General features: G+C 42.6%; 11 protein-coding genes across 19 annotated transcripts; 7 read left to right on the top strand and 4 right to left on the bottom strand.

The window, feature by feature from the left end:
• The first annotated feature begins 18,692 nt into the window (after nt 1–18,692).
• On the top strand, nt 18,693–32,547 carry GPR139 (G protein-coupled receptor 139). The gene is made up of 2 exons (XM_058816293.1): nt 18,693–18,813; nt 31,613–32,547. The coding sequence occupies exons 1-2, from the start codon at nt 18,693–18,695 to the stop codon at nt 32,545–32,547; spliced, it is 1,056 nt and encodes a 351-aa protein (XP_058672276.1).
• A 44,603-nt stretch (nt 32,548–77,150) lies between these two features.
• GPRC5B (G protein-coupled receptor class C group 5 member B) lies at nt 77,151–93,648 on the top strand. Of its 2 annotated transcripts, none has more exons than XM_058816091.1 (4): nt 77,151–77,336; nt 83,238–84,251; nt 88,678–88,790; nt 90,138–93,648. In XM_058816091.1, exons 2-4 carry the CDS (start codon nt 83,246–83,248, stop codon nt 90,180–90,182), a joined length of 1,164 nt encoding a protein of 387 aa, XP_058672074.1. In that variant the 5' UTR covers nt 77,151–77,336; nt 83,238–83,245; the 3' UTR covers nt 90,183–93,648. The 2 variants fall into 2 exon arrangements, with proteins under 2 accessions (XP_058672074.1, XP_058672073.1); XM_058816090.1 differs by having other exon boundaries at nt 90,111–93,648.
• A 1,149-nt stretch (nt 93,649–94,797) lies between these two features.
• IQCK (IQ motif containing K) lies at nt 94,798–128,304 on the bottom strand. Its single transcript, XM_058816311.1, has 9 exons — nt 128,280–128,304; nt 126,885–126,958; nt 126,108–126,222; nt 124,687–124,784; nt 120,430–120,482; nt 120,239–120,316; nt 111,937–112,021; nt 105,959–106,070; nt 94,798–95,011 (listed from the first exon to the last, which is right to left on the bottom strand). Exons 1-9 carry the CDS (start codon nt 128,302–128,304, stop codon nt 94,983–94,985), a joined length of 669 nt encoding a protein of 222 aa, XP_058672294.1. The 3' UTR covers nt 94,798–94,982.
• Nucleotides 128,305–128,389: 85 nt separating this feature from the next.
• On the top strand, nt 128,390–138,470 carry KNOP1 (lysine rich nucleolar protein 1). 3 transcript variants are annotated; one of them, XM_058816023.1, is made up of 5 exons: nt 128,390–128,433; nt 129,412–130,774; nt 134,932–135,000; nt 135,462–135,539; nt 137,823–138,470. In XM_058816023.1, exons 2-5 carry the CDS (start codon nt 129,413–129,415, stop codon nt 138,132–138,134), a joined length of 1,821 nt encoding a protein of 606 aa, XP_058672006.1. In that variant the 5' UTR covers nt 128,390–128,433; nt 129,412; the 3' UTR covers nt 138,135–138,470. The 3 variants fall into 3 exon arrangements, with proteins under 3 accessions (XP_058672006.1, XP_058672007.1, XP_058672008.1); XM_058816024.1 differs by having other exon boundaries at nt 128,413–128,452; XM_058816025.1 differs by lacking the exon at nt 128,390–128,433 and adding an exon at nt 128,617–128,912.
• Nucleotides 138,471–139,402: 932 nt separating this feature from the next.
• On the bottom strand, nt 139,403–181,425 carry VPS35L (VPS35 endosomal protein sorting factor like). Its single transcript, XM_058815765.1, has 31 exons — nt 181,298–181,425; nt 179,412–179,511; nt 178,394–178,561; nt 177,966–178,088; nt 177,585–177,609; nt 176,519–176,595; nt 175,801–175,929; nt 173,236–173,320; nt 172,220–172,279; nt 171,570–171,666; nt 171,100–171,147; nt 170,005–170,098; nt 169,440–169,517; nt 168,942–169,064; nt 168,229–168,275; nt 167,296–167,407; nt 166,950–167,066; nt 166,595–166,648; nt 166,111–166,191; nt 165,200–165,262; nt 164,032–164,117; nt 162,296–162,376; nt 159,960–160,023; nt 157,910–158,008; nt 157,060–157,137; nt 155,842–155,956; nt 146,821–146,960; nt 145,073–145,238; nt 143,174–143,292; nt 140,638–140,784; nt 139,403–140,139 (listed from the first exon to the last, which is right to left on the bottom strand). The coding sequence occupies exons 1-31, from the start codon at nt 181,312–181,314 to the stop codon at nt 140,041–140,043; spliced, it is 2,892 nt and encodes a 963-aa protein (XP_058671748.1). The 5' UTR covers nt 181,315–181,425; the 3' UTR covers nt 139,403–140,040.
• A 226-nt stretch (nt 181,426–181,651) lies between these two features.
• On the bottom strand, nt 181,652–198,194 carry CCP110 (centriolar coiled-coil protein 110). 2 transcript variants are annotated; one of them, XM_058815846.1, is made up of 15 exons: nt 198,138–198,194; nt 197,190–197,346; nt 196,107–196,235; nt 193,522–195,169; nt 192,746–192,867; nt 192,424–192,607; nt 191,625–191,761; nt 191,191–191,307; nt 190,830–190,931; nt 190,433–190,549; nt 190,194–190,273; nt 189,450–189,512; nt 188,478–188,537; nt 187,822–187,904; nt 181,652–183,709 (listed from the first exon to the last, which is right to left on the bottom strand). In XM_058815846.1, the coding sequence occupies exons 2-15, from the start codon at nt 197,334–197,336 to the stop codon at nt 183,657–183,659; spliced, it is 3,042 nt and encodes a 1,013-aa protein (XP_058671829.1). In that variant the 5' UTR covers nt 197,337–197,346; nt 198,138–198,194; the 3' UTR covers nt 181,652–183,656. The 2 variants fall into 2 exon arrangements, with proteins under 2 accessions (XP_058671829.1, XP_058671830.1); XM_058815847.1 differs by lacking the exon at nt 187,822–187,904.
• Nucleotides 198,195–200,269: 2,075 nt separating this feature from the next.
• GDE1 (glycerophosphodiester phosphodiesterase 1) lies at nt 200,270–206,316 on the top strand. 2 transcript variants are annotated; one of them, XM_058816066.1, is made up of 6 exons: nt 200,270–200,524; nt 202,067–202,242; nt 203,358–203,463; nt 204,172–204,264; nt 204,880–205,091; nt 205,478–206,316. In XM_058816066.1, the coding sequence occupies exons 1-6, from the start codon at nt 200,270–200,272 to the stop codon at nt 205,623–205,625; spliced, it is 990 nt and encodes a 329-aa protein (XP_058672049.1). In that variant the 3' UTR covers nt 205,626–206,316. The 2 variants fall into 2 exon arrangements, with proteins under 2 accessions (XP_058672049.1, XP_058672050.1); XM_058816067.1 differs by having other exon boundaries at nt 200,339–200,524; nt 203,361–203,463.
• An 810-nt stretch (nt 206,317–207,126) lies between these two features.
• TMC5 (transmembrane channel like 5) lies at nt 207,127–233,017 on the bottom strand. 2 transcript variants are annotated; one of them, XM_058815943.1, is made up of 24 exons: nt 231,631–231,699; nt 231,419–231,503; nt 223,311–223,472; nt 222,621–222,805; nt 222,139–222,243; nt 221,319–221,411; nt 220,461–220,560; nt 219,787–219,862; nt 219,221–219,469; nt 218,924–219,075; nt 218,245–218,389; nt 217,542–217,697; nt 216,852–217,018; nt 216,134–216,212; nt 215,672–215,769; nt 213,941–214,036; nt 213,276–213,351; nt 212,550–212,683; nt 211,253–211,426; nt 210,783–210,861; nt 210,359–210,454; nt 209,209–209,310; nt 208,870–208,915; nt 207,127–208,052 (listed from the first exon to the last, which is right to left on the bottom strand). In XM_058815943.1, the coding sequence occupies exons 3-24, from the start codon at nt 223,382–223,384 to the stop codon at nt 207,763–207,765; spliced, it is 2,772 nt and encodes a 923-aa protein (XP_058671926.1). In that variant the 5' UTR covers nt 223,385–223,472; nt 231,419–231,503; nt 231,631–231,699; the 3' UTR covers nt 207,127–207,762. The 2 variants fall into 2 exon arrangements, with proteins under 2 accessions (XP_058671926.1, XP_058671925.1); XM_058815942.1 differs by lacking the exons at nt 210,783–210,861; nt 231,631–231,699 and adding an exon at nt 232,971–233,017.
• Nucleotides 233,018–235,109: 2,092 nt separating this feature from the next.
• TMC7 (transmembrane channel like 7) lies at nt 235,110–250,007 on the top strand. 2 transcript variants are annotated; one of them, XM_058816003.1, is made up of 17 exons: nt 235,110–235,206; nt 235,376–235,616; nt 237,722–237,870; nt 238,213–238,380; nt 238,560–238,645; nt 239,153–239,298; nt 239,824–239,971; nt 241,406–241,576; nt 243,098–243,255; nt 244,116–244,233; nt 244,852–244,949; nt 245,268–245,451; nt 246,265–246,395; nt 246,663–246,818; nt 247,687–247,765; nt 248,098–248,206; nt 248,906–250,007. In XM_058816003.1, exons 1-17 carry the CDS (start codon nt 235,155–235,157, stop codon nt 248,914–248,916), a joined length of 2,205 nt encoding a protein of 734 aa, XP_058671986.1. In that variant the 5' UTR covers nt 235,110–235,154; the 3' UTR covers nt 248,917–250,007. The 2 variants fall into 2 exon arrangements, with proteins under 2 accessions (XP_058671986.1, XP_058671987.1); XM_058816004.1 differs by lacking the exon at nt 248,098–248,206.
• A 284-nt stretch (nt 250,008–250,291) lies between these two features.
• Nucleotides 250,292–254,694, top strand: COQ7 (coenzyme Q7, hydroxylase). Of its 2 annotated transcripts, XM_058816149.1 has the most exons (6): nt 250,292–250,372; nt 250,522–250,712; nt 251,127–251,241; nt 251,354–251,493; nt 253,385–253,453; nt 254,138–254,694. In XM_058816149.1, exons 1-6 carry the CDS (start codon nt 250,303–250,305, stop codon nt 254,213–254,215), a joined length of 663 nt encoding a protein of 220 aa, XP_058672132.1. In that variant the 5' UTR covers nt 250,292–250,302; the 3' UTR covers nt 254,216–254,694. The 2 variants fall into 2 exon arrangements, with proteins under 2 accessions (XP_058672132.1, XP_058672133.1); XM_058816150.1 differs by lacking the exon at nt 253,385–253,453.
• A 14,723-nt stretch (nt 254,695–269,417) lies between these two features.
• ITPRIPL2 (ITPRIP like 2) lies at nt 269,418–275,100 on the top strand. Its single transcript, XM_058816303.1, has one exon. It carries the CDS (start codon nt 269,418–269,420, stop codon nt 271,419–271,421), a length of 2,004 nt encoding a protein of 667 aa, XP_058672286.1. The 3' UTR covers nt 271,422–275,100.
• The last annotated feature ends 11,100 nt before the right edge of the window (nt 275,101–286,200 follow it).

The following is a 286,200-nucleotide window of genomic DNA, read 5'->3' as shown; positions in this document are numbered from 1 at the left end:
CCCTCCCAGTTTAGCCAGGCTGTCCCTGCCCCATGGGGCTGTCTCCCCATGAAAGGCAGGGAGATGTTCCTGTGACCCTGTGAAAGGAATAACTGTGATCTTCCCCCAGCACTGTAAAGCTGCCTGGAACAGAGTTCCACCACAGAGACAAAATTCTCTGTAAAAATCTGTATGGCATTCAAGTAGTCTCTACAGAGCTCTGCTCTCTTCAAGTTCGTTCCAATTAACAAGCTGGGTACTTACAGATAAAAAAAAAAAAAGCACAGTTATTTGGTTTTGCCTCATAAGCAAGAGTTAGTTACAAAAATACTTGGTATTTTTAGTACAATCTGGGATATTGTAACTGGGCTACATAAAATATCTCATTTTCTAACTTCTGTTTCTCAGCATCAAGATTAACTCTGTCCCTCTCTCTTGCTGCAGCCTGTGGGCTGTCACTGAAACAACTGCAAACAGGACACTTTGGTTTCTTCCTTCAGATCACACGTGATTAACTCAAAGTTCTGAATTTCAAAGAATTCCAGTGAGAAACTCATCCCTCTGTACTCTCAGTAGGTGAGGATGAAGCAGGATTATTCACCCACTGCTGCTGTCATGCACCAGCACAGCTGGCTCACAGCTGCCTTCTGCCATAAAGCCACATTTAAAGGACTTGATCAGCCCTCAGCTGCAAGAAGGAGAATGCAAAACAAACCTGCTGATTTCAGTGACATTTCAGGGACTTGGTGAGAGCCAGATCTGGGTGTGAGCTGTCTCCTTTTGCTGCCCGCTGCTGTCTCCCACCCCCAGCACACACAACAGGAACTACACCAGGCAAGGTGGCCCCTGCAGAGGATTCTTTTCTTTCTTGCTGCACATCCCAGCCAAAGCTGGCCCTTTTATTTGGGGAAAATAGGAGCCCTGAGCACAGAGCTGTAGGATTCCCTCTGGCAGTAATTCAGCCTCACTGGAGACAAGCAACTTAATGCAATCTTAATGTGATAAACTGCTAACTTGATTGGATTCAATGAGATGTAAATTATTAGATTCAATAAGTACACAGAGACCATTTCACCTTACATTCTGCTCAAAAGGGCTCTGCCTTCAGTCTCTTCATCATTCCCCTTAATTATATGCAATGCATCATAAAGATGGGAACAGTTTGGGACTTGGGCTGTGCTCTGACTCCTCACAAGCATCCACAGTGTTCCCTTCAGGGCACTGTGTCTTTTATTATAACTTTTTTCAGAACAGCTGCCATCACTTACAGGCAACAAACTGATCTTCAGCATGGTCAAATTTGATCTAAAAAAATTTATTTCTTCATATTTCTTCGAAATTCCCACATGTTTAACGCCTTCCAATGTGGATTAATTTTTAGTAACCAAAAACTTTGTGGCAACCAGCAGACTTTTATAGCTTCTTATTCACTGCAAGATTCTTTAAAATCTGTTCTGCTGAGCAAAGAAATCTGCACTGCCATTCCAAAAAAGGGGAAAAAATGATGGGGCACTAAATATGTACAAAGAGATTCACAAAAATATGAGTCCAAAGCAGTGTCTCTGGGCTTGTAAAACTCAAGTGGGATTTACATTCCCCTGTGGTTCATAAACATTTTGGAAAGATTTCTTCTTATAACCTTTTTCAGATTCTGACTCAGACAAGTGATTTTTAAAATTATATTTAACTGGCATATTTCTGATCAGAGAAAAGTGTTGGTTTACACTTTGTGCACTTTGTGCCACTCACCTGCTCCTCACCTCTAATTTCCCTGTCTGCCATTTGTATGGTTTTTTACCACCCAGCTCCTCACACAGTATCTTCAGATGTTTCCAATTTACCAAGATGTAATCCATAACTACCCCCTTTTTTGACAATTAACCTTTGCTGTGTGGAAGGCACACCTTCCACTTTACAGAAGTTGCTTTTTCATTGAACAAGGACCACAGACTTTTCTTCTTCAATACATTGTCCTTCATGTTAAAAGCCTTTGAGAAAATAACACATAATCTTTTGATCCTATTAAAAACACCACAATGTACCATTTAGCAGAGATCATAGGTATTCCTTCACTTCAGGCATCTCTAAAAGGAATTCTTGAAATAAAAAACGTCCTACTTGAATTTGTTCAACAGTTCTATACTGAATAATGCTCTGTCAAAATAAAGATTCTGACCAATGTTCTCAAAGGATTTGTTTAAGAGTTCAAACCCAAATAAAAACAGTTCATTTCAGACTCCACACCTCAAGCTGACTTTTCCATTTTGTTCCAGAGATCCCAGGTGGTGTTAAGGCTGTTGCCCAAAATGCAGTCACAGGATGACATTCTCCTTGTCACCTATGGTACTGTTGTGTGTTTCCTTGACAGTGGTAACTAAATAATTGCCTGTGCAGGACAGATCTCTTGGGAAAACATCCAAGGAAGAGAGCAAGGGATTTCCAGTTCTCCTATAACTCATTAGCCTTCTGAGGAGAGGCACAAAGCCTAAGAAACTCCTCCCAAAATCTGCAGCAGCCCTGTTACACCCACACTTTGCTTCTCCTTTTCCAGGCTGATTTCTGCTGGCTTGACTTGGATTGGAGCTGCTCAGGGTCTGCCATCACTAAGATCAGATTTTCAGAGTCCCAGCTGACACCACACCAGGGACACCAGCACAGCTGCCATGGGCTCATCCTGCACATGCTTTATAGCATGACGAGAAGGTGGATTTGGTGGATTTGTCTCTTCCATCTGCTAAGGATCCAGCTTAAGTGTGAGAGGAGCTGCTGGTTTGCTCAGCTGGCCCTGGATGGCTGGGGTTTCACACAGGGCCCTTCAAATGGATGCCTAAGGCACTGGTGCCTCTCACTTTGAAGTTATCATCTCTGTTTCTCCTCTTTCATCTTAACACAGAGTTTTTTGGCATTTTAGTGTGCAGATGCTAAGCAGAGGCAGGGCTAAGGAGTCAGCAACACCAGCAGTACCCTCAAAATGACACTTCTGCACGTGTAAGAGCTGCTCATGCTGCTCTTTTCGCTCAGAGTAGAACTGGGTTTCATGCTCCCTGCAATTCTCAGAGATGCAAACCTGCTGTCTGACTTTGTGGGCATCCTTCATCTCATTTGTTCTCCTACACTCACTGGCAGGTCAGTTAGTTCTAGTTTATTGCTGGTGAATAATGAGCCATTGTATTCCCAGCTAGAAAATCCCTTTGGGATGCAAAGCCACAAATGCTGCAGTATGGACAGATAGATAATTAGAGGCCAGTTCAATGCAAAATCCACAGAAATCAAGACACAGGAAAGGAGGGAATATACTGAGGAATTGCTGCCCAAAAATACCCGTGCAACTTTTGCAGGGAACCTGTTGAAGTGACTCTAAAGTATTTTAGTGGTGGATTTGGGAAAAGAAGGCAGAAAAATAAGGAAGAGATTGGGAAATCCATCCAGCTCTCAAGCAGGACCTCTACAGCCGTCACCTCACCCTGGTGGTGAGGGAAAATGTGAAGCTCTTGAGGACAGCCTGAACAGAGAGAGAAGCATTTTGGGGTGTGAGGTGGCTTAGAGAGAGGTCAAGCCTGAACAATCCCTTCTCTGGCGCTACTTTTACAGCTCTGCCTTTAGAAAATTACCTGCTGGTCCAGAACTGTGTGTTTCCTTCCCAAGGGCCTGCTGCCATGGGCTGCTCTGAAAGCTCAGGGAGGAGCTTTAGAGCAGCATTTTCACACAAGTTGTTAATACTCAGCCCTAGAAACCCAAACGAAGGCACTCTGCTCACTCTGCTAGATTAATACAAATGGGACTTTTATTTCCCATTGACTTGTGTGTCCTTAGCCATATTATCACCTGGTACTGATGTGTAGCCCAAAGGACAGGATTTGAGCCCAGCTTTAATTAGTTTACTGTAATGAGCTAAACCACATTTCACCTTTGCAAGGAAGTAATTATTTGCACTCTTCTTGCTTTTCAGTACTTGCACCACCTTCTTCATTTGCAGAGGGGTGAAGCCACTGCCTGATTTATCAGCAATTCAGCAGGACCAGTACCTGTATACAGAAATGACAAGGAAAATTCCTGAAAAGGACGCAATGGATCAGAGGTAAGCAAAAGGACAAACCCAGCCTCAAGACAAAGTGCTTTTAAGGCATGTCACCTCATCAGTGTTCGGCTTTGGCAGGCAAGAGGCCGCTCTGTGGCTCCCCAGTGTCACTTTGTGTGCTGAGCCTGACAGGAGCATTTCCAGGAGCTCTGCAGCTCACACAGGGGCTGCTGGGGATGCCCTGAGCTCCTCCAGCCCTGTGCTCAAGGCTGCTCCAGGGATGGCTCCGGGGACAGGACCTGCCCAGCAGCACAGCCCTGCTGCTCTCAGCCAGCCTGGGAGGGGAAAGGACACAGGTCTGCGCAGAGCTCATGGAAAATAAACAAAAGTGAGGCGTTTGAAGCTGTTTTGGTTTCACAGGGAAGTTCCCCATACCTGGGGATTGTGCAGCAAGGTGTTTTTATGCTGGGATCCAGTGTACAGGAACACTTTCCATTTTCTGAATGCAATAATGTGAAGGATCCCCTTCTCTCCACCACTTTCCCTTAACTCAGAACACTTATATGAGTGTAAAAATAAGCTAAAATCAGAAACACAGACCTTGAAAAAATATTTGGTTATCAATAAGGCACATTCAGCATAGTTAGGGATGACATCTGCTACAGGGGAAGCTTTTATTTTTTACAAAAGAACAGGACAAATAAAATATTTATTTTTTAAAAGGCTGCATTTTTTCTTTAAAAGTAGTTTAGATCCTGCTTTTACACAATGCTAGCTCCTGCAGGTGCCAAGCAGCTCCTGCCCTCAGGGGAGCAAATGGGCCAGAGCTGCCCTGATAATAGAGATTTTTGTCTCCATATGAAATAATCACCTGTTTTCAAAAAGTATTCAGAGGCACAGTTGCCTAAGCAATTCTCAGTTCTTAAAATCCCACTTGTTTGTCTCATTGATATCTAAATAGCTTTTAAAATTTTGTTCTAAATAAAATTGAGTAAGAACCCCCCTCCTGGCTCAGCATACTCTAACTAAGCTCTTCCTGGAGATTTGCCTTTTTTTTTTCCAGAAAAGGTATTGCTGCTGCAAAAATTTAACTCAGGTTTTTAAATCACCTCATCTATAAAAAAAGGATAATATTAAACAAGAGAGCCATGAAATAAGAATGATCAAATACTTCCATGTGTTATCATCAATAAGACTGTAAATCTGGCCACACCAGTTCACTTCAGGGCATCTGCTCACATTTAATTGAATGATTGTTTTAATTTTTCATTGTTTAAAACCACTCAACCACTTATCAAAAGCCAGTTCTGCTCCTAGAGTTGGGCATAAAGACTTATTGCTCAGCTACACTGAAAGGTCCCTTTCAGTGGATTCCTGGACTTTAAAGGATTCCTGGACCCTGTGAGAGGTGCATAAGTCCAGACTGTGGGGTTTGTCAGACAGAATTCCATATGTGGGACCAGATCCTCAGACATCTCCTTGGGACTTGCTTGCTTTCATCAGAGGAAAGCTGGGTGCTCTTTCCTCACCAAAACTGTCAAGAGGCCATTTCCTCTCCAGCTTTTTGTTTATTTGAGGAATCTCAGAGGCTGAACTTCCATGAAATAATGCAGATGGAGGATTGGTGACTTCTCCAAACAGGTTTATGGACCATTTTCTGCAGGGTCAGATGTTTCCAGAAGCTCTGGAGCAGCTGTTTCAGCAAGGTGGAGCAGGGCTGGCACTGGAGGTGTAGCAGTTACCTCATTAATACAAATGGTGGCACCAGTTGACACCTGTAACACTGTACAGAAAGCAAACTCACCATCTCTACCTCAAAGAGCTCCCATTCTATCAAATTTTGGCAAAAAGAGAGAAGAAATCCTTGTCACAGCCCTGCTCCCTATGCAGCCCCCATGCCAGGGGTTACCCAGGCAAAGCCCCAGCCAGGAGCAGCAGTCAGAAATAAAACCACATTCAGGGTCAGCCTCCCTGGGCTTCACAAAGTGATCTTCAAAGCTCCTGCTGAACCAAGGCTCAAGATTGTGTTTTTAATTCCTGCTGATTACACCGAGGAAGATGAGGCAGTCAGGGGATCTCAGGCTGTGGCAAAAAAGCCAAGGGGAAGGAACGCCAGAATTCTTGCACACACATCAAAAAACTTCTGCTGTCTTTAGGAAAGAGGCCACATCCTCAGGAGTGCTGGGTCTGTCTCCATTGTTACTAAGGGCACAAACCAGTGCAGCACATTTAAAATCCAGCCTCAGTTGATTTTTCCAAGGCAGCTTTCCCTGCAGCATTCATGCCCAAACAACCTGATCTCCAGAATAACAGTTGTACATATAATGGGTGTATAATTTGTCAAATCTAAATGTCTGTACCTTCAAAAATTTTTTTAATCATCCCCTATTGTTTTGTTTTCTTTGTTTAATTTACTTCTTTAATAACAACTCAATTTTGGAATGTAAACACTGTGTCAAAGCAAAAGTTAGAATGCTTGAGAAAAATGATTCAGCTTATCCAAAGCAAATGTCTCCAGTTTTTCTCCCAAAGTATTTGCTGAATATCATCTGAATTCACAGAAAGCTTCAGATCTGCTGAAGATGCTGTTGTTGGGCTTGGGACTTTTTTTTTTTTTTTAATAAAACTTTGCATTCACTGAAAGCAACTTCCCATTATGAGTTGGCTCTATTGTGAGATGGATTCTAAAATCATGAGATGTTAAATAACAAAAGTGAGACTCTTCAGTCCTCTGGCCTTGCCTCAGCTCATCTGTGCAAGCTAATCTTTGCTACTCTGCAGTACAGAAACTTATTTTTTCTTTTAAATGAAACTGAGAATCTTATGTAATTGAATGACTCCAGCATCAAATATTGTGATACAATCTCAGTTTGAGAGACTTGCAACTGCAGATGTCTTAGGGCTAAAACCCATCATTTCCCTGACTCTGCACTGATTGTGTGGAATTACTGTGGGCTTTCCTCAGTGCAGCAGATGGTGGAGGCTCAGGGGAATCAGTTCCAGGTCCCTGATTCTCCTGCCCATCCATGCCCTATTCTGCATCAAACAGTCCATTATTTTGCCCCTGGCAAGGAAAATGCCCCATTCTGATACCTCATGCTCAGAGGAGACACAAGCAGAGGTGCAAAGATTCTCCTGCAGTGCTCAGCCCAGCCTTCCTTGCATTGCAGAAATTTGCTGGGGTCAACCTGCAAATAAAACCAAAATAAGATGCTTTCCCCTCCCCAGCCCACTGAGATGGCAGCAGGAGCTGAGAGACCACCAAGATGGATGGGAAAACTGAGGAGAACTCCAAATTCATGGAATTATGGAACCTCTGGGGCTCAGTGCAAGGCTAATTGTCTACTTTAGGTCTTTGAGTGCAATTACCAACACTAATGGTTTTGGGGACCCATTCCAAGCAAGCACTATTTAAAACTCAGAACTGAAGAGTTTGGGATAATGCTAAAGCCAAGCAGATAATCTTTACAAAAGAAGAAAACAAAACTCTGATTACACCAATGCCATGCCTGCCTGGTGTTATAAATGATGTGGAAGTTATACCAGGACACACAATACTGAGAAGGAACAATCTGGATTTTTATTTTTTTTTTTGCAAATGCTGTTGGTGGTTGATATCCAGACATTGGTCATTAGATCTAGTTTTATTGCAGCCATAAAAGAAGTGAGTCAACAGCTTAGTCACATCAGGCAGGATATGCTTCAAGCACAGCCTGAATGAAAGAATGAAGTTAAACACGGAGAAATACACAGTAATTAGAAAAAGAACCTAATAGTTTCTTCCTTAAACGTGCAGGACAGGCTTCCAGCACCCTGAGAGGCATCACGTGTGGGTTTAAAGGAAATAAGCTGGGCTTATCAGCATGTGTATCAGGACAGCAGTTTATTAGCTATCACTACAGGTCTTCTGGCTTTGAAGTGTATCAGGTATCTTCATCTTGTAAAAGAAATGCAAAGAAAGAGATGAAATCTGGTTCTTGTCCTACATCTGCTGCCTGTTGACTCCATTTGTGCAGATGATCCAACTACTGAGGGCTGTAGAATAAGTAAGAGAAACAGGTCAGCAGGCTCTGGTAACTTCACCATGGCACAGGGGTGATCCAGAAGAGTCTGGTGGATACCTCAGACCATTGTTTATTTATTTTAACTGAAGTAGCAGCCAAGCACTGTGCCTGCAGGAAGAGAAGAGAAAGATACAGTGAGCAGGATGGGAAGAGAGGAAGGCAGGAAGTTTCTGCAGGTAAGTCAAAATTATCACGTCACTGCAGGACTGGAAATAAATCTTCCTCAGAGAGCATGGCAGATTTATACCACTCTAGGCTTGACTCCAGGAGGATGGAAAGTTGGAGGGAGTTTTTCAGAGTGTTGTTTTCTTTTCAATGTGGGTACAAGACAAAAACTCAACACTGAAGAAGTTAAATGACATGATATTCTCAAGGGAAACATGAAATATATACAGATATGGTCACACATGCCTCCTATGTGATGGCTAGGACTAGCATTTTCTATTGCAATAGAAATCATGAATGGGATTGGGGTTTTATGAGTAATACACTGGGGTGAGAGCAGGGGACTCTGGATCTGCCCCTGACCCCCTGGAGGCCATCAGAAGGCCAAGGTTTCTGTAAGCAGCTCACAAGGTCTTGGCACAGCTGGTTTGCAGAATGTGCAGAAAAGGACATTAACTTCTCCTTTGGGATGCACACATGCAAAGGATCTGTGAGGAAGGATCAATATGGGTAACAGTGAATATGCCCCCAGAGGACAGTGAATGAAATGGGGTTTGTTTGTAAGAGACAAGGTACATGTATAAAACCACCAAACCAGCTAAATTTTACACTCACAGACACCTCCTGCCCTGATTTCTGCTGGTTTGGTGATTCACTGTCAGTTTGAGGCTGGAATGGAACCAGAGGAGCTGTGTGGGTACAAAATCTCTTCAAGGAGTGCCCAGTCAGTGCTGCTGTGCTGGGACTGCACATGGGAGAGGCAGGGAACAGTGACCTACAGGCGGAACCTTCCCCCAAACACGCACAAAGCCAAAGCTCCAGCTGAGGGGGAGCCTCCTCAGACCCCAGCACAGATTGTCTGGCAGGGCTGGGGACACAGCAGCAGCCTCCCCAAGGGCTGCCCTGCCCCACGTTGTGCCAGTGGGACTCACACACACACAAACTCTGCTCCACCTCCACCTGGCTGTCACAGCATCCTCCACCCAAGGGAACATCCCTCCCATGGACTGGGAGGAGCTGCAGCTCTTCTGCTTTATTGTGCTTTGTCCTCAGTGTGCAATTACCCAAAACACAGAGTCATAAGACACAATTTACAATCCCTGCAGCTTTTTGGCATCCCACTGTATTGGCTTACAGAGAGAATTGGTAGTAGGATGCAGCAGATAGAGACAGCACTCTAATTACAGATTTACATTAAGAGGAAGGTTTAAAAGCTAATAGGACATTATTAGAATAATGATCCCTAGCTGTTCTCCCAGCTGAACATCTGCCATTACTAATTAAAAACAAATTAAAGTCAACCTGTTCAACGAGAAATCAATATTTACAGAAACTAGATACCCCCCGAATGTTAGACATGGTGCTGACCTACAAGTCCCTTCCCACATGCCACACCAAATCAAGGATCTCAAAAACCACATTGGTTATAAATGAGAGCCTGTGCAAAAACCACCTTTGTAAAACTGACTCAGAAATTTGACTTATGTACAGCCTGTATCTTTCATTAATCAGCTGCCCAACAGTTTTAAATTATTGCCTCATAAAATGATAGGTTACCCCTTTCTCAGGCTGGGGTGTCATTTTTCCAGAAGCAGGTTAGAAATTGCATTTCGAGTGGCAGATGAAAATAATCTTGCAGCCTCTGCCTCCTCAGTTTGCATCCCTGATTGCTATTGAACTGTGTCATTTTGTGAACAGAATCTGCATCAATCTCATACATGGCAATGTAAGAGTCAGTCCTGGAAGTGAAGGCATACAGTTACAGACAGAAAACAATTAGGCAGAAAAATTACAATAGCAAAGAGCTTTGAAATCCATTAGCTACCTCAAACTGCAAAACAAGTGCTTATTTCATTGTGCAACCATCACAAAACACTACAAATCCCTGAAAGTGGGGAAACACTCAGCTGTCTGATCCAAAATGTACTCTAAGATCTACCACCAATATCATGCAAGTGAAGTTTGAAAATATGTGGGCTTATATAAAAATTAAAGGAAGAGCATCCAACCCACAGCTGCAGGCAACTCCTTGCTGGCACAGAACCCCATCAAAGTCTGCCTGCGCAGCAATTAACAAAATTAACAGGGGTCACTTGCATCAGCTGGCCCAGGACGCTGGCTGGTACAAAGGAAAACAAAAAGGAAAGGGTTGAAATCCTCCTATGATTTGCCTTTCCCTTCTCACATAAACTCAAATCTATTAAAAAGTATTAAAGCCAAGTCTGACTCTGGAATTTAATTTTGCCATTGATCTGACAAAGCCCTTGCATATCAACCACGAGGAGCGTGAGCAGGATGATCAGCTTGAGGCCTCAGACTGGAGCTGCTGGCCACTGGCAGCTTCCACAGGCAAAGATCAGAGGCCCCTTTGGAAAACACTGTTCCTTTAGTGTCTGGAAGCAAAGCTCTGTGGTCAGTAAGTGCTCTCGTGTTCCCAGGCCAGCAGCCGTGGAAGAGAAGAGTCAATGGCAGAGGAGTCTCTGCTTTTATAGCAGTGCCCAAGTTGGACTTCAGGGGCCAATAGCAAGCACTGCATGACCCTGCATTTCTGATTCCATGGGCTGTATTATTGGAGACTTCTGTGTTTGCAGTGTGGGAGCAATAAAGAGCAAAGGCAAGAAATAAAGAGCCTCCGGGTGCTGACATAAAATTAAATCCTGACTTCTCTTTCAAGTTCAAGGTAGAAAAATCACAGCTGTATGTCTTTGTCAAAAGTGTGCCCAAGCACTAATATCATCAAGGACAGAAACTTTTACCATGTAATCTTACCACACACTGTATATCATCCAGAGCCTTTGTGGGCTTGGATGTAAAAGAAACTACTAACCCTCTTTAAAACATGCCAGGATTTGGCCCCACTTAAGTAACTTTAGATTACTGATGCCTGATCCACAGGGAGACCAAAACTCCCTTCAGGGCAATATCTGATTAAAGGAGAAACAGTTGTTGGCCTCTAGGAAACTGCAAATAATTTTTTGTTCAAACCCACAGGGATTTTTGCAAGGCCTGCTGAGCCAATTTAAACAGGGGGAAATATCTGAGAACCCTGCAAGAGTATTCTCTGCAGTTTTCTAAAATCCAAATCCTGCTCATCCCACTCAGTGAAGCAATCTGAGTGAAGTTGATGGGAGCAGTGCCCACCTGGCTCGCTGCAGCTCTGCTGCTGCACAGAGAATTGCTCCATGGTCTCGGCTGAGTTGAGCCACATCAGGTTGTTTGCAGTTACATCCCTCTCCCTACTCATGCTGACACGTTCAATTTTTTCAGTTTGTTTTCCTCCCCCTTATTTTCCCCTTCCTTTCTTCAGTGATGTGTTCCAACATTTTCTCCCTCCTGCCACAGACAGAGGCAGGTGAACTGCAGAATAAACATGAAGATATCAGAGCACTGCACCTGCCTGTAAAATGACATGAATTTAATCAAAACCATTTCTAGTCCCAGTGCTCAGGCACACGACTGGTCCTGTTGCTCTTCCCCTGGGCAACTGCTGGAGGTGCCCTGGTGTGGCTTGGACACGTGTTTGACATCAGCAGCAAGCACTGAGCTGAGCTGTAGGGGGATTGTGTTATTTGATTTTTGATTATGTAGAGCTTCCTTCCTTTGGTGCTCTCACTGACCTCATGGATTACAGTAAAGCTGTGGCTAACCCGAGACGGATTCTGCTTATGCCTCACTTATGCCAAAGTAAATCAAGAGAAATCATGGCACAGTCAGTGGAACTGCATGAGAATAAGACTGGATACAAAGCTCATTAACATTTTTAATGGCACTACTTTTTGATTAAACAGTTACTCTTTTTATCTAGAACAATAACAACACCAAAAGTTCAACCCTGAAGGAGGAAAATATGTGTCCACTCACAGACAAATTACTCTTGCTGGAAAGTCAAAATAGGATTGTTTTTATATCAAGGAAATAAAACCAAATTAATAGTGGCTTTTATAACCACTTAAAGCATCCCCCTGCAGGGATTTTTGCTGTATCTGCTAAGTGTGATACCTAAAAATACCCACAATACCTAGAAAGTGAGAAAAAACTCAGTCTTTTCTTCTGATCATTTTATAATGGTTACATCTAATTCAAAGTGTATCAGACAAGAAAAGCAGAGTTCAAGGAAGCCAGAACCTTTAATCTACTTAATTAACAGGGGGGACAGCATGTGAAAGCTTTATGTAAAACGAGAAAGTAATCTTATTCTGCTCAGGCTGGCTGCTCATTTGGTGGACGGGCAGAAGTTAACAAGGGGCCTGGAAATCTATTTAATTTGCCACAAAATCAGAGTCTGCATCAGCTCCTTTTCCTCAGAGCCTCACTCCCCTGTGCCTCCTGTTCCTTCCCACAGAAACGAAGGTGATGCTGCAGGACCTTCCAGGCTGCACTCAGCCAGAGGGTGCAGCCCCACATTTCTCTTCACAGAGAAAAGCAAGGCACAGTTCTTCCCAAGAATATTCTTATCTCATTTGCTGTGCCTGTGTTTGTGCCAAAGTAGAATGCAGTGTGGAGATTGTTAACCCACAGTGATGGTGTTTGGTTTCCTTGGCCTGTCAGGGCCAGGTGTGTGTGTGTGTGTGTGTGTGTGTGTGTGAGTGTGTGTGTGTGTGTGAGTGTGAGTGTGTGTGTGTGTGTGTGTGTGAGTGTGTGTGTGTGTGTGAGTGTGAGTGTGTGTGTGTGTGTAAGTGTGTGTGTGTCGGGACTGTCGCTGACAGTCACGAGATTCTGGGCAGGGTGTGCAGGGTTGAGGGCTTGGCAGAATCGGTTTAGATGTAATGTAATATAGCATAGAATAACACAGTGTATAAAGTAATTAATTTGCCTTCTGATAGGATGGATTCAGATGCATCATTCTCTCCCCTTCCTCAGGGGTTGCCTGTGAATCCAGCAGGCTCAGAGGGCTCAGCACCCGCGCAGCTGCAGCGCTGCAGGGCTCGCAGGGGCTGCAGGGGTGCTGCTGTGCATGCCTGTGACAGGCACGGCCGTGCCAGAGCCACCCTCCCGACAAGCCACAGTCTGTAGGAGCTGTGTCACCAGGCAGTGACGCCTGTGCCACACAGGGGCCACTCCAGCCCCATGAACGGGAGCATTGATGGGGCCGGCGCTCGCTGCGCTACAGAAACACAAAAGCCCCAACAAGTAACTATGGGGAGGATTGCGGATTTTCTTAAAGAAAAGCTCCAAATCCAAATTGTGTAGCTTATTTTGAGACGTGCAGGGAGGATTTAATCACACCAGCCAAACGTGGCATTTGCATAGGAAACCATAAACTGCAGAACAGAGAACCTAACTTTGTGACTTGATCCTGAAATGAGGCCTGATGAGATTTAGCATGGCAAATAGTAATGCACTGAAATATTGTAATAATACATTTTTTTCAATAATTAGTAAAAATTATCCGTACAATGATTTTAAAATAAGAGATAATCTTAAATGTTTTCACCCTTCTTGGTATTCACAGGCTGGAGTGGGTTTAGCTCAGTAACGTGGTAAGAAAGTGTCACCTCCATTTGTCAGCCTTCCTCTGTGAGCTCTGTGCATGCCACACCATTTCTGCAGTTAAACCACTTGGAATTTCCAGCCCAAGCAAGCTTGAACATTTGAGTACTTTCTAATACAACTTTTTAAAATTACAGTAGAGGAAACATAGAATCTGTGACATGAATCTCATGTGCTTTCTTTTCACCTTGGGGAGAGGATAAATTAGCTTCCACCTTCCGAAATATTTGTCAAGTAGTTACATTTTAATTCTAATTTATTTGTGTCTAAATCCAGCAAAGGATTTAAGCATATGCTTATGTTAAAGATATGAATTAGCCCAGTAATTCCATAGTTAAGCATCATACAAGCTCCTGATGGATCCTTTTCAGTTTCTTGTCTTCCAGAAAGGGTTTGACTTCTATTGTGTGTAACAGATTCATTTTATCTGAAACACCACCTATATGCTGACTATTGCAAAAGCAGCACTAATTTGTCATAACCACTGCAAGCTGGACAGGTCAAGTGAGTTTATCTCAGTGCACATTTCTATCAGATGTTTTCAATGTAACCTGAAAATGTACAATGGAAAATCAGGTGTATCATCTACCAATTAAACACAAACAAAACACAGTTTGTTTTGTAACTCTTCTTTAAAACAACAGATGTTAGGTTAAATCTCATGTTCAGGCATTTATCACATCTGCTTTCTGTTCCCTTGGAAAATGTACTCACAATAGAGTTCAAATTAATTACAATGACATTTGTCAGCTGAAACCTAAAAGGGAGTTCAGGGAATAAACATTCAATTCTAGAAGGAAATAATTGGTGTTTAAAAGCTTTAAAGTTGTTTTCAGTAGGTTCACATAGGCAAAGCTCCATTATAGACAGTGTTTGAGACCTGTTGTAACCTTCCTGGTGTCTCCAAGGAGATTGGAGGCCAGAGGAAGAGGAAATGAAGAGAAGTCTGTGAGGCTGTGGAGTCTGAGGGTGCAGGCTGTGGACCTGCAGCTGCACCCACAGCCTTCCCTGGCAACAAGAAGCACTTCTGACCTTAAAAATTAATAAATCTTCACTATTCTCTCATAAAATCGGAGCCTGCCAATGCATAGGCACTGAGGAGACTCTAGTAAAGAACTTGCATAATCACCTTTTTTTACTTTAACAGCTTTTATGAGAACATAGAAAGGTCTCCCTCACCTTCCAAGTCTGGAGAGACCTGCAGAATGCTATTGATAAGGACAGTTCTTTAACTCAAAAGGGGTACAATTTGACTAAATTATCCTGCATCCTAACAGTACAGAAAAATGAAAATATTGCTTTGAAGAAAAGGGTTTCATTGCAGCAAAATTATATACATCTAATAGGGTATAATCTAAGACTTGTCCTTCCTATAGGCAACATTTTCTCTGTAGCAACTCTGAGTTTAATTCCTGCAAGGTAAGACAGCTTTGATCAGGCCCTAAACCAGTTCTCTTGCCAATGTCCCTGGCCTCTTGTAACTGTATTAAAATATTAACACGCATATTTTTGGCCAAACAACACCTCTTCCTTTGAGAGACTCCTCTACCCTCACACAGCCTCTCCCAATCCATTCACACACTCCACCATTGCCCTCCCAGTTCCACCTTTGCTATCTTCCAGGCATTTACTCACACCAGTGTGTTGCAACAACTCAACATTTGGCTCTTCCCAACTCCCTCAGTAAATGGCATTTGTCTCTTGAAGTCACCATGCTTTGTTCCACAGCCCCAGTGCATGGGGGTGTGTGTGACTAACTTGGCACTCCATCCTCCTGCCCCCAGAATCACTCTCTAGCTGTCTAGGAAGGCTCATTTCCTCAGAAAAAAGTAAAAGAAAGCTAATCAAATTCAAGTGCCTCTGGAATTTTGAAGTGAAGTACATCCACCTGTTATTGTTATGTAGCATGTCATGATAAAAAATAAACTGCTCTTAGGAAAAGAATAAACATCATTCACTGTCTAAGCATGGGGCTGTTTAGGAGATGAGCTTCAGGAACTGCTCTCCTCAAGGCTCCAGAGGCATCTGTCTGTTAATTCAGCAGCAGAGCAGTGCCCTCCTCACCGTGGCCCTGATGTTACACATAAATGTCATTCCTTTAGAAAACAGCGAGAAGACTAAAAATAAATACCTATAAGTAGAAGCAAGCATTGTGGTTAGTTTTGAATTGGCTTTATTGACATTTCTGTCTGGAGTTCTGTTACTGCAGAATTCAGAAAGCAGAACAACCAAATTCATTTCATTTAGGCCAAAAGTGGTTTGAAGTTGTTTGAAGGGCAAAAACCTCTCCAAATACCATTTACACACAGAACACAAAAGCAATCTTCACCTTTACTTTGGGCCCTTAATTCTGACATAAAACAAAGCATTTCACTAATTTTACTTCAGTGATGTAAAACCAAATCAGATGTGGAAACCCAGTTCATTCTGCTTTTCTTTGTGCAGCAAGGCAGAAAAGTTCCTTAAGAAGCTTCACTTCAGCCAGCTGAGGTATGAGGAGCAGATTTACTTTCTGTGGCCTCTCCATTTGCAGGGCAGGAGAGAGGGAACGATTAGTGAATGTGAACAAATTTCCCAGTTTTCCTCCTCTTACCACACAGAAACATGTCACGTGCATCAGGGCCTCCTGTGAGGCTCCACTGAGAGCTCCAGATGGGGAGAGAGGAGAAGACTCTTACTACAATCAGCTCTCCCCATCACATGAGCACCTACCTGAACTGTGCCCTGGAGGCAATTCTAGCTCTGAGGAAACATATGCTTCTATTGTAGAAATAGCCCTCTCCAGGGAAGCCCTACTGCTCAGGATCAAAACTAGGCCAGACTTCAAAGTGGCAGCAGCACAACAGAAAATAGATGGCAGAGGTTCTCCCTTTGCCTCCAGGTCCTCGTGGCATTTCACTGTTGTTAACTGTAAAGTTGAGGAACTCAGAGCGCTGCAAACTGCATGTGGCACTTTTAAACCATCACTTGCTCCTCTGCCATCCCCTTCTTTTGTGTTTTGTTTTGCTGATGATCTTCACGTAGCTTCCAAACAGTGAGTCAGGCTCCCAGCCCTGCTGATACTGCCCCCAAGAAAAGGCTCCAGGAAAAAATCACTTCTCTTTCAGGAGGCAATAAAAGACCTCTTTCTTCCTCAGGTCTGCTGCAAAAAGATGAGAAGAACTTAAAAGAAAAAAATTTTAAAAGTTCAATAGGTGGGGGAAAACCAGACAAAGCTGAATTCACAGGACTTTGTGCTATATAATCACCCCCACACACACTGCTGTATACACTTCTGCTGGTTGTTTGAATGAATGCTTTAGAAAATACTCTTTTCAAAAGGAACGCATCCACATAAAAGCTGTACCACCAGACTCTAGCTTACCTTCATGAAGACATCCACTGAAAAAGCAGAGAAAAAACATATTTTCTCTAGCACGTTTAACCTGGGAAGGTGGACAGCAGTTTCAGTACTGTTCTAAAAGACCTATTTAGCATTTAAGCACATGAATAATCTTATTGACTCTCTGAGCAAAGTACTCAAGTCCCTCACAAGACCAGAGCCTTACTTGCTTCCTGGTTGTGTTTCCAAACAGAAGCTAAACTCCTTTTCAAACAAGACCATGGAAATCCAAAGGTGCAGAAGCCCTCACTTAGTCACCTAATGGCTCACCATTATCCACCCTAAACAGTCAGGTGTTTTCAGAGAGTAAGGAACACATCTTTATTTACTTCTGTGAGCCACCTACTGTATCTTGTGTGTATCCCATCAGACACTCCTTGACCAACCTCATACACGCTGCACACGTCCATCCCTCGTGTTTTTTCCTGGCAGCCTCAGAAATCCAGGGGGTTCTTCCAACACATAGTGCTGGTCTGTGGGGCTCAACCTTACACACTTTGGGTGAAAAGACATCTTGTTTTCTGCTTAGTAGGCATGCACTGTAATGAAACTTCTATTTTATCACTAAATCACGACCTCCTGGACATATTAATGTACTCACACCTGACCAGTGCATCCAATAGCACAAAGGACAGAGCTCAATCACCCTGATGTAATAAACCTAACTCTAAATGCTTTATTAGTTATACCTGGGACTATGTACTGACATACACAAGCCTTAAGGAATGGTGAAGAAGGTTTTAGAAATTCTGATTTCTCTCCATTATTGTCCTGCGGGAGCCGTCCACAGGGGCGTCCCTGCTGGAGCATGCAGTGTGTCATTGCTGGAGCACGGCAGTGTCCCCGCTGGAGCACAGCAATGTCCCCGATGGAGCACGGCTGTGTCTCAGTGGAGCACGGCAGTGTCCCCGCTGGAGCAGGGCAGTGTGTCATTGATGGAGCACGGCCGTGTCCTCGCTGGAGCACGGCAGTGTCCCCGCTGGAACAGGGCAGTGTGTCATTGCTGGAGCACGGCTGTGTCCGAGCCGGAGCACGGCTGGGTCCCCAATGGAGCAGGGCAATGTGTCATTGCTGGAGCACGGCAGTGTCCCCGCTACAGCCGGGCACTGTCCCCGCTGCCCGCCCCGTCCTTGACCCGCGGCACGGCGGGGAGCAGAGGGGACAGTGCCATACGAACCCCGCGGTTTTGATGCCGCAGACACAAGCGCGCATCGCCGGCTGAGCCGCTGCCTCCCCAGGCGGTGCGGAGCGCAGCCCGGGCTGCAGCCAGGCACGCCGCTCGCCCCTGCCCTTCTCCAGTGACTCGCGGCCGGCTCGGATGACCCCCCTGTTCCTGCCGCTCGCTGCGGGGCCGGCCCGCTGCCCCGGGCAGGCGGCGGCTCCCGGCGGAGCTCCCCGCTGGCGGCGGGGGCGGCCCGAGGCGGGGGCCGGTCCCGCCCCGCCCCGCCCGGCCCGGCCCGGCCCCGCCGGCCGCCCGGGGGCCGCGCCATGTGCCGCCGCCCGCCGCGGGGCCGCGCCGCGCTCGCCGCCGCACGGAGCGTGCGAGGGGCGGCCCGTGCGGGGAGCGAGCGCCGGCAGCGGGGACAGCGGGTCCATGGAGCACAACCACCTCCACCTCCACAACGGCTCGCTCCTGGCGCACCACCGCTATGGCTGCGGCTTGGGGTACGCACCTGTGGTCTACTACAGCCTGCTGCTCTGCCTCGGGCTGCCGGGTGAGTGCCGCGGGACGGGCGAGGCTGCGGGGCCCCGGCAGCGCCCGCCGGAGCGGCTCCTGCCCGCTGTGCGGGGCGGGGGCAGCGCCCGCCGTGTCCTCGGGATGTCCCGGGCTCCGCGTGCCCGGCGGGATGAGCGCGGGAGGTTCGGACAGCAGCGTTTCCCGGATAGCAGCATCCCCCGGACAGCAGCATCCCCCCGACAGTAGCATCCCCCGGACAGCTGCGTTTCCCGGATAGCAGCATCCCCCCGACAGTAGCATCCCCCGGACAGTAGCATCCCCCGGACAGCTGCGTTTCCCGGATAGCAGCATCCCCCCGACAGTAGCATCCCCCGGACAGCAGCATCCCCCCGACAGCAGCATCCCCCCGACAGTAGCATGCCCCAGATAGCAGCATCCGCCGGACAGCAGCTTCCCCTCGGACAGCAGCATTTCCCGGACAGCAGCACCCCACGACAGCAGTATCATCTCCCCGCCCGGAGCGCTGCCGTCCCGGCGCTGCCTCCCTCATTGGGGTTTGTCCCTGCCTGCCCTCGCCCTCCCCCGCGACTTCGGGCATCCTGACTTTGAACTTGACACACAGAGTCAGCCTGTCGCGAAGTTTGTGCCATTGTCGTTGTGGCCATGGAGTACCAGAGCGGTACCCGGACGGCCAGGTCCTCAGCGATTGCCTGCCCAGCCGGCAGTGACCACAAGTGTAGCTGCCGAGTTTTTCTGCTGCAGATCCCTATCTGACTCCGTGGGGCAGGGCTGGCTTTAGGAAGGGACATGCCACCACCACAGAACTTGACTGGGGAAGGAGCACGCTGTCAGAAGCTTAGCAGGCAGTTGTCATACTCATGAGCCTGCCCCTGTGGCTGGTGGAGCAGGACAGGAGGTGGAAAGTCCAGTCTTGAGGTCAGTGTGCTGCAAAGGCAATGACAATGCTGGCACTGAGACCCCTGAGTGCAGGTACAGGGCTCAGAATAAAGTCCCAGCTGACAGGCACCAGTCTCCAGAGTGTATAGTCCTGAGCAAAATTTCCTGCTCAAAAAGGGGACAAAGACATTATAGAGATGCTTGGAATGGGAAAAGCTAGAAGCAGCATAAACAAGGAAGGAAAGGATGTCCCAAGCTTGGATGTGAACACCTGTGAGCAGCACTGGCAGCACACAGCCCCAGCCGTGCCGATGCCACACGAGCATCACATGGGCAGCACTGTCTGAGCCCAGACAGGCACTGAGCAGCTGCTTCCCCCCAAGGGGCTGCCGGTGAGATGCCTCAGCACTCAGGACCGAGGGGAGCTGCTGTGGGCAGAGCTGCCATCCCAGCACAGCTTGGGTGCACAAACAGCGTGTCTTGCTCACTGGCTTAACGCCTCCAGCCTGAGAGTGACTTTGAGTGATCCCAAGGACAACTAGAATAAGTTGGGGAAAAGTTCTGATGCACCAAGGTGAATTGGTATTTTAAGGTGTGGTAAAGGAGAGTTTGGTTGTGTCTGTGCAGAGCTACACATTTTAAGTGCCGTGTGGAATGGCAAGCAGCAATGATGGGTCATAATCTGCAGTTTCTAAATGCTTGTTCACCTCCATTCCTTCTTCAAGCAATTATTTCATAGAAAAATTTTTAATCAGACATGAAGAGAAGCCTGCCTCTGAGCAGCATGCATGCAATTACCACTCTCTGTATGAATTGATGTGCTTTGTGTTGTTTTGGTTTGGGTTTTTTTTTCCCCCATTTCTGGCTTGTAATTAAAATTTCCCAATTGGCTAATAGTTCAGAGAACTGGAAAGTTAAGTCCTGTATTTACCCACAGAGGATGCAGGGAACAGGCAAGTGTCTGTGCTCCAAAACATTGATGAATCTCAGCCCTGACCTGAAGAGACCCAGCCAGCAGGGAGAGGAGGTTGTTTCCTCTTTATTAATTCCTCAGAGGCTGCTTAGATGTCCACAGCAATGACAGGCTCTGATTTCAGCGCCAGTCCCCCAGGAAGTGGGCAAGACCCTCTCAGGATTATCAGGTGAAGCAGTTGTCATGAAGCACTCTGTGGCTAAGCTTGCCTTTGTGTGTTTCTGAAATGGGGAAAAGTCTTGAGTGCACAGACAAGAAAAATCATTTAATGAACATTCTGCACATACTTGCACCAGCTCCCTGGGGATACTGCATTGTAATTACAGACCTAATACTGTCATTCTAGGAGCATAGTTAAAATCAGACGTGGTCCAAATTAGCAGTGGTCTCCTGCATTTCTCGGGGGATCAGACATCAGTTGATTAGAACAGTGGCACCGGTGCCAGTGCTTAACAGCACTAGCCAAAGCATGTGGTGGTGCTGAGTTCAGTGGGCTTAGATCAGGTGTGGATGTGTCCAGAGCACATTATTTGAGGATAGCATTGGCACTGACAGCTGGACTCCCTGCACATGCACAGTATGCTGAGTAAATGCACAGCTGAGTGCATGAGAAATTCATGAGACTGCCCAGAGATGAGAACAAGCTGGATGTGCTTAGGGGAAGACTCACACAGCCAGGCTTCATTGAGGATGGGGTACAGGGTGACACCAGTGTTAAAAAGAGCTTTCATGTTTTAATTTGAAGCTGCTCTTCAGTTTTTTGACATTAGAAATTTGTAAAGGTAGCAGACTTTATTGGCTGTTAGAAAAAGAGTCCTGAACTATGGGGGATCCTAATTAGCTCAGTGCAATGCCATGAGTTTAAGAGAAACCCTGTCTAGGATGTGTCCTCAAACACAGCACTAGTGCAGTGTTTTGCTGAAATGGAAAGAGTTAACTCCTTGCCATAAATCTTGGAGAAAGACTGAGGAGAAGAGAAGCCAGTTAACTGTTTCTGCCTTTCCTGCTGTATTGTCTGAAGGAAATTTCACTAACTCAACAACTCCACGTTGAGGCCAAGCGCTGCCAGGCCTGGCTGTGTGTGCAGGGGAAGCAACCTCTGCCTCCTGCCCCTATATAAACCAGGCACCTCAGCAGAGCCTGCTCTCAGCAGTGGCTCCTTCTGCCTCTCTGTTCAACCAGGCACCAGAAAACCTGTAAAAAGCACAGAGGAGAGCAAAGTGAACTCCCTTCAGTGCTGCTCTGGCTGCACCCACAGAGGCACCATTGCACACTGACCCTTCATGGCTGGTACTGCACCCCAGGTGCCTGCAGGTCTGCCAGGGGTCATCATGCCTTCAGGCAGCTGGGCCAGGAGGCTGCTGCTTTTCCCTCTAAGCAGAGGCTGGTGAGACAGAGACAGCTTTCTGAAGCTTGTTTTGAGTGCAGGCGTGCAAAGGTGTCCCACAGGTCCTGCTACCAGGAGTGGGGTGTCTCAGGATAAGGCTGCAGGGAGCAAGGAGAAAATGCCAGGCAGAGGCACTGGAAGTGGGGTTCTCTCCCATTTACAGGGGAAACTTTTATGGAGCATTTATGGAGCTGTTCTGCAGCCCCTGCTCTGTTAACCCTATACTCCCCTGTCTGTCAGAGAGAACCTCTGAAGAACCTGCAGATAGCTGGGAGGCAAGAGAAAGGCTGGAAAAAGTCTTAATAGAAGTGTTCCTTGCTTTAGTGAGAGAAAATGCCAGGGAAGGGGTGGTGTTGGATGTGGAGGAGGGAATAAATTGCTCTGATTCAGTCCAAGAGGGGGCTGGTAAAGGTGAGAAAGCAAAGATCAACAGGTACCACTCTCAGTCGGTCCCTTTGTCAGTGAGGGCTGCACAAAGCAGCTGCACCAAAGAGCTCCTTTGTGCTGGAGCCACTGAACACAACCAAGAAGGTCAGGCACAGAAGCAGCACTGCCTGCTGCAGGCACCTGGCTTTGACCTTGATTCCTGCTTCATCAGGGGGAGAAGCAGCAGTGGAGTTGCCTTGCATGCAGTCACTTTTCCATCAGGAATGGAGTGTATTGCTGCTGGAAGGACAGAGCATCAGCATTTCCTAGATCAGGGTCTGGCCTGATCCAAGTTCTCAGGACTCATCCCCTCCTGACAGTGTGAGAGGCAGAGTGAAATCTGGCTTCCTTAGCCAGTCCCAGTGGGATTGCTGGTTCCATTTGCTTGCCAGTCAGTTCCCTACCTGGGATGTGCTTTGGCTCTGGGTATCATTGCATCCCAGTGACACAAAGCACAGCACCTTTACAGCATTTCCAGAAGGCAACGGACTCACAGCAACACCCCAGGGAAGTGCACTCCAAACTTCAGGTGCCTGGTCCACAGCTGCTTCTTTTTTTTGTGCTTTAGGTTTTTGCAGTAACCCAGTCAAACTGATCTAAATGTAGATTCAGGACAAGCTTGGGAAGGCAGCCTGGACATGCTTGGATGCTCCCAGCTGGAAGGTGTGAACAGGTAGAGTTCATGTCAGACGTGCTGCTGAACAAGGTGACGTGGAGATGGGGACAACCTGGGTCACTGAAAGCCCAGCCAAGCACAGAGTGCATTCACAGGGCTCCACGTGGAGGGAGAGAAGCTGCAGTCCTGACCTGGAGGAAATTGTCAGCTCAGCAGGAGTGCCTAACTGCTTTAACACTCTGTGAAGAGACAGATACACGTTATGGACCTTGCCCTGACAGATGACAGATTGCTGTCCTTGCACAGCAGGGCAGATGCTTCCCAGGGTGTTGGACTGGCACACTGTGCACTGTGCCCGTGCAAACTGCAGTATAGTCATAGGCATAGAAAAGATGGAGACCTGATCCTTCTGAGCCTTCTCTCTCTATAAAGTTTGGAATAAGGAGGCTGTCTGGGGGATGTGCATGCCTGGGTGATCATCCTGGCAAGGCAGGTGCTGTTGGTGGGCTGAGCGTCCCTGATCAGAGACCACCACCATGCAGCAGCCCAGCTGTGCTCCCTGCACCCCTCAGCTGTGTGGGGGAACAGGACCTGGAGGGCATTGCTGTCCCTGTGCCACAGCTGTGACCCAGCTGGCCCACGAGCAGAAAGGGGCACAGCCAGCAATGTTTGTGGGTGACTCACGTGGTGTGTAGTAGAAGTAAATGCCAAAGCAGGCAGAGGGAGGTGTACACAGAGCACACAGCACTGTGAGGTGTCTGACTCCTTTTGGATTCTTGCCATCTGCTGCCAAGTGTATTCTTCTGCAATCACAGTACAGGCTTCTGATTAAAGAGACCATTTCCAACACCTGGATAAATAGCCTTTCTCATAGCAGCACACCTGAAAAATAGAAGTGCTAAAGGAAGATCTGAAAATATGAGTGGGAGAGTTGTGACAATGTAGAGTTATGACCTTGAAACAACAGCACTCTTCTGCTGCTCATTAGTGAATAAGAACCAAACCCTCCTGAGACCTGATTCAACCACCCCTTTTTACTCAAAGGCCATACATTCTCTGACTTAAAATCTGAATTGGACACAAGGCCAGTACATTGCATCCTAGTAAAAAGGGGACAAATAGGTTGCCTGAACTTTAGCTTGGCTATTGGAGCAACTGAAAGGCATTACAGCTCATTTACAGTAGCAGTACTGGACAGAGGGGAACAAAACTGCTGCTAACATGCTTAAAATGAGTCATTTCCTATAGTAAAATGAGTGCTTGTTCTTTAGGAGAGAAAAACCATTATGAAAAGTAATAGATTCATTCTGTTCCTGCACAGAACTGGTGACAGCAAGGTGTGCAGATGGGATTGATTTCTTTTGGCCAGTACATATGTAGATTTTGTAGCTGCTAGAATCCTGCAGCCTGAAAGGCAGCATGTGGCTGAATCCATGCTAATGCATGGATTGTGGAGAAGTTGATTGTACATTTTGGATGCCACTAGACAGAGTGCAATTGCTAACTTTGGATTTCTTCTGCCACGTCAGTAGGAAGCAGCACTGTCAGGGCTGTAATGATAATGAGGTGCCATATTTGGGAGGCTCAGCAGACTATGAAGTGCACAACCTTGCATGGCAGGCTGCTAAAATAGATTGGAAAGGAAAAACTCCAAAGTACATTTTTCCTTGAAATGACAACGACACAAAAGAGAGAGCACAGCCAGTTTCCACGGTAGGTGGGTAATGCAGAGCCCCCAGTTGTTAAGAAGTCAAAACATTCAGAAGCACCAGGCAGTCTGATATCCTGCTGTTCTTCATCCACCCCCTGACTTAGTTCTCTCCTCCTCATCCTCCTTCTGTTCCCTTCTGTGAAATGGGGTGAATCAGCAGAAACAAGCCAGCAGAAGGCCTTTAACCACACACGTCACAATTTGGTGTGGGCAAACAAACAACTCTGAGATGTCCTGGTGGGCTGTGTGCTCTGCTTTCACACACCAAGGGCAAAGCAATCCCTGCCCACAAGAGCTTCCACCTGCTGTTTCAGGTGGTCTTTCTGAGCCTAAAATCTCTTTTCTCGTTAGCTTTGAGACACCAGAAAAGGAAAGAGAGCCAAAATTCACTCCTTGAGCACAGGAGGGCATACACACAAATCACTTTTCATTTTGCAGAATACAGATATGTACTAAGAGATACTAAAACCCAATGTCTGGAGTGTCCTTGGTGCTGTTCTTGGGGTGACTTCATTGCAGAAGGTGATATTAGTTGCCTCTCAGGACCCCAGTGTGGTTGTGCAGAGAGAATGAAGTGCAGGCAGCCAAGCAGGACCAGAAGATGACCAAAAATAATTTTATCCCCCTATCCATGGAAGAAAAGAGAAGCTTGCCTGTTGTAACGCTGAAATCTTCCCTTCTAGCACCTGAAACAGAGTCCCTGCAATGTACAGTCATTAATCCTCTCCATCTTGTCCATCATATGGAGTATTGCCTGTGTGGACAGGTGCTCTAGAGGTTGCTTTGGGTCTCAAGACAAATCACCTGTCAGTCAGTTACATCAGACCAGGATATTTCTCACATATTTGTTCACTCCAAGTGTGTTTTCTTCAATGTCCTGAATAGCACACTGAAGAGTGATGTATCTAGTGGGGATGCAGTATATTCTCCGTGGGGGAATAAAGCCAAACTGCAGTGGTTTTACAAAGTCTGTAATTTCCTGCATACTGTGTAAAATTGGCATTGTCTCTGAGAAAGCTTGGCCATGGGGTTTGCAAGCATGGGCTCCTATTGCATTACCTAATGCTTTAGGAAGACATAAAGACTGGTTTATTTTAGCAAAACCACAATCAAAGGTAAAATCCTCTTAATTATTCATGTTCAGTAAAGAATTCATAGCAATGTCCTTATGAAATCACATCCTCTCTCCATCCCAGTCATCCCATGAAACACCTTTGGCACCTGCCTCAGTACTTTGGCATTTGGTATCAAAAGGGTAGAATGGTTTTGTCACCCTGGAGCTCGAGTTACTCAGCTTGAGACCCCTTACACTGCACTGACAGCCCACATTTAGAAGGCACAGACACCTGCCAAATGAGACACCCAAATTACCTTGAAAATCCCTGTCTGTCCAGATGCATTGCATGAATAACCAAATTCCTTTTATGGTTTCTGCATCATTTTGCAGATCACTTTTTCTGTTCCCAGCACCAGTTTCCATTAGAAAGCTGTACTGCTCTGGTAGCAAGATGCAAGGTTGGACTTTGAGATGTTAATTTTAGACATTTTTATCCTTGTGTGGGTACCTCTGAATAAGGCTTTGGAGTGGCAGGAGGAATGTCTGGGATTCTTTAGAGACTTTCTGCTCTGCAGGTCCATCTCAGGAAAGGTGGACAAGAGGGTGAAGATGGCAAGAGGAGAACCAGATCCCTATCACATTCACACACATGTGGCCCCAGTGAGCCCAAAGCAGACCTCCCCACATCCTAGCCCAATGTTTCTTCTGGGCCATTCTCATACTGCAGAAAGAGCCCTGTTTAATACAGAATACTCCAGGAAACCTCCAGTGGTCTGGGAGAGCCAAAAGCAGCCCAATGCAATGACACCTTTCTGCCAGACAAGCTGCTGCACTCCAGCCTGGCTCAGAGGGAGTATCAGCCCCTGGCAGCTCTGTGCCAGTGCTGTGTCTATGCCCTCCAACAGTGAGGAAAGTGCTTGTTCTGGACTGAAATCCTTCTCTGGCCTCTGTGACCCACTGAGGGCTAGTGCCAGCTGCAGAGCAGAGTTCCTCATTCACTGCATCCTTCCCCAGAGCCATCTCAGCTAATAAATGCTGTCAGTGAGAAAAATGGCCCCAGAGGCCAGATTTCATTGTCAGACTGTGGCCTCTGGCAGTGACTGTCTCATTCACTTGTGACTTGTAAGCACAGGGCCGTGCTGGGTTTTCCCTGGCAGTAGCTAACCCGGGCTCCTGCACACAGGAGGGACTTTGGGCTGTCCTGGGCAGGAGCTTGGGCATCCTCTACCTCCAGGTTCTCTTCCACCCTCAGAACTGGCATGGTCTGGCCCTGCACATGGGATTTTCTAAGCACAAGCCACACAAGGGCTTTCGTACAAGATGTGAAATCTCCAGTAGCAATCCTGCATCCATGCCTACCATAGTTTTATGATGTTCTGCATATATCCCCTCTCCATTCCCTGGGAGATGGTGCAGGCACTAGCAGAAGCTGACAGCTCTTCCCTCATGGGGTGCCTTGCTGTGTGCTGTTTGACAGCACTCAGACAGCTGAACAACAAATAAATCCATTTATTTTCGAAAATCAATCCTCACAGGAACTCCCTGGGAAGACAAAATTTGTATTGCACTAATTATATTCTATAAAGTATCCCTTTATGCTTCACAACAGTTTAAGGAAGGAACTCAGGATATGATAATAAAGAGGAACAAACTGAAGCACTGTTCAGTCTGTCCCCATCTGCTCTAGTGCTGAGTTTGATTTACATTGGTTGTAAGAGGAAAATGTGGACCCACTCTCTTCTTTAAGGGCAAACAGCATCCAGAGGTCATTTAAAAAGATCACACGACCAGCTATAGCCAACATGAGTAATTATTATGTATTTACATTGCCACAGTATTCTTGTTTGGGTTTTTTTTTTTTTTGTTAATAACTTCTGTTATGTAGCACCTTTGTCAGAAATCACCCATTGTCATCAGCTTCTCCAGAGAGCTCCCAGACAAAATAAGGGCTGAATGCCATCCTCATCTCCAGTCTGGTAGCTATTGGTGAGCAGCTGTGTTAGGAACCATGGTCAGATCAGCCTGCTAGACACAGTACCTGTTTACATTTGAATATTGCCTCCTAGCTTAGAGGAAATCATCTATTCCCATCAAGCCAGAACATCCCTTTTTTCACAGCTTTTTTTTAGCATATTGTACTTACATTCTTGGAGTTCTTAAATCTGAGAAGGAGGTGTTACTAACATTTTTTTCTGAAGCAACTTAAAATTTCCCATTTGTAAGCTGTCTCTGTGCCAGTCAGGTGACCATTGCTAAGCCTGCAGAGAAGTTTCACACATCACACAATAATTTGTGGTGATCCTAGCAACAACTGTGTTGGGTAAAAGCTGTCCATTATATTCCATGACCTCATGTTTATCATGCTCAGTGAGCAGCACTCGTGGCTCCTCATGTAGGTAGTTTATAAAGCTGAACTGCTGAACTACAGGACCACCTTGTTCCCAATGCAGGGAGCTGCTGCTTGTGCTGTAAAGGCCACTTGACTGCACAGGCTGCTGTGTACGTGCAAAGTGCTCTCAATTTAAAAAAAACAAAAAAACAACAAAACAAAACCCACAAATAAAGCCCAGAACTATGCCTATTTAGGAGCTTTTAAATCCCCTGCAAAGGCCATGTTTAGACACTGTTTGAGTGATGGCTGCAATCCATGAAATGAGAACTGGGGTAAAACTGTGCCCTGGGGCACAGGCACTGCTTTGAGGCACAGAGGACTGCCCAGGCTCTGCAGCACAGCTTTGCTATGGGAAATAAACCCAAACCCACACAGGGACCAAAGTTACTCCTAAAGGAAGATTCCTCTCAGACACAAAGGACCTCAATGGTGTGAATTTTGGTGCTGCAGTTTGTACTCAGAAGCTGATAAAGTCAGAAGAGATGTCAAAGGAGGCATGTAGGTGTCCTGTGATGAAGCCTGGCTGAATTAGAAGGTTGCCTTGTTTGGGGCAGCCTGGAACAAAGGTGTTTGGGTATCAGAGACCTTTGGATGCTGTGTCTCAAATGTCTCATGTCCTCATGCCTGGAGGGAAAGAATTGAGACTGCCATTTTGTACAGTTGCTGCTAAATCTGCCAGCAGCACCTCAAGGCTTCAGCCGGCTAGTCCCCAATCAAGCCCTGGTTCTCAAACAGATATTTATAAATTCAGACTACTGCACTGCAGCAAGTGATGCTGGCATAAATTCCCATCTGTCATCCCCTAATCATCTCCCAGCACAGTGATCAATCTCTTTCAAATTCAAATGATCTTAACCACTTAGCATCTAGAAAATACTCTGCAAGAAATGGGCAGAGTACCATCCAGGACAGTTTAGGGGTGCTGACCTATCCAGCAGCTGTATGTAATTACAGCAGAGACAAATATTTTTATATCTCCATCATCATCATCATCTCTGCCATAGTTCTTATTACAGACTACCATGCTACTGCAAGAATTAGTGTCAGCAGGGTTAAAATATGGTCACAAATACTCTTCTATCTACTTTCACCCCCAGGGGTAATTTTTGCCCACAGGAGAGCAGCACACTGAGGACACTCAGGAGTTACTGAGAGACTGGCACGAGGACACAGTTGGTCACAGAGTGGTGTGCCCACCCACCTCCCATTTTACTGAGCTTTAGATACTGTTTGAGGACGCACCAAGGACCAACTAAACACTGGCTAGGAAATGGATAAAGGACTGAGGTATCCATAGCTCATCCACACTTTCCCTAAAGTTTGCAGCAGGAAAAGTACTCACAGACCCTGTGCTAAGACACTGGCATACTGGCAACTTTCTGCTGCACCCCAGAATGTGTCTGCTTTCACAAAGTAAATGGTTTTACTATATTTCACATCATCCAGCAAGAAAAAAACTCTAATGTGATCCCAGAGAAAGTGTTTCCAGTGCAAGACACAAGTAACACAAGTAACACAAGTAACCCTTGCAGAAAAAAATTGGGTAGATCTCATGTGTACTTTGTCAGATCAGTTTTCTAATCTGCCTCACCAAGCAAGCCTTGCTGGCCTTAGATAAATAACTTGCATTTCAGCACACTGCTGTGGCTGGGAACACTGAGAGAGGGTCCAAGAGGGGCAAAGGGTACAAGAGACTGCTCATAAATCCGCTCCTGTGGCAAACCAGAGTGGGGTTAGAAGCAAGCAGCAGGAGCCCTGCAATAGATGGAACGTGTGAGGAGCAGGGCTGCTGTACCTGCACACGGCATGGCTTCAGCACCCCTGCAGGAGCTGCTCTGGCACTCAGGCAGAGTTACCAGCAGGGACCAGGGCCTTCAGACATCCCCCTGCTGCTCACTGGCTCCAGCTGCTGGGGCTGGCATGAGTCAAATCCAGAGGATTTAAAGAGAAGATGCACCCCATGGGTCACATCCAATATCTGTGAAGCTGAGCCAGTCAGCCTGGCTGGCCAAAACCAGCAGTGGCTGCAGAGCCATGATAAACACTCCAGCTCGAGGATTTCCTTGACAGTACATCACTCACTGCATCTCCAGAGCTCATCAGCAGGCACAGCAGAGGCATTTCTCAGCAAGGAAGTGAAAAATGACACAGCAGTTCTGCCTGTATCACCTCTTGTCTCCCACGTCTGCACTGAGCTGAAATCAATGCAGTTGCATTCACGTTAATGGAGGACAGAATTGGGAAAATTCCCCTGAAGGCAATTTGAGACAGAACCATTGGAAAGATCATGCTTCTTTCTCTCTTTTTTTTTTTTTTAATATAGGAAAAGAGTCAGTTGATTGTCATGTTTGGTTTAGTATTTTTTTCCAATAACAACATTAATACATTCAGTTAACACAGAAATAGGTGAGGGCTGTTAGTCAAGATCATTCAGTCTGCTGCAGTTCATTTCCCTGGTGGCAGAAATCTGCTCCCAGACAGCAGGCTTTGAAGGCATTCATGAAGGAGGAAGTTTTTTCAGTGCCAAGTAAAACAGTTTTTAAAACAAGCATTTTCAGTTGTAGGACATGTCCTAGACTGTCATTACCTTTATGTTACCACCTTCCTTTTTCTCTGGTTTAAAGGAATCTTTACAATTATTGTTGATTTGTTTTGGGAAATCCATCAAAGCTGGCAGAAATGTTTGAAGCACTGAATGCCCAGAAGAAGTGATTTACAGAACTTGGGAAAGTATCAACTACAAGCATTTGGCAGTCACTTGTACAGTAAACCAGATCTCTGATTTTTAAGCACTTCTTCAAGTATTCTAGCCAAGTGATGCCAGCCTCTGATGGGAACAATCTTGTCTGTCTCGTTCTAGCCAAACTGATAGTAGTAATAATAGGAATTTTTATTTTTTTCCAATTCAAGATTGCACAGTAAGTTCTAGTAAACAAGAGGAAGTAGTTAAAATTTGGCTACACCTTAGTGTTCCAGCAATTCTCTCAAGTACTACGAAGGCTGTTTATATTCTATATAAATATAAACTACCCTTCTCATTCATCCCTTGTTATATGAAAAAGTGCAAAAAGCAAGGTGGGAAAGAAGAATAAATGTGTCAGTGAGCTTTTTTCTCCTGCTACCACTCCCTTTGTGTGCTCAGACAGGAGTCCCCGCAACCCCTGCTCAGGGGGTGGATTCCACAGATGAAAGCAGGGCCACATGCTTCTGTCTTTGCAACAGCTTCTCTGAGAGACCAGACTGGGGTATTTTCCTTTTGGTTTCTTGAACTTTATTAAGGTGGCCATATTGTCAAATGCTTGAACAACTTCAAGGAAGTGCTCAGAAAACCTGATGTTACATCTTAATAGCCTAACTCTGTGTTTCTTTCTCCACAGCAAACATCTTGACAGTCATCATCCTCTCCCAGCTTGTAGCTCGCAGGCAGAAGTCCTCCTATAATTACCTTCTAGCTCTAGCTGCTGCTGACATCCTGGTTCTCTTCTTCATCGTCTTTGTTGACTTCCTCATGGAAGACTTCATCTTAAACAAACAGATGCCTCAGGTACTGGACAAAATAATTGAGGTTTTGGAGTTTTCTTCCATCCACACGTCGATTTGGATCACAGTGCCGCTGACCATCGACCGCTACATCGCCGTGTGCCACCCCCTCAGGTACCACACAGTTTCCTACCCTGCGCGCACCCGCAAGGTCATCGTCAGCGTCTACATCACCTGCTTCCTCACCAGCATCCCCTACTACTGGTGGCCCAACATCTGGATTGAGGACTACATCAGCACATCCGTGCACCACGTCCTCATCTGGGTGCACTGCTTCACTGTGTACCTGGTGCCCTGCTCCATCTTCTTCATCCTGAACTCCATCATCGTGTACAAGCTGCGGCGAAAGAGCAATTTCCGCCTGCGCGGGTACTCCACGGGGAAAACAACAGCCATCTTGTTTACTATAACTTCTATTTTTGCCATACTGTGGGCACCAAGAATAATCATGATACTGTATCACCTCTACGTGTCTCCTATAAACAACAGCTGGCTGGTCCATATTGTGTCGGACATCGCCAATATGTTGGCGCTGCTGAACACTGCAATTAATTTCTTCCTCTACTGTTTTATTAGCAAAAGATTTCGCACAATGGCAGCTGCCACCTTGAAAGCCTTCTTTAAGTGTCAGAAGCAACCTGTGCAATTCTATACAAACCATAACTTTTCCATAACGAGCAGCCCTTGGATTTCCCCAGCCAACTCTCACTGCATCAAAATGCTTGTTTACCAGTATGATAAGAATGGGAAGCCTATAAAAATATCACCATGAAAAGGCCAATAGTTGGAGTTTCCAGGTGCAAGTTCCTTTCAAGTGGTTACATCTTCAGGATGTAATTTTCTGAAATGGCTGTTTTGAAGAGAGGTCATTTGATTTCATTTCTCTGGGCGGCCAGGGGCAGATCAGACTGTCGGGAGGAAACAGGAGCACTTGATTTTAGGAGCAGAAGTGAGAAGGCAAACACCTCCATCTCTTCTATAGCATTTTGAATATGCTTCAGAGTTCAAGTCTTAGTGTTCAGTCACACTCAAACGTTTTGCATTCCAACACCAGTGCAATCCAAAGTCATCAGAAGGGCAAAGCCACAGCAGTGCTTAATTACAACCTTTTAAAACACAACAAAACCTTACTTGACCATCAGTTTGCTATTGAGAAAGTAAACAGATGCTTTTGTGTACTGTGGAAGGTGCCATTTCTGGAGTGTGCACTTGCCAAAAATGATGTGTCGATTCTGGCTTGAAATGCCACCAGACACAGTTGTGCTGTCAAGGCCTCCTTGCAGGAGGCAGCCTATGAGACACAAATGGTGACAAGCCTGGTTGTGGCACATTTGAACAAGCTTGAGGACTGATACAGTACCTGTTGCAGCCTTGGCATGGAGAGCAATCCTGCAAGCTGCCAATATTTGCGTGTTTTAAGTTGTTATTTAAGAATGTGACTGAGACAGGGGAGCTTGAGGGAGGGAGGGATGTCTCTAGAGCCAAGAACAAAAGCAGCATCTTTCCCCAACTATTTCAGTCATAGTGTCTAAGGACTTTCAAGGGTGAAACCAAGTCCTGCCTAAAGCAGAGCTCTCACTGAAGCTGCTCCTGTGAGCAGTGATCAATCAAATCCTTCAGGTTCCTTCTTAATCAATACAGATTCTCAGTTATCCCCTGTGTTCAGGCCTTTAGGAATAAACATGTAAAAACCCCAACTTGAGATTTTCTCCTGATGGATGATGCCATCCTCTTGCAGATTTGCCATTTAGTTGTTTAAAAAAAAAAACAAAACAAAACAAAAAAAAACTGTGAAAGAAACTCATTAAATACCCAACAGCAGTAAAAACATTGAAGCCTTAGTTTGAGCTGATCTAAGTATTCCACTTATTTAGAGGAGGTTAGCTTCTCTTCCTTCACACTCAAAAACCAGCATCCCATCAATACTGAGTGTAGAAAATAAGAAATTTACAGAAAGGCTGAAAATGCATTTCTTTTAATTTCTTTCCCTTTCAGATCTTGGCATGTGGTCTCTTGGAGCCACATGCCACAACCTCTTTATTCATTGGGCACTTACTAGAGGGCAGTGTGAGTGTGTGGTGTGAGGGCAGTGAAGGTGTGTGGTGAACACAAGCCCAGTGTGGTCAGTGCACACAGCAGAGCCTCAGGATCAGAGTTAGTTTGGTGCTAACCCTGTGTTTGTGCCTGTGCCCATCTCCAGTGCCAACAGGGAGCTCGTGGTGCATCAGGAACCAACACAGAGAGGTGCTCTGAGAAGGGATCCAGTCAGTCCTGCTATGGTGGGATCAGAGGGCTGAAAACATCTCTCTAAAACACATGGATGGCTCAGCTTTGGTGAAATCCCCTAAGAAATGCCAAGTGAAGTCTTGCTGAGGACAAGAGCCTGGTATCCTTGTGCCACAGAGGTGGTGTTTGCACAGTGCCTGGTACCCACATCCTGCAAGAGCCACCCCCACCAGAGCTGAGCTCACCTTCCCCAGCAGCAAAGGCCCAGGCCATGGACCCCAGGCCAGGGATACCAGGCTGTGGACCCCAGGCCATGGACACCAGGCCATGGACACCAGGCCATGGATACCAGGCCATGGACACCAGGCCAGGGATACCAGGCCAGGGATACCAGGCCATGGACACCAGGCCATGGATACCAGGCCAGGGATACCAGGCCATGGATACCAGGCCATGGACACCAGGCCATGGACACCAGGCCATGGATACCAGGCCATGGACACCAGGCCATGGATACCAGGCAATGGACACCAGGCCAGGGATACCAGGCCATGGACACCAGGCCATGGACACCAGGCCATGAATACCAGGCCATGGACACCAGGCAATGAACACCAGGCCATGGACACCAGGCAATGAACACCAGGCCATGGACACCAGGCCATGGATACCAGGCCATGGATACCAGGCCATGGACACCAGGCCATGGACACCAGGCCAGGGATAACTGGCCCCTGGCACAGCATGGTGGGGTGCTCTCCAGAGAGATCCAGGCTCACTCAGGGCAGAGAGGGGATGCCCAGGGCCCTCCCAGTGGCAGAGCTTCTCAGCAATTCTCTGTGAGCTGCTGAGGCACACCAGGGACTCCACAGAGCAAGGACAGGAGCATGTCTGGGGAAATGGGGGCTGAGGGCAAAGCTGACCCTTTCCAGCCTCACCCACCAAAGGGATGGAATCCATTTCAATGTCCCCAAAGAGAAATGAGGAGCTTCTCAGTCTGTTGGCTCTTCTCAGTCTCTTGGCTGTTCATCTTTGTGATCTCAAAGCTTCACCCTTGCAATAATAAAGTGTAAAAGGGATGCTCAGCCTTGCTGTATTGGTCATGACAAGGTTAAAGTTATTACTCCCTTTATAGTGTTTTACAGAAAACCAGTTTTGTGGCCATCCTCCCTGCCCTTCTCTCAGAAACCTCCCCCTGATATTTGTCAGTTGATAGTAACCAAAGTTACCTTATGGAAGAGGTACTGTACGTTTCATTTTGGAAAAACACTGTATTTATAACTTATTTTTATTCTACATTTGTTATGAGGAATGCTTGTCTGAGTTAAATGTGAATGAGTCTGGAGTGCAATATCTATATAGATAAGTGGCTCATTTTTTGAGAATGTATCTATTGAAAAAAAACCTATTTATACAAGAAGTTCACTATTCTACTTAATATAATAGTAACCTTAAAGAAAATAGTGAATGTTTAGGGCTTTTATTTATTTAAAAATTCAATTAAGTGCATGGCATATGCTGCCATTCACATGCTGTGACTTATTAATTTTTGTAACATAATGTTTATCCTGCAAACTATCAGTGTCATCTGATTTTTTCTGTCCTGATAATGTATTTTTGTAAATTACCATATTTAAAAACAAAAATCTTTCTGCGTATTTTTTTCCCTATGAAAAATAACGCATTCAGTTCTTGTAACTTATTTGGAAAAGCTCACAATCATTTTCCATATCCTTTTAGGAATGACAAGGTGCAATTTTCATGTACAGTGGATTGATCATTTCACTTCTGGTAATGCAGGGCTTTAAAAGCTTGCTTCCAAAGCCCTTTGAAGTTAAAGGGATGGCTGCTGGTGGGTTTTGTGGTTGGTTTTTCCAATCCCCATCGTTTTAGGAGGGCTTTGGATCAAGTTGTATCTTGTTACCAAACATTCAAAGCCTTCTTAGAGTCCAGTTTGGATAATAAAGCATTGACTTTTTAGTCTGCCATATGGGAGCTGCTGTTGATAATACTTGCCTTATTTTTGGTTGTGTGAAGCATCTTGCAATGACTGTTGCTAACTAGCCATTGTCTTGCTGTATTATTTGTACCTCCTAATTTTCCAATAGAAAAAACTTAACCAAGCACATCTAGTGTCATTATTTAGGGGAAAAGTATCCTGGAGACAAAACCATCTTTGTTGTGGAGATGGTCTTTTGTACTCTAATTTATATTTCAAATATCTACAATTAGAAAAAATAAGCTGTGAATGGACAGTTTTACAACTACTTATAGGTATGCATTCTTGAAGACCACAGCTAGGAACAAAAAACTTTTTAGATGAGTTGCTGGTATATAAAATTATGGGACCTATCACCTATTTAAATTGTGAATATTGATATTTTCATAAGTAGACAATATATTGTGTTTGAGGAACTTGTTTGTATTATAATAAATTATGGTGCATAACTTACTACTGTGTTTGGAGTTATTGTTTGATTTATGGATTCTTATTATACTTCTGATTTATAGATACTTATCATACACTGCAAATAAGAGATAGAAAGTGGATTCTGAGCTCAGGAGACTGCACGTGGAAGAAACCCAACATTTTTTTCAAATGAACATGACTAACACTGCAGATTTCATACCCCCAGCAAATGTAAAACTATCTGGGATCAAGCTCCTTATTACTCTGGAGAACTAAAAGGACATGAAAAGGACAAAAAATATTAAAACTAAGCAGAGAATAGAGAAGAACCTGACCAAAAAATTTCAAGAGATCAGAAGATGTGTTAGAGATCAAACACTGAAGGGTTAAGCACACTGAGAGGACCATGCAGGCAGTGCTTGTCACATTTCCCTGCTGTAAAAGGCTTGGGAACAGGTTTTAAAATACAGCTTCAAAGAGACAAATGAGGGGAAAGGGGCACTGTCAGACTTGATGGAGCTTGTCAGAGTTGTTCCTTAAGGAAGGAGCCTGGGGTCTGCCTGTCTTGATACTTTCATTAACAGCTGTGGCATGAGAAGTACTGATGAAGTGCACAGGTTATAAAAATGGAATTATACTGCTGGCAGAGGACTGAAGGGCAGGTATTTCATGTAAGAATCAGATGGCCTTGCAGATTGCAGTGATAAAAATGGGATGAATTCAACAGTAATAAACACAAGGTTCTCCCCTTGTCTGCCTCTAACAATACATTTGCTATAAAACCTCAGCAGTCAGAAACAACCAAGAACCCAGTTGTGCCAGCTGGGCTTGAATGACAATGAGTCACCAACACAAAGCAGCTGAGAAAAATCCCAGAATGTAATCACAGACACTTCTAACAATACAGCACAGTATTAATTGCATTTTATAAGACTTCATGTGCTACATGCATATGTATATAAAGGGATTAATAGCAGTGCAGAAAGCCTGATGAAACTGAGCTGGAACAAAAATAAGCAGTTACAAATTTTCCTCAGGTAAATTTGTCCTGGAAGTTAGAAGACATTCTAACTAACAAAGCAAGGAGGCTCAGCAAAAGCCTTGCTAGCAGCCCAGATCTCCCCACTGGTTTTAAATGGAGCCTGGTGGGTTCAGCACAGAATTATGAGATGAGGCAGGTGGCAAAGCACATTGGGACCTGGCAGGTCCCTAACTCAGCTGAAAGGACAGCAGAGGTGTCCATTCATCCCATCTCATGCTGAGGGGCAACATGAGAACCATGAGAGCCAGCAGCTACTCAGAGCAATTCCTGCAGTGAGCCACAATTCCCTCAGCAGCTCTCACTGTGGGTGCTGCAGGTGGGACCACTCCAACACACCCCACTGAACTCACACCAACTTCTGCCTCAGCTTTCAGTTCTTCAAACACCTCTTTAAGCCCACCAGGAAGAGCAGAATTTTAAAAAGCAGCCTCATTTAGTCCTCAACAATTAAATAATAATCCTACTCTTAGTAGGCTGGGGCTGGATTTGCAGGATCTGCATTTCTGACAGCATGCAATTAATTCCCAGGAGTTGCCAGACACACTAAGGGGGTTGAAAGGCTCCAGTCTTTTGTAATAAATAGGCATCAAAAATGAATTTACTATTAGCTTCCTACAGAGAACCAAATACACATAAATAGTTATTACAATTACAAAATTGCATAAAAAAAAAATTAAAGGCTCATGTTTTCCTGCCTTACCAACAGGCTAGAAATGCTGCTCCACCTATTTCTCCCAATCTGCACCTTTTTCTAGCAGACTAAATGGACAAGATGAACTGCAGGCGAAAGTATGATATTGAATTTTACAGCCTTACAGTTTAATATGCTGCAACAGAACGTTCTGAAGACCTTAGCTGTGCATGGCTCAGCAGTGGCTCGTGCTGTACAGCAGCATCATGAAACAGCCCCTGGTCTGAGGGTTTTGCAGGGATTTGTGGTGCTCCAGCAGGGGCAGGTCAGCCTTGGGAAGGGGTGGTGGGAAAGGCAACAATGTGGAACAGAAAGAGGAGCGCTGTGTGCTGCCCCTGCCATGGCAAGGAGAGAGACCCTGGGATGGGTTCTGCTGCTGGAACCTGGCCCCACATGGGGCAGAGCCCCCCAGGGATGGGCACAGCCCTGCAGATGGACAATAACCTTCACACTCCCAAACAAAAAGCAGCAAAGGGCTAGTGTCACAGGAGGGATCAGCCTCTGGTGTTCCAGAGCATCATTTCTCCCACCCTTGCAGTGTCACAGCACAGTGGCAGCCCATCCACAGGAGAAGTGCCCAGGCTGTCCCTGCAGATCTGCTTGGCAGCTGGCATTCCCCTCATGACACAAAGATATCTGTCATGTAGAAATCCCCCACCAGCTCCTCCCAGCCAGCAGAAAGAAATTCATCTTGGCCACTGAAAATGCCCAAAGTGCAGCAGAGGGGACACATGCCATGGTCCCACATTGTACATCACACAAATGAGGACAATGAGCCCTCCTCCACCAGCCACCCTGCCCACTTGGAAAATGGCAAAGAATTTAAACAGTCAAGACTTTTCCCTCCTGGATTTTATAATGGAGTTGCAGCCTGGCCTCAGGACAACCAGAATTTCCAACAACGGGATGGAGACATTCAGCCTTGAGAATTAAATATCACCATAAGCCTGCTGACAGGCAGTAGCTTCCAGCAGAACCTTCCTGGTCATTTGTCACAGTCATCTTCGTAAATGTAATTGATTCTGCTGGACTGAGCTCCCACAGGTTTCTGTCCTGCAGGTACAGACCTTCAGCATTGCTACATTTCTAGAATAAAAGTATGAGTAAAAGACCAAATCTGAGATGTCATGTTCGGGAGGAAATCCATCAGCCTATGACTAGTGCACATCTCAGGTATTGGGCTAAAATCACACAGGGCTTCAGCCGAACAAAATTGTACATTTTAGCAAACATTGCTTAAAATGGTCTTTAGCAGAGATCCATTTTCCTGAATTTCTTCTGTGTTTTTTTTTTTTTAATAGGTCTCCTCTCTCCCCCATACCCTTTAATGAAGAAAAATAGAGTACATACTGTGGAATTTTTCCTCCTTTTTCTTTCTTTTTTCTACTTAAGAGTTTCAGAAAAAGCAATTTAATTGAACTGTGGGCAGTTTTAAGGAAGGTATTACTGTGCCCAGTGACACAGAAGCAGAGGAATCATTTGTATTAGCTCCTCTTTTAAGCTTTATTGCTGGGGTCAATTTAGGCAGAAACAACCCAACCCTCTGTCTCTTGCTGTGCATCCTGAACAGGTCAGATGATGTCAGATAATTGCTTTGCTTGTGTTTAAGACAAGAAGTTCATGGTGGTGATGCTGAACCATGAGGTGCAACATGCCCCAGCTCCTCCAGGAGCTTCTGCTCTCTCTGAGCTCTCAGCAAGCTCCAGGCTCAGAAATGGTCACCTGTCCTCCCCCTGTGGCCCACAGAGCCCAGCAGCCCCACTCAGACCCCTTTCCCTGCTTGCAGACATGCAGGGCTTCTCCACACCCTGTGCCTCTGTCCAGCCTGGCAGGGACACTGCACAGGTTTGCTACATGGCAGGTTTGCTTGGAGGGGAAAGTGGGGAAATTTAGGGTTGCTATAAGCAACTCCTTATCTCTGGACCAGAGAGCACTATACAGAGCCCAGGGGTGCAGAAGCCAAGACCAGAAGATGCTATTATTTTGATTTTAAATTGTAGATGTTAAATGAATCATATTGTCTACATCTCCCCAATCTGATCAAACAGCCACTTTAAAACAGTATCTGTTGTTATTTATCACCAATATTAATAGAGGTTGTGTAGGGGAAAATTAGCTGAAAGCTGCTTTATAGATTAAAACTGACTCAGATTAGAAAAGCACAAACCAAGTAAAGAGAACCAAGAACTATCCTGATATATCAAAACATTTGAAAGGAGTACCCCTCAGTGCTAGCACAGCTCCAAGTGGACCAGAGGTGCATCTTCCCCCTGCAAAGCTCCACACACCAATGGTGAGGACAAGGAGCAGCCCTGTGTGCCCTGATAGGGTGTGATGTGCCCAGCTGTGACAAAAAGCATCCCCAGCCTGGCTAAGCCAACCAAGAGGCACAACTGCAAGTCATTCAAAGCACCTTTTGAAACTGCATCCCAGAGGATCTCCGGCAGACATCTGGCCACAGCTGGCTGCTTAATCAGCTGCCTGCAGGACGAGCCACATGCATAATAAAGCAATTTTCATTTAAGCCCATCTTGCACTGGTGTGACCTTTTCCAGGAGTGCGTTTGGGTGAGCTCCAGCAATCAGCAGCACCGAGGCTCAGCAGGGAGAGGAGGGAGGGCAGGGAGGCTCCGGCAGGGCAGCGGGAGGAGAGGGCACGAGGGGTTTATTGTGGGAATCCTTAAAATCAGAGGGTTTGGGAAAGCTGCAATTAATAGAACCTCACATTTGTTCAGTAGCCACCCCACATCTGCCAGCCTGTACCAGTTACTGCATTGAAACCAGCAGACACACTGCAAGGCACCCCTAGGCATGGATGCAGATAAAGGTAATGGCAGAGATGACAATCAGGCTGCTGAAGTACATTAAACAAAACCAAACCATTCTCCACTCAGGCCTCTCTGCACTACTTATCCTCTAACACCTCCATAAAGCAACTAAGGAGAAATATCAATATCTTAGTGGGGTTTTTAACAGCTGAGTTTGTCATCATTTTTCCCCACTCCATTAAAGTCTCAGATGTATGAGGACAGGTTACCATTCCCTGTGGTGAGTCATCCCTGGCCTTGCCCACTCAGAGAGGTGTTTGATTGATGTCAGGGTGAGAAAGCCCCAGATGGCAGAATGTGCTGTCTTACAGCATTCCCACTGTGCCCCTTGAGCAGAGCAGGACTCACCTGCAGAGACCCAGGATCAGATTCATGAGCAGCAAGAAATTGCAGGGCTCTGCTCCCATTGGGGCTGGGGTTAAATTCCAAGAGAGAACTGACTGAAGATATAGCTCAAGCAGCTCCACATGGTTTTGGAACCAGGTTTAAAAGATTTAAATGTTTCAGGAGATGAAAGTATTGACTACCAAATGGGTTCAACAAAACTCATCCTCATGTTTACAAAGGACTGAGCATTTAAAATCTACATTGCACACATTTGCTAGTGATTTTCTGGAAAACAAAAACTATTACATGACAAGTTAAAAGACTTTGCTGTACTTTTCTTTGTTTAGTTTTCTACAAGACAAAACTCAGGCTAGTTTTGACCATACAGTCCTCCTGCCTCCAGGAGGCCACCAGACATCCCTCTTGGCTCACAAGCCATGGGCACGCTGGGACCACAGCATGTTCCCTCCCCATCCATTTCTCTAATGATCAGTGGTCACAAAGAGGAACAATGACCCTTTTCTTGTTAGTAGTTTATTGCAGTTGGTATCAGAGAAAATCCAGCTTTTGAATTCTTATGGGTGTCCTGACCTTGTCCTTCAGAGCAGGATTTTACACCCAGAGCTCCCACCTTTACCTGGAGCCACAGCAGCCTTCTGCAGCAAACAGCTCTGCTGACTCCAGAGGGCCCTGGGAGCTTGGCAGCCTCTGACACAGCTCTCACATTAAGGGGAAGCAGGTGGAGAAATGAGTGTTGCTGTGGGTTCTCAGACTGGTGTACACCAGCCTCCTGATGGGTGGGAGTGCCACCACCCCCACCTCGCCTCCTGGCAAAGCCATTTCCTGCACCTGCAAAGCCCCATCTCCTCAGCAGCACTGGCACATTCCCAGTGCCACAGGATGCTCATTGGTGAGTCTGTGGCACAGCTCAGGCACTCGGGCTGGAAAATGTGAGCTGCTCATGTCCAGTGAGCTCCCAGCTAAGCACCAGGTGATCAGAAGAAATGATATTTCCAGATGAGCTGCTTCAGCTCATCTGGATAAGCCTTTTAAATCACATTGTCCTCACTAAGACATCTCAATTTTACAGCTCCTAAACCCAACCTCTCCTTGATGTAAATAAACAAGCAAGAGCTGAAGGCTGAGTTAGTGCAGAGTCAGACAAAGGACAAGCCAACACCTGCAGGCACATGAGCAATTTGTGAATCCAGTTTATAATGAACTGGGCACACTGTTAAGGTTTGGCTGGCCAGGCTGGCCTCTCAGCAGGTACAGAGATTTGCTTCCTGACCTGGGGGTAAGGTAGACAGCTGCTCTCCATGATGTGGGGATACTCCTCAGGATCATTGCCTGGATTTTTTTAATATAAATATTTTGTTTTGAGAACTTCATTGATGCAGAAATCTGCTGGAAGGATTACTGCAAATAGATGATCCTACATTAAAGAGCAACTTTAGAACCAATGCATGATTTCCAGAAGACCCCTGCCTCCCCCAGGAAACCACAATGTACACCCTGCATCAGGGACTGCTGCACTACAGCCAGTGTCACCTGACAAAGCTGTAGCAAGCTGAAGGTGGCTCCATCAATAACACCAAATGCTGTCAGTGCCACATCTGGTCACTTGGGACAGATTTCTGTTGCAAAGACACTTTACTTCATTGCTTCATCGTAGAGGAAAAGCTGAAGTTTTATTCAGTGGTTTAATGATTCAGAAACAAGAATTCTGTATATTTCCAGGCAACATATTCCAACATCCAGCATCCAGCAATTTAGCTCATGCTGGCCTTGTTATGCTGAGGAACTCTGCTCTGAGACAAGCAGCCAGCTCCAGAGGACAGGGCCTAACACTTCAAAGCAGGTGATAAATACAGAAAGGCCAAGAGCTTCATGCTGCACTTCTTGTGCCAAATGCACTTGAAGGACTAATATGAAACACTAAGAGAATATAGAAATGGACAGAAGGCTACAAACTGTGGAATCAGAGCCAGGGCTGGGAAATCCAGGAGACCAGGCCAGGGTGCACTTTCCACAATGGCTGTCAATGCATTTTAGCCCTTTCTACCATCTTGAAATCCCTGAGTGGATGGTGGGGGAGCAACACTTTGCAAGTCCTGAGCAAGCATAACATCCAAGTGCAAAGGAGAGACTGTGCTGGCATGTCCTGCAGCCCAGCACAAGGTGGGAGATCTACAGGAGGCATGGGACACCTCAGCCACCCAGCAGCAGAGCAGTGACACTGATGGCAGCTCTCAGCCTGGACCGTGTCCCAGACCTGGCACCCCACCCAGCTCTTGGGACACCAGTAATTGTGTAATGACACTTCACCAGACACTGTGACAACTTCACTGTGCTGGGAATGGTCAGCAGGAGCAGATAACCCCCACAGCTGCATCTCCCACCTGCCCACAGAGCTGTGAGCTCACCACGGTGCCTTGTGTACCTTTGGGAAGGTGGTGTTGCCACGTGCCCTGGCAGTGACTGTGCAGCAGTGAGGTCCAACGTGAGAAAGTCACGCTGCAGATCAGATCCTGCTGGAGCAGAGGGCTCCAGGGAGCCTCCAGATGGTGCTTCTGGCACTGCTTGATTGCATTGGCCAGGGACACCCCAGAAAACAGTATGCAGGCATTGTAACTCAGTGAAACTAGCTGCTAGGCATGAAGGGTTAACAGTTCATCTAGAAAGATTAATTTATGCCCAAAACCCTTTCTGTTGTCACTCACTGAGAGAAAATGTTAAGCACTGTAAAATGGGCAGCGATAATTGCATTTCCTTAAGGACGTGTCTGGCAGGAGGTCGCTATCTGCTCCACGAGGTACGTGACCATGATACTGTCATTTTGACAGAATCAATGTATGCAGTCATTAATCTTACAAATTAAAAACCCATAAATCTCTGTTAAACCCACTGTCATTGATTAGGAATTACATTACCACAATACACAGAAGCCTTTTAATTTTGTTTTTCCTCCAAAATGAATAAACAGGTCTGTTCAGTTTATCTTCTCCTATGCTGGAGTGATAAAGGGCAAAGCCATTTCATGGCTATGCATCATTGTTTTGGAACAAAATCATACCTAAGAAGCTCAGGAAAGGGGGGAATGAAGAAGAAAAATCGGTTTCTAGGGATGTCATTTAGCCCAACTACGTATTATTACCTCTCAGGAGTACCAAACAATGAGGCAGAATTTGTCAAACCCTAAATCTGTAAATTTGGTTGATATGCACCCTGTGAATAATCCAGCAGGTCTCCTCATGAAAAAGACAAGGACATTTGTTCTGTTGGACTTTCACCGGGTTGGCTACTTTTTAAAATGCTCCTAGCCATTGGAAATAGTCCAGTTTGATCAGTTATCCAATGAATTGACCTTCCAAGGTAACAGATAATTACTTCTCATTACTGTAATGACTCAATAATTCACATAAATGACTAGGAAATCCACTGCTTTCTTCTGAATTTTGACATGTGGGTGGTGCTCTAAAATGCAAAAGCAGTCATGAACTTCAGAATAGAGACTATTCAATCAGAGACAGGGATTGATGTTCTGACAGTTCAATACACAAATGCCCTGCTAGACCAGCCTGACTAATCTTCACTACACACCCTGCAGTTCTGGTGTGATTAGGTCACCACTTCATCTTGTTCAAGTATTTGGGAAGCAAAGTGAGGTCTTTCTGATAATTAGTTATAAAATTGGGACCTACTGTTCAGATTTAGCCATCTGTCAGTTTTACTGCTGGGAGGATACATATAAAAGAAGACTTCTGAGGATAAGGACTCAGACAAGAACTCTGGAGGATGTTTCTGAGAGCAGCTGGTGAGCACAGGAATGGGAGAGGGAGCACCCAGGGATACACAGCCAAGGCAAGACCAATGTCCCAGCTGCAATCCAGTGGCTCCAGCAGGAAGCAGAAAGGGCTCAAGGATTTAAACTTTTTCAACTCTTCTATCATCTTCACTCACCTTTTCTGACAATGCCCATCCCTTGTAACTACCCCTGGCTTCAAACAAGGGGAAAAGAAACTCTACAAGCTGTCAGAGTTTGGATGCAAGCACCTCAATGGAGGGTAATTAAATATAGCATATGTTCTCTTTTAGTACTTGTTTACAGCTGGAAGATCAAATGGTTTTCTCAGACTTTGATCTTGATGCCTCTCCTTGAAAAAACACACAGACACATTCAGTGGACCCTAGTAGCAACTTTTTAGGGATGATGTTGATTGGATTCAGTGTCCCTTGGCAGAGCTGCACACCTTCAGGTTGGGGAAACAGACAGTTTTTCCAGTCTGCAAGGGGAATATACCCATCAGTTAAACTCAAAAGGTGGGGAAGTTCAGGGTGCAAACCCCAAAACAGCAACTTAGGAAAAGATGTTAAAGAAGCAGCCACCCAGTGCCTCACCCAAACCTCGGGGCTGCTCTCTTTGCTTCATCCCATTCCTGCTCTGAAGTGTTGGCTGGCTGGGACACACTCACTACAACTGCACCACGGGCAGTAGCCTTTTTTTCAAATAGAAAAGGACATCTATTTTGTATAAAAAATCTTTTATTGGCACAAACAGGTATTATGAAAGAATTTTGTAATGTTTTCACATAGCTAACATCAGGAAGTTTTCCTGATTTTCTGGGTAAGCTGTTGCTCTAAGGACACAAGGCAAGCTGTATAATTTAAATAGTCCCCAAGACCAAGCCCAGCCAGAGGGAGCTATGGGACACTGACACCAGTCAACAACTTAATTTGCCTGAGAGCTAGAAAGACAGAGAGTAATACAAGATCCTCTGAACACCAAGCAGCCCTAACAAATATCCCCCTTCAGAAACATTACAGCTGAATTTTGCCTTTGACTGTGCACACAGACATCAGGAGCCACTTAGGAGCTTGCCAGTTCTCAAACTGGCCAGCAAGTCCAAGCCAATCCAATTGGAATAGGAATAGAAACATTTGCCAGAGTGAAGCAAACCACACAAGATCAATAATATAGATCCTGGGATAAAGAAAAATTACTGAGTCTGAAGAAGGAAACAAATGAGAGAAAAATCCCAAATCATTTTTTGCTGGATCTGGGGAAAATGAAATAGAATGTGGAATAGCAAAATGGCATTTCTGTGTGTGAAATGAGTGGATATGGGGCAAAATACAGATTTACTTTTTACACACAAAAGACAACTCCCATTCCACATTCACACAGCTCCTTCCACAGCTGCATGCAAGTGTAGAGAGAGCACATGCACTGGATTCAAAGGGAAAACAGTGAAAAAACCATGAGAAAAGATGGGAAGGTGAGCTCCTGCAGATGCACCTTTCCAAAGAGCACAGAATGAGTAATGCCTGAGCACCCCCCACGGGACTTTGAAGAGAAACATTACATCCATTGCTGAGTCTACTTTGAGTGTTAAATACAGCATTTGATAACTCATTCCTTGCAAAACCATAGAGGTAACAAAAGCACCTAATGACATGAATCACCTGTCAGCCAGTGACAGAAACAGGTTGCCAAAATATGGACTTTTGATATGGTTCAATACAGTAACCCCTACAAGAATGGGATGTGAATAAAAATTGCAACTCCACAATGAAGCCAGGCTGATTTTCAGGGATATACACACTCATCCATATTCAGGATAATCCTCTTAATCACCAGCTATGATTTACAGCACTTAAGGTGGTACCTATTGTCACGGACTTGAGTCTGCAGCATCAAATTTCAATATTTTGCCTTTCAAATCAACTAATGATGACCTGTCTTGGATACTAGAGAAGGCAGAAGGAATTCCATTCTGAACATTATTCAGTTTAGATGGCAAAATAATTATGCATTTTATGGCTTATTGCAGTGGAGTCAGAACTTTTTCTAGCAGTATCATCTGGAAAAGACTTGCCCTCCCAGTCATAGCAACAGACAAAAGATGTGATTTTCTCTGTGTGCTTGAGCTAAACTTACAAAAACAATGGAGTATCTGAATGATTGCAATACAGTTTGAAATATTAGTGACTAAAACCAGAAGTTTTTTCTGTTCATTAATTAGTCAGCTGCTAAAGTTCATTCCTCCATGAAGTTTAGATTACCAGGGACCCCATAATTTCTAAGTCACCAGACTAATCTTGCTATTTCCTATAGTCAGATTTCCAGTGATTACAGCTTCAATAAACCCTGTGAGCAATCTCATCCTATTTAGACAATTCCATATCATCCTTCTGCCCAATCCAAGTCTTTGCAGCCTTGTTCACATGGGAGCACAGATTACAGTCAGCAGCTATCAGCTGGCACAGCCTGCACTGCCTGCAGTGCCCTCCTGCTTCCTTGGATAGATTCACTGAGGCCAAGGATTAATGAATGTTTTCCTCACCCCAAATGTGGCTTCCATGCACAAGGCACATGTCCAGCACGTGTTCTGGTAAGGCCTATGGGCCATCAGCAGCAAGGCCAGAGCAGAGACAAGAGTCCTGCTGCAAACACACTCCCTGAAGCCATTCCAACATCAGCAATGTGCCTGGCTTTGTTCAGAGTCACTTGCTGAGTTCATCATTTCAGGGGAGGCAGGAAGCCAGTGCCCAAATCAAGCCTTCTAATCCAGAATCAGAGCCTTCTTCCCACCCCATATAAACTGGGAGAAAGACACAGGGACAAACTGGCAAGTGACTGCATTGTCTTTGGTGACATGGATGACATTTAAAAAAAAAACTTTTTGTGTGTCTCAACCTCCCTCCAGATACTAAACCCAAATGCCTTAATCCTTCTTCACCCCATCTTGGGAGTCTCTCAGCCAGCACAGCTTTTACAATGACATGCTCCTTCCCTGACTTATGCTAATGTTCTTCTGGAATTGATTACTAGGGCAAACTGCTTAGTGGTGTCTCTCCAAATCAATATTTCACTGCTCTCAAACCACTCAGTTGTCCTCCCCCAGAGCAAAAGCCCATGTGAAGAGCCCAGTAACTTAAGCAGAATTTCAGTGGAGGCAGCAGTGCAGATCCTCCACCACTCTCAGCCAATCAATCTTTATGGATTTCAGTGGAGCTGCACTGATCTGCTCTAGCTGGTGATTTGGACCAGCATCATTACCCAGCAGGAGCCTAAAGAAGTTTTTATACCTTTTCACATCACCTATAAAGCAAGGCCTGGTAACATCTGCAATGGGCAGATCTGCAGCAGCTCCTTCTGAGTAGTTTACAGCCCACACAGCAGCAAATCATCACTAATGCCTGCTTCTCACACCACACGGGGCTGCAGAGCAAAACCACCTCCAGAGCTGCATTCAGAACTGCTGCAGCTGAAACCTCAATCATCTCCACAGAGGCCAACTTGATTATGCCCTGAAATCCTTCCTCACCCTCCCCTTCAAGGATTTCTTGGAGCAGCAGCAGGTGCCCCCAGCTCAGGGGCTGTGCTGGAGGTCACACAGGCAGGGCAGGAGAGCATCCCCAGCTCCATCTGTGGAGAGGAAAGCCTGGGGTTTTATAGATATTTCCACCCACAGCAGTGTCTGGAAGGGGCAGGATGTACAACCCTCTCCAGTTTAGGTCATGATGAAGAATGTGATTCACAGACCTAAATGCGAGTGAATTTTGGGCAAGGATCTGTCCTAACCCACATACAAAGAAGATACCAAGATGTGGGTCCTAGAGCAATTTGATTTCTCCCCCATAAAATATATCTAGGCTTGAAGCCAATTACTTCCATTACTTCAATTTTAGTCTTTATTATGGTTTACCTTAAAAGAAGACTGGTTTTCAGAAAGTCTCAGGCAACTGAGTAAATTGAGGCATTTGTAGTCTCAAGTTGGGCACCAAAAACAGGGAGAGGGAAGACATGAGCACAGCTGCTGAGCACCGGTCTGGTAAAAGAGGAAATTATTCCCAGCTCCCAAACTGTAAACAATTTGGGTAGAGTTTCTTATTTTGTAAATGTGAATTTGTTTTAATTAAAGTTGTTTGGCATTATTTCAGCACTGTTTAAATTATTTTGGCCAAACTAGTAAATCTGATAATTCAGGACTGAATATAACCAATTAGATTTACTGTATGATACACCATAATCTGATCGAGAAGTCTCAAAGGATTTGACTTGTTAGCATTTCAAAAGCATAGGAGGTTTTTGAATAATTTATTACATTTCTTTCAAGCTCATCTTTGTTAATTCATTATGTAAAGATAAGGCAGATGTTTTACAGAGACTTGTGCCATATCTATTTTAACTTGTATTAATCTGTTGCCAAAGACACCCCCTTTTGCCAGACAGCTCAGTGCAAATAACAGGTACTGAAAAAGTTTTAGAAGCAGATGAGGGTTGTGGCTATCAAAATTCAGTTTCAGAGATGAGGGAATTTCCCACAACCCCCTCCACCCTATCTGAGAAAGTTTTGTTCATTTACTTCCCCCCGATTTCCTGTCTCCAGCCACTTTGTCTCACTCAAGTTTCACTTGAACACATCCTGCTAGGAGCTGCAACATTTCTTGCATGAAAACCTCTGGAAACAGGATCATGAGCTGGGTTAAACAAACCCACAGCACCTCAGTCCAGCCTGATGGAGGTATTTTTCCCCTGTCCATTACCAGGAGCTGTGAGCAGGCATTTGTTCACCCAGCTCAGTACCAGACATCCCTCCCTCCTCTGCTGTTCCAGGGAGGCAGATTCCTCCCTCCCTCCCAGGCATCCCCAGGGGACACTCACCACAGGTTATTTTGCTTTGTTCTTGTTCTGCCCAGAAACCTGTAATTCACCAGAGGCTTGGATTCCTGAGAACAAACTTTACAGAGTTCATCTGGAAAAGGGCACACCTTCATTGCTTGCTCTCTTTTCTGGGAGCTCAGGGCAGCAGGATGACTCTCTACAAACACAGCACAGGGGCCTGTAAACACCAGGGACGTGTAAACACCAAATAGTGACCAGCTGTGCTCACCTGGACACCCACAGTGAAAATATCTCACCTCATAAGTGGTAAATAGTTATCACACAAGCAGCTGCCATTCGGACACTTCTCTTGGAATATGATGGATCTGGAGCTGTTTCTTCCTCCTGGATATAGGGGTGTAGGCAGCTACCCTAAACTTGGCATGATAGAATGATAGAAAACCCAGTGTTCTTCAGCTAGAAGAGGGACTAAAATTCTGCACTTTGAGGCTGCAGTTGTGAAAAATTGCATTGCTGATGTATGCAAGCAAGATTATGGTCTTACACTGGGGGAAGAAGAAATTACTTGGAGATTTCCTAGAAATCTATGCCAGGTCAAAAGATTGAGGCAGCTTGAAAGGATGTTTGCTGGAACTGAAGGCTTCTTGAAAGCAGAATTGTATTAGCAAAAGCTACAGACATGTAAATGAGAACTCTGTAACCCAGCAAGCAGAATTAATGAATAAACATTACAGCTCTAGGTGAGGGCTGGGACCATCTGAGGAAGATGCTGCTGCATCCAGTTCAATATTGTGTTACCCAAAAACCCTTCATGGGAAAACCATTTCAGTGCCCTTTGAACCAAGGCTGACAGTGCTTGCTATCACAGGTCAGCCCAACTTCTCCATTACAGGTCTTTTGAGGGTCAGGACTCAAAGTTTGGCCAAATTACGTGTCAGCATCTGCACCAAGAAGAAAAAACTGAGTATGCAAACATATGGTAAGATGGCTTTTTAACTCATATCTGGGATGGTGCTCTTGTGCAATACTGAGCTAAAAAAGAAATCCAGCAATAAGGTTGGAATAATCCCAACATCTAATAATCTTCCTTAGCAATTTAGATATTTTTTTAAACAATAATGAGCTTTGAATTATATCATTAGCTAGAATGCAAATTCTGATCCAGGAAGTTGTATTTTATCTTGATTCCATTTCCAAAACCATCTGGACGTAAACCACACAGATGAAGTAGCATCAAAAATACACAGCTATTACTAATTATGGTATGCTGTGCCATTTCTCCCACCACCTGCTAGCAATGACACAACATTACTCAAGAATCAAGCTTGATAAGCTTGATGAATAATTTTAATATTATTTTATTCAGCTTGCAAATTATCTCTGAGCAGATTTTTTTCTCCCCCCACCCCTCCCCATATCTATCTTGTTATTTAAAGTTAGTCACAATGGTTTTGGTGACTAATTTCTGATCTGTAACTTGTTTATGAGAACTGTGTTGCAAGCGTTTGAGATTTGAAATTCAAAATTTGGTGTAGTTTAGATTTGACATGGAATTCAATAGTGGTTTACTCCTGACTAGATAACAGCCCAGTCATCCTCCCAGGGTGAATATTTGCATATGAGGACTCAAAGCTCACTTTTTACCAATGTGTAGTGGTTCCTTACAGTTTGCTGCACCTTCACAGAACACTCTAAGAGTGCAGTGAAAATATTAAGGAAGCTTGAGGGTTGGAGAAAAGGAAGATGTAAGGAATTACCTGAGATTTTCTGGTTTTACAGGACTAGCACTAGAGTCAGCTGTTCCAAACAATACTTCCAAATATGTTCACCACTGGATCAATTACCAGGAGGCTGCACAGGCACCTGCAGGCAAAGGCAATGACCTTGTGAGAACAACTGTTCGTGTTCCAGCCTCCCTCCTGCACAGGTGAGAGTGGCCCAGTTAGGGCAGAGCTCTGATCCTGTCAGGAGTCACACACTGCTCACTGAATGAGGCTGCTGCTGCCTCACATTTCCCATCTTTTACCCTCCAGGACAGGCATCAGCTTCACTTTGAAGCTGGACATGTTTGAAAGCAGAACAGAACGTGAGCAAGGCACGTTCTGTTATTGTTTATGTTATTGTTTATTTGCACAGGGGAGGGGGGTAAAGCAGGACTATTCCTACAATCTCCCCTATTCTCCCCAGCTGCTCAGATCCAAGCCCACATTTTGGGAGAGCTGTTACCACACTGTGGGGCAAAGGAGAAAACACATCCCCCTGCTCTGTAAGCCAGAGCAGCTCAGGAAGCCTCCCAGTGTCCATTCAGCCCTGTGCAATTCTAAAGGAAGCTTTAACACAAGGCAGGCACCCCCAGGAGAAGCATTTTCAACCTGGCCCCATGGAGCAGAATGCTGGCAGAAATGAGTGGTGAGCTCAGCCCTGAGAAAGAGCACAGCCACTGCAAAGCTCAGGGGCAGACCTGCTGCCACCCAGCCTCCACAGACACTGACACTGTTCCTGCAGTCACATATTTCTGGAAATATCTGCAGCACATGCTGGATTTAAAAAAAAAATAGTAATTCAGAGACCATTCCCTGGCTGATATTTTGCAGGGGTATGAAGTGCTCTAAAAGGATGATACATTAAACTGATGAGAAGAACTTGCACTTTCAGTACAACACAGACTGACAAAGAGTAGAAAGGCTTATGAGGCAGCTGCAGCATCTGCCCCATCAGACAGGCAGCCACACCTCATGTGCAACACCCTGGGCCCAAATGCTCTGATCTTATCACACTGGTTATTTGCACAGGGTAGCACAAGCAAATCACAAACATCCTTCCAACCTAATGTTTATGATTGTGTCATCACAGAAGCTTCTAGAACTGCAATGCTCTCCCAACTGCCCTGTCACAGGCATTTGAGAGCATGCAAAGATGTGTCATAACCAATATTAAACTTAATTATTAATTAAAACACGTGAGAAGAGTTAAAGTTCAGTATTAATTTTATTCTATTAATTATGATTAAAGTACTTTTCACAACTTGCTAGTAGCATTTTCATCATTAAGGCAGTAATTTCACTCATTAGTTTTCATCTGCAAGTCAGTTTCATACTAGAAGTTTGTAAAAATAAAGGAATCAAAAAGAGGACCCAAAGCCACATTTTCCAATGAAAAGTCCTTCTATGCCTCAGCTCAGGAAGTTAACTCAGCTATATGGTCCTAATTTACAGTTCTGCCCCAGGGAGATGAAATGCACAGTCAAGTTCCTTACAGGTCTAATTGAGTAAGACAGGACCGCTTTGACAGAAGATTTAACTGAGAAAGAGGGAGAAACCTCCTCAAAGCTAGATTAACACTTCAGTGGCTACTTCAGATTAACTCACATGTTCTGCCTGCTTCTCAATTCTGCAAACCGTCACATGTTTGCAGTTTTCTGGGGAAAAAAAATCCTGAAAGTTCTTTGTCCTGGTGTTCCTGGGGTGAAATGCTCAGGTTCCCCCCTCCACAGTGATGTTCCCAGCAGTGCCCAAGGTCTTTGGCTATCTGTCAGGGTGACTCACACTTTCAGACTGGCTCCTGTCTGATGTTACTCACCAGGAAAACAAAGCTTTTGCCTTCCTTCATATGACTTCTTTATCCCCAGATCATAATTTATGGTGTCCTTACCAAGGAAAATTATATTTAATGGAGAAGAAACCAAACTAGGTTTTAGAATCATTTTGCTGAAAATAAAATGCTTTGTCTGGCACAGTTGGGCATGGACAGCACACATTACTGGCAGCAGCAAGTGGCAAAAGCAAGGATAACAAATACAAAAGGATAAAATCCAAAAAGTGGGGAAAGGACCTTGGCACTAGGACTGAGGATGTAAATCTGGTTCCTGTGGCTGTGTTTAACCCCAAGGGAAGGTGAGGAACTGGGGTTTGGGTGGCTCTGTGGGCCCAGGGATAGGACACCAGAGCTGCCTCTGGACAAAGCCCAGCCACACCAAGGCAGCAGCCACAGCCTGGGCACCACAGAGCTGGGGGAGCAGACACCACCAGGCATGAGGTGAATGGCTCTGGGCTTTACCAAAAATTGCAAACTGCTATAAAAGGGCCTGCAGGGGGAAGGAAGGAAGGCAAGAGAAGGAGAGACACATCTAATATTTTAGACCTCCACCACAGCTGCCTAACTGCAGCTTGGGAAATTACTGTAATGGGCATCAGCTCTCCACCAGTCAGGGACATTTCTCCTCCTCAGTGCCTCCCAGAGAGCTCAGGAAGAATGTCAGGGGTCTCAGACCCCTGAGCCACACACCCACTGTGATCTCTTGGATGTCAAGACTATAAAAACACGGTCTTTTCCTCAAAAGCACCTGCTCAGAAACAACCTGAAGTGTCTCATTTTGAAACTACATGAGTGCCCACACACATCTTTAAAGATGAACCTGGACTTCACACCCAACAGGCTTCTGAAGAGCCTGAAAGTCACCCAGAGGATTTGTTCTTGGGGAGTCCAGCTCTGACACCACAGGAGCATCCAGGTTTCATTAGCACAGCTCCCGCACATTTAAGAGCACCACAGACCACCAATCCATAAACCACACAGCCATGCTCTAAAGACAGTAACAAAGCTTGTAGTGCTTGCAAGCCACAAACATTAAATTGTGTCTATTGTTTATTTAAAAGCATCACGAGGTTCTCATCTGTGTGATTAACAACCTGCTCAGTGCTTTAATCAAATGAAAATCCTGGATCTTTGCTGACCCCAAAACACTTAAAACAATCAGGAACAGCTATATAAGAACTGTCCACCACTTTACTTTCCCATTTTACCTTTCCATACAGCTTTCTCCTCTACACAGCCCCCAGCAAGATGACATAAGTCCTTCCAGGTCCTTAAAAGCATTCCCACAGACCTATTTTTAAGCCTGCTAAAGTCACCTTGTTAATTGTGTCTTCTCAACTTCCTCAGCTGACCACTGCTAAGGGTGACTTGATTTTAGGGAGGAATTTGACTGTTTCTGTGGATATTCACACAGCACAAACTTGGGCGGAACAAACATCTGGGCCCTGATGTTCTGTCATGTAAGTGATAACACCAGCAAGGCTGTGTTTTGGGGTTGAGGATTTGGTGAGCACCTGTGTTGGTAAGAAACGTTAAACTCAAGGGGATGCTGCAAATGTGGTGTCTTAATCCCCTCACTGTCTTCCCCAACAGCCATGGAAATGCTGTGCATGGCTCAGGTGTGGGAAACAGGCAAAGCACCTGAGCTCATTTTAAACTACCCCAAGCTGGAATTAATGCTCCTCTCACAGGAGAGAGCCTGGCTGGCCCAGTCCAGCTGGGGAGCAGAGCCTGGACCTGACAAGTCACCTCGTGGTGGTGGTGTGGCTGCAGCCATGCTGTTGGCAGTAAATCTGGCTCCAGCAGTGCCCACTCAGGGGGGCAGTACAAACCACATTCACACTTTGTTTTTTCTTTGCCCTCAGACCCACCCCCCTGACCCACCGTGCCCCCACTGCAGGCAGCAAGGCAGCAACAGGAGGCTGTATTAACTCTGCTTGCTGTCATCTTACCTCCTCCTCCTCTGGGAAAGCTTTAAGCCTCCTAACTCCTGCCACCAGCTGTCAAGATAATTAGAGTTATTGTTTGTCCCAGCAAAGCCCTTTGATTGACATCCCTGTGAGAGGGCAGAGCTGCAGTCCTGTGGCAGCACTGGAGATAAGCACAGAGTGCCATTAGTTTTGAGGCAGGTAGAGAAGAGCAGGGATGTTAGTCCTGCTTTGGCTTCCCCTTTACAGCTCTTATTTAAGGGATGAGAATGCTTTTTCTTGAGTTTAGCTTCATCTTAAGTGGGTCAGACAGTCCTGGCTGCTGTTTCTTAATGCAATGCTACATCCAGAGAGGGAAGAACAAAGACCAGCAAAGGAAGATGCATTTTCACACTTTTATAAAGGGCCCCAGCATCAGTTTAGATGTGTCAATGAAACTTCTCTAACTCCAGCCTCAGGAGCTTTGTTAGGTCCTTGCTTCTCAGTTATACACATTACAAAGCAAGAACAGACATAAATGGCTTTAAAATACCTTTACAGAGGTAAGCATTGGTCCTTCCCTGGGTTACATCTAGGAATTTTCCTGGGTTTTATCTCTGTGAATCTACTCCTCAAACAATGGTTTGCTATGGCACAAAACACCCAAGAATAAAATAAGAACAAGTCTGCAGTAATGAGAGCAGACCTGCATATGAAAATGAAAGAAAACAAAACTTGACATTTTAGCTAAAAAAATAACCTGTTGAAAGACTGTGTTAGGAATTGAGGTTTAGAGTCTGTTATAGTTTATTGCTTGTTTAAATACCCACTGGACTTTCATGCTTAAGAAAATGTGAGATACCATCAGCTGGTTGGGTTCACCCAGGACAAGCACAACTTTTCTTCAGTCTCAGGTGTTTCTCCTCCATGCATAAAAGTAATACATTTCCCAAAATGCAAAGGTGACATAGAACATTTCACCAGAAATTACTCTGCTCTTATAAAACTGCAGTAAACCAAAACCTGACTCAATAAATCAGCCAGTAATTGGTAACCCCATTGAGTTCTGGTTCTCAGTAGATGTTGTGGCCTGCAATGTCTGACCCCTGAGCCCAGGATCAAGCTCTGGCAAACACCCATCCTAAAAAGTCACAACTCTGCTCTCTATTTCCAAAATGCATTAACAGGAAACAGTGCTCAGCATCTGACCTTTCCAGATACATTATTCTCATGTGAATGTACTATAAACCTCCTACATGGCTGCATTCACCCTAAACTGTCTAAACCAGCTGCTATTCCACCACCTTCACTCCCACTCAGTACCAGGCTGATGAAAGAGCATCTCCTAAGCATTTCTGACTCTCAGTAAGATCTGTAGGGGAAAATAGATCTCATTTTATGAGGCATCCTAATCAGCATCAAGATCTATGTTCAATGGATATTTAATGTTTTAAAATAGTAAAAAGAAAAAATTAGCTGAGAAGATTAAAGATTTTTCAAAGGTTTAAAATTGAAGTTGGCACAAGCTCAAAGATGCTGTCGTTTGTTAAAAGGGAAGAAGTGGGAAGAATTTTAATAGCAGAGGTTCACTAGTCCATCCCTAATTAACAACATGAAGGAGTTCACAGTGGGGTGGTTTTGGGTAGGGAAAACACAGTATTAGTAGTAAATAGATATTTATATTGTATTTGTATTTACACTTGGGCTCAGCATTGCTAAGCACATCCAGAAAATAGAAAGGAAACCCCAGAGTTCATCCATGCTCCAGCAGTTTCTGCATTCCCTATTTTCTCCTTTCTCCCCATAATGTAGCCCAGAGCTCTCTGCTGTAGCAGCACAACCCATGTGCTCACACCTCCCTGGGGCTCCAGCAGGACCCCAGGACATGGAGCCGAACTTCTGCCTGGGGGTTCTGCATGTCCCACTTCCACTGCCAGCACCAGGCACCCAAGCCCTCCCTGCATTCACGCTGAACTCCTAGAACAGAAATTAAGCCAGGCACACTCACTAGCAACAGCCAAAGCCCTGCCAGCACTTTCTGCCAGGCAAGAATAGGGATGGAGAAACCTGCTGCTTAACTGCATCTCCACACTACAATGACCTGCCATGCCCTGCCCTTATTGAAGGCAGTGGGGTGGCCTTGATCCCTTTACAGATATTGGCTCTCAGGGCACGATGAGCATCTGCAATTAGCAGCACTGACTGGTCTCACCCCTCTCCAGTGCCCGGGGGAGCCGGCTCTCAGAATAGCTCCAGCTGTTTAATAAAGCTCAAACCTGCTCTCTAAAGGTTAGAGCCTTTCTAAACCACAGTAAACACTTCAGGTGGCCTGGCTTTGTGGGCCACTTGCACAAAGGACTCTGCATCCCTTGTCCTTCTGTGATTTAATGGCATAAAATGAATAGAGCAAGAGGCAGAGCTGACAGGGGGGGTCCCACCACCCACAGAGGGGAGGGCAGACAGCATCACTGCCAAAGCCTGGGACACACAAAGGACTGGCAACACACTGAAGGGCAGCTCATGGGCTGCAGGGGGAGATGGAGACCAGGAGATAAACTGCACACAATAACAGGAGCTGCTGAACCTCTTGTTCAGCTGCTGAACCTCAGGCACCTCTGCAGAGGGGAGAGCACAGGACTGCAGCTCATCCTGCTCTCACGACAGACTGTAAAACACAAAACCAGGTAGCAAGCTGGTGTGCAGTGTAAAATGAAAAATCTATCCATGTCAGATTAGAAAGGGATGGGGGTGATGCCAAATATGAGAGCAGAATTGGTGCAGCCTCTCAGAGAGGTACCACCCTCCCAAAACAGACAGTCCATCTCCCATACCAGGCCTGGAGCATTCATCCTGGCTCAGATCAGGCCCTTGGTGCAGCCATTTCGCTCTTGTCAAGGTCTTCTCACTCATTTCCCGTCTTTCTGGTGTGAAAACAGATATTATTCAAAAGGAAACAGGTAAAAATCCAGAGAATGGGGAACATTTGCATAAAATAAGATTGGAGACATTTTCAGCATCAGTTTTTGGGTAGCTCAGGGTGGCTGCTGAACTATTAATTTCAGTACCTCACAATCTGTATGTTTTTGGGACAGTGGCCTTGACACAACTGTTATTTCTTTTTCCTTTACTCTGAAGTTTCATACCTGCTGTGCAACATCCTGCTGAGGCCAGTGCAGCTGCCAGACACCAACACCAGCACTCTGTGGGGCAGCTGAGCCATTTGTGCTGTCCTTGGAGCCTCTGTGGCCTCACTTGGACCAGCAGCTTGTGCTCTGCATGGTTTAGGCAAAGTTCCACCTGCTGTCAAACCTGCCACCCTCAAGCAAGTCCCCAGGGACCTCAGGACCAGCTCATCTAACTCAAGCCTCTTTTCTCAGACCCACTGCAGAGCACTTTGCAGCAGCACAAACCAGTGTCCCCACTGCACCCTGGCTTTTAAAGAGTGGTGTTCAAACGCAGTACCCTTCTCTGTGCCTCACCTAGCTAAAAAAAAAAAAAATAATTAAAAAAAAAAAATCTCCTTCCACTGCTTGCTGAAGGCTGAGATGGGGAGATAAGTTTCCTTGGCCAACATATCTATCTGGGAGAAAGCTTTTCTTTCAAAGAATCCAGGCTTTCCTGGAGTCTGTCTCTGCTAATGAAAGATTATACATTAAGAACCAATTGTAAGTTAACATCACAAAACATTCACTGTCCATGCTTCTCCTGATAAGCAGATGAAAAGAAACTGGTCTTTGTGTGGAAGGCTGAGAAATCAAAGATTTACAGCCCATAGCACTGTACCTGCACACAGGAAGACAAGCTAGGGGATCAGCCTCACCCTGCTTCTCAGAAAACACAGAAATAAGGAAATATTCCCAACGTTTTTCCCTCAGGTCTCACTGGAAGACTGTTTTCCCTAAAGCTAAGGTTCCAACCCAGCAATGGCTTTGTAAAGAGAGGAGCTGGACAGCAGAGCTCAGGACAGCTGGAACAAGGAGGCAACACCCAGCAGGCTGGAATTCCCTTGGAAAGCAGCAGCTCCAGCCTGGCCAGGCAGTGTCACTGACAGCAGGCAGTGCTAAACCCTGCCAGCAGCATGTACAGGCAGTGATTCAGTGTCTCTGCTGCAAGGAAATAACCTCTTGGTATAAGGATGGGTCAGTCTGTCTAATCAACCAGAGGTTAGGAAAGAGCAAAATGGGAAGAAAGGATGAACATACAGTGCCAATTATTTCTTTATCCTCATTTCAGAGTCTCTCCACCCCCACCTGAGTCTCTTATCCCTTACAGCCTCTTTTTCCCCTCCAACACCATGCACCACTTTTATCACTCCTGACATTTGGTTTCCTAAGTCTGCCTCATCTAATCAGTGAAAACTTTATCGTCTCTCCCCAAAACAAAGTCTCAGGGAACTATTTTGGAAGAGATGCCAGGAGCATATCTTTGTACTGACAGGCAAAGTCTGAGAAACTGCCTAATCATGGTCCTGATACCCTGTGTGACAGTCAATTCAATGCATTAACTGATACTTTATGGCATTAAAGAGATAACATAAGTTTTTTAAAAAGCTTCTGATGCCTAATCTCTGGTGACATCTTAAACTCTGGCTGCCAAAACTTGTGCTTACTCATCCATTGTTATTCCCTGTCCCATGTTTTCTGAATGGGAAGTCAAAAAGCTGAACCCATTTGAACCTAAATAAGCTTTCACTGATATCAACAGCAGCAACAGCTATACATCACTGACATGTTTTATATTTTAAGGGGAAATGAGTTTCTTGCACTGTATTTCAGCTGTTGCCCTTCCCAGGGAGAGGAAGCAGGATGGGAGTCAGTGGGGTCAGTGCTGGGCAGGTAGGAGCAGACACAGCAGGCAGATTGTGAAGAAGGTGCTCAGAGTGATTTTCCATAGAGGGACCAGCTTGAAACAAAGGTAGAAAAACTTACCTAAGCATATAATGATATATTATTAGTGAATAATTATAGTATTATAGTGGGTAATAGGATAATGTATTTATAGAATAAATATAATAACCACCTAAGCTTCAAGTAATACATTAGTAGCAACTAATGGAATTTCACACTGAATTCTCTGAGTCAGCCCAAGGTTCTCTCTGGGTTAGTCCTGCTCCATGTCCATGGAATGGACAGAGCTCCAACCCTGTTCCAGGCTGCTGCTGCCCATGCCAGGACCCACTGCAGGCTGTGTGCCATTTCCAAAGGAGCCACAACCAATCCCACCCCCTGCACCAGCAAAGGAACACAATTCCAGTACCAGGCCAGCACAGCTCCACTCCAGTTTGCTCCTGATCATCATAGAGTGGGAACAATTGGGCAACAGTGATTTTTCCTGCGACAAAAGGATATTTTACATATGTTTCTCATAACATCATAGCAAATTTTAATCAGCCATTATACAGTTATAGCAACTGGTTTTAATTAGTTATGATAATTAGTCTCAATTTTTTTTGCACGTAATCTATTATCCCTTCCTACCCCAGCACTATTTTTCCTTTACTTTACACTTGGATTGTATTGCAGAAGTGGCACATGAAATATTTACAGCCATAATACCCCCAGAAAGTATTGCTTTCCAAATTCAAAAACTAGATCCACTAGTTCCACTAGTGAAAGCTTTGATTAATATTATATTTTAACAAAAATCTTGTAGGGACAAAACCTTTGGAGCAGCTCTTACTCATGCCCCTGTCAGCAGTCCCCACAGCCAGTTCTGTCAGTGCAGGCTGCCTTTGAGCAAAGCACAAGCTGATGGCAAACGCCTCCTAATGAGGGACAGGAGCAGCATAAAAGGCCAGAAATGGAAAGATGATAAAGCAAAAGATGGGAAGGGAAAATGCTCTCCTTCCCAGCACCAGGAGTAGCTCACAGCAAGGCTGATTACCCAGCCAGGGAGTGCCTGCAGGGATCCCAGAGCTCCTGCCCCACCGGGCCAGGCCCCACAGCCTTGGCCCGGGGCACGGAGAGCTCCAGAGGGTGTGGGGAGCAGGCCCAGGGCAGCTCTGGTGCTCCAGAGGGTGTGGGGAGCAGGTTCAGGGCAGCTCTGGTGCTCCAGAGGGTGTGGGGAGCAGGTTCAGGGCAGCTCTGGTGCTCCAGAGGGTGTGGGGAGCAGGCCCAGGACAGCTCTGGTGCTCCGATACTCCGGGCAGGAGGGACACACACACACCCTCAGCTGAAGCTGGGCAGAGGGTACCCCAGTTGAGGACAGCCCGGTGTCGCCACATTTCTCTGCACAGAGAAAAGCAAGGCACAGTTCTTCCCAAGAATATTTCTGGGTTTCACATTCTCTGAACCTCAGAGAAAGGAAAAACAATTCTTATAATTTGCTGTGCCTGTGTTTGTGCAAAAGTAAAATGCAATATGGAGATTGTTTCCCCACAGAGATGGTGTTTTGTTTCCTTGGCCTATCAGGGCCTGTCAGTGTGTGTGTGTGTCGGGACTGTCGCTGACAGTCACGAGATTCTGGGCAGGGTGTGCAGAGTTGAGTGCTTGGCAGATTCAGTTTATGTAATGTAATATAGTATAGAATAATATAGTATAATAAAGTAATTAATTAGCCTTCTGATAAGATGGAGTCAATGCATCATTTCTCTCCCCCTCGTCAGGGGAAAAATATTCACTTATACCCCTGGCAGCTCAGCTTTTGGGATACAGCGCTGGCCCCCGAGTGCTGCACTGCAATCCTCGCTGTGATTCAATGGTGCCACCTACAGCCACCAGCCTGGAGCGGGACAGATGACAGAGCCATGGCCCACTGACACTGCTGTAAGGGCAGGAGGGAAGAAGCACATTCACCCTGCTTGTCCTCAAAGCAGTGGTATGTGACAAAGGCTGCTTAGACACAAGACTGCTCAATACCCCACTCAGCAAGTATTTTCCTGTCACCTCTTTGTGCTATAAACAGGAGCTCACAGGCTGAAGGCAGAAGAAAGGAGACTGGGTGCCTTGCGGGGTTCTCACCTGCCACACATGAGCACAATAAACCCATCAACACCATCAGGGCTCTCCCTCCAGGACAGTAGCTCAACCCAAGCAATTAAGATTAACAGAAATTTGTTTAAAGAGGTACAGTATTGAAAATCCTTCTATTTTTATGAAATTAAGACTGCATCCACTGGAAAAATCTTCATAGAACCAAAATTTCGTTACTATTCCAAAGCACAGCCGTGCATACACCAAAGATAATTTCAGCTAAATTAGGGTGAAATGATATCAGCATCATTTCCTCTACACAGAGGTGGGGATCAAATTTTACTGTCAGCATTAATTAGGGGAACTAGTCACTTGATTGTGCATTTATTCAAGGGTTCCCCTGGGTTTCTGGAGAATCAGCCTGGTCTGTGCTTTTCAGGGGTGCACATGACCTGAAAAGGAATCACTTAATTTCATGGCCTCGAGATACAAAAGGGTAATTTTCGTTTTTGGCAAGAGAATGGAGTTGGGTCTGAAAGATGGGATACTCATTTAAATCAAAGTCCTGGCTAGCCAGCACAGTGCTGCCAGCTCACAGATCAATGCCCAAGGTGCTTTTTGAGTCCCTTAATAATTGGACTTGAGTGACGCTTTGAGAGGCTGTTCATGGCTCACCCCATCTCAGCGATGCTCCATGGTGATGGAAGTCATACAAGAGCTGGGTAGTGACACAATGAACTCCTGCAAAGTGAATTTGTTCAGTACTTTGAATGTATTTTCACATTTTCCCTGTTGTCTTCTTTAAGCACTAGTTTTGTTCAACAACAGTAAATTCATCAAGAGCAGGCAGACTGAAGGGGCCAGGAGAAGCTGGCATGCAGGGAGCACGAGGAAGGTGTGTGAGCAGGTTGGAGTGTTTGTGCAGGTCTGCACAAACATCAGCCTGAGCAAGGCACAAAACATCTCTGTGCTGCTTATCCCAGCACTCAACCCCTGCCACAGCTGCTGCCTCTGCTTGCCACCTCTCCAGTATCAATGCCACCATGAGTCCCATGGACACCAGGATCCTCCCAACACCTCTTCGGGGATAGAGAGGAAGGAACTGACCTGTCAATCCCACCTATGAAAGGACCAAGAGTTCTTCTGGACTGGATGTAAGGGCCCAGATCACCCCAGCTCCTCGTGGCCATCAGCTCCTAACCCTGCCAGGCACAGGCTTCACCCAAATCACACACAGCACATCTGGAGTCCTCCCCAGGCAGACACTGTCCTCTCCACCTTCCTGAGGGATCCTCTGGCTTCAGGCACTCCTGAGAGAGGCTGTACCAAAAGCAGGATGACCTCAGTGTGCAGGGAAAAGGAGTCTCCCTCTCTCCCAGCCAGGGCAGGAGAGCACCTCGCTGCAGGGGAGGCTGAAGGAGCAAGGACAGGAAGGTCCATGTCCCCTTTCCTGGACCAGAGCCAGCCTTACCGGCTGCAGGCAGAGCCAAGCTGTGTTAAACACATCATTCCCCAGGGTGCAGCAGTTAGTTACACTCTTGGGGAGACATTGTGCCCTGTGCCACTGAGACCGGGTGACACAGGTGGCACCCACTGTCCTCCCTGCTGGGGTTCATGGCTGTGCAGGCAGAGGCCAAAATCCCCAAAAGCAGGAGGCAGAGTGGAACTGCAGCCTCAGCAGGACCAGAGCCACTGGCACTGCTGAAGGGCAGGAGGGATAATCACTGAGGCCAGGTGAAGCCTGTGCAGGTTGTTGTGGGGAAAACAAAACCTGCTCCAATTCATCGGGAACACCGTGGGGGAAAGCGCAGGGAGCGGGAATCTCCCGAAATCTATGTTCCAGGCTTGCCCTCAGCTTTCGGCGGCACCGCAGCACCATCTGTTGGGAATGCATGGAATCCGGCCAGGCTGCTCCGCAGCTCCCAGGGCTGCCGGGACCGGCACCGTGCCCTGCTCACCCGGCCAGGGGTGCCCAGAGTGTCCCCAGCGCCCTGGTTCACCCCTGTGGTTATCAACCAGAGCTGGTAAACCTGTGCCTCCCCGTCAGAAGGAAACCTCTTAAAACCCTATCAGATCTGACATCCACCCCGCACCAGGGCTCCTTCCTGCTGCTGGAGCTGGACTGCACCAACAGGAGGACACAGTCTCCCGTGTCCCATTTCACTCCTCAGCAGTGCAATGTGAAATGCAGCAGCCTCACGAAGAAGAGATGTCAGAGGGGTCACCACATCCTGAGCCTGTGACACAGGCTGGCTCATGGGAAATTGCTCAGCAAAGGATGACAGATTTGCTCTAGGGACAAAATTTAGCCTTTTGTGACCTTTTTGGACACAGTACTGATCTTTACACTTGGAAAGGTTGACACAGGTTGAAACAAAGAAGTACATCTACATTATGGCTTTCTCATGGGAGATCTCTGATTTCTTGTCTGAAATTCAGCAGGGCAGGCCAGGAGGCACAAACCTCCATTCTCCCTCCCTTCCCAGCAGCAGACACAGTGCCCTTGCACTAAGGAAGCAGCCCTGATGCCAGAGCAAGAGTGTTACCTGTGGAAAAGGTGAGCATGCTGTAGTAGTCCTTGTATGCTGAGCAGAGTCCATGTTTGCATTTGGGCTGATCACCTACGACCTGCCCAAACAGTTCTGAGCTTCATTTTCACTGAGAAAAGCCCTTCTCAATGCCCTGTGCCAGCTCCAGGGATCTCACAGCAGTGAATCCTGCCCTGGGGGCTGAGCTCCCTCAGCTGAAGCATTCGCTCCACTGGGCATTCCTGCCATGTCCTCTCTGCGCTGTGCCCACACACATCAAACCAGCCCCAGCACTGTCCCCTCCTGCTGCTGCTGTGGCAGAACTGCCCCTGCCCTGTGTCCTGCATTCACTGAGCACATTTCAGTTTGAGATGTGACAAACAGGAGCAGATTTCCAAGGCTGTGTCTGATGCCCTGTGCTGCTGTGTGCCTCGCTGTGTCCAGTGCCTGCAGGGGCTGCAGCAGGAATATTCCTGCTTCACCTGCTCCAAGTCAGCAGCACCTGGGCATTCCTGGGCAGGCTTAAATGCACCAACCTGGGGATCCTCCTTCTGCTTCATTCCCAGCACCTGCAGGGACACAGGCTCTACTGCTACAGCCAGATTCCTTCTCTGCCCTCATGCACTGCCTTCCTCCCCGTATTTCCACTTTATGTAATTGGCCATGTCAAAAGAGCCCTTACATAACCACAGCCACCCCAGGCACATGTCTCAAAACACATGCATGCCTCCCCTCCCTGTCAGCTGGGATCTTTTGCACATGGATGGATTCAGCCCTTCTCCAGGAACTACTAAAAATAAAGAAACCACACTGGCAAACATCAGGGACTCACAGAGCCTGGCATTACAGTTTTTCATGTCTCTCACAGACAGTGTCCGTACACTGGAACATAAAGACCTGGGCACAACACATGCCAGTGGGAAAAGAGTAACTTGCTTTACTGAGTCGCCTTCTCCGCATTCAAGCAGAGAAAGTTTTCTCAATGAAAATGTTCTTTTTTAATCTTTGCAAGTGTGCAAGCCATCCATACAGATCAAGGACCTGTACAGAGGCTAAAAACACTTTGGACAAAGTTATTTTAATCATCTAAGTGATTCCATTGATTTTCCTGGGCCACTTGCATATCTAAATTAATCTGAACATTTACATAACTTTTGCCCAAAAGTTTACTGTCTAAAAGCATTGGCACAGCTCCCCATGAGATCAGCTTTATCACTGGCACAGGGAATCACAGTGACTGCTCACACAGATCATTTTCAGGGGCACAGTATCACTTACAGATGAAACAAGCTGGAGCCTGTTGTGCAGTGTGAACCAAGGGACACTTTGGCACCCACCTCAGGGAAAGCCAGATCAGGGTCTAGATAACCATGGCATGATTTGTTTGCAGCCTCATTTCTCTCAGACAGCAAGACTTGGTAGTTTCTTTTTCTGTTGGTGTCCCTACTCTGCAAGCACGTCCCTTGTGTCCTAGCAGGTGGCTCTTCTCCCCCTGCCATCAGGAACTGCAAAGCTGTTAACTCCATGCTGAAAGGAGATGGCATCTGATCACATCTGTTAAAATTATTTTGGCCACATACAGCTTCCAGAATGCTGAAGGCAAACAGTTGTTTGCTCCTCTTTATATTCAGCATTTCATTTTACAAGGCTCATTGCAGCAGCCCTTCAATTCCCACATAGACTACTGAAGCGTTGTCTGGCCTGAAAGTCTTCCTAATTTATGAGATGATATCAAAGCCTTGGACTTGGGAGGCTGTGCTGACATCAGTCCACCTAATGATGGTCCTTTTGGAAGGATCACAGATTGTGTTAAGGTAATTGATGGTGGTGGAGTCACCACACAGAGGCCAATCAGTAATCATTTACTTACATGAATGACTTTTCCAGCCCAGCAATTCAGCTGGCACAGAAATGACAGTGGCTTTCTCCTGCTTGGATTTGTGTCGAGCTGGGCTTTGTCCAGACCTGGACAGGAGCTCACTGTCAGCCCCTGGGCAGGACTCCCTCCCTGAGATTCCCAGCAGCGAGGCTGCACTGCCTGGCAGGTCACACTGCGTTTGGGTACTCAGCACCTAGAGAGAGGCAGGAGAGCAGGGAACCTGGGGACAGGATGTGCACTGAGATGCTTCATTTTGCTGCTTTTGGGTTTTGGGGTTTTTTTTTTTTTTGTTTGTTTGTTTTTTGTTTTCTTTTGTTTTGTTTTGGTTTTTTTGTTCTTATGAAATGGATGCAAGATGATATGACTTGAGTTACAATGTTGAATTTGGATTTGCCACACTAGAAAAGTCACATTAAGGCAAGATGGAAATATTGCCTCAACCCTGCTTTTAACTTTTCCTGTGGGATTTTAAATCTGCACTTGGAAATTTTAATTTACAGTCTTTATTTCCCACCTTCCTTTCCTTTCTCCTGTAATTGATGCCCCAGATCAAAACATTGGGATGCTTCATGGAGCTGTCCTGAAACCAAAAGTCCTCTGGCTTAGGAGCCTTCCTCAGCAAGCTTTGTCAGCTCCCCCAGTTCCAGGGAAATAAAGCTGGGTTGAGTCAACAGCACAGCTTGTGACAGCACAAAGCATCCATCTCTGGGGATAAACAAGTTATTTGCATGCTTTTTCTCTCTTCACCATCGTGCTTTCCAGCCACTGTAAATAGTAAAACAAAGCCACGCTTCATCCTGCTGGCCAGAGGCCTCCATCTTCTGAGGGGGCAATGGCAAACAATGGCAAACAACAGGCAAGTGAATTCTCTCTCAAATATAAACAAAACAATGATTCAACCCAGTTGTTTGGGGTTGTTTTGGTTTTTTCCCCACATGAATGTACAAATTAAGCTGCCAGATTAGGAAAGTATAAATATTATGTGGGTACCTGTCTGTGTGCAGCACCTGGAGCTGTGTTTGCAGGAAGCTGGAGCTCCCCAGGAGTGGCACCTCTCCCCTGGCCAGGTCAGAGCTGGAAAACACTCGCAGTGCCATGACAGCTGAGGGACTTGCTAACAAACACAGTGCTGCTTGCATCCATGTTTGCAAAATCCAACACCTTAAATGCACTTTCAGGCTCCAATCTCTGGCTGTGGCAGCCCAGCTGCTGCCCCAGGGCACAGTCCCTGGTCCTGCCAGGGTCCTGCAGTGCCAGCTGGGAGCCTCCAGGGCTGGGGTGCCCATCCAACCAATGCTGCCCTTCCAGGGATGCTGCAGAGACACTCTGTGTGCACACAGCCCATTCAAACACAGACTTCTGCCTGGGCAGCACCTGTTTGGATATTGTTCCTTAAGGCCAAGAGTTCATTAAATTCAACCATTAATAATTCTAAAATGAACTTTGTAATTTTCTGTCTGTTCAGTTCCTTCATTTTAGATCCTGAAGATAGAAAGGGCCTTTTATTCTTCCCTACTGCAATATTAACCCCAAGAAAGAGCAGAAACCAGAAGGAGCCTGGAGGAATGTCACCCTTGATGGCCTCAGAAACACCAAATGTCCTCCAAAGCCCTTCCAATATGCAGCCAGATCTGCAGCCTGAACCTGAATAAAATAAAATAAAATAAAATAAAATAAAATAAAATAAAATAAAATAAAATAAAATAAAATAAAATAAAATAAAATAAAATAAAATAATAAAATAAAATCCCTCTGTACCATGTAGGAGGAACATCAGCTGGCCAAAGGGAGGTGGAGGAAAAGAGCCATATTTCTGCAGCTGTGTTTGCTAGGTAGCTTTGCTAATGATAATTTAATCCATAGCCCCACTGGTCTGGCTGTGTCTGGTGGCACTGAGTGTCCCTTCAGAAGCTGCTGTCTCATTGCAGGCCTCACACTCTGCAGTTTTCCAGCTGTCCAGTGAGGACAATCTGCCCTTCCACAGCTCCAGGGAGGCAGAGGAAGGGCCCAAAGAGGCAGGAGGGAGCACACTGGGGCTGCTCCTGTCAGCAGGGCAGTGGCTCCTATGAAAGCATCCTGACAAATGAGTGTCCCTGGCCTTTCATTGCCTCCCAGAGTGTGACAGCAGTGGCATCTGCACCAAGGAGAGGGGGTGAAAGGTGCAGATCTCTGGATTAGGAACACCTAAACCTCTCCCTCGTGGTGAGCTCCATGAAGAAGATCAAAAGGCTTCTGACCTCAAAGCCAGGCATCACCTGAGAGGGGAAAAAAAAGACGTTTAACTTTCTAAACAAATTCAAAGTCAAACACTGGTGGCAGAACATGCTGCTCTCTCCTGCCCTATTTCAAGGCTTGGCTGTGAGTCAGTGGTGTTTGAGCTGCAGCCAGCTGTGCCTGTCCAAGTGGGTCCCTGGGGAGCCCCAAGCCTGGCTGTGTTCTGCCCAGGCTCTGCAGTGTCCTGATCTCTGTGGCACAGCCTGGATGCTGCACACTGCAGCTCATGGCTGAGTCTCCCCAAAAACAGCACCTTCTGCTCATCCCAGCTGGTGTGGCTCCCCTCTCCTCCCCAGGCAAAGCAGCATTCCTAAGAGATGCCAAGGAAACTCCTGCCTCCATAACTCAAGAGATTCCCTCTCCTTTCTCAACAACCTCAGCCAAAATGCTGTGCCCTGACCAAGCCCCAGCAGCAGCACCTGTGCCAGCCCCAAGCCCTGGGCAGATGTTCATCATCCTAACACTGAAACACAAGAGCAGAAACAGTCCCTGTGAGCTCTGGGGCTGCTCCTGAGGGAAGGCAGGATTGGCTCATCTCACTGTGATGGCCCTGTCACCAGAAACAGCACTGAGTCCAGACAGGCTTCAGGTGGTAAAAACTGAAATGCAGCACAAGGACTTTTGACCTTCAGTTCTCCTTTTGCTGAGATATGTCACTGCATTCTCACAGCTTGAGCAGTCCCTTTGCTGGATCCATTTGTGACATGTCATGCTCTTGCCCAAACTCCATTTTTCCTTCCTTCCAAAGCACTAAGATTTGCTTATGACTCAGCCTCAATAAAACACACAGCAAGGACCATCAAAATGTGTGTGCAATGCAGGGATAAACTCACAGGCTACATTCTTTAGGCTAGAATCTCCACTGCCCTTTATCTCCCCTCAAAAAGAATATTAACTCACACAAGGTCTTGGTGCAAAGTAAATCTACCAGCAGAAGAGGAGTTTTAAAGGGAATCCATCTCCATGTGATAAATGAAGTGATGGATGGGGCTGCAGAGGCTGTCACAGCCTGGAGAGCCCACGCTCTGTAACTTAGAGCACAGAGCTCCCCAGCCACCCTGTGCCTGAGCAGAGCTCCCACCAGCTCTGGGAAAATCACTTGCTGAGCAGCGTGGGTGGGAAGCAGAGAAGGAAGCCACGGGGATTTTTTTCTAGTTTAGCATTCACAGATTTGAAAAGAGCATTTCAGGCAAAGCCTCGTTAATTCTCAATGAAGATGGAGAGGCTGTGGATTCTCCCTGTTGGTGTTTGAGATCTGGCCCCAGGCTCTGCCTGGTTGTGAGCCAGAGCTCTTCAAGTTCTCTTGATACAGAATGGCCTTGAAGAGCTTTGCTCTTTACACAGAGAAGGGAGTGGGGAGGTAACTCTGGGGCAGGTGAATGGCATTTTCTGTCCTGTACAGGGGTGGAGACTCAGCATTCTCTATTAATCCACCAGTTTTAAAACTCTCTCATGATATGCATTTGAAATTTGATCCCAAATTCTTTGAAGTTATGCTTTTCACTGAATTTAGTGGGATTTCACACAGCCTCTAATCTCTCTGGTTTTCTTTTTAAGCAGCCACTTGCTTTCATAGGACAGACATCCAGGCACCCTGTGTTCTCTAGCAACAATAAATCTTGTGAGTGTCCAAGCACAAGAACAGACTGAAGGGAAATACAGGGAAACTATAAACCCAAAAAAACAACCAACCAAAAAAAACCCCACCAAACAAATAATTCTAATTTCTAATAAGAAATCAAAATATGACCACTTTGCATAAATTCACTTCTAGGGATTTACAACAGACAGTCAAAAATTATCTTTAAAGTGCATGAAATCTATTTTTTACAGATGTGAACTAAGAGGCTTATGGAAAAACATCCATAAAAAATCTCTTCTTTAAAGTTTCAGTACGACATGAGGCACTGAACTTGAGGGTTACTTCAGACATGCTTTCAGCAGCAAAACCCTTGTGTAACACCAAGTGAGCTGAGGATAATTGTCATGAAACAGCCTCTGTGGCACCAGCTTTCCTTTCCTGTCGGCAGCCCTGCAGGATGCTGGTAACACAGCTCATTATGTAAGAAAAAAACAGACTTTTGGGAAGAGCTCTAGAGAGTGGTGCTCCAGTGGGATCACAGGAGCAGTTGTACCTGTTGTACAGCTCAGAACTCATTTCTATGTCTGAAACAGAAAAATCACACCTGAGCAATGCATGCCAGGCACTGCAGTAACCTGCTCTCAGGTCTAGGGGGAACAGGGGAGCACTCCTCAAAACAAGGAGGATAAACCACCCTGCAAAGCCTCATTCCAGCTGTGATTTACACCAGCTGAGATTCTGGCCCAAAGACTGGCAGAAAATGAGCTATCAGTGACAACAGATGGGAGGGCAGGGCAAGGGCAGGGCTGAAAGAGATTTTCAGAGCAATTCTGTTCCTTTCCTGCAAAAGCTGTGGTGCAGATCTTCAGTAAAGGTCCTTTGACTCCTGCTGAGCTCTGCTGGTCAATGTGACCCTTTCTGAATGTCATCTTGTATTCATGGTTTAATGTGACAAAAATCTGCCAAAGGCAGGATAGCTAGCCTTTAGTTTCCTTTATTTTTCCCCTTTTCCTTTGCTAATTGGTTATGGCTTAGTTTTCCATAGTTAAGCTTAGTTAAATTTACTGGAACCAGCATTTTACCCCACATGTTCATTGTGATGAGCACCTGGTTTCCTTTGCATTAAAACTCCATGAAATTTAGATGTTTCGTAAATGTGAAAGCTTTCCTTGTCTACCTCCATTTACAGAATTACCATCCTGTTTAGAGTTACAGGAACATCTCAATGTGTAATTTCTAAAGGCAAACCCGAGTATTTAATCCATCAGTTTCTGAGGTTGTTCCCGAGATCCTGGCGAGCTTCTCCGTGGCCAGCAGGTGACAGTCTCAGCAATGGAAACCCTGAGCACACCACGAAGAGAGGATTGTTCAATCAGCTGCAGGGATACAAACATGTTTTGGGGTTTTTATTTTTGTTTTGTTTTAGGTACATAGTCCACAACAGGGGCCAATATTTTTCACCAAACATGCCACTAAAGAGGAAGGTCAGAAAAAAAATACGGGTGTGATTTCCCTCTTCCCTGAGGAGATATCACAGATAAGGGCATTAAGGACACTGCATTCAAGAGGTGCCAGCACCATTCTTAGCAGCATTCAGAAAAAAAACTCTTTACACCTCAGCGTGGGTGTGAAACCAGCGGATGTAAATAAAAGCACTTATAAATCAAGCATTTATTTGAAGCATAAGTGCATTCAAGGGTGGCACAGTTGAATTGGCTGATATCTTTAATGGGATGAGGAGTGAAGAGGTTGTAGAGAATCTCTATGTGATTGTAGGTGACTGTAACCATTCCCTGCAGCAGGGGAATCTAAGGGGGGATCTAATCTTCACCCTAAGAAACCTCACTGCATCCAGCACCATCCACAGCTATACACCAGAAGGAAGATCAGTGTTGTCCAGCAGAAGATGCTGTTCTTGGCCAGGGTCACTCTCTCCCCAAATTAAGGAAGTTTGCTCATGCTCAGAACAGAAAGCCACAAATCATTTGCTTGATCAAATTCATTTCAATACAGCTGGGACTTTGTCTGTGCAAAGGTCAAGTATAAACTTTTAAAATCCAAATGGTTTGGCCAGTTTGAGGTTTATCTAGGCAGAGCCTCAGAGAGGCTATAGCAATAACTCAATATACCAGAGATATGCTGATTTAAATACCTATCTCTGCTGGTTTTCCCTGTGAAATGAAGATTTGCAGGTTTGCAAATTCCCAGTCACAAGGACTTTAATCCCATGCCTGTTGTCACAGACCATCGTGATTCAAATTGTGTTTTAGCTGAATTCTTACCAGCTGCATTAAATAATAAAACTTGTCCATGTTTCTCTACAGTTTTATTACTAGTGGATAAAGGAATGTGTTGAGAAAACAAACAAACATCATACTGACTGCACTGTAAATCTCACCTGCAAATCTCACCTGCTGCTCCCTTGTCCTGGTGTTCAGAGCTGTGACTGTGCAGGAGACTCACTGCCTTCCCTGTATGGCCAAACAGGAGATGGGGTGAACCACAGGACAGGCTGTATTTATTACCAGACAGAAAAGGAATTATCAGTAGGTGCACTGCTGTAAAGGTGTGTCCTTACCTTGGTTTGTTTAACCCAAGCTTGAAAAACAGGTCTAATTTGGATTTGAAGTGGATGTGACATCCAACACTACAGCCATTTACCCTGAGAGCACTTTTCTTTTGTGCCATGGATAGAAGTTTTTCCAGATTATATTTCTCCATAATGTTTCAATAATTTCTTTCTTTCTCTGTCCTCTATGCATCCATCTCCTTCCTGACACCCATCTTTTTCTTCATAGTGATTTCAAGATTCTCTTTCTTTCATTTCCCCTTCTCCTCACTACCCCCATTTCACAGCACAGTGCAGAGAGCAGAGTCTGCCCTGGGCAGTGCCAGGAGCGAGGTGTGAAACCCTCTGCAGTAACAGAGAAACCGTCTCAGGGTGGTCACACAAATCTCACTGCCTCCTTGATGCTGCCAACCAATGGGAGCACCAGGATTTGTATCCTGCCCTGAGAAAAAGCAGGGCACGTATTAGGCAAACTAATCACGCTGCAGGGATTTGTGGAATGAAAAGCACCTCTGCTCAGGGCTCAGAAATGGTGTGAATCAACCACACACCACTGCCAGGGGCAAATTCACCTGCTGTCCCCTTATTCTCTTCTGTCATATTCATTATTGCAGCATCTCAGCCTCCAGGAGCAGAGAGCAGAGCCTGGCCAGCCCATGGCGAAGGCTCTCAGTGTGTCTCAGGGCAATCTGGAGTGATTTACACAGGGCTGTGTGAATCCTTCCCCCTGTGCCTGCAGCCCTGCCTGTGCCTGGGGCTCCCCAGTGCAAACAAAGCAATGCAGACTTAATGATTGCTGTCATTTCCATGTGCCTGCTGCTGATCTCTTAATGAAATATTCCACTTAAACTGCACTGGCACAAGCACAGTTCTGTGCTGGCACAGCTGCAAAACCAGAGTGCCCACTGAAAAGGTTCTGCAATACAAAGGAAAGCTGGTAGTGAAACACTGCCTGACTGGTTTTGTGCCTGCTCCTGCAATAAACACAACACCTGCCAGGCTTTCTGAAGGGTAAGAGGAGAGCAGAGGATGGAAATTGCCTTTATCTCAGGTTGGGACATGAGAAAACCAGCTGAAATGAGGGTGACAGTCTGTGGGATATGGATTTGGCATTCATGGAGGGGTGAGTGGTGTCTGCTCAGTGCTGCTCTAACAGCCTTGCTCCCTCCTGTCAAACCCTGCTGGGAGCACTGCTGCAGAGGAGGAACATGCAGCACCACACAGACTCTTTGTTTACCTATTGTCACAAGCAATAAACCAAATATTGGTGGGGGGAAAGCTAAAAATCTGTTCAATCACCAAATGTGTGTTGTAGGAAATAGGAGGAGTAAAATTACTGAAAAGCAATGGAGTTTTAAAAGTTGACTATATTGCACACTCAGTCTAAAATAAAGACAAATAGATACCAAACATGTTCTTCACCCTTCCAGAGATGAACAAGAGCACTGAGCTCAGCTTTCCTTAGGCCATCAGCTCTTGCAGAATTCCATGGCAAAAGTGGAGGTCTCTAAATTTTGCTTCTGCTCTGTCCTAGCACACCTCACCCCTTCCCCAGCCTCCCCAAGCACTGATCACAAGCAAGCAGTCTCTGGCTACAGGCACTGCAGGGTCCCAGGAACTGCTGCAGGAGTAGAGAGCAGCATCTGGAACAGGGAATTCACACAGTCTGCCTGGGTCACAGCAGCCACTCCATCCTGCCTACGGTGAGGACATGCTGAAGGTGCTGATGAGTTTGTGGTTGACTGATAGAAGTATTTTTCCCCTATATAAAAGCCTATTTTAAGAGCATGTTTTTCAAAGCTAACTAGGTGGAAAGTAATGCAACAGGAACTGTGATTTAGTCCAGCTACTCTACCAAGTCCTCCTGTAATTTTCTGGATGATCTGGAGTCCTGTCCTGCACTTTTCCATGGTAGCTAACACTAAACACTGCTTCAGCAGGTGAGAAATCAGCCCTATTCAGTGCTGACCCACTAGCAGTGGTTGTGAAGGGCATTATCTTCCCTGTTCCATCAGTACAAGGCAAATGAGGGAGGCAGTTTCCTTCAGGGAACCAGGGCTGTGTGAGAGACACAGGAAGAAGGGAACAATGCCCAAGATTTGCATTTGCTGAAGGGCTCAGCACATTGCTCCCTTGTGAGCCGGCCAAGACCGACAGCACATGAATCCTTGTGATTCATCCTTCCCCTGGTCCACCTCTCTGAATCCAGCACGGCACAGAGAGCTCTGTGTGTTTATTTGTACACAAAAAGGTCTTTGCTTGGTACTGTAGCATTTGGGTGCTTGGCTCAGGCTCCCAAGATGGAGCAGGGGTACAGACTGATCTGTTGAACCAGTATTTTCCACTTTTCTGCCAGACTGCTGGGTGACCTTGGGCAGTTTACAGCAACTTCACCTCTCACCACTTCATTTTAATTCTGTAAAATTATCCTGCTTAACTTTGAATAGAGTGTACCTGTCAACTGATGCAAGGGCAGGGTATGTTGTTTACACGTGATTCAAATAAAACCACTGCCTAAAACCTGAAAGCAGCAAGATAGAGAAATTGAGAAAGAACAGAGCAGAAATGTGAAATTGTTCCTCTGCCTCAGCTTTTCTCTGCCTGCTGCCCTTCCTAAACAGAGGCAATTACAGACCAGCCCCATCATCCAATTTACTCCCTGTCAGCCACGCTGAGAAGTTCAGGCTACCTCCCAAGGCATCATAAATGACAGATAAATAAGCCACACATTAGGAAGAGTCTCTTTAAAGGTTACAATTCTGCCGTGCTGAAGAACGCACGTTTCAGGGCAGATCTTTCCCTCTGGAAGGCTCTGGGTATGGAAACCTGGCAAGAAGGGCAGGTGCTCAGGAAGGACACATTCCAGGCACTCCCTGCTGCTGATGCCGTGTCAGCTGTGCCTGCCCAGACTGTCCTTAGTGGTTTTAGGGGAAGCATAACCCAGGGATGCAGGGGTGCATGACCCAGGGATGCACAGCACAGAAGGAAAAACTGTTTTTCCTCCTACAAATATCTCCTCCTGGAGTTGCAGGAAGCCCTGTCTGAGAGTTTTGACTGTCTCGGGGTTGAGCTGTGGGGAAGCTGCAAAGCAGGGCAGCAGCTGCCCGTTTTGGTAGGAGGCAGACACGGAGCAGTGCCCAGCAGGACCTGCCGCGCTCGCAGGGCTGACCCTGCGTGTGAAGTGTCGCTTGCACCCTACACAGGCTCCCAACGTTTTCTCTTCCGAGTGTTTGTTGAGCTGTTGTCTCCGGCTGTGGCCGGTCGGAAGCTGCATCTGGAGAAGGTTTGAACGTATCCAGTCCCCTTCAAAATCTCCCGTTGTCAGAGGGCTAAAAACCCTGAAACCTCCTCACCTCCGCAGTCCCACACCTGGCCGTAGGTGTGGGCATGGCCGGCCAGCCTGCCCGGGAGGGGCTGCCCAAGCCCTGCGGGGACAGGAGCGGGCAGGAGCGCCGGTCCGTGTGCCTGTGCCTGCTCCCGCCCCGCGCCGTGTCCTGCCCGTGTCACCGGAGCACGAAGGGCTGCGGCCATGCCCGGGTCCAGCTCCGGTCCGTGCCCGGCTGCACAGCGCGGGGTGCCGGGCTGCGGGGTGCCAGTGTGGGATGTGGTAGCGTGTGTTTGAGGGTGAGTGTGTGAGTGAGCAGTGTGCAGCGTGTGTGTGTGAGCAGTGTGTGTGTGTGAGCAGTGTGTGTGTGTGAGCAGTGTGTGTTTGAGCGGTCTGTGTGTAAGTGCGCGCCCGAGCCTTCACCGTGCCCGCTCCCCTGGGACCCGGGCAGCTCCGCGCGGCCAGAGCGTCCCGGCGCTGTGGGGTGCTCTGTCCCTGTTCCGGGGTGCTCCGTCCCTATCCCCGTCCCCGTCGTGCCCCTGCCCGCCGAGCCGAGCCGAGCCGAGCCGTGCCCGAGCGGGGCGGGGCGGTGGGAGGGGGCTGGCCGCGGGGCCGTGGCGCGGCGGAGCGGCGGGCGCAGAGCGCGGCGGACACGGCTCCGCTCGCTCCGCTGGGCTCGGCGCACCGGGGCCGGGCGCTCCATGAGCCGCCGCGGGGGCGGTGCGCGCTGCGTTCGCTCCCCGCCGCGGAGCCGCCGCGCCGCCGGAGCCGGGATGTGACTTGCGGAGGGCTGGCGGACAGAGCTGCCCCGCCGCCCTCGGCCGCAGCGGACAGCGGGTGAGCCGGCGGCGGGGCGGGCGGGGAAACAGCGGCCCCGGAGCGGCCCCGGAGCGGCCCCGGGGGTACGGCCGGGCCAGGGCTGCGGGCCAGGGACGTAGCGGAGCCGCTCAGCCGGCTCTGCGCCCTGTGCTGCCCGCAGAATTAGCTCGGTGGCCGCCAGCAGACAACAGGCTGGATATAGGAATCCTGGGGGGATTAGATGGGATATAGGGCAGGACGGGGGGGCTCGGAGCAGGGGCTGCGCTGCAGGGAGCGGGGCGCAAGGCTGGCGAGGAGGGCAGCGGAGTTCGGAGAGGATGGGGAAGAGGAGCGGGGACAGGCGGGGGAGGAAGAGACGGGAAAAAGAAACCGAAGAGGAAGAGAACGAAGGGACAAAAGAGCGGAGGCTGAAGCGGGATAGGTACCGTCCGGAGGAGGAGGAGGCTGCGGGCGGATTAAGGCGAGCCCGGAGCGGGGGCAGCCGCGCACGGAGGGGCCGCCCGGCCTCGCACCGCGGGGTGGTTGCAGCCAAGCCCGGCACCTCATCGCATTCCCCGCGGGGGCTCAAGGGCAGGGACAGCGAAGAGGCCGAGGGGGAAGAGCCTTTGTTGGCCCCCGGCCGGTCCCGGGGCTGGCGGCAGCTCCGGCTGGGTGCGGGTGCGCTGCAGTTTTCCCTCCAGTTCATAGAAGCCCTGTCTCTGTGTTACTTCTTCGCAAAGCCACGCAGAGAGAGGATTTAGCACTTATGCGAACCCTTTGTTTACACCTGCCCTTAATGTTTATCCCAAGGCTAACAGGATTTCCTGCGTGCTGAACCCAAACACCCAGCTTGATGATCAGCGCTAGTACCGAGTTTAACGGGGATCCCCTCGCTGCTCACCAGCAGGGAATATCAGGGTTGAGGTGTTGTCTCGCTACATCAGGAGAAATCCGGTGACAGAACCCATCTGCGAGAAGGCTGTGACATGAATAGAAACAGTCTGAGAATTAGCAAAGAAAACAAAAACGCTGATTACCGTAATTGATTGCTATCGCTTGTGAATTCAACACCAGACGCTGTGGTCAGAAGTACCTAGGCACACGTGATACACTGATTCTGACCAAAGGGAATTCAGCTCCTAGAAAATTAGAAAGATACTTTCACAGTGTATTCAGCATCACAAAGTATTTCTAAATGAAAGCAATACTTTTTCTACATGTCCTTTTTGGAGTGGGGGCTTGCTTTCTGTAACTGTGAGGCTGTAACAGAGCATGATGTGTTTGATGCAGGGGCTGTCAAAATCACTGCTGTATTTTTGCCTACAAAGCACAATTGCACTATTAATTATTATTCTGGAAATACACACGTCTCTTGAGTAGTCTGATCTCAACTTGGCTGTTGCTGCTCTGTTATCAGTCCTGGAGCTCATTCTTCAGTTCTGATCAAAAGCAGCTGGCAGAGATCCTGTGTTGTGATTAATTCCTCACTCCCGTCTCTCCCCAACACTTCGTGGCGGGGGTGGAATTTCTTTTGCAGATTGCACAGTGAACCAGTCTTCTGCCTGTGTGCTTACTATCTGTGCTACTACTGCTTATATTTACTAGATTGCTTTTCTTCTCTGCCATTGAATGCATCTCCCTGTGTCAGCTGACTAACATTTGAACTCCAGGTACAGGAGCAGATAATGCATCTAACCATGAACAGCCTAACCTTAACTCTTTGCATAATTACACATTTATTCTGGATATATATTCTGTAGCAGCATACAGCTGTGTCTTTTTGTAATCCCTTAGCAAGCTTTGGTCAGAAGACTTTAGCTACAGAAAGCCTCATTGATTTTTAACTGTGACAACGTTTTGATGACAACTGTGAGGTTTTCTCTTTCTGCTTAGTTGCTTGTAATTGTAGTTTGTACCCGCTGGGGCAGCTTTGTGTCTGCAATTCTGTGGTGACTCTATGCCAGATAATGTAATGAAGGGACCTCACTCTGTAGAAGACAGTGGAGTTATTACAGCTGTCATTGAGAGCAGATTTTGAGCCAAAAATTAAGTACTGGATTGAAACAGTAGCTGTCCTGCTAATTGTTCACTGCTTTTGCCTAAAATGTGTAGGGCTTATTGATTAGAATATTGATTGTAAATGTTCCTGATTGCTCTGGTTTCAGGTACGTTGCCTTAATGGCTTTACCAAAATAAAATTTTGGAGAGGAATCTGGGGGGGGAAAAAAATCTCAAGTTGCTTTTGCTCCCTGTGAACATTCATTGCAGTATGCAGGGGATGCAGCAGTGCCACTGGCTGTACCTGTGCTGGAATGTCTCAGTGCACTCTTGTGTTACTCGAGTTCTCTGGCAGCAGGAGCAAAGTGCCAGCTGAATAGAGCACCATTGTTACAACTGTGAGGTTGCATAACTCTAGTGAGAGCTAATCTAGACATAAAGATGTAAAAATACTCTTCCTCTACAGTTACTGATTTAAGTAACAACCAGCAAGAATGTGCAGTAAAATTTTACTATAAAATCTCAAGAGGCTCAGAACTTTGCCATCCTACCCACTGCACAGGCTTGAGAAAGATGCTATTTTAATAAAACCCCCATAATGATGTATTTCTGTTTTTTGCAAAAACAACTTTTCTGGAAAAAAAAACAACTTCATGGTTTTCCCTTTAAATGATTGAATCTGTAGTTTTAGCTAAAGTTGTGGTATTCACTTGCCAAACTTGTGTGTTGCAATTCAGTGTTTCCCCTTGTTTTTGTAACTGTTTGTGTTCAGTATCAGCACTAGAAAGGATTTTTTTTTGGCTGGTAATGTCTCAGGGGGTGGATTATTAATACTGCCTGCCCAATTAGGCAGAAACTGATAGTAAACAGGTTAGAAACAAATGCTTTGTTGATAGCAGTTAGGAGGAAAAGATTCCTCCTTTGGAGACTTCAAGCTCTGCTTTTTTTGCTCTGGGCAGGATCTGGTGTTTAGTGAGATCCACTGATACTGGGTAGGGAATTATTTCACACCAGGAATAGCTGTCAGCAGTCCTAGAGATCTTCCTGGTTAGTACTGTGGCTGTCTGGGACCCTTCTAAGAGGACCACTGATTATGTCACATCAGCTTTCCCAAAAGCACAAAGTAACTTGGGAAAATTCCCCTTGAGTTGAACACCTCTATATTTCAGAATATGTATTTTGAATTATGAATGTATTTTGTCACAGCTTAATTCCCCCTTTCCAAAACTAACCACTTCTTCATGGAGGGGGAAATAGATTAATTAACCCTCCCTTCCCCCTTCCCAAACACTTCCAAATAGGAAGAGGAAACAAATGATGGCCTGACAATATGACTGCTTACCCATGCAGCACAATCTCCATGGAAACAGACTGTCCTAGAATAGCTCAATCACATGAGGGTTACATGCCATGAATAAAGTAACCAGAAAACTGGAAAATATCTTAGAACTGGGGATACTTGCACTTAATTAATTGCCCCCCAGGTCTTTGGAGAGTAGCTAATAAACAAAGCTAGTATTGAAAGCAATTTAGTCCATGCTTACCATAATTTGTAAGTGATGGGATAGTGGAAAATCAACATGACCCTCACTTTAGGGCTCTTTATTGTTTCTAGTTTGGGTGACTTTTAGAATGAATTTTGAATCATTTCCCACATGACCTCCTACTTGTTGCAATGGTACCACTGGTTTGGAGCATTGCCTTAGTAAATCCCAGTGGATTTCCCCTTTTGTGGCAGCAGGCACTGACCATTTCACACTTTTTAGGATGTTTCAAACACTCTAAAGAGGAAATTCACTAGTTGCAGTAGGAATTGACTGTGCATAAAAGGAATTGGAGAACTATCTTCGGAATGTTTTCTTCTAGTTAATTATGTACTCAGAGGGCAAGGAGATTTATTGAGCGTATATTCAATACAGAAATGAATATATTTCACTGATGATTAGTTTTCTGTCTGTAAAGTCAGTGTTTTTAACGTGGGTGTTGTAACAGAGTCATTGAAGAACCTGTTACACAAATCAGATATAAACAAGTGTATATTCTACCAATCCAGCATGAAGTAAATTACAGAGAGGTAGAAAAAAACAAATCACTTGTCCTTAGCAGGTCATTGCGGTGTTAGAACATTGCAGCCCTTCCAATAGTGCAAAGATTAATATCTGTGGGCTGGCAGAGATTGCCCATTACCCATTTCCTGTTTGTCCAAGCCCACATCACATTATTTGTCACAGCTTCCACTTTTGAGATGAAGGTTTGCAATAGGATGTTTTGTACCCTGTGTGGGTGAAGCCCATGGAGTCATTACAGGTTTATATTGGCATGTTTGCCGTCATGGTGCCCCTGATAGCAAACATCATAAACTTCATCATCTGTCTCCTGATGGAGGCTGGAAATGGCCATTGGTCATGACACAGGGAAACACTGGTTTGAAGATTCAGATCCTCAGGATTTAACTTTGGTCATTACAGGACTGTAAAGCACGAGAACATCCACAGTTCTCAGCTCTAAGAGACACAGCACAGTTTCAGTCTATGTAAATAGTTCTTGTGTTAGTTATGACTGATTGTGCTCAATGCAACACTGCACCACTACTTTAAATTATTTTCAACTCTTACTAAAGTTTTCAAAGTTTTCATTAAAGCAGTTTTAATCTCTTTGGACAGGTAACCATTTAGGGCTGTTGTATGGCTTACAGAACACTCCTGATAGTTCCTCTGCTTTTCACTTTGCACCCTAAACATTGATTAACATTGACTGACATCACTGCCTGCTTATGGGTGCTTTTCTTCCTCGTGCTCATACAGTACCAGTGTGAGTCTGAAACATCCCTCACATCAGTGAGGAAAATCCTGCTGGAACCTGCAGCTCTGACTGCTGCTGAAGGTTAACAGAGTCAGGTTTCAGATCTGCTCCTCACAGGGTTTGCTGCAGACTGCCCTTACAGGGCTGTGCCCAGGCAGACTGGGAGTTAAAGGTTACATTTTTTAACAATCTGCTTTGCTTAATAAAAGCAAACACCATAATGTATATTTTTAAAGCACCTAACCCATGTTCTTCCAAAAACTTCAAGTTGGGATTTGTCTAGGCTTTTGGTCCTGTGTTGTGTTCCTGGAGTGTTTACCATTGTCCACTTTCTGGATCCAGGAAAGAGATGCTCTGGGTTTTGTTATTTGTTCCCTTTGAATGGCTTTGGACTGGCTAAGAAGCACAATGAGGCATTCATTTTTGATTAGCTGATTGATGACACTGCATGTGTGCACCATTGTCACAGAATATGGGATTTTACTAGACTGCCATTCCCATTTCCAAATGCAATCTAATACCTGGGCTTTGGAAGAGGATGAAAGAAGTGAATATGATAACTGCCTATTGACCGAGCATGAAAACAAGATTTTTCTTTTTTTAAGAATGTAAAGTGTTTATTTTCCTTGGATTGCTTTATCCTTTAAAAAAGTAATAATTTAAAAAGTGGTTTTGACTCTGCCTTTGTTCCAGTAAAAGGAGCAAGGCTGTGGGACAGCCTAATTGTCATATTGCTTACACCTGCATCAGGCCTAGTACAACTTAAACATGCTTTAAACACCTTGATTTGAATGGAGTATTACATTTAAACAGGTAGTAAGTGTCCAAGTTTGCAGATAATGTAATATCTGGAACAGGATACATAATTTTTTCTGGCTGTGTTGTAGGCCATTTGCAGGGTCAGAGTTTGGAAGTGTTGTTTTCAATCAGTGCAAACAGAGCAATGAGTCATTTTGCATTCTGAGTACAACAGGCAAGAGCAGCTTTTGGGAGGGCAGTGAAGGGGGCAGGGGGAGGCTGTGCCAGCTGCAGATCCAGTGCACAAACTGTAAACATTGGGCTGCTGGAACAAGCTGGGCTTCGGCGGCTGTGAAACCCTCCAAACTCAGCTCTAGTTAAACAAATGCTTTGTTGTCTCAGACAGAAAAATGAAAACCTACCCAGCCATTGGTTTCTTGCTGCTGTTGGTGATCAGCTATGGCTCCTCGGAGAACTCCAGCACGCCGCGGGGCTGCGGGCTGGACCTCCTGCCCCAGTACGTGTACCTGTGTGACCTGGACGCCATCTGGGGCATCGTGCTGGAGGCCGTGGCGGGGGCAGGTGTGCTCACCACGCTGCTGCTGATGCTGATCCTGCTGGTGAGGCTGCCCTTCATCAAGGACAAAGAGAAGAAGAGCCCCCTGGGAATGCACTTCCTCTTTCTCTTCGGCACTCTGGGACTGTTTGGGCTGACGTTCGCGTTCATCATCCAGGAAGATGAGATGGTGTGCTCCACCCGAAGGTTTCTCTGGGGAGTTATCTTTGCTTTGTGCTTCTCCTGCTTGCTCGCCCAGGCCTGGAGGCTCCGCAGGCTCGTCCGCCACGGCAAGAGCCCGTCGGGGTGGCACCTGGCCGGGGTGGCCACGTGCCTGATGCTGGTGCAGGTCATCATCGCGACCGAGTGGCTGGTCCTGACCGTGGTCAGGGAGAACAAGCTGGCCTGCAGCTACGAGCCCATGGATTTTGTGATGGCCTCCATTTATGTCATGTTCCTGATGGTATTTACCCTGGGATTCTCCTTTTTCACGCTCTGTGGGAAGTTTAAGAAATGGAAGAAAAACGGAGTTTGCCTCATTATAACGCTTTTCTTTTCCATTCTGATCTGGGTGGCCTGGATGACTATGTACCTGTTCGGGAACGCTGAGCTCCAGAGAAGGGACAAATGGAGTGATCCCACTCTGGCTATTGCACTGGTGTCCAGTGGCTGGGTGTTTGTTATTTTTCATGCCATCCCAGAGGTCCACTGTACCATCCTTCCATCACAGCAGGAAAACACACCCAATTATTTTGATACTTCACAGCCAAGGATGCGTGAAACCGCTTTTGAGGAAGATATTCAGCTTCCCAGGAGCTACATGGAAAATAAAGCCTTTTCAATGGATGAACATAATGCAGGTAAAAATTGCCTATAAAGGACTATATTTTTTTGTAGTGTCAAGAAAACTCTGTATGAGACATTTTTCAGGTGTTGAAAATGAAGGTCATGATAAATACAATAATTTTCACACTACACCTTGTTCCCTTTTACAGTTTTCACTAAGATACTAAGATAGTGAGAGAGAAAAATTAAAAAACACAGACAATACATAGGTTAAAATTATCCTCTGCATGTTGATTTTTCTTTGAAAAACTGAACAATTTCAAATGCAAAGGCAACACCAAAAGAATTAAAAAATAATTGTGGAAAAAATAACCTTTAAATAATTTAAATTACATTTTTTGTAATTAGCAGTTATCAATATTTAATACAAAATATTTTCCCAAAACCTCAGAAATAAATGAAGTGATCTATGTTACAAATTGCTCAACCACTTGAGCAACAAAATAATTATTATTAATTATCTTTCCATTAAAATGGATTTAGTGCCACTTTGTGCCCCTGTGGGGGAAGAAATGCCAAGTGACTTACAGACAGTTCAAAGACAGCCTTTGTTCTGAAGGCTTGAACATCTGAGCTTTCACAGAGGTTTTGAGGTAATTTGCCTTCCTTGTTGCAGAACGATGTCTGATCACACATCATTAAAATTTTCAGTGGAAATGTTTTTGAGTGATTGCTGAAAGGACCAGCAACAACTGGTGCTTCAGAGATCCAAACCCTTGCTGGAGGTTCAAGCCATGTCAGAAATGCCAGGGATGCCTCTGACCAGCAGTGGGAAGCAAGAGCCCCGTGGTGTTCTTGCCCCACACCTGGATAAAGGATTTTGTTCCAAGTCACACTGATTGTTTTTCACTGATTTGAGAAGAATACCGGCCTGGTAGCCCAGGCAGGAGTTGCCACATTGCTCTGGCAGCCCCTGAAAGGAGGCTTAGGGCACGTGCTCCAGGCACTTCACCTTCCTATTCACCTTTCTGTGTCTTTGATTTCCTCTGGGTTTGATGTTTCCCTGGGCACTGACCGGACTTGGAGGAAGACAACACTTTTGTTTGGCACAGTGTTGGGTCAGGAAGGCATTTTTTCCTCTAAGTTTTTTAGCAGAAACTTTAAAGGTCTCCTTCTAGTAGGGAAGTTTGTTCTGTCAGTAGATACCATAAGGGCAGTGGTAAAACAAAAAAAAAATTGCAATAAAAGAATGGTTGTTATTACTAATGTTCCAAAGCAAGAGACAGTTGCACTGTGGACTGTTAAAACCACTCTTTTACTCTTTTTTTTTTTTTCCTTAGTGTGGTGGTTTGTTTTTACTGTCCTCCATCCCCCATTCAATTAATTTCATAGTAAAGTAACTGCAATGGCTTCAGTGAAGCTATTTCTGGCTAAGGCAGATCTAAGAACAAAATTGGATCTTTCACTCTGTATCATTCCCATTCATGGGTGCATTTTAAAAAAAGAACTGGAAGCTCATTTTTGATCTAATCATTCAGTAATTAAGTTTTTTTGTGAAATGGATAGATGTATGATAGCTACAAAATCATTATAGTGTCTATTATAGTTCAATTTATGTTCTGTTTTAATCTATTTGAATGACAGTACAATACAAAATAGATTTCCTTATCTGATGCCCTTGTTAATGTATACCATAATAAATGCCTGTCATTCCTATTCCCATGGCATACAGGAATTTTTAATACATCAAAACAGATTAAATCTTCCTTTGCAGCAGTTCTTTAGGGACTGGCTTGGGACAGCAGGGTTTGGAGACAAAACTTAGTAGCATGGTAGAGACTTTAAGTAAATACTTTAATAATAACTAAGGCACTGAGTCAGATCCCTGTCAGTGGCAAAGCACCTGGAGTCTGTGAGCAATTGGCTCTGCAGGGGTGAAGAGAATGTTCTCTCCTTTCATCCATTTGATCAGACTCAGTTTAAGAATTCATCATCAAGAGTTCAGAAATTACTGGAAAGGTACTTTCTTCAACTACTCCATCCTTAAGAATGATGTTTAAGAATAGAAGATGTACTAGTTGTAAAGTTTGGAAGACATGATAAGCAGAAAACAGTTCTCCGACTGTAATACTTGTTTCAGTAAATAGTTAGCTTTAAGTAGAAAACATGCCTGGACAAACATATTTTCCATTAATTCTTGTTATTTCCACTAATATTTGTGTAAAACAATTTTATACTTTGCCCTTTTTTAAGATTTTAAGCAGCATTTTAACAATCCAAACAGTGTTCAGGTTCAAACAAGCATATATCCTCCTTGATTCATTCTTTCTGAGCAAAAATGTACCTTCATGTTATGCATTGCAACAAGAGCTGCTCTATGCCAGGAACAACATTAAGCATTAATAAAGCAAACCTGTTTTAAAGTCATTAACTTAAACATCATTTAAACAGCATAGTAATCTGGGATTTTAGTATTTATACGATAGGTTGAAATATCTCTTTTCTAGAAGAGTTGTTTTCACTCTAAACTGATTTTAAAGTATTTGGAAGCCTGGACAAAGAGCAGTTGACTGAGTTCTCAGAGCTCTCTGGAAGTGCAGTGCACAGAGGCAGGGCAACCTCTGTAGGCAGAGGGAATTTGCCTTAAACAAGAGAAATCTGGATGTGAAATGTAGAATGCAACAGCTGTCAGGAAACCCAAGCCCAAGCAGCTCTGGTATCATTAAATTTCATTTAATAACTTCTAGTACTACCACTCACAGTCACAGCTAATAGCTAAAAGCAAAGTGAACAAAATTTCAAATGTGTTACAAAGAGGCTTTGACAAATATCAAATATCCTCAGTACTGCTGGGTTTTTACCTATACATGCCCTATGCAAGTGGATTTATTTAATAGTAACATTAAAAGTACAAGGAAAAATGTTAAAACTAGTGTAAGAAAAAAAAACCCCAAAATAAGTATTTTGTCTACAACCTTTGTCATAGATTCTCACATCAAAAAAACTGAAGCTGTTTGCAGTAATAGGGAAAGACAATTTAGCAATATGAAATTGAATTTACTGGCTCTTTAAGATAGCTTTGAAATGACTGTGTATATTTTGTGTAAATATTCTGTACCAATATTTTCATGATGGTGTGCATGATAAAGATTTTTGTGTCTGTGTGTAATAGCAAATACCAGTGCAATCATGTGTGTTTATCACACAAGAAGTAGTCAAATAGCAAAACAAAGGTTACTGACCTTGAGATGGTTAAATATCTAATAGAAAATACTTCGTTCCAGTTTAGGCATTTTCATAATTTTTTCTCCCAGTGTTCTGCAAAAATAGAGCAAGTGAGGGTCTATATGTATCTGAAGTCAACAGCTGAGCATTTGCAGGGTAGAATTTCTGAATTTCCATGCCAAATCAGTACTGATCTTCATCTTGGTGCACAACTCCCAAGAGAGGAGTAGCAGTGGATAGAGGACAGCATATGGCAGGAGGATCCATTTAAATCTTCTGCACAGAGCAACTACATTGGAGATAAATCCTGGCTTCATTAAAGTCTGGGCTGGAATTCTCATAAACTTCAGCTCATTCATGATTTCAGCCAGAGACTGTAGAATTGTAATTTGAATTAAATTTAAGAGAAGTTCTTGCCCTAGGTGCCTGAACTGGGCATGTTTCTGTTTAGCAGCTGACAGATGAGTTTTGCCCATTGTGTGATAAATGAGCTCTGTTCCCTGGCCACGTCTGAGTGCACTGAAGTCATCATTTACCCTCAAAATTAAAGAGGGAGTTTTGTATGTGGCAATCCCCAGCCTGCTTTAGAGAGAGCAGCATATCCCTCATTATGCATATCTCACTCAGAATTTACATCTTGAACCCAAACTTGTACTAAAATTAACAGGGAGACTGTTTTATTCCTGGTATAAACATCCAAAAGGACACTCAGTGTCTTCTCTGGCTTCAGTGATTTGCCATGTTTAAGCTATTCAAAAGCAATATTTACTCCATCTTTCTAGTTTCTCAGAGTAAATATAATCTGAAACATCTGGAAAATCCTTATTTGCTAGTCATGCTGAAGTAATGCTCAGGGGGTTGTGAGCATTGCTTACTGGCTTGAGAAAGGCTTTGGATCCCTGTCCACTGAGTTTGATAGAAAGGAAAATGTAACTTAACCCCACAGTATCCACACCAACACAGGGAGCACTTTGCAAAACACATTGTGCAAGATACATCACAGGTTTGGTGACTAAAGACACTGAGCTCCCACTGAAATGAGATTAAGCAAGCTTCAAAAATTTGGTTCCTTTTTACCCCTCCCTAGCAAACAATTCATTCAATGTAAATCTGATTCTTCTGAGATCTGTTCTCAACATGTAAGGGAAACAGCTGTTCAAAAGCAACATGGAAGTTAAAATCAGTGGCAAAGTTCCCAATAACCAAACTGGAAGGAAGAGGCTGTGTGGCTGCACAGCTTTAATTGTGTTTAAGAGTGTGATGTCTCTTTTCCAGCGCTGAGGACGGCAGGATTTCGGAACGGCAGCTTGGGTAGCCGGCCCAGTGCTCCTTTTAGAAGCAATGTTTATCAGCCAACTGAGATGGCAGTTGTGCTAAATGGTGGGACTGTAAGTATCAAAATGTGATGATTTAAGAAATCTTTGAAATGCACTGATATATACAACCACTACTAATTGAAAAACCTGCTTTAGCTTATTCCCAGCAGGGGGAAAGCTATAAATGAAAATTTAAGGCAGCAAGTATGCATGTAATGCTTCCCTTCCCTCTAACATATGTAGCTAACAAGTATTTTGCATTTGTTTACTCGGCTATTCACATTTTGCAATGCAGCTTCAGTGAACCAGATTTTTTGTAAGACAACATATTCAATGGCCCTTTCAAATTAAATTTGTGTTAAGGTATTTAACATAACTATTAAGCGACACCATTTCTAATCTCATTTTTTTCAAGATGGTGTGAGTCACGCAGATGTTTTCAGGCAGTATGTTACTTTAAATAATTGTTGCAGATAATGGTTGTTTCACATATATTCCATTTACTTGTAAAATACATGTAATTCTTTGTAACTTACAGATTTGTACATATTTTGAAAAGAGATTCATAAAAGAGGAATATAGAATATTTTCATTCCTTTTTTCTTCCTTGTAGAATGGTTTGGCATATCTTTGATAGACCTGTATTTTTGCAGCCTGGTTGTTGTAAGATTGGTTTAGTGATGCCAAACGGACTTTACAAATGTTTTTCCCATCATGTTTAATTTTCACTTTAGACATTTCATATAGCAGGCATGCTGTTGAAAAAGAAAAATTTTCATCCCCACATTTTTCATGCATATCTACATGCTTCTTAAAAATTTACTCATGAGCCAGTTTGTACTCATGTGAGTTGGGTTTTCTTTCTTTTGAATCATGAGCTGATTCCATAACTCAACCTCTACATTTAAACCAATTTGAAATGAACTGATTGCAGGTCTGGTTTTGTTTTTAAGTACGTAAAGTTTTGGCTGATTTTAGTGGACAAGAGGGACTAGATACAAGAATTCTCCTCCATGGGTAAGACTGTATGAAACATGTCAACTTGAGTAAAATGAAAAGGCTTGGCTTTGCTGACAGTTATGGCTTGCATCCTTCTGGTGTTTTAATTAATCTCTGCCTGTTTTCTGAATGTGCAGCTCAGGGAGAAGGCAGTTAAAGGATGAGAAGCTTGAGAATTTGGGGTTTTTTGTTTGGTTTGCTGTATTCTGAGTTGGATACAAAGCTCATGTGTACATATAGTCATGGTTTTACAGAGAGATAAATGCACTGTATGGGTGGAAGAAGAGTTTCTTCATATCACTTTGCTCTAGAAAGTATCACTTTGCCATCTGGAAAGCTGTCCTGTATGTGTAGAGTGATAACACTGATTTTTGAACAGTCTAGATCTCTCAGTTATGGGTTTATTATCCTTATTTCCAGATACCAACTGCTCCGCCAAGTTACACTGGACGACATCTCTGGTGAAAGGCTGTAGGCTGTAGAGAATAAGAATCCTTGTTGCAGATGTTGTTCCCTGGCAGTGTGTCTTTGAGGGAAGGAATCCATAACAGTACCAGAACAAAGCAACAAAACATCCAGGATCTTTCTAAATCCTGCAGAGGATTTTGCCTAAATGTGAACACCATTGAATGGAGAATTGCAAAAGCAAAATTGTAAAACTGAAGCTGAATCTAATTTAAAACAGAAGTAGGCACACCTTAAATTGGCAGAGGAGATATTGTATTCTGAAGTGTAAGATATTCTCTTGTCTGTAACTTGTGTGCCAGGCAAGCCTGGTTTTGGTGCTTGCCAGTTGCTTGCAAAATCCCTTCCTCTCACCTAAACTTAATTCATGTTGCCACAAGAGATTGCCACTACAGTCCGAAAACACGCGGGATTTCTTTCCATTTTTCTCCTTTTCCTGTCATGTCCAACGTCATGAGAAGTCCCCTGTCTGCTCCCTCCCTGGCTGTGCTGCACAGTCACACAGCACCGTGTGTGGTCAGGCACGGTCCCTCGGTGGCAGCTCCCCCTGTGGCTCTGCAGGCTGATGCTCTGCTCTGTCAGGAGCTCTGCTTTTTCAGGAGCTCTGCTCTTTCAGCAGCTCTGCTCTCTCAGCAGCTCTGCTGTTCAGGAGCTGAGCTTTTTCAGGAGCTCTGCTGTTCAGCAGCCCTGCTCTGTCAGGAGCTGCCCTGGAGGTGCAGTTCGGAGCTCTGTGCGTGTTCCGTGCGCCTTGCGGAGCTCCCCGGGGCAGACAGAGAAGCGCGGCCCCGGCAGGGGCGGCTCTCCCCGGCCCGAGGGTTGGATTTCGGTGGCCCGCAGTGTCACGGGTGTGAGCAGAGCCCAGGCTCCGTCCCTGGCAGGGCTGTTCTGGCCGGGCTGGGCTGGCAGGGGCGCTGGGAGGGCAGAAGGAGCCGGGCTGCGGAGGGTCAGAGCCCCGAGCCCCCGCTGTTGGTACGAGCGCTCCGCTCCCCTCGGCCGCAGCTGTTCGTGCATTTCAATGTGGTTGTGCATTTTAGTGCCTAGAGAGTAGAATCTCTGTGCTGGAGGTGGTTTGTTGTTGTTTTTGTTTTTATTTAAGGTGGTTTCTTCCCTAGTCGTCCCCTCCCCATGCAGTTTCTTGAGTTGATATAAGGCAGAGTTTTCAAGGCTTTTCATCTTTGTTTTCTCCAGGTTATTTAAACGGTTCCCATTGCCCATTTGTTGTGCCATGGTTTCTCATTATGTTCAAGCAATCATTCCTTTCTTTAACATTTAATACATATCGGACATTGAAAACATCACTGTATCCTCACTGTTTGGCCAATGTTAATCTTAGCTTTCCTCAATACTAAAAGCTAATTGTTTTTACTTGAAGGCATAGGAAACATATAACAATTAAACTTTGCATATGCTGTAATAAAAATATATATTTTCAAACTAAAAAATAAAAAGTACAAATAACTGAATAGCTTAGTAGCTTCACAGAGAGAAGTTACTTGCTGTATACTGCAGAAGAAAGACAAGCTTTTTATTTTTCAAGAGTCTTCCTGATTCCTCATGTACCTCCATTTCTACTGAATTAGAGCCTAGTCCTGCAGACCTGTACTCCCACGAGTAGCCCCATCAACACCAGTAGGTCTACACAAGGTACAGAGGCTGCAAGACCAGTCCCTAAGTGTTGCACACAGATATATGTGTATATATATATATGGAAAAATATCTATTGCCATTCTTGCCATGATCATCTTATGGGGTTTTATTTCAAAGCCCTTCTCCTCCAGCAGCAATGTTTTTCTGTCATGCATGAGTGAAGGAGTATGTCAGCTCCCCCCTGCCCTCCCTCCTCGAGGCAAAGGAAGCATGTGCTTGTTTTAGGGATCCTTTATTTCATTTTGTATGTAACTAGATGGCCTTAGTAACCAAGTAGGGTAGGGGTGGATATTGCATGCTATCCAGTGACTTAGAAATACATTTTGCTTGTTATGAGCAGAGCTTTGATCAAATAAGATAATATTTAAGATAATGATAGCCACCCAGAAGACACGTAATTTGGAACAATTAAAAAACTATTACCATCACTTGCCTGCAGAATTTTGCTTTTAAAAAAGTTAGGAAAAAAAATCCCTTATAAAACTCTTAGCATAAAAACATATAAGATGACCATGGCATAAATGGTAGGACAGGTTTCTTTTAAAGAGTTTATCATGCTACAACCAAGACTTATGAATTATAATACACATTTTACAGACCTTTGACAAAAACTATACAAGACATAGTTATCTTAAAAAACTTTCTTTTTCTAGATATGACTGAATTGATAAATAGAGTTCCCAATCCTGCTTCTGATGAAGTTGTTTGGGATTTCAGGGCTTATGCAAAGATATGGCCACATCTTACAAACTGCAATTCTCATGACGAGTCTCACTGGGTTAGTCATGTGGACATTTACTGAATTAAAAATTAGCAGGATTGGGTTTCATGTGTGGTGGTGAATGTGTGGCAATAGATTTAGGAGGGTCTTTATTTTCCAACTTTTTACAATTAGTGATGAGCAACTTTTTTTTGTCACTAGTCTGTGATGTAAAATGCCCCAAAATAAAACTGTAATTGAAGAAAGGCACCTTTATGTTAACTTATATTTTTGTTACAGTATTTACTTTTGCCTTTTTTGAAAGTTTTCTAGAATGTAGAGCATCTGTGAACAACATGAATAAGTAACTAAGCACAAGCCTTTCGCAGTTCTCCTGATTATAATTAGCTTTTATACTATAAAAGCTACTATGTTGTCCCTTGATGGTTACATGCTCATGGTGTTTCCATGCAGAAAAATGAAATCAAAAAGCATCTGACAAAAGCATCTATTAGCAAAACAAGATGTAAAATGACCAGCTTTGATCAATGGCAGGAAAAGAGTTCAAAGTCCTACAGATCCTGTCCAGCTTTCAGATGGGTTGAGGGTGTTTGATATGTAGCATCTTCAGAAGAACACTCTCAATACATCCAGTTGCTTCTATAAACAAGGTACATGAAATACTTTAGAATGAGCTGTTTCTGCTTTTATCCTAAACACAGGCATCTTGCTTGGCTCTGTCTGAGCTCGATGCCTTGGGTCTAACCAAAGGCCATACAAAAGGGAGCATTGTAGCTTTTATAACAAAACAATTGGATTATTCTACCAACTTACAGGATTACAAAGCAGGTGCTTTTTATTAATTGATGAGAGCTAAAGCTCATTTTTGATAGATAATATATATTTATTAAATGTATTAACGTGTGTTTTATAACGTACCCTTTTTCCTGCTGATTGTTGCATACTGGTATCTTATTAAGTACATCTTTCAAGGGTTTTCAAGACAATCAATGTGTACCATGATGACTGTACATAAGTATACAAAACTACAAAGGTTGTAAAGCATGGGCAAATGTTTTATTTTCAAAATGCTGTTCTTAACGAGAATAAAGGCTTTACTATTTACTTACAATGGTTGTGTCCTCTTGGTTTTAAAATCCACACAGATTTTTTTCCATTGCAGTGAGCACTGCTACAAACAGAATTGCTCCTTGGTGCAGTTTCTCAGTGTTAAACTGAAGGAAAGGGCTCCTAAAGCACATTCCTCCACCTCTGGCCACATTCCCACACTTACCCTTGGCTCTGGCACCTATCAAACCCAGGGTGAGCCAGTCAAGGAGCTCAACAGCCAAACCCTTAACACAAAAGAGATGCTTTTTCCCCCTGTTGGCTCAGCAGTTTCCTGTTCTGGTTCAATTGCTTGTGAAAAGGAGAGGACAGAAGAATTCAGCTGGGTTTGAAGAGTGCAGAATGAGAGTTTTTCTTCAAATGGTTTGATTTTCCAGATCTAGGGTAAGAACCATCATCACCAACCAGGAGCAAGCCCAAGGGGTGGGTACTGGTGTAAGAGTGAAGACAAAGTCTGTGCAAGTGAAGGAAGAAATCCATGTGGATCCACAGCAAGTGGTTTTATTAGGTGTTCTGTCAAAACAACTACACCTTTGACTTGCATGGAATTATTTGTAGTTCTGCTACTATCTTCTCTAATTGTGAAATTATGAAGGCACAAACAGGACTGTGCTTGACAGGGCTAAGTTAAAAAAAAATAATCAGGATTCCTTAGCAAGGGGCCCAATCTGATTTTTACTGTGCTTGGACCTGATAAAAGTAAGTAGCCTGCATAAGATTGCTGAAAATGCTGACACTGGGATCTTAATTCTACACTTTCCCAGCACATGTGCTAAGTGGTAACAAAAGGGCCTTTGACTTTTCTCCCCTGCAGAAATGCAGAGCAAGCCCAGCTCTCATTGCCTTCCATTGGAATTGCAGGGGCACAGCATTTCTGCAAATTAGACCATTCTGAACAGAGCCTGGATTTGTGTAAATTGTCATAGCTCTGCAGGAGTCACAGAAGTCCAGTTTATGATAAATGAAGATTTACCACTTGCCTACATGTGGATAGAACCCCATTTAATTTCATCCAGAGTTTTGTTTCTGTGAGAAAAGGGTTTAAGTGAGCATTCAGGAACACAAGATAAATACAGATTCAACATTTTTGGCTAGATGTGCACCATTCCATCTGTTTTAACAGAATTGTGCTCACTTAGACCAAGACTGAATTTTGTCTTGGCATGCTGGGTCCTTACATAACCTGCCTTTGATTTACAATACCCCACATGTAAAACTTTAATGCTAAAAGGGTTTCTAAATCAGTATCACAAAGTCCATGAGCTCTGTGCTTTGCAATTTTAGTGAGGAAACTAAAATTGAGATGATGAAGGATTTTGTGTACGTTAGTCCAGCTCTTCTGATTTGCTTCCCACTGCAACCATAAAAAAAAAAATTAACAGGCAAAGAAACAGAAAATAAACCATCCATACTTCCCCAGCAAACACTCTGTTGCTCAATAAATAAATAAAAATCTCCTCCTAGACCCAAAATGTGTATATATCTTCTTTGCATGGCATTTTTTTCATGTTTTGACACAGCTTCAGCACTCAGATACTTGCACACAGTTCTTTGTGCAGCTGTGGGAGCTGTGCATGAGTAGCTGAGGGCAGAGCTGTTTGCTAGTAAGAAGTCACTGGATTAAAAAAAAGAATTGAAAGCAGCTCTTTGAGGTTTTTGCTTTGAAGAATTTTTCAATTAAAAGTCAGTGATGAAGTCATACAGTTCACCTAGCATATAAATATATTTTTGTCACTTAGGACAACAAGCAAGGTCAATAAAGAATAGTTTCTCTGTGTCTCAGTGGAAAGAAGAATGTTATCCATGTGATTGCAAAGGGTCTGCCAAATGGGAAAACTCAGTCAAACAAAGAGCACAGGATTGCTTGCTGGAGTAAACAATTCTAAATGAACAAAAGCTCTACATAAAAGTAAAATGTCCCACCCCCTGGTGAAAGCTGTTTTCAAAGCTCTGTATTCTTTCAGAATGTTGTAATACAGATTAACCTAATGTTTTTCTTCTGCTGATACGACAGTCTGGTTCCTCATTCTACTTGTGTGATTTCAGCTATCTTATTCTGGTTTTGATACTTCAAAATTTTACAAACTGCCTTTCAACATAAAAAAATCTGCTTTTCTATTTCCTACACTTCAGAAGATGTGCCTGTACTATACACCTTTTACATCAAGCAAGTTTGCTGGGAGATTTATATATAAAAGCTATTCTAGAGATAAAGAAAGCCAAATAAGCCAAAAAAAAACCCCATTTGAACATAGAGTTTCAGGAGAGCTTAGTTACCCTTCCAAGGCATGCAACTGAAAACCAGCAGAGAAAATCCTCTTGGTACATACCAGGAATGCTGGGCTGCAGCAGGCCCATGTGCTAATTTAAGGTGCTCAGAGTGCTCCCAACCTGGAGAATGTCAGCTCATAGAAAGTATCCAGGAAAAGGGGATGAGGAGGGACACAGCAATCCCTCAGAAACCCAAAATGAGACTGCAGCAGCAGGACAAACCCCGTTTTACAATGGTCAAGGCAATACATGCCCAGTGCCTTGATGGCACAAGACCTTTCTGGATTTTAGGGCTTCTGTTTGTGCAGTTAAGGAGAAAAATTGAGAATGAATTTAATATCCCATATGACTATGAATGTCCTGTTTACAAAATAATTTCTATTGCATTGAATTTTAGCTAATATTCCTTGATGTGATGAGGCTGACATTTGCAAATATTTAATAAAAATTGCAACATTCAGAAACCTCAGGGCTCACACACTTTCACATTAAAATGAGCAGGTGTTTTAGGTATCTGCTAGCAGTGCTTTTAGTCAATAGTGTCCTTGTCTTATCATAACCTGTGTTACTTAAGCATAACAATTTCCAATCACATCACACCAAGCAGGAAGCACAAGCTGTCAGCATAAATCTGGATTTCAGGCAGTTATTGAAATAGTTTTTGACATATACTTGCTTCCTATGCAGATAGGAAAGTAAGATGTCCTCAGGATTCAGATAAGCTGGAAACATTGAGAAAGAAGCTGCCTGGCTATGTTTTTTTGCTAGAAATTTCCATTAGAGAAAGGTATTTTTCAGGCTGTGACACTTCAAACTGAACTAGCTCACTTAAAATATTCTGAAATGTCTAAGGAAGATGTTTAGAACAACTTGCACCACCTGATAATATTTCAGACAACACAATGGACAGTGTAAATGTCAACATCAACAACCTGGCTTACAACTGCACCATTCCTTATGCTGTATTTTAGCCATTTCAGTCCTACAAGTCCTATAATTCTTTTAGCAGAGTGAGAAACCTCTCAGAAAATTTATTTCAGTTTCCAGTGCACTTTTGAAAGTGTGAAAACCTGAGCCTGAGCAGCCCCGTTCCCATTCCATCCCTGCAGTCACTGTGAGCAGCTCTGCAGGGCCAGCTCCCCACACTGTGGCAGTGCCAGCTCTGGTTCTGCTGCAGTGCAAAACCCTTTCTCTGTGCTCTGGGAGAGTTCCTGAGCTGGGGAAAGGCACAGGGACAGAAGTGGGCAGAACAAAGTGCCCCAGGATGCCATTTACACAGCAGGGCTTGCAACTCTCCACTGCTGCCAGTCCCAGGGCAATGCCAAGAAAGCTGTTCTCACAGAAAGCTGGATGCAGGAAAATTACAGGCACTTCAATCCCAAGATGTTTGTGTGACTGAATGTATGAAATTTATCTGCAGAGAATGCCCAATTTAAGGAGGCACAATATTAGAATTAAATAACACAATCATGCCCAGTGGCAGCATGGTCAGTACTTTGAATGCTTTTAGAACATCAGCTCCTGTTTGAAGTCCTGAGGCATAGAGGAACTGAGGCCCTTAAGTGCTGTAACAGTGAAGTTAAGAAACAATGAAATCTCACATCTCACTTCTTCTGGTACTGCTATTTCTACCTGAATAGGTCATATGGGTTCTCCTATCAGAACAGTTCAATTTTTTAGCACTATGTTTTAATCTCCTTACTGTATTTCTCAGACTTTTTACTCCTTACTCTTATTTTTTGAGAGTGAGAAAACCTGATTAAACTATGCTTTAGTCACATGGACATTCTAAATCACAGGACACTACAGCCACCACTGCAATAATGAGCACCAGTGGGTGATAAATTTCTTTGGAGGTGAGCTGGGGGTGTTCTTGAGGAGCACAACTGTTTCTGCTATTTCTGACCTGCTACTCCTACTACAATAAAGTCATCTTCTACTTGTTCTGCCATGCTCCTTGGGAATGCAGCTCATTTGACAGAGTTTATCATGTCTGTGCTGCAATGCTGAGGCACAGATGATGGCTAAAGGAAGCACTGGAATCTATCTGAGAAGGGAAAATTCAAAAATCTTCAAAACTTAGAGCTTTTTTCCTATTTATTTAAGCAAAAAGTTAAAACATCCTTATCATCTCATTTGGATGGCAGACATCATTTTCCCTCATCTTAATGTACAGGACTGATGTTTTGGTTTGACACTTGGTTGTTTCAGCATAACAGTGAATAAACTATGACCTACTTTGTGCACTGCTGGATAACACAACTGGCTTGTGACAGTAGCTTAGGAAAGGTTTATGCTCCCACACTCTATAAAGAGTACATTTCTTCTTCATAGAACTATAAGAACTACATTTAGTAATTTAAACAGTTGAAAACAGTAATGAAAAATACTGCAGACTCAGACTATAAGAAGATGAAAATCCATTAAAGAAAATCTGTTGGAATAACTTATTAGCAGGGGCTTAGAGTAAAATATATATATAGAAAGGAGTTTCACCCTAGCCTCCCAATGAAATGCCAAAGAAGCCTGAACATGAAATTGGAGCCACCAGCAATCTTGCTGAAATAAGACCTGACTTTTAAAGAGAAAGTTTTTTTATAAAGTGTTTATAATTTTAGCCTCTTACTATTGGAAGTCTGCCTGTATACAATTATTAGTGAAACCTTTCACTCCAGGAAATATTCAGTCACTAGTGATAGGGAAATAATCTACAGAATACAGATATATTAACCAAACAAATGTTAAAATGGAAATTATTCCTACCCATAGACACTCCTGTAAGTCATGAATCTGAGATGGAACTGTCAGAGGATCACTCAGAGGAAGAGGCTTCTGCAAAATGGATTTTAAAAGTGGCAGGACAAACCTAATTCTCCAAATTAGGAGCAGAGTTTGTCAAATGACAAACTTGCTTTCATGAATGTAGAGGACAAAAAGTTTCAGGGCACTTTTTAATTTACTTATGATCAGATTAACAAAGCAAGAGCTGACATACAGGGGACTTCCAAACACCAACATTCAGAGATGGGAAATATGAGCTAAAAGATCTCTAGCAGAATTTGTTTGTGCAATGCACCATTGCTTTCTTCATATTTTGACAGGAAGACTCAGAATTCATTAGAATATATTTGAATGGCATTTTTACAATTCAAGTGTACAAAAAGAAGAGAAATATGGGGAGGTACAAGTTTTGGAGCAAGTGAACAACAGCCATGAACACCTGAGTTAGGAGAGAAAAAACTACAGAGAATTAGATGTACTGGAGACTATTATTTAAAAGTATCCAAGTGCCCTCCACATCATCAATGACCTGAGATTTATGAAGAGACAGCCACAGAAACACAACAGTTGATGGAACACAACCCTGGACTGAGAAGAAAATCAAGAATGAAGGTAACCATTGCAGTGCATTGGTTGCAACCAGTGCATTTCCAGAGTATCTGATTAATGCAGGTTTTTTTCAATGTAAATACTCAAGAAAGAAAAAGAGAATGATGAAAATACAAAGAGCTGACCAGAAACAGAAATGATCCCAGAGTGGCAGGTCCTCAGCTAAAAGCATTTGGGGATTTACAAGCAGAAACCAACATGGGCAGAATCCCAGAACTCCAGATTTGCTGGGCAGCTGCATGAAAACTGCATTTATCCCCATTAGCCCCTCTTATTTCTGACATGATTCCAGCTTGCAAAATGTGATAGGTTCTGAGAAGTTACCAAATTTAAACTCTTGTGCAGACTAAACCAAAGCATCAGGTAAGAAAGCAGACTGGTGCCACAGGGAGGGCTCCAGGGGAGCCAGCACAAGCAGCTCCTGGGCTCTGCAATGTGCCAGACAATTTTTGTACCCCCTGAGTCCCATTCCAGCACTCCACTACAGCTCATGCTCTTTCTCTCCCTGCTCCACTTCCCCTCTTCTTTTTTTTAACCAAGAGTCTCAAATCTTGTTTTGCTGCAGGACTATTTGGAGGCTTTATTTTTCAGCCTTTTCTCCAGGCTTCTGGAGAAAAGCTCCACATCCCATACTTAAAATAGAAATTTGGGGTTTGCTTATCTAAATGGTTTACAAAACCACCAGCAGCATTTTCAATAAAAATGCTGCAATGTTTTTCACTTTTAAGGTTAAAAGCAGAAAAAAGAAGAAGATTGCAGAACCCATGAAGAATTTCTCCTCTCTTTAAAAAAAAAAAGAAACAGAAAAAACAAAAAAATATGTTTATATAATTCCAGAAAAGTCACTAAATTGCAATTTTCCTTTTTTTCCACTACAAATGATTATTAACAAGTGCAGAGTGATGAGTGAAAATACAGCTTTGGTACTGGAGGATTAGTTCAGACTTGTGCTCACAGGCCCACTGCTGTGCCTGTGTGAGCACAGTTAGAAGACCACGTGCTGCAGTTTATCCAAATGATCATCTTTCCTTTTGATTTTTTCAAACGTTCCCAACGTAGTTTCAGAAATTAAATGTTACTGTAGTCTTTATAAATTTTCAAAGATGTCTGAGTCCAGGGTGTGGACTAATAAATTGGATTCTGTACCATGAGTCTTATGACTTTTATCACTACATTCTCAGCTGTTAGTGCCAAGATTAAACTTTCAGAAACATCTCAAGCATTTTGAATTAAGCTTGATGAAAACCACCAGCACATACTCTGCCTTCGGTACTGCTTTGTTCTTTGATTTTCTTTTTTCTCTTAAAAAAAAAAAAAAAGAAAATTTAAGGTCTTCTTCTGTGTAAGTTAAATTTTATACATGTGCTTTTAAAGCAAAAGCAATCATATATATGTCCCCATTTAAAACCACTTTGACTGCAGCACTTTTGCTTTCAGACAGAAAAAAACAAATACCTGTAAATACAGTCATGTTTTAAAAAAAATGGAGAGTGAAATTATTTTAAGTGCAGTGTCCTAGTGACAGCAAGCAGCCTTCCACTTTTAACCTGTTTATAAAGCTTACTTTGAAACCATATTAGAAAAAATACATTTAACATATAAGATTCAATATATATGTGTCTGTGTATATAAATCTGTTATATAGTATAACAGATTAAAAATTTAAAACCATAGACTATGAGGAGGTCATCTCTTACAAGAACTCCATTATGAGATTAATTAAAGAATTACAGCTGCAGTAAAAGGAGGGCAGATGAAATTAGAAACAAATTATTTTGTTTAAAATCTTCCTCAATTATTTCAACCACACTTGGTGAAAGTGGCAAGGGAAAAAAGAAACTCTCACATAAAACTGATTAATTCCTTACATTTTACAGGGCTGAATTCTCCTAAATAAACCACAGAGATGCAGTCTTTAAGAAATCCATTACCTATTCAGAGTATGCCTTTTCCTAATCCAACCTGCAGTAATTTTAAATATTATCTTAAGCCTAGTGTAAGATTTCCCATTTATAAATACATCCTCTTTTCAATATTTTCTTTGGGAAACAAATCAGTTTTACAAACATGCAGGTGGCTGTAACTTCATAAGGATGTTTATGGAATGAATTTAAAGAAATTTCGTAGTGTAGCCAATTTTTTTTCTGGGTTCTGGAATTAATTCTGCTTTGATGTGATATGATTGCATACAGGAATCCTTCAAAAGAATGCAGACTGGATTTCTCCTGTTCAGTTTAACTTTACTTTAACTAAGCTTTTGAATCCCTCCTCATGGTTCAGGTGGAGCCATCACAGCTGCAGCAGGAGTGAGTGACTGCATTTCTTTGCTTCTTGACACTGTGCATCTGTTCCTGCTCTAGCACCAGAAATAGGCAGCCTGTTCTCCCTTGTATCTCATTCATATTTGCAAGGATTTTCCAGACCACCTCCATTTTGAGTTCTTCAGAGTATTGCTGGATGCATCTTCCCAAGGGAGAAGATTATTGCCATGAAAGAAGTATTTTTTAAATCTCTCCAGATAGGTAAGTAATAACTCCTACTGCCAAAGGAAAAATAGAGCTTGAAAATTGAATAGAATGTAAAAGAATATTCCCTCCTGTATCTGGAAATCACTCCCCTCACCTGCTGCGAAGATTACTTTCTGTCTTATTTTGATTTAAGTACGTTTTCCACACACTGTGCCCTCTCCTACATAAGTGCCTTGCAAAGCCCAGGCTATGGTTGATTTATAAGACCTGCCAGCTAATGGGGTCACAATTGGTATTGCCATAAACCCAGGAATTTTTTCCTTTACTGTTTTCCCTAAGAATACTGATTTTTAAAAGTAAAATTTCACAAATTTTGTGCAGGTAGGAACAAGGAAAAAATCCCTTGGGAGATAACATAGCTGAAAGTAATATTTGTGTAACAGCAGCAATGGCCTTTCCAACAGCAGAGAGGCAACCACTGCAATAGAGTGTCAGCAGTGTTTGGTCACATAAGTGATGAAGATTTTGGTGTTTTCATTAAAAAGTTTAAATATTTTTGAAATTCCTTTCATTGTAGGACAGACACTTTCATTTCCAGTGCTGTCCCATCAGTACTAAATCTGCACAAAAGGGTGCTCAGAACCACAATATGCCATTCACTCACATCCTCTGGAGGTTGAGTTTTAATTAACTGTATTTTCTATAGAAAGCAAACAAGTTTTTAATTCTGTAAAAAATTGTGGAACAAATTTATCCCATCAGCTGTGCTATATTAGAGAAAATTCCTTCTCCCTTCAAGTCTAAAGGTGTGAGTCACTAAACTGAGTCTTTAGTGTTCTACTTATCTCTGCATTTTCAGTCTGAAATTGTTCAGAGTAAGGACTGTCATACCTTAAATATAGATCATTTTGTGGAATGTAATTTTACACAGCAGTGGAGCAGTATAGCAAATAAAATGTCAGCCAAGAATATTCTGGCTTTATGATCCTGGATACATGCTGAAACACACTTTTTTTTTGCACTCAAAAAGAAATTTTGCCAGAATATGCATTAGAAGAGGTGAACAGTCCTGCAAGGTGCTATTAATGCATAAAGTAATTTTCATGCAGTTTCACACTTTCAATCCTAGAGCACTTTGTGAAATTAATAATAAAGAGTATAAAAGATGGACTGAGGGAAGCCTAAAGAAGTTCACAGGAGCAAAAACAGGGAAGTATCTTCTTCCTATCTTCTTTTAAGTATCACATACAAACACATTTTCATAAAATCATGGTTTTACCTAGAACAGACCCTTGCAATAAGGTTTCATTGTGCTGAAATCCCAACAAAGCAGACTCTGCCTGTTAGCTCACATTAACTGAGTCTTTGGCTGATATTTCCATGGAAGGTATGCTGATCTTTCTAGTAGTGTCAATAGAATCACATTACTGCTTGAGTCATCATTTTCTAAGAGCTATTTGGCAGCTCACCATCCATCCCCTACAGTTAGATTCAACCCTGTTTACAGATCTAATAAACAGAGTTAGCTATATACAAATTAAAGAGATCCTTCGTTATTTTTTCTAATATGGTTAATTTAATAATAAAATGCTATATCTACTTAAAAATGCAACTTTTTCTTTTTTGACCATGAATCTTAATGCTTTATTTGTGATATCTGAGGTTTTAGTAACAATAAATGCTTTGTCTGCTTGATACAAATAGTTCGGTGGTTTAATTAAAGAGGATTAATTGAATTTACCAAATTAATGAATTCAGTTAAACCAAATGCTTAGAAAGACAAGGTTAAAAAGTAGTTGTGTTCTGCTATTCATTATTGTGTGAGTGTTCACAATCCACTCCAGCACAAAGTCAGATGGTTTGGATGGTGAAAGCAGTTAAACTAACCTTGCTGACTTTACACTGAAATAGGGTTTAATGACACTAATAAACAGCAGGGTAATGAGAGCAGAAAAAAGAGCAGCTGGAGCACTAACAAAATGAATTATGGCATCACAGCTGAGATTGATAATGAAAACCCCTGGACAGTAACTTCTCCAACCAGTACAGCTGTTTCCAAATAGCCATCTGCCTGGGCCCCAAGGCTATTTGATGTGGGGATACTCTTAAATGAACTCAGCAGAGCTCAGTCAAGAAATTACAGAAACATTGTGATAATACTGAAAGCTGATGTGGTATTAGCAATATAAACTTATACTGGTTGAAGAAAAAAAAAATTGAAAAGTGGTAATTTTGCAACTTTCTTTGATGTGATGAAACAGCTGCGTGTCCTAGAGTCCTAAAATAAACGATTTGATGACAGGAAAGCTCTGTGAGAGTGACTAAAAGGATATTTGTTTTTCCTTTTGAAACAATTGGCAAAGGAAGTCTTATCACTACATAAGTCTCCAAAACAACTTAAGTATAGTTTACAGGAAGATTAAATTTCTTCAGACAGAGATTTTTAATCAATTCAACTGTCAAATGACACAGTCCACCCTCAACCCCTATTTTTCTTCATTGCAGCATTCTGAGAATGGTTCGCTTTGTCCTCAGAAAATGAACTTGTAATTTTTCCCTTTAAGATTTTACATGCATGAAGACTGCAAACTATGACTGTGTAATCATCTCACATTCATCCTTTGCCACACTGGTGTGTTGTGAATATATAGGTTTGTCTCTTAGAAGTGAGAAACATGAATATCTAACTTTTACTGGTATTATGGACAATGGAATGTGAGAAAAAACATGCCTTGATGAGATGATAAAAATATTAAGAAATTGAAAACAGAGTCCAAACTACAAACATTAAATTGCAATCACTTAAAAGGCATTAGCAAGCCTGCAAGGTCAACCTCTATCATTATCTCCAGAAATGCAATTTTCCAACAATTAACGCTGACAGAATTAACCATGTATTACAAAGAGAAAAATTCATCTTTTATGTTTTAAATTTATAATGAGAATAATTTTATGATAGGAAATTTGAATTCACTGTTTTCAGATACTTAAAGCCAGATATATCGGTGGTTTCTTTTAAAAAGAAAAGATGCCTACATTTTTTTACCAAGTCAACTCAAAATAAACTGTAGTAGAGAGGCTATGAAATCCCACTTGAAGAAAACTGGTTGCTCTGCCAAAATTTTCTTTCTATGTCAGTCAAGTCTGCTAGAAGACAATGCCTCACTGATTTTGTCTTTTCATCATTTTTGTGGACTGTTACATTATTTAATCTTCTATGTTTAAGCTACTAAAACCAAGAATTCTACTTCCCTTACTGCATATGAACACCCCATATATACAAACAAATATAAACACAGTTTTGCCTTGTTATGATGTATGATTTTGTTCCTCACAATTAATTATTTTCATTAAAATATCCTATAAAAGAGCCTATAAAATATCCCTCAGGCAATTTCAAGGATTGGTAAATAAAACCTGCTGTTTCATAGATTAAAACTGTAATATAAATATAAATAAGTGTTTGGAGAATCTACAGAGCCTTTGTAACAAACTCCTGTCACCAAAAATTATCACTCTTCTGTAGTTCAGGGCAAAGATGATGATGATGATTATTTGTGTGCTTAACTGAATGGTAACTTGGCCCTGTCAGTAAAGCCTTGTCCACAAACAGGACAAAAAAAAAAAAAATAATAATACATTACAGTGCCAGAAGCAATCTGGCTTTATTTCTCTTGGCAGTTTTTTTGGTTGTTTGAGTTTGTTTTCTATTTTTTTCTTTTTAGAACTGTACAGACCAAATTCTGCTGTAAATAACTACAGGAAAATGCCAATAGAATATTTACCAGATAAAAATCCCACAGTTCAGAAAAATTATACTACAACCCATCTGGCAACAATCAGCTTTACATGATGAGTAGCTGGTAGGTGTCTAATCCTGCCCTAGAAAATACTGTGCCAGCAAATTGTCATAGTTTTCCAAAAGTATTGCATTTAAGCCCTATATTGTATTTTTCATTGCCACTTTCAGCTGCACAGGCAACTCAAGTAGAGTAAGTATTGACTGTAAAGAAACAGCCAAGCATTTCCACCAGACATTACCTTCTCTCTCAGGATTTGTGTTCTACTGTGTGGCCTATTTTTTAGTACAACTCAAATGATAAAAATTCAACACAATGTAAATAACAAACCAACCAACCAACCAAAAAAATCCCACAATTTAATTCACTTACCTTTGGCTTCCTGTTTAGCCCAGAATTTTCTCACCACATCATGAATGTACCTCTCCTCTCTCAGCTTCTTTTGCCACTTACGGAGCTCTTGTATTTCACTGTCACAACGAACCTGGGAAAGGGGAATCAGAAAAGAAAACTAAAATTATATACCTTTGTGTTTTCCAGGATGAGGATACAAATTTTTTCACAAGGCTATGGCAGGGAAAATATGTGACAGCCATCCTCTCTGCTGGGCCTGAGGTAAAAGCAAAATCCCAGAGGTTTACAGTTTTCAGCTTATACAGAAATAAAATCCACATAATTGACAAATCCAATTGAAAACATAAATATGTCTATTAGGAGATCACTTTGATTACCAAGGACTCCTGGGAATGAGATTGCAGTGAGATGCTAATTCTCTGAGTTAATTAAAATTTAAAGCCTTATGCTGAAGGGTATTAGTGCCTTTAGAAAAGCATAACACTATAAAACCAACGCACTGACCAAAATAATAGAGCAGAAGAGGAGCATGAAGGGTCATGCAGAAGAAAATTTATTCCATCAACCTGATTCACACCTGCCATCAGCTGCAGATAGGCTGACTGGCAATCCCACCCACACAATTTTCACAAACAGGAGAGCCATTAATCTGTTATTTAAAGTAATTGGCCTGCATTACATGGTACCTATTCTTTGTCAGTCAATCACCCTGTGAAAGGCATAATTCTGCTTCCACACAAGAAAAAATAAAACAAAGGCCTTGACTTCCTTTAGATGTAAGCTGAATTTTTCTAGAATTGTTTCTGTACTGGTGTAGTTCCCACTAACATAGAAATGAACTAGCTCTGCATCAACAGCTTTTACCACTTCCACTTGTTGTAAGCAGGATTTGATTAATTAGCAGAGTGTTGCCCATGGTTGGCATTCACACAATTGCTGCCTCCAGTGCACGAGATCCTGTCCAGAACAGCAGTGGAAAGGGGCAGGCCAGCGTCACCTTGGACACTGGGGATTATTCTCTTAGTCATACTCAAATTGTAAGATAATTATTTTTAAAATGCATTTTTGGGGTTTGGAGTTTTTTTCCTAAATGTTAGATATAAAAATGCAATTCTGTTTCAGGACTACATTCAGAGAAGCTGAGGCTGCCCCATCCCTGGCAGTGTCCAAGGCCAGGCTGGATGGGGCTCTGAGCATCTGCTCTGGGGAAGGTGTCCCTGCCCATGGCACAGGGATGATCCATGATGATGGAACTGGATCATCCTTAAGGTTCCTTCCAACCCAAACCATTCCATGATTCTAAAGTTCAATGTCCCAGTAATCCAGTCTGAAGTGGAGCAACACGGTAGAAACAAGCAGCAATAAGTTCAGTTTCTCCTGGACACATTTTTGCTTGCAGGAAGATAATGACTTATTTCCCTAGAAAATTTCTAAATAGAATTTTACACATTGTATTCTTACAGGACATGGTAAAGAGTTTGCTCTGTGACCTGAACTCTATGATATGCTCTTCTCCATTACACTCTGCTTTTCTCCCACTTTACTGACACATAGAGAGCAAAAGAGCACAACTTAGTTTTCCACTAGTTATAGAAAACCCCAAACATTAAAGAAAACAGTTTAAATTATTTATCAAAAGTATTCTTTCCTCCCAGGATTTCTCCTCTGTGCTGCAGCTCAGAATGCAATAAACAGTAGCTGAACTCCCATAGCACTTTTCAATCCACTTAGGAGAAGATAACTTGCTGTGTTTCAGACAGTGCACTGGCAGGGCAGAAATACAACACAAGGTTACTCAGTCAATAAAAACAGACAAGACTTTTGCTCAGTGACTCGAGATCAGATACACCTTAGAGCTCCAATAATATTGCATTATACTGATATAGTTCTGTTTTATCTTCTATAAAAGTTACAGGGGCTTCTTACGAAGTTTCTATGAATTTTTACCAAATTAAAGAAATTACAGCTACTAGTGACATCAGCTATACAAAAAAAAAAAAAAGATAATGTTCTATTAAATCCATCAAATACTATTTTCAAACACAAAATATAATCCAAACACAGGATAATTTCTTTAGGCTTGCAAGAGACATTTTTTCTTTTATGCTGTCATGTATGCTTTTATAAGCCAAGTAATTCCTAAATAATAAATGGAGTTTGTCTGCACAGGAAAGGGTTAAGGAAATGCTTATGTGGCACAAGGACAGAAGTGCAAGAGGCAGGGAGATGGAGAAATTACTACCTGTATATCTAAATAGAAAATTTCTGAAAACATGATGTGTCCATTTACAACCTCAGCTGTGTAAGACCTGTATTTTGGCCCGTGACAGGGCACAGCTGTCTCTGTATCTTGAAAATAAAGACAATAATTCTTAACAGTTAAAAGATAAAAGGCAAGTATAGTAGCTTCTGTATAGTCTCCCTAAGCAAATAAAACAGTGGCAGTGCAGTGAAATACCCAGGGAAATGCAGAGTTCTGAGATAAAGGCAGAGTCAGATACTCAAATACTCCAAAGTCAGCATTAAATCCAAGCAGTAAAATGAGCTCCCAGAACAAAGTGTCTTTTTAGAAAGTGACCAGAAAAGGAAAAAATAACACAGATATGCCACCCACAGTAAAACAGGTGACAGGAATGTTACAAAATACCCTAACAAGTTCCAAATATGCTTAATAGATTATAGTTCAGCATAGTTATAATGCAGTTTAGCCTACTGAAAATGCCTTAGAAAGTTCTTCTGCTTTGAAACCAGAATACAATGCTAGCATGATGAAAAAGCCATGACTTAGCAGCAAAATCTCCAGGCAAATAAAGAGAGAGTCAAGAATCTTCTCCAAACAACTGACATGTGTCTCCTGCAGCCCAGCCCTGGAGGAGTCTTAGCTTTGAAGGGAGAGTTCACTCCTACACTTGCTGGAAATAACAGAGAATATTTGTGTGACCTTCTGGGTTTAAGCCTTTGCTGGTAGCCACAGCTTGCTGGAAAGCAAGATAAACTGTGATATAAACTTTATATAAACATATATAAACTGAAATGGTTTTTATTTTATATTGTGATAGCAGAAGCACAACTGCACCTTGTGAGATACAAAGCAAAAATGGAGCATTTTTATCTTCAGCTTTTGCTCAAAGGATGTGTATAAAATAGCACTGAATATTTACATGATGCTGTCCAATTTCAACTCTAAGATATTACAAGATTTAGTTCAAACCCCCATGCTTTCAGTGCTAGGTGAGAACATGTAGCACAGCAGATAAGGATAACACTAAAGGTTCACTCACAGACATCAGAGGAAATTCTATTAATGAAAAATTTCTGTTAGTCTGGAATAGTTATGCAAATTTTAAAGATTAAAAAGAGCCCATTTAAAAAAAAAAAGGCACTAAGCAAAGATTCTGCAGCAGAGGGGTGAAGGAATAGATAATATTTTGCTGGAAAAGTGCCTGGAAAATTGACACCAAGCTGAATATTGCCTTGGCCTGTGACAGATGAATGCAACCTCAATAAAAAACGATGGTGGGAAGTGAAAAGGAAGAATTCTAATGACAGAGCTGTCTCAGGTCTTACTTGAGTGCTCCTCCTGGCCCTCAAGGAGCCCTCTCAAGCTGATGTCCTCCTTTCTGTGATCTCCTCAGAGAACTCAGCAGCTCTATTTTCCACTGCTATTTGTTCTGTAATTCAGTTCTCAATTAAACTTGAAATAATTGTCAGAGTGCCCATCAATGTCTTTGTATGAAATATTGTAGCAAGGACTTGGTTGATGGCAGCCATTAATTAATTATTACTACAACAATTAAACAAGTGTTTTTCTGAAATGTGCTGCAGAGAAGGATGAATTTACTCTTTTGATCATGCTTTATTTATCCAGAGTTTTCAAGATTCTGTAGCTTTTTTCCTCCTTTACACAGAAAACCTTTATTGCCTGATCAATTTTTGCATTTTTTGCCATGTGTTTTTGATATTGGCATGCTCAGACAGCTGGAGGTAGCAAGAACAAGTGAAGTATCAAGAGAAGACTGATGCTCAGTCAGTTATATAACTAGATAAACTCTACTGCCTGAATCAATATGGTCAAGAAAATACCTCAAAAAATGGTCTGAGTCCATAGAAGATGTGTCTGAGAAGACCAAGAATGAGGTACCTGTCTCTCCATCACACTGTCATGGTATCTGTGTGCTCATGTTTAATTATCACAGAGTCATTTTTTATTTCAAAAGCAGTATTTCAAAATTCTAAATCCTCTTAATTATAAAACAAGGTTTAATGAAAAACTTTAGCAAATAGTTTAAAATTTTGACAGAAAAATATCTTCAGAATGCAAAAAGGCATTATTTGTTAGTATTCAGTTATTATCAGCTATTAACATTAATCAGTGTTAGCTGACTGAGCTATTTATTTTAAAAGCAAATAATTTGAATTCTTTGGCAATTTTTCATAATATACTTATCATTAATGTGATGAAATCCCATTTAAGCTTAGTGTTCTCTTAATCTGCAAGCCCAAGGATAACACACTGCCCTATGTAGTAATTTGGCACTAATGATTTTTATTTTATATTCTGATTGCAATTTTTAATTTTTAAAACCCATGTTCTTTCACCTCAAATAAGGTAAAACATTAATAGCTAATTTTATAGCCTGAATTATTTTTTATGTCTCCTGCCTTTTATAGCTAGAATTTCTCTCTCATTTCTGGGAATTAGTTTAGAATGATAAATACCAGTGTGAAAATCCTGAAGTTCATCTGTGCAAGGAAGGATTGTGCCCTTCAGAAGCTTTCAGAGCAGCAGAAGATATCTGAGCCACCTTGCAGTGTTCAGCAAACAGAACTGTTATTGGATAATGGCTGCCCCCACTGTAAGGATGCCTGCAGGGATACTGTCACTGCTAATTAATGTTTGTGTCAATGCTGTCTCTGTTTAAAAAAAGAAAAATAATGGGAAACAAACAAGCAGAAAGAGTCACAAAAATCCATCAGTCAAGAAGAACATTTCAAGGTATTTCATTGTCTTTGGCTGCACAGCACATTATGGGAGCCACTTATATATTCATGCTTGTTAAAAATAGTAGAGAACTTAACAGGGAGTGTTTTAAACTGATTGTTATTTAAAGAACACCTGACATCCAGAGATGTCTCACTGTCCATCACAACAAAATTGCTGCTATATCTGGAGGCTACTTAGAAGCTTAAGTTTTGATAAAGGAAGTCAAAGACATTTCTTCATCACCAAAGTCACCTGAATTTCAAGTCCATTTCTTCCTGAAGTGTGAAGGTATTAGAGATTTTAAAAAATACATTTGACAGAATTTTTTTCAGGATTTTCAAAATAATTTATTTTGTATCCTAGGGTTAGCATGGCTGTTACCCCCCCAAATAATAGCACTGGACAATTTTCTTTGTATTTATTTTATGCACCTTGCTTTTCCCTCTTAAACTGGAATGGCACTAGTGCTGTGTTACTATTGAGCCTTACAACATCTGCTTGTCATTTTGTTTCCCTTTTCCTTGAAAAAGAGCCTTCATGCCTCTCATAAATCTCCTGTCTCATTCTTGGTCTCAATTTCTTGTCCTTCCTCTCTGGATGCTTTTATTTCTCAACAGACCTCCCCAATCCTCCTCATGCATCTCCACACTCACTCACACATCTCTGCATGAAGCAAAATAACACTCCATCCTTGAGAACTACCCAAAGCAACTTGGGCAACAACAGTTAAAGAAAGAAAATTGTTCAGTATGAATTGTACTTTGGAAAATTGAATTTCTGTGGATTTTTCTGTTGTTGAGGAAAACAGTGAGATTACATCAGCATAAATGCCTGTGAAAAAATTGAAGTCACTAGGCATAAGGCAGAGCAACATCCAAAGCCAATGAACCATAGGGGTCTCAGCAGCTATTTATAGTATCCCCTACTTAAAATTTATGTAAGGATTTTCCCTGGGGCCTTCACAGTCCTACAGTTTCCAACATCAAGCACAATAATTATAGATTCCTCTTACCCGATAACCTCTCCAAAAGGACTGGATTAGAATGCTTGCTTCTTCTTTTGATAGAAGCAGAGATAGAGGAACTGGTGGTCTAGGACTTAAAAAAAATAAATTTAACAGACAGCCTATAAATGTAAAACACTTTCTTCCCTAACAGTATATTTTATCAAAAAGAGAAATGTTGTTCAGGAGCCTGAAAGACACAAATTCTTATTGCTCTGAAAACAAAATGCACAAAGAATGTCTCCTTTACAAATATATTATTATACACACTACAAGAATTCCTTCTTAAAACAAGAATGTACAAATGGCACATCAAGCACAGTCATTTTTCTTACTCTTCTACATGTGCTTCAAACTGCCCCTATTATGGTAAGGTTTGGGGTGGCAGTGGGAGGTGGGCAAGGGAAGCACTCTGCCATTTGTAAAGAAGGGAAGGTTTTACACTGTGTGTGTGCAACAATGAACAGACTTATATGTAAATGTTTATTACATGAAATATACAGAATATAAACATATCTTAGCACATTCATTTACATTATTTGTCACTTTAAATTAAAACAGGCTGAAAAATAATGATTATCATATCTGTATAGCATGAACCTATATTTAGAAATGTCTAAACAAGTTCTTAAAGTGCTGAAATTTTACTTTTGATACCATGTGCACTTTCTTTTGCTGATAAAAGAATGTAATACATTTGTGAACTCAACCATTTTCAGCCCAATATATGGTAGCTTGAAAGCACATTTGGTGATTCTGTTGCTACCAATTTTAATGGGAACAAGCTAGTAATTAAATTCAGCCATCACTAGCAAAACCTCAAATGACTATATCAAACCTTGCTTCCCAAAAGCCATTTTCTATGGGTGTTGATTTATTTCTCAGATATAATGATAACAAAAAATATCAAAAAAACCCATTCATTGGAAAGGACAAAACAAAATTTATTTCTATACTGTCTTTTATGAGAAATGTAATTTGCAGCCAAAGAACTAGAGTGTAATAGCACTGCAACTCATGAAAATACCAGTTCTAAAGAGAAGCCTTGGCACAGCATTGGAATGGCTGTCAAGAGCCACTCTCCCTGCATGGGGAACAGACTGAACACAGCCTTGACTTGGAAGAACACAACATGATGGATTTGGATGCAGCACCCACCTACAGACACACAGAGCCCAGGCAGGAACATGATCTATAGTATTTATATTATAAAGACACTGCAAAGCCCATCAATAACAAGCCATTTATTTATGCAGCCTTACATTTTCTGGCTAAAATGCTGCAGTATCTTTTGGAAATTTATTTATGGCATATTACAGGCCAAGCTAGGAGGCTTGACAGCTTACATTTTCCTTTCACTTAATTTCATTCATATTAGTCTCTGCCCTAGTAAGCTTCCTATGCTCTCTGACATCTTTCTCTTAGGGCTTGTCTTCACTGCAGGAGCATTTCAACTTGGAACACAGCCTCAGCTCTTATCTAATGCTACACTGACTCCACTGGCTCAGCCTGTGTACTCAGCTAAACTGGTCTCATCATCATGTCAGCTGGGTTTTGGCCTACATTTATTTTAATGTGAACTAAAACCTTGGTCTGTTTGGAAAAAGTCAAAAACGGCAAAAATAAAAAGCAGTCTCTCCATTGAGCTAAACTGCCTTAGCCCTGTGAACATTAATTAGCATTTCTCCTGCTCAGGGGAAATCAGAAATGCTGGACAAGCAAGGCTTCCTGAGATAACAGCTTCTTATAATCAGACTTAAAAATCTGAAGCTGGACTGGGCTGGTTTCCCTGATAGGCTTTCATCCTCTGTTCTATTTTAGATCTTTTTGAAAACCAAAACTTAGGGAAAATCACAGGAAGACCTACATATTTTACAGCAGTTATATCAAAGCACTGAACTTTCTCTAGGAATCAGTACATCTCCAAAGAACAACTTGAGATTTCTCCTAGCCTGCAAGGTCAACTCTAGCATTTCTTTGCTTTCATTTGCAAATGATAAAAATGTCTAGCTTATAATCCAACACTAAAACAGAGAAAGCAATATAAAAAATCAAGCAAGAACAGGATTTCCTTTTTAGTAAGACAGTCACTGGCAGATATCAATCCTTTCAATGGCACAGCTTTAAAGACCAGATGTCATGCCAGGTCCAGTTTGGTCTAAGGGAATAAATGGAGAATATACACAATTGTCTGCAGGTCAAATAAAAATAGAATGTGAGCAGAGGCAATCACCCCTCAGCAGTCAAGGAGGGGAAGAGGAGTCTGTCATTTGTGGCAGAAGGCAGCTGGATGCCTGCAAGATGCAAACTGACAGTACAATGTACACTGGCTGCATTCTGCTTATTTAGTCCTTGATTATGCATGATCTTAAAAACCCACGTATGAATCAGTGATATCTATTTAGATATACATATATTTCTTAACATAAGTTGCACCTGTAAAAGAGCATTAAAAAAAGATTTTCCTTAAGTACTGTATTTTACCAAATCTGCATAAAGCAGACACCGACCAAAGTTAAATTCCAGAAACATGTTTCTTGCATTCTCAGCAATCTTGTACAGATCTTGATTCTGTGAGATATTTACTCATATGACATTAGGAAAGGGGAATTTCACACCCAGAAGATACAAAACAGACTTGCATTAAATAAATGTAGGAGGCATTGAAAAAAGTTCTTAATGAAGACATGTATCTGATTTCCCCATGGACAGAAAAGGGGGTTCTCAAAGAATTCTGAAAAGGGAGGAAAAGAGTCCTTCCATTTTCTTGTGTCCAAAACAGACAAAATTTCTTATTCCTCATAACAGAATCTAGAAACACTGCAGCAACAGCTGCCTTCCTTAGGTCTTTCTTCTTACATGCCTATCCAAATCCCCAAAAGTGTGCAATAATGAAAATGTATTGTTTTGAATCAAAATAAATGTCTCAAAAATCTCTTATAAATACTAAGGTCATTTACGCAAAAAGCAGGAAAATGATGGTTCATAAGCAATCAGACACTTAAATACTGATTCATCTGACCTGGTATTTAAAATAAATTACATCTATTGATCAAATATTACAAAGGCACTGTATGAGACTCTCAGATTTCCAGGGAAATATTCCCATAGACACTTGACAAAAATACCCTGGAACATTTTCACAGGTTAAACAGAGTGTGAACTGAGACCTTTCTTTGTAACATTTTCAGTATTAATACAACTCTTCCATAGTCAGAAATAAATTCCTAATCACTTGTCTTCTTTTGCAACAATCTAAATGCACAAGAATAAGATTATTAGTATTTGAGGAAAAAAAATCCTTACAATATACAAGAAAATATTTTAGTGCATTATATGGACAGTAGTGTTTTGAAGGATTGTAAATGTGGGAATAACCAAATCTAAACTTCTTAAAAAAGGAACTGCAACCAAGTAGACATCTTAAAGTGTGACTCCTGCTAGCTGCAGGAGTCTGAACTCTTTGTCCAAATAAAAGCCCCTTTATACTGTCAATAGCGAATTGAATTTAAAAATGTTATAAATACATTTGAGAGTGTTGTCAAAGTGACCATAGTGATAATATGCATTCAAGTGTTAAACACATACCAACTATTTATATACTTGCTTATCTATTTATAATGAAGAAAAGGCAAGACAGTGTGGAGCTCACATGAGCAAGTTGTTATGTGGGGAGGCAGAGTCATGTAACCAACAGGAGACTGAGGCAGAACAGGTGATTTGTAACCAGAATGTCACAGGAATTAGAGGAAGCACAGCAAGAAATCTTTGTAATGAGAACATGCCAAAAAATAGCAGAGCAAGAATCTTTTGTCTTCAGTTCTGTCTGAAGATTTCAGTGGATTTCTTGCCTCAGCAGGCTCTCCTTGGGAGGACATGGCCACTTTAGTGCTCCAGCTCAGCTCTCCTGTGCTTGCATACTTGCCACATATTTTGGAAGTCACAAAGCATTGCCTCAGCTTTCTCTCTCACAGGACCAATATTTATGCAGTCTGTGAGAGTGTCTGTGGGCCTGGACTTAAGGAAACCAAACATGGACCTGTTCCAAAGGCCACTCATGTCAATGGGAAAATTCCCATCTATGTTTGTGTACTTTAGGTCAGACTTTGTATGCTGAAAACATGAAAAAACTCCCCTTAGTGCTCCAACAGCAGCATGAGGAAGATGTCACAAAACACAAGTTCTCAGTTTTCTCACTGTCATTTTGACAACCTTTACATAAATTAAAGCATTTTTAATGTATCAGATATTACAGCCATAACACCTTCAACCCCATAAAGCACCACTACAAAATATAAATATTTACACATTAAATTTCTGCAGTCTTTCAACGCACAGTTTTTAGTAAAAAGTCTCTCCTTTGTTACCCTGAATTCTGCCACATTACTCGAATGGCAATTTTTACTTGGAAACACACAGAATAACATCCACAGAGATGTATTTGTTGGATTTCCTGTTATTACAATAAAATGTTACTTAAAGCTGAAATTATTAAAGAAAATTAAAGAAGAACATATAAGGCAAATTAAAGAAGAACATATAAAGCAAGCATACTCAAAACATGGCTGGATTAGACACAAAGCAATGAAATATAGCAGTGTGCAGAAAGCACAGCCTGTAGAAACTGGGCATATTATGGAAAGAAAAAAAATCAGTCACCCATGCAAAATTACCCCTATTGGCCATCTGAGAGCTGACAATGAAGTCAACTGTAAAGGCAGCTGAGACCAGCAGACTTCACCCAATTAAAATATCTGGGGGAGGGAGGAAAAATAATCAATGTATATATATATATATGTATACAGATATTTGGGAAAAAGCCACTACTCCAAATTTAGTCATGGTTTATATCTTAGCTGCCCACTTCAGTAAGGCCATGATAAAGTTATTTTCTCTGTGTCTGTACACTTGTTTTGGTACACACAGATAGATTAAAACAGGAAATGTGTCCTGCTGAACTGAGTGGCAAGTAAATATCTCTAATAAAAAAGAAGAAAATGTAGTTAAAAAAAAAATCTTGTGAATAATTTTTTTTCTGGACTTCAAAAGTCAGGAAATGCTTGTTCCTAAGATAGGTGTATGTACAATACACCACTCTCTCTCATTGGATGTGAGGTCCAGGGTTATGTTGAACAATGCTATCATATTATTAAATTTACATGACAGGTTTTTATGTCACTGTTTTTCAGAGCAGGGGGACAATGTTTTATTGGCTTATTCATATTTCTTTCATTAAAATGCTAAAGAAGGCTGAGAAATGATGCTGCCATGTTACTCAGACTACCTATGCCAGAAAAGTAAAATTTCAGAGGGATCAGAGCATAATCAGAGCTCACTGCCTTTCCCTGGCCCTGATTCAGTACACAGAGCTTGGTTACTTGCAACTGAGCTCCAGTGCTGCTCAACCAGAAACACACTGCAAAATGCTGACAAAAGGCAACTGTGGTGCTCATTAGCATATTTATAGGATTACAAAACATTCCCAGCTCTAATTCTGTTTCTTCACCTGGTTCTATCAGCCTCAAAAGGAGGAGCAGGGCACATCAGTTTGTGTCCCAGCAAGTGCCCACCAAACATGGGCTGATTCTGTGCTCAAACTCCACTTTGCTGCCCTCTGAAAGGTGCAGCTGTGCTTTCAGGCAACAGAAATGTCTGCCTTGTGAGATGGAGATTACCAGTCAGCACTGAAGCTGCTCCTTCTACTTTTGAAATCTGCTTGGGGAATTGAAGGTTCCCAAGGGATGGAATATTTTGTCAGCACTCCTGGTAACATGCAGAACTCAGTGCCTATACTAAGATGTCACAGCAATTATTACACTAAAGCTGGAAACAAATTCAGATTTTACAAGCTCCTTCACCTACAAAAACTAGGTTTTGAAGGTACAAGGTTTGCATTTAAAATTCTGAAAACTGATGCAGCATTTAGGTCTCCTTATTAGGGAAAAGTAGGCTGCAAGATCTCATTTAGAAATGCATTGCACAGAAAATGAAGCTCATAAGACTGTGGCTTTGACTATTCTTAAAAAAAATAAAATTGAGCTTCAAAGACGAAACTGGAGGCACTGGAGGAGAGCCAAAAAAGTCATACTCAAGTATGGAATATATTTTAAAAAGCTGAATCCCAGATAGAACAAAAACAATAGTCCTCTGGGAGTTTTGTGTTTTGGTGGTTTTTTTAAGCTTTAAGACTGCTTGGCACTGATAAACCCATCTAAACAGTTGGGATGAGGATGCTTCCCATCAAAATTTGAGCAGCACTTTTTAGTATATTGTCTCATATATTCTTAATCCTGTTAAAAACAATTAAAAGTCCTTTAAAAATAGAAATGGAAATGACAATAAAAAGCATAGAATCAATTACATTTTAAGTGTGATAGCTGGAAGGATATAATAATAAACTATTTATAACATCTCCAGGACATAATAATAAATTCTCTTTTTTTATTCTTATTTAATATTGCAGCCTTTCACTTTGCTCCAATAATGTTTACTTAAGAAGCAGCATCTTTTAACTCTGTAATTTTAGGATAAGATCACTAAAAGTAGTTATTTAATAATAATTTTAATAATTATTATTTTAAGAGCCTAGTTGTTTAGAGGATTTAAGATGAAGTGTATCAACTTAAGTGGGACTCTGACACTCCAGTGTCCTTGTGGAGCTGTCACTCCGTTATTTAGGAGCACCACCACTAACAGAAGCTATGAGTCATCCAGGCTGTGATTCCACAGTGTATTTCTCTGTTGGCAAAGCTGACTTAAGCAGTTCCTGCCACCACCTCTCTATCTTAGCAGCTCATTTGTTCTATTCACCTTGCCCTGAGCCCTTCATTTTAATCCCTTGTTTGTGCCAATACACAGGTTTGCCACTCCCCAAGGTGAAGCAGACTGGGGAAATGATCTGTTTTCAATAGCTGCACAAACCCTCCTGGCACATTTAGGCAGAGAGATTCCTAACTCAGGGTAGGGCCCTGATCAGAATAACCAAGCACCCTACCAAACAGACCAGGTGGTATTAGGGTGCCTACAAGCAGGCTGGGGTGAGAACAGGAGAGAGCAGGGAATCTTTTGTTAAACTTTACCTCCAAGAGAAATGTCTGAGAACTGTGATCTTAAAGATTTTATCTTTGGTACAAACATCCATCCTCACAGACCTGCAGCACCAAAACAGCTGTACAGGCCAAGGGCTCTTCTGTGTGCTGAAGAAAGGGTTACAACAACCAGGCTGCAGCTCCTGCTCACTTTACAAAGCACCAAACCACAGCCTCAAATGGGCATCCTGTTGGCAAGGACTGTGTTTGACAGAATGAGGCAGATGTGTCCCTGCAGAGGCAGGTTTGAACAGCAAGTTGATGGCTGAAGGCACCAGAGCTGAGATGAATGGGTCACTCTCCAAAGGAGTCTTGTACTCAGAAATGTCCTACCCAGCTCTGACCACCTCTCAGGAAATCAAAATTAACCCTTTTGACACAATTGCCAGCTTATCCACAAAGACCTGTGATAAGGAGCTTTCCACTTGCTCCATTGATGTCTCAAGGTTCCAAGTGTCACACGTCAAGAATTCAAAAAGTTCCATTTCCTCTTACATCATGTAACAAAGTAAATGTATCTACAAAGATATTTATTAATCACTATGTTTTCACCAATTACCAATCCAGATTCCAGTTAAGTTTTCAAATTGAAAACTTAATTTAAAATCTGACCCCTGTTAGTTTCTTATTTCCTCACTGTGGACTGATCCTTTGCTTTTCTCACACAGCAGCTGCTTTTTAAAGTAAATGCAGTCTCAAGGACTGTAGCATTTCTCTCATAACTATTGTGCTGTTTGGTTCTAAGGAAATAACAAGGAATATATGATTGAGGCTGCCAAAAACAAGTGCTCATTTCTCCAAGTCATGAATGTCTGCAGAAATGCATCCTGATGCCAATGACTGTTACAGGTATTTCGAAAGCAGCTGCTTACAGTTAGAGAAGAATTTCTTGACTACACTCTCAAAGATTTCTATAGGAGAAAGCAGCACTGAAAAAATTGCTTTACTCCTTAGTACAAAGATGTTCATAACACTACCAGACTATTCAAATGTCCTTCATTCTACAATTAAAATGTTTAGGAATTTGAAATTAAGTTATCTGTGAACAATTCTGGTACAAAATACCTTGTAAGTAATACACTGGCCAGTTAGAAACTATCACACAGTTCTTTGTTGCACACAGTAAAGGGCACAACTGCAACATATTGAGGCTCTATTACTTCCTTGGGAAAGCAAAAGAATAAAAGGAAAAAAAAATTATTCTGAGTACTGCAATAACTTACTGGTCCTTTAGCCAGTCCTTAACAAAAGGAATGGAAAACAATTCTGTGAATGACTCATCTTTCCTCTTTGGATTATTGCTAAAGAAAAAGGAAAACAACTCATATTAATTTAAATATCAGCTATTCAATTTGCAAATTAGTGCCTTGGAATCACTGAACATACTTAGTAGCAAGAAACATGAATAACTTACTTGTATAACCACTCAGTTAGGAAATCAGTGGGAATAAATTTGGTTCTTTTTTCCTAAAGACAGAAGACAGTTTCAAATTATTTATTATTTTTGGATTGGTCATATGTTTAAGATGAATTGACTGCTTTTATTAAATAAAATATAGAGTACTTTACTCTGTCTACTCTTTATTGCTACTGCCAACAGTCAGTGGTGCAGCCAAAATTTTAGAAATTTTGTGGAATGATTTCAAGACAAACTATGAGTGAGAAAATTCTACATATATTATTGTAATATTTACTGCAGTATATCTAGAACAAAGTCCTCTGAATGGTGCCCTAAGTGGCAATGTCATTGCGAAGAAATTAACAGAACTCATTCAAACATGAAAATATGTTGTAAATTCCTTGCCATTTTGTTTAAAGTTCTATTATCATACTCAAAATACTTCATTTCTTCCACAACACAGAGGGAACATTGATTGGATATTGGCTCCTCCTGCATGGAACCAGCCTGAAGATGCTGTGAATACACACAGCAGAGTATTGTGTGCCTGCTCTGACCAAATCATCTGCTGGGTGGTCCAGGAAGGAAAGCGAAACCAAAGGAAGGCTTTTGTCTGCCCACAGCCACAGAAACCATGGCCATTACAGAGAACCAGGTAAAAAGTTCAAAACCTGGAGCTTCACAGCAAAACTTTTGTGCCCTTTGCTCCCAGTTGTCAATCTTAACCAACAAAGAGAATTTTACAAAATGTTTTGCAGCAGGTTGTCCTTGGGGACTTGTGCAGCCAGTACCACAGCCAGCCATTCAGAGCCTGAATTTTGATAAAGCCAGAATGGATCAGGAAATCATTTTTTTTTTAAGCATTTCCTCTGACATTCCATCTTGACAGATTGAATGGATAACTGATACAGGTGCTCATTCTGCTTATCACAAACCACAGTAACCATAATGTGGAGAATAGAACATGGAGTTCTATGGAATAACAGAAGGGCTTGATCAGCATCTTTCAGAACCCCTGTGACGTGAGATGTGCTCTGGATGCACAAAGTCACAGTGAACCCTAGAAGACACTGAGCCCTGCAGCCCCAGGGCACCAAGTGCTTCATCACAACAGCAGCCACTGAGCTAAAAAAGCAGGCTGAGCTCCCATCCCAACAATTGCCCTGTCAAACAGGAGATTCAGCTCTAATAATTGTTTCTTAGGAAAAAATTCACACTGGTCAAAAGCTTTTGTGAAACTGCTTAATGTCACAAAAGAGGCTGAAGTCTTGATTAAAATGTAAGAGGTTAAGATACTACCACTTGCTAAGGAAAATACAGTAAACATAAAAATTGAAAAATTACTTCATTCTATGCATTATCCTCAGACGTGAACAGAGAGGCAGAAAAAATGTTCTACATAGTGTAATTCTTTCAGTTCATGGTGTATGTCATAATCTGGGGGTCAGGCACAGGTGAAGTGGAAGAGGAACATGGTGTGAGGTGCTGAGTGCCAGGGAAGAGCACAGGGCAGTCACACAGCTGGGGATGACAAGTGTGAAGTTTAGTGCTGGGCTGCAGGGCAGTCCTACAGGATACCCAGGAAAGCTTTTCATTTTCTAAGACAATCTTACCCTTGGTAGAAATACAGTCTGACTCCAACAGAAGAAAAAAAAAAAAAGAAAAAAAAAGAAAAAAAATAGAGAGCTTAAAAAAAAAAAAAAAAAGAAAGCAGAAGAACAGAAGATGAAATCACCATAAATCAATTATTAATCCTGAGCCATACATGCCTTTATGATCTGTTTTGTGACAACCAAAGCTTTGGGGTTCAGGCAGGGCTCCATTAAGTGCTTGGCTGGGAAGAAACAGCTCCTCATGCAGTTTTCACACTTATGCTGATACCAAATGCTGTTCCAAGAAGCCCAACACCTAAACTTTAAGAGACCAATACCTTCACTGCAGAGTTTTCTATGAGTCACTTCAAATGTTAAAAATGGACAAATCCTGACTTGCACAGAGTCTGTAAGCAGAGTCTGATTGTGACTGTACAGCTATTCTCAATCACAGGATGAAAATGGGTCCCCTTACTTAGGGAATTGTTTCAGAGAATAAATTCTACACTTTGACAACAAAATTCGATTTAATCTAGCAGTTGTAATTTAATCTGTTTTAAGTAAATTGCTTTTCCTTTGCAATGGGAAAAAATTATCAGAACAGGGTTCTCAAAACAGCCAAAGGAATCAAATTTATCTTGTTTTATCCTTCTTAGCAGAGAGGAATTCAATCAAGCTGAATATTTTTTATTTTATTTTCTTTTCCAGGAAACAGTTTATTTTGCTAGTGAATTAAATCATTAGTTGCACAGCAGCCAACATTATAAAGGGAAAAAATTACATAAATTGACCTGCCTTTGACACATTCCCCCTATGCTGCATCAATCAGGATAAAAAACAGGAAATATCTGTACAATGTGCATTGTTAACCTGCAGATGTGTTTATAAACTGTTTATATTCAGAATACATTTTCCATTTTCCAGTTTAAATATGATGTGCTTGGTAATAATCATGAAAATATACTGGTGATCAGAAGATGGCAAAGTCATTAGGAAACCTTCTTCCATTCCCTTTCCCTGATCTATCATAATTTTAAATACATTCCATTACAGAGCCTGATACAGCTTCCTCCTTCTGTGATAGCTAACTAGAAAGAAAAGTCAGAGTTATTCTAATAAAAACATTTACACATTGTTCAGTTTAATGCTGAAAAATGAATGCATTAGTTGGTTCTCATGAAAGAAAAGATTTAAGAAAATAGTCTTTCCCCTGTAGGCATTTGACAGCAGATGGGGTAAAACACAGGAGAACTTATGGTAGGAAAAAAAAAATCAGTGAGGGAATACAGTGGGCAACCTAATAGGTTTCTTTCATCTCTAATTTAAAAATGAAGCTTCTGCAGACTGCTCTCACATTTATGTCAATTTGAAGACTGCACATAGATCTAGCAGCTGGTGTTTTTTCTAGGCTTTAGCTTTTCAGATTTTTTGTATGCATCACATAATGCAAGAGAGCCTATTTTAAATTAAATGTATAAATTGTTATGTTTCTTTATCACCTTTCAAAAAAGATCTTTCCTACACAAATCCCTGCCTCCAGCATAACCATTTCCCTTTCCTGACTTCCCCATGTGATTGTACAATTCTCCCCCTCCAGACATGGATGCACCTTCTCTGGTCTCTCCCTTAAATTCCCCTGTTGGCCCCAGAATCTGATTTCCTTCACACAATTTCAATTGCTTAAAAGCTTTCCTATTTAACTTTTCCTGCTCTTCTCATTCATCTTAATTTCCATGCAAAACATGAAAACCTTTAGTCCCTCTCATCAAAATCCCACTCTTCATTGCCTCTCACCATTCCCTCTCTCTTCTCCTGGGCTCATTCCTCCCTTCCTTCCAGTGCTTCTTCCATTTATCTTCCACTGGTTTATTCTGTACCACTGCCCTTTACAGGCCTTAGTGACTCATGTCTAGCCAGAATTCAAACCCAGTATTCTCTTCTCATCCTTCATGATTTCACTTAGCTTCATCACAATTAATCTTCTTCAAGTCCTGTTGTCTCATGAATTCCATGAATCTTTTCAATCTTTGTTGTCCTCTTATTTTTGGAAGCTGTATTCCAATGTGTTTATCACAAGATCCTTCCTCCCTGTTCCTACTTTGGGTTTGTAAGGACTCTGCTTTTGATCCTAAAATTCAGTTCAAGTTATTTCATTAGCCATTTTAACCCAAATTATAGCAATTGGCGTTTTTTCCCTCCAAATCCACATGGAACAACACATTTCTTACCAAACTAAAGGATAACTAAAAATCACATATTTATGCCAGATAAGGAAACAGAATGTGCAAGTTCAAGCACCTGGACAACAATGGAAAAGAACATAAATATTCAATTATATGGCAAGCATGAAGAGCTATTGTTTTCCTAGTTATTGTTCAAAAGGAGGAAGAAATGAGGTCACAGTGGAAAACTATCACCTGACCTCAGCTTGCTTTCCTGAGCAGGGCATCTCTTCACATAAGTGGGTTTTCTATAATGACCAAATTCATGTAGAATGTAATCTGTTCTGAATTACTGGAGAAAATAACATTTAAAACAAGATCCAAATAAAACCCCTGATATGTTATATCATGTTATTATGGATGGTTTTCTTGCAAAAGACCAATTTAAAAAATACTGCTTGTGAAATAAAAGGCTGTAACTTCCTGCCAGTGATTTGAAATGAAAACTACAAACTAACCTCCAAACACTTCTCCTTCTCTACTTCATGCAGAAGTGCAGCCAGTCCTGGGAGGAGCACTGGGAAGATGTAAAACTCCAAGAATTCTCGAGGAGAACCTGAGCAAAACAGGAGAGCCTTCACTCACAGCTAAGCACTTGGATCTCACAAAAACACCACCATTAGATATCCTAAAGTCAGTACCAGTGATTTTGTCAATGCCATCACAGCTTGGACAAAGCAGATTCATTCCCTTCACAGACAGCCACTGGTCTGTCCTCACTTGTCAACAAACACAACACAAGCTTGGGTAAATTTCAAACTAAATGTGCACCACCACTGCAAACTCAGTGTGCCTCAGAGATGTCAGATTCAGTTTTAAGTGAAGAAACTCAGACACCAGAAGCAGTTTAGTCACAGAAGTGAAAAGCTCTGTGAATTAATTTACCCTGACAGGAAGAAATTAGCCTGTGCTGAACTCAGTGCTGCTGCAGTTAGACCACTTTGGTATCTCATGCCCTTTACAATCTGCATTAGCAGAGTTAGTCATAAAACTGAATTTCTAGACAGAAGAAAAACCAAAGGTTATATTTTAGTGGTGCTGTGATTTCTTTGTCATAATTGCCAGATCCTTCAGAGATTTTAACATGACTCCATGTACCCAACCTTTCCCCTCCCAGAGGGCTGTCTGGGCTGGCACCTCTCCCCATTCAGGCAATATTCAGGTTTTGGTGTGATCAGCAAAGATTAAATCATACAAATGTTCTCTTCTGGCAACACAGCTGAAACACTGCATTTATTCTCAGCTTTATACCTTTAATTAGTTAACATACTGCCAGAAAATGCTCATAATTGGGAAGACTATATTTCTATATTTATATAGAAGGCAAGGGTAACCATGCTTCTGACTTGCACCAGGAATTCCTAATGAGCAAGAATTAATGGAAGAGAAGACAAAATTAAGGGCTAAAATGCATAATAAAAACACACAGCTGCTTGGGAAATTTATTATAAAGTATAGGAATTTATAAAAATGGAAGAACAAAACTTCAGAGCTGCTTCCATTCTTGTCTATAATCAGATGGGAAAAGACAGAATTTTGACAGCAGTTCTCAAATTCAATTGTCTACTTGAATTGATCCTAGTTCTGCATTATTAAATCAGAGCAAGAAATGCCTGCCATTTCTGATTTAAGTGCCTAAATAAAAAGTCACTTATTCAGAAGAGCACAGAACTACCTTAGTAATGCATAATTTGATATTTCTTCCATTGACCAAGTGGCCAAGCTGGCTCTCTGATTTCAGACCAGAGCCAAACCGTGCAAATTCCACACAACAAAGGTGTTGGGGCTCTTAACACTCTAAATTAAATAAATTCCAAATCCTTGCCATATACAAGAGAAATAATCACAGCAGGGTTCAAGATAATGTACTCTTACTTACATTTTTTTGGATCAGGGGGGTCTCCAGGGGGAGTTTCCCCAAGTACAGGTGGCAGATATTGGGGTGTAGGGGCAGAAAAAAGTTGTTCCACAGGAATTTCTGCTTCCAAAGGCACCTGCTCAAAAGAAATGTATCCTGTCTAAATATCCCAACAGACTAGACAAAAAAAACCACAAACCAATTAATCAGAAAAAAATTGGAAGGTCAGTTAAAAAATATGGAATTATAATTTCTAATTCCAATATTGTATTGTTTATGTATTTTCTGAATACTTGAAAATATAATAATTACACTTAAATAATAACATACTTAAGTAATAATATTAATAACTACATTTTTAAAACTTCTGCAGTTTCCAGCACACTAAAATCATCCAAACCTAACAGAAGGCACATGACTCCCTTTTACAGAATATGGTGAGATACCAAAATTTTAAAAATATTTTATCCATTCTAAGAAATAGTAATTATTTGTAAATTAATACTGGTAGCATTTTCTGAATAAGTATTTTCCACTCATAAGCTTAAATATCTCTTTCACATTGTTCAGAAGTCCTGACATTCACCTTTTAAAGAAAATACACTTTTCTTGTTAGCATTACCCAAGCAATTATTTGGAATATTACATTTGTTGGTTCAAATAAACTGTTTGAAAAGTAATAGTTTTGTCTTCATTTTATGAATAAGTCTACCCTGTGGGTACCTAATTTTCACATTTCATTGTTTAAAATATTTTCAATCCATCTCTATGCAGATTTTTTACTTGAACTGTACTCACTGATTCTTCTTTTGATTTGGGATCTTCTTTTGATTGAGGAACATCTGAAATTTGAGGCTGTTCCTCCTCATGCTCTAAAAGTTCAAAAAAAGTACAATATTTACCAGGAGACCCTAAAAATATATTTATTTTCCTCTTAAAGCAACATTATTGTAAAAGGTATTTATTTAGGTTTGAAAAAACAAAAGTTAATATGCAATAAATATTTGTTTAACATGAAATCTAACGTTTTAAAACAAGCAAGAACTTTAGACACTCTTGTCATGTCCTCTCCTGAGCTTTAAGTCAGGCACAAGGTTCTCACTGACAAAAGAACCCTTTATTGGGCAAAAGGTACCAAAATAATAATTCAAAATATTTCAACATAGGTAGAATGCACTGAATTAACCATTGTTTTTACTAGTAAACAATACTTTTCGAGTAAACAATCTGCTTTTCATACTGGATTCCTCTATGAGCAATTAAACCCCACAGACACAGTTAAGTATTAATGTCTGCAAAATAAAATAAACAGAAAACCCAAAGAACTAAAAGCTGTACATGACCCTCAAGGATTACTGAGTGACTCAGGCTGAGAAAAATCAAGGACCGAGAGAAGGAGGTTGATCTGAGAACACCCACAGGTGCCACAGCGAGCGCAGAGCGTTGAGAGCCCGGCCCAGCAGGTTCGGCTCCACCGTCACAGCGGGGTTTAATGGCACCACAAACCCATGGGTGCTGCAGGTGTTGGCTTGGAATAATCAGCCTCACTCCTACCCAAAAATGGCCAGTTCAGTGCAAAGTGCCTACTTTGGGCACCATGAAATACTAAGGGAAGACAACCCCATTGGGGAACTGCAGAACGTAGTGCTGGTCCCCCAGCTTTGCAATCTCCTTGTTCTCAGACTTTGAGAGAAGCCCAGGGGCTTTGCTTTGGGATGGTGCTCTGAGAACAGATGTTCTGTATTAATTTAGTGTTTTACCAGCACTGACACATTCGCCTCTCTGCTTTCCCGAGGCAATACCCAGCTCCTGTGGGTACCGGATCACCCACACGGCACAAGGGCAGGGCAGAGGCCGTGCCACGGGCTCTGAGGCCCCTCCAGAGGCCCGCAGCAGCCGGGCTGCTGCACAAACACACACCAAGGGTGTCTGTGGGGAAGTTACGGCAATAAAAGCACCATAAGGCAATAAAAGCAATAAATGCATATGGCAATAAAAACAACGTAAGGCCCATGAGCAGAACCGCTCGCGGCCCTGGTGCCGGTGTGGATCAGGGTGGCTGTGCGCGCTCTGTGGGGCGGGCGCAGCCCCGCGCCCGGCGAGAGGAGCGGGCGGCCCCAGGCCAGGGCAGGCCGGGCACGGGCAGGGCCGGGGGGCTCGGAGCGGAGCCGGGGCCGGGGCCGGAGCTCCCACCTGGGCCCTGCCCGCCCTCCGCCATGGCCGCGTCCCGATCGTCACCGCGGCAACGGCTCCGGCAGCGCCCGCGCGGGGCCGGGCGGGGCGGGGCCGGGCGGGCACGGCGCGATCGCTTCCGGAGCGGCGGCGGGCGCTGCACGTGGCGCGGGAGGTGAGCGCCGCACGGCCCGGTACGGCACGGCACGGCACGGCACGGCAGGGAGCGGCACGGCATGGCCCGGCACAGGGACTGGCCCCTCACGGCACGGCCGGCACAGGGACGGGCACAGGGAATGGCCCCTCACGGCACGGCCCACACAGGCACCGGCACCGCACGGGATGCTGTGGCGGCAGGGCCGAGCCGTGCCGAGCCGTGCCGGGTCCGGGGCGGGACTCGGGCTGACACCCCCTCCCCTCCCCGCGGTGGGCCCGGAGGGCCCGGACACGCAGCGAGGGGGCTGTGCTGGGCTCGGGGCTCTGTCCGCGGTTTGACAGCGTGCCTCATGGTGTTACTGCAAACCAGCAGGAATAATTGAGTTTCGCACTGTGTGGGTGCTAAAGGGTGCTCTGTTGTAATCAATTCGTTGGCATAAATGTCCTGAGAAAACCGGAGGGCGAGGATAAGACACCACAGATAGAAGGAAATTTAAGGTACTAAATCAGGTCCCTTGGAAGGGCCTTGTAATGCAGAGTGAGCAGTAAAGCCGTGTGAAGTTCAGTGTTAAGTGAAAACTCACAGGGATCTGGAAAACTAATTGTATTTGTGTACATACGCACTAATTGTATTTGTGTGTATACACACGGATATGTTTTGCCGTTTAGAAGGGACATTTGGAGCATAGGTACTGAGACAACATTATGCTCTGCTGCTGTGAAACAAATAGAAGCTTACAAACTAAGGCAAGGTACATTAAACAACATCATAAAAGAATCGCCCCATAAACAGTGTTTTCAGTATGTCAATATGTTCTGGTTGCCCATCATGGAAAGCAGACTGTAATTGGAGTGTCAGGGACAATGGGGGATCAGGAATGGTTTCAGAATAAAGGATGACCAAGTAGATTAGGACTTGCATGGTCTCTTTGAAGCATTTCACTAACATTTTCATATCCTTTTTCAGTTCATTAACATCTTCATATTCTTTTTTTAGAATGATAATAAAGAAAAAGAGAAAAGACGTTCATGAGGAGCCTGTGCAGAAGAAGAAAAAGGTGAAGACTGTCATTGAAATTGAGGAAGATGTTAAAACTGTCATTAAAACTCAGGACAGTGGCCGTCTCAAGAAAAAGAAGAAGAGCAGGAAAAAGGAAAATTTAAAAGATGAGTGCTTACACAAATTGCAACCAAGGAATCATAAGAAAAAGAAGAAGAAGAAAGCTGGCTCTGAATTACTCAGGGAAGATCATTTAGAAGGCTTTGTGAATAGAAAAGGTCATCTGGATTTACAACTTCAAGAGGAATCAGAGGAACAAATTAAAATATTCAAAAAGAAGAAAAAAAAAGTCCATTGTCATTTCTCCTTGGAGGATAATGAGAGTAGTGACGTGGAGCTTTCAAATCATTGCACAGATGGTACTAAGAAAAATAAATTATCATTTAAAAAAAAGAGGAAGAATACTGCTTTGGATTTGGAATTGGATGGTGAGTTATCAAAGAAAAAAAAGAAGAAATACAGTTTTTCATTAGAGGACATCCAGGACAGTGAACAAAGGCAATCTACAAAAGTCTGTAAAAACACCCACAAATACACTTCACAAAAAACAGTTTTTATGGGTGAGGACTATGACACAGGTAATGCCCAGAATGGTGGGGAGAGTTGTGTAAGAAAGAAGAAAAATAAAAAGAAAGATAAGTCTGACTGCTTTTTACCACTGGCAGCTAAAGAGGACTGCATGCATCGAGTTCCTGGTAGCCCCAGTGCATTAAGTGACTCTAGAAAAAGGAAGAAACATAATTCCTGGGAACTTACATGGACAAGCAGAGAGGAAGAGGACAAAATTAAGAACTTTGGGTGTATTAAAGAGAGGAAGAAGAAGAAAAAAAAAGCTGTTTCTTCCTCAACCTGTGAAGATAAGCAAGACTGCAGTCACAGCATTCCTGATAAGCATCTCCCAGCACAGCAAGAAGTTGAGCTTGAGGAAGAAGAGCTGTCTGGAAGGAAACACAGGAAGAATTTCAAATATAATAATGAAGTCAGTAAGAAGAAAAAGAAGAAGATGAAGAAAAAGGAAAAGGAAACAACATACTCAGAAGTTTCTTCAAACACTGACAGTGCTTCTAAAAGCCAAAAAGTGCTACTGGAAAACAATAAGAACACAGAGAGTGAAATGGAGCAAGCTGAGTGTGTTACAGGGGACACTGTGGATGGGGCATTATGCAATAGCAATCCTGTGCTGTGTGACAGAAAAAGGAACGGAAGGAAAAAAGTACCAGCACAGGAGTCAGCTGAGGAGCCAGGTTCAAAAGCAGATGAGAAAAAGATCAAGACAGAACCCCCATGGAATGAGTCAGTGGTGAGTTGGGGAGAGGAGGGCAGCTTTGCTCCCTCCTGCAGAGGAACTGAAAGCCTTTGGGGCAGTTCCCTGCTCTGCTCTTGGTGACACTGAGGTCACTGAGGGTCCCCCTGGGTGGGGGGAGGCAGGACCAGCTGGTCTGTCAGCATGGCACAGGATGGCACATTGAGCATGGCACAGCTCACAGGATGGCACATTGAGCATGGCACAGCTCACAGGATGGCACATTGGGCATGGCACAGCTCACAGGATGGCACATTCAGCATGGCACAGCTCACAGGGTGTCCCATTCAGCATGGCACAGCTCACAGGATGGCACATTGGGCATGGCACAGCTCACAGGGTGGCACATTGGGCATGGCACAGCTCACAGGGTGTCCCATTCAGCATGGCACAGCTCACAGGATGGCACATTGAGCATGGCACAGCTCACAGGGTGTCCCATTCAGCATGGCACAGCTCACAGGATGGCACATTGAGCATGGCACAGCTCACAGGGTGTCCCATTCAGCATGGCACAGCTCACAGGATGGCACATTGGGCATGGCACAGCTCACAGGATGGCACATTGAGCATGGCACAGCTCACAGGATGGCACATTGGGCATGGCACAGCTCACAGGATGGCACATTGGGCATGGCACAGCTCACAGGGTGTCCCATTCAGCATGGCACAGCTCACAGGGTGTCCCATTCAGCATGGCACAGCTCACAGGATGGCACATTCAGCATGGCACAGCTCACAGGGTGTCCCATTCAGCATGGCACAGCTCACAGGATGGCACATTGAGCATGGCAGAGGTCACAGGATGGCACATTCAGCATGGCAGAGGTCACAGGATGGCACATTCAGCATGGCACAGCTCTCAGGACATCCTGAGCTGGGAAGGACCCACAGGGATCAGCCAGCCCAGCTCTTCAAGAAGGGCCCATAGAGGGGTCCAACCCCAGCTGAGCTGATCCTGTGACACCTGGGGAAGCACTGATGCCTGTTGTAAAAATGTAAATATTACAGCTAGCAGCAAGTATTGACCCAAAATAGAGTGGGTTTGTACAGTCATAAATGCTCAGTTGCTCTTAGCAAAGTGGCAGTACTTCATAAAATAGGAGTTTAATGCCATGTCATTTACCCTGAGCAGGTGTAACTCTGGCAGCAGGAGCTCATCTAATTGTTTGTTAGACTTTCCTCAGGCTTTGCTGCTGTCACCGCTGGAGTTATGTAATGTTAGGAGCAAAGGGGAAAGTTAGCCAAAACCTATTGACTAATTCCAACAAAACTTCAGTGAAAATCCTAGGAATCCTAAGTGTAGACTGAGCCAAGAGCATTGAAATATAAATTCTGATAGAAAGATACTAAAGACCTAAACAGGTAGTTTTAATTAAAACAATAAATCTCTGCAAGAAAATAAATAGATGTAAGAACTGTGTGAATTGTAACTGAGGTTAACTGGGATTGCATCCTGACTGACTGGTCAGGAAATCCCATCCCAGAGTCCTGAAGTACTTGCCATTTCTGAGGTAAAATGATCATGATGAAATATTTGAAATACAGGCATTTTTTCTTTATCTGATCAAAGTTATATTTTAAAGCTAAGGGTGCCAAAAGTTAGTACCTACATGCCCAACTTCTGTTGTTATCACTGGGAATTAAGCTGTGAGATGCTCAGAAAATCAATAGGTATCTATCTGTATTTGTAGTTGCTTAAACTTGACTTTGAAAATGGCACATTGCAAGTTACTAGGAGGTTGTTTTTATTCCTGTAGGTAATGGAAACCTGCACTCCAGTTGCTTTCTATCAAGAATTTTGAATGCTTGGTTTATTTAAATGTCAAGCACTAGTTAAGAAGGTATCTTTGAAGATTTTTGCAAGGTATTTTTGAAGGTATTTTTTTAAGGGTATAGCAGACCATAGTGTGAGCTGCTTCTCAAGCTCCCTTCATGGTGTGCTGTGCTTTGTCATGCACTCAGATGCAGTTTCCTCAAGTTCTGTGGAAACCTGGCAGCTGCCTGATGCCTAGTGCTAATAATTAAATTTAGATTCATGTGGAGACCCAGATACAGCTTTTTTCACAGGGGTTTGTGAGGGGAGTATGTGTGCTTATCAGTCATGAGGTGAGCAGATGTTTGGGGCTTTCAAGTTGGATTTCTCCTTCTGACCTTTCAAAAGGACAGGGTGGTTTTATTGCTGGATATATTTTCTAATTAAATTGGCATTGCCTTTTTGAGATTGTTGAACATTATTTGGATTTTGCAGCTGCTTACATTGTTTAAGGGCAAGATAAGCCCTGCAATGACATGCAAACTTTCATGACCAGTTAATATGGAAACCAGCAAATAGCTTGCAAAGTGTGGAGAAGGGAGTAGTGTGATGCATGTTTTGTTCCTCTTTCCCATAGGCAGCTCCTTTAATAATAATAAGAAACTACTCAAAAGAAAATCTGAAGATTGAGAGGTCTGGGTTAATCAGCTCTAGCAAGTTCTAGTTCCTGCCAGGCCAAAAGACACTGCACTAATAATAATAATGTGGCTGATTGTGTGGTCTTGCATTTAAATGTGCCACAGTCCTGAAATGTTTTAATCTACAGCATATCACACACGGCTCTGCATGCCTTAAAACTCCTCTGTTGGGCTTGCCCTGCAGTCAAAGAGCAGGTTTTAAGGACAATGTGAATGATACCCAGTTAATATCAGTGCTTGGCGTTTTTCTGGTGGATGCCACTGGAGTCAGCTGGGGCAGTGAGGAGGATGAGCACTCAGTTCAGTGCTTTGATGTTGTTTGCCAGCAGACAGCAGACCCCCACCACATGTGAGTGTGCTCCTTTTCCATGAGTTGGAGGCAGCTTGGCACCCCTCCATGGGGTAGTTTTTCCCACTCAGCAGGTCAGCACCGTGCTGGGAATGAGCAGGGATGGGGGTGTCCCTCCTTGCAGCTAACAAGAACAAAATCTGCTGCAGTTGTTTGCAGAGTCCTGTCAGGACAGTTTACCTGCTTGTTTTAATAGATCTGAAAAGACAGTACCAGGCCATCTAGAAGGAAATTGGGAGTTGGTTTGGTTTCTTCTTCCAAGAGCACAAGCTCTCCTTCCTGCAGACAGTGTTCTCCCATTTTTAATAGTGCATGTACTTATGTGTGTGTATAAAAGGTAGCTTTGGAAAATGAGGTAAATCATTGATAGCTTTTAATAGAACTAAAGCCTCAAAAAAGTAACAGCAGGTTTTGCTGACAGAAGTGTGTTACAAATCTTTTCCTTGTCGTTTCCCTGGCTGTTTCATGCTTGGTTTATTATGCTAGCTGTATCAATAGATCTTCCCTTTGGCCACTTTTTCCAGGCTGGTGTAAAGCTTATGGCTCTCATTTACCACTATACTGGACTTACACTGGATGCCCCAAAAGCTTCTCCTGATTACAAATTTGGGAGAGAAAGGCTGGGGACAGTGGTTTAGGGGTGCCACTCACTGGGAGCAAAGCTGCAGAGGGGCTGCACTTTGTGGAGCTGTGATCAGGATCTGGCTGTGTGTGGCTCTGCCCAGATTTACCTCCTGCCTTCCAGCCCATCCAATCCTTCTGGAGCTGCTGTGTCTCTTCCATCAGCTCCCTGTTCCTTGCTCTCAGCTGTGGCATCAGGAGCTGCTGGCTGCCATTGCAGGGGACAGTTCCTGTGTGAGCTCTGCCTCTCCTGTGCTCCTGGGGACCTTCATCCACAAGGGAGCACAGTGCAGCTGCTCTTGATTGGCTTTTGTGCATTTGTGTCAGAGAGACCTTTAGTTATTTTACTTCCAATTTCTATTTTTGTTTAACTTTCACTGTCTCTGTGCCTTTCTTGAAATATAAATTTAAGCTTTTACAAAATGGTTTAATTTGAAATTACTCTGCCTGCAAACATTACTGTGTGTGCCAGTGTTGTTGGCAGGTCCCTATTCATGTGTAAATCCAAAAATCATTTATCTTGATTAAAAGAAAAAATCTCTGTGAGATCTTTCCATAGGAATACACAGTTTTAATTGACATTTTCATCTTAGAGCTGACTATTTCTTCTTGCCCCTGAACAGTACTACTGATTGCTTACTTTTTAACTACTTTTGTGGTAAGGGCTGTGTAAATTCTAATTAATCAGAATGGATAAAAATAATTATACAAGCTTTTTCCTGTTTTACAGGAACATCTAGATGGTGTAATTATTGTGAAGGAAAAGAAAGGAAACTGTGATGAAATTAACATAGACAAGGTATGCTTTGTCCTAACTGGGTAAGATCTAAAGCAAATCAGCATTTAACATATGCATAGGAATTGATACAAAAAACTGCTTTGTTGCTTATCTATGCCTAAATTTCCCTAAATAAAGCTCTGCTTAAAATGTGCTTCGCATGTGGGTTAAGTCCAAAATGTACAGTCAATGTCAGAACTAATTCACTTTACTAAGTTAAAGACACATTTCTTTGCCTCTCATCAATGCAGGCAGTAAGAAAATTAGACTTACTTGATGCAGCAAAGCACTCATTTAACAGACACTAAAAAATTACAGTTCTCATGTTGAGTGTGTGAAAGGATCCCATGCACCTGTTAATTTTCCTTGCAAAATTCTGAAGATAACTAACAATTCTGTTTTTCTCTTACTATTTCATTGTGATTTGTCATTAACACCCTGGACTCAGTCTTATGCTGCACGTGTCATTTTCTGCACACTAGGTGAGGCGACAGGCCCTGCAAGAAGAAATTGACAGAGAATCTGGCAAAACCAAGGCCCTCAGTTCCAAAGTGGCACAGGTGATGTACGAGTTTAGACCCCAACCTGATGGAAATGCTGTGTTCCAGGGCAGGTTCCTCTGAGAACCACTGTGCTCTTTTTGTATGTGGCTCATGTACAGCAGTGTTCCTTCTGCTGCAGATTTCAGGTCATGCCATAGAACAGCTTGGTTCAGTGCCCAGGGTCTGAGAGCTGAGCACTGAACTCCTTGCCACTGCACACTGCTCTAATTCCCATCATCACTCCTCAAAAACAACATTTTCTCTGGAGAATGAGCCATCAGACATTGCTACAGAAGCATTTTCTGCTTACTGTGAAATGCAAGTAGTTTTTGGGATGTGGATGCAGCAGTCACTGAAGTGTTTCTGCTTTCTTACCTGCAAGACTTTGCACACATTCAGCAGCAGAGGCAAACATGGAAAGGTAGAGGGGTGGCAGCTGTTAACACAGGTGTGTGATGTTCAGAGTCAGTCCTCTCATGGCTTCTACATCTTCCCCCACCTCCTTGGAAGGTGATTCCTGATTCTTTGCTTTTGCATCCACTCAGCCTGACACATTCACAGTAAGGTTGTGGAAGCTTGCTGCAGTGTTTAGCCAGGGCTAAGGAGATTGAGGTGGAGAGAAAGCTTTGCTAGTAATTCAGGCTTCTGTTGTTTTGCAGGACTGCCAGAATGCCTAGAAAGCTGCAATATGCCTCAAACAAATGCCAGAAACAGCTCCTGTAGATCTGACATAGTGAGAGGGAGTCTCATTGCTCTGGAACTAAAACTGTCTAATAGTCTCTGGAGTCATTGAGAAAAATGACATCCTTGGCAGGAGATCTCAGCTCTTTGGCACTGATCTGTTTCTGTTTAGTAGTATGCAGAAGAATAGAAGCTGTGAAAACCAATTCATCAGCTGCACAAAGTGAGCTGGAAATGCTTCAGCAGAAGCTGTGTAGTGCCTGCCAGCAGCTCACTTAAAACCAGAGTTTTGACAAGCCATAATTATATTTGCATCAGTGCAGATGTCTCCCATTGCAAAGGGAGGACTTAACATTTATTTATCTGTGTCCTGTGTGTGTCTGGATGTGTGCATGTATCTGTCACAGACTGGGCTTGTGCAGCAGCTTGCAAGGTCAAAAGGCTGAAGTATTATGGGCAGCTTTCTTTCATTCCAGGTATTCTGGCCTGTGATAGTGAATGATATTCCAGCCTTGCTTTTTTTTACCTTAAACCCCTGCTGCAGCTTGCCTGCATGCTGTGTGTCGTGTTGGCTGTCTGCTGGACAATGACTGTTCATGCAAGCTGCAACTGTTCTGTTGGAAGGATTTCAGACTGACATAAAGATACCACTGAATTCACTTGTTTTTCAATTCATTTGAAACAGCTCAGTCTGTTTAATTAATAATTAGACATTCTGCCATTTAGTATCATTCCCAGTTTTAAAGAAAAAATTCTGAGTAAGTCCTGCCAAAAATATTTGTAAGTGACTGCATAACTGTAGCTCAGGAGTCAAATACACCCTTGAATAATGAAGCCTGTTCTTAGGTAAGCCAAAAGTTCATGAACTCTGTAAATCCTATGGTGTATCTGGGGTTTTCCACAAACAGCTGAAATCTCATTTTAGTTGGATATTGCCTCCTCAGAAAGGAGCCAGAATCTGCAGCCAAAAGAAAAATCCTGAAGGGGTGAAGTAGTTCAGAGGGCAGTTAAATGCAAATACAGTAAATACAAAAAACCCAGCAAACTGCAAGGGAGGGGAGGCTTTAAGAGAACTAGACTGAGTCATGTTGGATTGGGGAGGCCCTCTGGTTGTGCACCCTTGCAATATTAACTGTAATTAGTGGGATGAGAATGCAAATATTGCTTAAAGCTTATAAACCAGATTAAACAGTGTCCACAACTAACAAACACTGCTGAAAACAGCAGCTCCCTACCAAGGCAGTGGGAGGATGAAAAGATAACCCTACAAAGTGACAGTGAAAGAGGATTAAGTCTGACAGTTTTCCTAGAATGAGAGATGCTGTCTGGCTCTTGGAGCTGGGTAAAGAGAGAGCAGAAAGCCAAGGACAGAGGGAAAGGAGCTTCTCCAAGGGCATTAACCCCTGGCTCCAGCTGAAATGGCTGAAATGCTGATGAGGGTGCCCTCAGGCAGAGTCAGCTCAGTCTGGTACCACATCCCTAGAGAGGTTCTGCCCATGGAATAACAGCTCCCAGCTCTGTGCCCCTGTCAGGCTTCTGTTCTCATGTACACAGCCAGAAATTGTCTTCCTTGGTCTTGGTATTTCTTAATTTTACTATTAACTTTGTTTTGCCTTACAGGAAACAAAGCTTGGACAGTGGAGTACAGCTACTTTTAAAAGTTCTAAGGAACAAAATAAGTTTTTTAGACTGTTGGGTGGTTTTAAAAAGGGTCCTGTGCCTATCCAAAGTCCTTCAGCAATTGCAAACAAACCAAACATGGCTCTGAACCAGGAAGGGGAGGAGAAGTTACAGCAGGCTCTGAAGATGGAGTTTGATAAAGCAATGGACTTCAAGCAACACAGAGGAATTGGTCTTGGATTTCAGCCTAATGCTAACAAAAAAGGATACATAGACAAATATGCATCTAGATCTATAAAATTTGAAGATTAAAACTCAGAAGTAATAAAGAGAGGAAAATTTCTTTTTGCCTTCTACATTTTTTTTACTTGAAATAAAATAATGAATGAAATTTCTTCAGCATTTCGATAAGTCCTTGAAGTTCAAGTTTTCAGCTACATATACCAGTGGAGCTGAGTCCTCACTTCATCCAAACAGTAAGTTTTTGAAACCTTTATTATGTTCTGCAAGGCAAGAGACAACCTCCTTCAAAGACTGAAGATGTGTGCCATGCCTGCAATTAGTTCCATTGTTTTTTTTTTAAATGCAGAAATTCCGTATTTTTTTTTAAATGCTGATTTAATAAACTTACTTTTATCTACATCATAAGTGATTCCAAAGGATTTTATTGTTCTGTAAAATCTTCACGTTGTTTACACTCAGTGGTAGAAAATGATGGTGCTTTACTTTGAAGACACATTAGTGGTGTGCTCTCAAATTTGATGAGGGCAAACTTTTAACTCGGAAAGTAATTCTTTAAAATCTAACATCTTCCTTATAACAACAGATAGCACTGAACATCCTCAATATTGGAACTGTGCTCTGGCAGTTGGATTTTCCATCAGCAGCTGTTAGCTAAAAATGGAAGTATAATCATTTTGGAGAGTAGCACCAATAGAACTACTCCATTTCTTTATCTTTTAAGACAGTTTCACTTTTCCACAATAGTTTTCTGCAATGGACTGCTCTAGCTGAAAGCATCTGCCTTTAGCAGAAAACACACTTAGGAGCACTGGGTTCTGATGCATTTTGGGCAACTCTTGAGAGGAAGTGAAAATTATGCTGAGACTCCATCTTAAGGGGCTGCCATGAATCCATTCCTCTATCTGGGAAGAGGGAGATGCTCTTCCTGCAGGGTCTAAACTTCTTGGAGAAAACCTTCTCTAAAGTTCATTTAAACCTCTCCTACCTCAACATGAGGCTGATTTGCACTACTGTTCTCACTGTTCAGCACCAGCTTCCACCAGCCCTTCTAGGTTTTGGCTCTTGTTTTACTAAAATTCAGGTAGCTGAGGTTCTGTTTTCTCCTCTGGTTTGAAACAAATGCTGAGTTTGAGCCCTCAGCCACTTGCCTGGCAAGGAGAAAAAAAAACGCACTAAGCAAAAGTAGAAATAGATATTAGATCTCAACATGGTTCCCTACCATGGGGCAGAAGGGGTGAGAGTGAAATTTTATTAGAAATAATAACAGTATGTGTAACTAAATTCCAGAAGGGTAAGGTGATAGATTTGTATACACAAACTCCCCCAGAACACACAGATGAACTGCAAATTGTTTTATTCAGTGATAGGTACTTTGCAAATATAGAGGACTTTGCATAATTTCCATTTTCCTTTGCAACACTTAAAGATTCCTTCCATTTTACAAAACACCATTGGACTAAAATGAAAACATAAACATGTCTGTGTTAATGTATTGTAGAAGTTAGAGCAGTAACACCTCAGCCATTGTTCTCTGCTACTGGAACTAGCCAGGCAAATGCTGGCAGCATCCCAAAGCAGAGAGAAAACTTAGTCTGTTATATTGAAATGCTGCTTTCTGCAGAGGAGAATGACTATTCTGCATGAGGAATGAAGTTTTGAGGCTGTGACCTCATTCCTACAGATTATCTTCCTTTTTTGTTAAAATTACAACAGATTAGATGTCAAAAGGCTTTTTCAACCATAGAGGTTCAAGATAACTGTTTACTGAATGTAAATCAGCATTTAAAATAACAATGCTATGGTAAAACTGGATACAGAAACTCAGGTTAAATTATTGCACTCAGAACAGTTTTACCTTTGCTGTGCCCAAGTAAATGTGTCTCACTAAGGAAAGTAACAATACACTGATGGATCAGTGATTTGTGGCCTTGCTTCCCTGCTCCCTTGTGCAGGTGAGTCCCTGGAAGAGGCACCATCAGGTCCTGGACTGCAGAGGAAGCCGGAGGGCCAGGTCTGTGAAATGACTCATTTCAGGTTGTTTGCTCTTCCTCTTGATGTATTCCAGGGTTTTCACCTGGATTTGAAAAAAAAAGGTATCTGGAGATTTTCAGTGTCTCATTTCATCTCATTTCATAGCCATCAGTTCATCTTTGTGAAGGTGTTTTACATCATGCTCTTTATCATGTATGTTTCTGAAAGGCTCTCAAATACCACTTTACAAACTTTGACCAGGCGGTTCCTCCACAAAATAAAAATGCAGTATTTCTCTTAAAGCTAGTTTTCTAGTAGTTAAGAAAAACCAACACTTTCAGGTTCCTTAATGCTTGTCATACTATTAAAATTATAGAAAGATACAGACCACTTGAAATAAGACAAGTTGCTTGTTCATTAAGAAGCATTTAGAAAATAGAACTTGTTGGGGTTTTAAGATAATTTGATTTTTTTTTAAAGATAGTCGCTTGTGAAGAGATGAGGTTCATTCAATTCAAGAAAATGTTGCCTTTTCCCAAATAAAGATTGGAAAGATATTAAGAACTAAAACCTCTGTGCATTTTGTGTCTCCCTCCCTTACCATAGTCTTGGTGTCAGCAAAGCCATGCTTCTGAGCAAGGTTCCAGAGATTGACTGACAGCTGGTTCAGTCTGTTGTTCCGTAGGTCCCCGTGAGCCAGGATGGTGTTAAAGAAATAGAGAGCCAGCTGGCTCTGCCTCTTCAGGGTCTGGGATGAGAACAAAAATATTCCCATGTTACTGTACACTCATCCCAAAACACCCAGCTTAACCTCAGCAGCCTCTCTGAACCCTCAGGAGTTCAAAGGACACTCCTTTTGTGACACACAGCAAGAGTTACATAAAAATACAGTCAGGGTTTTCATACTCCATTCAAAATGCAGCAAACAGCACTGGCTGTAAATCAACATAAGCTGCTGTAAATAAATTAATTACTCAGGACTCCTACATCTCATCCCACTTTGGCACAGCACAGAATGTAGGTCTGACACTTTTACAACTCCAGACTCCCTACACCTGCACAGAAATCACCCTCCCACCAACCAACCTTGCACTTAGAGCACCCCAGCTGTAAATTTTTAGAGAGACCACTGTCATTAATCTAAATTAATGCAACTTTAGGCTTTTTCCCCCCCAGTCTATTCTACTTTTATTTATTTATTTAACCAAAGATGTTTTTCCCTGCTATTCTTTCACTGAAACTCTGGTGATTTGAACATATTTGCACCATATTTGTAGCTACTTCCCCTAAATTTGCTGAGGAGAGACCATAAAGAGCATAAGAGCAATTTCCCCCCACACAAAGCAGAGAGGATTCACTGCTACACGTTCTCTTGACCAGAAACAGCTTGAACTTTACAGAACTGTCCAGAACTAAAAATTTCCATTCCAGCACTGTCACAAATGGAGCATTCTCTAACATTGTGAAAAAACCACACTGTGTTAACAATAAGATGCATTGTTCTCTTCCAAGTTGCCATTCTGGTGAAAGGATTTTATTGTGAGAAAAATTTATTTTCCTTTATAGCTTTTAAAGGAAATGAACCAATAAAAACACAAAATCATTAGAGCTTTGTTCATTTAAATGAGCAGCCAAGAAGATGAATAATAAAAGGTCACCAACACTGAAGCAATCCAAATACCACAGTGATTTTATGACCAGCTTTACTTCAGCACAATTAGAGATCTCTGACAATATTCTCATCACTTCTATTTCCTCAGCAACAACAGCTTCCTCAAACAACTATTTATTCTTACAAAGCAATTTTTATCTAAATCTCTCAATGACTTTCACTCAACAAAGCAAAACAAATGGTTCCTCTTTGTAAATAAGGCTGGACAGAGGAGTAAATCCAAGGTGCAGAGGCAGAGATAGGCCAAGCACCTGTGTCTGTGCTGCTCAGCCTTAAATCCAGGTTTCTGTGCAACAACAGCCTCAGTGAACTAACACAGGGTCTCCCTACTCAAAGCATGCTTGAAAGGAGAAAAAAAAAAAAAAAAAAAAAAAAAAAAAAAAAAAAAAAAAAAGGCCTTTCAGAAACCATGGATTTCAAGCCCTACAAACATTCCTACCCACAAATTCCATCAAATTCCATACAGGAGTCACTTGCAAAAAAATCTCTAATATATAACCCACATTCCTGAAAACTGTTTAAATTTCCTTCCAAGCCCTGGAACATGGGGCATTCTTAGCTGTGCTGGAAGGGATGTTTCTGCTGCTGCTGTTCTGAAAAAGAACTGAAGAACTGCTGTTCCCTGAGGTGATGTGTACAATGATGTACAGGATTTGAGCAAAGGATATTTTCATGTTCCATCTCTGCCATTGCTCAAGGAAGGACAAACAGGATAGCAAAAGCAGAGAAAAGGCTAAACTTAGCACAGTGTCCTCCCAATATGTATCACTTAACACATTCTGTATTGGCAAACACTCTGGGCTACTGTGCAAATAGCCCATCTAAAAAATTCCATCCAATCAATCACACCCTGCCCTCCCATGCCAGGCCAGCAGCCACAGGGTTTCTATCAATAGCAGCCATCCAGTAAGGGCTGCCTGGGAGCTGTCCCTTCTCAGAAACAGGTACATTAACAGAACACTGAGTTCTCATTATTTCAGCAAACATCAGTCACCTGCCTTTCACATCCAATCCATTAAGCTAGATTTGATCCCTCAGAGCCTCTGAATTCCAATCAAGAAATCCAATAAGCTGCCTAGAGATTTCTTTATTTTATATTTAACAAATATACTAAAGTCAGGGTAAAGACAAAACAACTATTTCCTCCCTCTGTACCTCTCTCCTGACATCATCTCAGTGCCTGGGATCTGAAACTTTTAGAATTATAGGTGGCTTTCATTGTATTTTCCCCACTAATAGACTGTGAATTTTCACTTTGCTCATTACAGAAGTGGACATCATTAGGTGTCCACCACAAGCCTGCCTATGTGATGGTCTTACTTTCTAAACAAGTTAAAATACCCATTTCCTTTGGTTATGAGGTTCCTGAAGCTTTTGAAAAGACCAAGTCCTGGTCAAAGCTGTTCTTTCTTCAACCCCAAATTACTTTTGGTTTTGTACTGACTCAAGCACAGTAAGAACATACCTCCTCCTTTCCCAGGGTTTTCAGGTGATCCAGGATCTGTGACACCACTGTCTCACTCAGTTTATTAATTTCAGCCAGGAACTTGGAGTCTCCACCATAGAGAGCATCATTGGAATCAACTGCAGAGATGAATTCAAGCTTAGGTCTGGCTAAAGAGCTGTACATTTATTTGATATGCAAACATCATATATTGATAGAAGACCACATCTGGCAGTCATAAAATGACCCTCCTCCATGAAACACACACAGAACTGTTTTTTAAGTGCCTACCACTTGGTTGCCTACTATGTCCTTTTGATTTGAAGAGCAAAACTCTCAGAAGAATCTTTTAACTTGAAACCAGCCCTGTATTCCTGGATGCAGCAAAGCTCAAAAATATCTCCTAGACTCAATGTTAAGCAACATATCCTGTCAATTTTCAGGTTTTCCACAGAGACAGACTCCCTGCTTCCATCACTTCAGAAGAGCATGGCCATCATCTACAATGGCAGCAGCAGTGGGCCAAACAATTTGTGTTTTATTTAGTAAAAATTAACAGATTTTCGAAAGAAACTGCCTTTTTTCCCCCTTAAAATAAACCCATGATTACCTCAAAGTGATAGATAGAAATTCAAGAAGTGTATTTTTAGTTTCAAAGACCTTAAAGGATTCTTAGGAAGGAGAGAGCTCACGTTTTTACAGCTTCTATAATTGTGATTTTAAACATGTCTTTTGCCCTAATTTATTTATGTTCTATTAAGAAGTAGGGTAAAAAGAAATTTTTAGGTTTAATTCTAGGTAAATCAGAAAGCAGAAAAGATGAAAGATAATCCCCTGTTTCCAAGTAAACTTCATTTCAATAAGCTAAGGTACAAGGTCCACCTGGAAAAAACTCCCACTGCCCCTACTACAGGGGGAAAAATTACTAATTTATATTTCCATGCTTCTCTCCATTAAAATCTAATTTATTTAGACTTCTCATCTTGGGATTATGCAGCTATTTTGGTCATCTAGAAAATGGAGTGAAAGAAAAAGCTAAAGCACACTTCCTTACAGAATCTGAACAGCAGATTTACTACAGATTTACTACAGGGTAGCACTTCCACTGAGAGCTGTTTTCTGTGCAATAACTGCAAGAGGTGTTTGGCATGGGTGGTAAATCTGACAGACTATTCACCAGAACTGCACAACACCTTCCAGCCTTCCCCTCTGTGCAAGTCTGTGCAACAAAGAAAAAGTCAAACCATCTTGGCCTCTCTGACTCATTACTCTTCAGGATGCTTTAAAGGATTTTTATTTATTACTCTCCCTTAATTTAGTCATCTATAATCAGAAGGAAAATATGCAATTTTTAGAGCGTATATCAAAATATTCCAAAAATTATTACAAAAAAAGATGACAGCTATTTTTCAAAATGTAAAATCTTTAGAATTTTCTAGATATTCTGAATATTTTTGTAAGTTGCTGCAATTTCCAGAATGCAAAGCCTGCCTTCAAATCAGCAAATACATCATTTAAATAATGAAGACTAGCTTTACATTCTGAAAACTGGAGTTGTTAATAAATGTGGATGAAACACCAACGATGAGTATAAATCAAGTTGATGCTTTAGACTTAAATAAAACCCTTCATAGGCATAATCTTTACTTGTAAAGCTCACATTTATAAGCATTTGCACCAACACCACCAGAAGCAAACTAAGTAACCCACTCTGCACAGATCCACTTTTAAGAACAGACTGCACCTGTCCAGAAGCCAACTCCTGGATTATTCTAAGTTACAATACCTGGAACTGGATAGAAAAATAATCCATCCTGTGAGACTGATTACCACTGATCTTCATTAACTGGCTATGCTAATAAGATAATACTACAAAAGCCCTGGTGGAATGCAAGGAGCCAGAACCCCCTTAGGTATTACCTTTATCTACATGGTAGATAAATGCTTCTTGAGTCATTGCAGACAGCAGATGCAAAACATTGGTATAAATCCTGACTTTGTCATCACTGTTATCCTCCCAAGTGTAATCCTGGATCACATTCAGTAATCCTCGCACAAGGAACAACACTCCTTGTTCTGGATGGTCCTACAGAGGAGAAAAAAGACAGGTCAAAACCAACAGCACAACCCAAAACAGAAATAGGATTATTTGCAGTCATTCAGTGCTGGAGAGTCACAGTTTGAGCTCTATAAAAGCAGACCTACAATATAATTAAAGCTGACAGCTACTTTTCTTAAGTGTGCTTCCTGCAAAGCCTTTGAATTTTTTTCCAGTTTCCATCTAAAATGCCCATTTAACCCATAAGCAGAACATGATCCAGGCAGCCTCCACAGACAAACTTTGAAATGCTTTGTTTTGGAGTCATGGGGGAGCAGTACAAAATTAATTGTCAGCTTCTTAACAGCTAAGCCTCTAAAATTAAACAGTGGGTAGATTTCATTATTAAAATGGTATCAGTAAGCTGTAGTGTATTACTCATATAATTATGAGTTTCAAAAGAACTCCTACACTGGGAAGTCAGTTACAGACAATCAACAATCTTTTCATATGAAATGAAAAGAAAGATTCTGCTTTACATAAGCTGGGAGTTTTTACAAGCAGCTTTAATACTGCACCAGGCTGATTCCAGCTGGCAGTTGGAGCAGTGGCACCAAGACACACAGGACAAATCACAGCCCACTGGGGACACTTCTTTTGATCTTCTGTAAATAGGGAACAGAGTTAGGGAAGCTAATTTCTGAATGCTGGCATCTTGTTGCAAGTTATTTTTCATTAGTGAATCTGAGAGGTTGTTTCAGTCCCTTCTTCCATCACCTGCCAATGATGCCAGTCACTGCACAGCCTTCCCTCCAGCCTTCCCCTGCAGCCAGGGACAGCAGTGACATCCCAGGGACAGCTTCCCCTTCCCTCCACGTGTCTGAACAGGGGACACCCCTGCCACTGCAACAGCTCTGACAGCAAGGATGTGAACAGCACCACACTGAGTGCTGCTTCACCAAATAGGCAAAAGAAAAAGGAAGGAGAAAACCGTAAGGGAGGTTTCAGTGAGGAGGAAAAACCTACTCTCTCCAAGAACAAATGAATATACAGGTAATTTACAATTTCCCCTCATCTTTTAGATATAGCTGAAAATATTGGAGAGAAAATTACATTTCTCTCTAAATTTGACAGTTAGTTAAAAACTGGAAGGGTGTAGAATGGTAGTACTTCGTGAAATAGTCATCAGAAGAGGAAGGTTATGCCAAAACACATCTTCTAATTATTGTTTTCACTCCAATGGTTAAGCAACCTATGCCAAAGTAACTGAAACTAATAGGAACTACAGCTCTATATTCTTCCCCTCCTCATGCATTAGAGTTTTTTGAATACTTAGCTAATAAACCAGTAAATTATGTTTACACAATTAAATGATGGTGAGATTTCACTCTACCCCAAATCCACTTCCAGTGAGAGGTGTTGCTGAGAGTGCAGTGCTCCACCTCCAGACAGTTATTCTGCCTCCCCATTTTGCATTGGGGTGAATGATTCTGCAGAACAGTTCATCTTGTCACAGAACACTAATCCCTGCATTTCCCACTCCAGACGTCCAATCTATTCTAAATTTTTAACCAGGAAAGTCAGAATAGTCTATATTAACCTGTGTGCTACTCATACACACTCCACTTACCGGAACAACCAATAATGTGGAAAAGAAATTACACAGGAATTCCAGGAGGAAGGCATCAGAAGGTCGCATCTTTCCATCTACACTGATCATTTTTGGCGCTTCAGGAACAAGGCTCACTGCAGCTTTGAAAAAAGCATCAGCTACAAAATAAACATAGGGTTGCTGTTATATCACTCCAGCTGCGATGGTAGCCATGCCTGTAACCCAATGGTTGCTTTGAATTTGTTTCAAAATTCAAAGAAATTACAGAAAATGAATGTGCTGAGCTGCAAAGAAACCCAAGACTCAGCAGTGGTTTGATTCTTGAGAAATCTGTTAATTTGAATGGTGCTGTTTCTCCAAAGGAAGTTCCCACATCACTCAAAACTTCTGAAAGTATAACTCTTCTCCTTTGCATAACATGGAGACATCACCATTTCATATGCATAGCATATATAATAAGAAATTAGCACAGGATTCAAAACTGACTTAGCAAAGAAATAATGATGCCAGGAGAATGGGGAATCCAAAGTGGGGGAAAAGATTCATGCTATCTTGCTCACCAATTCATTCACAAAAGGATGTTAAGTTCTAAGGAAGTACCAACAACTTCATATTTCTAATTAATCATAATCCCTAAAAGTAAAATATTGATATAGTACCAGAACCTGGGGTATTGCTGGTTACCTAGATGAAAGAATATTTTCCAAGAATCACAGTACAGGAATTAGAGAAACTATCCACCATTACAGCCTTGGCAAAATAGCTGTTAAGAGGTTTTTCATAACTCTTTATTATGTCTCTAATCTTAAAAAAACATAAATGCCAAACACTAGAACATCTATTCCTCAGTTGATTAATATTCACAAATTAAAAGCAACAATATTTTCCCTCTTACACTCCTATATACGCTGAGTTCACAAAAAAATTTCTGCCAGCAACATTGTTTTGCACTTTCTTGGCAACATTTCAGAATATCCAAGTATCCACATCCCACTCAAGTTGTTGAGCTATATACTTCAAAGGATTCTTCAGAATTAATATTGTATCTTTATTTTAGAGGAACAGAGACCCAGGCCATGTAATCAGCTTTTATCAAAAGCAAAAGGAGAATTCTTGGTGAAAGCCAAGAGTGTTACATGGCTGGGATGGAGATACCACTCACAGGCAGGCATGGGCATTTCCAGGAGCACAGCTTGCTCTGGAAAAATTCATTTGAGACTCCAAGCAAATTTGCTAAATATAGTACCAAGTGATATCTAATTTAAGCTTATGAGGAATACCAGAGAAACATGTGCTTTGGAAAAACTGTAGTTCTTCTCACTCTTGTTTTTTCAGCACACAAGTGCTCAAGGACTTTTTAGGGCTTACAACACAGACCCCTTCCATCAAACACTGTCCTTCCTTTTATTCTGCACATTTGTTTGGAGGTGAAAGAAGGTTTATTTCAAACAACTTATAAGTTTAGACAGCCAACCCAAATGAAGGTAAGTAATCTTTCTCTGCTTTATTTGAGGAAGGAAGGCAGCAGCAGATGTTCATTCTAGCACAAGTAAATGAGTTGCTGTCACTTCCACAGTTGTCTCAGCAGAAAAAAATAAAAGTGCATGTCCCACATCACCCTACAATAAAAACATGTGACCAGACAGATGAAAAAATGTGCCTTAGAGAATAGTCTGCATACCAAAGTACCCATGTCTGTGCAGGGAATGCTCCTGCCTGCTGAAGTTATTTCATAACAGGACGAGAATGACCTGTGCAGCAATCAGCATCCACTGAAAAAGAGCTGCAAAGTGCCTCACCCTGATTTACTGCCTGCTCCCCCAGCAATCACAATCCTTCATTCTCCTCTAAACTTCTGCCATAGTGCAAACCCAAAACCTCTTATCTTCAATTTGAAAACCTGAAATTGATTCAATTTACTCTTCCTGCTGTTGCTGGTACAGCCAGAACTGGCAAAGGAGAATGTGTTCATTTTGCAGGAAGCCCTGCCAATGTGTGCTAACCATTTCATGCTGGAACACTAAAAGCGCATTTATCCAAGATATATGTGCTTCATAAGAAGCAAAAATAAATGCATATCAATGCAAAGGTTTTTATTGCAGACTGCAGAAAATGACCTAAACATTACCATCCTGGCAGAGAGGTGTCAGAGAAAGCAGTACATTCTCTGAGTTTGGAGAAAAGGCTCACTAGAAAGGTTGTCACAGACATGCTGTTTTTTCAAGTGTGAAATGAGCATCAGTGTTTAATTCTGAGTTACATTAATTATGAGGTTATGCAATGATGGTTTCTCTGTATCTTTAAAAGAAAATTTTTAAAACTATCACTGTAGAGATGTTTTAAAACAAAACCATACATCACTTTTCCTTGCTTCCAAAAGATATAAGGAACCACATTAAAAGCACTGAAAACCACAACAATCTTATGTTCTTGATTGAAAAACCAAAAAGAAGATAAAAAAGGTTTCTTTTGATGAAGGATGCTGTTTTCTTATCTGCCTAAAGTACAATACTGCTTCTTAAGTGAACCACTGTGAAGTGGATGAGGGGAGAGCAGCCTGTGCATTACAACAAATCACCATGATGGAGCCTTCCCCAGCTGCTGTTAATATCTTGTGCAGTGCTCTGAACATATCATACTTCATGCTTCACTACATTCATCCTTTCACAGCAGCTCCTTCATTCTGCTTGACCATAATCCCATAAATCTTTCCCCCAAGCATACATGCTGACCTTCAGGCTACAGAAACTAACAGTCTTGGATATCCAAGTCAGCACTTCAGAATTTGCCTCCTACAGAAGAAAAAACAAGTGAAATTGGTGTTGAATGTTCTGTTATTGACAATATTCACTATGGCACATGTACATGTTTAATTATACCTACACACAACTATATGTACCTCCATATATTTATATATATAAATATTCAGCTTGCATTGTATTTTCTGTATCTCTGATAGCTAATTAAACTGCACAAATTCAAGACTTCAGGCAGGCAAAAATAAGAAGGAACAAAGTCAGATGGGAAAACAATTAAACTCCTTAAGTCCACCTTCAAAGAGCAAAAGGGAGAGAGCTGAACATACCTACCCAAAGTATTTTTAGTCACAGCTACAATTACACCAGGCTAAGTCCCCCCAAAGGACAAAAGCAGGGACCATGCACATCTTCTGCATTCCACACCACTTCCATGTCTTACAGCACTGTCAAACCTAATTTAATACTCTGAAGATTTTGCTTCCACGTCCAACAGATGTTGGAAATTTAATGAAGCTTGAACTCCAGTGCAAAAAATTATTGGGAAGCAAGTGTGGGGTTTTGCTATTCTATTTTTTCTGTTAAATAAATTAATCCATTGCTGTTTTGACAACCAAGCATTGTAGACATTTGAATCTCCTTCTTCTCACATTGGTGGGGTCACTGTGAGAGTTCTGCCACATTGTTAAAATGTGGTTTTCCCTTGAACTACTGCTGAATATTCTTCATCTTAATGACCTCTACACATCACTTCCAATCCAGAAACAACCAAGAATTCTTTGAAGGAAAAAACTTGAAATTAGAAAATGAATGCACTGCTCCTTGGTGAGCTGGAATGTACTATGTTCATTCATGCTATGAATTAGCTGCAGATAAAAAGTATCAGCAAGATTGTGTTTAAAAGTAATTCCCTTTATAAATACATAGATTTCAAAAAAAACCCCTTTTAATATTTATCTTTATAGAAATGGCTCTTCAAACAACTAAGCTGAAAGAAGATAAGGAAAAAGGTCCTCATGAGGGTACATAACTTAATAAAGGGTGGGGTGGATGGGGGAAGGAGAGGGAAGAAAAAGTTTTCAGTGGAGCAAAATAACTTCTGCATTCCTTAAGGTTTTGCAGAGACATGTCCTGAAGAGGAGCTGGGAGGTGACACTGTCTGCAGACTGGTCTGGAACGTGACTGCAAAGCATCACAGATGGATGTCATGATTCTGAGCAATAAAGCAGCAGATGAACTCTAATATTAGTATGGTATGTGGGGAAAGAAACAGCCTTTGCTACAACTATAGAAAGAAAGCTCTAAATAGGCTATTTACACTCATGAAGGATTTTGGAGTCATTATAGATGGTTTCCTGAAAACTACATCCTAACCAGCTGTTGAAAGGCAAGGCAGTTATAAGAATCACCAGGTGAGTAATGGAAAACTGAGGTGCCATTGTATTATTTAGATTGCTGTTGGGCATTTATACCTGGAATAATCTAATCTAGTTCCAATCTTCCCATTTCCAAAGGCACAAAAAGATTAAAGTGCTAGGGCACAGAACTGTTTCCTTATTAGAAAAAGCAATACTGACAACAACTTCTTCAGGACCTTGCAGACTGCATTATCTCATGGACAGCAAGAAGGAAATTAATCAGGAGTGGCTGAATTCTGCTCCGGCAGATCAGCTGCATGCTCTGAGCCACTCACCTAACATTTAACATAAATCAATCCCTAAACATCAGACTTCCAAGTAGCAGGTCACTGTGGAACTCATCATCCCATGAAGTTACAAAGACCAAAAAGTAAAAATTTATTAAAAATATTAAATTCCCAAGGACTGGTCCATCTATTTTATTAAATACCACGGTCTGGTACAAGCTTTGTTGAAGTATGTATTAAATCACCTGCACCTGAAAGCCAAGAAGCATCATTCTACATTATTGTTTCCCTAGGAGATGCTACAAGACACTTTCAAAAACAGGTCATGGTCTAGACAGACTTGAAGAACTGACAAACTGATATAAAGTTCTAGTCTGAAAAGCTTCCAGAGACAGAGATGTCACCTCTCTCACATCATACAGAAAAGTGACTGGCTGGGATAAAGAGAGGTACAAGAAAAAGCTCAGGGAATGGGAGAAGCCTCCAGCTGTGGAAGTCCCAGGTAACAGAAGAGGTCACAGCTGTGTCCAAAGGAAGCAACACTCAGCATTGCTAGAAAGGAAAACAACATGACATCGTGCTTTTCCCAAAGCTCTTTTACTGCCTTCAAGGAAAGCAGTATTTAAAAAGATAACAGAGTCACCATATACCATTCTCACCAGAGAAACATAAACCAAGAATCCTAGTATCTGTAATGAGGAAAATCTCCTCATGTTCCTATTTCTCTAAATTCATCATCTCAAATTCTCTCTATTTATAGTCTTCAGATCTATAAAGATTTCAGGAGATTAAGAAGAAATACTAAAAACTGTTATCTAATGGTATTTAGAAAATACTCTAAACCATGATTGGACTATGATTTAAAATTACTTATTAGGTATTTCATACCATACTTTCTCCAGGGTGTGACTGAAGCATTTAGAGAATACTCATGGAAAAGTAACATTTTCTGCAATAGAAATGAAATTATTTTCCAATCTCCTAGGTGTAACTGTGTTTAGCCACAACTGGAAAACAAAACAAATAACTAGAAGTGCATTAAGCACTATATGCTTAAGAACGAAAATCTGCATTTGCCCAGCAAAAAGGTCTGCAGCAGTTGATCTGAGGGACAGACTCTCCATTTTTATAAAGTTTAATGTTTGACAATATCCCAGTGAAATCAGTCAGACAGAATCAGTTGAATTACCTTATTCACTCAGCATGTTATTTCTCAAATGAGGCAAAGATTTCACAGCCTTTAAAACAAAAATGCTGCTTAACACACGTTACCATAAAGTTATGTCATCTCTACCACCTGCTGAATGCTGTGACCAAATATTAAAAATTCATGCTGTCTCTTTTTTTTTTGACAGACAAAAGCAGCATTTCCACAGGGAGGAAATGTGTGCAATGAAAATCCTACCTATGTCTCAGAAGTCCAGAAGAGTGACACAATGGAGCATGCATTTAATCTCAATTTAGTCCAAGCAGCCCCATGACAGAAAGCATGACCAATGAGAATTTATTATTCCTGCTGGCAGCATGCAGTGCTCAGTGGCTCAGCTAAGAGAAATGAAAAGCTCATCTCTGTAAAATCTAGCATCTTCCTTTCAAAGGTGGGCTCTTAATAGGCTCTCCAGAGGTACAAACTATGCATCCAGGGCAAATTCACCTAAAACATTTTAAACATAATTACAGATTCGTTTCATTTAAAGCAGGTCTTGGGATCTGGAGATGAAAGACACAACAGTCATTTTTAATCCATTCTGAACATTCCCAGACAGACATCCATCAGTGTATCACTGCTGGAGTTTCATGAGCCTATAAATTTACACTTCTGACTCAATTCATTGTCTTAAAGAAAATCTATTCCACAAAAAAATTACAATTTTCTAATACTGAAGTATTTGATGAGTCCAAACTCTTGATTTCATTAACAGTGTGGGAAATCCAAGCAAGCAAGGCTGGGACAGAGGAAATGGGAGCAGTGAGATACAAGGACTGATGGCTACCACTGCTGCCCCTTCAAACTGGGAATGAGACAAACCCCAAACTTATCCACCCATGAGCAGATTAGCTGTGGCTCTCCAATTGCTGATAGTTTATCAAAGCAATTCTCAGATTCATAAATCCATTTTTTGTTATGACCTGCACATCCTTCTTTTTCAAGACAGATACATTGGCAATTTAGAGAACTCTTCCTATTGCCAGCAGAAGTTGTGGAACTCAATTTTGTTATGTGTTTAAGTGAAAAGTCAACTCACAAACAGCTGAACTCCCTGTAGAAACTTAAAATTGAGAAAATCCAAGACTTTACCCTGCTACAAACAGCAGCTGGAATCTTCAAGGAGGAAATGCATGCACAAAGCTCATGCATGCACCACTGCTGACTGAGCTATCAGATCAGGTACATTACCTTTCAGCTTTATTTCTCTTCACAATTTTAAACCAATTAAACTAATCAGCATGAAAGAAAGGTTACAGACAAGGCACAGCTTCCCTTCCTGGCCTAATGCTATCATTAATGGCACACTCTTAAATCTTCCCTTCATGCTGCATTGGTTTTAGTAGATCAGAGTCTAATTGGCACCAGTTAACTGACTGGAGTGAAATTTCCTGTTATGAATTAATCAGTACTTCTTACTTCTTACTCATTCAGTTGAGATACAGATTAAACTGAGTGAAAAGTGATTTTCAAGGACATATTATGTGACTTCAGTGCACCAACATATGGAAAGACAGTTCACAAAAAATGTCCCAAGACAGTTTCTGTTTAACACATGCTAAATTACTCACACAAGTGACATGTCTCTGAGTACAAATTATACCCAAAATAGTTTTGCAAGGGGAGCAGAAAAGTGATTAACTATAAAACCTTGGTAAATGAAGTGAGTTACTGAACATCAGTTTTGCTCTTGCTTCATTTTAACAAAAGCAGAGATGGAGCAAATGCTCCCCTCCCTAGCTCATGGGTCTAAAATTCAGGAGAGTGTGGTTAATGAACATGCATTTCAGACACTGAGTCCATAATACTTTGCATATATCTGCTCCCTTAGAAGATTTCAGGATGGAGATCTGTAAATTGTTTAGTGAGTGCACTATATTCGTGTGTCAGACAACAGCACGTTTGTAAACACTCACACTGAAATATCTGGACAATTGTTGGGGCCCAGGAGTCTCGCTCAGAGAAGAACTGGATCACAAAAACAGTGGAAAAGCAGTTTATAAATTGAAAGATATTAAATTACAGAATGGGTCCCAACATGGTCAGGGAATAATTCTCAAAGACCAAATATTACAGAAAACTGCTTTGGATTTGCTTCCAATAAGAGAAGCTTTGCAACACACCAACAATAATGAAAACTGACATACAGGATAAGGTAAGCTGGTCAATTAAATAAAACACCACAGAGAGAAAAGGTGAGCCCATTTTATGTAAACTCTGAAAGCAACTGCACAGTGCTAATGGCACAACAACAGACTTTGCAGATCCTTTATTTGCACAACAAACTTGGACACAACAGTCAGCTTTACTCTAAATCCCTCTGCTTTGCTGTATGGGCAACATCAGATTCAAAACAAAGAAATGCCACAGTCACCATGCACTAAAAGTCTTAATCAGCATCCCAAGTCAGCTTGTTTGTGCAGCTGGAACTTGCTGGTAAATGCAGAGCTGGGCAAACAAGCTCTCGTGAAGAAGCACAGAGCTAACACAAAGAATTAACAGCCACAACAAAAGATGTTGCAGAGTAATCCAATTTATTACTCTCACAGCTCCACTGGAAACATGTAAAGGAAAAGCATTTACTATTGGAGAGCAGACATTTAAAGTCAGGACTAAAAGTGCAAAACAAAGTAGGATGACATCACTTCAAAAAGGAAAAGAAAAATACTGCAAGCAGTTAAAAGTATATAAAGACTCTTGGAAGAGATAACTGACTTCCATTTGTAACATGAATGAGATCATATTAAATGGTGATACAGATTTAATGTTCATTCTGATGCCAGAATCGCTCCCATTCCTTTCCTCAAATCACTTTTTGTCAGAATCTACTATTACTTAACAGGATGGCTGAAAATGTGCTCAGGTGCATTTCAATCAATAATTCAGATCCAAAAAAAGAAAGTATATTTTTCAGTCTTCATGTGATCTGATATTACACCATTGTTTCACTCTGATATAGTGGCACATTTTCCTGGCTAAGCATTTGTCAAGCAGGTGCTTTGATAGCAAGTTTCTGCTGTCACTGACCTAACCTGGAGTTCTTTCCCAGTTCATTGGTGAATTTGTCAATCTGTGAACTACTACACAGATGTTTTTATTTCTTTTTTCAGTTATAATAAATCACATTATTTGTGATTAGAGTGCTTGCATAATTATGCAGGAGAAAAGCTTTCCATAATTCCTAAGTGATTTAGGACAACCTACCTCATGGCCAGGACTGTGTCAGCTGCAGTCAGCTGTCCTGGCTGCTGAGATCACATTGAAGAGCTGCTTTAATGTGACAAGGCTTTCCTTTAACAGGGTTAGAAACAGAGCTGGATTTTAATTGCATCATAAATACACATATGACTGAGGATATCAACCAAGTAATTATTCAGTTAGAAATGTTTCTGAAATAAGAGAACCTTTAAGTAACCAAATTGATGCCTTACCTTGTGAAAGGCACTGATTTGCCAGAGCAACCTGTCCAGAGTGTAGATACAGATTGAGACGTGTGAAGATACTGCTCAGAGATGGAATTGTGATGAAGCAGAAGGCAACACAAGCCTAAAGTAAATGCAAAAAAAAAATGAATAAAATTCCTATCTCAGAGTTATAACAATCTTTACTGATTTAATACACAATTAGGAATCAAAATCTGTACATCAGTTTTAGGAAAGATTTTCAATACAAAGCAAATACTATGTGAAGCCCAAAATCAGCAATTTTAAATTTCTAATGAGTATTTCAATAATTATATTTTTTTTAATTGTTGCTATTACTAGATAAACTCAAAGCTGACTCTCTATGACTGTAGCTCAAAGAGTTCCTCTCTCCTTGCAGCTCAAGACCAAAAGCTGACTAGAAAAGGAGATTAGTGTCCTCAGGAGAAGCCATGTGCCAAAGTGGTCAGAGCAGGTGCCTGGCTCTACAGGGAGGAAGCAGATGAGACCAGATGCTGCAGCAGCAGAGCTGTGGGCACAGCCCAAAGCCCAAAGCCCTGGCCAGAGCAGGAGCCCCAGGCAGAGAGAAGCTGCCCAGTGCCAGCCCAGCCTCTGCCCAGGAGAGCACACAGCTGCCAGGACCTGCAGATGGACACATCTCGGTTGCACATTTCAGGTTACAAGAAGGGAACACAACCAAGCAACCTGGATATCCTGTGCACAGTTCAAAGCACATTTGACCATCTCCATATAGACTGAGAGGCACTAAAGCTGAAAGGAGCTCCTTATTTGAAATTCAAATCCTGATTTCAGCATATCAGCACTGATATTATGAGACACAAGTTTGAATATATTTTATATATTCATCTCCCATTCTCTCTGTGACCGAGTTACATAGGAATTTTGGACTTTATTTCAAAAATAATTTGAAAAGCTGAGATTTCCAGAATTCACACAAACACCTCTCTGGTGAACCTTCCTTTGGAGAGGGAGTCAATCTTGCTCTTTTCAATGCAAAGCTGCTATTAGATGGTTTGGAGTTTTTTTTCCTTAAACAGCAACATTTGGCTTTAGAGAGGAAAGACTGCTCTTAACAATAGAAAATGGAACTACAAACACTGTCAGAAAATACTAACATAGTGGTTTTGCAAACATGATAAACTTAGGTGGCAGCAGACAGCATTATCTGCAAAGAAAGCAGGCTCAGAGTTTATTAGTCAGACCTACCCTGACAAATGCAGCAGTCTTCCTGGAATGATTTCCTTTCATCACCCTTCTGGTTTCCATTGCTAGCTGGTTCACAGACTACACACACAAAACAAAAGCAAACCATTAAGAAAATGCCCAGCCTCAGTGGCAAACAACAACCTGCATGTTTTACTGCATGCATTTAGAGAACAGCCAGTGTCCAAAGGAACCCTGTTACAGTGTGTCCCCACTGTACTTTTTATTGGGAGAATTTTAGTGACTTCCTTAAAGCAAATATAACTCAATTTGTGAAAGTAGACTTGTTTTATTCAAGCCTTTGGCTTTGCATTTCCTTCCCAGCTATAGTGCTGTCACCTCCCTGCTAGCATAACAATCACAATTTCTAGCTAACACAGATTAAAAAAACATAAACCAAAATAACAAAAGGATTTAAGGGAAGATACAATGTTCCAAAGGACTCAGAGGCAGCTAATGCACACCTGGGACTCAGTACAGAGAAGAGATTAACCTTCCCAAGCACAGCAGGACTCTGCCTGGATCTACAGCCAGACACAGTCTAATCTTTCCTAGATGGAGGATTACAGAAGAGGCAACCCAAATTCTGAATGCACAAAAGTGCCATTTATTTTATTATACATGAAAGCTCTTGCAAGGAAGCTCATTTTCTTTGTTGCAATGATACCATGCATGCCTGTCAAGCAAGAACTTCAGAGTGTTTAAGGGGATAAAACCAGAGATGAGATCAAAGTTCACTTTATAAACACCTGATTAAAATACTTTTGCAATAGACCAATAATCTGAGCAGGGAATGGGAGAAATGCAAATATATCCCTATTTATTAAGGAAATGTAGATAAACTGTGGCTTACATGAATCAGCTGGACTAAAACAGGCTCCAGATTGCAAAACATTGACCTGGCTTCAACATAGAAACTCAGCTGTTGTTCAAAGTCACGGCCAAAGGAAACCTGTATGAGAAAAAAGGCCAGACTTTACCACTGTAGCCTTAAATATCTGTAAAACTGCATGCAGATATTCAAAAGTCAAAATCCCTACAAATTGCTAAGGAGAAAACTCAGCAGTAAAAACAGACAGCAGTCAGAGAATCTCTGTTCTTTTAACTGTTAGCAGTACTTCAGCTTCAGGGAAACATGAAAGTTTTACCGGTTTGGGGATTTGGGGTTTTTTTGTCTACACTCCACATGATGGTCTGCTTTACAGATAGAGTATTTTTCAAGAAAACAAAATTTAAATCCTGTTTGTGAAGTGTTTTCAAACCTAGCAGAACTCTTGATTCTTTATAGGAGAAACAAAGGCTTGGTTTTGATCATGTTTAGAAAGCAAGACAAAAAACCTCAGAAAAACAGAAATAGATCTGTGAATCTGTATTCAGATTTCTCTAATTTCTAGTTGATAAAGGGCCTTCAACAGAAAACAGCATTTTTCCTAATTAGAACATCAGTAAGAAAAGCTGGTTTTCCTTGAGTTTGGTTAATTAATACACGCTTATGTAGTATGGCAAAAGCCTGTAACCTTGCATTCTGGCAGGAAAGAAGTCAAAAAACAACCTTTGTGTGAGAACAACCCTCTTCCACCCCTGTAGATTTAAAAACACCCAAGTGCTGTCAGCTGGAGTGTCTCAGCTGTCAATTAAAAGCAGAGCATGAGGAACAGTCTCCAGGCAGTCCACATTTATGTATTCTATTGCAATTTTTTTTTCTAATAGAAGTCAAGGTTGCATTATTTATTATTTCTCAAGTCACATGCAAAAGAATTTTTTACAAAATTAGAATAAAATTTACATTTAATCCATACAGTGAAAGATCAAAGCAACTGCACCAGAAAACAAAGGATTGCTTCTCACATTACAGACAACTGTCTTTGCTTTTCCTCTATTTGTACAATTGCTGATTCTTGAGTCCTAGTCTCAAGAAAAAGTACCCAAAAATATAAATTTTTTCACCAAAAACACTGTCTGTAGGGATGACTGTAACAATTGCTTTTCCCTCCACATCTTAATGTGTGCTGGTTTAAATTCATAAAAGTCATTTTGCTGCTATGGAATTTTTTTTCCCCCCAAACCAGGACTATCAAGACACATCAAATTTTCTTCAATGCAAGAAATCCTCCTAAAGGAAATTATACTGCATGTAAAGCTTAATAAAGCAAGACTATATTAGAACATTAATTAGCAATTATTATAGCTGAAGAAAAAGCAACCATCTAGAGTAAATCCATAGAACTGCAACAAAGAACAAAGAGGACAAGTAGGCACAGAGCCTGACAGCTCTGTGTGAAAGAAAAACCAGGCACTGACAGTGTGGTTAGAGAATACAGAAAGCTTGAGAAAGTCTCCCTAAAATACCCTAACATCTCAAAATCAACAGAGATCAGCAAAAGATTTACTGGAACAAGAGTGAGGGATGGATTAAAGATTAATTTCAAGACAGTATACTTGGGGTTCTCCTGGGACTACTAATTTAATGATGCAAATTGTCTTATTTATAAATTGAGATAAACAAGATAGAATAACAAAAAGTTACACTTATTTTGTATTTTTGAAAGCTGGTATTGGTTCAACTTAGAGCCAAGTAGTGGAACTTCCTTCACATAAAGCAGTGACCTCTCTGATGCTTCAGTTGCTGTTTAACTTTTAAATACCTGCTCTGTTTTACAAGAGATTTACAAAACTAGCAGAGAATACTATTAAATAAACAACATGTGTACTTTAAACTTTCATCTTGCCCCAGTCAGCTTCAGCACTGGGTGACATTTCTTTGAACACAGACACACTTATTTCACTGAAATGCACTGCTGTGGTTTTCAGTGGTCTCAGCCACACAGGCACCTCCTCATGGGCATCTCACCAAAATCCCTGCTCGAAGGTGCACCCAACACTTACACAAAATTGTCACTCACCATTTTTATGAATCCATTTATCAGAGCTGCTAACATTCTTTTCTCATCCTCAAGTGTTAGTGCACTAGAAAAAAAAAGTATTTGGTAAACTTTAGAATATTGTTTATCCTATTTATCTATAGAGGTTCAAATGATATATAATATTATATAAATTTTCCTATATAAAACTAATTTTTATATTAATATCACCAAGTCAGCCATGAACCAAACTAAATTACAGATTTTTTAAAAAGTAAGAATTGCTGAGAGTCTTTAGATTTTCTAAAAAACTCAGACTTTGCCATGAGGAGAAGGAATGATGTTTTTTATTGTAGCAAACAAATGGCTCCAGTCTCGTGCTGCAACATAAGCACCTGAGTAAGAATTAAGTCTAAAAACCTAAAGAAATGAGTAAGTCTATTCTTAGGAGAAAGTTATCCTATTTAAGGAATAAAGCTTTTGAAATACCCTTTAAATATAATACACTGTATAATACAATAAACACACTAGTTTATTCTTTCATTTGGGGTTTGTTTTGTTTAAGGCTTTTTGTTTTAACTAACCTTGCCTCAGAATTTAAAAAATTATTAACTTCACCTTGCTACAGTGCTGGTTTTCTTTATGTTTTAGTAAGAACTGAACTAAATTGATATGTAAAAAAGGAGTTTCTTTTCAAAACTACCACAGACACTTATTCTACACCAAGAGTCCAAAATCTGATTTGAAACAAATTTACATCACATAAAAATCCAGTCAGTCAAACCTGTTTCACTGAAAATGGATGAACAAAAAGTTAAATTACAATTAATTAATACAATTTAATCCCTTGACTATTATATGCTTGGCTCCAGCTTTGACCTTTAGTGTATCAGTTACCAATTTCCAGCTCAGACACCAGATGGGAAGAGAACAATAGTTTTACTATACAAATTCAGTAAGGCAGGAAAGGAAACCTCAGCATGATTAGCTCATTAGTGCATTGCCAATCAAAAGAGTCAACTGATGGGTTCTGAAAGGCTCAGGAGGCTTGTAATGAGATCTCCAGGTCAGTAATAGGTTTCCAGTTCAATTGTGATCAGACCCCTACCAGCCAAAGGCTGTTATCCCCAACAGCTGTTACAGGGGTCAGCCAGCCCCACACAATGGGCTGGGAGTTTCCTCAACCAGCATGCAAAAACATATGCAGGAGTTACTTAAAAATAACTGGAATTTAGGATGATTTACCAAGAGATGTACAACCCTCTTAGCTCAAGGGACTGCTGGTTTAAGGGATTTTAAATGCCCCAGTAAACTATCAAATTGTTTTGGCAAAGTGTCAGAGGAATTGCTATAAACTGCTTTATTTTTTTTAATAAGCTGGTTTAGGTACAATATATTGTTCTATTTAAAGGCTGAAGTGGCTTTTAGTGCAACATACAGCCAAATAAGGTACTCTAGCCCAAAATAAAGCACTGTAGCTGGTATAAATTTGAATTACATGCTAAATCTGACCTCTTTATTGACAATAAATCTTGCATTCATGGCCCATTGAGGATGAGAAAGTTTTAAGTTCCTTTGCAGCATCTGCCATACAAAGAGGCTCTGGGCTGAGAGTGGCAAAAGAGACTCTGCCCTTACAATTCAACCCAAACCAGAAGGAAAAAAAGGTTTGTCCTCTTGAGAGCTAGAATTTGCAGCATTCTGATGCTGGCTCTGTTTTCAATCAGACAGAGATTTTGGTATGATTTTTGCAGGTTACCTACAAAACCACACTGCACAACAGTGAGGGTGCAACAGGGCACAGGGGATCCCAAACAACCTTGGGTCTCAAAGCCAAGGGCAAAATAGAAGAGGAGGAATTAGGGGAAAGATATAGATGGCTGTACAGCTTCTCAGTTCTAGCTTCCCCTATTGAAGTTCCTAGAGATCTTCCAGGTATCTTTTTAAAGATTTCACACCCTTTGTAATGGCTGAAAACACTGACCCACAAAAAGGTGTAATTGAGTATGGCAATCTGTGCTTCAGTAGCTACACATTCATTTGAATCTCAGAAATAGCTTATTATTCACTAGAACTCAAAGATTACATTGGTTTCACCCTCAAAGTGTTTTGAAGATTGGATTGTAAAGTGTCTCTGCTTCACTGGAAAGCTACAAAACCACTGCTACCTCCTTTTTAAAATTCTGCTTCAGTATTCAAAATACAGCAGTAATTAAAGAGCAAATGGTACATGCTGCCACTTCACTGCACAGCTCTTCCCTCAGCACTAATTGGATTCATGTCTTAATCCACCTTGAAACAAACAGCCCCAGAAACATGAAACCACATCAGGCAGCCTCACTGTGCATAAATGAGAGCTCAGGAGAAGTTCATCTTACTTCACAGAGTCGTGCATTGTCTTACAGACATGCAGCAGGGCGTTGAGGATGACGGGGTCCTTCGTCGGCTCCTGCTGGTGCCTGCAAAGGGTGGCAGAAAAAGTGATCAACAATCCTGCTCTGTGTCAAAATGGAAAACAATGACTGGAATGACACCCATTTAATGCATCATTTCAATCACCAGCACTGTATGACACTGCATAAGTTTTGAGTTCATTTGTGAGCTGTAAGAGCTGAAATGTGGGATGTGGGACTCCAGGGGCTCTCCAAATTGCAGTTTATTTCAGCAGTCCAGGGTGGTGGGTGACAGAGCCTGCGCCCACAGCTGCCAGCTCCAGCTGCAGGCAGGCCTGGAGATCCTTTGGTTTTGGTTACATTGCATTTTATACTTTTCTTTGCTGAGCACCTTAATACAGCAGAACCAATCTAAACCTTAACTATTATCTATAGCCTATCATAACTGCTATAATTACCATGTTCATGTTACTGTTCCTCAATCACTAAAAGTTAGTACATTACAGTTTAAGCTAGAAGTTGTTTTTCAGTTTTCTTGCAGTGGAAAATTCTGAGACCTTTTTTCTACTTGCAACATCAGCAGGCTTGTTTGCCTGTGCTATCTTTCTGCTTGGTAAAAACATCTTGTTTGAGGCGGGTTTATCCTTTGCTCTAAGTCATAAAAACCCCTTCTAACTAACATACCCTTTGCCTCCTTGGTTATCCAGTAAGACTGGCTCAGTAATTCTTTTCTTCTATATCAAAACTTGCTTCCATCTCTATTCCTTCATCAGATTCCACATTCAAAAGTCTTTCTGCCAAGTATATGTATCTGTGAGACTTACTTGTCAAATTTTCATCCTTCCCAACAGTGAACCAATGAACATCAAGGATCACATGGTTAACCAGGGTAGAATTGCAATAAATGTCAGCCAAGAAATATTATCTTAATATACACATTTGCATTGCCAAGGCACAGACTCTGACTCCTTAAGGGACACAGTAAGGTGGACATGTGATACACTGAGGCAATCTAAGAACATTAAAATAAAACAATCCTGGATTTACCAAGATATATTTTAATTTCTCAGCTACTCAGGGACAGGCAGGAAGGATCAGTGTCAGGTTTAGGTACAGAGGCACATGTGCAGAGCAGCTCCACTAAGATGATTAAGGGGCCACAGCATCTCTCATTTCTTGGCAGTAAAGCCAAGAGAGCTGGCCCCAGGTGCCCTAGGGGAGAGAAGGTTTGGGGGACTCAGCAGTGAATATAAATATCTCAAGGGAAGGTGGAAATGAGAAAACTGTTTCAAGAAACTTGTTAATTATTGGTAAGAAAAGGACTGATTGACTTTCAGAACAGTAGAATGTATTTTCATTTTCTAAGTTCATTTTCAACTGTAGCAATACTCTGTGCTGTCACACCAACTGGAATGTGAAATAAATGTCATAAACCAAGGCAACACAAAAAAAAAAAGCTCCATAATTAACAGTTAACCCAGAACTGTTAACTGTTAATTCAGCAAGTCAGCATCAATATAATTACTTCAGCTTTCTTTGTGAACAGTCAAACAGTCGATCAATAGATAAACAAAACTGACACATTTTCTTTTTTCTCTCCCATAGCCTGCAACACCTTCTTAAATTAAATAGCCAATATACTGCCACCTCTTCCCTAGCCATCTTTCAGTAAGTTTCCCAGAGCCTCCAGAGTGCATTTCACTTTAACACTCTCCACTTACTTAATAAAAGATTCCATAATGCACTTGCAAACCTCCACTCTCACACTCTCCTTCTGGAACATGTCCAGAAATGGCAAGAACTTCTCCTGAAAGTACAAATACATAAACAAGTAAAATAAGGTATGTTATAAGCAACACACTTATTTTGGATAAGTTTTATAAGCACAGCTATTTAGGTAAAACTATTTTCATCTGTTTTTAAAACAGTAATTCATCTCAAAGGATGAAAAAGTGGAACTAATGGAAAAGGACTGATGGCTGACAGATGTATCAATTTATTGATTGCAGAGATGCAGAAGGGAACACAAAATACAGAACTGTTTGAATCAAATGTTGCACTTTATTTTTAAAAGTAATCATATGCTTCAAACAGCTTAGGGTCATCACAAATTCAGATATCTATGGGAAAGAAAGGTAAGACATTATATACAACTAAAATAGTCTACACATCATCAACAATTTCACATCTATCTAGAGCAAGTTAAGAAGGGCTAAGATATACAAAATTCCTTCAAAAAACAAGGGTCTAGTTGTTTTACATACTAAAATACTTCATTTCTGTATCATCTCAAGAATATAGTGAGGGTTAGTTTCTCAGAATTATCCAAGCAATTTGTGAACAAGACTTGACCCCAAATTCACAGCATCAGTATTGAGTTTTACTCTACAAATGGTTTCTGTATGGTGACACACACTTGCTGTCTTTGTTTCTATTTTTCTACCTCATACAGAGTCTGTGACCTCCCTGAGTTCCACTTTGTTCCAATGCCAAGTGCAAGCGCTATGAGAGGGGATGATAAGTATGTGTCATAACACAGAAACAGCTACCAGCAATTACAGTAACACACACACACAAATAAATGGTATTTCATCCATATAAATGGTATTTCATCTTCATTCATTGTCACTTATGCCACAGTAACAAACAAACTTAGAGAATTTAACAGCCTAATGAAAAAAGGATAGAAAACTGGAATTGGAATAATAAGTGCTTAAGTGGAAAGCAGCAGAAAGCTCACAAAATATTTCTGCACTTAGGTACTTGACAAAAAGTCCTTGCATTCTGTGAACATGTAAACAATCTAAATACCCCAGTCAAGGTAAATTCTCTTGCAGAAAAAATGCCAAACAGTCATTCTTAAAATTTATTAAACAGAAAATCACTTACCACTGAAAAAAGCAGAGCAAAGTCATAGATATAGGTAATAACTTTCTGAATAATTGACTGCAGCTAAAGGGGAGAAAACGGGAAAGTTTAAAAAAGGGGAAAATTATTGTAACAGGAGTTAAATTAATACTATCCACACCAGAGATGATTCTTCTTTAGTTATTCATAGAAGACTATTTTGAAAGATGCTTCAAGCATTCATCAACATAATTTCTTTCCCCAAAGTGGGACAAACTGTAGCTATGCTGTCCCTCCACACTTCTACATCCCCTTCAAAACGCACATTGAACAGAGGCTGACCAGCCTGCCCAGGCTTTATTTTCTCTTCACTTCCACAGCTGGGCACATTTTTTTAGAGTCCCCATGTCCTCCAGCTCTCTGCACTAAAAATCTCAGGCAAATAAACAAAGAAAAAAAACTCAAACCAGTTTGTTAAACCTTCCTTTGTAGGCACTTTTTCTACCCTCCAAGTAACCACAAAAACACTCTCAACTAATCCATATCTCATTTGGTGTTCAGTCTCAAGAACTGGACACAATAATTCACTGAAGCCTTAACAATGCCAAGTAGAGATAGACTATTTTATGTTTTATTTCTGTTTGAACAGCCTATCATGATTGCTAATTTCCTTCAGCAAACACCACTGCTGATGTAGGAGTTAACTCTTGCTACTCCTAAATACATAAATCGTTCAAGTTTAGCATTTCTCAGAATTAAAGGACTGATGTGCATGGAGAAAAAGGAGGAATAAATCACAGCATTACAGTGTTCCAAGAGGCTTCCCAAATAACTAGCCAGTGTTTAAAAAATAATTATTTTGTTATAAGAGTTATCAGTAATGTTTAAGAATTTATTCCATTTAAGAAAATGCACATCAGATTTTTACAGATTTGGCAAAATAAACTCTTTACCTGTGGGTAAGCATCTTCAAATGCTCTATCAGGAGTCATGTGTTTGATAACATCAGCCAGAACTGTATTGACCTCTCGCTTCTGTGCAGCAAAAGACAAGGTTACAAAATGAAACTGGCTCATAAATCAAGTCACTAAACACCAGTTGAGCAGGTTAATTTATTTCCATTTGCCAAAGCATCAGCTTTTTACAGAGCTCTAGTTAAGCCAGGAACTTTAACCATAGCTCCAATAAATCCTTACTTAAACTGATCCACCTGCCATTAAAAAAAAGGATAAGAAATGTTCAGTGCTGTGGGGTAGTAAAGCTTCAAAACTGCATCTTTTGTCCCCATTCATCTTTCATGAAAGGAAACACATTTTTTCATTCCTACACATTCATACTGACTAGCCAAAGCCTTTCCATCTTTAATACCAGACTGCTAAAACAGCCACTTAGTCTGTATCAGAGAAATTCAAAGGAAACAAAGTAATTTTCACCTACCGTAAAATGTCTGCATGTATACTCCACCCACACTTCAGCACAGTTGATATAATCCTAGAAACACATGTGTCTCATGACTACCAGTATTTGCAGGAGACTGGGAGAAATACACTTGCAAAAATTACACTTGAAAGAATTAACTTCTGAGGTATGATTCATGCAGACCTAAAGATCTAGAACTCAGAAGCTCCATTTGTGTAATGTTATGAAAAATTTAATTATGCTTCAGTAGAGCTAAGAAAAGTAGGGATGATCCAAAGATATTAGAAAAGGTAAACAATACCATGCCTGAACAACTGGCTACAACTTTGCTCTAAACACAGTCAGCAGTGAAACAGAATGGACAGTAACTCACCTGTGGGTTCTTCAGCTTTGTTATAACCTTCCAGGCTTCATTTAGAATTTGAAGGCGATCATTTTCAGGAGGATCAGCCAATGCCAAGTTTAATCCCAGGGAGCGAAAGAGGAGATGCTGAAAGTTAATGAGTAATTTTAATTAAAAGCAGACAATGCACATCCATCCAAACTGGTCAGGCAGGCACAGAAAGATTCTCAGATCAAACCACTTGAATAATTTTATTATTCATTTTATTTATTTATTTTATTTATTTATTGTGACACACAAGTTATGTAGGCAACTAAGAGCATAGAAACCCCTGTCAAAGGAAAGGAATTGGTACAAATTAGACAGAAAATGTTACCTTTGGGAACCCAGACTCATCACACTCTTTAATCATGCCAATGAAGTCCATTGATCTCGCAGCAATAAACTCTGCTCTGAACGCTGACATCACTGAATTCAACAGCAAAGCACTGCCATGAACAACACAGATCAATACAGCTCAACAGCAGCTCCATGCCAGTACTACCTGCATTCACATTAATCTGAACTTCCTAGACTAACAACTGTCCAGTATCTATCATAAATTTTTAAAAAAGAAACATAATAAGACATATTTTAATTCCTCAGCTGGTGCAGAACTGGACTGTGCAAAGCACATAAGAAAAAAAAAATAGAAAACTCACAGAACTCAGCCAAACTACCCAATAAAATGCACAGAGAGGAGCCCATCAGTAGGCCAGACTGCATTCACAAAACCCATCCAACTTTCAGACCAGACCATCTTCCTGAGCATGACTGCCCTGCACAAAGACTTCAAGGAGACATTTGAGATACCAATTTTAATGTTGAAAAAAGCAAATCTCCAAGTATTACCACCTTCCAAAGGTTGCCAGCAGCTTTACAACTTCCCTTGCTGAATGCATGAATGGCCTGACTGTAGCCAGTGGAAGACAGGGGAAAGAAGAGGAGGAAAACCCAGAAAAGTTCAGCAAAACCAGGCATCAGAGACATGGCTAAGGGAGAACACATTAATGTCCTGGACTTTGGCTGAGGAGCCAGAATGCAGCAACCAAGTTAAACTAATTAACTGTAGCTTGACAAGTAATCTACCATATTTCAGAATTCATCTCTGGAAAACAGATGTTCATAATCATGATTTAATAAGCTGCTGGGAGAATGAAAGCTGCACTATGCATCCAAACTGTTTCCAAAAGAGGAAGAGAGAACATTATTGCAGGGACTCAGGGGTACTCATTACAGACTCCTGCCTTCTACACCCTGCCACACTTACTTGTTCCCCAACTTCTTGCATCTCTCCATCATCTCAGTAAGCAGAACCTGGAACAATTATTTATTAAAATTAGTGAACAGAGACTTTACAAATATGTTCAGCTTTATTTGCTGTACTGAAATCTATTAAAAGCTGTTTTAATTATCTTTCCAATAGTCCTGTTTTACCCTGTATTTACAGCACAAAAAACCAGTGGTGTTGCTAAACATAAAACACATCTTCTGGAACAGGTATAGTGGCATTTCAATCAAAACCACCATTTGATGGAAGTCAAATCTGAAATCCTTCATCCATGCCATTACTCCAGGTAATCACTATTTGCCAGCCAGGTCAGTTACCTCTGGCAGGAGAGGTGAAAACTCTGCCAGACTGACAGAGATTGAAACAGCCTGTTCACTGTGTTAAGCTACAATTTAGTCAAATCATTTGTATAGCTGTATGACAGGAGAAAGGATAAATTCACTAAATAAAAATTAAACTAGCTAAAGACAGCAGGAAACAAACAGGAATACTGCCTATGAACTTGAAGTGGTCCCACCTGAGCTTTGTAGAAGCAAATATTCTTCCTGTACAGAAGAGAGCATCAGACAGGTCTATGTAGGCTTTTTACTTGCCTCCACACTCCTGTAAAAACTGACTGAGGGGTTGTTTTTAGCAGGCAAAATTAACTCTTCACCACAACTTTAGTATTGAGCATTAGCATGTTCACTTACATCTGGAGCATGGTATGCAATACACTGTAAAATCCAGTCTATAGCAGGAGAATACAGGGTCAGATACAAAGGGATCTCCACACACTGCACCACCAGCTGGTTCTGAACTGTATCCCCATGGATCTGTTGAAATAAGAGACAAAAATGTGTTGCTGTGGAAAGGTATTAAATGGGAGATATGATAAACTGGTTAAAGTTTGTATATGAATAGAAATTAAACAGATGGTAGCATAAAGGTACAAATATTCTGAAGCATTCCTTGCAAGCTGGGAGAAAAAATATCAAGCTCCTAACATATGTTATTCAAGTCTGGAAACATGCTGAATAGAGAGTTTCAACTTACCAGAATACATGTAAAGTTTCCCATTTTATATCTGGATACAGGAACACCCCCCTTAATCTAAATTTGAGAACTTCTGAGATTTTTTTAAAGTATGTGGCAGTTTGATGAAGGAGTGTATTTATCTGATTTTGCAAACAAAACACTTATTTGCTTACTTGTTTAAATGTTAGGAGAAAATCAAAGAAGTTTTTATTCAGGCTTTCTTTGAGTTGTGGTGCCACTTCCATCCCAACCTGTAGTAAAAGAAAAAGATTTTATTGGCATCTATCAATTCTCCTTCAGAGTGAGACAAAAAAGCATTTGCTGAAAGAATACACCCAAATCAACAAACAGCATTGAATCACATGCTTTTGACTGATTATTTCCTTGCTTACTATTATAGTCATGTCCACTAACAACCACCCTGAGGCAGTTACAGCTGTTCTTAAACATCATCCTAACATCAGCTCCAAGTGTCTGCAAGCACTGAGGAAATCAGTGCCTACTCCAGTGCACTGCAGCAGCCTACAGCAGCACAGGAAATCATTCTTACTTATTACAAACACTGAGAGAGAGATTCCCCATCTGTAAAACAGAAGATAAATTATATTTTGTTTGTTTGCTGAAAGGAAGAGACAGGCTGCTGACTAACTGAGATAAAAGTGGTAGTTCCTTGAGGCAGTACAGCACTGGCTGCAGGAACTCTTTGGTACAGACCAGAGGAGGTAAATGACAGCTTACCCTGCACAGGTATGCTCTGGCATAGACTGCAACCAGTGGGTCTCCAATTCCTCTAATCATGGATGTTAACCGTGGCAGACACTCTGAAATGCCCCTGTTTTATCAGAAATGAAAATGAGCTTCAACAGTGAATAACAGAATTATATCCCCTACAGATAACTTCAGCAGCTGCCTTGTGGTCTAAAAATTGAGCATGAGTTATAGAAATATCTATCAAAGAAAAAGGATGCTAGCACAAAACTTATTTCATAAGTAAAATTTCTGTGTACAGTAATACATGTGCTATATTCAAATTGTAGTATTTGCTATTCACAACAAGACAAAACTAAAAAACTACTCCTCCAGCTTCAAGAACAGCAGAGCTATGGAAAAACTCAGTGTAACTCAGTGTAAGGAAAGCAGATGCTTAAAGCAGAACTGGCAGAACTCCTTCCATGTCTCATTTTCCCACAGGTCCTTTTTGACAAAGCTGTAGTAGTGCCTGGATATGAGGCCCACTAATTCCAGTAAAAGAATTGCTTTTTAGGGATAATAAAGTTGTTCCTATAGCAGCAATTTGGCTTCCAACACTCATTTCAAAATATAACTGAAGAAGGACAATTACAAGGGAAGGAACATTTTCTGCTCAGCAGCTGGCACTGTTTGGCAAAACATTAAACTTAGACCAAAGTTTTCAACAGACAGTGGTTCATTGCTCCTAAATTATTTCTCCTCCTCTGTCTCTCCCAGTAGGATATCAATATTTTCCTTTCAGTTTTCTATCCTTTTTCCCCACACTCCTCATGTCAACAATCTTCCTTCCCCTCCACCCCCAGCAGCCACTGCTGCTTTTTAATTAGCACTGGGGTTTGGGACACTGATGTCACATTTGTACATAGGTTTGAAAACTGAGAGCACTGTTGTATTTCAAAGTATATCACAATCCACCTTTAATTCTTTCATGGTATTCTCATTAAAAATTCCAAACCCTCTCTGTAGGGCTTCTTCTCAGTTCTACTAAGACCCTACCCACCAATAATCACACACAATTAATTCATTTAATTAGTTCCTAAGTCTGCCCATTCCCTTCCTTCCCATACTTAACACCATTCTTACGTTTTGGAGAGGAACTTATTGCACTTCAGTATTGCAGCTTCCACATAACTACAGTGAAACCAAGTTAAGGAACAAAACTAAGATTCACACCACTGAAAAACCATAAGCAAACATACACCAAATGGATATTGACCAAACTATTTAAGGCCTTCTGTAATTAATGTCACTACACTTTGCTCATTATTGAAATTTATCTACAAGATTTTGTTTCAAAATTTTTCATACATCATCTCTGTCACTGCCAAACTGCTCTGTCACTGCCAAACTGCTCAGAGCCAATAACTAAGCATTCAGTTTACTATGAAACGTGACTCAAAAGTACATTCAAAACATACAGCCTGAAACAAACAAAACACATCCAGTATAAACATCAGATCCTGTGGGTTTTATTGAAACAAACACGCTCACTTTTGGAAAAATCTACAAAAAACCTGCAGACACACTGTGAGGGTCTCATTTGACAAGGATACAATCTGGGAATGAGTTCTCTGATTGAAGCAACCTTGAAAAACCAGTTTAAGCAAGTTTCTTTAGCTGTATCGTTAACACTCTCTGGAGAAAAGTTATCTGGGGAAAAAACAACCCAGAAATAGTTACATTCTTTCTGGAAACAAGTTACTTTTCATGTTAGGTTTAAAACTGTATTCTTTTTCCATTCATCAAAAAATTAAGTGCACAATAATGAACTAGGCAATACATTTGCTTCTCAGCTCTCTTAAACAGGAGTCAGAGCTGAGAACATAACAAGAAAAAGATACAATTTTGTAGTAAACAACATTTCAGAATCTGAATTCAGGCACTTGGAGCTCATCTCAGAGCTGCTACTGACAAATCCAACCTCTGCCTCTGCTCTTCCAAAATCAGAAATTGTAAAAAAAACCAAAATACAGAGAATCTGTAACAAACACATGTGTACAAATCTACAATGACCAGAGAACATACAAGAGAGACTTAAGTATTCAAATACTTGATTTTAAAAGGCTAATATAAATTTTAAATAATACAACTGCAATAAGTAAGAAATACTGAACATGGACAGAAACCTTGTCTCTATTTAACCTCCCTCAAGGTTGGACATGATTTTTTTCCTGGAGCAGAGGGGAAACAAACACAAAGTTACCTGGCAGAGAGACTCGGTTATCCACACACATTGACAGAATTCTTTCATACACCAGTTTGCCTGGTTAAAAAAAAAAGAATAATAAAAAAAATCAAAACAAATTAACAAACTGTAAAACACAAAATGCTGGCACAAAGGTTCCCTTCACAATATACAGTGAATTAGATGGAAAAACCTCCCTAGAGCACTGACATTTTGCTGCCCTCTAGTGAGGCTGAAACGTTCAGTGTGGTTTAGCACCTCTCACACTGTAATAACATTTTCTGGCTCCCTGAAGGGCAGAGCTAACACACAGGTCAGATTTCTCCCAGGCCAGGAAAGGACAGCTGCTGTCCTGACTTTGCTGACTTTGGACATTATGTTATCTCTAGCAGCCTTCAGCAAGTAGGAAGGAGCACAAAGAGGAAGCAGGACCTGAAAAAACAATTGGATCTCTGTCGTAGCACATCCTGCTGGCACCAAAATATACTCCAACTTTCAATACCATTGTGAGTATTTTCCAAAACATGGCAGAAAAATAAGAGAGTTACATGAAGTGGATGACAATTTCACTTACAAGTTTAAAAATATATTTAAAAATCAATAACAATATTCTCATAGTCCCTATTCAGCCAAAGGAAACTTTCTGACTTCTATACTTCAAAATACAAAAATAATTAAATATTGAGTCAAAAGGATGCTAAAATTCAAAATATTTTTATAATGACAGCATGTTTTTAATTTCAAAATGCAGAGACCATGATTTTTCCTAACATTTTGTTCTAGATATTCACTAATACATAAAGCACAGAACCATAAAATGAAATATTTTTCTCTTAAGGACTTTGCTCTTAGGAGATTTGTTACAATTGTATACCATGTTTACCACCAGTGTCCAAATGTTTATGTTGGAAATATTCCATGTTAAAACTAAAAGTAATTTCAGCCCTTTTTGGATAACTTTGATGCTTTCTAACATTACAAAAAAATAATCTTATTAACATTTGTGTAGTAAGACTGGCACAGTAGATACTTACCAAAAGTATCAAGGATATCTGTAATTAAAACAAATTTGCTTGGATAAAACTGGATTACTGTTGTGTCTGAAAGAAGCTTAGAACACTAGAAGGAGAAAAAAAACAAAGAAACATTTTTAGAGGCCAACACAAGTTTGTGGTTTTACTCCAGAAAAGCTGGATGAATATCCACAGGTGGAAAGGGCCAATATGAATTATGAAGCCATTTAACTTTTTTCCAAGATTAAACTGGAGTCAAAAACTTTGGCAGAAGGTTACTGACAAAAAAACAACTTCCACCAAAAGAAAACAGGTGAATGACTGACTGGGGAGAGAAATCCAATTCTTCCTTGCTTAAGCCAAATGTGGCCTCTGGCCCTGAGTCTTCTCTGGTCTCTAAGACTGACGATATTTTCTATGAGCTCCATCCCTTCTCTGTCCTTCACCAGGAGACAGCTCTTCAACCTCAGTAGAATAAATGAAGTTTAAACTTCTGTTACATTTCAAAAATCCAGGAAGCAACCCAATACCTCACAAGACTTCTCTGTTTAAAGAAGGAAATCAGAACAGTTGAAGATGCTTAAACAAGGGGCACACTCAGTCTTTTTGCTTTATTCGTCAGACAGGTGAAAGCATTTACATCCTACAACCAAAGCAGAATCTTGCCTGCTGTGTGGTCAGTCACCTCCACAGAAAGGTACCTCAGTAGCTGCTCAGGACCTACACACAGCACAAACACTTGATTCCCACTTTTCTTAGAGCTCACACACATCATCAACTTAGTGCAGCTTACTCTAAGTAGCTTAGCATACTCCATGTTGACAAGCAAAGCATCTTGCAAAAAGCCACTTGAGGAATCACAGAATCATACATAGAATTGCTTAGGTTGGTAAAGACCTTCAATGTTGAGTCCAACCTTTAAACCATCCCTGCCAAGATGACTAATAAAAGATCCCCAAGTGCCACATCTACACATCCTTTAAATACCTCCAAGGAGGGTGATGCCACCACTGCCCAGGGCAGATTGGTCCAGTGATTGAGAACCCTTCTGGTGAAGAAATTTTCTTAGCCAGAAGCTAAACTCACTGCTCCTAATGCACACTAACCAGTGTGTAATAATAGTGACAGACTCTGTATAAAACTACAGCCTGATGCCAAGAAAACTGCTCAGCTCTCAGAGGACACAGCACTCTGCAGGAAGAAGCACAACAAGCAAAGTTCAGTGAGGGTTCTACCCTATCCTGCTTCATAACTACAGAATTATTAACCTTCATGAAAATTTTAATTTCATTAATTACACAAGTACCTATTTCATTCTTATCAGTCTTTCAATCAGTGATGAGCATCTCCAGCATTAAGTGCAAAATGAACAACACTTCAGCAGAGATAAACACATTCAGCTTTGGTACCACTCTCCTAAAAGGAAGCCCTGGATCCCATGTTAGAAACTGTATTATTTCAGAATGGTTTGTGAACCAGTTGCAAAAGAACATATGAAAGTATCAATGCACAGATTATCACTGCATTATCACACACATTATATATAAATATATATATTTCACACAAAGCACTGTAAGTACAGTACATCCCTGCTGCTTTTCTTCTCATCCAAAGACCACAGTCACACTTCACAATCCTATATATGGATTTTTTTTAAATAACAATAATAGTGCTGATTTCATAGTATTACAATAGTACATTAGTCACCCTAGGTCACATATAATTGTTTGATCTCACTTCATTAATGTTTCATCCTTTTTTGTCTTTACCACAATTTAAGCTGAAATTACTTTGAGCAGTTTTCACAAGAGAATCCAGAATGACCAAAAAAATCCTGACTTTATATAACCCCACTGGATGACTATGAGCATTACATCAGTTCTACAGCTTTTAAGGATGTCATTATCTCATCTATCCTCTGCTGCACTCTGCCTCTGGCCTTTTTTAAAGGCCAAGCCAAACAAAAGAGCATTTAACTGTCCTATTTCCCCACGCCCTCCTCAAAGCACATCACCCCAAATGACCCAAAGGAAGATCATGGACAAGTTCTCAAACAAACAAACAAAAACAAACCCCATACACACAATTTAAAAAATCTGGAGCTGTTTTTGGTAGCTTGCTAAGGTCCTAAATCCCTTTATTTAATTGCCCTTGTAAGTTTGGATGGGTAAAATGCTGATGTTCAAAAAGCCATTCTGGTATTATTTGCAGGGGGCAAGGGGCTGAAGGGCAAGAGGGCAGGAAGGAAATTACATGTCCTATAAAGTGCTGATCATCACTACACAGTATTTGCTCTAACTACCCTTAAGCAGGTAACATTTCCACATCTGTTATTTGGTGACTCATTGAGAATTCCCACCCACATAACCTAGTCAAAACCAATCTGTAAGAACAAAGCTGAAAATCCATCTACTGTCAGAAGTCATAAAACTCTGGAAGAAATGTGTTTCAGAGGAGAACAAAAGAAAATAGAAAATAATAGAAAAAAATAGAAAAATAGAAAGGCTTCTTTTCCCAAGAAGGAAACTGGACAAGTTATATCACCAAACTCACTGGTTCTGCATAGAACAAAACCATAAAACTGACCTGGATGACTATTTTCAGAGCTTTTACTTTCTGATCAGAGGACCATGCATCCTTTAAAGATTGGTTCAGTTCTTCAATTCTGTTCATGTAATCCTGCTGAGTCAAATTCAACAGCTCCTTCTGTGATCCCTGGCAGGAAAACACAAACCCTCTTAGTAAGAGCAGGAGGGAAGGAAGGAGAGTGCTGTTATTATAGACTCAAATCATGTTGTGGAGGAGAATCCTACAAAATTTATTACAATTTCCCTTCAGGTCTTAGGAAAGTAGGTTATGAAACATCTCACCCTTGCACAGTAAAATACTGCAGCTTGAGAAATAACTGCAGTACTCAGTATTTCTATCAAGCTCATAATTGTAACTTAAATTAAGCTCAGGTAGGCATTTGCAGCTTCTGCAACAGGGGCAACCAGAATTATCAGATGTTAAGACTATGGGGAGCTCCACAAAGTTTTACAGCAGTAAGAAGGTAAATCAACAACAACAGATCAGGTAAATTTGCAAATCACAATTTCTAGTGAAACAAAAATATGATTCTGCCCAAATCCTGTAACAATAAGGGTTAAAATCACTAGAGAATTCCCACAGAAAGTATATATTTATCTAAATACTGCACTTGCAGAATCAGGACCTTTTTAAAAGGTTTCACAAAATATTTTTATTTCACAGATTCCTTTCACTCTTATAATGATGCTGTAATTTCATCAGAAAACTTTCTCACCTCTTCCAGATCATCCAGCTCTTCTAACCTTGTCCTCACTTTTTCAGAGACTGCTGAACCAGTAGCAGTGGTTTTTCCTGCAAAGAATTACAGATTCAAGTTTCTTTAAAATTTAAACACTGGGACTTCTAAAGAGAAACAAACCTGAAGGAGCCTGACATGGACCAGTCAGCTTCTGTGACAGAAGACAGGTGGTTTGATTCCTTTAGTGACTATTCCTGCAGACACACATCTAAACACACCTACACTGCATTCACTGTGAACAGGGACAATGACTAAGCAGAAGTGGATTTTTCTGCAAGTTTTACCAATAAGAAGAGAATCACCAGATAGAACCATAGGATAGTGAAGGATGGAAAAGCTCTATGGAGGTCTGTGTCCAACTCTCCTCCCCAAAGCAGGTCCAACTCTGAAGTTATAACAGCTGCACAGAGTTATATCCAGTCAATTTAACACTATCTAAGGATATAGATGTCACACTCCCTGAATATCCAATTTCAGTGTTTGACCATTCTCACTGCAAAAAAGTGTTTTTATTTTTGCAGATGCTGAAATGCTGCATGTTTATTCATACAGAAAAATCCTGATTTACTATGCTATGATTACCGAGCCCAGATTCTCTTTGCTAGAAAACATGATAAAATATTAAACATCTGGTTCTTTTTTAAACACCCAGCATACAGCTGAAATCACTTCACTTTCATGTAAAGAGAATAACTGAACAAGTTCCCAAAGGACTTGTTTGCCTTCCTTCCAGCTAGCAGAAGAGTTGATAAACATGATCCTCAAAACATCATTGCTCAGTTTAAATGGAAGAAAGTTTCAAGCTATTAAGTGGAAGGCAGTGCAGTGAAATAATCACAAATTCATCAGCCCATAGGAATAAAGGTGGTCAGGTGGCTTACTTCCAATAACTATTTTAAACACCCAGACATCCACAAAAAAGCAAGGACCATGATGTCAGAATGGAGGAGGCAGGAAAACACATTTCAACTGTTCTTGACCACAAACCTGTCACTGCACCCTGCCTCAAGCAACCTCTGTTACTGGCAAAGAAAGTGCTCACCTTTTTCAGACCCCATGTACAGATTCTGTGAGGAAGCAGAAAAAGTAGAGTGTTAGAAAACATGGGCTCACTAGCATTCCAAGAATGCACAGGGTAATTACACTGCTAATCAATCCTCTAATCATTTAGAAGTAGATGCAAGACTAGAAGTTATTTGCATTGTTATAAAAAGACAAAGTGATGGCTTCTAAATATCAAAAGACTTGGACTCAGCTCTAAAACAATCTTTGAAAGTGAGAGCTTATGATTCAGTTTTCTACAACATGAAAACTGAAATTTAGAGGACCAGTATTTAGCCATGAAAGAATTATAAAATAGCAATATCCAAAAGCCATTAAAGGTCTAGCACAAATAAAAACAACTGTGGCAGCCACCACTTACAATAGAAAGCTTCTCTGTTGTTGTGTATCTAGCAAGGATTTCACCACGTTTGCTTGACCATGGTTCAAAGTCACTCCCCACTGCTGAGCTCTCATCTTTGTCTCGTTTCCTTCGTGCACCTTCCTGTTACAGGAGTACCAGTGCAAAAGTTAAATACAGAAAAAGAAGAGAAGGCTGATAAAAGTTAAGTTAATGTTTCAAGTGCTAGCTGATCCTTTCAAAAGTTACAATATTTTAAAATATCCATACTTAAATAAATATGTCAACATAAACCAGATAAAAGTAGGTAAATATAAAAGAATATTCTATTAATATGATATATTTCCTATGTTAAGCTCTTCACTGGTGAGACAACACATTTTACCCAGGGTTGGCTTTATGGTTTTGGTTTTCCTTTACTTAGTTGACCTGGCAGCCCTCAGAGTTACCGTGGGAGGAGCAGCAGTCCCAGGATCTGCAGCTGCTGCAAACAGTGACAAGGGATCAGTGCCATCCAGCACGCTGCTCAGAGGGTCCATCACTGAACTGGAGGAAGAGGAGGAGGTAGAAGAAGTGCTGCCCTTCCTGTTCATCTTCTTTGTCTTGGATTCAGTAACCTAAAGAAAAAGTCAGAACTGTTAAACCAAAAGGCTTTCTCTTTCCTCATTTTTCTTTAATTCTTTTTCTTCCTCCCCTTTTCCCTGAATGCGGAGGCACTCACTCTTCAGAAGAATTTCCACTGCTTTTTTTTTTTCCCTTTCAATTCTAGGTCCACAAAATTATAAGAACAACCACTGTGAATATCTTTCTAGTACCCCTCCTCTATTTTATTAGGTTTGTCCTTGTCCTCCCAAATCTTTCTTGCTATTTAATTTCATCTTTACTTTTCCTGTACAACACTCAAGCCTGGAACATCAAATCCATATCTCAGGCCAACATCTCCTCTCCCTACTCTCCCTACTGACCTTCCTGAGCAGAAGCTGCTGCCCATTTATCATTCATTAGTGGATAACTCATCTCTTTGAAGCTGTTTTTTTTCCTGTACATCTTATAAAAAGCCTCTTACACATCAAAGAAATTATAAATGTTTTAAAGTACACTGCTGACTGGAAGCTAACCCAAAACCAAACCTTACATCAAGCAATTACGCAGGCCATTTGTAATGCAACAATTTGATTTTCAATTTATCCATTATTCAGCATTTAATGCAACCAAGAAAACCTACAAGCTGGAGGTGCTGCATTTCTCAGGAGACTGCTTCTGACACATAACAGCACCAGAAAACTTCTGTGAAGGGCAAACAGAATAAACCTTGATGCCTCTAAAACAGGCCCCCAATACAGAAAGCAACTTCACAAGCACCACCACCAACCTCAAAGCCTTTTAGTTTTAAAGGAACAGATGTAAAAAGAGGAACACGATCAGTCTGAATTCAGATTCATTTTCCAAAAGCACAAACAAACTCACTGTAATGGGTTTCAGTGGATGGTAATCACCAAAATCCAAGGGTACAGATTCCAGCTTGCACACTTCAGATTCTGACACATAGTTCCTTGATCTTGCATGCCTTAAAAAATAAAAAGTGAAGGGGAAGTATAGATGGATATAAATAACCACATACTAACAGAGAAGCATATCCTACATCTATGCTTATTTACCAAAAATAAGCATACTGAAAAATAAGCAAAGATCCAAATTTCTCTCTACTGACATAACATACAACTAAAACTGGAGAAATTTTACTTTTTCAGTTGTACTCTTGTTAGTCTTTGAAACACACAGAGCTGCTAATTGTTCTTTTCTGCTTCATTCAAGATCCTGAGAATGTATATAGCACATCCTCAGCTGAATGAGGAAAATCAGGGGATACACAAAAAATTCTTTCATCAGACTCCTAACAAAAGCAAACAGCACTTCCCCCACATAACACACATATTTCCCACTAGAATTAATCCAAACTTCCAAACAATTCCATTCCTACTCAAAGCTGTAACTCATTTGGAAGATTTTCAGCAGCACCAAGCAGCCAGGTGTTCTGCAATACCATGTTCAAGTTTCCTCAATAATGAACTACAAATTAGATAATTTATGGTTATGCCACTCCAATTAAAAACTTTTGATATCTAATGAGATAGAGCAGAGCAAGAGAAAGAGTCCAGTGAAATCCACACGCTTATTTGTTTTCTTGATCTCCAGTTCCTTTTCTTTTTGTTATTGTCCCATTGTTCAATGACTCTTCTTCCTCAATCAGCATCTGGGTGGAAAATCTTCAAACTCTTTCTGGCGACACAATTTTAACATTTCTTTAACTGCTGAGAGCCCTCTCAGCAGCCCCAGGCCAAAATCAACTGCACTCCACTCAGTGTAAGCCCACTGGGTGAGTGCACATGGTAATAATACACACATGGGAGTGAACAAGAGCTGTCAACCCTGCACACAAGTCTTTAAAAAGTACATTTTTTACAATGTGGCTACTCAAGTGATAAGACAGCTTGTAACAGAACTAATACAGAAGACAAGACCAAGTTTGCTCTGGCAATATGCTCTGCTTACTTTCTAGGGAAAGGAGATCAAGCATTCCTTTCCTGGCTACAGCAGTGCAGCCAACTTTTGAGAGGAAATAAAAATAAGACTCTGGCCAAGCTGGGGTTTCATGCTCTGCATGATTACACCCCTGCTTCAGCTGCTCTTTTAACAGTGGGTTTCAACCTTTCCCACACATGAGCACCACTGCAATTGCCACCACTCTGCACCTGTGTATCCCTAAAGAGCCTGTGAATGATAACAGCGGCCAAATGTGCTGGTATGGGTAAATACGGAGCAGGAGCCCTCCAGCTCCCCCGGCGCTGCGGGGCAGGCGGGCAGCGGGCCCGCGGTGACCCCGCCCGGAGGCGGCGGCCGGAGCGCTCCTGCCCCGCTCCGTGACAACACCCTGGGGCTCGGGGAACTGCTGCTTATTGTAGGGGAATTTACGGGAGGCCAGCGGCCGTCAGCTCACAGCTGCGCCTCCGTCCCTCAGCAGGGCTGTGCCGCCGGCCCGGCTCAGTGTAACGCCAGGGTCTCTGAATGTGATCTGTACCCAAGGGTGTGTCAGAACAGCAGCGCCGGGTTCAGGTCCCACAGCAGCGCCCCGGCTGCCTCCGCCCCCGCGGGGGTCCCCTCAGGCCGAACTGCCCCCACCCCGCGGGCGGAGAGGCCCGGCACTTTCCCCTCCGGCCCAGCCGTGGCCGCCCCCGCCTCAGCCGCCCGGCTGCGAGGGTCGCCGAGCATGACGGCAGCCCTGACCCAGCCGTGAGGAACCCGCAGCCCCCCGAGCCCGCCCCGCGGGGCACAGGCGGCTCCCGGAGCCTCACCAGGGGAACGCGGCCATCTTGCGCCGGTCACATGACAGAGCCTTCCGCCGCAGCCCCGCCCCGATCGCGGGAAACGCCTGAGGGGGCCGAGCAAAGAGCACAGAGACATTTGTTGTTAAAGGTTTAGAGTTTATTGTGCAGAACGCGTCAAGTAAAAAGCGAGACTGGTGAAAGTAAAACAAAGTACAAAAATAAATAGACTTCTGTAATGGTATCACAATTCCACACAAAATAAAAAGATAAATATGTATAAATACAAAACAGCAAGTACAAAACCAAATTCTGGCACTTGCCAAGAGAAAGGCCTCATGAAAGTTAAAAAAAAAAAAAAAAAAAAAAAAAAAAAAAGACCCTTGTGCTATAATGCTTTATTACACACTGGAAACATGCTGGAAGAACAAGAGGTTTAGATGTGAAACCCTAAGAGAAGGGAAACATTCATTTCTACTAACACACTAAACCTATCTGTGCATCAACATATTGCCTATGCTAATAATAAATACAGCACATCAAACATCCATTAAAAGCATCAATCTTTAGTGCTGCCATATCAACAGCACCTTCTGTGACACAGGTTACTCTTGTCACTGTAAATTCTTTCTCTCAAGGTGTTCTCCACTCCTAAGGAAAGCTGGAAACTAAAACACAGCTTTGTTGCCCACCGGGTGAGCAGGAAACTTGCCTTGGGCATTTTCCATACTACAGCTGGGATTATTTTAAAGCACCACAGCATTAGTATAAAGGAGGCAGGACTTCCACTGCTTAAACTGTTCTGTTTTCACCATTCACCAGGGGAGCCCCTGGCCCCAGGATTTCAAACAAACCCAGCAGCATCATTCTTCAAGGTGTTGGGGCAGTGTTTGTGCCATTTTGCAAGCATGCAATTTGGGTAACTTAGTGCCTGGTATAACAGCTGATCTGAACAGCATCACCAGCTGCAGAGGACAGACTTGGTGGCAGACAAAAGCCACAGGCTGGTGCCAATCCACTCATCACTGCCCATGAAATAACTGCCCTCATCCCATTATTAATGTTCCTCTTTCATGCTATTTACCACAATGAAATTTTCAGTTAGTCTTTCTTCTCTTACATAAATGTCAACACACTACAAAGCCTCCAAAGTTTAGTGTGTTGTATTGTATTGACATTGGGAAAGTGACAAAATGCAATCTAATTTACATTCTGGCAGTCAGTTCTCTACTGCAAAGATTATACAGCTGAGCTTTTCTCTCTAGAACTTTGTTAATATCACGTCTCAAGTTCATTAAAAGAAGGTGGAGAATGATGCTCCCCTCAAGCTGATGGATAATATCCATCAGTTGGAAGACTAAGGTAGAATATGACCACGATCTTTTAATGTTAGATATTTATAAATATGAAAGTGTTGGGATTTGGTAGGGATTCCCCAGCCGCAGAAATCATTACTTCAGTACAAGGGCCTGTTAGATCACACAGCAGAAGATAAACTGCTCAGAAAAACTGCCACTGTCATCAATTAAATATAACATATCTGAATTACTATTGCAGATTGAAATAACTTTAAGTTTGAAATGGTAAAACAGTTAAAATTTTACCTTCTGCAGTTTTTGTAGAACATACACATCTCCATGTTGGACAGATGTTATTTCCATAACAAAATGCAGTAGACAGCAGGGCAATAAAAACCCAGGGCCCTTTCAGTACAGTGGTTTGATCTACCACACATATAAGTGCACATTTTTGGTTTGGTCAGTGTAAGTTTGTCCATCAGCCCAACAGTGAATTTGGACCACATCTGTCCAGTAGAAATGCAAAACATTTGGTACAAGGCCTTTAGTACTGAAATTGAGCTAATCTCATTCTTACAGAAAGTACATTCAGAACAGCTGCTGACAAATTCACTGACTTGAAAGATCACTTTTGTTTAAATTAAGTTTGGGGTTTCTCTTCATATTTAGCTGCTTTAACTTTATGGTATGAAACTAAATATATACCCATGATTTACTTATGGTGGCACTCACACACAGAAATTGCAATTTAAGTAATGCAAAAATCATATATAAGACACTAGAATTAGAAAGTGTGAAAAAGTCACAAATTACCTTCATGTTGCCCCGTGCTAGTCTTTAAATAAACAAGATTATGAATCTTTTATATATTAATACTAGTCTGTACACAGGTTCTAACATGCAATTTTCCCACAAGCATTAGAGCTTCAAAGCAGCTTCAGTATGATTGTGTTATGTGTCATCTGAAAATGACAAAGTAGGTTTATGATGTCTAAATATACATCTATGTAAAGAAGATGCAGTATTAAAAATCTGTGCTGACAAAGCCATCATTAAAACACAGCCATTTTATCCCAGTGAATGTTGTCTTCTTAAATTATCACAACATTTGGCTTCTTTCTTTGGGTTCTTCCTGCATATGCTCCTAAAAATAAGTAGAAACATTATCATATTACAATTAATAGTAATGGTTTTTGAAACAGGATTATCCAACAAAAATAGCTGAAAAAAGTCAGGACTATTTTTTTAAAGCAGTATTATGCATTCAGTGACTACTTTTTAAATTACAGTTTTCATAACAGTACACCCCAAAAGCCTTAGGAAAACTACCTATGGGTTTAAAAGTAATGAGATTTTAAAGTATTGCCTTACTTGATAACTATTCTATCCTCTTTTCTGCTATTCTAAAACAACTACAACCAGAATTTACAAATTTTTAAAAGAACTATTGCATAACCAAGATAGATGAAATGGCTGATTAAATTTAACTATGCCATGTATTACTTAAAAAAATATAAATAAAAAAATTATATTTATTAAAATATATATATTAAATTTTTTTTCATACAAGTTGAATACTTAACATAACTCTTTCTTTCTGTCAGATTAATTAAAACAAGAGACAGCTGTAGGCTCCCATATGTCAATAAGACAATCAGAATTAGAGGTGCAGTATGAAAATCATTAGGCAGAGCCCTTATAAAAGGAAGGATGCTTAAGTAAAAATAATAAATAAACAAACAAACAAGTATTTTCAGAGGGAACAAGTATATACATACATATATTTTAAAAAATCATATTATAATATGCATAGCACAAGTATCTTCCAGGAATGAGGGTTCAGCACTGCAGGCTGCTAAGAAGTAGCACAACTCAGCATTCTTTGGGTTCAAGCAGTTATCCAGAAAGTGCAGCAGTGTGAGCAAACATTTCCACAAAGCAGTGAAAACCATGTCACAGGGTGCAGAGCAGTGGCAATGGAAGACAGCCATGGAAGAGAAATGACTACAGGCAGTAAATGAAGGTGACAAAGGAAGTGCCAGTCCTTTCTGGGCTCCTTGGTTACTCCTGGTCAGAGCTGCAGTGGTTACTTACAGGAGTCCCAGGGCTATGATCAGCACAGGCCAAAGCAGCTTTGGGAGTGCCCAGAGCCCTCACATCTCCACAGGCTCCCAGGACACAAAAGGAATTCTCACTGGCCCTGCCCCAGTGCTGTGCTCTTCACATCACCTGGGAGCTCACAGGACAGACAACCAGGCTGACAGACACAGCCTTTCTAGTGATTAACACTACCCCTTGACTCACCTCAAGCGTCCTCCAAGTTATAGAAAAATGTCCCACAAGGAACAGGATATTACAGTAATAGCAAAGTGTGTGCACAATTCCCCAGCAATCTGGACTAAGGAATTGCAGGAGGCAATTTGAATAAAAACAGTGACAGTTCTGAAAACAAGGGACAATCACATGAGGCCTCTCTCCTGGGACAAAGGACAGACCTGCTACTCACACACAGCAGGTCTGAGGCTTCTTGAAGCCAAGAGACTTCACAGCCCCAGCACCTCACATGGGCAGGCTGTGCCCTTGGCCTGGCCAAGAGCTGCCACCACCCAGACACTCTGTGTGCCTCCTGCCTCTATTTCCTTTCCACAGGAAAGGGAACTGGGCAGAGGAGATGAACAGGCCTTGTTGGAGGAGCAAGCTGATCTCAACCACCTTCTAACACAATCAGACCTCATTAAATGCCCTGCCTGGCCCCACTTGCAAACTATTGATGGAACATTTCAGCCTGATTTAAACTAATTGAACTTTAAAAAAAAATACTGATTTACGTGTCTGTACTTTTCTCTTAAGCACAGAAGTTTGGATTGAAGGAGTAAAAAACAACAAAAACTAAGTTTAGGATTGCCACTTGATTCCTAAACAAAAAACAATCAGTCTGAGTGGTATTAAAGCTGCAAAGCACTTCGCATATAGAGTTTAAAACAACAATCAAGAGAACAAAAGAAAAAACATTGGACAAGTGTGTTATTTTCTTCTGAGGATTTGTCTCATATTGAAGTTGAATGTATTTATAATTATAATAACTGTATCTTACTAGCCCTCCTTCCTTTTTTACCCCTCTAATCAGCCAAATTTAATTGGCAGTCAGGAATGAACAAAGAAAAGAAATTAAATCAACACCCTATTTAACATACTGCCAGACTTTTCACTGTTCACATTTCATCCATCTATAAAGGAAACCATACTCTAATTAAATATATTTAAATTAAGTTCTTTCATTATTGCAAAATCATGCAGATTGTTTCTTTCATGCCCATGTAATAACTTCAGAATGCATTTCTATTCATTCAGTGCAAGAAGTCTAACCTATTTCTGAAGGAGCACACAGAGGTGTTGGTATTGCACCACAGGAACGTGGGTGATGTCCAAGCTCTCTGTGAGGTTACACTGAGCAGCCAGAACCAACCAGCATAAAACTGGTGAGCCACACCTGCCTCAAGTTCCAAGAAGGCCACTGCAGAAGGCATTCAGTGACTTTCCAGATATTTGACAAACAGCAACAAGGCAAAGAGAAGTTTGGAGCTATATCCCAAAGGAGTTTTTTCATTGCCAAGTATCACCTGTCACAACTTTGGTAATTATGACTAAGATAAACCCAGGGATTTCCTTAGCAGAGCAGCACACGCTGCCAACACAGCAGTGTTAAATGTTTAACTGGATGTGTGGTGCCAGACACAATGTAAACACCACTGTGGTTTCATTATGAGCTCAGTGGGAATTACAGGGCTTTGGGGGTGGGACCCAGACCTGGAATCAGTGCCAGACCTGACCCTGACACCGCCCTAACACTACTGCTATTTACAACCTCTGCAATACTGTAACTGGCAGAGGTTTTGATTGCTTTGTTGTCCCTGTTCTTCAGCATGCTCCTTTACTAGTCAATAGCCAACCTGCAGATGAACACTTGCCTTAATGGCTACCTCTGGTTGCTAAAATTGTATTATTTACTTTTTCTGCTTTATATTTCAGGAAGATTATTTCTTATCTTTGCTAATTTTTCTGTAGAGTCACTGAGTCCAACCAAACAACTGCCTTGCACTACTTTGGTGATGACAGGAGAACTAAGTAAAGAAAAATAAATGAACACACTCTGTTGTGATCTCATCACCTGCCTTTTATCTCCCCCTCTGACACTGCAATGCTATCTGTGTTTGTGCCTCACTGTACATCCTTCTGTGGCCACTTCTTCTGACTCCACAAAGCAGCATCTGGGAAAACATCCCATTTAACCAGTGTAAAACACACTGCCTTCAAACTCACACACACTCCCTGCCAGCATTGCTCTGGGGCAGCACTACATAAGCATTTCCTTTATAGGAAAGGTTTGATCCTTACACATACAGATTATTTAAAACATTATGGAAAACAGTTGAAATCCTACTATATTAAACAATTCCCTTATTAAGCCCCAAAATTCCCAATTTTTATACTTGACTTGTGGAACTCTCCTTTGAGAACAAAGTGTAATTCAGATCCTAGATAATTTTAAAACCTATCAACTACTTTACCTTTTGATAAATCTAGGTTTATCACTTAAGAAATTTAAAATCTAATTAAAATAATAGAAATTGTGAAAGACCATTCATAGTGATTTATTAGAGGTTCAGCACCATTATCAAACCTTTTATATAAAAGGTAACCAATCAGTAATCTCTGTATGGTAGCACAGAAATGCTCCACTTTTAAACTTGGGTTATTAAGACTTAAACATGCTGTAAGATGCTACAGGAATATATATATATATATATATATATATATATAATTTTAGGACTGTATGATGAGTGAACACCTTCTGAGGAGTTTGAAACTGTCCTTCCTGTCCTTTGAATATGCTCCATGCTGAAGATGTGTGTGCAGAACTAAGAATCAAATGACATGAAGATTCTAATCCAAGTCTATTTTGACTACTAGCAATTTCTCAACAGCTCCAGTGAATGTATCTGGCAATCTTGCTTATGACTGGGCATCTGGTGAGTGAAAGCAAATGAGCTGTGCAGCACATTCTATACACTATGTCTATAGAATCTCAGAGTGGATGGTTCAGTTACCAGCACAGGTTTGTTTGAGAGATAAGTTAGACTTAAGGCAGAGCAAAGCAGGTGCACAAGGAAAGGAAAACATTATATTGCCAATTTACTTTGTCTAGATACTAGTAACTTATTTACTATGAGATCCAAGGACCAATTTTCTACACACCTGAAACAGCCTTGTTAGGCACTCTGCTCCCTGCAGCCTTCCTTCTATTTTGCTCAACCCCATTCACTGTGGCCTTAGAGGTTCTAATTAAATATAAAACAGTTAATAAGTCACTTGTGATAAAGCTGAAAGGCTGTATACAAGAATATAGACACTATCAAACTGTGTTTGGCATGAAAACATTTTTACAATGTCCCACAGACTCTTCCTGAGCACCAGTGCAGTTCCTATTGATATTATAGTGGCTTACATAGATACATTAAGTAGGAGAACATCTCCCCATTAACAGACTGAAAAACTCCATTGAATAAACTGATTATGTTTAGATACCATGGCATTACAGTCTACATATAAAAATACAATATTTCATTAAGTGGAAGCAAAGCTTCATGGAATGAATGTTACAAATAGAAATGTTGGAACAGTGTAAATGAAGACAATACACAAGAAGATGACAACAATAAATATTTTCCTGCAGTATAAGGTGAAACAAAGCTTCATCACTCTCTCAAAATACTGAGACAAGTAATTATTTTTACTCTGAACAAACAGTTGTAGTGTTATGTGTACGTTATGTGTAAACATTATTCATCAATACTGTTCTTGCACTTTGCATTTAGTTTCATCTTTAGGCTAAAACCATGCTGTGCTCTTACCCTTGTCTACAAAGCAGTCTGTGAACTGGAGCATTCTGTCCTTGGTTTGGTTGAAGTATGCTGTTAAAACACAAACTTTTATTAGTGCTTTTTCCCTTTTAAAATAAAAGCCTCTAAAGAAATACCAAATTATGCATCATCTTTCACATAACAAATTTCAGAAAGGCTAACAGGTCTTGTAATGCAAATGGCACATAGGCAAAGTGGCTGGAATTGAAATTCCAGAATAGGATTACTACTTCCACTATTTAAAAGTAAGAAACAAAAAAGCACATAGACAGATGTCCCTCAGCAGTGCCTTGGGTTCCCAGTCATTGATGAGAACACTCAGGAAAAAGGGCTGAATTGCTTACAGTAGTCCTTGAAGGCTGAACTGTGTGAGTAGACAGCATGTCTTCCAAGCTTTTGGGATAAAAACTGGTTTTAAGGGATGCCAGGTATCTGATTTTTAATATGAGATAAATGTGCAGACAGGCCTCATAAGAGAGCAGCTGTTATCTGCCTGAACAACATGTACTGAACACTGTAACTTCTGTGATCTGAGCAAACAATCACACAGCCAAGGAACAAAATTCTCCTCACATTAAAAAGCCACTACTTTTCTGATAGCTTTCTAAAGATAAGCATTATCAAGAATTCCACTGCAAAGTAAAGGGCATTAGGAAAAGTAACAGTGCCAAACTGAAGTTTAATAGTGCATCTCAGAGAAAAACCTTAAACCTGAGCACCAAGACTTAAAGCCATAAATAAACAACTTCTGAAGATAAAATCTCAGAAATGACTCTGAAGAAATAATGAAATAACTCATAATGAGCTAATAAACCCTTTTTTGGGCCATGGTAAATCAGATTTCATTAATTTTCATGACAATAGTAGCAGGAATTGAGCTGATGATGGCAAACCAACAGTACAGATCACATTATTGTAAGACAGTTCCTCAAAAGCATCTTAATACAAGTAACCATCACCTACCGATTTTGAGGAGTTTTTTGTTTTATGATTATTTTTTTACTTGGCATTCCCATTTCTGAAGCCCTGGAGAAACAAAAGTATTGAAACACATTTCAGTTAGCAAATCATCATCCAGGTCTTGAACAGAAACACTGAGAGAAAGCCTACAAGAGGAACTACACTACATGTGACTCTCCATATATTTGACAAACAGCAACAGGGCAAAGAGAAGTTTGCAGATATATCTCAAAGGAGATTTTTGACTGCCAAGTATGACCTGTCACAACAGAACTACACTACACATTGCCAGAGCAGTCCTACAGATGATCACTTCTTTACTCAGAAGCAAGTGTAACAAGTGTCCACCATGTTCCAAGATAATGCCTGCTACCGTTCCCCAGAAAAACTCTGCCAGAGATACTCTATCACGTCTCTATTGCTAGGCACTTAAGATAGATAAAATCACTTAGGGCACTTTTTACAGTTTGCAAAATCAACCATAAACTAAGCATCCATCACTGCATTACAGTGTAAATGCATAACTTGGAAGAAACATTTTCCTTCTTACAAACTGGAAGACTCTTAAAAGTAAGAGCAAAATACAATTAGCAAGATGCCATAAACCTGGAAAGCTTTTTACTCATTCTCCCAGCAGAGATGTCAGCTTGCAAAGAAACTGTTATTCCATAAACTCCTCCTCACTATTTCCTATGCCTCCTACTCCTCTTGCACCCCTTCCACCAACCCTCCCCACCCTGCACATACTTCATGAACTTTTTCCTGTCCAGAGATTTCTGTGTGGCTGTTGAAAGTGTCATTCGCTCTCTTGGGCTCTTTACTTTATCCTAAAAAAAAGAGGATACAGAAGAAAGTTACCTACAAAAGCATAATTAAAAATTTAGATTTAAGAAACATTGTACATGGTGAGGAAGAATGTCTTAAAAGGAAAATGGCTCAGTGCTTAAATTCCTGCAGCAGTTTACATTCCCTGGGAGAAAACACACCATCTGCCTGAGCATCTTCTCTTTCCGGACTTCGCGATCGTGCCGCAGGATGTTCATTCTCTCCGACGCGCCCATGGTGAAAAAGATGTCATGGATGTCATACAGAGCAGCCCGCAGCTGGAAAGAGTCATTCCAATGTTCAGTAAATATTCAACCAAGTTTATATGCCCATGGTTTTGAACATCAAGCTCCTTTTGCTTTCAATCTAAACAAAATGCTTCATAATTTTGAAAACCGTTTTTCAAAATCAAATAGTTTTGTGTCAAGCAAAAAAAAATGGAATCTTCTCTTCTTTAAATGTTTTACTCTAAACAAAGCCACTCTCAAGGTTTCATGTATTTATGTTACAAAAGCAGAATAGCTAGGAAAGACCAAAAAAAGGTTTAAATTGTGTCACCTGAGCCATTACTCTTTCATGAAGGGATGCATCTTGTGCTGACACAGTTCCTCTTCTCAATGGGGCTTCAGACTGAAAATTTTTTAGGAACTCCAGAGTATCCTGGGAAAGATGGGAAAATAAGAGTAAGCACCAGGCATAACCCTTCATAACAAAACAATTTCTAACAGTACACACAGCAAACAGATTCTTTGTTTGCCTTGCACCTTGTGACACTAAGCAATACAACACTCAAATATGTTCATGTGCAGCCCAAAATCTTCCGAGAGCAGCAAATGCAGGATTTCATCTGTCAAGGGAAGGCAGGAACAAAAACAAACAGGAGAAGAAGCTGCCTATTACAAAAAACAGCTGATCTTACTTTTACAGTTTGCTTAAGATGTTTCAGTTTTTCTGTCTGCAGGAGTCTACGAGTGAGAAATCCCTTTGCCACTGCTGTGATCTTGTCAAACTTCATCTGTATCTCTGGACTGAAAACCTTAAAAAAAATCAAAACTTTTTATAAATAAGCAAGAATTATGAATTATTTATCAAATAACATCCATCAAGTGACTTAGTTTCCAAGTAAGAAAAAAGCTGTTGATAAAGCTTTGACTGGGCTCAAAGTACCCACCATAATTTAGCAGAAGCAATATCCTGCTATATGATTACTTTGCAAATATGAAAAAGAAAAATAACCTACACAGTTCTCTTATGCAATCAAAGTTGAACAGATGCTAAAATTTTCTGTTACCAGTGCCTTACAAAAAAAAATAGGGTCTTGTAAGATAAAAATAAATCTGTCTTTTCCCTTACCGGAATCCACCTAGTTTTGATCCTATTACTTGGCCTGCATACTGAGGTCTTTATAACTCCACTACCTGAGGGTCCCCAGAGATAGAATGAAGCTTCACTTGTTGAAGAAAAGGTGTTGGGTGTTGTATGAGCAAAACCTGCACAGAAAGCAGAACACACAGTTCAACACACACTTGTGCCCAAAGTAATGCCTGCGTCTGTGGATACACTCAGCTCGAGAGTCACAGCTTTGTCTGCAAGGTCAATTACAGACAAGAAGCAAGTTAAATATTTCTGATCAATTTCCATGCAAAATTTGCTAAACAAAAGACAGGACAAAACATTTCACGACGCTCAGGAACAGGTGAGAGGTGTTCCATCAGCTATAGCTGTACTGCCTTGCAGCTAGGAGCCCCTGGCAGAGCCCCTCAAAACCTCCTACACAAATGTGACCACCTGGCCCAGTGCTGTGCAGCTACATGGCAGGAGGATAATCCTTCTGGGACATGATGCAAATTCACATCCTCATCCTTGATCAAAGGAGGCTATTCTTAGCTTGTTTTCCTTAGATGTGCCCTAAAACAGTTACATAACAAACACAGTACATGGAACTGTTCAAGGATGGCTGAACCTGTGCTAAATGCCAGTGACACAAAGATGCAACAGCCTTTGCTGAGGACAGCAGCCTTCTGTGTATCCTGAGCAGCCCTAGGGCAGGAACACTGCACTCATCCACACAGTGGGACAGCTGGTCCAGTCAAGCACTGTAGAACACATTAGACCACAACACTTAATCTATATTCTTCCCTTCCAGTTTTACCAATGCTGGTGGAGTTTGTGTTATGGACTGTCTCCAGCTGAGACTGCACACTTTCCAGCAAGCCACCTTCACTTTTTTTCCTCCACTCCAACTCCATCCTGCTGTTAATATTCACTTTGGAAATTTCTATTTCTGTTGTAGTAACCTTCTCTCCTTTTGAATTTCTCTTCTTCTCTTCCAGTTCCTACAAAAGGAAGATTCAACCATGACACTATTTTTCTAACTCTGCAAAGCAACAGAATATACATTCAAACTCAATTGCTTCCTGACAAACTTCAGACAACACAAAACCTTTGCTTGGAATTTTTCCTATTGACCTTACCTTCAATTCCTCCTGTTCTCTCTCTTGTTCAGCTATCAGAATTGACAGTTGTTGTGCATGCTGTTCTTCAAGCCTCTTTTTCACTTCTTCAAAGGTCAGCTCATTAGCTTTTAAAATACTTTCTGAGAAAATACATAACAAAGAATCAAATACTAAATACCCTCTATATGATCTTTGCCAGAGACATCCATCCTTTATCAGAGGTAATTTGCCTCTTCAGTAAAAAGCAAAAAACATCTCTTTGATATCAGGTTTCCTTGATATCAAGTTCCCACTAGGTAATGCACAGAACCCCATCATATACTAGTCCTTTGAAGTATTTGCACGTGCATATTTGTGAACTAAACTTGTGGATGGAACATTAACACCAAAAGCCTATATTAAAATAGGGACATGGAAAATACAGCTCTAAGAACTGTTATATTTGCTGGAGTGAATTAATGTTATTTATGCCACTTCAGCCTCATTTAGTAGAGACACGTGCAGATGTAACACAGTCTTGAATTTGAAGAAAATATCTATATGGTTTTCTTTTCATTTACATGGGCTATCTTTTCTTTTAGTAGTCTTATTTAGACCTCATGGCATAAGACAATTGTCTTAGTAAAACTAAATTCCAGCTCTAAGACTGAAATGGGAAATCAGTACTTGTGAAGTCAAATTAAATTAGAGAAATGTGGCTTCTGAAAAGACACACCAATGACTAATGATCACTGGGTTTTTTCTAAAAGATTTATAAACTGAGAAGTAACCCTCAAGCACAGGAAATCTTTTACCTTTTGTCATATTTTCAAGGACTGCATTCTTGGTAATATAAACTGATCCCACGGGATATTTCTGTTCTTGCAACCACTGCTTCTCTTGTTCCTCCATTCCAACTCTGAGAACACAGGAACTGTTTTCTTTTTGGCAGTTGTCAGCGTCCAAATCAAGTCTACGTTTTACCTTTTCATAATTTTCTGGGAAGTGCTCATTTGCTGAGGAAACATTTGGAGTATTATCCAGCTGCTGTCGCACATTCTTGCTCTGCAGTAGTAGTGGAGATGGATTTTCCACATCGTAAGATTTATTGAGTTCCACTGCAGAATTACATTTCGTGTTTTCTGCCAAAGCAGCTGCTTTCATTTCACTCACAGCCAGGATCTTCTGTGTCACTGCAGACTGACTGATGGCAAAGGGCTCCTTCACTTTTGGAGGTGCCAAGCTAGGACTGCTCTCTACTTTATATGGCCCTCTGGTGTCCATGACCACCTGTCCTTCCAGCATAGCCGACACTGCTCCTCTGCTCTCAAAGAGCCCGAAGGAATGGCGCTTTGGTTTGCCAGCCCCCAGCCCATCACAGGGGCCTAAAGCATTCCTGCTGACACCTGGAACCCTGCCAGGACAGACTGCAGTGAAGTCCACCATGAACTTTGGCACCGATTCAGACACATTGTTTTTATCTGCAATATCTTGCATGATTAAATCCATTGTTCTACCCTTACCTTTAGGACTTAGCTCATAAGCATTCACAGGGTTGTTTATAATGATGTGTCCCATGGATAAAGGTCTGGGGCGCCGTCGGTGCATCTTAGGGCTCATGCTTGGCTCTGGGCTTGGCAATTTGGCATAAGAGCCTGTGAGGCTCCTGACAATGCTACTGTCACGCTCAAACATGGAATTCTTTTTCAATTCCTCATCTGAATCTGAATCCACCAAAGGAGGTGTTCCAACTCTCATAGGTATGTCTACTTTAGAAAAACTGGATAAAGTGGACATACTTGTGTTATTTGTATGAGTAGAGGCACAGTGGAGAAGGGTATTTGATTTATTAAGACTGGGTTTATCAAGTGTCTGGGCAGTGCAACTTCTGCCTGTAAGCTTTGCCCTCTCTTTGACAGAGTCAGTTGTTTTAACACCATCATTTTCTTTATCTGAATGGCTTTCACTCGTACTCCTCTTTGAACTGCCTTTGGAGGGACGCTTGCTCTGCTCTTTCTCTATGTACTCCCTAGACTTCTTTATCAGGTTCTGAAGACTCATTACACATGGATCTTGGACATCCTCATCTGATGGTGACCCCACTCGTCCCTCCTGCTTCTGCAGAGCATGAGATGGGACCTTGTTACACACCTTGTCAGGAGATGCAGCCCTCGGACACGGCGCATCTTCCAAGAAGCGACTCTCACCTGGCTTTGAAGAAACCTTTTCTTCTGCTGCTTTAACTACTTCTGTCCCATTTGATGTCATTTGCCCTGCAGTACCTGATGGTCTAAGTCCTGATGTCTTTTCCAGGTTCGTGGAGCTCTGCCTTTCAGGAGTACATGCTGAACTGATGATATCTGATGGAGCTGTGAAGTCAGTCAAAGCCTTTGAATCCAAACCAGGGCAAGAACTCTCAGCCTTTGATGTGTTCACACCACTCATGCTATATCCTTTCTTTATCTGCAAATGAAAATTTTAAAAAATGACAGATTTTCAATGAAATCTCAGGATCTCAGATTCCTGCAACCTTCACTTGAACTTAAATAAAGTTAGTTTTTAAATATTTTTAAGTGTGAATTACATGTTACTTCCAGCCAGCATTTGCTTAAAAGGATTTTCACACTACAATTATCCTATGGACTGTGTCTCAGTTATCAAAAGGACACACTTGAAAAAAAACCAAGCAAATTTACATTATTTTTGTATTGAACATACTTTCCTGGTCTGCTGGTCAAACCCCAAGCCAGCTCACTGTTGCCACACACACTCAGTAAACAATGCAAACTACAAAGTGTTGCTTGCCACCTTGGTAACTCAACAAACTCAGTATTAACTGTTTAAGCAACAGTTTAAACTAAAGGCTGTGTTACAGCTGTTCCAAAGACATACAATAACTCTTTGATTAGATGTATATAGTAGTCTTTTAAATTAAAACCACTAGTAAATTCATCATTGAAGCAAAGAAAAAAGTTGCAGTAAAATTTCAAAGCACACAACAGAATTTCAAGTTGTTGTGAAAGTAATTTCAATTCTGTAATTATAAAGTTGCATATAGATTATTTTATGATTAAGCTATAAGCTTGCAAATAAAGCAGCTCTAACACACAGGAGTTGTTCACTTGTTTTAACATTCTAGTTGTTTCCAACACTCACAAAAGAAGCAGTGAGCTCTCCTGCATATAGCAAAAGCAGCAGTGAAAAGCAAGGCCATGCACTACAATGAGTCTCAGTAAATGATCAATATCAGCATGAAATATTAGCAAATGCTGGTTCTGGAGAGTTAGCTGCTATTCATTTCATATTTATACTGGGGAATACTTAAACCCCAATACTTTCTCAAAATGTCTCTAAGCAGTGATTTGCTGTAAATCTGTGAGAAGCTTAGGACTAACAGTACCTGGACATTTTCTACAATCTCCTGAACACGACTCAGTAAAGCTTTTTTCCGGGACTCCCGTTTCCTGCTCTCCAGTTCCAGAGCTTTCTCCTTATACTGCTGTATTTTCTTTTTCTCTTCAAGGCTGAGCTGCAAAACAAAGTGTAAGAAACATAGTTTATATCACTAAATGCAAATTTCAATACAGAATTACAGAAATAAATTCAAAAGAAAAACAACTGAACAAAACAATTAGAAGAACAGAAAACACTGAAATTTTGTGCACACATTAAATGCCAGCTTCTCAATCAATTTTTTAAGGAAAGGTGTACAAAATGCCTTCTTGGCACACATGCAAATGAACATGAATTTAAAACACATTTATAAAATTTTCCATGACCATTACATGCTACAGTATCAATCTGACACAGGATTCAGAGATTTTTTTCTAAAACCGTTACAACATCCATGCACTTGTAAATGAAGAATGTGATAATATATCTGCAATTTATATCTGTATCATGATTTTTGGATGTTGTAAGAGACTCTCTCTCCTTTCTTCCCATACTGAAACAAGGAAGTCAGCTGCAGTATTGCAGGAACTACCAACAATCTTCAGCTTAGCTCTGTTTGCATTAGCACAGAATGACTTAACATAATTGATGAGCCTGTGGAATACATTACAGGAAGATGCAAACATATGCAAAAAAATTTCATTAAAAGCTTTTTAACTATCTTGGCATTTCTTATTTACATTTTTACACCATTAAAATAACTCACATGTTCAATATTTGAAATGTCAATATGATTTTACATGAAGCCCAGCAGTAACATTATTGAAAACAATCAGCATTTGTGCTCCCTTCAGGAAGAGAACTTCTAAAAAAATTAAAGGAAATGTAGTCAGTGTGAGGGGGAAAAAAAGTATATTTAACCCCTTATTTTGTAAGATTAAGGCTAGGAATGCTTAGGAAACACTAAGTAGCAGGTCAGGTGACAGCTCACACAGACATCTTCAGTAGAATCATTCCATGTGCACATCAAAGCCAGTGCCAACAGCACAGTTAGCACACCAGGGAGGAAAAGGAATAAAAAAAGCCTTACCAGAGGGGAAAGCACAGGAACTCCATAGAATTGAATGAGGGAGACATTTTTTTTCTGTACAGTCAAAGAAGGTTTTCCTTTTATTGCCTCTTCTTGGATTCTGGAAAGATGCCTCCTACAGAATATTTCATAGTCCTCCATCTTCATGTTATCTAAACTGCAAAGAATAATAACATTATTCTTCCATGTACTTCCAAGATATTGAAGGGAAAACAACATCACCACTAATTCTGGGTCACTATGTTTTGGGAAGCAAATTTTACACTAGAAAACTGAATTAAGTTTCTCTTCCTCTTATCATTACCAAAGCCTGCAAAACTCTTCGTTATTTTCTCCTGTGAAAGGAGAATCTGCATATATGAGCAAAAAGGATGATCACAAGCAAACAGAGAAGAAAGCAAGCATTGAGATAATCAGGATTTAGAAAACTGTACCTGCTATGGATAATTTCCATCAAAGACTAAACCTTTGAGATCTACGAGACAGTTCCTATTAACTGTCATAAAACCCCCAAAACCCAGAGCAAACAAAACTGCAGCCCAATTTTAAAAAAAACAAAAAAATTTAAAAAAAAAAGAAAAGCCTTTACATGTTTAGGGGGCTGAGAGGAATTTATTTCACTCCCGTGAGCCTCCGTCTCGCTACATCCCTGTATGAACAGACGCCAATACTTACACCGAAAAAAAGAAAGAAATAAATCAATTGCAGCCATGTCTCCTTAAAAGCGGCCAAATATGTGAAATATCTGTCACTGCCCGTCCCCACCGGAGCGAGCCCTGCAGCGCCGGGCAAGGCCTGACAACGCTTTGTTCCCCGGCACGGCGCTCCGGCCGATCCCTGCCCGATCCCTGCGGGGCTCCGAGCCCGCCCCGGGCCGGGGCCGCTGCATCGCCTCCCCGGGGCCCCGGCGCTCCCCCCCGGGCCCGGGCCCGTCCAACGGCTCGGTACCTGCGCGGGGCCGGGCTGGCACAGCTCCCCGGTAACCGCCGCCGAACGGCCCGGCCGCCGCACTACGGGCCCCAGCGCGCCCCGCGCCGCGCTCCGCCCCGCGCCGCTCCGCCCGCTCCGCCCCCGCTGCCCGCACCGACGGACAGAGCCCCGGGTCGGCCCGGCACAGACCCGGACACGGCCCGGGATAGCTCTGCCGTGCCCAGGCAGCGAGATGAGAGCGGATGGAGCGCCATCCCGCCATGGAGCTCCGATTTCCAGCCATTTCCACCCACAGCTCTCCCAGACACGTTGCCCTGATAGCACGGATGAAGTCTGTCCTGCTTCATCCCATTCCATATCACACGGCTGTGCAGTCCTTGTGCAGTCAGGAGCACAAATGTGCCGCCGCGGGGATCAGATTCAGCGAGCACGCTGTGATAAGAGAGATAAACGTGCGCACCTGCTCCCATCTCTGTTACAGCACCCACCAGCACAGCATCCAGGAGGGCACCACCACTGACATCCTATCCCTCCCGCCCGGGCGGCAGCCAGCTGCCGGTCCAGCCAGCCCAGCAGCAGGTAACACTCACCTGTCAGGCAGGTCAGGTGGAAGGAAAATCCACACTTGTTTGCCAGCACTTGGCCCAGGCATAATTAATTTAAATATATGGAAGCATCTAATTCCCAGCATTTAGAGCTGTTAAAGCTGTCGTTCTTGTTTCAAAAAACAAGTTTGTCATCTGTTACCTCTTCAATGATCATTGAGGGGCTTTATTTTTTTAAATTTCATCTTTAATCTTAACAAATGCTGTTGTTTATCAAAAGGTTTTTTAAATATGTTAGACCTCTAATTAGACAGTCCATTATTTGTTGTGCATCTGCATATACATATCTCTGGTTTTTCTTCAGCTACACCTGGCAGAAACATAAAACCACTGACAGTATCTGAGATGCTCAGAACCAGCTACCACACTATGTGACGAATATTCATCTCAGCAATTTAAAAAAATTGGAAAAAAAGGAAACAAAAACAACCGTTCAGAAGATGGCCTCATGCCTGTTCTACCTCTAGTTGGTCACAGCTCCTCTTTGGAAAGTCAGTTGCTTCCCATCCTTCCCACAGATAGAGACACCAAAAAGACGCCATAACTCCCACTTACGTTAACACAAACTGCTAGTTCCTTGGCTTTGCTACTCCACTTCTAAACATGCCAAATTTCCCCAACCTTCACTTAACCAGCTGTTTTCATGCCGTGTTGCTCATCTCTCTGGGTTCCTGGCGGGTGCTCACGCAGGTGTCAGGGGCCAGAGCCGCGGTCCCTGTCCAGCAGCAGCCGCCGCTGTCCGGGCAGGAGACACCGCCTGCTCCTCCCGGGCCTGGCCCGTGGGCAGGCACGACTGCAGGGTCAGCTACATAAAACATACAACATATAATGTTGTATATAACAAACACAGAAATTGGCTGGAAAATAATCTCTGTGGATGTTATGTTTCTAATTAGCTAGCTGGCATAGCTGCGGAAAGCCTCCAACACTCTCCCTACACACAGGTATTCTGCGACTCCCTGGACAGTGATACCTTCCATTAGCTCCCTTTACTTTTATCCGTACCATGTTTCATGAGGAACAGCCCCTGCTTGCCTCAGTGCCCCGTGTTCTATCAGGAACAGCCCCTGTTTGCCTCAGTGCCCCGTGTTCCATTAGGAACAGCCCCCGCTGCCCTCAGTGCCCCGTGTTTCATCAGGAACAGCCCCCGCTGCCCTCAGTGCCCCGTGTTTCATCAGGAACAGCCCCTGTTTGCCCCAGTGCCCCGTGTTCCATTAGGAACAGCCCCCGCTGCCCTCAGTGCCCCGTGTTCCATCAGGAACAGCCCCCGCTGCCCTCAGTGCCCCGTGTTCCATCAGGACCACGCCGCTCCCCACATGCCCCTCCCGGCGTTACCTGAGGCGGTGCTTGGGGCCCGGGCCCGCCCTCAAGGCGGCCGGCGGGGCCGGGCGGGCACTGCGGGCGCTGATTGGCCGCTGCGGCTGACAGCCGAGTGCTGATTGGCTGGCGGATGGCGCTGCCGTCGCCGTTGGCGTTGGGAGAGGCGCGGCCGTTGTTCCGGCCCGGCACGGACGGTGACCCGGCGCGCCCCGGCCCGGCGCGGCCATGCTGTGCCACGGCGAGGGCCTGCTGAGCTCCCTGACGGCTCTGATGGCGCTGGCGCTGGCGCTGAGCCGCAGCCCGGCGCTGGCCTGCTTGCTGCCGGCCGGGCTCTACCTGGCGCTGCACCTCCTGGCCCTGGAGCCCGCGGCGCCCCAGAGCGCGCAGCGCGTCCTGCGGCCCCGCGGCGCCGCCGCCCGCATCGCGCACCGCGGCGGAGCGCACGACGCGCCCGAGAACACGCTGGGGGCCATCCGACAGGTCAGCACGGGCCCCGGGGCTGGGGCTGTGTCCGATAATCCGCCCTCACTGCAGCAAGGCGTCCTCAGCGTAACTGGGGCCGCTGTGCCGACAGCTTCTGGAAGTTGTGTGTGTGTTGATCCTTCATCCCAAAGGGAATTTCAGCTCCAAATCTTGTGGGAGCTGTTATAGCCTTGGTGCTGATGGATATTTCAGCGGTGCAGCGATAATGAAATACTGGGTTTTGTTGATGTAGCAACACACAGAGAGTGGACAGCAAGTCTGTACAGGTTGTTTGTTTTTTTCAACCTTGAAGATCTGTGATGAAAATCCACATTTAGGGGGAAATCTGGTACCAGAACCTCTGTGGGCAGCCCTACCATGCGTTGTGCAAGGCATCAAGGCACAGCCAGGGTTCACAGTCTGTTTGTGAGAATCATCTGAAATAGACAAAACCTTTATTGATTGAACGTTGGTTGTGCTTGCTCTGTAGTGGGTTAAAGCAGTCAGTGGCCATGTTGCTTGAATTCGTAATGTCTCTTGGGGTGGAGGCCTTCATGTGGTTCTGGTCTCTAGACTTTTCTGAGGTTTCAATACCTTTCTGGTCACTAGGATTATTTTCCCTAACACGTAGTTTTTACAGTAGAGTGGCACAGATTAGAAGAGCTATTGTGCTGGGCTTGGTGATAATGATTTATAGGGCGTTTACAAAGATACTGTAGTCTGTTTACTTTATGTTTGGTTTATGGTTTCTTCATCCTACCCTGTGTCCCTGTTCCAGTTTATCAATCTCTGGGATGTAGTGTTTCTGTGAGGTTGAGACGTTGCTGCTCTGAGGATCTCTTACCTTTGTGTGAGACAGGATTCTTAGTCCTGATAAATTCTGAAGCTGCACAATCCTTACGTAGCAGACACCTGGAGGTAACCTCTGTACTCAGTTTTTGTCTTTCTGGTGCGTTGTCCCTTTTCCCAGGAGGGCATTTGTCCTTCAGAGCAATTGGTGTTGCTAGCACTTCACTCAAGTGTTTTTCTGAAGAGCTCTTGGGAAAGATCCAGGGCAGGAAAAGGGTGTATGAAATGTTCTAAGGCAGCCTGGCTGCTTCTTGCTCTCTGATAAGGCCACTCCTCAGAGAGGAGCAGGGATTTGCCATCCATCTATTGCTTGCCATACACGTGGTAAGCAGTGTGCACTAAGTGTTAAAGTGCAGATATTTGCTTCTCTTGCCTTTCAGAAAAGAACATAAGGACTCCAGGGTTATTACATCAGAAGGAGAGAGCAGGATTCTTTTCTGCATTTTTATCATGAAACAGTTTCAATCCCAAGACTGAGGCAGAATCATTGTAGTTTCAGCTGTAAAATAGATTAGATGGTTCAGTTGATTTCTGAATACTCAGCAATGACTGGGATAACACCTGCTTTTTTCTGCAGATGAAGACTACTGAAAAGTACATTAATATTTTATTATTTTTTACCAAAATACAAGCTGATTATAGCTGTACCTGTGTCAAATCTATAAAGCTGTCTTTTCTGTTGTGTGTGTGATTTTTAAAATTTTTTTTAAGGCAGCTGAGAATGGAGCAACAGGTGTGGAGCTGGACCTTGAATTCAGTGCAGATGGTGTCCCCATTCTCATGCACGATGACACAGTTGAAAGGACAACTGATGGGGCTGGGAGACTGCAGGACCTGACTTTTGAGGAAATCAGGAAGCTGAATCCAGCTGCAAAACACAGGCTACGGTAAATGAACTGCTCTGAAATTACACTTTCAACAGTGGAAAAGTAATTCTTGATGAACAAAATTAGTGATTTGATCTATCACTGATAAAATCTTTTGAAAATCTAAAACTTAGTCCTATATTTTACTTCTAATTTGATTTTAGAGGTACTATCTCCTTACCAATCAGTAGATTAGGAGCAGTGAAACACGGTCAAGATAAACTGGCTTTCAAGGACAAAATCCACAGGCCTCTAATGTGAAACAGGTCAATATTTACATAAGCTTATCCTAAATTGACTGCAGGACACTGAAGGTGCTGGGATCTTCATGATATGTCAGAATTGGCTACAGGAATCACTTCTAAGATTAGTTTTATTCACGTGTATTTCTTGACTGATGGTGTTTTGGGGATTCTACACATCAGGTTTATACTGTTGAAGAGGAGCTGGACAGATTTTGGGTGGCCTCACTGTGACCCTCGTGGCTGATTAGGTCCTTCCTAGGGGTATGCAGGGGGAAATATTTTTATACATTACTAAGAATTTGATAACAATGCAGCTTGTGAAGTATCATAAGTGAGTTAATTTCAGAGGAAGGACTCTGTGTGTGCTCCTGAGACACTACATTAGGGAATTCCAGAGCTGCAGATGTGCCTCCTGTGGCTGTGTGGCACAAGGAGTATCTCCCCTGTCTCACTGGAAGGGGCATCACCTGGGCCAGGCAGGGGGAATTTCCACAGGCAGTGACTCTGAGCAGCTGCTGTTCACTGTCAGGAGTGAATGAACTGTCACTCCATCAGGAATGATTTATTATTGATGGGAGAAGCTGCTTCTGCTGATCCTCAGCTCGCCGTGCCTGTTCTGCCAGGATCTGCATTTCTGGCTCAGGGCTGGGGAGTGCAGTAGGAGCAGGAGGAAGGCAGCACTTGGGACTGAAAGCTCATTTGTGGGAAGGAGGTGAAGAACTGGGGCTGGTGTTTTGGGGTGGGACACGGGGCCAGGGAGCACTGGATCCCACCTCCAGTTCCAGTGAGCAGCAAACTGTGCTGGAATCAGCCCTGTTGGAGACGCCATGCAGGCCCATGTGTGTGCACGTGTGTGTTGACTGCATTCCAAGGAGTTCTCTGTTTGTGCAGCAGCCAATTCCAGGATGAAAAGGTGCCAACTCTGAGAGAAGCTGTTGTGGAGTCCATGCATCACAATCTCACAATCTACTTCGATGTCAAAGGCCATGCAAACCAGGTACTGCTCACTGCAGTGACAGTGACACTGCTCACTGACCCTTCCCTCACCCCTGCTTTGGGCTCTGACCTGCTCTAGTGCTGCTCTCAGACTGCTCCCTGGGCACAGTCCCTTCTCTAACAGGGGTGAGCCCAGGCCTGCTGCTTGTGGCACCCAGAGCTGTCCTGGGAAGCTGCAGCTTAGGATTGGCCCAAGGCTGGTGCAAGTGCTGCACTCAGCTCCCAGTGAAACAGAGCAAAGGGAATTCCCTGCTGTGCTGGGGGAGTCACAACCTCATCTTCAGCCTCCAACAAGGGATCTGTAATTTGCATTACTGAAGGCAGATGAAAATGATCCATCACTAACATTTTACATAAATTAATTTTTTTTCTTTAGCCTAGCGAAATATAGGAATAAATAATTTTAACTCTTCAACTAAAGCCTGGGTAGTACTAAAAATTATATCCACGACCTATTTAAGGGCATTTCAAACATGAGAATCCTACTCATTATTGTAAATAGAGTAATGAACAGAAATTATTTTGCTAAAAACCAAAATATCATTTCTGTGTTAATGCTATAAACAACATGCTGTTTTTCTTCTTCTCCCTTTCTATTTCAGTCTTGTAACACAGCAGGGAAGTGTTTTTAAGATTGTTCTAAAATGACTTTGCAGTGTAAATTAAATATGAGTGTATGCATAACATCTCTGTGTGTCTCTAATTGCAGGCAGTTGATGCCCTGAAACAACTCTACCAGGAATTTCCACAGTTGTATAACAGCAGCATTGTCTGCTCTTTCATGCCAGAAGTTGTTTATAAGGTGATGTTTCCTAAAAGTTTATTTTTTATTTTTTCAGTCCTGTCTGGGAATTTCAGTATGGTATTAAACTCCCAGTTCCTGGTTACTTCTTGGCTGTTCAAATTCCTAAAGCTTTTAAAAACAAATGAAGCATAATGCATAATCTTATTAGATCACTCTACTCATTAGATGCAAAAGGAATCTACAGCAATTCCCTCCCTTGTGAAAGCAGTGCAGACAAATGTGCATTGCTCTTCTAGTTGGTGTCTGGACAGGTATCTGTGTGCAAGGTACCTGCTAAATAAACCCTTTTTAATCTAGATTACTCCTGTAACTCTATTGCCATTCTTATTGCCAAGTCTACTTACCTTTTTTTCCATTATATACATTGCATGACTGCTGTGTAATTTCTTTAGCATAAGAGCTGGTGCTTATGCAGAATTATTTGAAGGAAAAACCCTATAAAATATAAACATCTTTGTAAAAGAGTTACAAAAGGATCTGGAGGGGAAGGTCAGAAGGATTCTGGTAGAGTTGTAAATGCAAGCTAGGACTTTGTATCTAATCTCTCAAAAATTGTATTTGATGCAACTGGGCTTTTGGATGACTTGCAGTCTTTTCTCCTTGGTCCTCCAGATGAGGCAAGCTGACAGAAATGTTGTGACAGCACTGACCCACAGGCCCTGGCAGCTGAGTCACCTGGGAGATGGGACACCCCGCTTCAGTTCCTCCTGGAAGCATTTCTTGTACATGGTGATGGATGTCATTCTGGACTGGAGCCTGCACAGTTTCTTGTGGAGACTGTGTGGGGTTTCAGCTTTTCTCATACAGAAGAATTTTGTTTCTCAGTAAGTGTTGAAGTTTGCTCATTTATCAGGAGACATTCTCTTCTGTTAGTATATAGGGTGGAGTTAACACAGTATGTGCTTATCAAAATGTTCATTTAGTGTTGCATGAGGTGTCTTGATAATTTCTTTACTCCATGCTGTTTTATGATTTTAAGCCTCTTTTTTATCTGAATTTTTACCTTCTGTTAATCTCAGAGAGAAAAAGTATTTGTTGCTTTTGCCTGTTTACAATAAGAAAACACAAAAAGATGATGTGGCAGAACGTGACACACTGTTGTTCCTTGATGTGCGCCGATGCAAGACCAAAACTCAGCTGTAGCCTCAGCACTGTCTGCCTTAGCTCTGTGTAGTGTCAGGCTGCTCTCAGGTGTGTCTGTTCCTTGCAGGGACTATGTGAGGCACTGGTCTGCCAGAGGAATTCAAGTGGTGGCCTGGACAGTGAACACGTTTGCAGAGAAAAGCTACTACGAGAGCGTCCTTGACTGCAGCTACATGACCGACAGCTTGGTGGAGGACTGTCACCCCCACTACTGAGCCAGCCCCGCACTGCCCTCCTGGCAGGGCTGGTGGGCTGCTGAGGAGAGCCTGGGAAAGGCAGAGCAGCACCTGGCTTCTGCCTCTGGTCACATCTCAAATGCAGGAACCTTCTGGTGCAGCCACAGAGTCTGAGGAAATCACTGTCATGTGAAAGAATCAGATAATTTTGGTTCTAAATTGGTGTCAGCAATTTTGGTGTCAAAATTTCAAATCATAACTCAATGTTAGTAATTTTAACTAGCATGTCCTACAAGTGTATACTAATTTGAGGTTGATTTATAGCACCTTAAAATTATTGACATTTCTTAAAACAAAAACTGGAAATAATGGTACAATGGTGCCAAAATAGAAGAAGAGTATATTTCCCTGCCCTGTGTGGAAAGATGGCTGTGCTGAATACTGATGAGGAAGAAAAAGCCAACTTTCCATGTGTGATGTGAATGTTATGAGAATTAACAAATAAAACTTGATTAGCTTCTTATCTTCCAGACCTTCTAAGAGAATCAGTGGAGGATAGGAAATTGTTTCTTCTAATGAAGAAAAAACACAGCACATGAATGTATTTATTTTTAAGATAAAGCTATATAGAGAGTGCTGGTAAGCAGTAGAACAAATGGAGCTGAAATGTTTTTTTAGTTTGCTTTTGGTTGCATGATTGAAGGGCACTCAGAGGGATATGGAAACTGTAATCCAGATTAAACTTGAACTCCAAAGAGTCTGCAGTTACAATAAAAAGTCTTTGAGAATTCATGGGGAAGTGTTCTTTGTCAGCTGGGCAGGAGGGTATTTATACAAAATGTCAAAATGAGTGCAGATTGTCCCAGTTAGGGTAAATCCAAATTTCTGGAATACCACAGATTCATGCTGTGACCTGCTGGGAGGGATGGATTTTTTGTTTGTATCCTGAGCTCCATCCAGGCACAAAGAAGCACAAAGGAGGTGCCTTTCCCTGTCACTCACCCCCCTGCTGCACATCCTACAGAATGTGTACGTTTATGTCCAGATCCTGTCCTGCCCCTTCTGGGTGCTGTGCTGTTACTGCTGAGCCCACTGAAGGGCAGTGACTCTTCATGGCTAAGGGCCCTGCTCCAAAGGTCCAGCTCTGGTTGCTGCTGGAGTTTCTGGCACTGCTGAGTCACCATCCTCAGTGCAAACACCAGGTCCATGTCCATGCCCACAGCCAGGCTCAACAGCTATATGTGCAGGGAAACAACATTGAATCTCTGCTCTTGCATTGTGTGTAAAGTTTGTCCTTTTCTCTGTGCCTGTGGTGGCTGGCTTTGGGTTGTCTCCAGCCTAAATTATGAGCAAGATGAAAAGATGTGCCTCTTCCCAGAGCAACAAGGCAGGAAAAAAACAGGCACTAGTAGAAAATGAGCTAAACAAAACAAGACAAATGATCATGGTGGTGGCAAAGTTGTGGTCTTGAATAACCAGAAGGTGCATGAAATCTCATAGTCATGTATGATAAAAAAATAATTTAAACAATAAGTCTTAGTTGTGTTACTTCCAGTCAATCCTTTATAGAAAAAGACATGTAAAGTTCCAGTTTACAAGCAATAGTTTTACACAGATGAGAATTTGATAAGTAGACACTCTTAGTTCTGATGGCTTCATCAAAGCTACTTTTAAGTGACTAATAAACTGTGAAATAGGCTCAGAAAAATGAACTCGGTTCACACAAGTTATTTCACAGCCATTATAATGTCTCAGTCTTTAAAAACAACTGCACTTTAATATACTTCTGTTTATTTAACCAATACTGTAGATAAAAGCTGATAAAACAGGTAAAACAATATAACTGTTAGAAAAATATTTTTAAACATACAACTTTTATTTACAGTTAGGCACAAGTTCCCCAACAACACACGATCAGCTATGGAGGGAGCCTTATTGCATGGAGGTGATGCCAGTCCTGAGGGAAGGCTGTCACCAAACACCACTGCTGCAAAACAACCCCAACAGGGGGATAGTCCCTATCACAGTAAAAATCCGAAGTCCCAACACATTTTACAACCTGTTCTTATATTTTTTCCTTCCATTTAGATGTAAAAAAAAAGATGTTTGAGAGATTCTTTTATCATTAGTGCAAGAGAGGATGGCTTCCTGCAGCAGTGCCCTCACTGGGTGCTGCTCAGGGCTGGAATCTCTCGCTGCCATTGCTGCCCGTGCCGGTTTGGGACTGGAATCCCCTGCTGCCATCGCTGTCCGTGCCTGCCCGGGGCTGGAACCCCCCGGTGCCATCGCTGTCCGTGCCTGCCCGGGGCTGGAACCCCCCGGTGCCATCGCTGTCCGTGCCTGCCCGGGGCTGGAACCCCCCGGTGCCATCGCTGTCCTCCTCCAGCGCCGCTGCCCGGGCGCGCAGGGCGAGCGCCAGGGCCGGGGACGCGCCGGGGCTCCGGCCGGGCGGGCTGGGCTCAGCGCCTGCTCGGCACAAGGCAAACAGCGTTAGAGGGAGCAGCCTCAACGCCAGAACGGCCCCTGCTCTGCAGGGATCTCTTCTGTCAAGTTTTTGCAATGAAGTTACATGGAGTTGAGACTGCCATGCAAGGTCCCATAGCCTTATTTTACCCTGAGCAGGATGATGATCTTGGGACTCTCCCGCCTTTCACAGCAACACGTGAAGTCTGTTTCTAAACTGATTTAAATTTCTTGTCTGTCTGTTGGGTGCTCCTATACTCTCTAGTACACAAAGGCTGGTGGTCAGTCTTTACAAGTCACCACCAACACAGAACAGGCTACCAAAAGGCACAGTCTGTAGAAAAAATTCACCCCACAAGCCCAGTTGTAGGGGGATAGAATATAAGAAAACAATGATGGTGTAGAAAGTAATCTTACCCCTAAGGAGTTGCAGCTGGGCCAATTATCAAAGATTAGGAACAGGCCTGACTTTAACAGGACACAGCTGTAAGCAATGAGAAGAAGAGGGCCATAATAGAGTGGGGTGGGAGGTTGAGAAGGAAACTGGAGTCAGTGGCTGCTTTGAGAAGAAGAAAGTCAGTGCTGTGAGGAGATGACCATGAGAAACACCAAGAAGGTATGGAACTTTTGTGATAAGGAGACAGCAGTATGGAACCCCTGCAATAAGATGGCAACACCCAATCATTTTGTTTTCTCTCTACACAAGATGCTAAAATGCTGTGTCCCTGACTTGCAGCTGTCACACACTGTGTCTGTACATCAAACATTTTTACTGAGCTGAATTTTTAAAAGTTTCTTGTGTTTCATCTTAGTTGCTTACCTGGTGAAAAGTCACTGCTGCTTGAGATCTCAGCAGAAAAGGGATGCTGAAAACAAAATTCACAAGCAGATTTAGGTCATGGTTTCCCTCCTGTGTGTGTTATCTTGTATTTGAAAAGATACCAGTTATCTGTAACCAAACCATATTCTGCAAGTCTTGAGCAAGTTTGTGATTATGAGTGTTCAATAGCTGTTCTGATCACATTTTTATATCTGTTCAAGTCAATCTTTAAAGTTATTTTCATGTATACAGGACTTTGCCACACATACACCCATCACCTATGCCACACCCCAGGTTCTATATAGGGGAATCTACATTTCCCTCTTTTGACCATCTCACCTCATTGTGGGATGTGTTTTGGTGTCTGTCAAATGCCCTTTCTGGGTAGCCTGGCACCTCCTGGGCAGGTTGGATGGATGGGTGGTATGAAGAGGAGCGTCTCTGAAAAACAGAGTTTGGCATCAGCAGTCTGTGATCTGGCTTCCAGCTGTGACTGTGTGGTCAGCACTGCTCATCTCTCTGCTCTCAGGGAGATGGCCTTTCTGCTAAATCCACAATGAGATCATTCTGGCATCTCCTTCTGAAATCTGATCTTAACAACTACAAGAACATCCACATGTGGGAGGTGACAAATCTCCCTCTCAGGAGTCCCACTTGTGACACTCAACACAGGCACATGTTGTCTGAAAATCCCTAGCACATAGAAAATGTCCCTCATATTCAGCTTACCTCTTCACAGTCAACATTTATTTGTATTATCACACACATATTTATAGTTAACAATATCAATTATCCATACTTGGTTTTTATTTATGTAATCATTTTAATGATAGACAGTCATACAGGGGGATTTGGGTTTTTGGGAGGAAGGAGAGGAACCTACCAAATACTTTTTCTCTATCAGTATTTAGGTCAAGGAGTTTTTACTCAACCCATATAAAAACACCAGACAGCACCTATATGTCCACATTTTAGCATTAGTTTGATGGCTCAGCAGGCAGGACTGCCTTGAAAAATAAATTCAAGTTTAGTTATCAGTGTTGTATGGGATTTAGAAGGGGGTTAGGTCAAAGCACTCAGTTTTACCTCAGCTGAAAATACCCACAAATCACAGCCCCCTAAGGAAATGCATTGCTGGGGAGGAAGGCAGCCTCCTCCTTAGCCTAGGCAGGGTTCAGGTGTGACCAAACCCTCTGATGACCATCACTGCACATGAACATTAGGAATGTTTTCTTGAAGTTTCATAACCATAAATTATATCTGGTGAGGGTAAGGACTTTTCTATGTCCAGATTGAATTCCAACCTGGAACAAATAATTAGGGAACTTTCACACAGCATCCTTTTGCTGTCTGGAGTTAAGTAGCAAGCATTTAGATTAAATTTTAAGTATAGCCTTTTCCCAAAGCAGCAGGCTGTTTGCACAGCTGGAGGAGCCCCATGGACCTGCCCCAAGCAATTAAACAGCAGCAGCTGAGCAGTCAGACTGACCTGCTGGCCTCTTCCTCCCAGGCCAGACAAGCTTCTTCTCTTTGCCCTTTGCTCTCTTTGTAGCTTTTGGAGCAGAAACTTCTTATCTTGTCCTGCCTGTAGTCAAGATATATTTGATCATTAGCTGGAATGCACTAATTATCCTTGAAAGGATCAAGGCCTGTAAGTAACCAGTGACCAAAATAATTCCTTCTATTCTAAAATAATCTGTCTACAGAGGGAGCTGCAGCAACACATCTTGAAGATAAAATTCTTTTGCTACAGCTCTTTGTGAGTTAAATTTCCCTGTAACTCCCATGAGGAAGGACTCCCACCCTCCTTTGCACAGTTATAGGAAAAACAGGTTACAGCCCCACAAAGCTGGATGAGACAATCAACATAGAAGCCAAATTATACAAAAGATACAAATGAAAGCCAAACTTACATTAATAATTTGGTTATGTAAGAGTTTGATCATGGTCTTTCTTGCTTGTATTATTTGCCAGTAAAGATAAGTAACAATTCTAAACAAAACAAAATAAAAGGTCCATTATATGAGCATTTTATTCTAGTCAGTGTCTAGATAGAAATGTATCTTGTTCATTTTAACCCATTAAAAGACTTATATACACACATCTCTGTACACACACACAGAAAATAGATGTACACAATTACACAAGGAATGGCAAACACATGGATTTGCCTAAAACAAGGCAAATGCATGAAATTGCTTAAAACATTATTTTATAAAAGACCCAAAAATTTGTGGACTTGTATTCAAGATGAGAGGTCATTTAAGTGAGAGAACAATACAAGATGCATTTCAGATAACAAAATAACATAGAATGACTCTGTCATTGCCAGTTTTTTCCGCTTAAGGCCTTTTTCTAGTTCTTTTCATTAGCAGATACTTACAGTACAACAGTAGAGATGATGAAGAAGAAAAGTTCACTTGCAATTAAATTGTGGTAGATCCACACTACCCATTTTGAGGCAGTGTAGCTTTCCAGTGTCTGTATCCACTCATCAACTGCAGCATACATGGAAGGCAAACCTCTGAAAGGGCCACATTCTTCTGAAGGCTTTAACCTGAGAGTGTGGAAAAACAGCTACTTAAAGCTTTGTATGTTAACCAGCGAATTAGTTAATATTGTGATTTTGTACATCAAGATGCTCCTCAGTTTTCTATAGCCCTCTAATGTCTTTGGACTCCCAGGGTACTTCCATGATCTGTATTTCATTTTTAACTTGTGTTCCTCTCCAGCCATTAAACGCCCACTCAGACAATGCAGTGAGACATGAGCCCTTGCTGCAATGGATCAGCACCAAGCCCTGGAAGCACAACCTTGACATAAATATAACCTGTCAATCACTGTAGCACACACTACAGGAAATTGAAAAACTGGATTTTTTTAACATTTCACCACAAGGTGAAATCATTTCACCTTGCCTTCAGGGACATGAGTCACTGCAGATCTTCAGTAACAACAGAAGGTGGTAAAATAAGACAGCTCATTGTAAGAATTATCATTGTCAGGTAGACTGAAATAGGAAAGTGTTTGCTTTGAAACTGAACCACTCCAGACAGTCTGAAATTCCCACTTGCCCTCAGGAAATGATAGCTCTGACAGCTTTCATCCCAACTGATTTCATGTGTCTCACTAAATACTGAAATCACATTGCTGACTATTGTCAAGAGAAAAGTGTATCCATGCTGCCCTCCTTCCTGTGGCCAGAGTGACACACACAGAACCAAAGCAGCTTTGAAATACTGGTAACAACCCAGATCCATTACTACAGGGTCAGCCTGCCTGCAGAAAGAGCCTCTGAAGTTCAGAATTAATCCAGGAGCTGACCTCAACTAAGTTTTCCCAGGTGTTTCTCTGCTGCAGACCCAGAATCACCAGTACTGTAAGTAAGCTGGGAACTAGGACTTGGTCACAGATACTTTTTTAAGAGGAGGAAAAGTAAAATTTTATGCCTTTAAACAGGAATCCAAAATGCAACTTTGTTTCTCCTCCTGCTTCCTCATGGGACGAGTTACTCAGTGAGTCACATTCTCACAAGCTCACAGAGCAGATCTTGTTTTCAGAGCACAAAACAACTCATGAACACCTGAAACCTTCCACCAGCAGTTAATATAACTTCTTTTATAGAGAAATGCAGATCCTCTGCCTGGTATCAGGTCACACAGCACAGTGATCTTCCATACCTCCAGACAGTGACCCCAGTGACAGACAGGACTCCAAGGAAGGAAGGACAAAACAGCAGGAAAATGAAGGATGTGGTCATCTGAGCAGTTCTCCAGACTTCACGAGGGGGCTGGCAATTCCTCATCAGACTGACCTTTAAAGAGAGGAAGGTGCTTTGGAATGCTCTTACCTGCCACTTCAGCTTGGTTTAAGTCAATCTGAAATTGCTGAAATAGCATCTATCAGAAATTTCCAAGACCAACTTTTATGTGAATTTGATAGATAGAGTGTAGTTTTATAAAACTTCAATAATATAATCTTAAAATAGTAAGAAGCAAAATGAGGTTCTGATGGGTTCTTCAGAAGTCTGCTGGGTAGAGTTTGCTTTTGTAGCATATGCAAACTCATGGTTCAGGGAAATTTTAATCCATCTTTCTACCTACAGCTTTGTTTTTCTACATTCAACACTACAAACTGCTTCATGACCTAACAAACAACTTCTCATCTGGTCATACTACCAAGACAAACAATTCTGAAAAGAAGACATTTCCACCGTGATCTTCAGCTAAATCACCCTGCTTACACCTAAATAACTTCACAGAGGGGAGTTGCTGGGGAGTGACTGAGAGGGCAAAGTCACAGCCACAGGCTAAATGTCTATATTGACATATGCACTTGCCCTCTGTTAATTCTCCTGCCTTTAATTTTATTACTTTATTATGATGAATACATACAAAGTTTGTTACCTTTTTCACAAAAAATACTATAAGAAATGCTATCATCTGGATACCAGGCAAGAGAGGTGAGAACAGGATACCAATCCTACAAGGAAGGATTTATAGGAGAAAAAAGTTACATCTTCACTAGTCACCATTCAGTTCTCAGTGCACTGAAAGCAGAAAAATACCACAATAACTTCATATACAGATAGTGTGGGATTAGTTGGAAATGTGATTTTGTTACCCTTGATCCTCTAACAGTAAGTCCACCTTTGAAAATACGCAATTTCAAACACACATATTATGTACAGGTCTGCAGAACCCTCTTATAATTGGGGTAACATACTCAATTCTTGGAAATCAAGCATCTTTTCCAGTATTTAATACTGAGACTATTTCATCACAAACATCATCCCAGTGAGGAAGTAAACAAAACTCCAGGATATTCCTACAGGAACTCATCAGGTTTCTCCCAGACCAGGTGGCCAGCAGGTAAATTACTGACTGAAGGTATTGTTACTTTGTTACACATAATTACTTTGGCAAGTCACAGTCCCTACCAAAGGCACTGAACAGCTCATCTCCCAGTTATTTATCCTGTTCTTTCTGGGAAACACCCACAAACAGAATAAGAATTTTTCCATGATAGTTCTACATGCAAATGAAGTTTTGGCTGTAAGTTGAACACTTACCAGGTCAAAGTCTGTGCATAGATCAAATCTAAAACATTTCGTCCTATATCAAATTCTGGCAGCCCCAGGCTCACACAGATTGTAGTTCCAATAATTCTGGGGAGAAAGAAAACTATAGTTCAACATCAATTGCTAAATGATAAAGTCCTCTGTAGAAATCCCTGTAAATGGCCTTCTGAAAACAAGCATCTGTGACAAATTATTCAGAGGCTGATTACTGTCATGCAAAGGAGCCACAACTTGTTCATTAGACAGCGCAGCAAAAATGAATCAATTTGGCAAAAAAAAATCCTGTAAAACAAAGCAGGGTTGAAGTAAGACCTAGTACATGTTGCACACAACTGAAACAGAGAACCAACAAGGATTTCTTACTGTATCAGTACATATCTATACTATAGTAACTACTTGTGGCTTCAAGAACAAGTATTCTTCTGCTAAAGCAGCTGAAATGGCAAGGGACCTCAGAACAAAACTGTAACAGCTTTTTCAGGTCATGAGAATTTTAATCATTAATAAAAAAAGTGAAATTTGTACACTGATACTCTTAATGTACCCTCAAATACATCCTACTTCAAACTAACTGAGGTTGCAAGGAGCTGAAACAGACAGGTGAGCAAGTACTGAGAGGATTCCTACTGAGGACCAACAATCCCTTTTAGTCACCTCAGTTTTCCTGAGCTGGGGAGACAGTTTTATGCTTCTTGTAGTGAGAGCAACAAAGATTTTGGTAACTATCACATCTTGATACCACCTTATCAACTGCATCACCAACAGAGCTGGGCTTTCAGGAGGTTACTCTCAGTACAAAATGTTAAATACAAGCAATTGTACTTTGAACCTTTCATGTCTACGTCAGGTGCTTTTGCCCAGTTTATGGGAGGCCATTCATCACAGCTGACATTGCAGTTTTAGCTCTGTGACTTTCTGCTGGGAGGTGGTTTCCTACTGAACACAACAAGAACAGGAGGATTGAAGTACACTGGCAAGAGCTGTGGAGGAAAAGTCCTCAAGAACTTCTCAACATTGTCTTGTACAAATTAAAGGAGAAGTTAACAAAGCCCTACCTTGTAAACCAGTCTTGTTCAAATCATGGGCAGAGAGCAAACAATGGATTTCCTACACAAAAGTATGGCCAGGGATCTAAATGCTCTGCAGAGCTGGCAAGCATTTCAATATTGCCTAAGCCATAAGCAATGTTTGGCACTAAGAACAACAGATGTCAGAAGTAAATTACTTTTTCCTTACATCCACTTCACAATACTTTCTCATTTATCATTCTGCACACTTCTACCTTTGAGAGACTCATTATATGCTTAATAAGACTGATAAAAACAGATTTAAACTTGTGGGCACTGTAGTGACATACTGAGAGGGGAAAAATCACAGTGGGTACACCAAGGAAAGGCAGCAGTGTGCCCATGCTTGTGCAGAGAAGATGGATTTGTGCCCGAGACAACTGATTGTCACCACAGTCTCAGGAAATCCATGAGAGTAGAATGTGGCTTCCCCCCTGCATGTGTTTCCATCTCCAAAGGGGAAAAGGACACACTGACCTCCTTCTAAGGAGGAACAGCAATAGACACAAGGCATGTACACAGAGACTGCCTGGTAGGGAAAATCAAGGAAACTTCATGGCCACAGCCATGCTTCTGCTGGACTTTTCTCACATGGAGAAAACAGATCATATCTTTGGGTAATGAATGAAAAGGAGATTAGAAAAGTAGAACTCACCTTCGTAAAAACTCTCCAAAGAAAGAGCCAAGCAAACAAAATATGAAGTCAACTAGAACAAGACGATAGATATCTTGGCCAACCAAAGTTTCCCAGCACTTTAAGAAACAGAAGAAAAAAACCAAATCAAACTAGAATTTAAAAATTATGCTATTGTTCCCAAATGCTTGGGTATCTGAAACTTAATCAAAGATCTGAAATCTTGATCATATATATTCTAGCAGCCTAGCAAATCATGGTTGACTTCCCAGTGAAAAATGCTGCCATCCAGCTGAGACTTGAGCTGGGCCATTCATTTTTTCCTACTGCTGATTTGTCTCAAGTTGCTAATAAAAATTGTTAGGGTAGGAAACTCAGCTTCCCAAGACAACACACATGCTCCTCTTTGCTGAAGCAAGTCTCTTATCCAAGTGGTTCCTAACCTGGCACTGCAAGTCAGAGATTTGTGTTTTGAAACTTTACCTGTGACTCTGAGGTAGCCACGATGTTCAGCCAGTAGTAGCACAATATTCCAACAATTGAGATTTTCAGGATGATATTTCTAAAAAGAAGAAGTAACAGTAACTGCACCAACAGCTGGTCCATACCTGGAGGGAGTGATGGCAGGATGACCCCTGGTCACACTTCTTACTTCCTCTTGGCACTGCAGAGTGCCAGGACTAGCAGGAGCTCTCCTGGGAGCTCAGGTGTGGCATTGTTCTACTGTCCGGGCAGGAGGGGAGCTGGGCATGACAACCTTGGCACAACATCTGCTTAACAGGCTGCTGGCAGGCTGTGGGGGCTCCTCAGGGGAGGGAGGGCTGAGGGACAGCAGGGGTTGGGCCGGGTAAATGCCAGGCATCTGTTTTTAAGTGAGGTTACCTCAGTTCTCTCTCTATTACCCTTCCCTGTCTGGGGAGGGGCCAACAGCCATGAGGCCATCAAGGAGTGCTACAGGCCCAGGTCACAGTGCACCCAGCTGGGAGGGAAACCATTCCTCACCCTCATGCACAGATATAACATCCAGAAGATCATGAAAGACAAAAGGTCATGATGACAAGAGTGTACAGAAGCCTTTGGAGAAGATGAATTTTCCTCCATAGCTCCCTATTCCCCCCACACCACCCAGACACAGCTTTGTATCAAAAACAACTCAGACAACTTCAGGCTGAAAGCACTAAGAGGTGGCAGCAAGAAATACCTGACAATAGTGACATATATGTGCTGTCCAGGAGTCTGAAACTTCTCCAGGTGCCCAAGCCAGGAGAAGAGGAATGGGACCAATGTGTTGAGGAGAGACACAATCACAGGTAGCACCAACATGGCAGATTGTCTCTGTAGATCATTGCTATACCCTTTCATAAACAGCTAAGAGAGGAAAAAAACATAATGAAACAACCCAGACTTAGAGCCTTAACCAAAATGCTGTCTCAAGGTGTGTCCACAGGGAAGCCCCCTGGCTCACCTCCCTGATGTTCTCATGTTTTAGGGGCCCATGAGCAGCAGCACAGTGACCCTCTCCCCTTCCCCTAAATTATGTGGGAGCAAGGGTGGGAGCCCCAGCCCAAATGCAGCTCCTGGGGAAGAAGGGACAGGTCCTGCTGGGGCTGCTTCTTGCTGTTTCTCACCAGGTGCACTGTCCCTAAGCTGACCATGGGCCCAGACAAGCAGCTGCTGGAGAGAGGAGGGAGATTTGCTCAGGCTCCTCAGCTCCCTCACTCTTGCCACAGTCCCCAGTGGGGCAGGCCTTGTCAAGCAGCTCTTTAGGGCCAGCAGAAATTGTGTGTGCTCTGGCAACAACAACAACAACTCTGTCTGTCCTCCTCATAGCAAACAGAGTTCACACTCAGTGTGAAATACCTGTGTGGAAAAATGCAAATTCTGGCCTTACCTCGAGGTTATTAATGGAGAGGAAGTAAACACCAGCACAAGCAGCTACTGCTGTTGCCAGGGAAACAACCCAAGCAAGGAGATGAGTAGCAATATGAACAAATCTCTCCATCACAGAAAAATTTACAACTTCTTTGTTTACTTCAGTGAGATCTTCCTGCAAAGAAACAATTTCTAATATAGAAGTTTTTTAGTCAATAGCACAAGGCAAAACTTGTTTCAGGGCACTACCAGAGAAACTGAATGAAAGATTATTGCTCTAGAAGATGGGCAGAGTAATATCCTAGGAACATTTACTGGGCAATTTTGTGTTCCTATCCTAGAAGTCAAGTTTCACAGAAAATATTTCCAGCCTGCCTTTTGTTTATAAAATAGTTAAATAGCAGGAAGGAGAAAAAACTGAATAAATACTCTGTATGGCAAATATTTAATAGTCACAGAGACCTGTTCAATAGAACAGAAGCACACAAATATTTATATGTCGCTCAATGAGAAAAGGAAAACAAGCAGCTAAGCCAATGCCAGGAGCTCAGACCAAATGAAACTCAGGAAGTCAGGAAGATTTGAATCTCTTAGGCACAGGACTAGCATACTTGTGTTACTCTGCCAGAGACTTGTATGTGCACACACAAATTTGTATGCACAACTAAGTCTCCAACAGAATGACTCACACACATTAGTTGTGTACGTCCTGTGGTTTGTACCTTTATCTGTGTGAGGAGATTCTTCTGTTGCAGCTTCACAGCTTCTTCATTAGTTATATTGAAGTCCCAAGTACAGAGCAGCTTGCTGGCATTCACAGAGGATGCCTTTGTTAGCCTAAAGTTACTGGAGAAGAATCTTGCCATGCTGCAATGAAAATTAAATTGGTCAGATGTGTAACAGGGAAATTCATCAAGTCTGTACACAGGGCAAGGAGGGAGATTTGTCAGTTTTTCCATCCCATCACAAGTTTATTGGACCTATATCAGAGCATGTCACATACAACAATGTGGAAAATAAACTTTAATGTAAGAAACTCTAGCATTTCCATCTCAAGATTGTTGCTGACAATCTTTACCTCTGTAAGGCCACATCAATTAGAAACAATATTAGGAGCAACAGCTTACAAAAGGGCATCACAATATTCCCAGTTTGAAGTGGGATTCTCTGTATGTCCTTCACTATTTTGCAGTTATTTTTAATTTCTGTAATAAAGGTTTGATTCCTGGAGACTGTCTTTTTTGAGCAGAAATTTCTACTTAAACTCTACACCTGTAAATAAAGACTTACAGAAACATACTCAAGTCATTATTACCTCGAACTGGGTGGAGAATGGGGTTTTTTATTGTGTGAGTATTTTCCCCTTAATATAAGAGAAACAGAAATTCACAGTCAATTTACCTGAACAACAAGATAAGAAAACAGATGACAAAATATATTCCAACAGTGAAAATATAGGCCAGCTGCATGTTGTAAGATGGACCATTCTCCACTTTACTGATTGTAGCATTGGTGTAAAAGCCATAGTAGAGAACTGTTTGTTGAAAATAACCCTGAAAAGACAAGGGACATCATTCAGAATATTTGCTCTCACCTCCATGGTAGGAAGCATCATCATCTGAAGACAAATTACTGGAGGTGGGAGCTGTCCTATTCCTTATCATGAAATCAGAGGTACGATTAAATTTAAATACTTACAGCTCCAGTGAGCAGCTCCAGGCCCGTGAATGAAAGGTTATTTGGTTCTGCTGCCAGAAACTGAGGAATTGTGATGAAACCAAAGTTTATGAGGAATGAGAAGATGTTAAAATTTAGCAGCCACTTCAAGAAAACAAAATAAGAAAGAACACTTGTTCCAAACTCAGCACCAATGATCTTCAGACTCTTGTGCCATGGCCGCAGTTGTTGAAAAAAATCTGAAAGGGCATTTCCAAATCGCCGAAATGACTGCAGGGAAAAAGAGGAGAGGCATGAATCTCAGCAAGCAAACAGGACTCGACTTCACATAATAAAGCTTCACATTTAAATGTTGCAGTTTCATTTTGATGTTCAGAATGGATTTGCCCCACTCCATGCACCATAAGGTGAACTGGTGCTCCTAAGTGCTCCTGCCGTGCAAGGCATTGTTAATGAACACTGCAGCAATTAACTGGATCTTTGGTAGGTAACATGAAGCAAGACACCAGATTTCTCTGGAGGCAGTGCTAACATTGCAGCTAGAGTGGTTTGCTCTGCTGTGGCTGACAGAAGTTTCTGGCACTTACCACTCCCGGTGCTCCCTGTGTCCACTGAGCACCACGATGCCGTGATTTTTTGGTTCTTTCTTTCAGAACTTTGTTTCTGTGGAAGAGCAGGGCAGGGGTGACAAGCATTATAGTATGAGTTGTAATTGAATCAAGAAGCCAAAGAAGATGCTGCAAATACAGTTTCAGCTCTGTGCACATGAACAGAATTAGTACAACATGGAGATGTTCTTACTGGTTCATTTTATATCAGCTGATACCTTGGCTCCTGTCCTTGCTATGACAGCATGTTCTCCCCCCTCCACTAACTCACACTGGCAGCAGAATTTACACATATTTTGTAAGGAGACAAAAGGATGGTTGAGATCATATGGTCTCTTCTCCATTTTCAATGACCAATATCCAAGTTTGCTTTGAAAATAAATCTCAGGTCATCATTTATAACCAAATCTCAGGACCATGATATTCTGTTTTATATTACTGTGAGAGATTCTTCTTATTTCCATCATTAAATTATTTTCTCTTGCAAGACATTAACTCTTTAAGAATGCATAAAGTGGCAAACCAAAACTCAGCACATGGCAAACTCCCATAGTTGATAGCTAGATATAAATGTTTTTAAACATTTGCAAACATTTACAAACATTTGCTAGAAGTAAATGTTTTTAAAACTAAAGACAAACTTTTATTTTTACCTGATCTCTCTCTTTTTTCTCATGGTCTTTGGCATCTTCTGGATTGCTTTAATCCTTTCATTGCTGGACATACTTGCAAGACTTCCAACTAAATCTTCCTCTGCATCAAACCCACGCAAAAAACAAAATTTGGGGATGAGAATACAGCAATTTTTATACACAACCTGAAATTGATATAACAACATCCCTCATTTACACTGCTACCAAGGTGTGTAAGCTGAGACTTAACTATTTTGCCCAGAATATCTTCAGCTCCCTCAGAACTCTAAATCAGATGCAAGTAGTCCAATAATGTTCATACAAAGAGCTGCCATATAAAGGAAAATTAAATACTGACAAAACTCCAAGATTCTGGTCCACTTGATCATGTTTGATAGTTACACTTCTATCATGCTACATATTGACTTGAAAATTAAACTGTTGCTTTATTTATTCTGTAATTTTAGTTTATGTCAGTGCTCCTACTTATCACTACCTATTCCACAGACACACATCTCTGACCTGACAATCAGGCTGCTTCTGGATAGTTGGAATTTGATGCTAATTCTAGGCACAGTGGCTGAAAACAATCTATTAGCTGGTCAAACAAATTCTGATAAAGAGCTTAGCATTTCTTTCTACAATTTAACACCTTCATACTGCACTTAATTTCATTTGTCATGGGATTTGAGTGTGTTAGGAGAGCATAAAAGATTAATCAGTACCATAACACAAACCTAAGCTTAGGTTAGGTTTGTGTTATGGTACTGATAACCACAGAAGGGCTGAACACAGTTCTGGTGAGAAACAGAGCAGCATCAACCACACCATCCTTGTACAAGACACTGTCAAATCAGATCCCCTTATCTAGACCCCCACCTTCCCTGCACACTGGATCTGCTTCAGGCATGCTGGAAGAAGTCATGAAGATCTCATCGGGGGGCCTTCGGTTGCGTCTCCGAATGAAGCTGTCTGAATTGAATAACACACATTCCTTAGGAAGCCCAGAGACTCCTGACAATTTACTTAAGAAATTCAAATTTCACTTTGACAAGAACAAGGTAAAAGTGTATCCATTAATCTCACTAACTTCATACAAACACACTCCCCCACTCACTTTCCTGGTTGTCTTTGACAAGCACAAGAAATTTTTCAGATAAATGCTGGAAGAGGGGCTGAACCCAGTCTTCATCTGTCATGGAGAACTCCATCTAACCCATTCACAAATGCACACCTTCACTATTCAAGACTTGCTTCCTAGAAGACAAGCTCTTTCTTTAAAAATCCTTCCCCAGCCTTCAGGGGGATAATTTTGGAATCACACTCCTTCATGCTGAGTAAGTTCTATGTGCCAAATTCCCATTTCCCTGGGACCAAAATGCAGCTGCTCTCTGCACCTTCTCATGCACTTATTCAAACAGGTGACTACACTCCTGAAAAGCATCTGCCTCCCAGCCATGACACAGATGAGTTTAGCCACAGCTTTCCTTGCCTGGCCTTCCCAGTGAGATAATGGCCAGTCCCAGTGTCACATCCCAGTGTGGAGCTCAGCTCACTGATGTGGAAGGACCCCACTTTTGACCCCTTTTATTATGTGAAGGTATTCATACCTGAACAAGAAGGCTTTAAAATATTCATTAGTATTATTTTATGGAGGGCAAGACTGACATGCAATATTGTGATGCACCACAATCCTTACCCTCTGATCCACTGGGAATTCCATGAGTGTAGGGATAATCCAGCATATAGGAGGTAGAATGTGGGGTGTAAGTCAGTTCTGGCTCAGGCTCAAAGGAAATATTTTCTTTAAAGGAAATCAGAGTTACACAAAGCTGCAAACTGCTCTGGGTTATTTACAGACACAGAATGCCAAGCCTATGACAAAACACAGATCTAGTGCCAACACAGCAACCTAGTCCCTCAACAAAACTCCCATATTCCACCCCAATGTACATCTTAGTACTCAACACCTTACTCAGTCCATACAAAATAATATTTATCCATCTGTTAGTACAACAATCCCTGAATTGCTAATAAAACACATGAACTGTTTAAAAAAACCATAAGGCTGAAAATATTTAGAGAGTAGAGCTTCGCAGAGCAGCAGCACTCCCTCAGGACAGAGCCAAGTGTTATTTGTTCCAGGCATTCTCTAAGCTGGTCACATGAGAAATTACATACCTGTGAAATTCCCATATGGACTTGTGCTGGGTAAATCCTGTCTGTAGTCAGAGCCAGGGCCCAGGGAAACCATTGGGATGGCCACAGGGTAGTTCTGCTCCCTGCCTCTGTGCTCTCCATAGTAATCAGACTGAGATGAATCATGAGGAGTTTGGTGAGAGAATGGGTTCCTTTGAGAGCTCCCCCTGGGTAAGCAATGAAAAAGAAAATCCTGACTGTCATAAAAACCCTCAATAGGTATCCTGAATTTGAGTATGTTATAAAACAAGCTATGATACTGAGAGATATTTTGTATTTAGAACTTCAACAACATAATTCTGATTTGGTCATCAAATGAATTAAGAAGCTAAAATTTTCTCCGCCTGAAGGTCTAACTAAGCAGGAATACTGGCTTGGAAGACAAAGATATGCAAGGTTATATCCCATTGTGAAAATTACTGGAGCTAAAAAATATGTACAACATTATGCCATAAATAAATTTAACTAAAATTCATCCAACATGTAAAAAGTAAACACATCATTTCCTTTGAATGCTGCCTTCCTGGTAACAGTTTTAAAAACTTATCTGAGAATGAAAGCATAAAGGAGGGATTCAAATAAATCCACAAATTAAAACTCCAGAGAAGATCTTCTGCATATAAATGAATATTTCTTATGGCACAGTCACAGAGCAAAATTAAATAAACTCACCTTCTATCAATTTCCAATGTCTCTGAGAAGTGGTAGTCTGGATTTTCAAAGGCTTCATTGTAATGATAAGACATGGCAAGTCCTTGGTTTGAAGGATGAAATGCTCTTTATATTTGTCTCTACTGCTTCATTAATATGTTAAAAGGATGACTGATTACAGACCTGATTACAAAACAGATGCAGGTGCATAAAAATTAAAAGGAAAGAACTCCATTTTAGCAATTTAGAAGACTCTACTAAAAAATAATAGGAACCAGTATAAATCAGCAGTGGTTTTAACTTCATCACCTCACCATTGGGAAACTGGGGTTCACCGGAAATTGCAGGTCAAATAGGAACTCATATTTCTCTATAGTTAGGTCTCTCCAAACCTACAGAACTGCAGTGCCACAGAAGTTTTCCCAACACTAATGAGGCCAGGCTTTAGAAGCATGTCAAAATATTGAGAAAAAAATAAAGTTCTCCCTCTCCTCCTTAAACAGCAAAAGCCAAATACACAAATTTTCTCCAAAAATTTAACTCCATTTCCAAAATGAAAGAGGAAGTGTAGCCTGCCCTGTTCCTTGCTAGCAGTGCATTTCTAAGTTTTAGTTGTGAATAAGGGACCTGAGGGACTGTGGTTTTGTACAGAGCTGACATCTGGAGACTCATTCCTAATGAGGGCTCTTCTAATGGTTTAATGCCTCAATCCTTTAAATAGGCCTGGTTTTAGATTTTTCATAGACTGCTCCATTTTAATCTTAAACAAGCCAGACTTAGAATTTGTTGAATGGGAGTCCTCATGAGCCAGTAAAAAGGGAATGTTACATTAGAAGAAGAGAATCCAAATTAAGCAGGCAGTTCTTGCAATTAATCAAAAATCATACTCAAAATAAAAAAGGAAACTATATTTAACATTTCTTCTTAAAGGCACCATGTAAGTTTCCTAAGTTGGCAAGCTATTCCACAGCAGGGAAGGGAAAAATAAACAAAAAAGGGCAAAGCTGGTAAAACCCATCTGAACCTATTTTTATTTCAGCTCCATTCCTAGAAAAGCAGAGCTGAATCTTATTTAACAGAGTCTCAACAAACTTTTTCATTTGCAGTGGATTTTGTGATGTAGCAAAGGAAGTATTATATGAAAAGTAGCTTCAAAATGGATAATTATAAGGTGTCTAGTTTCTGAGGCCTTTTCAAAATCTTACTCTGCCAAAAGAAGCTCTTTAATGAGTGTTGTGTCATTTACATGCCTTAAGAGCTTGGAACACAGTCTAAAATCCTGCAGTGTGACGTAGTTGTAAAACATTGCCCAGGTTTTGCACCCTGACTTGCAGAATTATGCTTATAAACATGAGGGACTGATTGAATTCAAAGTCCAACATTTGAATCAGAACACTGACTACACTTTGATTACAGCATGAGTAAGGGTGCTCTGAGGCCCAGGTACTCAGCACATCCAGTAAAAGCAAACCAGGCAATGGGAACACAGAGTGCATCACCCTGCTGATGCAAACAGGGTGTGATTGCTGCCAAAAAGAAACCAGAAACAATCTCTCCTAAGTGTCAAAAAGAAACCAGAAACAATCCCTTCTAAGTGCCAAAAAGAAATCAGAAACAATCCCTCCTAAGAGCCAAAAAGAAACCAGAAACAATCTCTCCTAAGTGACACTTGTGTTTCTTCAGGCAACAATTTCACACCTACAGAGTGAGGCTCTCAGGAAAGCACAAGTATAGTTAGCAAAGCCTTCTTTCCTCATCTCCAAAAAAACTTAATAAATACCCCATGAATCCAAGGCTCTTACATGAAAGAAATCCAAGGCTCTTAAAAGTCATGAGAAGCTTAAATCTCCTGAAGAGGTAGATTTCCTTTGACAGGAAGCACTTAGCTCTTGGTGATCTCTTGAGAAGTAGCTCAGAATATATCTGAACTTCTGTACAAACCCTTCAGGAATTAGTACATTCTGTCCCTATATTCTATTTAAAAGCATGGAAATGATTCCTGAAAAATACTATCGTGGTCTTCTGCAAAGACTTGCTTGGAAAACTAAACACCTTCTATAAATGTGGTTTATATTTCAAACTGCAATGAAAAGCTCAAGAGGGAAACATTACTTTCTCAGGGGAAGAAAATTCTGAGACAATTTCCTTTGAAGAGTGTGCAAAATTACATTTTTCTATTTTTTTTCAACTGGTTTCCCAGGAACCCAACTCTCTTGGACTCAGCTATCCAAAAAGCTGGGAAGTTTGCCAGCAGGGCAGCTGGAAAGCTGAGCACTGATCTAAAGAGTTTGCCAACTTGCCTGGTCCTCATTGGAGCTGTAGTGAGCACAGACATTTTGATGGAAGTGTATGGATTGTGCAGACTCAGCATTACCCAGAAGCAAACTGGCAGAAAGCATCAGCCATCCATATCAACCAACTTGCTGACATCAACCAACCAGAAGAAACAGATCAGCCTGGCTGAAAAATCTATCCAGTATTTCTTTCTCTCACTCATTTGAGAGACCTCAAGGCTTATCCATAAAGGCTTCTTCATAAACTCAAAAAAGCCCAAGACAGATTCTCTGTTGGCTCTGTCGTTATGCACTTTGTTTTCTTTGAGTCTTGTGATGCCTCAAGATCACTATGAAAGGATCACTATGAAAATCCACAGGGATATTTACAGTCTAACACTGAACCTAGCATCTGAAAATTACAGTTAATACATTTCTGACCAGTCACAGCTCACTGGAAAGAGCCCAAAGCAGGTAATGCTCAAACTAAACCATATCTTTCCTCTTTTCACCCTATGATGGAATGCAGCAAACCATAGTTCCAGGAAAAGATAGGACATTTAGACTTAGTTTTTCCTTTAAAACAATATTAAGAAGGGAAAAACATAGCTGGAAGACAGAGGTTATTTGTGAAAGACAGAAAGTGGGATCTTGACAAATCTTCCCTCTCCTCCTGTGGGTTACATTTTTGGATTTCAGCAAGCAACTTATCTTGCTGAAACAAACAAATCTGTGCACCTTCTCTGGAGTACAGCAGTGTTTAAGATCAGTGGGTTTAATGACCATTGATATGTAAATAAGTTAGAAGATCTGTGGAGGGCGGGTGCCTCCCTCTTAAATCGTTCAACCCGGTAATGATACAGACCAGGAAACTCCAAGCAGTGCAGACGCATACTTCTGAATCATCTCCCAGAAAAAAAAAATTGCCTTCAAGTCACAGATTTACAGCCTTGACAAAATATTCCAGGTTACTTTCATCCCTTCCTGTACAGGTAATGTTCTGCTATAGACACTAATCCTCATGTAGAATATAATAAAACAAACATGAGTGTCCTGCCAAAACAGCACTTTGTCCTGGCATCAAGTTTAAGGAAAGCCATTTAGACCTTCAAGCTCCTTACCTGTAATGTCTCAGTAAACAAAAGATTTCATTAAGTAAATCCTATTGGCACACATCTTAAAATGGAATAAACACGGAATTCCAGAACTGCATCATACATAACTTAATAATGTTGAATGACAGGAATAGAACTCATGGAAGAAGTGATTCAGAGGGCCGAATGTGCTCTACATCCATAAAGATTGTTTAGTTTTGTAGGGTATGACTACACAGGACTTCACTGTTACCCAGGTTTTATTCATGAATGCCTGTCCTGTTTAACGCGTTCCACACATCATGATGATAAAGAACCAGACTGATTTCTGGAAGCCAAAAGTGAGTTTGAAAGACAAGCTGGAGTTTTACATTCCGCATCAGCAGCTGGACTCCAGCACTGATCACTACTCTTCCACTGTCTCAGTTCCAACAGTTTCAACACTTATGCAAGAGACCAGGAAAGGCTCTCAGAAAATCTAAAGGGCTTGTGTACTGACACTAACCAAACACTGCACTGGGGAAAACCTCATCTCTAAATGATGTACTAGCAATGGAACCAAGTGAATCATACACGGAAGCAAAGCCACTTATCTTTACTGCATCTTGCCAAAGTACCCAGCCAGCACCAACAAACACCACTTCTTCCAGGCCTCCCTTTGTGGTTTTATTGAGGTCAGTAAGGTCCACTATAGGAACCAACAGCAACTCTGCTATTTTAGACCTAGAATTCAACTTAGGCAATCTAAATTGTGCCTCTGCTACAAGAGATCTTCCCAGTGACAGATGACATGCAGCAGCATTAAAAACTCTTCTGCTTAGTCTTTCATAGGGAGAGATGAGCAAATTGGGAAGAGAGAGTGACAGCATCCCCCTCACAACAACCATGCTGCTGTTTCTCCCAACAGCTTCCTGGGTCTGGAGCCCAAATGGATTTCCTTGCTACTCCTGTAGTGCAAGGGCACCTACCAGAATGCAGATCCCACTCTGCCATCCCTCAGCTGTTCCTGTAAGAGTGGGGTCCAGAGAGCAGCCAGCCAGAAGGAAGCAGAAAAGTGTCTGTATGCCTCCAGCTGCTCTTCAGCATCATGAGCTCTGCTCCTTATTTACTCTTTATCCATTTTTCTGCCCCTATTCACTTTTTCGCCTTATCCCTTCCATTTAACATTCTTCTTGTAATTCCCTTACAATATAGTAAGACTACAGTACTTTCATGGTGTTCACTTTCTTTGCAAGTTAAATCCTTTGTATCACCTGTGGTTGCTTAGACAAGGTTTTTGGGGAAGGACTGCCAGCTACTTTGTGTATGCAGTGTCCCAGACAGGTTTCTACTTCTTCACCTGAGTTTAGAAACCTGCAAACATGCCCCAGAAACACCGAGAAAATCATTACAATATGCAGATAAATTTAAGCGTTCAGTAAAGTGTTATTAAGTGGAGGCACATACAGTTTTTGCATAAAGAGAGTGGGTGAAAGTTCAGATATTTCATTAATTCTGTGAAATTTGTAGTCCTCTCCCTCGTCTACCACACACATCCCTGCTTCTTCACCCAAAAGTCTCCCCAGACCCAGTTCCTGTGGACTGAAGTACACATGACAATGACTTTGAATGATCTAATCCTTTACCTGAAGGCTCCTTTGAGAGCAACTCTCTGTGTTTGCTGCTTTGTTGCTTTTATTCTCCTAAATCTGACCACAAGGACAAATTTAATTCATTGGGAAAATCATAAGCACTGAGATATATAGCTACTAAAACTAGAAAGAGCTGAAAAGCAGGAACAGTATACCTGGCAGAGAGAGGCAGGGTTAGCAAGTATAAGAAACAGAACTCTCCATTATTTCTTTAACCCTTGAAAAACATTACCTAGCTCATAATGTGACCATTATGGGGAAAAAAAGGCTGAAGCAAGAATCATTTCATATCACTGCAAGTCAGTCTTGTGACTAAATTTCCAAATTGCAGTCTGTCACATTCTCTGCATTTAGCAGGACTAAGTCTTTGCCAAACAAGTTTTTTAAGTCTATTAACCAACATTAACAGCTACTTGTATTTGAAGGAAATAACTGCTTACAAAAAAAAAAAAAAAAAAAAAAAAGGAAATGAGTACCTGGTTAAAATCAATTTTCAGCTTTAAGTGGAAAGGCAGCCAACAACAGCAGGTCTCTTAGAAGACACTGCTTACTAGAACAGTTCTGACTGAAAGAAAGCAATAAAAGAAAGCTCTGTTTATTCTGCACTTGCAATGGATACCTCTCCACTTGCAACCTGCAAATTGTACTTTAATGAGCAGTATCAGTTGCAGGAGTATCATTCACCAGTTCAAGTGGAAAAGCTTATGAAGGCTACATATATGATCATTTTGGATAATAAACAGGGGTTTGCATACACTCAAGGATCTTGGACTGAAAAAGGACATTGTTCTGTTTGTAATTTGTGGCTTAACTTCCTGTTACGAATATTGTTGTCCTGTTACTATTTGCACAAGCAGTATTTAACAGGACCCTGAGGGAAAACAAAAAGTATATCTGTCAGAATATTGGGAATACCGGGAAACTAGAACATTGCTAGGGGGAATCAGTCAAAGGAAGAGAACTGGTTTTGTCAAAATCCTTATATGCAGTTTTCAAAATTTTTAACAAATAATTTCACACTTTTTAATTTTCCAGACAAAATGCAGCTCCATTAAAATCCACTGTAGCATATTAAGGGCATATTCTACAATGAACATACACAACCTGTGGACTATACAAGTGGCAATTAGAGACTTTTTCACCAATACCTGAAGAGGACACCACTGTAAAGTTCCAGTTCCTCTTATACCTGCCCGTGCAGCCATTTCACATCACCTCAGCACTTTATCACTCTCCAGGGTAAAAGTCCTTTGTCACTGACATATTTTATGAAAATCCTTTTGCTAGGATTTTTCTCCTAGCGAGAAGCTGAGAGGCCTCAGAAACGAAATGTAAACAATAACTATCTGATGGCTGTGGAATGTGGTCTGGAGATGGGTTTACCAACAGGTGCACCTTTGATTGGTTGCATGTGAATTGTTTTTAATTAACGGCCAACGACAGCCAGCTGTCTCACACTCTGAGTCTCACAAGATTTTATTATCATTCCTTTTTAGCTCTCTGATGTCTCCTTTCTCTTTCTCTAGTACATAATTTTCTTTTAATATAATATATATAATAAAATAATAAATCAACCTTCTGAAACATGGAGTCAAGATTCTCCTCTCTTCCCTCGTCCTGGAGACCCCCAAACACCACCACAGTCATTCTGACAAACTTACTTTGGGGGGAAAACCAACCAACAATCAAAAAAGCACTAAAAGACTAAACCCAAAAGTAAAAAAAAAAAACTACATCAAAATAGTTAGAGATGAATTGCTTTGGGTGGAGCATTGACATATCAGCCCAGCAGAAGTTCCGTTTCAAGTGCATTCCTTATCACCTGCAGCTGCTGTTCCCTCGCCCTGCGCTGGCCGTGCCGCACGGGCAGGGACGGACACGCGGCCTCACCTGCACTGTCGCACCCTGAACGCGGCTCCGGAGCCACTGACCGGCTGCTTCTGCCACAGGAGCAGGGCCAGGCTGCCGCGGGTGGCAGGGCTGGCGGGGGGACAGTGGTGACACTCGGGCAGAGAGGGGAAGCAGAAGTCAGCGCAGCTCCCGTGCAGTGCCACTGCTTTTGCAGGTTTGCTTTACTAACGGAGCATTACTAATGACAGCAGCTCAGCAATAAAATCCAGAACACGAAGACTTGGCTTTTAGGTGTACATTAAGTATTCTCCATAGAAACGTTTCAACCTTTGTAGGTTAAAGAGTAAGTCTGTGTGTTTTGAGGGAGTAACAGAGTGAAGCACCACAAAGAACACGAATACTGGAGCCCGAGATTTTCCCCACCTATTGAACACAAATTCCCGTTACCTGTTGTAACACAAAAAACTCACAACCTGGAAAGCACAGCGCTACATCCATTCACTAGCTAGCAGAACACCCAACACGCAACTTACACCAAACTGAAATGCCACGCTCGAGGCTGTGACCGCAGCCAGGCTAGTGCCACACCTCAGAGACAAGGGTGACACACTGGCTAAATACCTCAGGGAAGCGTGGCCGGTTCTCCCGCGGGACCAGCCCTTGCAGCTGAAGGCAGCGGAAGCTCGGATGTGACCAACGGGCCGATAAAGCTGCGAGGCGCCGTTCGTGCAGCAGGGCTGACACCAAGCCCTGGGCGGACATTCTCCTTGCAGCGAGCAGAAGCCGAGAACACCCCCGACATGCCGCAGTCCGACCCTTACGGTTCCATCACTCTGAATGAGCAGCAGCCCTTTGGAAGCGGCAGCACCTGTCGGGGCTGCGGTGGCTCCTCCCTCCCCCGTGCCGCGGCCCCCGCTCGGACCCTGCCCCCTGCAGCCCCCGGCCGTGCCCAGCCTCTCCGGCACGCAGAGCCCCGGGCTGCCCATCGCTGCTCTTACCTCGCTCCCGGGCTGCCCGCCGGGACGCGCTGCCCGGCCCCGCTCTCCCGCTCCAGGTGCCGCCGCCCCGCCCCGTCCCGCCCCTCCCGCCGCCCGCGGCCGCCTGCGGTCCCCGTGTGGGGGACCCGCTGTGGCCGCCGGCTTCGCTTCCCTTCCCTTCTCCCCGAGCGGGCTGTGCGCGGAAACGCTCCCCCAGAAAGGGGAGCTGAGGTCCTGCTCGTACAGCTCAATAGACATAAAAACAACAAAAACAACTACCCGAAGTTCTTTGCTGATACCTACCGTGCGACACGTTGCTATGTTTCTGTTTAGGCTCCAAGACGTTCGCTCTCCTTCTCCCACGAATTTAAACATGCTTTCTTTTGGCCTGGGATAGCAACACCACCACAATAAAAGGACAGAGAGAAACAGTTTTCAGAAGTTTTCAGACACAGATGCATTTCCTTAATCGCTGGATTAATCATTTGTAAAGAAAAGGAACAATCTTTGCTCACATATTTTTACTTGAATTAAAGGAAGGCTCTTCTAAGGGTGAAAAATTAGTTCATTATAGTGAACTCCAGCATATGCTCTCTAGCATAATCCACAATTCCTGGACAGGGCGTTTAATACCAGCCCTTCCTGTACTCTGTATGCACCAGAAGGAGCTTCTCCTTTAGTCTGACACAAGAGACACTGATTTTTCTTGCCTTTCTCTTTTCCCTTCTTCTACCCATTTCATGCAGAGGTATGAAAAACTACAGACTGGACAAAGCTCCAGCTGAGCATCAGGCAGGGTGCAACATAGAGTAGCCAACAAAGTGTTGGGGTGGTGCTTCTGACATAAATTTCTATCCCACAGCAGCTCAGCAGGGGTGCCTGCCTCACCTTTCCTCACTCCACTGCAGCTGGACTCGGGGATCCCCCAGCACTCTGCAGGCACTGCCAGGGCCCCTCGCAAAGGCCAATGCTGTGGAGCAGGAGCATCCTCAAACTGAACAAGGGGCCAAACAGCCACCACTGGGTGGGCACAGACAAAGCAGGAAGCAGGGTGAGGAGAAGGCTGGCTCTGCTGTCCCACACCTGTGGCCTGCCTTTTTCCTTTTTGCTAATACTGTATAGATTACAGACCCCCAGCTGCTTCTGTGTTGATGTAGCTTCTTATGCCATTTTGGCATATTTTATCTCCCCAGAAAACCACACATCTTAAAACTTCTACCAACCATTCCTAAGTAACTTCTCTGCTCAACAAGACTAAAAATGCAAACAGATGAAAAATACCCTTGTCAGCCTTCGGATTAATGCCAGCAGGGAACTGGTGATAAATCAATCAATCTGCTCTGTGTTCAGAAGCTGTGCTGGTGTAACTGCTGACTTTTACCAAATGACTAGTGCTTTTCCAGCTCCTGAACTCAGTAAAAGATGTTTATCCTGTACCAGACACATTCTACATAGACTTAAGTGAAGTTTTCTAATGCTGCTTTAAGATTAGGTTTTGCCCTAAGCAACATTCCTGGCATGGCTGCAGATCTCCTGCACTGCCCCAGAGCTCCCTGCACAATGCACAGGCCACAGCAAAAACTACCAGGGTAGTAAAACATGAGATGCCCAAAATTAAAGCAATCACCCAGAACTTCCCTGAATGCTTAGAAGCATTTTTGAGCTGTGGCATGAGGAAGAGGAACCACACAAAAGAACAATTGTCCTGGAAATGGATGGTGTTACTAAATGTGACCGACCTATCTCCAGCATCCTGGGAAACAGAACATGGCACTGCCTTCCATGCTCAGCACAGACAGAGCTGCTGCTTTAAGGATAAGGAATACTGGACAAATGATATACAAGTGGAACTTACTGCATTGCCTGCATGTGACTGTTGTGCTCTGGTAGAATCATCCATTCTCTCCTCCTCAGCTTGTCTGTCTTCCTGTTTTTCCACCTGGGATTGCTGTGATCCATAAAATTCATTGAAACATTTCCAAGTGTCATAAAAGCTTTCTCAACTGCAAAAAATAACATTAAAGAATGTTCTCACAAAATTCCTGGGGAAGTCAATCTTGTTTCAATTCCTCCGAACTTTATTTAAATTTGTTCTCATGGGATCATTAACACAATACTTCTCTAGAACACAAAGTTTCAGAAAGAGTCTCATTAACCTCAAGTGTATTGTTTACCTTTCCACTTTGTATTCTTCATGGTAAAAAAAGAAACATAAATAAAAAGTGAAACTGCCACCCCAGATGACACCCCAGGGCAGCTGTACCCTATAAATATTTGTATTTAGGGCCACACAAAGCCAGCTCATGCTTGGGTGGCTTTAAGGCACCAGTAACAATGGGTACAAATGCACATTCTCATCCAGCACATGAATCGCACGCTCAGCATCAATGCTCAACAGCATCAAATGATTTTTCAGGAATGCTGCTGAGGGGTTTTATTCTCCATCCCCTGAGTTTTTCAAAATGATCACATGCGAGTTGTTCAAGTGAATCCCATGAAATGTGGCACTCAACCAAGGAACCACAATCACCTGTGCAAATGTGTATCACTGAGGTGTCCAGCTCTGTCACCAACACCCTGATCCTGCTGACACTCACAGGATCAGCCTTTGCTATACAAAAAATCCCACCTGGCAAAAACCATCCTGATCTCTGAAATCTCTGATATCTCTGAAAAGGAGAAGGGAAAAAAGTAATAGGCCTCCAGAGTGACTTATGGAAGGATGAGGGCAAGTTATAAGTTGTTCTCATCAGAAATAGCTAAAAATTAGTTATAGAATTGTAGAACCATCAAGGCTGGAAGATATCTTTGAGATAATCAAGTTCAACTGCCAAAGATAAACCTGCTAGCAGAAAGGCAAGAGCACCTCTATGGTGTGTTTCTTTGTTGGTTTTTTAAGTCATTCAGTGCAATAAGGAAGTTGCTGTGCTTTAATTCCATGTGCGTATTTCACAACAATTCCCCTTAAGATATACCTTTCACCTCTGCTGGTAACACAGATTACAAACATCAACATCTAAATTACTTTGAGAACTTTTATTTTTATCAACGACATTTTATGGTTTTATTATGAAAACAGATTACCTACGTAGATCGTTGCTAGCAAAGTAATTTAAAAAACATATCTGAGCTGACGACACACAGCTAAAAGAAAAAACATGCTCATTTGTGTCTGATTCAGCATTCTGAAGCCTAAAAATGACCTATTTTTAAAACTACTGCAAAAAGTGCATGAAGAATCTTCAGAAAAATCTGGCTATCTTTTAACTATCAGTAGAAAAAGTAAGAAAGGCTAGAAATAAATTTTGTCCTCTCCATGTTAGGCTTTTGAGACTTCTGGAGGCTTCATTTCTTTATTTATCACAGACTGTTATTTTCACACAAAAGGCAAGAATTGTTCCAAGAAATAAGTTTCTCAGAGATGCTTTCTACAAGTTCACACAAAACCCACGCCTTGCTCTCAGATGGAAAAAAGGTTCAGCATCTACTGACTTACTTGCTCCAGTTCACACCAAGTTTTCACATTCAAGAGTAAAGCTGTGTTGTTTCCACTGCAGCCTGCACCACTGCGTCCAGCCCCAGAACAAGCTGTGAGCTGGGGCTTGTGACCTAATGGGAGTTGACAAAGCATGGGAATTTGAAAGTTTTTACGGCACCCAACACCAGCACGGGCAGTTAATGCTGACGGAAGACATTGAAACTAAACTTATTTCCAAGCCAAACGTCGGTGAGAGCTGCCCAGCAGCCAGAACACCCCCAACCCGCACCTGGGGTGCGTGAACCCATTCTAGTAGAGAGAGCGGGCTGATGGCAGGAGGCTTTATACCCTGCCGTGGATCTTCACGGAGAGTTTAAAACAAGCCGGGGCTAAGAGGAACAGAAAGACTCGGCTGCCCCAAAACGCGATCCTGTTGGCTGCGGGCGCCCCCGGCGGGCGTGGGCCGGGGGAAGGCGGCCCCGGGGCAGCCTCGCCCCACTCCCGGCAGCCGCCGCCCGGAAACGGCAGCACCGGCGCGGGGCTCCGGCTTCCCCCGCAGCCATGAGCGGGCTGGGGGCCGCCGCGGGGCCGGGATGGCAGCGGGACAGCGGCGGTGAGGGCGCGGGGCAGGCGGGGCGGCAGCACGGCCGCAGGTGGCGGGGGGATGCAGGCACGGTGCGGGAGCGGAGCGGAGCAGCGGCGTTGCCCTCCCTCGCCCCTCGGGCGCTGCGGGGTCCCGGTGCCGCGACCCCCGACCCGCAGCGCCCGTCTCTCCCTCGCAGGGCTCTCTCTGCTCGCCGAGGAGCCGCACGGCGCCGCACCTGTGGATTTCCTGCAGGAGCTGCCCAGCTGCCAGTCAGCGCGGAGGCGCCGCGGGGGCACCCAGGAGCGCCGGGCGGCCCCGTTGGGCACCAACGGCAGCCGCGGGGACGCGGCCCGGGCGCTGCTGCAGGAGAACGGAGAGCCGGCTGAGCGCCCTGCCCGAGAGCGCCCGGTGTGCATGGCAGACAAGAGGAGAGCAAGGTTAATTTTACGCGTTTCTTCCTTGATTTGGCTTTTTAAATGACTTTTTCCTAAATACAAGCCAGGTGCGCTGGAAGGGTGGAGGAGAACTCGGCTGTGTCTGTTTCAGCCTGTGGCATGTGATTCTGACAAGAAGGTGCCCGAGTGCTCTTGGCTGACACGAGGGTGTGGCTGACTGGGGACAGAAGTAGGTTGAATTGGAAGAAATTAGGCAGAACTGAGAATTAACTGTAGCAAACAAACGCATTCTCACGGTTTTTCGTTTGGGGTTTTTGGTACTTTTTTTTTTTTCTTCTCTGAGTTTTGTGCTTTCAAGGGTCACTGTGAGTTATCTGCACGAACACACACACCTCCCCCCGCTGCTATGCGAGTGCTGCTGCTGCTCTTGAGTCTGCTTAGCTGCTCTTACACAATGCAGTGCTCTCTCTCTCTGCTGTGGCTCTGTACAGTTGATAGGAAGCTTCCCAGGACCTTTGCTTCTTTTTATCTTCTCCCCCCGCCCCATTCCTTTTTAAATGACTCTTTCCTGTGGGCTGTTCCTGCCCCCCGGGTGGTAACCCCCCGGAGGGGCGGGTTGCAAAGACCTTGCTTTGCCCCGCCTGAATTTCAGTGCTTGTTGTCTCATGTCTTACTGCTGGGCTGAAAGCTGCTTTGAGGACAGTGATACAGGATGTGGTTTTGCACTGTCAGAATACAGCTCCACCTTTAAATCAGGTACACTGGTTCAGTACAGGTTCTAGTTATGAACCAGAAGAGAGGTGGAAGTACAACTAATGTCTGGTACTCCAGGGAGAACAAGAGCTACTCTATTGCAAGAACAGTGGCAAACAGCCTGACCCTGGCGTTCAATTCTATAGGCTGTACACAAGAAACAGTAGATCTAGGTCATGGTAAAGTGCTCGAGACCTTGAATTTTTACTTGAAGTTGGGTATCTAAAGTTCAGCTCTTCAAGAAAAAGGAACTGGAGGGAGGAGTTGCGATGTCCCAGGCTTGTTTACGCATGTTAGCACTGAGAGATTCTGGTGGGGCTTCCTGGCGCTTCTACAGATCGGTGATCTGCATTTGTGTAGCAGCTGCCAACACAAAGTGCTTGGCACAAACGTCCTGAGAGCTGAACACTCAACTTCTGTAACTCAGATGAATGTGCAGCCCACGCTTCTATTTACAATGCAAACCGAGCAGGGGCCAGACAGTTCTGCAGAGTTAAAACACGGCAAACTGCAGCCTGTAGTTTGCACAGAATGAAATCTCTTGAGAGGAGCTGTATTTGCTCTTAAAGCTGAGGTCATCTGCTGCCTGCTTGTTTGTGTAGGTTTAATTTGACTTCCTGCCAAAATGCTCGAGCCATGTGGAAACAGGCAACACAGCACACATGGCAGTGCATCCCTTGGGCACATGAGTGGGGTTGACTACAAGTGTTAAAACTGAAACCTTGTTACCACAGCATCATGTTCTCATAGGTACTTACTTAACTACTGCCCTTCTTCAGTGGCATCAGAGGCTGGAGAAGAATTTGCTGCATACAAGTCCATTTTCAAGCTATGTTTCTGTGAAGTTTTGTCTGGTTTTAAGGTTTCTTAAAAGAAACCACAAAATAAAAACTCTGAGCCACTCAGAATTCTCTTTGATGCTGTTACTGACCAGGCAGCATTTTTTAAAATGCAAATGTACTCATATACTATGAAAATCCATAAGTGACTGTTTAAAAATTACAGACAGTGGCACATTCTCAGTGTTTATTTGCAGCTTGTTATTCGAACAGTGCATCCCCAGAGGTGGTGGCAAAAAATATTTTCTCAAATTCATTGAATTGACACTTTCCAGCAAATATTGCAAAAAGCTATCATTGTCAATTTTGTTTTGTTGGGTTTTTTTTCTTTGTTTATTTGTTTTTTCTCCAAGAGAGGTGAGTGTTTTTCATGAGACAGCTTGCCCTGTTTGAATTAAGTTGATGTTGCCATTACCAGCAAGATCAGATGGGGAGAGCTTGTGTGTCTGTAGCTATTTCCCTGAAGGCTGTGGGCAGGCTCCATCCTGCTAAGCCCTGTTACATGGAGTGAAAAATTATTTCTTGTGCTCAGTAACTGTATTCCTGGACTCTTAGGGACTCTCAGCAGGCTGAAACAGAACGTTTATCCAGATGGGAGAAGTGGAAAAGAACTAGCAGTAAATCATTGAAAAAAGCATTCAGTGAAGTCAAGGGCTTGTCATCTTACCTGGTGCTTTGGCGACGTGACATTCGCAGCATAGAAGGTATTTCTTGTCTGATGTCCATTTCTCCTCTGGAAAGTTGCTTCTGTTATTGGCAGTTTTACCTGTGTGAGCATAGTTTCAGATATAACTGCATGTGCTTAAGTTACTTTCTTACCTTGTTATTGCTGAATGTAAAATCCATTATATGATAGAAGGAAATATATTGGAAAAAATTATTAATATGTCCAACCTGCATTTCAGTTATATTGTTAAAATTCTGTAGTACTTAAAACTAGCTTTAACAATGTTTCTTTGGTTCAGTGAAACTGATTTTATAATCTGCTCTCTATTTTCAATGGTTTTATCACCTTAATTATTGGCACATGTTTCTTTTATTCCCAGGGAAATTTGGTACTGGTATCCAGTCCTACTTCTCCTTCCTGCGCTTTCTGGTCCTGCTGAACTTCATAATTTTTATCCTGATGTTCAGTTTTGTTGTTCTTCCCACCATAATTTCTACATTTGGATTATTCAACAGTACCATGGCTTATATTCCTCCAAAGAACATAGGTAAACATCTTCTCTATATACAGCTGTTGTAAGATTCCCCCTTTCCATCAGCTTCTTCTCCACTTCCCAGAAAAAAAGGAAAGCCTTTTTATAAGAGTGTGGCATGTTTGAATTAACGTGATCTTGCAGGTCAGTGGGCATTACCATTTGAGTGACTTTTCATACCTTTCTTTTGACAGATGTTATCTGCACAATTTATAAACCTAGTGGTAATAAGGGACTTGTGTACTTCTATACTTACCTCAAAGATTTACTCAGTGGCACTGTAAGTAATTAGTTGGGTTTTTTAAATTGTGTCTTGTGTTGCATTTAAAATTAAAAAAAAATTACTTGTGGAATGAAGCTTTGATAATTTTGAAAAATTGTAAGGGATATGCATCACTGGGGTATGTTATCTCTGAGAAGGGCAGTTTTCAAACTGACTTTTACTGAGTGAGCACAAGGCCTGGCTGGCCACGTGCTGCAGCCCGTGCCTCTCCTTGCCAGCTGCTGCCCCTCATTATGCTGGAGCACACTGCCTATTGTGCTCTCTGTGTAGGGTCCCAGTGTCTGTGTCCTGCAGTTCTTTGATTGGAGAGGGGAGGGATTTTAAGCACACAGTGCCTGCACTACAGTTTGGTAAGGCAATGGCAGCATTTAGAAGCTACAGACTTGTAGCTTGCCAGGGGCTCAAATTTTAAATTTACAAAATTTACTTGCTTAATGCCATGTTGGATTTTATGAGGTAGTTGTTGCTGCTGTTACAAATTCTCTTCTAACTTTGTTTTCACAGGGATTCCTTGAAGTGACAAGTTTATTTTATGGCTATTACTCAATAGATGCTGTATGGATCAGTATCATGAGGTACAATTTGCCACTGGCATACCTGCTGGCTACATTTGCCTACCTTGCCTTAAGTTTCCTCTGGATAATAAAGAGGTAAAGATGTTGGTGTTATTTACTGTTAGTTGTTGTACAGTTTAGATTGTACTCCTTCTTGAAGGGAACATACTGTTTTCTTGAGCTGTTTGTGTGGAATGGGGAGTCTTTTGCCTGAGGGTGCAGTGCCTCAGTAGCCTTTGGAATGCTTGGGAACAAGAAAACAATTTGAAGTATCAGTTTTTCATATGTATGCATACCTATAAGTAAAAGCCTCTCAACTATACTGAATTTGTTGGAGGACTTTTTTAGGGGGTTTTGATTGAGTTTTATTTGTGCCATCTCAGTTTCCTTTGCTGGTTCTGGGTGAGGTGAGGAGGTGTGACTGTGCTGAAGTGCAGGTGGGAATAACGTGTATCAGTCAGGGTCAGCTGCTGCAGAATCTCACACTGAAAGAGTCCCAGACACTGGCTGGTACTAAGCAAAGGTGACAGTTTGCTCACTGTGAGGGTCTTTGATCAGCCAGGTTCCTTGTGTGTGTGTTTCCTGTGCATAAAATACATCTTCTCACAAATTTTTCTCTAGGTCTGTGGAAGGCTTTAAGCACAACTTAGTGCACGATGCAGATCCATTTCAGAGTTACTGTAACAAAGTCTTTGCAGGCTGGGACTTCTGCATTACAGACCCAAATGCAGCCCGGCTGAAACATTGCAGCTTGCAATATGAGCTCCAGGTGAGTAACTTCTGCTTTTTGTGATTCTGGTTTCATACAGCTTTGATGGCTAAAACAGAGGTGTGCAGTTTTGCAGGTGAGGGAATAAAGTTGAGAAGGATTGAAGTTGCTTGTTTTGAGCGTGCAGCCCACATCCTCTTGCATGCTTTCTAGGTAGCTGGTGCAGCGTGAGAAGGATTGGCACGGATGTTGTTGGCCCTTCCCCTTGCACTGGGGACCCACGCCAGCCTGTAGCTGCTTTTCTTATCTGCCTCTTCCTCACGCTCCAGTCCTGCTTCCTGTGTTATTTTCTGCATAGTCCAACAGGAAAAGCTGTCCCAGCTGCAGGCAATACCCTGCAGGGATGAGTTGGAGTGTTCTGGGGTTTAAGCATGCAGTGCAGTTAGGAGTAGTTTGGGGAGAAATAAAATTCAGATGGTGCTCTTTGTACTGCTTGAGAGTATTGCTGCAGTAAGAAGATACTGAAAAATTCTCACTAGGTGTCTTTGGCGCACATGCACATGCAAAATGCTGAAGGAGCTATAGATTTCCCAAATCATAAAGCACTGAAAAAAGTCTGAAAGGTTCTTTTGGTAAAACAAGGACCTTCTTTTAGCCCTCTGTAAACTGGAAGCAGAGATTTGTGTAGTGAAAATATTACCTTTGAGAAGATGCTTCCACTTCAAACCACAAAGCAGTAATTACAGACTTCATAAATTACAGTGAGTTGCTTTCTGCTCTAATGAAGTTCACAGTCATCTATTTTCATCATAGAATCAGAACTTCCTTCACTTGCTACACTTTTGCCTCCAGAACACACATCTTAGAAGAACTAGCCCCTTAATATTACTGTTTGATGGACATAAATCCTCAGAAAATACTCTCATATAGCTGTTATGTGGGTTTGCCCAAGTTAAATTGCCCTCACAGGAGATACTGTATTTTCCTGTCAGTGAAGGTGAAATACACCAAGTTTACATGACAAGCTGCTCAAGACTGTACTTCCTTCTTTCAGTGCCATCCCCCAGTTTTCCTTCATAAAGAATAGAAGGGATTTTGAACCATAGTTACTTACCTGCAGAAGTAACGAGATTAGTGACTGGTTTACCCATTTCAGAGTTTAGTTTCAAGCTGAGAGCAGTCTCTCAACAAACAGGCAAACTGTCTGTCCTCAAGGAAATGTGTTACTGATACAGTAGAGAGAAGAGGATTGCAGGACTCTTGTCTTTGGCTACAGAGCCCTCAGCTCGAGGAGGGTGAGCACACAGGTGCTTCCATCCCTGCAGGGACCTGTTTTGTAAAAGAAAAGACATTCTGTTCTGTGTGCTTGGGCAGGCACTGGACTGACTCTCCTGGAACAGGCTACAGATTTGCACTTTTCAGAGGGAGAAGACATGGTGTTAAGTGTTGTATGCTGCATCAAAAAACTGCATCTCTTTTTGCTTTTCTTTGTAGATGGACTTGCAGGAAGAAAAACTGAAGCAAAAAATAGCTGAGAGGAGAACGGAAGAAAAGCTTCGCATCTACTCTCTGAGAATATTTATAAATATAATTGTCATTGCCATTTTATCAGGATGTTTTTACTCAATTTATAGAGTAACTGTCTTCTCTCAAGAAAACTCCAATGTGAGTATAAGAAATGAGACTAGGACAGATTTGGTGAAGGCTGGTGATTACAGCAAGAGGAACTATTGTGCAAGAGTCAAGTATCTTAATATAGCACCTTTCATGCAGGGATCTGAAAATGCTTTCTACAGACTTAGATATTTTTTTCAGTAGATGAGAGCAGGAAAGATCAAGAACCATGTGCCAAAAAAGCCTCCCCAGTGACGTCTCCCATTGCTGCAGAGGCTTCAGTGTTGAGTGCCTTGGAGCTGACAAGAAGAGCAGCCCTCACTGCGTTTCCCTTGTAACTGTGCTCACCTCACTGACCTGCTGGGTCTGGACAGTGAACTGGCTGGGAGAGCTGACCTGGTTAAATCAAACTTCATCATGATCAGTTTCACGTCATCTGGTTCACTGTCAGCTGCAAAAATGCACTTCAGGGGAAGGCAGAGTGAAGATTGTGATCTGTCTTGTGGCTTGATTACCCAGTGTGGAGAAACAGGAAGGCTTTGATCACACAGCAGTTTTTAGAAGCAAATGTTCTTGCATCACTAGCAGAAAGAATCAGGTTGAGTTGGTTTCACCTCTGGCAGGACAAGCAGATGGAAAGAGTGGTTCAGAAGAAGAACAAAGCAGACAAACTTCTGGTTGTGACAGCTTCACAAAAGTAATTGACTTCTCTCTAGGACCCCAGGGTTTGATTAGTCTGGTAGAAATGGGGACCACAATTTTTTTCTCCTCTGTGTAAGTTCCTGGTGTGATGGATTTAACTGTTCACAAGGAAAGTTGTGCTCATGGTGGACCTAACTGTGAACTTCTGTAAACTGCCAGGATTGCAGGGACAGAAGCAGGAAATGGGGGCTAAATGAGTTTATGTGTCAGAGATACTGTTTGAGGGCAGAGAAGAGGACTGCACAACACTGAACAACTTCAAGAACAGCTTCACTTACTGTGGGCTTTAAGTAGAAGGGCTGATATCTTGACCTTGTCTTAATGAGCAGTTAGAGGAGCTTGTCAGGATGGTAGGAAAGTCCATCCTGAGTTGCTTAGCACCAGTAAGACTAAATTGAAAAGTGTCTGCACTTGGAATAGCTGTAAAACCTGGTAGCCTTGGTGCTGGTTAGCAACAGTCAGACACAAACCTTGGTGAGTTTAACCTCTTTAAACAGAAGCTTTAAGGAAGCTCAGAAATACTCTTACCTGGAGGGGGAGGGAGTTCCTGATGAAAGGAGCAGGAGAAATCAAGGGTGTGTAGCAGCAAACTGCACAGATAGCAGGGATCAAGCTCCTGTAAAGGAGAGAGATTTGTTCTCCATGAAATTTGCTTGTCTGGAGGTGTTCAGAATCAGCCCTGGGTTTGCCATTCATGTTACACCTGGTGTTGATTCTTGTTGCCAATGCAAATATCAGTGGAGGATGAAGACAGAGTAAAAGATGCTGCCTGGATCCTGGGCAAGGCAGGCTGGTGTGTAGCTGGGGACAGCACGCTCAGGAAGGTGTGTTTCTCTAAGCATTGTGTTTGTCTCATCTCTTCTCCTGCAGGACATTGGCAATGCAAACTCCCAGGTTAATCTCTTAGTGCAGTATTTGCCTTCCATGGTGATCACACTGGCCAACTTCATCGCTCCTCTGATCTTTGCATTTCTGATCAAATTTGAAGAGTATACACCAGCCTTTGAAATCAAGCTGACACTCTTGAGGTAAAGATCTTTTTATTGTGGCTTTGGATGTTTCAACCACTTGTTCTTGTTAGGCTATATGTATTGTAACATTGAAATGTCAAGAAGCAGAGAAGCTGGCACTGGAAACCAAGGAGACATTGTTTGGCCAATGTTTAGTTGGAAACTTTAAATCTGGGAACAATGTGTTTTGATGACAGTACACGGCAGTCATCTCAGTGTCCAAGTTTTTTTCTTGGTCCCATTTAGCTGTGTGGTCTGGACATCTTCAACCTGAATAAACAGTCAGTAGAGAACTTGTGGCTGCAGAGCTGTGGATTCACTGCTTTGTGTGCAGCAGTTCCCTGAATGAGCAAAAGTGAGTGTACAGCAGCGACTGAAGCACAGCTTTGCTAAAGGCAGAAGTTAAAAGTTTTGGGGTAAAAGATGAAAAGATGTGTCAGTGTAAGAGCTGGTGTTTGGTAGCTTAAGGCAGTAAGATCTGGGTTGAAGCACCTGAACTCTGCAAGTCCATGCTTTGTGTTTGTGATTTGGCCAAGTGCTTCAGAAGGCCTGAAGCTACATGAAATGGAAATGCATGAACAGTACTTGAGGGAATTGCAACCCATTGCAGCATCAAGATCTGCAGCTGAAATGACTGATCTAGGAACACTATTGAGAAAAGAAACAAGGGGCTGTAGCCTAAAGCTGGGAAGGTCAAAAGCAATTTTAAACTTACTGCTAAGGAAAGAAATGTGTTTATTATCTGGCTGGCTGCCCTGTTAAAGGTCTGCATGACCCTTCTGTGTTTTAAGGCTTCCTTGGACTCCTGTACAAGGTGAGAAAAGTGTTAAATGGCTGTTTTTTGGCACATTTGGAGTTAGGTTTTGCCTCTCTTGCAGGTGTGTCTTTGTGCGGTTGGCCAATATTGGCGTTCTCTTGTTCTCACTGTGGAGTCAGATCTCCGACTGTGGCAGTGACAAGTGTAAGCCCTGTGGATACAATTACAAACTCTATCCTGTAAGCAGATTTATCTTGGTGTTTAATCATCTGAGCTTGTGAAGGGAGATTTGTTTCCATGAGAGTTGCTTGTCTAGAGGTGTTCAGTAGGAGCCCTGGGGTTGCTATTCATGCTACACCTGGTGTTGATTCCCACTGCTCAGTGCAAACCAGTGCAGTGGTTACACATCTGTCCTTTGCTTGTCTAAAACTCTGATTAGAGTTAGTCCAGTGGTAGATGATTCCTTAGCACAGACTTTCTGTCCACCATGAGGATTGTCTGAGGTAGCTGTGTTTTGGAGATGTTGTGCTACTGCCTTTTGTGGCATTATGGCAAATGGGTTTTCCTCAAAAGAAAACAAAAACACCCCAAAAAAACTCCCCAGCCACCAAAACCAAACCAAACACAGCCACACCCCCCCTGCCCCACCTCACAGAGAAACCCCAAAACCAAACAAAATAAAAAAGTGAAAAGCTTAGCATGGGAACTTTGAAACACTTGAGTATTTTAGAAATTGGAGTTAATAGTATTTGAACCTTCATGGTGTTAACTGAGATGATTATTGCTTTAGTAGTAGACAGATTGTTCACTTGTTTATTTAGACTTCTAATCTTGTTTTTCCTAACTTGTTTTTACAGTGCTGGGAATCTGATGTTGGGCAAGAAATGTACAAACTGATGATATTTGATTTCATTGTAATTCTTGCTGTGGCCCTGTTTGTAGACTTCCCCAGAAAGTATGTATCTCTGCTTTTTGAGCATATTTTTACAAATGACATATGAAACACATTTTCTTTTTTCTGCTTTAAATTCCCCATACTGCTAACTAAATTACTAATTTAAAAATAAAGCACAAACATATTTCTGGTGGTTTGAGCACCTGTTTGCTATTCACGTGGCTGTATAGGTTTTGATATTTGAGAGCTTTTTGCTTCAGACCTTTTCTGTTATGTTGTCTAATGCTTCAATGCTAAGTTGTGTGTGTTTCAAATGTGTTAGAATGCATCTCAATTCTACAACTTCAGTTTAGGACTAAAAATATTCGTTGGTTTCAGGTTGTTAGTTACTCATTGCTCTTGGAAGCTTGTTCAGTGGTTTGGAGATAAGGAATTTGCAATTTCTGACAGTGTCCTGGAAATCATTTATGGGCAGACTATTTGCTTCATTGGAACCTTCTTTTCACCACTTCTCCCTGCAATAGCAACTATAAAATACTTCATCATCTTTTATGTTAAAAAGGTAATGAGGGCATGTGCTTGATAAAGAATTGAGTACATCTCTGTGGTTTTTGTAATGCAGGCATATAGATATGCAGGGATTTAAAACCAACAAAAAACCCTAAAACCACCTGTAGATGCAGTGGATGGATTGAGCCAATGATATTCCATTTTCAGTAAGGTTTTGTGCTTTTAACAGACAGTAGAATTTTGCTTTGAAATCAAGCAAAGCCACATTTCAATTACTACTTCTCAAATTATTTGTCTTTATTTAAAAGAACAGCTTTTTATGTAACAAAGTTAGTTTATAAGACTTTTGTGCAGTAATCTATTTACTAGCAACACAGCTTAAAACTTGGACAAAATTTTGCAAAACTGCTAAAAATTTGGGAGCAAAATGGAAAATCCAAGCTGGGTTGGATGTTTATGTGATTTCTGACTATCAGAAGTTTTGCTCAGTGACCACACAGCTCCTTCTGTGCCTCCAATTCTTGCTGATACTTTAGGTCTTGCAAGAGGGGATGTATCCAGAGAAGCTGTGGCTGAACAAAGCCAACAGCAGTGCCATGGGTCCTACACCAAATGGTTGGTGCTGTTGACTCTGTGCAAGTGTGTGAGGTCCTCTGGATCAAATTCTTACACAAATTAGGAGACACTGACTTATACCAAAATGTGAGGCAATCTTGTCTTAGCCCTTCCCAGCCCATAGGTATCAAAGGAGGTGGTTGTGTGGTGGCATGTTAGAGAATGGAAAATTCAGTTGCTGGGGAAGTATATTTGGGTGTATCTCTGGATAGATGTACTGGTAACAGTTTCACTCACCTTCCCTCTTCAGATTGTTTTGATACACACACGTAAACCTGCAGCAAGGCCTGTAAGGGCATCAAGTTCCAACTTTTTCTTCCTGGTGGTGCTGTTGATTGGGCTCCTCTTGGCTTTTGTCCCTGTGGGATTCAGCATAGCACGGTAAGTGACAATTTTAAGTTCTGTGAAGTTGAAACTTGTTCCAAGCTTGTCAGTTCTGTAAAAGCACACACACAACTTTAGAATGATTAATGCAATAAAATCTATAGGGTGTAACACATAAACTTATAGCTTAGTTCAGGAAAACAAAAATTACAGTTTTATAGACATAGGACACTTACTGCATCACCAAACTGGTGCTGGGTTTGTGCTGGATTATTTTATCTTTACATTTTGGTGTAATATCTTTCTGTTCTGCTTCTTTGACAGTATCCCCTCTTCCAAGGCTTGTGGGCCATTCAGGAATTTTAACACTTCATGGGAAGTTATTCCAGATACAATACTTCAGTTTCCAACAGGCCTGCAGCAGTTCCTTTTTGGCATTTCATCAGAAGCCTTTGCAGTGCCTTTTTTTGTGATCCTTTGGTGAGTACTGTGAAGATTTGATTCCCTTATTCAGCTTCATTTCCTTCCTTACTGAACTCATATCAAGCATCTGTTAGGCCAGATTTTCCATTTGCAGTCAAAAGCATCAAAACCCATAGGAATCCTCAGTCCTTTTGTCTTTGCCCATGTGTTCACATTCATCAGCTTCCATTTCCTCTTGCACATCCCATATTCAACCATGTCGTCCTCAAAAATGTTAACTGTGAATCCTCTGCAAATTAGTACTGTAAGCCCTGTGGTCACTACTCCTATCCACAATCCCCAGTCTGAAAAAACAAAACTCCCAAAGCAGTCATTCTGTAAGATAAAACTCAGTGTAGAATCATAGAATTTTTAAGGTTGGATGTCACCTGCAGAGAGGGTTTAACTCAATTCTCCTGTTCAAAACAGGGTCAAGTAGAGCAGGAGCCATACCCAGTTAGATTTTCAGTATCTCCAAAGATACAGAGCCTGCACAACACTCTTCCAGGGTCTGGTCAGTCTTCCAATAAAAAGAGGTGTTTTTCTTAAGTTTAAATGGAGCTTTTTGCATTTCAGTTTAGTTAAACTGTTTGCAAATTTTGGAGCCTTATTACCTGATGCTTTCTCAAACTTCTATGCTTGAAAAACCACGTGGCTTATTTAGGACTCCACCCAGCCCTTCCTTTTTGTAGCACACATTTATGTGTTCTCCTGAACTGAGCTTATTACATACACAGGAAATCTCAAGTCCTCCCTTTTTGTTTGCTGTTTACAGCATCATTTTGTTCTGTGGTTTTGTTTGTAGTTTACAGCATCATTATGTTCTCAGTTTTTGTTTGTTGTTTACAGCATCATTATGTTCTCAGTTTTTGTTTGTTGTTTACAGCATTATTATGTTCTATGTTATTGCCTTGGCTCGAGCACACAAACGAGTGGTTGAACAGCTGAGAGAACAACTGGTTTTGGTAAGATCTGACCCAACACTTTACTCACACAACAAAGAGAACTTCAGGGGTACAGAAATGAGAGGAATATTGGTTTTCATAGTCTCCTGGATATTTGGTGTTTGCAACAGGCAGTAAAGAATGTTTTACAAATTACCCAGAAAAAATAACCAAAGCATTGTGGTATTTCTCAGTGGAGTTGATTTTCTTGGGTACCAGCTGCAACTGCAACAAGGTCTGTTTATATCAGGCAACACACATGCAAGAGATGTGCCCTTGAGAAGCTGTGTCCCTGTTTGTCATCTGTTGCCTTATTTAAATCCAATTATCTGCATGTTTTTTTTCTGCCAAAGAGCCTGAATCCTGTGTTTCCTGTCCTCTCCACCATCTTGCACAACCTCCACTTCTGTTTCCTTCTCTGCCCTCACAAACAGGCACCCAACTCCTTACCCTGCCCTCCAGGTCTGTATTTCTGCTGCATCTTTTTGGTCTTGCTCTTGAGTGTAGGCCCAGAAATGCTTGAGCAGGTACTGAAAGTGGAACAAGTCAGCACTGAGAGCCCTTTGGAGAAGGTGCCAGTGCAGAAATGCTGCTTTGTGGCATCCCAAGCCACTGCCAGGTGTGGCAGCATTTGTGTGCTGTGATCTGACAAACTGCTGGAGTTAGAACTCAGCAGTGAGACTTCTCACTTTCTTATTAAATAGCCCATTTCTGGATATGTGCTTCTTTCAGATATGGCATTTAACAACCTGTGTGCAGAAAAACACTTACTGGGGGGAGCTTTTTCAGGAGTGAGGAATTTAGGAACAAAAGCCTTTCTGCTTTTTGAAGTGCTCACAAATCAGCTGGGAAATGTAAAAATTCTTCTGTGATTTTTATTTTCGTTTGCTTGCTCTTGTTCAGCTTCCTGGAAGCATGGTTTTAAATTTGAGGTGTGTGAGATGTTTTTACTACGCTCAATGCAGAACTGTTAGTGTGTAACCTGAGGTGAGATAAAGGAAGTCAAGGCCTTTGTGAGCTTGAAATTGTTCAGGCAGTTGAGAGTGTGCTGGGGGAGTACAAGTGGTGAGTGCATCTGTTTCTAATGAAGAAATGAGCTGTTGTAGATGACTTGTATTAACACTGTTCACGTGGAGCATTCTTGTTCTTCTGTCTTTCCAGGAGAGTCGTGACAAGATGTTCCTAATCAGAAAAATAACAGAAGCTCAGAAGTAACCTTGAAAACCACGCAAGCCCAAAGAATTTGACTTCCTGAAACTCCCAGAACAAGAAGATAAGAGCAGAAGTATTTGCATCTTCTAAAACCTGAGCAGCTGACTGGCACCCTGGGACTGTGGTCTGTCTAATGGGTGCTTGTGGTCCGAGGCTTAACGTTTCCAAAACTTGGAAATTCAGCTGATTTATACTGTGTTAGAGCTGTTCAAAAAAGGATACTTTACGCTCATACAGCTTCAGGGTTGTTGGGATTTGATCCCTATTTTTCAGGGAGTTTGCATAAAATGTGATCAGAACTGAAACCCTTTTGTACTGTTTTTACACATTACACTATAAGAATCCTGAGAGAGGGAAAAGGTATGGTTTTATATGTTTTCAATGCCTTTCATTTGCTTTGGTTTTAAAAACAAGTTTGTATGGAAGTATGTTGAAATAGTGCATAGGAAAAGAAAGTATGGCATGGGTTTGAAATCGATATTTTTAGAGGTGAGGGTTTGCCATTTATGCTGGTCTGAAGTAGAAAGAGCAGTTGAACACTGGATAACTGATATAAAATGGTTCAGAGATAACAAACTGATAAAAGAGCTCTGAATAAACACTTGGGGTAGGAAAAAGCCAGTAGGCACAGCACTACTGGGTCACCAGCCTTGGTGCTGTGGAGGGGCCTCTCTTTTTTTTTTAATGTTTTAAGTCATTATTATTTGTTTTTTGTTCTTGTATGAACATCTTGACTACTGGTCTATGTGTTTTAAAATGTGAATATTTCAGAGTTAAATTATTGCTTGGCAATAGTGTGCCAGTACCCCTTAATTTCTCATTTTATCTGTCTTACCTGAACTGCTGGGACCGTGTGTATCAGACAGCCGTGTGTCCCTGTAGGCCACTAACCCAGTCCTTTATTTGAAGACTGTGATTAAGGATTTCTTGTACAAAACTTTTATTGTTTGAAATCTGCGTTAGTCCGCTCTTAGTTAATGTGAAACACTATCTTTTTAATATAATATTTTGGAATGTTTTCTGTGCTCATTTTAAAGGAATGACCGTTCAATAAACGCTATTTATTTTATCATAGCGCCTGGCGCCGTTCCCTTGCTGTGCCTGTGGGGGCCGCCCTCAGCGCCGCTCCCTCAGCGCGCCTCCCGCCCGCCCTCAGCGCCGCTCCCGCCGCAGTTCCCTCCTCGCCCGCTAGGGGCCGCCCCTCGCTCCCATGGCAACCACGCAGCGGGCTTTGATTGACAGCGGCGCTGTCCAGTGCCGTGGCTGCGCGGGGCCAATCGGAACCGTGCCGGGGCCAATGGGAACCGTGCCAGGGCGGCGCGCGGTAATGACGTCCGCTCACCGCGATGGCGGCGGCCGTGGCCCCGGCTCTGCGGTGCTCGCTGCTGCAGCGCCGGCCCCTCCGCTGCGGGCCGGGTACGGGCTCGGCTCCGCTCCCTGACCGCCCCTCCGGCCTCCGCGCCGCCGCCCGGGGCTGCCTTAGGGCGTTCGGCTCCGCGGGCGGGAGCGTCCACCCGCCCGTCCCGGACAGGGACCGGCCGGCGTCACCTTTGTCTCTCCGGCAGGTGTGCGGGCTGTGCCCGGCGCCGGGGCCGCCCTCAGGCCGTGCAGCTCGCGGGTGGCGCAGGACGGCATCACCCAGCCCGTCATAGACCGCATCATCCGCGTGGACCATGCCGGGGAGTACGGGGCGAACCGCATCTATGCGGGGCAGATGGCCGTGCTGGGCAGGTCCAGCGTGGGACCCGTCATCCAGGTCAGCCATTCCCGCGGCTCTGCTCCCTTTGCGTGTGGGTAACAGCGCCCGGGGATGCTGAAACATCGTAGCCTTCATGGCAAGATTATTGTCCGGTTTTTTCTGAACGCTTCCAAACGTGCGGGTTTATAAAGAGTGCTGGGAGTACTTGGTAAGGGAGTTATGATGCTGCATTTGCTGTAGTGTTGCCCTATTTTGCAAATATGTTTTTATGTTATCTTTTTATCCTCTCCTCTCTGTCCTTTTTATAACGATCTGCACCTGCCTTTCTCCACCATTTCTTCTTTGTGCTGTTACAGTATTACCTCAGCTATGACAGCGTATGTGCCTGAGCTGGTTTGGTTTTTATTAGTTTTATTGAAAATATTTACCTCTTGTGGTTTTATGCTTCTCTGTGATCTGTCTCTTTTGCAGCAAATGTGGAATCAAGAAAAAAAACACCTGAAAAAGTTCAATGAGCTCATGGTTGCATACAGAGTTCGACCTACTGTTCTATTGCCTTTCTGGAACGTAGCAGGTTTTGTTTTAGGTGAGTCTGGATAATTACTGTTATTGTTGTTTTGTGAAGTCTTCAATTGTGTCAGATTATTTGTTTTGCTTCAGATTTCATTGTATTCATGTGTCTGATACCCCAATCCCAGGGGCTGGAAGTGCTTTGCTTGGGAAGAAGGGTGCAATGGCTTGCACAGTGGCTGTGGAAGAGAGTATATCAGAGCACTACAACAACCAGATCAGAACGCTGATAGAGGAGGATCCAGAGAAGTACAAAGAACTATTGCAGGTATTTAACCATGACTTAAAAGTAGGTAAACAAATTGAATTATCTGATGTGATTTAGTCTTTTAAAAATAATATTCTTTTAGAATTTACAGTGGATCTTTTTGTTCTGTCACTTAGAATGCTGAAGTCAACAGAAACTATTAAAAATAAAAGGATGCTTTTTCCTTCAGCAGCACTAAATTGATCAAGCACCAAAATTAAAACATATGTTGGATTATCTTCAACATGCTTTCAGTAATGCACTGGTTCCTTTTCAAGTGAGAGAATTATGCTTTAAGTTTGATTAATTTTAATTGAAAGGAAGTGTCTGGAGGGGAAACAAAAGGAGGAAATATTGATTGCACAGTAGCTGTGTTGCCCTCCTCTGGAGGCCTTTCAATTACCCTCACGTGCTCCTTAACCTGTAGGGCCCAGAGCCACACACAGTGCTCAGGGGGAGCTCAGGGTGACCCCTCCAGCCCCTCTGCCCAAGCTGTGTTTGATACACCCAGGGTGGGGTTTGCCCTCCTGGCACTGCTGCCAGCCAGCACCCTGTTCATGTTCTACTTCTGGATGCTTTCAGAGTGTGTAAGGAGCTGATGTTTGTCAGCTCTGTGAGAAAATAACTTTACAATCATTTTAGGTATCAAACTGGACACATTCCTGTGAGTGGTTGTGGCAGATTGAGCTGTTCCCACAGCAGCAGGTGGAACTGGTTCATACCCAGCCTGGCTGGCTACCAGTGTGTTCAGTGTGCATAGTGTAACATGTAGCAAAATCTGATTATTCCAATGTATCCCATTGTTGCAGAAACTGTCTCTGAAGTAACCAGGGTTGTGCCGAGGTGCACCAGGGAAATACCACCCCTGAAGATAATGACATAATGAAATAGATATAGAGATGGCACAAAATAAAGGGCAAAATCCAGGCAGTGAGTTTACTCAGAGTGCCAGTATGAGGAGAAGTAGGGGGGACACCAAAAGCAATGCAAACCTGTTGGGCAGGGACAGTGCCCAGGTGTCGGTCAGCTTACAGGGGAACACCCATACTGATTGGCAAGCAGGGACCTTAATTCCTTTATTCAAATTGTCAGAATAATGTGGGGGTGTGAAACTAGTCAGTCTTAAAAGTTACTATGGCTTTAGATTTTTTTTGAAACAGTGAAAAAATAGTGATATGTTGTCACTGTCATATTTTCTGAAAAATCCCTTTGCCAGGATTTCTTCTCCTGGGAAGCGGAGAAGCCTCAGAGAAGAATGAAAACAATAATTATCTGATTATCTATTTATCTTATTATTGCTTGTCCTGTGTTTTGCTGCTTTAGAATGTGGTCTGGAGAGTGTTTACCAACAGGTGCATGTTTGATTGGTTTCATGTGAATTGTTTTTACTTCATGACCAATCACCATCAGCTGTGTTGGACTCTGAGGAGTCAGTCATGAGTTTTTCCATTAGTCTTATTAAACCTTCTGATGTATCCTTTCTCTATTCTTTAGTATAGTTTAATATAGCATTAGTATAACAATACAATATATACTATATTATGATACCATATATACTATAATACAATATATACTATAATACAGTATAATATAGTATCATATAATGGCCTTCTAAAAGCATAGTCAGGTTCATCAATTCCTCCTTTGTCCTGGGGACCCAGCAAATACCACAATATATTAATTAAATGACAGCTTGAACCTAAAGACTTCTTTGGAGACCACCAGAAGAACTTCAGGTTAGGGGAATGCTGTAAATAATTCCCTTCTTGCTGAATTGGAGGTTCAAATCTTTGAGAAGTGTTTGAGAGCCCCTGGCTTGCCATGGTGCACAGGATGGACAGCAGCAGATTGTTTTGTGTGCTGCTGCCTTGGTTTCTGTGCAAAGCAGGCTCAGGTGGTGCTGCTGTTGCAGGTCATAAAGCAGTTCAGGGATGAGGAGCAGGAGCACCACGACATCGGGCTGGAGCACGATGCAGAAGCTGTGAGTAGAATGGTGACTAATTGTCTGTGAGGATGTGCATGTGCTGCTCTTTCCTTCCTTAGAGACAGGGATGTAGCTCTTTGAGAAGCAGAAAATAAGGCCCTTGATACTCTTTCCCAAAAATCCATATAAGAATGTCCTGCTTGTTAAAATTTTAATTTTTCTAGGACAGAACTAAATCTGTTGGAATTCATGTCAAGTGTTAAAGTGTTTTGATTTTTTTCCTAAGAGGTGTCCTCTGAAAATTTTTAGATTTTCTTTTAATTTCAGTTTAAATTAAATATCTTTGGATATAAGGCTAATAAGTGCTGTCCATACAGTGTTGGGAACTGGAAGCATCATCTTATTAGGAAGTGTGGAATCCTGAACTAAATTCTGTGCTCCCTGGGATACTGTATGGGGAATATGTGACTTCTCTAGTTTTTCTCTTGACTTACATTTGTGGAATGTTCTGAATACTTGATAAAGATATTTATAAGCAGTCAAGGGAATATTCTGAAAAGTTGATAAATTTTAATTTCGCTTTCTCTAGGATAGATTAGACTGCAAATACAGGTGGGGTTTTCTTGGCATGCATGTGTTTTTACTTTGATTTTTTTTAATAGTGTTTACTGTTCATTATCACAATCTGGTTCAAGCAAAACCCTTTCAGTAAATGTATTTAATTTTTTATTCTTTTTACAGACACCAGCTTATTCTGTTTTGAAGACAGCCATACAACTTGGATGCAAAGCTGCAATATTTTTATCAGAAAGAATTTAGTTATATTTTTCATAATAGCTGTGGCAATAAACTGTGACACAAAAGAATATGGAAATTGTGAAAGACTCAGCTATTTTGTTCAGCCTTTGAAATTTTTCTGCACTGAGCACTTGATTCAGCCTTCCTTTGTCACATTGAATCCCCATTTAAAAAGTATCTCTATTAAAGCCAGTTGAGCTAAATGTGAATAAAGGTGGCAGAGCTGAGTCTGTGTGAACTAAACCTCCCTATTCAGAGACTGTTCACAAGGTGGCAGCACAATATGTTTATACATGGTTTATGTATACAATATTTGTGTATGGATGCACAGACATAAAAATGACAAATACATTCTCTGTTGCCCTCAAATTTATGTGTACTTGAAATAAGCTGGCGCAGCTCATTTAAAAATAGTTATACAGACCAAGAAGAATATTTTTTCTGTTTCCAGGATGAGTGCAGTAATAGTAAGTATTTATTTTCAGTCCATCTTGAATAAAAATCGGTATTATAAGACCAGTTTTACTTAAAGACTTCTGTGTGTTTTGGGGTGGGCCTTTTTTCAGGCACAGTTCCAAATTCTTAAGTGGAATTTTACTTACTATATTGGTTTTTTGTGGGGATTTTTTGTTGCGTTTTTTTTGGTATTTTCTTGGGTTTGTTTGGTTTGCAGGTTTTTTTTACCTGAGCATGTAAGGAATTGATCCCTGTCATAAAGCAGGTGGAGAAGGCAACTTGGAGCACTGTGAAATTGCATTCAATATTCTATTAGAGCTTTCAATCTTATCTTACTTTGCTTCAAACATTTAATCCAGGTACATCTGGGCTTGCCTTTTTTAGTAGCTCTGTTAGTGTTTGTAGGTAGTGATTGATGAGTAATTTGACATTAAAGGCTTCTTAAAGAGGATTATTTACCCTTTTTTGGTGAAGGAGCTTAGGCAGAAGGTTAAATCTTAATATAGAGAAATTCCTATTCTGTTTGATTTTGTTATGACTGTCAATTTGCATGTTCTTTAAAATTTAAATCTCTCAAACTGTTGCAAGTGTCACCTTGTTAGACACAAACTCCTGATGCTATTTACTTTGTTCAATCAAAGTAGCATTTGGTTCTCTGTCTGTGACTGGCTTGGAATAACGTGACTTGAGGAACTCAGAGCTACATCACAGATTCTCAGGGACTGCAGAATCAGAAGATAATTCTAAAGGAGTCTCATTTTACTGCCTCAGCCCCAGACAGTTGTGAGCAGTGTGTGTGAAAACTCAGCTTTACTAAAGGTCTCCATCCTATTACACTAATGCAATATCTTCTCTAATTTGGCCATTTCTATAAACAAAACTTACATCTAGCAGATTTCTTGCCTTAATTTCTCTAAAGTATTCAATATGCATGTGGACAATTCCCAGGCAATTTGTAGGAGAAAGGAATCAGCATAAAAGAATGATTAGCTGAAGTGGTTAAAGGGGTAACAAGTAGTGCTGGAGCTTGTGCAGTTGTGTAAGTCACAGGCTTTAATAATTGAGTAGAAGAAGAAAAATATTATTTGATGAATAGTCCATTGTAAAGTCTTTCATACCAGGGCAGCATGGGATGGCATCTTTTGTAAGTCCATTATTGCAGGGGAGGGAGGGCAGGGCATGGTGTATTTTCACTCAAAACTGCACACCCATACATACAGAGGTCTTGTGACATAAACTGGAAACTGAGCCAGACAGTTCCTGGTTTCCTAGCCATTACATCAGGGTTGAAAGCTGAACAAGGCATCTGTGGGGGTTTCCAAGAGAGCTGGTACTCAGCTGAAGCCTTGTGTTCTCCATGGCTGTGGTTGCAGAGACTCTCTGAGGATATCTGTGGTGTTCAGCAGTGGTGGGATTGGCTTGTGACAGAGTGACAGACATGCTCATATGATTGTCCAAGATTTGGGTGGCCCCCAAGACCATGACACACTGCATACTTGGGGCAACAGATTTTAAGAGACAAATCTCATGTTAAATGTATTTCATTTGGCTGAGGGCTGGGAACATCAAATACCACGAAATTGCCATGTGAGGTCTGTATTTGGTCATATCTGCAGTAATTGAAAGTGCTCATAGAGAGTTCTTTGTCCTCAGCAGCTGAACACATCCTGCACATTTGAGAAGGGTGTCAGACAGTAACACTGTCTCCAGCTGCAAGCATGAAATGTGAACTGAGATCAAATCTGCTTTATGCTCCTGAGCAGGATTTGTTCTTTAATGGAGCAGCAGATTTCTACCCATCCATTAAAGTGTGGGTGGGCTGTTCTGCCACTTCCAAAGATTGTGCATTTTCCTGCTCACTGGCAGTTTACTCTTTTCTTGTTGTTCTTTTACATAGAAAATTGAGTTGCTTTTCATTTTTCTAATGGAAAAGGGGTTTTTTCTTTTGTTAAAAAACCTGTTTCAGATTTTGAAAGACTAAAAAAAGTGGTGAAAGGTTACAAAAGAGCAAGAGGTGCTTAGTGCTGTACAATTCTATTGTACAGCTGCTGCAAGGCTGTAGTTACTTTTTTATGTTGAGGCAGAACTAAGCTGAGTAATAACAGCCATCCCAGCAGGGGTTAATGGCAGGCAGAGACCAAAGTATATAGCTTGTACAGGTGTTATCATAGCAATCCTCAATGAACTCTGGTCATGTTGACAGAGGAAGGGGAGCTTGGATCAGAGAAAGGCTCTGAAATGCTGCATTTTCAGAGCAGGGAGTAGAGAAGATGACTGGGTCTTCACTGTGCCTTTGAGCTCTGTGGCTTCCTTGTAAATGATAAAATACACCCATAATTTGGGTTTTGTAATACACAGTGGGATGAAATCCTTCCCCTCATAGTAGCGAGGTGTTGTGATGAGCAAGGGCTCAATCCCAATTTTCTCCTGCAGAGCAGTTGTGTCTCTCAGCGAGGAGGAGCACAGGTACCCATCCGTGTGTGCAGGCTCCAGGGCTGTTCCCTGCCCTGTGAACAGCAGCTCCCCTCCTGCTGCTTCCTGCTGCAGGCAGTGCTGGGGACGAGCTGCCCCTGTTCTCCAAAGCTGCTCTGAGTCAGAGAACAAAGTAACCTCTAATGTTGGGAGGGCAGTGACAGATGGTGCAGTGCCTGTGCTGAGCTCTGGGCTGTTCCTGGAGCAGGATCTCTGCCCTGGCTGTGGGCACTGCAGAAGGCACATGTGAGACCTCACCACGCAGCTCTGGCTGTGCCAGGCCACGTTCCAGCAGCAGCCAGGCAGAACCCAAATCCCCGTGGCTGGGATTAACGAGGTGCTGCTGACACAAGCAGAGCAGACTTTTGTCAAGGGCATGTAGTGATAGGACAAGGTTTATGGCTTTATGGTGATAGAGGGCAGGTTTAGATTAGATAAAGAAATTCTTCTCTGTGAGGGTGGTGAGGGCCTGGCACAGGTTTCCAGAGAAGCTGTGGCTGCCCCATCCCTGGGCATGTCCAAGGCCAGGTTGCATGGGACTAGTGAAGGGTGTCCCTTCCCATGGCAGAGGTGAGCTAAGGTCCCAGCCCAACCCACTCTATGACTCTGTGATTTATGATGCCAGTTATCTAAAATGATACTCATAGGATTGTTTGGCAGACAGCCAAATCATTGTCAGGGTTGGGCTTCATTTCTGTCTGGATTAAATCTGTGTGGCTCACTTGAGCAAACAGAGCAAGGCTTGTAGGCTTGTGATCAGCTGAGGATGTGCCATACAGTCCCTGTGCTGGGGGTGACATGGTTTGTTTGTTTGTATCTCTGTTTGTTTGTATCTCTGTTTGTTTGTATCTCTGTTTGTTCTTAGTGTTACAGGAGTTATTTAATCTATATGCATCTGCCTTGTAACTTGACTTTAGGGAAGACACAATTTCAAATGGCAGTTATTTTTTGTCACTAGCTTTGAGTTGTGGTATGTCACTTGCATTGAATTCTGCACATATTTTTTAGCTTGGGAGGCTTAAAGGGCTGAGGCAAAAATATTGGCCAATTTAAAGGAGGAATGTGTGTTATAAGAGAGGAGATTGTTTAAAGGCACTACCATTTTTCTGTTTGTTACTTCAGTTTTCATTGTGTCTGACATAAAATATCTGAATGGATTTAGGAGAATGACAGCAGCTTTGTAGTTTTACTTCCAGAGTGAACTTAGCTTGTGTTGGAGAACTCTTGCTGATTCTCATTTTTAGAATTATGGGGCTGATCTAATGTTGAGTAAATGAATTAACAGTTCAGTTTCAGTGGGTAATGTATTTCTAAAAGCTTGACTGTGTTAGAATAAAAATTCCAGTTGTTGATTGGTGCTTTCAATAAATGCAGCCCCCTGCTCACTTCAGGTGTTTTTGAGAAGTTCGACCTTATGGTACAGTTGGTACCTCTGTGTCCAGAAATGCAGCTTATGGCAGCAGCAGTGTTTCCTTGTGTTAGCATGCAGATTAATGCACTATGATGATACTTTTAATGAGGATTTTTTTGGTTCTGAAGATCTTTGTGTCACAAACTCTGGCCATGGCACTGCCTTTACTTGTGCTTGCTCTTAGCTGGAAATAAATGATCTGATGGAAGCCCAGGAGTCATGCAGTGAGTGATACTTGGCAAGGAGCTCTGGAGGTCATCTTGTCCAGCCTCCTGCTGGACCCAGGACTGAGGCCAGCACTAAAGCAGGTCAGCTGTGATTTTTTTCCAGACAGGTGATGAAAACCTCCAAGGACAGAAATTTCACAGCCTCTGTGGGCAGCCTGGTCTGGTCCTCCATTACCCTACCAGTGGAACTTTTATTCACTTTCTTGAACCTTTCAAGACTGTCACTGCTGCTGCTTGTTATGTCACGTAGCATCATGGAGAAGAGTTTGTCTCCACTATCTTGGTAAATACCCTTTGAGTAGTTTTAGGCAGCTATTAGATCATTCAGATTAGCTGTCCCTTCAATGCCTGGCTCCTGAACTGGCACAGAGGAAAGGAAGAGATGCATCTGATGACCACCCTGACAGTCTCATTGTCTGCTTAAGACTTCAGGCTTCATATGTCTCCTCTCCTTGCAGGTATTTTCCACCCAAATGTTTGAATGTCAGTGATTTGTTTTTCAGTGTTACTTGTGCCTAGGACAGATAGATTTATTGATTTTATGGTACAGGTGGACATGTGTAGTCCAAGATATTAATGAAATCAAGTCATACATGCAGTGGATGGTTTTCATATTTAAAATACCTTTTCTGGACTATAATAAAATGATAATTTCTGGCACAAAAAGTGCTTTTCAGTTTTCTCTGTGGCTACTGGCCCAGCCTGGGCTGTCCAGGTCACAGCAGAGGCAGCAGTGTGTGAGGGGGATTTGAATTTTCTTGCAGTTCATTTTGAAGACAAGCTCTGCCAGCAGTGTTTTAGCAAGCTGTCAAGAACTTTCCCAAGCATGTGGCTTGAGGGCACCTGTATAGTCAGAGGCTGCTAACTGTATGTAAATGGATAAAATGTTTAGTGGAGTGAAAGCCTTTGCTTACAGGTGCAGACAGACGTGCAGTGTCGAGGCAGATGACTCAGTCCTGTTGATCTTTGTTGCTATCTCTGCATTAAAGTGAGCTTCCTTTTTAAGCAGTTGTTTATGTCTAATTTAGAGCTGTGTCTCATCTTGCTGATGATAAATTGTTTCCCCCTCCTGTGGGGCACAGCCCTGCTCCTACCAGGCTTGTGGCAGAAATACACTGGAAATACAGTTTGAGAGGAGCTAAATCTCCCTTGTGGCTGTATTGTTGTCCTAACTATACAGCACTCCTGGTATGTCAAAATGTGCTGACCTTGCTTCTTCTAAGTCGGGTTTTATCCAGCAAAAGAACAGCAGCAGGATTTGAAATCACTGGTGAGATTATTCTGCAAGTGAAGCTTAATGGCTTGATTCCAGCCCTGACCTGGAAAGGTAACTGCTAGTGACAGATGAGGAGCTGTCTTCCACATCTCATCTTGTCATCTCTCATTGTTCTGACTTTGGCAGGAAAAATGCTGTTTACTTGAATACTTTGAAGGTAGTTGAAAGAAGACTTTAGACATGGTTGAAATGTGATTTTTTAAAAAAAATTAATAACTATCCACTTTTCAATTCCTCCCACCCAAATATCTCAGCAGTATTTGCTAATGAGAAATAATTATGTCTCAATTTTAAGTGACACAAGTGCTATTGTTTACACAAAATGTGAGAATCTTGTAAGACACGGGGCATATGCTTGGAGGGATAATGCATGAGCATCAGCTCTGCCTTCTCAGGGAGCCAAGCCTTGCAGAGGAAGATGACAGATACATGTGTTTATATACAGCCTCTAGAGCTGGCTGTGTTTGCTTATCATTTGTCATAAATGCAGAGACTCCCAGCACAGAGCACCAGTTCAGCACAGGCTGGAGCATATGGTCCTCTCCAGCAGATGTGACAGGAATTCCAACACTCACTGGATGTTTCAGGCTGAAGACCAGCAAGAGGATTTATCCTGGTAAGATGGAATATTCCTAAAGCTTTCCTGTGGATTGCTGCTCCATTTGGGATTTTTCCATGGACAGGGCAGAAAAAGTATGGCCTGGTTGTCAGCTTGTATTGCTGGCAGTTCACAGCTGCTGCAGCAGCTACCTGGACTCCTCTGACACATTGCTTGGATATGATGTTGCAAACTCCTGGGATAACAGTACTTACACGAAGTTATTGCTTTGGAGTGACCTGATAGTTCATTCTTTCTTTCCAACTGACTCATCATTCTCCACAAACTTGGTATTCAAACAGAAGTGAAAGCCCTGTGTGTTGCTTTCCATGACTTTGCAACTAACAAGAAAATTCATGGTTATATTCTTCCCTCTTTTATCTCCCTGCACTTATCAAAAATGCATGTGATACTGCTACAGCCTTTGCTTTTAGATGATGTGTTATGACACCCTCCATGTGTCACCTAGAACTGACCTGTAGTGAGTTAGGAATAATCAGCAGAACTCATTTATCTTTCTGATTTACTAAAAACTTCAAAAAAACTAAACCCAAACAGTCTAATTATCCCAGCTAAGAGAAACTAATAGAACAAATTACACACATGACCTGCATGTGTTATGAAAACTGCATAAAACCAAGAGGAGAAGTTTGCAGAGATTTCCTAGAGAATATTCATCCGCATTGTAAAACCAGTGATAAATTTTCCTGCATCTGGCAATTATTATGCCATACTCTGCTCTTTCACAACATTTACCCTGTTCATCTTAGGCAACACTTACTCATTCCTGAGTTCTCTCACATACCAAGATATTAATCTGCTTCTCATACAAACAGTCAAGGATCTGAAATTGCTGCAGCACACCAGCACGGGCTTGATTCAGTATCTGTTTTTGTTTCCTTTCTTTTGTTTGTGGTTAGGGAGAAAGGATCCAAAGTGCATCAAAGTCCATTTGGTCTCTGGAGCTGCACCCATGCCCATACTTAGCACTTCTGTGCTTAGACTTGCATGCTCTGAGGGTTTAGAAGTCACAGCCACTACCCATCTGTATTTGCCTTAAACAACTTCTTAAATGAATTTTAGGTGTTTCATTTTTCTTTGCATTCTTGAAATAAGTTGGGTCTGATTTTTCTGTGGGCTTTGCTTTCCTTGGCTTCTAAAACAATTCTATAAGGTGTTGCTTACTTGAATCACGTGGCCATTGGCAAGCCCAGCTGTGCCCCTTGCCCAGCAGTGCTTCAGGGAGCTACACACATGATCCAAGGCTGCTCCAAAGGTAGCAAATCACACGTGGAAGCATTATCATGACAATTGACTGGCATTACGGATGGGTTGGTGGAAGTATCTTTGCAAATACATATCAGAAATACGTATCAGTGTGTGCTTCTTTATCACACTGCTCTGCTGGCTGAGGAGTGGGCACTGTGCCTTTCTCTCAGGGCTGCTCACAGAGATGAGTGCTGCTATGGCCTGAGCCACTTTTGGGGGGCTCAGCTGCACCTGTGGAGCTGACAAGGGGACAGCTGGTGGCTGGAACACGCTGTAGTTGGAGCCATTTACATTTAGGGCTGCCAAGACCCTTTTACTGGCCCCATCTTCAGATCTGCTGGGTGCTCTCCACTCTCTTGTAGCATGCAGGGAGCACACAGGGGTACTTATGGACTCAAACCTTCCAGCCCTTCCTGGTGAGCTGGTGCCAGGGGTGAGCTTGCACTGCTGAGCAGGAGCTGGGCTCCCCTGGAGCAGAGGAGAGGTGGTTTCATGCTGTCCCAGTGGTGGCTTCATGCTGTCCCAATGGAGGTTTCATGCTGTCCTAATGATTGTTTCATGCTGTGCCAATGACCTGCAAGCATGGCTGGAGGCCAGGAGAGGACAGCCTGTCTGCCACTGGGCTTCCACACAGTGAGCAGTATGTTCAGGTATGTTTTGAGCTATGGATGCCTTGCTTTTTGCTGATGGATGAGGACGGGCACTAAAACTAAGTTATGCATGTTTCTACTCCCTGTCTTTGATCAATGGAGAGGTTGTAAATGGAATTGTTGTCTGACTGTTTTGGGACATACCTATTTTTTGTAATATTCATCTACTTGGGGAGCTAAATCAAAGGAAATAAATTCAATGAAGCACTCAATTATCACAAATAATTCATTGTTCTCTAATGTATTTAGGAGTGATATTTAAAACATATTTATTTGGCATATAATTCATAAACCTGTCAAAAAATTGATCTAGAAAGAGGGTTTAATATTTATTCCAGAGCCAAAGGCTAAAGTGCTGAAATTGTGTGAACTGAAATCTTTTAGCAAGATCAGATAGAACCCGTAGTATTTCATACTTCTTAAATGACTAAAAACCTTCCCACAGAGATGAGCTGTTGAAGCTGTGCTCCCCTCAGAGCACATCCCAGAAAAGCTGTAACCACAGCAGAGCCCAAGGTATGGAGATTTCAAGTGTTTAACTTCCAATATCAAAGTGCTCTCAGAGAGAGCTTGAAATTCATGCAGCTTGAGGCAGCTCTCCCCAAGCCTCTGTCATCTGTCATGCTGTGGCAGCAGGCAGAGCAGAGATGGAGGGAAAAGCACATTAATATGAGGACAGTGTTGTGTCATTTCAAGAGATGCAATCTGAGCAGAAGCTGGGTTTTGGGTAGACCCAGTTCTTTGTTTTTCAGTCCATGCTCTTCATTCTTTGCCCACCACAGATATTCCTTTTCTGTGCTACCCTGGGGATCAGAAAATTATTGCAGGGGTGGCTGGCAGGTCTGTGCTCTGCAGCTCCACATCCACAGTCCCTAAAGATGGATGCTGCAATGGGCTCAAGACTTTTACTGCTCCACACTTCCTTCAACATTTATGTCCTCCTTCAGTTGCAAGTATATTCTTCTCCATTCAGCTATAAAGGTCCCCTGGGCACTGGTGACCCCCTGGCTGGGGAAGGGGCTGGTTCTGGGCACTGCAGCATGAACCCAGTGCTGGTGAGATTTTGTGAAGCCCCCAGTGAGGGATCCACTCCCTTGCACAGGTAGGACCTCAGCCAGGTCATGGATGGGTCTGTTCACACAAATGCTGAGATGGGGAAGGGGAAACTTTTGTATTCACCATTCTCTTCCCCTGTTTGCAGGTACCACTTTAGGGATAGCAAGGGGAACAGAAGACAGAATGAGTTCTGGAAGTAAAGAAATAACATTCAAACATGAACCAGCTTGTTGTAAAGGCAGTTTGTTCTTGACCTCAGTCTGCCTTAGCAAAGCCTGGGCCATTCCTGTTGTTCCAGTGGGTTTGCTTTGCATTTGCATCTATGTGAGAAACCTGTATTTTACAGTTCCAGGGAGTAAATATGATGCCTTCTGTATCATAAATTTAAAAAAAATATTTAAATTGAATTAGGTAGAACATGAAAGATGCTCCCACCTCTGTTCAAGTGGTTGACACTGTAATAATGAAACCTATGACACCATATGTAAAAATAGCTGTCATTAAATGAGCTCATCTGAATGGCCTTAAAGATAGGAATATGCTTCCCTTGCTGCCTTGCAAATGAAGTAATTGTGTTGCTTTGCATTGATCTGTGCAAAGTTTAACCTTAGTTAAAGAGATGCAGCCTGAGAAATCACTGTGGAGAGATGCTGGGAAGAGATCAAATGTAGCCCTGAGATTTCAGGCTCCATCACTGTACTGCTCATCCCCTCACAGGGCAGCCAAGCAGGGAAAGAATTGATTTTGAACCACGAAGTTTACATGACTGAGGCTGATTTTTAGCCATGATTTCAACACTCCATGTGCAGACATCTCCTAGACCAGGCACTGTGCTGCAAGGTTTGCATTTCATGCTGAGCAGTGCTGGCAGCATCCCCCCAGCATCTTTCAGCCAAACCAGGTGGGCCAGAGCAGTGCACAGGCACTGCCCTCTGTGGGGTGGTGTTTCCTGATGGGGATAACCTAGCTGGGGATTGCTGCCAGGCTCCACGTGTGGGTTTGGGTGTGGTGTGAAACCTCCCTGAGCCCAAGGACCTCTGCTCCCATTCCTCTGGGAATGCAGTGGGAAAGAGTGCTGGCTTGGGTCCTTTATAGTCTGGGGTTGCTTTGTTTTCTCTGCAGGTCACTTTCCTTTTAAGCCATTAGCTTTCCCCCTCTCTGTCCTTGGCAGGATGAGGTGAGGGTCCAGGACAGGCCTTCCTAGGGCTGCCCCTGCCCTCCAGCCCTGCAGAACAGGTGCTGTGAGCCAGAGCCTCACATTTCCCACCCTAATTGCTGAGTGCTGATAAGCCAGTTTCCCCAGACAGATCCTCCCTCCCACACTGTATTTTCCCTCCTTTTCCCTGGGTGAGTGATCCAGCTCAGGCTCATCAGGAGAGTGTCAGCTGAGCCAGGATCATCTCATTATTTGGGGCTGTAAGCTGATAACAGAGCTTGTTCCCTGTTGTGTGCTTTGCTTTGATTCTCTGAGCTGTATCTCATCACTCTGTGCCTAAACTTCATCTTTGTGGCTGGCTGCTGCAGGGTATTTGTCAGGCACAAAACCCCTTCTCTCATTTCATGACAATAAAAATGGGGGGCATAAACCCAAAGCAGAAAGACCCAGTAATGACAGTCACTGAAGGGATGGAGCTGCTGCTGCTTTGCTGCTCTTTGAAAGCCTCCAGTGACACTGACACAGCCCTGCTGAAACCAGCACAGAGCTCTGGGACAAGCCTGGTGACTCTTCTCCAGCTGCCTTGCCCTGGTTGTGAAAAACAGAAATGGCACAACCCCAAACTGGTATAATGGAACTGCTAAAGTCCTCATTTAAAATACTCTGCTTTAATCAGTAAATCAGGGCTCAGCTATGCAATCATTTTTTATTAGTTAAGCAAGTTATAGTGCAAATACACATTTCAGTTACTTTCCACTAATTAAACTAAACTGTTTCAGTCAGTGATTCAATTCACATTTGAACTCACTCAAATGCATCCAAGTTGTAATTAAATCTGTATTAAACTGGTTTTTGTTAAACTACTTCAACACAAGAACACACAAGGTTTGGCTCTATCTGATGCTTCTTAAACTTGGGGATTCCATAGTGGGGATCCTCAGACCCACAGCATCTGCTGAGCCCTGGGGTGACAGGGAAAGGGAAGGGCTGAGGAGGCTCCTGCATGGAAGGTGACACACTGGGGCCTTGTCACTAGCACAGCATGATCCCCTCCTCTGCTGCCCTGGGAGAGTTAGCTGGGCTTGTTGGCTGCAGTGTTTAGGTAAAGCACTGCAAGCTGTGACTGCTGTCATTTAAATCTGGATTACATCAAAAACTGAACTTAAAGTGCGAGACTTACAGTCTTGACCTGCAGAGTTTTCATGTTTGCATTTTCAATGTAAGAAAGATTCCCTATCACTGCTGATAACCCTTCTGTGTGATGGTTGTGTACTTGCACTCTCCTGAAAGATGTTTCCTTTTCATGATGCTGTAGTTGGAATTCTTCACAACATGAGCCACTTGAGCTTCAAGGGACAGCTGAGTCCCAGAGTCACAGCCCATCAGACAGAACTCAGTGTGCCAATGACACTGATGCAGATGGGTGGGGGTTACATTCCTGCTTCATTCCATAGCTGGAAACACACAGGCATGTCTTCCTCTATGCCAGGTAATGGGTAAGTATAAATGCCCTGCTCAAACAAGTTTCTGTGCAAAAAAGTAATCCTTGATGGTTTTCAAATTATACAGGATAAGCTGGAAATGTACTGATCACCAGGGTGCTTCTGTTTGTGATAAGGACAGGCTTGGACAAGAGATTGTTGTATGAATTACTCAGGAAACCATTCATCTACAGAAAGGAAATCCTGTATTGGGCTGTGTGTGGTTTACAGCAACCCAGTCTGCCTGCAGGCTCTCAGATTAAGAAGTGCTACACCCTGCTGATAGTTAGTGAGCAAACAGACTGGCAGAGGTGGCAAGCACATCTGACTTAGTAAACAAAATATTTGAAGAGAAAATGTGCAGTTACACCCTAAACTCCTTCATGTCCATGTGGAGGTCTGGCCCCCTCAGCTGTTTGTGGTAGCAGGACACCCTCTCTGGTTTCCCATCCCCTGCTGCTGTGACTGGCAGAGATCCATTAGTCCACAATAAAAACTGGATTTATGTCTGTCTGATGCTGCTGGTTTGTATTGTAGGTAATAGTATCCCATAAAATCTGGGAATCAGAGGAATGGCAGGCAAAGGATATTTATTTTGATCATGGCAACTCCTTGGCTGGACCATCCAGTGGGCTGTGGGAGATATGTGCTGGTAGCTTTGCTTTCAGAGGAAATAATTAGAAGAGTAATTACTGGGGCATGAAGCCAAGTGACCAACCATTCAGACTTGTATTTTTTTGCAATCAGTCATTGTACTTTTCTGCTATAGACTGTTTAATAGTGCATTATGAGAAGATGGAGAAAAGCAACTGCACAGCACTGCTGCAGGAAGGGATCCCCAGAGACTTCCCCCTGCACCTGCATAGACTGTGCATCTCTGGTTCAGCAGGGCACATACTGACCTGGGATAGCTGGGAGGAAACCTCAGGCTTGTGTCTCAGGTAGATCATAAAAGCATCAGTCAAATATCATCACCTGTTTGTGCCTTCTGCCCTTCTACTTCCTTCTGTCTCCCCAGGTGCTGTGCCCGTGTCTCTGACAGTGGCTGGTGTACTGGAGCATGAACAGATCCGTCACACAGATGTATGAATACTGCCAGCTGTGGAGAAACTTTATTGGATGCTCTGACCCACTGCTTTCTTTTACCTCTGCAAATCTCCCTCAGAGCTACCATGAGCTATTTTTAGCTCAACTTGTTAAATAATAACATTATTCCTTATTTAGTGAGCAGGATATCCTGTATATGGGACATTCTGGAGTGAGTGTTTAGATAACAGATTTAAACAATGGGTGATTTAAACAATGGTAGTAAAAATTGATGTTATGAATTCTCTCTGGTCCCAGTTTTGAGGTCATGTTTATTAGTGTACAACCCATTATTTTTCTTGAGTACGCAATATTTATTAAAAACTTCATAAAGCTGAGCACCTCTGGGATGTACTCAGCAATTTTCCCAGAGACTCACCCTGTGCTCAGGGAGTCGTAAAACAGCCAAGGTCCCAGAAAACAAGCCACTGGCCATCTCTCATCAGCCCAAGGCTGTGCAGAAATCCCAGAGGGATAACTGCTGTGCTGGTGAGCTCCCCAGTGGGCAGCAGGCACCAAGGGCTGTGCCAGCTCCTGCAGATGCAGCTGTCTGTCTCCTGAGCGTGGCTGTGCAGCTAATCCAATCAGCCCTGCATGAAAAGAGAGTGCAGCCTGTCTTCAAAAATCTGTGTGCCTGGAGCAAGGCCCAAAGGCATGTGAAACATGCTGGGCTTGGGGGTGAAAAAAACCCACAGGCTAGTAAAAATTGAATGTATGAGCCAAGGGTTCACAGAGTTCAACAATATTTTCCAATAAAACATCTTGAAGGATCGGTTTAATACCAGGACAGCTGTGTTATTTAAACAGTTTGGAGTTTTGGGGGTGCAGGACAAAGTAAAGTGATGGGTCACAGGCAATAAGCAGAACAATGGATGGTTTTGTCCCCTCATTCAGCCTTGTGAAGAAATATAGGAAAGCATGAAACAGGGAGTGGGAAAGAAAGATGCTTTTCATTTCCTGGGTTTTCTTTGCAAGATATGGCTGTTGTAGGATGATATTTCTGAGTAGCAAGGCTATGGACTTCGCTAGCTGAAGCTGTCAGAAAACATGCTTTTGGTTGTAGGACATGGAATGTTTTGCTGGCTGTTATAAAATTGCCTGTGGTTTCTGGCCTTTACATCTTTATTTTTAATTTTAAAAATCCTCAATCTCTTGACTGTAACTCCAAGAGTCAGAGTTGGAGTGATCAGGACTCCCCTTTGTACCTCTCAAGTGTACTCTTAACTTTCACCCTAGGTTGGTTACCTGTGAATTAATTGAGGCTGCTTGAGCTTGGTTACCTGGTTTGCCTTTGTGAGCAGCATCTTGGCTATGCAACATATGCTACTTCCTGTCAAGAATGAATTTTATGTACCTAAAGTCATATTTTGTTTCATATAAAGACAATTATATAACCAAACATTTGTATGGCATATTTCTTGGTTCTCTGACCTATTCCTTGTTACTGCATTTGCAGTTTGCTGGGTTCAGTTTCTTGTGTTCAAGAACTGCTTTTCACCTACGTGGAGCCACTCATGGCACCGTGCAGATGCAGCACAGGAACTTTATCACCCAAAATTAAACCAAGCCGAATGCTTACAAAGATGGTCCTCAAACTTCAGCAAACAGCTTCAAAACTCTGTAAATATTTATTAGGCAAACAGAAGTTGAGGATGATGACCCTGTCCTCGTCAATATTTGAGACAGTTTAACATACTCCCAGCAAACTATGTGTTTAAAAATCATCTCAAGTATCTGTGTAGATTTAAACCCCGGGGTTATTTCTTCTCTTTTAATTTGTTAATAATTTGGGCACAAGGTAAAAAACCCAAGGCTTTTGACTGATTCTATGACTGCAGGCAGCTGTTAGCACGGCAGCAGCCCTTACACACCCTGGTGCACTGGCATTGATGGTTTTGCTGCTCCTTTGGCATCGAGACCCTCAGGCAGAGCTGGGAGCTGGATGGACTCGCCTGCAGCGGGCCAGGCCTGTAGGACTTCTTTGAGGAAAACCGTGCAACGTGGAGCTTGTGACACCACACCGCTGTCCCCTCCTGTGGAGGTACAGAAACTCGGCTTGACACCAAAACACGCTGCAGGACGCTGATGCAGGGAGGGGGACACGGAACTGCCGACTCTCGCTCCTCTCTCGGGGCCAGCACGGGCAGGGCTGCGGGGGGCTCTGCCCGCCTGGGCGGGAAGGCGGGAAAGGGGATATCGGGAAATCAGCGGGAGATCGGGACAAGCGGGACATCGCGAAATCGGAAAGCCGCGACCGCGCGGGCGGCGCCGCTCCCCGCCCCAGGCCGGCCCCCGTCGGACAACGCCCCCGGCCCTCGGGCCGCCGCCCGCGGCATTTCCTCTGAGCTCAGCCGGCGGCTGACGCGGGCCCGCGTCCCTCGGAAGAGGAAGCCGGCGGCGGAGCGGAGCGGCGGCCGGGGCAGGCAGGGGCGCGGCGGGCGAGGGGCAGCGGCGGGGCCCGCACTGGGGGCGGCCGGGGCGGAGGAGGAGGGGGCCGGCGGGGGCGGGCGCTCCCCGCCCGCGGGGCCGGGCGGCGGCGGCGGCTCCCCCCGCGGCCCGAGCCCCCGCCGCGCCCTGCCCGTGTCCCCCCTCCGCGTGCGGGGCTTCTGGCCGCTGCTGACGGCGTTCTGCACCGCGCTCCTCTGCCTCTACCAGGCGCTGCGCGGCAGCGCGGCCGGGGAGGGCGCGGGGGGCCCGGAGGACGCGGCGGCGGAGGCGGCAGCGGAGGCGGCGGGGTCCGGGCTGCCGCTGCTGAAGGGCTCGGCGCTGCTGCTGCTCGGCTGCCTGCTGGCCCGCTGCTACGGCGCGGCGGGCGGCGGCCCCGGGCGCGGCGGGGCGCGGGGCGCGGCGGGGGCGCGGCGCGGAGCCCTGGAGCGGTTCCACGCGCGGCAGCTGCGGGTGTCGCCGCACGTGCTGGGGCACAGCAAGGCGCACGTGGGCCGGGTGGTGGCCGAGCTGGTGCGCGCCGCCAAGGCGCAGGGGCTGCAGCCCGGCCCGCTGGCGCTCAGCCTGCGCGGGGACTTCGTGCGCATCGGCAGCGCCTACGAGCAGCACAAGGTGCGCAGCCCCGACTGCTTCGACATCCTGGTGCCCCTGCGGCTGCCGCCGCACCTGGAGCCGCAGCCGCGCTGCGCTGACGGGCTGGGGCCGTGCGGCGCCTTCGTCTGCGGCCTGCGGGCGAGGGACGGCTGGACACGACGCTGCCGGCCCTTCGCCGAGGGCTTCTGCGTGGAGCTGCAGGGCCGCAGCCACCTCTCCTCGGGGCTGGTGCTGCGCTGGTTCCAGGGCCATCTGCAGCGGTGCCTGGGCGCCGTGCGCTATCGGCTGCAGGAGCGGTGCCGCGTCAGCCTCTCGGCGTGCCCCGGGCAGCCGCCCACGCTGCACATCCTGCCCTGCTCTGACTACGTGTGCTGCCACATCTCCATGGCCGTGCGCCTCATCCCGGCCATCCCTCTCGGCGACGCCCTCTACCTCACGGCCCTGCCGCCCGAGAGCCCCCACGGCTCCCCGGCCCCCGAGGCGCTCTGGGGCCTCAACGCCTCGCGGCAGGAGCAGCGGCTGCTGGGCTGGCTGAAGGAGCAGGCCCCGGCCGCCTCCTGCCACCTCAAGTGCCTGCAGATCCTCAAGGGCCTGCGGGACCTCCGCGGGCACGGCCTGGAGGAGCCCTTCTGCTCCCAGTGGGGCCGGGTGCTCTCCTCGTACGTACTGAAGACGGCCCTCTTCTCCCTGCTGCTGCAGGGGCCCTTGGAGGCCTGGGATGAGCAGTTCCTGGTGGAGCGGCTGGAGGACCTGGTGCTGTACCTCAGGGACTGCCTCCGCAAGCAGGTGCTGATGGATTTCTTCCTGGGCAACACCAGCCTCCCCGAGGCCGTGGCGCTGCCCCGGTTCCTCAAGGAAGCCGCCCCTGTGAACTTGCTGTCTGCTTTTGACGGGCCCACGCTGGACCTCGTGGCTTTCCAGCTGATCAGCACGTGGGTGCAGGCCCCGCACATCATCAGGATGTACAGCAGCCCCCGGTACTGGCGCCCGGTGCCCGCCCCGTGCCGCCACAGCGCTGAGGCCAAGCGGGAGCTGCCAGCGGGAGAGTGAGCTGGGAGAGCTGCTGGCACCTGGGACTCTCCATCACACACTCCAGACTCGCTGGTGCTGGGAGAGCTGCTGGCACCTGGGACTCTCCATCACACACTCCCAGCTCCCTGGTGCTTCAGGAGCCTGCATCTGCCTGAGGATGCTGGGACTGATGAATTGTGCTTCTGTGGTTCTGTTCCTGCCCTGAGAAGAGCGGGCCAAGACTTACTGAAGTCGTGATTTTCATTCTCATTGGTTTTACGTGGGGAAATTCTGACATTTCTGGGGAAATGCCTTAGTCCTCAAGTGTTGCCTTTGGTTTACAGTTTGCAAACTAAAAGGCTCAAACTGAAATTTTTAGAAATCCGTGTTAACTTCTTGTCTTAGTGGCAAAATAGCTTTTTCTGAGATTTTCTTTTTATGATGCAAAATCCATGTGGGATTTAAAAATCTCCCAAGTGCAAACAGCACATCCCCCATCCATCAATGTACCAAGATGTTCCTAAAATGTGATAAGCACTAGAGCATGGGTGTGGATCACAGTTTGAAATGCTCAATGCCATGCTTTAAATTTCCTGGGTAATCGAGCACATTGTGCTGAACAGAAATGTAACACATGTTAATGTAAACTTGAGGGAAGGAGTGAAACTGCTCTTATAACAGGATGAAGAATCTAGTTTTACATTTGTGTTCAAGTGAAGGTTATATTGAAGGATTGAAGTGCAGATAGAAGGAAACAAATAGCACTTTATTTTCACAAAGGCCTTATTTTTAGGATAATTGGCTGCACTAAATATTGCTATTGAGGAGGCATTAGTGTTTTGTTAGAGTGGTAGTTAAATTACCCTAAGGAAAACCTTTTAAAAGAAATACTCCGAGGTTCATTTGTTTGTGGGTTCTAGTTGAGTTCTATTATTTGTTTCTGTATTCAAGTATTATTTCCTTAGAATATGCTTTACCTCAAGGACCAACAACAAAATAAGAAATTCTCTATTATATTTTGGAACAAACTTTAAACCAGTCCAAATCTCAGTGCCATAAGTTGACTGTGGCACCCTCCTGCTCCCTGGTAGGAGTTTGGTAGGATTTTTGGATAACTGCCTAACCAGTTGTCTTGATTGTGTCAGTGTTTGAACCAAATAACCTTGATGGGATTTTCTAGTGCTGTGTTATAGCAAATTGTTATTTTTTTATGGGGAGAAGAAAGTAAAATATTTCAGGGTACTTCAGAATTATTTAGCACTGATTCGTGGTACAGTAGCAGTCCTGGGCTACAGATTCTGATGCCCTCTGAGTATAAATATCAGGCAGATAATTGCCACTTTTTATCTGGTTATGTCCCAGTTGCTGGAATAACCTGGTGAGTTGTGATGCAGCCAGGTTTGCAAGTGTCCTTACAATGCAGGTGTACCAGGGTATCAAAAAATTCAGAAATTCAAATCCTTACTTTTTTTGGTCACCTGCTCAAGCATTCGATGTATTAAGTCCCAAAATGTGTTGCTGAATTGCTGGTGCTCAGGAAGCTAAGCAAGTGTCTTATTACCTGCAGTGCTGTGTCCTGAGAGAGCACTCCCAAATTGTGAAGGACCACCAAGTGTAACTTCTGGGGAGCTTTAGGATAGCCTGAAGTAAGTAACCTGCTCTTCCTCTCCCTGGTGGATTGGTGTGCCTTACTCACAGTTCTGTGCATCAGAACATGAAACAAACATTGTCAGAATCTATGAAGCTTTATACAAATCTATTTTTCTAAATGGAAACACTCCCTAGGCAGATGTTTGCCTACTTTTGTCTATTTCTTTAACTGCTCTTGCAGTCATATTTTCAGGTAATTATGGCATAGGTCACACCCACAAGCTGGGTTATTTTTGTATTCGAAGCCCTGTGCTTCTTTCTACAAATACAAATAGTGTATTTATAGGTAGTATTGATCAAATGTTCTTTGCACATGGTATTTAAGACTAAGTCAGCTACATTCTGGGTTGTTGGGGTTTTTTTGTAGCAGACCATGATATGTACTATTTTTGCAGGGTTGTGTTTCTTGGCATTTAAAATAAGATTCAAGATTCAGTTCTGCAATCAAAGCCATTGAATCTTTTGCCCAAAGAAGAACTAGATGGCCAGCCCAGAGTCCTGTGGCTGCCTGAACTCTTGACATGAAAATCCTTGAGTTGTTAATTCTGGCATCATGATCACTTCAGTCAGCTGTCTATGTTTATATCTGTTTATATCACTGCATCCCTGTCTCTGGAAAGGGAACTTCTCTCTGGACAGGGGTGTGAATTTGTTTAGTATGGCCACAATACATGGAAATCTGTAATGGACTTGGTAAGGACTTCCTCAGTAAAATGTGGTAAGGTCAGGAGAAGAGAATTGCATTGGAAAATACATGACAAGAAGAGATGGTAGAGAATGTAAATAGTTTAGAAAATGAAAGTTGGGCTGAGGGGTGAGTGACAATGATGGTAAACTCTCAGTGAGGATGCACTGCAAACAAGCCAAAGGACATGGGGTAAAATTGGAGAACTATTGAAAGGAATTGGATTGGAGTGTAGGGTAAAGAGATTTAAGTGGGTTTTGTTTTGACAATATTTCCAAAGCAGTTGAGTCCATCAGGGTAAAAAGTGAGGCAAGCCCTCAGTTCATTAGCTATGCTAGTAGATCTTCAGTGTGAGTTTTTGCTCAGAAGGCATGCTTTGAGTTGATGATGGAGAAAATGCATGTGTCTGCTTTCACCTTGAGCTTGAGTGAGCCTTGAGGTGAGGGGGCATCCTGCCATGAGGCAATGTGTGTGCACTTGGTGGCTCAGGTGTACAACTGAGATATTAAATGTATTCCCCTTATCTGCTCTAAAGCATGCATTCATGAATAGCATTGATGAAAGGAGCTGACAGAAGTTGGGTTTCTGTTACAGCATTCATCGTATTCCACGGAAACATGACAGCACTGGTGCCTGCTGCGTGCTGGGGCTGTTTTCAGGGCCTTATCTCCAGGGAGGTGTACAGAGAGCTTGACCCATATGAGTAATCCTGTGGCCCTTTTGCCTTCTTCCTCCTCTCCCAGCCCATGGATACACAGCAAGGTTATGCTTACCTGTTTGCTAAGGCTGTAGCTGTTGAAATGTACCGTGGATTCAGTAGGGTTGCCTGTGTGTGTGTAAACAGAAACACAAACACAGAAAAAGGAGCAAGTTATTTAGCACTAACACAGGCTCTTGGTTCTCTTATCTGCAACCTAATTTTGCAAAGACTGTGCAAATGAAGTTGTTTTTATTCAACATTGATTGGGAAGAGGAGTCAGACCTGCAAGAGAATAAGTTAATTTACAGTACCAAAATTCATATATGTAATTTCATTTTGTGTTGAAAAATGCTCTCTATTTCTCAAAGGCATTATATTTTATCTGACCAAATATCTTGCAAACATTCCTCTTTTGATTTTGAATCTCTGTGGAGTAATGTAAATTTTAAGTATCTTTTTGTAATGGACATTCCTGGTACAACTATTTTTTGCTGGTTAATCATAAGACCAAAGAGGAAACTGAAGTGTTCAGCTGCTATTGTTTTGGTTTTTTAAGTGTTTATAGGCTCAAAGTGTCAGCCCATTTTAATGAAACGTTTATAAATTCATTCTATTTAATTCCAAAGTACATTTGCACTTTTATTGTTTCCATAAAAAGTTGGTGGTTTTGTTTGAATATTTCACTGTCATAATAAACAACTGTGTTAAAGCATCTGTGCCTCAAGATTTAAATTCCTTGTTGCCTTTTTTTCACTAACAGCTACCTGCAGCCACAGAACTGTAATTGGCAGGTGTATGTGCTCTTTAGGAGGAGACTCCTGAAGTGGCCAAATGCTGGAAAAGCAGGAAGTCCACGCCTTAGGAGCTGTGCAGAGGGATGTGGAGGAGAGCCAGAAGGGAGAGTGGAGCACAGCTGGCACTGCCTGTGGTGCTGCTGACTTCTGAAATGGAGCACCTTGGGGTTTGTGGTTGGCTTGCTCAGAGTTGCTGTTTCCTTGGTTCCAGTGTTGGGTTGCTGCAGATCTGCTCTTTCTGGTGCTTCATTTCACAGTGTCTGTGTGATTCTTCAGCATGGCATGTCCAGACACGTCTCCGTGCTAAACAGGGTAGGTCAGGCTTTTATTAAATGTGGGAAAAGTCCTGCTGAAGGCAGCAGGAGCTTTTTGGATGGGCCACCAAATTGCCTTTATTAGTCTTTGTAAGATGCAACAACTATACACATAGCTTTGCTGGTGTTCCCTATTAATGAAATAACAGCAAGACCCTGAGCTTTTAAATCATTGAATCAAAGCCAGGCTGGAAGTGGCTTTCTGCAGGTCTTTGTGTGCCTGCCTTTGCCTTGCAGGAGCTGCTTCTGAGAGGGGCAGCAGTTGCTGGCACAGGGTGGCTAACGGGCTTCTTGCTGGCAAAGTCTGGAGAAATGTCAACATTTAGTGTCAACACTCAGCCACCCAAGCTGGCATGGTGAAAATGTATTTAGAGCTTCACCTCTAATAACATTATCTCTTGTTAATGGCTTCCTTAAAAGCAATAGCTCTCCTCTGGTCTCCATTCAGTTCTTGCTCTGAAGTTATTCTCTGTTTGAAGCCTGAGTTCCTATTCAACAGGAGAGAAACACAGTACTTTCCTTTAGTGATAAATCTGTTAACAAAAAATTAACTGGCCTAAGGACTTGCATGCATGGTGTTTAAAGAAAAGCCTGTTTGCATCCATCACATTGGATAAATTGTTTAAAATCTTTCCATCCTTGTGCAAATACCTCCTTGTAATGCAGCCAAGATCAGCAGTGAATTGCTGATTAAATACTGCTAATGCAAGTTAATGCTGTCAGAAGGGAAGGGGATCTTATTTGTGCATCCCATTTTCATATGGCTCCAAAAGATTTCAGACACGAGAAATTTCCAGGCTGGTTTATTTCTTGTGTCACCTCTTTCAATGTATGCCTGGTGATCTTCCTGAGGTAAGTGATATAATTTCAGTAGCTGGCAAGAAGAGCAGCCAGTCCCACTTTTCTTGGGCTGACAGCACTGGGACGCTGGTTGTTGAGAGAGGAATAAGGACTGGCACCCCTTACAGCACCAGGATTCTCCTTCAGTGCTCGCTGATGCTTTGGAGCACGCTGCTCTGCTTGCTGGAGAGGCTGGAGGAGCTCCAGCCCTACAACAAGCAGGATATGGACGGCTGACCATGGGTAGATCTCTCCGGATTTCTCAAACAAAACAGGTGGCTAATTAAGAGACTACCTCTGCTCTTGTGCACAGTACCTTCAGTGTCCTATTTTAAATAAGTAACCAAGAATTGGGGTATTTGCCAGTGCTTTGTAAGAGATTAGCAGCAGAGCTCTACAGGTAATGTGTGTTCTGTGTCTGTAAACAGCCCGTGGATTGGAGTAACGATTTATATGCAAAATGCTTTCAGGTTGTTAGCAACGTGTGCATCAAATGTCACCGTGTACCGGGCTCTGTGTTAAGCTTTGGATTTTTCCTTTTAAAGGATAGCAATGGTGATTCAGAGACTCGGAAGAATTCGGTGTATTCCAATACAAGCTACTTTTCTTGACACTTCTGGGAGTTCCTCCCCCCTCTCCCACCCCACCCAAAAAAACCTCAAACCAAACCAACAGAAAAATGAAACATAAACACCCCCACCCCCCAAAAAAACCCCAAAACCAAAACCAAACAAAACCAACAAAAAAATAAACCCCAAAAAGCCCCACAAAACCTCTGAAAAAAATGGGACCAGAGCTGCATAGAGAATATTCATCTCTCTGGGCTGGGCTGAATGTGACACGGGTTTGTTAGTGATTTCATGATACTTGTGATTGTCTGTTGGCTTTTATCCCTGCCACAGGGTCCCCATGATAATCTGGGTGAGGGGGAGGGAAAAAGGGGATGCAAGGAAACGAGCAGACAGGCTTGATGGATATCGTGCTGGGAAAAGTTACCAAAAATTACCAAAAATTTATTATGGATTCCTAAGGCATAAAGTGAAAGAGTTGCTTTGAGAAGTCTCACTGTACTGACTGAAAACAAACAGCAGTAGAAACAGGAAGAGCAGCAAACAGCCCACTTCTGCCTGACAATTTCAGTCCACTCCTTTTAGTTTCAAGTAGGGGAGAGGAGAAACTTGGAGCTGAATTCACTGGCAATCCATGTGTGTACTGCTTCAGGGGAGGGCAAAGGAGAGGGCAGCTCTTGGCTCTCTCTTTCAGGGTTTAATCCTGTGCAAAATTAAAATGCTGAAATACAAAACTCCCATCGAGGGAGGGAGTGTTTGGGTGCAGTTTGCCAGTCTGTCTCCTGTGCTCCACCAGATGACAATCAGGGATCACTGGTTTTGAAGGCAAGTCAAAATTTACTCTGATTTACACAAGCTGGAAGCTGCTCCTGAGTTTCCCAGCTCCTCCTGCCGTGGCAAGGGAGCTGCTGCTCTGCCTGAGCGGGGGAAATGCCGGAGCGGCCGCTGCAGAGGAAATGAGTCATTCCTCCATTTCTGTTGCAAAAGACTTCTCTGTGCTGTGCAATGTTTTTAGGAATATATTCCTACAGCTTCTTGGAAGTTCTCCTAGGACCACGTTGAGGCATAAAAGCATCAGCAAATGAGCGGGCACATTACAGATTTTTCCTTCATTTAAATTGGTTGTGCAGGCTTGGCTTCTACAGGAGGGATTTTCAGGAACCCTGAATTTTGTGCAGTTCTCACCTCTGGGCCTGTTTGCTGCCCAAGAGGTGACTGATGGGGGTATAAGGGTGTTTTCTGAGCATCTCTTTTTATCATGTCCCATGTGAAACTTGTTGAAGTGTGTTTCAAAAAAGAGAAACTTGCTAGTCATAGGGATTGTAAATCATGGGCACTTCTCCAAAAAATATTTCTGCACAGAGCCTGTATGTTTTCCCCAGGAGCCACTTGAGCTCAGCAGTCACTCATGCCCTACCAAAAGTAATGGCATCTCCTGAATAGTAAAAGAAAAGGGGGAGTGGGGAGGAGAACAGCACAGTACACTCTGAGAAAGCACCAGGCCCATTTATTGCCTTTTATTTCAGCGTGGTGTTGTGCAGAGCGCTGTGAATAGACCCTGTTGGCACAGGGCTTGAGAAGCATCAGGACTCTCTGTGTCCTCACTGCTGCACTGACAGATGGATGATTAAGTAAAGTGAACTGGCACTCAGTTGTAGCTCCTGCTGTGGGAACCCTGAAGATCTTGGTAAGAATTTGGCAAATTGTCCATTTTCAAATCTCTCAGGAGTCTGACTTGTTCAGGAATGAAGGAAGTCTTGGCTGAAACTTTGTATGGCTAAGGATGAGTTTTGTCTGACAGTCTGTTTCTCTCCTGGCTCTCTGAGTGCTGCAGACTCTCCACGATGTGCTGCACCTGGCTGGGGGCACCAGTTGCAGCAGAGCGGCAGCAATGCAACTTTTCTGTGGCATTAACCCCTTGCATTTTACAGGTGTTTCTTAAAATGTTCCCACTTCCAGTTACTGACATGACTTTCAGACATGGTGAGTCTAAAACACACTGACTTCTGTGGTTTGCTCCTTGAAAATGCTACTAGTGCTCCAGGAAACCATATAAATCTTGTGTGCCGGGCTTGTGTGCACAGCAGCGTTTTAAATTTGCCTCTTGGAATAATTTTAATTACCCAAAGGGTGTATAGGGGCACATAACGAGCTTTTAACACTCAATTCCTCAAGGAAGAATTGTTATGGCCTTCCAAAAACGATCCCTGTGTTAAGTGGCAATTAAGAGCTAATTATAATGAGATGCTGTTGGATGAGATTAGTATCTGACTTGGAATGGCAACAGAGGCATCAGTAGATAAGCTGGAGGGGAGACGGTGGGAGGAAGGGGTAAGGAGGGAAGGCAGCAGGTGCCCTGCAAGGAGGGACAGGAGCTCACCCTGGGGAACACGGTCACTACTGGGTGGTCATCAGAAGATCAGCCCTCAATGACAGTGTTTCTGAGGGAGAACCATGGGATTTGCATGAACTTTTTCAGCCAATGCTGTCGGGGCTTATAACTCCCGTGGAAGGTGTGGTGTGAGCCTGCTTCTGCCTCTGAAATGCCAGCTGGTGAAAGTGCTGCTCACCTGTGTCTGGCAGCTGGAGGGACTGTGAAAAAGGGTCATTTCAGTGGTGAAATTTATCTCTTTGGCTGATAAAGACCTTCATAATGAGACTTTCACTTCAAAGGGCTCTGGCAGTGCAGCAGTTTGAGTATCCTGTTTGCCTGACTGCCACTAGAGTGGCTGTATGTGAAGTGCACAGGTATTTTATTTGTATAAAACTGCTCACTCTCAGAGGTCAGCAAACAGAGCTACCCCAGAAACTTTCAAGTTGCAGAGCAGAAGGTTAATTTTGAGTAAATAAGTTGTTTCTATGATTGAACAGGACCCTGCACACACCACAGCATGCTGCCCTGACTGCTCTGGCACATCTTTGCCCCTCGAGAGCACCTAGGGCTTGTTTTCTGCAGATTTCCCTGGTCCAGACTCACAGAGGGAGCAGGCCCTTGCAGAGAGGGGAGCGGGTGGATGCCTCCTTTCTCTGTCCTGCTCAGTATTTTCATAACCTTTCAATGGCATCCCTGTGGAATGGGGACAAGATCGCAGTCACGTGCTGGCCACAGCCACTCCGGCTCTCCAGCGGGAGAGGAAGCTGGGATGAGATCAGATTTACTTTTGTCCCTTTTCTGCTTGGAAACTTATTTGTGTTGCTAACGAGGTCCCCAGTCCAGTGCTGTGAAAGGGATGCTGCAGGGAGGAGGAGGAGTGAGCTTCATCCCTTGGGAGACGGCTAAAGCAGTCATTGACTCATTTAAACTGCTTTGCTGGGCCAGTGGAAAGAGTCTGTCACCCGTCATGGCAGGGGACACAGACTGGGCTGTTGGCACAGTGGGATGAGGTGCAGGGAGGGGCTGGACCCACACCAGGACATGGCTCAGGAGCAGGGACATCTTCCCTGACAGCGTTGCTCCACCAGCTGCAAGTCACTGGGCACATTCTGGGGCAGGATCGTAACACACTGCTGCCTGTGTCATGTAAGGAGCACCCCCAAGATCAAAGGTGTTCCCATCTGATCTGTAACAGCAGGGTTTTCAGTCAGACACCCAGGAGAACTCCCAGCAGCAGGGAAGAATGTTATCACCTGGATTTTAGCAGACTTTTGCATAGGAGCCTGGCTCAGTCTGCAATGAAAACAGGCTTGCCTTCCAAGCTTGGCTCTGAATGGCAGAGCTCGGTGTGTGGGTAGTGATTTTGGTTTCCATTAATGTCCAAATAAGAGTTTCCTTATGAGAAGGAAATTTTAATTTGGAAAGGACTCAGTTCCTCTATATTGATTGCATTAACTGGATTTGCAACCTCCCTCCTCAGCAGAGCTGTGTCTCACTGAAAACACTGCAGGGTAAATGCATAGGATGGAGAGGAGGGAAAGAACTCAACAACAGAAACAGACAGGTGAAACCGGGTCCTTTCAAGGCAGAAATATTCAGGAATTCCATTTATTTCTCAGCTACAGCTCTGCAGTGCTTTAGAATGCAAATTGCCCCTTTAGCCCACCAAGTTTAGCTCTACTGCACAATACAGTATTTTGCACATCTGCTTAATGAGATGTGCAGAATGGGAAAACCAGATGTAATGGTCTCTGCTGCTGAGAGGAGACGACTGGAAACAGAACCTTTTGTCATAAAAACAGTCATGCCCTTCTGAACCTGTTGAATTCTGAAACTGTCTTGGGCATATTTTTGCAAATCATGATTTGGTATTTGCAGCTGAATGATCCTGAACATGGTCTTGCAGCTGTTCCTTTGCGGCTCAGAAATGGGGTTTGCTGCTGTTGATATTGGTTTTTCCCCAAAAATTTAAGCAATCTCTATTTTTCTGTTTTTAATTTATTTCATAATTTAAAAGCTTTTCTCTTATGAGATATATTTAAATGGTTTTGGATGACTTTTCCTGTATTTCACAGCTGCATGGCCCAAGGCTCAGTTATAAAGCCTTGCTGATTCAGTTGAAGAAATGTGCTTGACCACATCTGTTTCTGTGTTAATTTACATCTTTAAGCCACTGCTGGAAATGAAAAACCTGTAAATTCTAATTCCTTCCCTGTCCACTTTCTAGGTTTGATGTAGTTTTTAATGCTCCTATGAATATGAATTGTGACTTGCCAAATTAGTGTGAATTAAATGGGAAGAGTCATAGCACAGTTATTCAAACCACTTCCAGGGGATGAGACTGTTCTTCTAAAATAAGTCATCCACAAGTCTGTAACACAACCAAAGCTCTCAGCATTTATTTTACAATGTCCCTGAGCCTCAGAGAGATGATGTTGAGACAGACTTTGCCTTATTCTATAAAATCCACACTCTGGCCTTTTTAGAAGATATTATCTTACTTTTTAAGGTGGGCACTGAAAGTATCTTGAGTATCTTTATCTGTGAAGCTGTGTCACGTTGAAGCCTGGGTTCTGCCTCATTTGCTGAGCTCTTCACCAGGATCACACTCAATCCCCACATCTGCAGCTCCCACCCAGCTCCTCTTGGTAGAAGGGATTCTCATTCCACTGAGTTTGTCTTCCTGAGAAACAGGGACACTGCTTGGCTTCACACTGATGCTCCTTGTTTCTCAGTCATTAAATTGAAAAAAATGTGAAGTAGAAATTTACTTCCAAAATAGAGCTGTCTTCCTTAGGAATTTGCTTCAGTGGGGACTGTGAGATATTCTCTCTGTAATGATTTATATTACAAAAATAGCTCTGCCCTATGTCTGCAAACAGTTAGAAATGTGAGCCTGGAAAAGCAATCTAGCAGCTAACTCCTCAGCCCTAGAGCTTAAATAAACCAGTCATAAACAAAACGAATTACAAAAGCAACTGAAGAACTAAACTTCCCTATAAATACAACGTCCTCTCCTCGGAAGTCTGAAAATACTCCAGGCTTTTTAGCCTGACCCGAAGGCTGCTGTATCCAGGATTTTCTGGCCTCAAAGCAGGGAGTGAGTTCCAGAGCAGCAGAGTTTCAGTGGCTGTGCTGAGCAGGGTCACAGAGCTCCCATCCCCACTGCAAAACGAGGTCCTTGAGAGAACATGACCAAAAATTCCCATTTACACACCCGAGCCAGCAGTCCCCGTGCCCCTTCCACACTCCCTGCTGGTGCCACTGGCTCGCACCAGCCACCCTGTGTGAAGCCACCGAGGGCTCTGGAATGGAGCATGAGCTCACTGGGCGGTGACAGCTCCCTCCAGGGACAGCTTTCCTCTGAGCAGGAGCGGGGATTGGCACATAACACACGGTGCTCGCTTCCTCGGAGCCCGCATGCCCTTTGGCTGTGGTTTTTATCTCTGTTTACTATTGAAAAAGCTTTAGCAGATTATGCTGTGTCATTCAGTTCCCTGCCAGAGTGGATGTCAGAGAAACTAGAAAGTGTGTGAGTGCAAAAGAAGTAGCTGTAATTTTTTGTGGCACAGGCAAGGTCATTAGAAATTATATGAGGCAATGAGGATGTGAGGATCTTAGATCAAATTTAACTGCTTTATCTGGAGACTTGAGAAAAGAGAAAAATGTGCTTTTTACTGATATTACCAATTAGGGAGCTGCCAGGTGGCCATTTAATAACCCAGATGTGCTCCAGAATGCAGCATCAGCAGAGGCTGTGTGTGCAGTGGAGCAGGGGAGAGCTTTCCAGGGCACAGCACCAGGCAGCTCCTCCTGGCTATGGCAGTGACTGGGGTCTGGGAGATGTGACAGGAGAGGGAGCCCAGGGTGGGAAATGCAATCCATAAAGGGATGAGAGCTTAGGAAAATTGCAGAGAAGGAGAGAAATGCAATGAAATCACAGAGCAGTTGGCCCCTGGCAATGAATGGTGCCCTGACTCCACATCACACAGACACACAGGTGTCCCTGGTGCTGCTGGGCTGATTTAGAGGCAGCTGAGAGCAAAGGCTGGGTGAGTCATGGAAATGGGTTGCAGCACCTTCCCCTTTTGTCACTAGCTGGAATCTGTGTCTGTCACACTGATGTCAGCCCAGCTCCTGCTGGAAACTGCATCATCACTGGCACAAGATCAGCTGCTGTGACTCTCTCGTGCCTCAAGGGACCAGAGCCTCAGACAGAGGCACTGGAGCCCAGGCTTCTTGCTGATCCCTGAAGTACACCAGGAATGATGTAGGAGAGGGGGGTAACCTTCCACTACAGACTGAGCTGTCTGGGCACGATGCCCAGTGAGAATTCTGGAGAAAGGATTGAAGGGAGCAGCACGTGAGCCTGGGAGGCAGCCAGCAGGGCTGAGCCTGCAGCTCTGCCATCAGCAGGAGGCACAGAGCTCAGCTCAGCTCACTCCAGGCACTCCCTGCCCCTGCCACGGAGTCAGCCGTAGAGATGGAATAAATACAGGTCCCTGTGGCAAAGCCAAAGCTAATCCTTGCTGCTGACAGACTGGGAGAGAGGGTTGTAGGAAAACAGTCCTGCTCCTGGTTCCCCAGAACTTCTTGAATAAAATCTCCTGCACTTGTCCCTTCAGAGTGCAAACCCAAGGCAGAAAAAAGCCTCAAAATCACACAAGGAAAGAAACTGCATTGCCATGAAGCCTGTAAAGAGACAAATGTTGCTAGAGATGGTTCTGAAGAGTTAATTGCAGGTACCTTTATTGGAGGGATGCTTCTGTGAGGAAATAAAGTAAATTCTGTAAGGACAAGAGAAGCTGGACCTTTATCAGCTGCCACCAGCAGTGGGGAAGCACCAGCTACAGTGGCTTGCCATTTATAAAAACATCTGGAGATAAGAAGCTTATTTTTTGGCAGAGTGGTAGCTGGCTATTCCAGCAAGCTCAAGTGGTGGTAATAAGGATTTGGCAAAAGAACAGGAGAAGAAGACACCTCATCTTAACCTTGCATAGCCTCTGTTCTTCTTGCTTCCCCCTTGCAGCAGGAAGCACTGTGAGCTGCTTTAGCAGGATTCAAATGGAAATGCTCAGAAATAGCCATCAGGCTGCCTTCCTTTGCTTTCTTTACTTTTTCAGAGTGATGCTCTTTTCTCTTAACTTTCAGGCAAAAAGAGGCTGAAAGTCTTTGGGTAGGTTTGGGCATGGCATGGCATTTTGAACACCAACATCCCTGGTTTGGTTTGTCTGGGAAGCTGCTGAGCTGATTTTGCTGCTTGCTGGGCTGGTAGTAACGACTCAAATGCGTGCTTTGGATGGAGCTGATATTATTCCCAGTGTGTATTAGCAAGAATAGAAATCTGCCATAAAATCATGTTCTGCAAAAGCAGTATTCATTTCCTCGTTTTCTGCTTTAAAATATCCTGCATTTGCAAGCCTGGCCATCTGCATCACAGCCATTACATGTGGGAAGTATGGAATGTGTCTTATCACACACAGAGCGTGCACAGCAAAGGACATCCAAAGGTTATGTTGTCATCACGTCAAATGGATCTGTTTATTCTGAGTGCTGGAGGAGCAGAGCTTAATCAGAGCATCAGCCATATGCAGATTTGAAATTAGATTTTACAATAACCACCTGTCTACTGTTTTGAATCCTTGTCATATTCCTTGGGTTAGAGTTGTGCTTGCTCAGTGAATGTGTGTGCTGGGAGAAAATCATCTAAAAGCCTTCATGGCATGATGTAAAAAGCACTTAAATGCATGTTTATGTATGAGTGTGCAAGGAAGCACATGTCTCTCATGGCTTTGTGCTACAAGCTGCTGTGAGGGCATTCCTTTCATGTAAAAATCAATAGTATTGGTGACTCCCCATAAACTTCTTTTGCTCTTCTTTTTTTGGCTCATAATTTTTGTATGCCTTCAGCCAAAAAAGTCACTGTGAAGTGATGCAGCATTTGATCTTTCTCTTCTGTAAGTTTTTAAAGGAATAAGTACAAACATGCACATAATGTTTGTGTAGTGCCTGCCACAGTTTTGTGACTCACAGCATTCTGCCTTTAAGGAGTAAAAAAAAAAAAATCTGTCTGAAAGCTTAAGCCTCTCTCCTCATTATGTTGCAATATAAAAAAAAAGCAAATCTGTGCATTTGGTTATTGCAAGCTGCATCAAGGCAGTAGTGAAAAGAGCAACAATAGTCAAAGTAATGGTTGACATTTTAAACACTGGCACTTGGAAAGAAGTGGAATTAAAAAGAATTGTAGAGCAAAAATTGACAAATAACTTGTACCACCGCTTAATCATATGCTCAAAACTGCCTGAAACAAGCAAGCACTACAGGCTTTTTTCTTGCTTATCTCCACTGTGATAATTATTCTTCTAAAGCAGTAGCTGCTCTCCCTGGGGAAAACAGAGAGTTCATTTTTTTTAAAATTCAGAGTATTGGCCCTTCCCACGGAAGTCAATGGCAGTTTTTCATTGAATTCAATGAGAACTTGAAAGGGCCATTAAATGAGATCAGTAATGCAAGAGCTTTCCAAAGACATCCTGGCCCAGATGCTCCCTCCCTACCACAGGGAGCAGCAGTCACAGTGCTCTTAGGCTGGCCGCTGCCTGAAGCTGTAGTGTCCCCTTCTCCAGAGCAGGAGCTGTTTTCACCACTCACACAGTGCACTGAAATGTGGTGACTCAGAGCTGTGTTGAGTCAGGGAGGTGCCCTGGCTGCCCAGCTGGGCTGAGGTGAAGCTGCTGCCTCTCTGCCTCTGTCCAGGGTTTAGTGTGAATCTCAATGTACCAGGAAGGTGCCAGAAGTGTGGCCTGAGCTTCCTCCAAAGCCGAGGGCTTTGTTTACACCAGGATGCTGAGATGGCCAAAAAGCTCCACTTTTCCTGTGCTTTCCCTTTCAAGAG

This window comes from Ammospiza caudacuta, chromosome 17 (assembly GCF_027887145.1).
Source record: "Ammospiza caudacuta isolate bAmmCau1 chromosome 17, bAmmCau1.pri, whole genome shotgun sequence".
NCBI classification, from domain to species: domain Eukaryota; kingdom Metazoa; phylum Chordata; class Aves; order Passeriformes; family Passerellidae; genus Ammospiza; species Ammospiza caudacuta.
Note: the sequence above shows the minus strand (reverse complement) of the source record. Positions and strands in the feature narration are given on the sequence as shown.

What these genes read in the sequence shown, in the direction of transcription:
- GPR139 (XM_058816293.1), top strand. Translation starts at nt 18,693, where the DNA reads ATGGAGCACAACCACCTCCACCTCCACAACGGCTCGCTCCTGGCGCAC. An exon ending in GCTCTGCCTCGGGCTGCCGG is followed by an intron (nt 18,814 to 31,612) that starts GTGAGTGCCGCG and finishes CTTTCTCCACAG; the next exon opens with CAAACATCTTGACAGTCATC.
- GPRC5B (XM_058816090.1), top strand. Translation starts at nt 83,246, where the DNA reads ATGAAAACCTACCCAGCCATTGGTTTCTTGCTGCTGTTGGTGATCAGC. An exon ending in AATGGATGAACATAATGCAG is followed by an intron (nt 84,252 to 88,677) that starts GTAAAAATTGCC and finishes TCTCTTTTCCAG; the next exon opens with CGCTGAGGACGGCAGGATTT. An exon ending in TTGTGCTAAATGGTGGGACT is followed by an intron (nt 88,791 to 90,110) that starts GTAAGTATCAAA and finishes TAGATCTCTCAG; the next exon opens with TTATGGGTTTATTATCCTTA.
- IQCK (XM_058816311.1), bottom strand. Translation starts at nt 128,304, where the DNA reads ATGGCGGAGGGCGGGCAGGGCCCAG. An exon ending in CCAAATCAAAAGAAGAATCA is followed by an intron (nt 126,223 to 126,884) that starts GTGAGTACAGTT and finishes TCTTTTGAGCAG; the next exon opens with GTGCCTTTGGAAGCAGAAAT. An exon ending in AAGGACTGGCTAAAGGACCA is followed by an intron (nt 112,022 to 120,238) that starts GTAAGTTATTGC and finishes ATTTTTTTTAAG; the next exon opens with TCCTAGACCACCAGTTCCTC.
- KNOP1 (XM_058816023.1), top strand. Translation starts at nt 129,413, where the DNA reads ATGATAATAAAGAAAAAGAGAAAAGACGTTCATGAGGAGCCTGTGCAG. An exon ending in CCCCATGGAATGAGTCAGTG is followed by an intron (nt 130,775 to 134,931) that starts GTGAGTTGGGGA and finishes CCTGTTTTACAG; the next exon opens with GAACATCTAGATGGTGTAAT. An exon ending in TCAGTTCCAAAGTGGCACAG is followed by an intron (nt 135,540 to 137,822) that starts GTGATGTACGAG and finishes TTTGCCTTACAG; the next exon opens with GAAACAAAGCTTGGACAGTG.
- VPS35L (XM_058815765.1), bottom strand. An exon ending in ATACATGCAGACATTTTACG is followed by an intron (nt 166,192 to 166,594) that starts GTAGGTGAAAAT and finishes TTTGCTGCACAG; the next exon opens with AAGCGAGAGGTCAATACAGT. An exon ending in AAACCCTGGGAAAGGAGGAG is followed by an intron (nt 140,785 to 143,173) that starts GTATGTTCTTAC and finishes TTCTCATCCCAG; the next exon opens with ACCCTGAAGAGGCAGAGCCA.
- CCP110 (XM_058815846.1), bottom strand. Translation starts at nt 197,336, where the DNA reads ATGAAGATGGAGGACTATGAAATATTCTGTAGGAGGCATCTTTCCAGA. An exon ending in AGATTGTAGAAAATGTCCAG is followed by an intron (nt 195,170 to 196,106) that starts GTACTGTTAGTC and finishes TTTCATTTGCAG; the next exon opens with ATAAAGAAAGGATATAGCAT. An exon ending in CAAAAAACTCCTCAAAATCG is followed by an intron (nt 188,538 to 189,449) that starts GTAGGTGATGGT and finishes GTGTTTTAACAG; the next exon opens with CATACTTCAACCAAACCAAG.
- GDE1 (XM_058816066.1), top strand. Translation starts at nt 200,270, where the DNA reads ATGCTGTGCCACGGCGAGGGCCTGCTGAGCTCCCTGACGGCTCTGATG. An exon ending in CGCTGGGGGCCATCCGACAG is followed by an intron (nt 200,525 to 202,066) that starts GTCAGCACGGGC and finishes ATTTTTTTTAAG; the next exon opens with GCAGCTGAGAATGGAGCAAC. An exon ending in TGCCAGAAGTTGTTTATAAG is followed by an intron (nt 204,265 to 204,879) that starts GTGATGTTTCCT and finishes TTGGTCCTCCAG; the next exon opens with ATGAGGCAAGCTGACAGAAA.
- TMC5 (XM_058815942.1), bottom strand. Translation starts at nt 223,384, where the DNA reads ATGTCTTATCATTACAATGAAGCCTTTGAAAATCCAGACTACCACTTC. An exon ending in TGGAGCTGCTCACTGGAGCT is followed by an intron (nt 219,076 to 219,220) that starts GTAAGTATTTAA and finishes TTGTCTTTTCAG; the next exon opens with GGTTATTTTCAACAAACAGT. An exon ending in TCTCCATTAATAACCTCGAG is followed by an intron (nt 217,019 to 217,541) that starts GTAAGGCCAGAA and finishes TTCCTCTCTTAG; the next exon opens with CTGTTTATGAAAGGGTATAG.
- TMC7 (XM_058816003.1), top strand. Translation starts at nt 235,155, where the DNA reads ATGAGCGGGCTGGGGGCCGCCGCGGGGCCGGGATGGCAGCGGGACAGC. An exon ending in ACAATTACAAACTCTATCCT is followed by an intron (nt 244,234 to 244,851) that starts GTAAGCAGATTT and finishes TTGTTTTTACAG; the next exon opens with TGCTGGGAATCTGATGTTGG. An exon ending in TGAGAGAACAACTGGTTTTG is followed by an intron (nt 247,766 to 248,097) that starts GTAAGATCTGAC and finishes TTTCTGCCAAAG; the next exon opens with AGCCTGAATCCTGTGTTTCC.
- COQ7 (XM_058816149.1), top strand. Translation starts at nt 250,303, where the DNA reads ATGGCGGCGGCCGTGGCCCCGGCTCTGCGGTGCTCGCTGCTGCAGCGC. An exon ending in CGTAGCAGGTTTTGTTTTAG is followed by an intron (nt 251,242 to 251,353) that starts GTGAGTCTGGAT and finishes CCCCAATCCCAG; the next exon opens with GGGCTGGAAGTGCTTTGCTT. An exon ending in AGTACAAAGAACTATTGCAG is followed by an intron (nt 251,494 to 253,384) that starts GTATTTAACCAT and finishes CTGCTGTTGCAG; the next exon opens with GTCATAAAGCAGTTCAGGGA.
- ITPRIPL2 (XM_058816303.1), top strand. Translation starts at nt 269,418, where the DNA reads ATGCAGGGAGGGGGACACGGAACTGCCGACTCTCGCTCCTCTCTCGGG.